The 288,358-nt window shown below is 45.8% G+C and overlaps 1 protein-coding gene across 1 annotated transcript; it reads left to right on the forward strand.

Annotated features, from left to right (window-relative positions):
- Nucleotides 1-71,734: 71,734 nt before the first annotated feature.
- tbkbp1 (TBK1 binding protein 1) lies at nt 71,735-216,195 on the forward strand (the record flags this gene model as incomplete). The annotated part of the gene is made up of 9 exons (XM_084322468.1): nt 71,735-71,980; nt 93,612-93,737; nt 105,203-105,307; nt 107,755-107,902; nt 143,322-143,527; nt 144,609-144,673; nt 187,758-187,873; nt 205,985-206,766; nt 216,067-216,195. 9 exons carry the CDS (start codon nt 71,735-71,737, stop codon nt 216,193-216,195), a joined length of 1,923 nt encoding a protein of 640 aa, XP_084178594.1.
- Between the last annotated feature and the right edge of the window lie 72,163 nt (nt 216,196-288,358).

Here is a 288,358-nt window from a genome sequence, read left to right on the forward strand (position 1 = left end):
GCAGCAGGGGCTCTAGCAGACAAGACTAAGAGGCTAGCAGCAGGGGCTCTAGCGGACGAGACTGAGGTGCTAGTTGGAGTAACACGGAAATAACCCATCCTGATAACTGAAGGGGCAGTTCTAGCAGGATAGTTAACGCTGGCTGGAGGGCCAGACCAAGGAACCGAGACCAGAGAATCTGGGACCATAGGGAACGAGCTAGCTGACAAGGCAGTCCTAGCTGTTGAGGCCTGGTTAGCTGCAGAGGCTAAGCTATCAGACAGGGCTGTACTAGCTGTTGAGGCCTGGTTAGCTGCAGAGGCTAAGCTATCAGACGGGGCTATACTAGCTGTTGAGGCCTGGTTAGCAGCAGGGGCTAAGCTATCAGACGGGGCTGTACTAGCTGTTGAGGCCTGGTTAGCTGCAGAGGCTAAGCTATCAGACGGGGCTGTACTAGCTGTTGAGGCCTGGTTAGCAGCAGGGGCTAAGCTAGCAGACAGGGCTGAGGTGCTAGCAGTAGGTACCCTAGCAGGTGAGGCTATGCTGGTGGTAGAGGCCTTACCCGCAGTAGGGGCTTGACTGGAGGCTGGAGGCTGGAATAGGCACTTGATCCAGTGTCTGCCATACTCCTCCAGCTGTGGGGCCAGCTCAGGGTGCCACTCCCTGAGAGAGTAGAGCAGACGCAAAACATCCTTCCTCTCCTCCAAGGAGGAGGAAGGTAAATCCCCCAGTCTGAACGCCTCCAAGGCGCTCAAAGCCTCCCTCGTTCTGTTCGCTGGGTCCAAACATGGTCGGTACATTCTGTTAGGGATAGTGTTGTCTGAGGACCCAATTGCGGAACAGAATGAGGAGAGAATAGGCAGACGAGACGTGGAGCCAGAGGTGAATTATATCAAAAAATGTCTTTACTTCAAAAGAGGGCAGCAACAAAGATATTCACAAAAATACTTCCAAAGGCAGCAGCAAAATACAAAACAAAGAATAGCACAGCTGAAGACTGGCAGAGGGCAGGATACAAAAACAAATAATAATCTCATAAAGAGAGAGCAAGTCCAAAAAACACAAAACAAAGTTACTGCAGGGAAACTTACTATGAAACAGGAGAACAAGGACGTGGATAACAAACATGGAACCGAAACATCAAACCAGGATCTCAAAACAATGAACCGACACTAGAGTACAGGAAGGACACAGCAGATATAGGCAGACTAATTAAGACATGGGACAATGGAGGGCTAATTACCAACGAGGCACACATGGGGAGAAACACAAGACCAAACACTCTGGGGAAATAAACAGGGAAACAAACAAAACTAACTACACAAGAAAAGACTGAACACTAGACAGAGTAAACAACCACCATAAGGGACAAATAAAACAATTAACAAGGGAACAAGACTAAAGATAACACAAGGTTAAAACACATGGGAGACAAATAAAATGGAAAGTAAATTTAACACCCTTAGCAGACCACCACAATGCCATCTCCCCAGCCATGCGTGGGCTAGCAGTGTCATGAAGATAGATAGGGGGAGGAGGGGGGTCATGGGGTCCCAAGTTTGGATGGAGTCATATGGGTTTTGAAATGAGATAGGAAGGGCTGCCATGTTTTGTGGAAGATATCCGTGTGGCCTTGTGTAGTAAATCTGATTTTCTCTATATGTATAAGAGACATGACATCCCTCATCCAGTGTAAGTGTGAAGGGGGAGTGGCTGCCTTCCAGTTGAATAGGATGAGGCGTCTGGCAATGAGTGAGGCAAAGGCCATGGCATTGGATTGCCCAATAGATATTGCAGCATTTTCCGGTGTCAACCCAAATAGTGCAATAAGAGGGCATGGGTCAATATTCATAAAAAATATGTCTGAATAAGATTTAAAAATGGAAGTCCAGAAAGGGGCCAGTACTGGACAATGCCAAAACATATGAATAAGTGAGCCAGGGGCTTGGTGGCACCGGTCGCATGTGGGATCCATGCCAGGATTTATCTTCGCCAGTCTAGTCTTTGACCAATATAGACGGTGGAGGAGCTTGAACTGTATCAGTGAATGGCGGGCACATATTGAAGAAGAGTGTATTCGGGCAAGAGCGTTTTCCCATTCTTTGTCTGTAAATTGATGATTTAGATCGGACTCCCAGTTTTGTCTTATAGCCAATACTGAGGAGGGTAGGGATAGGGATATAATGTTATATCGTTTAGATATTGAGCCTTTGATTACAACCTTCACCTCCAAGATGCGATCGATCAAAGTTTTTGGAGGTGTATGGGGGAACTGGTCAAATTTGCTCTTAACAAAATCACGTATCTGTAGATATCTGAAAAAAAAAATTTTTGGTAAGTTAAACTTTCGGGACAGTTGTGTGAAAGACATAAATGAACTGTCTTGGTACAATTCATAAATGTTCAGAATGCCCTTCTTAAACCAGTTGCTGAAGGTTTCATCCACCATAGAGGGAGGGAAAAGGAAGTTTTTGTGGACAGGTGATGACTGTGACATGGTGTGGAGACCAAAGTGTTTTCTGAACTGGGACCAGATCCGGAGGGAGTGTTGTACTAAGAGGTTGTTGGTGTACTGGGCGGTTGTGACTGGGAGCGAAGAGCAGACTAAGGATTGCAAAGATGTTCTAGAACAAGATGCCCTTTCCATGTCCACCCATGCCGGTACCCACTGACAGAGTCCGTAGTGGGAGTGACTCCAATAGAGAATACTGTGAATATTTGCAGCCCAATAGTAGACCAAGAAATTGGGTAGTGCGAAGCCTCCCTGCGATTTTGGCTTCTGGAGGGCCATTTTATTTATTCGGACTGGGCGTTTGTTCCAAATAAAATCTGATATTGCCTTGTCGAGGGCTTTGAAAAATGACTTTGGAATAAAGGTTGGAATATTTTGAAATAAGTACAGAAATTTCGGTAATGTGTTCATTTTCACAGTGTTCACTCTGCCAACAAGTGATAAAGGAAGTGATGACCATCTGATAAAATCCTGCTTGGTGCGCTCCAGTAGAGGGGTGAAGTTGGACGCTATGAGATTAGAATGTTTATGTGTTATTGTTATGCCAAGGTAACGGAAGCTGCTTGGGGAAAGCTTGAAGGGGAACCTAGAGGGGGGGATATTTCTAGCTAAGGAGTTTATGGGGAAAAGTTCACTCTTGTTTAAGTTTAATTTATAGCCAGAAAAAACACCAAACTCGTGTAGTATGTGAAGGACACGTGGAAGTGTGGCCGCTGGATCCGCGATATACAACAGGACATCGGAAACAAATAGTTTTTTTTTATGGGAGTTACTCAAAAGTTAAAACGGTAAGGTGTGGAGTACCCCAAGGAAGTTGCCTTGGGCCTTTGCTCTACACCATATTTACAAATGACATGCCTCTTGTCCTAAATAAGTCCTATATTTCTATGTATGCGGATGATTCAACGATTTACACATCAGCCTCAACAGCCAATGAATTAAATACGGTCCTAAAGGCAGAGTTGCAATCAGTGATGGAATGGATAAAGAATAACAAACTAGTTCTAAACATATCAAAGACAAGTAGCATCATTTTCGGTTCAAACCATACTCTAAGAACGAACCCAGTCTTGAAACTTTTGATAAGTGATGTGGTAATTAATCAAGTCCAGGAGACTAAACTCCTAGGGGTAACATTAGACAGTAAATTGTCATGGTCACACCATATAAACAATATAGTAGTGAAAATGGGAGGAGGGATTTCTGTTGTTAAAAGATGTGCTCATTTGTTACCACTAAATTCTATCAAACAGGTAATTCAAGCTCTGGTTTTGTCAAATCTTGACTATTGTCCTGCAGTATGGTCGAATGTAACGACGAATAAACTGAAACAATTACAAATGGTACAAAACAAAGCAGCACGTATAGCGCTTCGCTGTGAGTACAGAACTAATGTTGCAGCGATGCACAGTTGTTTAACTTGGTTACTTGTCAAACATAAATTACTCTGCTCACTCCTTGTATTCACTAGGAATATTCTTGTTACAAAGATCCCCTCAATTTTATATAACAATTTATCAATAAGTCTTGACAGACACAACCATTCCACCAGACATGCTTCTGCACGAGGTTTTACACTTCCAAAAGTGAGGTCGAATGCAATGAAGCGAACTGTCATGTTCCGTGGTATGCAGGAATGGAACTCTCTTCCCAGACATGTTAAGCAGGAGAATAGTAAATGTCGTTTAAAAATCGTGGTAAAACAACATTTTCAACCAAAGAAATTGACATTCCCTAATAGATAGTGTGTACGTAAATGAAAATGTATGTGTCTGATAAAGCGATAGGTATATATGGATGAAAAGGCATGTGTCTGATAGGGATATATTATTAAAATATTGTATAATTGGATGATATGAACATAGATAATGTATGTAAAAGCTAAATAGTATATTATGCTGTATTGTATTATGAATTAATTATGAGTAGGTATTATTGTATTGTATTATGAATTCATTCATAAGGAGTATATATTTTTATATTGTATTATGAATTTGATTAGGGTTTTTATTGTTGTTTTAATTGTCTGTATGACATGTAAATGTTGTGAATGTATAAGGGTTTTTTATTGTTGTTTTAATTGTCTGTATGACATGTAAATGTTATGAGTGTATAAGGGTTTTTATTGTTGTTTTAATTGTCTGTATGACATGTAAATGTTGTGAGTGTATAAGTCTGTAACTGTATTTTATGTGTTATGGACCCCAGGAAGAATAGCCCCAGCACTGCTGTGGCTAATGGGGATCCAAATAAACTTAAACTTAAACATCGTCCGCATATAGCGAGATTCTTTGTTCCTGTCCATTTCTAATGATGCCTTGGACATGGCGGTCCATGCGAAAGGAAATAGCTAGTGGCTCGATCGCTAGTGCAAATAGTAGCGGGGAGAGAGGGCAACCCTGTCTTGTACCGCGTTGTAGGCGGAAATATTCCGAAGTCACATAATTTGTTCGAACTGATGCCACTGGAGAGGAGTATAAAAGTTTGACCCCTGGACACAAATTTCTCACCGAAACCGAATTTCTGCAGAGTATAGAATAAATAGTCCCATTCAACCCGGTCAAAGGCCTTCTCTGCGTCTAGCGCAACAATGACCTCTGCAACGGGAGACTCGGTGGAGGAGTAAATTATATTCATAAGGCGCCGCAGGTTGAAAAAAGCCATTCTATCCTTCACAAAACCAGACTGATCTGGATGGATAATACTTGGTATAACGGATTCCAGTCGTCGAGCGAGTACCTTTGCCAAGATCTTTGCTTCATTGTTAAGGAGAGAAATAGGACGATATGAGCCACAGTCTTTCGGGTCCTTATCTTTTTTTAAGAGCAGGGATATTGAGGCTTGATAGAGAGTCGGAGGAAGCGAGCAGGATTGAAATGATTCCTCAAACATTGAAGCCATAATGGGACATAACTGGGTGGAATATTTTTTTAAGAATTCCACTGGGAACCCGTCTGGGCCTGGGCTTTTCCCACTCTGCATCATAGTTAAAGCCTGTTGAATTTCATCAGCGCTAATGGGCTCTTCCAAAAGCGTCATTGAATCATTGTCTATGACTGGTATATCCAAATTTGCGAAGAAACTATTCATGAGAGAGGGGTCTTTAGGGGAATCGGAGGTATATAGTGAAGAATTTTTTTTTTTGAATTGACCATTTATTTCCAATGGGTCCGTATAGATCTCTCCAGTGGCAGAGTTAATTTGCGTGATCAAGTTCTGAGCGGTGCAGTGTTTTAGCTGTAGTGCCAGCACTTTACTAGGTTTGTCACCAAATTCAAAAAAGGACTGGCGTGATTTGAGTAGAAGCTGCTCAGCATGACTGGTGGAAAGGAGGTTAAATTCCGTATGTAGAGTCACTCTTTCATTATAAAGTGAAGGTGTCGGAGAGACTGAGTATGAATAATCCAACTTAATAATTTGGTCTGAAAGTTCAGTGCATCTGCTGTTGCGCAGTTTATTACGTCGAGCACAGTTAGAAATAATTTCTCCACGGAGAAAAGCTTTAAGAGCTTCCCAAATGATGGACATAGACATGCCAGGGGTAGAATTTACCTCAATAAAAAATTTGATCTTAGTGGACAGGAACGACGAAAATGAGTCCTCAGATAGCAATAGTGGATTAAGTCTCCACGGCCTGAATGATGGACATTTGTCCGGGAAGGCTAGCTCTAAGATTATTGCTGCATGGTCTGAAATAACAATGCTATCGTAAGAGCAGGAACGCACTTGAGATAGAAATGTGTTGTCAATAAACAAATAATCAATTCGAGAATATGTACGATGAACTGGTGAAAAGAAAGAGTACTGTTTGGCGGTGGGGTGAAGGATGCGCCAGACATCTGAAATACCGTATTGCTTCAGGAAGGACACTATGGCTCTAGCAGTCTGAGATTGTGGAGCTGGATTAGATGATGATCGATCTAAGGCTGGGTTAAGAGCACAATTAAAGTCACCTCCCATAATCAGTTGATTAGAGTTCAGGTCGGGGAGTGAAGAGATAAGTTTATTGATGAAATGCGTGTCACCAAAATTGGGAGCATATACGTTGACTAGGACTACCTTTGTGGAATAGAGAGTTCCTGAAACTATAATGAATCTGCCATTAGGGTCAGAGATCACATCAGATGGAGTAAATGGTGTGTTTTGGTTAATCAGAATGGCTGTTCCTCTGGCTTTGCTCTGAAAACCAGAGTGGAACACTTGACCTACCCAAGGTCTGTGTATTCGACGGTGATCTACTCGCCGGAGGTGTGTTTCTTGCAGAAAAGCGATGCCAACCCCAAGCTGCTGTAAGTGAGTAAGGATCCTAGTACGTTTCAAGGGGTTATTTACACCCTTCACATTCCAACTAATTATGTTAGTATTGCCCCCTGACCCCTTATTAGGATTAAACACTGGCATAAGAAAGTGAAAAAATATTCATGACATTTGAGATGGCAGAGTGGTGGTCCAGGGTGCTTACAATTAAAGATAAAAAAAGTCATAAGAATAGAAACAAAAAACAATAAACAAAAACAAAAATAGACAAAAATATTCACTGTAAATATTAGCAATGAAAAACAAACAAACATAGAACGCCCTCTCACGTCCCCGTGGGGCGTGACTACTCACAGCCATAGTAACACTGACTGTGCCTGGCATTACAGCTAACCTTGTGCACCCTGTGCTCTAAACGAGCACCCTGTGAGAACTGTAATTCTTAATTACACATGGCAAGAACCAAAAAAAAAAAAAAAGAAGGGAAGAAAGAAAAAATAATGAATAAATAATAAATAAATAATTGCTCGACATGTGGCCATATATATGTAACTAGCTTGGTTAGACAAGGCAGGTTTCTAACAGTGTATACACCTAAACCCCTGTTTGGAATCTCATTGTAGTCCACCCCCTCAAGAGACAGGTACTGCCTATTTAGACCAGTAGAATGTAAGATATCTCTCTTTGGTTAGAGTTCTACGCCAAATGTTTGGGCCATGGGGTATGTTGTTTTATAAGGGTGCATAGTGGCACCAAACCAGTCTTTTCCATATAACTAACACACACACACATACATACACAGACACACACACACACCCACACACACACACCCACACACACACACGGGGGCGGGGGCCAATTGATCACCGCCCTGACACACACATACACACACGCACACACACACACCCACACACACATACACACACCCACCACGTATATAGCTATGGTTAACTTGAATAAGTATGACAAAGATAAATCGCAAGCCTGCAGCCAATTCGGCGCATATAATGTAGTGATAATAAATAATACGATATCCCCAGGAGTGGGATATGGGCGAGTAAACCCGTCAGCTTGCACCCAACGTAGACTGAGACTGAAAGTTTAGCAATAGCCAGGCGGCTGGCTGTGGTAAGTGACGTAATCAAGTCAGCCACCAGTGACCCGGATGAAGATGAATATACATGTTAATCGCCAGCGGGATGACAGTCAGCTTGTATTTAACGAAAGAATAATAATAGTGACAAGTTGGCTTTAGCAAGTAATAATAATAGTAGTAATAGTGATAATGAATTCAACGTGAACTGAGTTAGCCAACCGTCTATAGTAAGTGACGTAATCGAACCAACCCGGCAGTGACCCGGAAGAAAAAAAAATAAAAAAAATAAAAATAAAAATAGGCGACATTCACATTCAGCTTGTATTCTGCGTAATAAAAATAGTAGTAACAAATGAGCTTTAGTAAGTTAAGACTAACCGGCCGGTTATAACGAGCAAGATGGCCGCTGTACACAGCAATTGCATAGCGACAATCATACAGTGTTGTTACCCACATCAATTTCGTCAACAGTATATAATAGGAGCAATAACAGATTATTTTTTATATAGTCTTCCATTACCTCCCAGGTAATCCCAATGCAAAAAATTACGAAAAGTGGTGGCTCCCCTGGTAGTAGATGAATGCGAATAAGATAAATCTTAATGATAATAGTAGTAATAATAATAATAATAATAACGGTCTAGCTAGTTGCTAGGACCGTGAGGATCGTTATCCGTCAGCCAAAATGTTCAAATCCACTTCAGCCGGGGGTGTGAGGGAAAAAAATACCGAGTCCACTGATGCGTATCATATCCAAGCGTTGTTAGTCCTTTAGTGTAAGCAGGATTTATCGTCAACAGTATGGTATATAATAGGAACAATAACGGATTGTTTTTTTACATAGTGTTCCATTACCTCCTAGGTAATCCCAATGCGAAAAAATTACGAAAAAGTAGTGGCTCACCTGATAGTAGGCAAATGCAAGTAAAATAAATCATAATAATAATAGTAGTAATAATAATAACGGTCTAGCTAGTTGCTAGGACCGTGAAGAACGTTACCGGTCAGCCAGAATGTTCCTTCAGATCCACTTCAGCTCCTTCGTCTGGGAATAATGGAACCGTACTATCATGCCTCTAGGAGGGGCCTTCTGGTGCGTTTTGGGTGCCATTAGGCGATGTGCGCGGTCTAGGACTACCGGCTTGTCGAAGGCCTCTTCACCGAACAGCTCCACGAAAAAGGCGGACATGAATGTAATGGAGTTCTGCCCCTCGATTCCTTCAGGGATTCCAATTATTTTTACGTTCTGCCTGCGTGAACGGTTTTCGAGGTCATCAATTTTGAGTCGTAGGTTAATGTTTTCGCTTAAGGATGCACACAATATCTCTACTGTGGATGCACACAGTGTCTCTACTGTGGTCAACCTCTCGTCTACATCCGCCAATGAAGTCTCCACGTGCTGTATTTTTTGCGTCTGTGTGGATATCGAGGCCTGGAGGACCGAGAGGGAGGTACGAAGCTCGGCCAGGAATTCTGTACGGAGGGAAGCTACCTCAGCACGAATTGTAGAGGTAATCAGCTCCTTCAATATCGCTGGCGTCAGCTCTGTTGTTTCCGCCATCTTGTCGCCTGTACTAGAGCCCGTTTCCTCTAACTCTTCAAGTTCTGTCTTTCGCATATATCTTGTTGCTGTTTTTTTAGGCATACCAAATGTCTGATAATGTCGTCTGTTTAGTCAGAGAACATAAAGTATTACTTTCAGTTCGAGCCAAGTCAAAAATGGGCTGTAGTAAAACTTAAATTCTCACGGAGCTACTCTCATGCGCGTCGTTACTCCGCCATCTTAGAGAGCATGGGAGATGGCATTGTGGTGGTCTGCTAAGGGTGTTAAATTTACTTTCCATTTTATTTGTTTTACCATCTGGAAATCACGCTACTAAAATGGAGAGTATCAATTATATTATATATTATTATTACGGTCTTTCCTATTTATGTATATATGTATGTATGTACAGTATGTATGTATATATATATATGTGTATATATATGTGTGTATGTGTGTGTGTATGTATATATATATATTTTTTTTCTCTTTGTTTTCTTTTAATTTTACTTAATTCTTTTTGCGTAGCTTTGTCTGCCACATCTGTACTTTTGTTTAATTATTTAAATGTCTTTATTTTTTATTTTTATTTTATCTCTTTTTTTTTTACATGTATGTTTGTCGTCGCCCTCACTGGGTGGGATGGGTGGGATTAGGGGATAGGAATGGGGAAGGAAATGGAAGTTGTATAATTTTGATAACTGAAATGTATAAATATGTACTAATTCTTCCAATAAAAAAAAGATAAATCTAAAAAAAAAAACACATGGGAGACAACACAAACGCCAATAATAAAAGACTGTCCAAAGGTGGGGGCTGGTGAGGAGGAGAGGAACGTTTGTGCAAGGGTGGGGGCTGTTTAGGAGAGGAGAAATCAAATCAAATCAAATCAAATTTATTTATAGGGCCCGACAACACACGTTAATGTCCCCATGGGCCGTACAGGTCTTCTTTAAACAAGTCAAGAAGACAACATAACAATAAGTCAAGAACAGAACAAGAACACCATAGGGTCCAAACATTTTTTAGATGAATGCAAATAAATGAAAGAATGCAAGCACTCCCAGACATACCCCACGCGAAGGTAAGGAAAAACTCACTAAAACCTAACAATAGGGAAAAAAGCTCCACAGGCAATGTGGAGGAGAGAAACCTTAGAAGGGCCGTTCAAGGGGGGATCTCCCTTCTTAGATGTCGGTGATAGTAGTGTTGCAGACGGACAGTTGGTAAGCATGCACTCATGTGTGTAGTGAAACACAGATGAGTGCATGCAATAGCAACTGTACATTTTGAAAAATTAAAGATAGAGTTGATAGCGGATCTATTTGAAGCACAGGGGCGGCGCAAGAGGGTCACGTCCTCCCCGTCTTAGTCACGGGACATTCAGCACTCCGGTCGTTGCTCAGGGACAGCCGGAGACAGGGGGAAGGGGGGGTGGCACAGAGAGGGTCGCGAACTCCCCGACATCATCGCGGGACATCCGGCACTCCGGTCACCACTACGAAACCTCCGAAGACAGGGGGGCACGCAGAGGGGGTCGCAATCTCCCGGCCTTCGTCACGGGACGTCCAACACTCCGGTCAACACTCCAGGACAGCAAGTCATAGGAAGACAGGGAGACGGGACAGGCGTTAGACAGCTCATGAGATTGTAGTAGGCGGACATAGCAATAGATACAAGTGGTAGGCATATATGTGAATGGAGTAGATATATGAAGTAAGCGTATTATGTGAATAGAATAGAAGTACTTAACCCAGCAATGAAACCGCGTTGACTGTTAATCTGTTAACAGTCTGTTAATCAGTTGACAGGACCACGGACAGACGGCGGTGAATAACTGATCCAATGCCTCGGAGGTGCATGTAGAGCAGTCACTACAAGCTTGGCCAAGACCCCGAGGCATCCATCACCTTGGTCAGCGCCAGGAGACGGGTACTCAGAGAGAAGGGGGAGGGAGAGGGGGGGGGGGGGAGAGGGGGGGGGGGGGGAAGAGTTAGAGAGTTCCCATGTTTGTGGTGCTGCAAAGGAGCAGACATGTAGTACCCTGTAGTGCCATGTAGTACCCCGTAGTGCCATGTAGTACCCTATAGTACCCCATAGTGCCATGTAGTACCCCGTAGTATCCTGTAGTACCCTGTAGTGCCATGTAGTACCCTGTGGTGCCATGTAGTACCCTGTAGTGCCATGTAGAGCTGTGTAAGCCATGTAGTACCCTGTAATGCCATGCAGTACCAAGTAGTACTCTGTGGTACCATGTAGTACCCTGTACCCTAACTAAACTACCCTATAGTAGAAGGTCCCAGGGACAGGCGGACCCTCACAGAGAGAGACACAGTGGTAGAAGGTAGAGGTAGAAAGAAGGGTTATAGAGAAAGAAAGAGGGGAAGAGAGGAAAGGAGAGAGTAATGGAGATAGAGAAAATAACAGAGGTAAGAGAGAAGAGAGAGGAGAAAGAGGGGGAGGGTGGTAGAGAGCTATGGGAAGGAGCTAGAAAAGGATTTAAGGGAGAAATATGAGAAGATGCGAGAGCCACAGAGAGGCAGGAATAGAGAGAGAGAGAGCAAGCATTAAGGATATAGATGAAGAGAAAGGGGGTAGTGGGGGAGAGAGAGAGAGAGAGAGAGAGAGAGAGAGAGAGAGAGAGAGAGAGAGAGAGAGAGAGAGAGATAATGACAGAGGGATCGATGGAGAGGGGGCAGATGGAGAGAAAGAGGGAGAGAGACAGAGGAAGAGAGGTAGAGAGCAGGAAAGAAAGAGATGGAAAGAGACAGAGAGGGGGAGAGAGTGGGATCATGCAGAGAAAAACCCAGCGACACAGCTCATTGTCTTCATCCTGCCCTTGTCATCAATCTCCCAAGTGACACCTGCTCCTACTCACACACACACACACACACACACACACACACACACACACACACACACACACACACACACACACACACACGTACACACACACACACGTACACACACACACACACACACACACACACACACACACACACACACACACACACACACACACACACACACACACACACACACACACACACATACTGTACATACGTACACACACATACTGTACACACATACACAGCACCTTGCCTGGCTGCCTACGCTGATGCAGAGAATGAATCATGGTAAAATGTTGTGATCTGTGTGTGTGTGTGTGTGTGTGTGTGTGTGTGTGTGTGTGTGTGTGTGTGTGTGTGTGTGTGTGTGTGTGTGTGTGTGTGTGTGTGTGTGTGTGTGTGTGTGTGTGTGTGTGTGTGTGTGTGTGTGTGTGTGTGTGTGTGTGTGTGTGTGTGTGTGTGTGTGTGTGTGTGTGTGTGTGCGTGTGTGTGTGTGTGTGTGTGTGCGTCTGCATTGTGGAGACATACCAGTACCTCCCTGTTACCCAGTCAGTCTTACCTAACCAACCCTTCAGAATGTCAGTCAGAGACAACACCAGCAGGACCACAGTAGAGAATAGAGGCAGGACAGCTCAATCAACTCAACCCAAAGGTCACAGTAGAGAATAGAGGCAGGACAGCTCAATCAACTCAACCCAAAGGTCACAGTAGAGAATAGAGGCAGGGCAACTCAATCAACTCAACCCAAAGGTCACAGTAGAGAATAGAGGCAGGACAGCTCAATCAACTCAACCCAAAGGTCACAGTAGAGAATAGAGGCAGGACAACTCAATCAACTCAACCCAAAGGTCACAGTAGAGAATAGAGGCAGGACAACTCAATCAACTCAACCCAAAGGTCACAGTAGAGAATAGAGGCAGGACAGCTCAATCAACTCAACCCAAAGGTCACAGTAGAGAATAGAGGCAGGACAACTCAATCAACTCAACCCAAAGGTCACAGTAGAGGGCTGTGTTCTGAGTCCCCTCCTCTACTCCCTGTACACACACGACTGTGTGGCTCAGCGGAGTAGCAATACAATCATCAAATTTGCTGACGACACAGTGGTGGTGGGCCTGATCTCTGCCAACGACGAGAGGGCCTACCTGGAAGAGGTCAAGGTCCTGGCGGGATGGTGCCAGGAAAACAGCCTCTCCCTGAACGTCAGCAAAACAAAGGAGATGATTGTGGACTTCAGGAGGTCGGGGGTCAAGGACTACAGCCCCCTCAGCATCGACGGGGCACCGGTTGAGAGAGTCAACAGCTTTAAGTACCTCGGAGCCTTCATATCCGAGGACTTGACATGGACCACACACATTAACAGTGTTGTGAAGAAGGCACGACAACGCCTCTACTTCCTCAGGCGCCTAAGGAAGTTCCAAGTCAGTCAGAAGATCCTTAAGAACTTCTACTCATGTACAATAGAGAGCATCTTGACTGGCAACATCACCTCCTGGTTTGGGAATAGCACTGCACAAGACCGAAGCAGACTACAAAGAGTGACACGTTCAGCCGAACGCACAATTGGAGGGGGGCTCCCCACCCTCCAGAACATTTACAACAAGCGTTGCAAGGGCAAGGCTAAGAGAATCATTAAAGACTCCAGTCACCCGAACAACTGCCTCTTTGAACTGCTGCGGTCAGGCAAGCGATACCGGAGTCTCAAGGCGAGCACAGAAAGACTCAGAAGAAGCTTCTATCCCCAGGCCATCAGGCTGCTAAACGAACAATGAACACTACACAACAACAACCACCAAACGCACATAGCACACACATCCACACGCACACACTCACTTTAAACAAACACACTGTAGCACCCACTCCACACACTTTATAGCACACAACCACTTTAAACAAACACACTGTAGCACCCACTCCCCACACTTTATATTTATTGATGAAGGATTGCACTACAACTCGTACACCTTACTGTAAATTGTACCTAAATTGTACCTCATCCCATTTCTGCTTTGCACTATATAGTACTGTACATTAGTACACTGCATAGTATTGTATATTATATGGTAACTCAGAACATTGTACATATGTCTATACCGAACACTGTGACCTCATTTTCTTCTTCTAAATTACATGCTATACTATGTTATTTGATACTATCTTGTCTAGCACAGTCTCTGGAGCGTAACAGTAAGAAGCATTTTGTATGAAAGTATTCTGTACTTCTGTATGACAACTATTAAAGAAACTTGAGAGGCAGGGCAACTCAATCAACTCAAGTTCAACCCAAAGGTCACAGTAGAGAATAGAGGCAGGACAGCTCAATCAACTCAACCCAAAGGTCACAGTAGAGAATAGAGGCAGGACAGATCAATCAACTCAACCCAAAGGTCACTGTAGCTTGTGGATTAAAACAATTCAATTATTCCACCAGACAAAACAGAATTTCTGAATAGAAACTGGTGTGGTTGTTTTAGAGCCTCTAAAATACATTCTAAGGTACTCTTACCCTTTTCACACCAAGGACCCCCAAATTGTTATAGATTAAGCAGACCCCTGTTTGATCATATTTTGTCCCAGGGACCCCCAGGGTTGCAAAAAGCTGGAAACTTTCATTTTCCATGAGAAGTTAAGCTCATTTGGAACTGTTGCCCAATTTCAATAAAAACCTTATCTTATAATAGGGAAAATAATACACAATATGACAATAATAGGTCTTGTGGCATGTTTTGATTATTGCGCATTCAATGTGCTGTACACTTCTCCACCACATGTACAGGTAATTTACAGCATTGCATTTAATGGGAATTCAGTAGAAGTACTGCTGTCAGAAATAGGCTGACAGCAGAACAAGGACCTGAGTTCTGGAATATTCTTCCGATCGGTCAACGACAAGTATTTAATTGAATACATTTCCATACGAATGTCACATATATTGCAAAACTCAAAACTATTTTGCACATATTCACTTAGTTTGACTGTTATTGACATTCAGTGAGTTAATTACAGCTCAATGAAATGAAATAAAACAGGGATTGCAATTTTTTCATTGAGCTGTAATTAACACAAGGGATTCAGTGCCTTCTGATATCACTGGTTAGTTAGTATGGGTATAGTTAATCTGTTTACAGTTTTGGTATATGTGTGAGACTAGGTGATAAATAAATCAGCATTCTTTTTCAGTGAAGTGTCCCTTTAAGGTTTAACCCATAAGTAAATTGTAATATTTTTTTCAATTACAAGGATTTGCAATTATGCCTGCTTAATGCTTACGGTATGACTAAAGGTTTTTGTTTCTATCAGCATATGACATGGTAAATACAGCCTGTGAGAATAACCCTTATTATCTCCACCAAGCGGAAGCCTGGAGGGAGATCAAGAAGCGTAGCACATAGCCTGACAGCAGGCCAAGGACCTGGATTCTGGAATATTCTTCAGATCGGTCAACAACAAGTATTTTATTTGAATACATTTCCATCATTGTCCGTTGAAATACATACAGTATTCATTATGAAGTTACACTTTTTGAACACAAGAAGGTGCTACTACATAAGTTTGCTGATCAGAGCCACCGGTAAGCAGCTCTCTGGCCCCTGTTTACAACATGGACATGCCATAGTGAACCTTAGTCAACCATAGTCATTGATATGCTTAAAACATTTATGAACTAGAAAGGTGCACTCAGTATAGCGCAAATCTCCACCAGGCAACAGCCACACATCTCGTCTCTCGTTGCCTGCTTTATTTAATTTGGATCAAGGTTCTGAGTCACTTAACTCTCTCTCTCTCTCTCTCTCTCTCTCTCTCTCTCTCTCTCTCTCTCTCTCTCTCTCTCTCTCTCTCTCTCTCTCTCTCTGACTCAGGTCATTCAGTCTCTTTCTATCTATCTCTCTCCCTCTATCTCTCCCTTTCTTTCTTTCTCTCTTTCACTCCACTATCCTGATGTGCCAGCAATGCATGGAGTCTAAGCACCGAGGCCTTGATCCTGCTTTATTTAATTTGGATCAAGGTTCTGAGTCACTTAACTCTCTCTCTCTCTCTCTCTCTCTCTCTCTCTCTCTCTCTCTCTCTCTCTCTCTCTCTCTCTCTCTCTCTCTCTCTCTCTCTCTCTCTATTCGTCTATCTCTATCTTCCCTTCTATCTCCCTACCCCCTTTATCTCCCTCTACCTATCTCATCTCTCCTCTCTCTCTCTCTCTCTCTCTCTCTCTCTCTCTCTCTCTCTCTCTCTCTCTCTCTCTCTCTCTCTCTCTCTCTCTCTCTCTCTCTCTCTCTCTCTCTCTCTCTGTCTCTTCTTCCAATCTATAACCAATCTATTTTTTTTTAATATAAATAAATAGAATGTTAACAATCACTTTCCATCACAGACCTAAAATCTAGTTTTGCTTACATGCTTATATATTTCACATTAGACACCTTTGTAGAATAGTGTTCTGGGCTCTGCGGCTCTGCAGATATAGGCCTACTATTGGTTTCATTCAATTACTTTTATGCAAAGCATCGTGGGGTGGGAGGACTAACACTAGGGGGAGCTGGTTGGCGTCAGTCTGGTAGTCGGTAGAGAGATGTGAAGAAGACCGGTATTATCCATGAGGGGAGGGGGTACAGCCAGGTACAGGGTCTATTCGGCGCTGTCCACTGGAGCGAGTGGATGTCTTGGCCAAGAGAACCAGATGTGCAGCATCGGAGCGCAGGAGATGGCGCCGCGTGCCGTGGGCTTGTCGGTACCGGGTGTGGTGATTGGGTTGTGCCGGGACGGGGAGGACGTTCGGCGGATGGACTGAGGATGAAAGTTGTTGCGTGTTGGAACCTTCAGTCAGGCTATAGCTATGTCGGCTAGTAGCTTGGCTGGGGGCAGGGACAGCTAACTAGTGTTAGCTAACGCTAGCTAGCTAGCGTTGGCTACGTTGTCGGGTGCTAACGTGTGGCGGATGGACTGGAAGCGGACTCCCGGGTTCATCCTAACGGGGGGGACAATATCATGATGGGACTGGTGAACTTTCTCCGCGGTCGTCTCCTTCCTCTTGGACCTGACTCTGCGTTAGGGTGAGTTTTTGGTGCGGTCTGCTCTGTTCCCGCCATGGATCTCTCTCTCTCTCTCTCTCTCTCTCTCTCTCTCTCTCTCTCTCTCTCGCTCTCTCTCTCTCTCTCTCTCTCTCGCTCTCTCTCTCTCTTGCTCTCTCTCTCATGCTCTCTCTCTCTCTCTCTCTCTCTCTCTCTCTCTCTCTCTATCTCTCTCTCTATCCCTCTCTCTCTATCTCGCTCTCTCTCCCTCTCTCTATCTATATCTCTCTCTTTCTCTCTCTCTATCTCTCTCTCTTTCTCTCTCTATATCTACCTATCTGGCTTTGGGCTTGTTTGTCAGGTTCCGGGGGTGTTTTGTGCATTTTCCCTGTTGCTGCCGGGTGTGCGACTGTGCAGGTGCATTGCCACTAAGCCTCGGGCAGCGCTATTATTTAAGGATGTGTTGACTGTATCATATGCCTAGCCTCGGGCAGTGCTATTATTTGGGAATGCGTTGACTGTGTCATGTGCCCAGCCTCGGGCAGCGCTACTATTTAAGAATATGTTGACTGTATCTGTGTGCCCAGCCTCGGGCAGCGCTATTGTTTAGGAGTATGTTGGCTGTAAAAAATTTAAAATAAAATAAAAATAAAAGTATATAAAAAACGAAATTTGCCTTGGGGGGGGGGGGGGGGGGGGGCCTCGCGTTTGGAATTGCACAGGGCCTCGCATTTCTCCCAGACGGCACTGAGGGCAAACATATACCAATGAAAGCAGATCACCCTGCATTATTCATATTACACTATTTCACACTATTGCATTATCATACTATTACATTATTACACACTGTTACACCAGTACACTATTATTACACACTGTTACACTATTACACTATCACACTATTACACACTGTTACACTATTACACACTATTACACACTATTACACTATTTTAAGCACTCAGATGTAAAGGTGTTTTTAACTGAATTCATGTGGGGGAACTCATTGTAACAGTCTCTCAGTCTAAATTATTTTATTGTGTGTGTTTGTGTTCTGCATTCTGGGTTTTGAAAAACACACCCATACAGACATGACACTCAAAATGTATTCCCGATGTTATGGGATGTTACCAGAAAAAAACTAGCCAGAAAATATATATGTGGATGACCCTGTGTTGTTATACCTCCCCATACTTCGCCTGGTCAGAGATTCATACTGCTGTTCATGGTCTTTAGCTTCTAAATCAGAAGGTTTTCCCTGGAAACACCAAAAGGGCTTGTTGGATGTATCTGTGCCTGACATCCTCACACCCTACCAGGCCTGACATGTACTGTAGCACATAAGGGGCTGAATGACACTGCAAAGTGCTGCTAAAGAGCTTACGAATTACCCCTTCACACACAAACACCTGGGACCCCTGGCCCTCGACAAGGCCCGTTATTAATAGTTCACCTGTGTCAGAGAGAGAGGAGTACAGCATTTCTGACACACCATCACAGCGAGTCGTGCTCAGAGGCAGCCCTGTGTTGCCAGAACAACACGGTGGTTAGCACTGTTACCTCACAGCAAGAAGGTCCTGTGGGCTTTCTGTGTGGAGTTTGCATGTTCTCCCCGGGTTTGTGTAGGTTTCCTGCAGGTACTTGGGTTTCCTCCCTCACCACAAGAGACATTCATGGTAGGTAATGTTGTGGAATATTCTAAATGGGGAAAGACAGTAAGCTGTAGGAATTCAGACGAGTCAATTTGTATATAAAAATATAGAACATCGTTTATTTCTGCGGCCACAGAGCTCAGTTTACAATCAGACACACGATCGTCTGACCAGAAAGTGAGAAAGAGATCTGGTCAGACTTAACATTAAATACATGATTGACATGACGTACATGAGATGCCAGATATAATAATAAGCACAGAGAGACTCAGAAGAAGCTTCTATCCTCAGGCCATCAGGATGCTAAATGACAAAACCATCAAATACACTCACAGCACACACATCCACACGCACACACTCACTTTAAACAAACAACTCACTGCAGCACCCACTTTACCCACTTTAGACACTTAACACACTTTATATTTATTGGTAAAGAATTTGCACTACAACTCATACCTCATTACACCTTACTGTAAATTGTACCTACATTTTCATCCCATTTCTGCATTGTACTGTATATTGTATTGTAACTCAGTTACTTTTCTACTCTGCATTGTATATATGTATATTGAACACTTTTGTCTACGTACTTGACTTCTATTTTATACTTATTATACTTATTTTATACTTATCTATTTTTATCTAGCACAATCTCTGGAGCAAAACAGAAAGAAGCATTTTATATAAAAGTATTCTGTACTTTTGTATGACAACTAATAAAGAAACTTGAAACTTGAACTAATAAATAAATAAAATAAAGATGAGAAGAATGAAAACAAAAGACGGTCTAGGGGCTTTTGTTATGTCTTCACACTAGAACTGGAGAAACTGGAGAATAAACCAAATGTCATATCTCCTAAACCTTGGCTGTTGTTTATAAGAACACTGTCAGAAGAGCATGTGAGCGGCGCGGAGCGGCCGAGAAATCCGCTCTTCGCTCTCGACGGCTTAAGTTCCGCTCTAATTCGCTCATGTTGGCCCCCCCCCCCAAGCCGCTCTCCGCTCGCTCAGTGCTCAACTTCATTTGCGCATGAGCGCTCCGGCGTTCCAGCCCGCTCAGCAGAATTTTTTTTTTTTTTTGGAGCATGATGTAAATTAGCTTGATTTGACCAAACTACAACAGTCTGCACCCCTTGGGCCCCTTAACAATTGTTTGTATTGAGCCGTATTTGTATTGTACCCATTCTGCAATCTGTTATAACGTTTTCAACCATTCTACTAGCTTTACTATGCTAATGTTTGCTAGCCTAGCTGCAATGCTAAGTGTTTATACTGGCAGATCCCCTTCACGTTAGCATGTGAGCTAACAACACCAGCGCTCTTTTTGTGAGACTAAACTCTCTGCTCTTGGTGGTACATTGTGTTGATGTTGGTTTCGTTTCATCAATAAATGAGGCATTGTACCCATTCTGCAATCTGTTATAACGTTTTCAACCATTCTACTAGCTTTACTATGCTAATGTTCGCTAGCCTAGCCGCAATGCTAAGTGTTTATACTGGCAGATCCCATTCACGTTAGCATGTAAGCTAACAACACCAGCGCTCTTTTTGTGAGACTAAACTCTCCGCTCTTGGTGGTACATTGTGTTGATGTTGGTTTCGTTTCATCAATAAATGAGGCAGAAAATAAATGATGCTGTGGTATCCTTGACTGTGTATTTCATAACTAATATGTGTGTATAATTAGAAAACCATAATGCAAAAGCCAGGTGTACCTTTTTAACAGCAGAGTGGATTTTCAGTGCTCAGCAAAAAGTGATATTGGTGTTACAGGAATAGTCATTTCAACCCTCACACAAACAGATGTACTCAACTGCTTAGAACAGAAGGAAACAGCCACTCAACCCCCACTCGTGTGACTGAGGACTGTATGTAAATGTGGCCACACCTAACGATAGGTTATGTATATAACCTAGTTATATGAGTACTGGCTAAGCGTCCCGCTCTTAAGCCATACCGAGATATACCTCATCTCATGTACCTAGTGTACTCCATCAACGAATAAAAACCAATACACCCAGCACCTGCCAGGCCCCGCCCTACTGACGTACTATATATTACTAGGCGTGGTCACCACTCACTCTTCCTCGGAAAATCGTTTCCAAAGAAAAGTTTCCCCAAGGGAACTCAGGGCACGCTAAGAGCGGGACGCTTAGCCAGTACTCATATAACTAGGTTATATACATAACCTATCGTTATATACTCGTACTGGCATCGGGTCCCGCTCTTAAGCCATACCGAGATATGGGGTAGAGCAGACGCGAGGCCCGACAAATGCACCCCCTGAGGACCCGTAAGCCAACATCAGGGGGGAGGGGAGTCCCGTCACCCCACTCTTCCTAATGAAGAGGGGGCGGCAGTCAACCCCACCGAGTGCGAACAAGAGGGAACTAGAACCTCTTGAACGCACAGCACAGGCGGAACCACGTGTGACACAACACATTGTGGCCCACACCCACACACGCCTGCTACCCCACCAAAGGACGGGAAGCAGGAGAGGCCACAGACCTCAGAACCGCCTGGGAGACAGAATCCCCGGTCATGTCCATGAGGTAAAACCTTACGAAGGGACCCGGTGAGGACCATGAAGCCGCAGGGGGAGCCAGCCCGGCCAACGTGTAGCAAAGGGCAATGCCCTCGCACAACCAATGGGACAGGCGCTGTTTCGACAGTGCCTTACCAGCACGAGAGCCACCGTAACAGACAAAGAGCTGATCGGTAGCCCTGAGGCCCTGAGTACGGCTGAGGTAAACCCCCAAAGTCCGGACCGGACATGACAGGTGAAGGCCCGCCTCCAACTCACTAGCGTGAGGAGGCGGATGAAACGCCTGAACCATAATATCCCTGGAGCGGAAAGCACTCCGGATATTTTTAGGCACGAAGGCTGGATTAGGCCGCAGAGTGGCACCGCTATCGGAACGAAAAGACAGGCACTCTGGCCATACCGAGAGAGCACAAAGCACACCCACGCGTTTAGCGGAGGTGATGGCCAGCAAGAACGCAGTCTTGAACGACAGCCGTTCCAACAGCGCTTGCTCAAGAGCCTCAAACGGGGCCAAGGACAACCGACCGAGGACCAATTGAAGATCCCAGCTCGGAGCCAAAGAGCGTTTCACCGGCTTAAGGCGTCGAACGCCAAGCAGGAAACGCTTCACAAGAGGGTGGCCTTACACCACTCTTGGAAAATACGCCACCTACCCGCGTAACCCGCGATAGTGGAGGGAGCATGCGCGTTCCGGATGGTACCAACCACAGAAGGATCCATCCTCTCCAGACTCACCCTCTCACCAGCCAACCCACCAGCAGCTGGCCCAGCACAGGGAACTAACACAGAGACCCGTGCGCTTGAGAGAGGGCCCGCGATGACCAAGGAACAGGCCATGACGGGATACCAAGAGCTGGATCAGGACCGGGAACCACACAGCTGCGCCCCGGTCCGGCGCAATCAGGATCAAGGACCTGCGGTCCTCAACGTACCCGCCCCAACAACTGACCTAACAGATGTATGGGGGAAAGAATCCCAGGCGGCACGGCATCGGTCCCAGACCTGCCTGACTATGTCCGGACGTAATCCCCACCCGTCAGGGTGAGGACCGCCCGCAACATTACACCTGTACCCACATTCACCCTGCCGGGGATGTGGAGAGCCCTCAGGCCGCGCAGATGGAGAACGCCCATAGCCAGCCGCCCGCCGCCCGGTGCAGACGGGGGGAGCGTACTCCTCCCTGTCTGTCGATATACGACACTGGCGTCGTATTGTCCGTCCTGATCAACACCGTTTGAGGACCAGAAGGACCGCTTTCAATACCAACACATTGAACGTAGCGCAGACCGGGCAGCATGGCTTGCCAGCTGCCCCCTACTGCGTTGGCCCGACGCGTCTCCAGCGAGGGAGGCGTCGGTGAAAAACGTGACGTGTGACAGCCTACTGCCCATGGGGACCCCTCTGGTGAGGACCCCAGGCCCTCCCCAGGGGCGAGGTCCCCCAGTACTGACACGGGAACCTTAGCCGCCTCCACTTGCCTCTCACCGGGTCTATTTCCATACTGGAAAACCCACCTCCGTAACCCTCTCCTGGGGTGAAGAGGAGGCCAAGAGGGACCACGTAATGAGCAGATGCCATCATACCGAGCAGGCGTATCACGGACAGCGCCGTAACCATCCTAGGACGGAACCTCCCGAGCGTGTCGACAACACGCTCTGAGATGGATGCCCATAGCACTCCACCCGTTGACTGGGAAGAGGAGTACTCTACTTCCAGTCTACAGCAAACCCCAGGCTGGTAGGAACCTGCCTGGTAAGAGACCTGACGATCCACCTTGACTGCCAAGGACCAGAACGTCGTCAGGGCAGAATATACTTCGTAACCCCTGACGACGCAGAGGCCCCAGTGCGGCCTCCACGCACTTGGTGAAGATGCGGGGAGCCAGAGAAAAGCCGAACGGCAGCCTCTGGTACTCATACGCTAACCCTGCAAAGGAAGCGTAGGTAAGACCTAGGATGGAAGATCGGGGATGCGAATACGCATCCTACAGGTCTATGGAGGATAACCAGACCCCCACCTGACAGTGTTCAACAGGTAGGAGACGATCCAAAAAATGCTGAACCTTCCCATGGGACAGGTCCAGCATGGGTCTGACACCCCCCCTCCCGATTTCTCAGGCACCAGAGAACACCGGGAGGAAAACGCCACAACGATGGCTTGCTTCATCCACAGAGATTGGATCTCGTTGACCAGAGCTGTCACTGCTGGTGACCCTGACAATAGGGTCTGTACCAAACCTGAAAACGGGTGGGGTTGTGTAACAAGTCCCCCCCTCAGCGTTCTCTCCATCCACCTCGACATATGGTACTGCTGTAGCCATATGTGATGACACTCCCAACGCACTCGCCGCTATGTGGGCGCAGGTCCACTAGGAACTGTAGATAGGCGGCCCGGTCCCACCCGCTGTGCGTAGCCAACCCTGGACCCGTGCGAGCAGAGCGTTACGTGTCGGGACATCTGACCCTGACACTACCCACGAGGCAATCGCACCCAAGGGGGGACCCCGACAGAAAGGGCCGGTTTGATACGGGGGAAGCTGACATCAGTCTAGGTGACAAAAGCACCCCCACTGAACACCCCTCCAGAACATGCTGAGGAGTTGTTCTGCAGCCGGACATGCAAGTTGTGAGGCCCCCATGAGTTCCTACACACCGTAGCCCTGCAGTGATATTACTACCACCCAAATCACGCGCACCTGCGAGACCACTGCCAATCTTTCAGGAGTGGGAGGCACCAACATGATACCCGGCCTGGCGAAGGCGAGGTCTGGGAAGCCCGCACTGTGTGCCTCAAAATTTTTTCGAGCCCCCCTGCTGACAACACTTATAGTTGACAGACGTAACACCAGGCTCAACCAAACACAGCTTATGGTGTGGGAGCCGCTTGACAGCACAACATTCTCACGGACAGACCCAGGCTCAGCCATCAACTGGGTGTCAGCCCCTGTCCCCATGAGAAGCGAAAAGTGGGGCCGCACGCGCTTCAATGAAAGCATGCGGCCCGCAGCCAAAGGAAACAATCAGAGCCCCTTTTCCGCTGGTGTTGGGGGAGGGAGTGATCGGAGAGCGGGCTGCTCGCGGCAGGACGGCGACGGCTTGTATATTCCAAGCCGAGCTCATCCAACATGGCCGATCCCTCGGCCGCCAAGGCTGTCGGCCTTGTGGACACCTGTCGATTCAACGCCCAGGATACCTCTGGCGGGGGAAAACATGGCCGCCTGTCGAGGGCCTCGTCATCGCCGCTGACGAGGCCGTGCTCTCTCTTCTTCTGGCTGCGCGGTGTGAGGCGGTGTGGGGCCTAGGACAAATACCGCCCGCGCTCCAGCGGAAGACCAAGATCCTCTGCGGAGAGGGGAGCCCTGATCGGTTATAGCTTGCGGCTAGGTCAAAGCTAATAACGTCAACAACCTCGCGCGATGTGTCGACGTCGGCTGGCCCTCAAGGCCCCGCCACCAGACACAATTTTTTTTATAGAAAAAACAGCAATTCGAACACAGTTACTAATCGCTGCCAATTCCATACCGTGGCGGTACAGGCTTTAGCAGCCCACCAGCCACTCGCCGGGCCGACCCACCTCATGGCGTCGGCCGGGCGAGCCACTGTTTCAACATGTCAAAAGCAAAGGACTGATGCTAACACGGAGCACCAGTGGTGGTTGCAACCAGCAACCTCCACTGTGGTGTGCACCATGAAGGGGTTAATGAATAAATTAACTAACACCACGAATATACTGTAGAATGGGCAAGCCCATGCACACAACATTAAGGGGATGCGGACCAGAGAGAACCAGTCCCGCATTCATTCATAATATTCACAACAGCACACCAGCCCTAGACCTCAGCCCATTTACCCATGAAAGGTAAACAAAGCCCCCCCCGCAATACTCCCCCAGTAGACACCGATTGACCGTCAGCATGAATGGTTGAGAGGAGGGAAGACTGTAGTATAGACAGACATTCCCGTAGCAGGGAGACAGAACAGAAACAGTAGCCCAATATAGCATAGCGTTAGCCGCGCGCTCCAGGATAACGGGGAAAACAACAACGTTTACCCAGATATCCCGCCGCTTGCGCCAATACACAACTCGGTTGTCTCTCGGGACAACTCGAGCACATCACAAACGCCAGCATTGTCATGCCTAGTGACATCCCACAGCGGGGAACAGTAGAACAGTGACCCAGCATTTATAGCATTTAGTATTAGCAGCGCGCTCCAGGACAGCCTGGGAAACCTCAGAGGGACGTTTACCCAAACATCCTGCCCATGGCGCAGATATATAACTCACAACAAGCAGCATTTACTAACACCAGCGATAATGCCTAGTGGCGCAAGTCCTACCTTGTGCTAGGTAGCTCGATAGCTACACCTCACACGCTGTCCCTCTGTCTGCTGTCAACAAGATAAGGAGACTACAGAACTCGACGCTGAGATGCATCCAAATGCATCCCGCTGCAGAGTCGCAGAACCTATACGAGCGCCGCCAGAACATGCCGCGAAGATTTCAGGGGTAGGCAAATCTTCGGTAAGCACTCAACCTAATTTCTCGAAACTTTTCATATCAACTAGTTGCATAGGGTGCACGCATCCGCTATGATGGAAATGAAAATAGAGGAAGAGTGAGTGGTGACCACGCCTAGTACTATATAGTACGTCAGTAGGGCGGGGCCTGGCAGGTGCTGGGTGTATTGGTTTTTATTCGTTGATGGAGTACACTAGGTACATGAGATGAGGTATATCTCGGTATGGCTTAAGAGCGGGACGCTTAGCCAGTACTCATATAACTAGGTTATATACATAACCTATCGTTAGGTGTGGCCACATTTACATACAGTCCTCAGTCACACGAGTGGGGGTTGAGTGGCTGTTTCCTTCTGTTCTAAGCAGTTGAGTACATCTGTTTGTGTGAGGGTTGAAATGACTATTCCTGTAATACCAATATCACTTTTTGCTGAGCACTGAAAATCCACTCTGTTGTTAAAAAGGTACACCTGGCTTTTGCATTATGGTTTTCTAATTATACACACATATTAGTTATGAAATACACAGTCAAGGATACCACAGCATCATTTATTTTCTGCCTCATTTATTGATGAAACTAAACCAACATCAACACAATGTACCACCAAGAGCGGAGAGTTTAGTCTCACAAAAAGAGCGCTGGTGTTGTTAGCTTACATGCTAACGTGAATGGGATCTGCCAGTATAAACACTTAGCATTGCGGCTAGGCTAGCGAACATTAGCATAGTAAAGCTAGTAGAATGGTTGAAAACGTTATAACAGATTGCAGAATGGGTACAATGCCTCATTTATTGATGAAACGAAACCAACATCAACACAATGTACCACCAAGAGCGGAGAGTTTAGTCTCACAAAATAAGAGCGCTGGTGTTGTTAGCTCACATGCTAAAGTGAATGGGATCTACCAGTATAAACACTTAGCATTTTGATTTGATTTGATTTTATTAGGGATCCCCATTAGCTGGTGCGATAGCAACCAGCTAGTCTTCCTGGGGTCCACACACAAAAAAACATACAAAAACAATCACTATTGCAAAAACAAAATTATTAAAAGTCAGTACACACAATGCATAATGAACCTACTGTAACAATTAAGATAGCTAAAATTACATTAGTGTAAAACAAAAACAAGAGCGGGACGCAATGCCAGTACGAGTATATAACAGATTACAGGCAGAGAAAACAGAGGTCTGGTCACAGACCTAACTTGCTTTTGCTAAAGGTTCATGGAAATGGTCATCAACAAGATCATATTAATTAAACGGACGTATTAGATAAAAGGTATTTGAAGGTCATTTAGAAATGTCAAACTAATTATGAAGATAATAGTGTCATTTCACTCCTGGTGTAAACCATATATATAATATAAGTCTCAATTACAGAGTTTTAATCATAGCTTGTATTAGAAAGTGTCAGTCTGGTAAATAAAGGTTGGTGCTGGCTCCTGTGGACTATTTGGTATTAACCTAGAAGCAATGACTGTACTGGGTTAATGCTAGATAGTCCATAGATTCATTACACAAACCATATATATGGGAAAATCAAAATGGTACACGAAGGAATGTTGAAGTGTTTGATGCATTCAGAGGAGACACAGGCCTCAGTCCAACTGAGAAGGCCACAGCCCAAAGGATGGGGGCCACATGAAGACCCCCCCTCTGTTGATACTGGAAGAACACACAACGAGGAGATCGGTGGGGGCGGACCGCCCCCACAGAAGATCACCTGATTGGACCGAACAGAAGAACGCCTGCTTTTAGAATCAAGAAACCTAATTGGACCAACGTAACAGTAGAATGTGCTATTATTGGTGGATATCAGGGTATATAATAGAAAACGCATTGTTACAGAGACAGGCCAGACCCCCTAGGGTCTGCGTCTCTACCACCGCCCATCCAGAGACTACTATGAGCTGTTTACATGTGAGTAAATCATGGAAAAACCAATGTTGTTTAGGTTAGAGTAATGTACAGATCCCTTATCTGTCGACCAGGTTTACTCATGTGTAATGCTCAGTAAGATTCTCTATTTCATTGATGTTAAAATGACTACTGTTTATGTACAGACTAGGTTTGATGTGCAAACCTTATCAATCCTTTTGTACAATATATTTGATGTAAAATGAAATAATCCCTGTATGTAAAACAACCTTCTAATTATGGCTGGGCGATATGGCAAAAAATCATATCGCGATAACGATATGATAATGTTATCATATTTCTCTATATCGATAATTATCGAAATTGTTATAAGTACATTTTTTTATTTTATTTTTAAACAACAGATGTATGTTTATTTTGCAGCAATTCTTTGTCATTGCCGCCATCTTTAGTGTTACATCCCCTCACACTCCAGTTCTCAGGCTGCAGCTGGTTTAAAAGCGAAAGTAAACCGGCTTCTCTGCTGGCTGTGGCTCCAGGGGAGTTGAACAGTTCTGGCTCTGCTAGTTTATTTTCGATCTTTTGGCGCTTTTTTGGTGGACAAACCACCGCACATGTGCACCGTGACTCGTGACTGGAGTCTAGCTCTGCTAGCACACATAGCCTACTGTGTACAGACGGTTTCAAACTGTATTTTAAATTAGAAAGCAAACAAAATAAATGGACAAGAGAAAAAGAAATCTCAATTTGGTCAGTATTGTCATTTTGACAAGCAAAGCCATTACGTTAAGTTGCAGGCAAGAAAGACAAGTATGTCCAAAAAAAAAAAAAAAAAAAAAAAAAAGATTTTTCGATATATTTTTTTTTTCGATATTCGATATCGATTATTAAAATATATTGCGATATTTATCGTTATCGTTATATTGCCCAGCTCTACTTCTAATTCACTCTGAGCCCTTTTGCAAAATAAATCAGTTGAGTTGAACTATAGCTCTATCTGGCCTGCACAGTTTATTTCTCTATGCAGTAGAGAAGACCATTCTATCATTATGATCTTTCTTCCTTTCCAGATAGCAACCTCATTGTACTGTAAATAACCTTAGATATTGTATAGAATATACGACAATGCTAAATAGTTCCCGAGGTGATTTAAAGATGGCGGACTTCTGTTTTGACTTAGCACTTAGCAGGATGTGTAGTGACTAGTGACGCGTTCACCCTTCTGATTGGTTGAAAATGGCCTTCATGTTTGAACTACATCGCCACCTATTGCTTTGGCATTGTACTACATGTATTACATCAGTTTAAACCACTGTGTGATCGTGTGCACTTAGCGGCTGGGAGCGGCTGGGAACGGAGGAGAGCTCTCGCTCCGGAGTCACTCTGACCCATTTTAAAACCCACTCCGCTCTCACTTCAAAATCCATCCGCTCCGCTCCACTCACATGGTCTACCTAGGCTAGATCCACAAAGAATGGATTGCACAGAGCAAGCTGCACCCTTACTTACAATTCATTATACATTGAAAATGGGGGACCCATGCAGATTGATTGATTGAATGAACATTTTATTAACAGATTGCAGAATGGGTACAATACAGTACGGCTCAATACACACAATTGTTTTATTTATTTATTTTTGTGCAATTTTTTTTTTTTTTTATTATCTTTTCCCCCCTCCTTTTTCCGATTTTTCTCCCATCCCACTGTTAGTCGTTATGCCAATTCCCAACCCCCTTCCTGGTTGTTGCGCACTTTCCCCTACTGTTGGTCCGAGAGGCCGGAGACTGTCACATGCTTTCCTCCGACGCACGTGCAGCCAGCCGGCAGCCAGCTTGGCCGCGCAGATTCTCACTGGGAGAGTGTAACGTGTGGGAGGCCGCACTACCTCTCACCAGATCCTACCTTCGCTGAGCAGGCGCCCCGACCGAACTGTAGGGGTCGCTGTCCACAACGCCCAGGACCCACCCACGGCTCCCCTCCCCCTAACTCAGCCAAACGAGTTAGTATAGCGATCAGCCCGAGCCAAGGCAATGCTGACTCTTCGGGAGTCGAGACCGCAGCCTCTTGCATTGGTGACGAGCACAATCTCCGCTACGCCACCTGACCGCCAATACACACAATTGTTAAGGGGATGCAGACCAGAGAAAGACTTTCATCTTGTTTACATCAGGGTCCCCCATTTTCAATTCATAATGAATTGTAAGTAAGGGTGCAGCTTGCTCCGTGCAATCCATTCTTTGTGGATCTAGCCCACTAGTGTCTTTGCCTAGTCAGACTAGTTAAAGCTTTGTACAGAGAAATATGTATTTAACACAGAAACGATATGACATGATAATATTTTCCTTTCACAGTATGTACTCTTGCCGTCGGCCTAGACCAAGGCACTGTCATTAGACCTGGATTTGGTCCCTGGGTGCCGGACTATGGACGCACACTGATCCTAAATAGTTGGGTGGTTAATTAAAGTGGGTTAAAGTTCTGTTTCGTATTCGCTCTCGCTCGGCATCGCTCTCTGCACTATCTCGCATATGTGCACGCGCACTGAATAAAGACCACAAATGTACCTTTAATCCCAATATTCATCTGACCACACCCCTATCAGCTTACCCATATAAGCAGGGGTGGGGCCACCCACTCGCCTCCTTCTCGCTTTCACCACAAGGAAGAAGTGCCTCGGTAGATCCCCACACTTGACACCATGCTGGAAGAAAGGATTAGGAGCAGCTTTGGGAAACAAGGATACGTTGACATCATATCTTTATTTTCTCTCTCACTGTTTTCGAGAAAATACGGCGATATTGTCTTCGTACTGGAGTGTCTGGAAGATGATGATCATTCTAAAAATCCTCCACCGGTTTTCGTATTGGGAGTTCGTGCCGCTACATGCTTTTCCAACTGCAGTCCTTGCTGTGTGCTGGTTGCGGTAAAGGCACAGCTGGGCTGTAGGACGCGCCGCGGTTGTGAGACGCGGTGGGTTCCTGGTGCTGGTGAGTTATGTTTGCTGGCAGGCTTCACTTGTCTGTTAGTGCTATGGGGGCTACTTGACAATGTTTATGAAAACCGGCCCCAGGCTAGGGTCCTTTGTTCAGTCTCCTAGACGACAGAAGACCTTGGTCTGAAGCCATTTTAGTTTAACTAGTGGGCCGCGACCATTAACACTGGTGATCCCTGTGTGTTCTGGACGAGTGGTTATCTCTCTGTCCCGTGTTAAGCCCCTTCTTTCATATCCAATTGAGAGTATTCCTTCACAAGGAGATATGTGCATGGATGTGCGATAGCGGCAGATCCATGTTCAAGTCAGCTACACAGGCCAGTTTGGTATTGTGCTGATTCCGTCGGGTGTTGGTAAAATCACCGTTGTAAAGCAGTGTTGACATCTTGTTTCTCTTTTCTCTTAAAAAGTGAGGAGAGGTTCAGAACGGCGGCCTGTCTGGGTGAGTGTTATGTCATTGTATACATGTTCAGGTGATAGCTGCTTAGTTTACGGTTAGCCAGTCAGCTGTTAGCTGCTGCGTTAGCCTGCTGGGATTGCTGCATGGCCTACTTAGGTTGGGCCTACTGTTAGCCAGTCAGCTGTTAGCTGCGGCGCTAGCATGTCGTGATCACTAGGTAACGTTAGCTTGCTGCTATAGGCCAAGGCCTGGCGCGGGGTAGCTTCAGCTCCTCGCGCGTCGCCGCGAGCTCGCTTCTGGTCGCGTGCGCCGTTAGCTCGGCGTCTCGCGAGCAGGGGCAGTAGCGCCCGAACGGTTGGAGCGGCCGTTAGCTTAATGCTACTCTGTTGAACGTGCTTTGATTATAACATGTTTTACACGCTTGACTACGACGTCATCCTTGACAGGGGATGTTCGTCGACCCTGCCCTGAGCCTGGACGGGGATTGCGTCAACAAAGAGGACTGTAGCGACTGGTTGGAGCGACGACGCTGCCCAGTTCGAGCAACACAGGATCGGCTGTGTTGTCTACGGGGTCTTGAGTCTGCGCTTCGCTGATCTACGTTCCGGGTAGGACAAGGTTTGACCAGACCTTATAACACGTCTTCTGGTTTTACTTTTGTAAATGTTTTGTGAATAACGATGTTTTCCCAAAACGTGTGTTGCTGCAATGCATTTAGGATACGACGCGAGTTATGTGTGAACTGTTTTTGTCACTGGCAGTTAGCTTCTCCGTGCAAATCGGGTTGTTGTTACAGATGTGAAAATGATCTGGTTGTTGTGTGAGAAACATCATGGTGTTTATATGTACCGTGTACTCACAACTAAGGTAACTAACCTATGAAGCTATGCTTAGTGACAAGTGAGTAAAAGAATGTTCTTTTCTCAGCCTGTGATGACAATGAACAGTGTTCACATATTAACAGGTTTTCCTGTTTTAACTGGCCGTATTGAGGGTAAAATAAGAGGATTGTGTTTCCCCCCGGTTCCCTGGGGACTTTTTCATCCTCCTATCAGACATGTTGCACTACATTGTGTAGAAACTTTATTTTCCTAAAAGAAAAGATTGTTTGGTCGCTGTCGTGTGTGCTTAGCAAGGCCTGTGGCCGATACTAATCGAGAATTATGTATTCTCTCATTATGAAAAACGGCGTTCCTCTGTAGAGTGTTTTTGCCATTTTTTGTAGGTGATGGTGGGTTGTGTGTGTCATGTGACCTACAACTGGGTTGGACTGGCCACAGAAGCACATGTGTATGTTGGACCGGGGCTCTTAGAGCCCTCTCTATTCTGTGTTTTTTCCTTAGTAAAAATCAGATAGCAGGTTAGCTCATGCGCTGTGTGGAGCTGTCAAACGCTTCATAGAGCTGACTATGACTGTGTCATATTCTCTTTTTGTCATTACATCGTATCATGGGTGTGGGGTCGTAAAGGGGTGAACTGGTAACCTTTCCTCTCCTCCTTGTTTCTGTCGGTCAGGGGTACACCCCCTGTCCTTCAAGGTTCCCGTCACGTGGCGGTTCGGCACGTTACGGGGGGGGGGGGGGAGGGAGTTTCCTGGTCCCACGGCCTGGTATATTGGGCGTGTGCACCGCAGGAATTCCCCCGCCATAGAGTACGTCACCGTGCGCGTCTCTGTTGGTAGGACTTCCGTGTGCTGTTCAGGTCCATGTGATGGATCTGTTTCAGGGGGGTGGTCAGGGCTCCTCCTCACCAAGCGCCTATTCAGGCCTTCTGTGAGTTCGGACTCCTTCTTCCATGTGAGGGAGCCTCCATCAGAGTACAGAGCCTTCCTCCTCAGATTGTCAAAGTGAGTGGACCCTCTAGAAGGTGTCCTATTCTATTGTATATGTATTCGATTCAATTAGATTATTGAGTGTGTATGGGTTCAGTGCCTCTTCCCCGGAGAGCCCTAAAACCAATTTTTTACATGGCTCAAGGTGCAATATATTCTTTTCAATCTGTACAGCTCGCGTGGGAAGTCTCTCTGGGGATCCCCGTCTCCTTCCTATGGGAGGGTGGTGGGATGTAAAAATGTGAAAAAAATTTACCCCCGGCTGTGTAGACTGGGATACATACTGTTGATGCTTCCTTCTTTTCTATTCAAAAAGTGTTGGAGTTAGGGAGTGTCACACCCCTCTTGTCGTTCCCCTGGGCGCCTTGGGGATTCAATGACAGGTCTAAATAGCCTGTTCATTGATGGGGGTGTGTCCCGACGCACGTATAGGGCTAGCTCGCTGTAAACAGGCGACTGACTGGCACGCCTTGGTTGCTTGTGGTTAAAACGGCGTTTTTATAAAGCAACTGAGATGGGGGTTTTTCCTCTTCCGACGACCAAATCCCACGACCTGGGTTGGTTTTCGACGGATTCTCGTTCATGTCTGGGGGATGATGACGGAATGGATCTGAACATATGTAGAGGGGTCTCACGCCCTTGGGGTGGGCCACCAGGCGCGGTTCGCCCGAACGTCTGGGTGGCGCCTTCTTTTCATGTTAAGATCGACACGCATATCTGCCCTTTCTCCTGGAGTAGGCATGTCGGCGTGGTTAGGGCACGGGACTGGTTCTGGTCACGCTGGTCCGGATCAGTTGAACCCGTTGTCCGCCGGGGATGCAGATCTGCTGTTCTGGTACCCTGAGGGACTTGGGCTTTTATCAGGGGGAAAAATGCCAGGTCGGTCCGGGTGTCACAGGGTTAAGCGCTATGGAGACCCTGGTTGGGTACGTTTTTACTCAGCACTGTCGTAATGGCTTACGGCCATGCCATTCTGTACACGCTCGATCTCGTCGGATCTCGGCCGCTACACAGGTTGGTCCTGGTTAGTACTTGGTTGGGAGACCGCCTGGGAATACCAAGTACGGTGTGCTTAGGGGCTGGTTCTCCATTCTTTTTCGCTCCTCTCTCACGCATGGCGAAGAGGGGCCTGTGGGGGTGGTTTTTGACCTCCTCTGGTGACCCTGTGCTTCCCGTACTGCCAGGCCCGGTCCGAAGTAATGTTTCGTCGACCCGTAGGCCTGGGTTAACCCTTTTTTGGAAACTGAAACACTTGTACTGCGGTATAGCCGGTGTATACCCGCAGGTGTGTTTTGGAGTTTTTTCTTGAGGGGTTATAGGAACAACCACCGCATTGGGTAACACCAAGGTGGTTGATTCCCTGGTGTGTTGGAGCAGTGTCAACTCCCGGGTTCACCGTTTGAGGGTGCCCCTGCACGTTCATGACGTCTGCCAATCGTGTCAGCCTTCTCTGCCTCGACCCCTCTGGGTGGGGGTTTTTAAATGGAGGCTTGGTCATGCAACACCGCCAGCTTACGCTCCTTCCGCCGGGGCGGCTGTGTTCAGCTGTCCCCTCTGGCGCCTGTCTCGTCCGCAGTCTCCAGGCTAGGGTTAATAGCCTGTTGCCTGGTTTTTCCCCGGTGCGCTGCCTGCTTCCGTTGGTTAACCTTTTTTGTGTGCTTACGGCCATGCTGACTGCCTGTTGCAGGGTCAGTGTGCCAGGCGGTGTACTATTGGGGGGACGGGGCCCGCTCGGCTGAGGGGCCTTTGTCCGAATACGCTGGCGATGTGGGGGGCGGGGCACTACGTGCCCACCTGGTGGGGTCTTGATGCTGGCATCATGGACTTCTCCGGGCCCCCATTCCAGGGAGTCCAGTCCTTTTGGTGGGTCTGGGTCTTCCTTCGCGCTCCGCTGCTACGGCCTTGCCACGGGGTTGGGTTTGCCCTTGACCCCGTGATTCTGGGGGCAGTAACGAGGTTGTTCCTCCGTTCGTTCCCGGGTGGCATGCGGGTTGTGCGTGTGTGTAGTCGTGGGGTCAAGCCACGGTCTGCTCACCCTGTGCGTTGAGTTGCTTGAGTGCCTCTTCGTACGGTCGGGTCCGTCGCCCTCCCGTGAAGCCCCTAATAGGGGGGGTGCCCTCCATTAGGGTGGGTCGGGGGGGCTCGGCCCTCCCTGTTCTGATGGTTGTGGGGGGCTGTCAGCGGGGTGTATTTGTCGGCCGTTGGCTCTCGCTCGGCCTCCCTTGTGCAGAGAGCGATGCCGAGCGAGAGCGAATACGAAACAGAACGTTAGGTTATGACTATAACCAAGTTCTGTTAGTATAGCGACGCTCGGCATCCGACGCCGCTGCAGCCTTTGACCTCGCCTTGTGGCGAAAGCTTGGGAAGGAGGCGAGTGGGTGGCCCCACCCCTGCTTATATGGGTAAGCTGATAGGGGTGTGGTCAGATGAATATTGGGATTAAAGGTACATTTGTGGTCTTTATTCAGTGCGCGTGCACATATGCGAGATAGTGCAGAGAGCGATGCCGACCGTCGCTATACTAACAGAACTTGGTTATAGTCATAACCTAACGTTAACAATGCAGCATCCTGATAAATACAGAGATGCGCGCTGGCCACCTGCTCACCTGCTCTTAGTGCACACACACACACACACACACACACACACACACACACACACACACACACACACACACACACACACACACACACACACACACACACACACACGTACTGTATATGCAATAAAACTGAACGATTCATTACGCACATATACAGTATGTGTGTGTGTGTGTGCACTGAGAGCAGGTGGCCAGCGCGCATCTCTATCTATCTACATTAGGATGCTGCATCATTAATAAACTATGATTTATATGGAATTCATTAATCTATTCGTTAGTTCATTCCGCTATATCCACGCAATTGGGTTTAGTTCTTATTTATTTAGTAATTTGCAGTGTGTAATGCTCACGATGCATCGTTGAGTCATGACTAAAATGTAAAACATAATTGTTAATGATACAAATATAGTCGTATTTATTATTATTATAATTATTTCATTCCGAGGATGTCTGTAGAATCGAGGTGAATGCAATCACCATGATTTATCCCAAATTAAGCCATTAAAAACTCAGTATTTATTATTATGATATTTATTTAATTCCGAGGATGTCTGTAGAATCGAAGTGAACACAATCCCCAAGGATTTCTCCCAAATTAAGCTGTGAAAAACATGGGCGCACACCAGTCTGTCCGATTTACGACTGCCTTTTCGAGTTCGTAAATCCTGTTCATAGCTACGAACGAATTTACGAAAAGAAGCCGTTCGAGAATGCCAAAAAAGTTTGTAAATCGAGTCACAAAGATTTTTTTTTTTGTATCCACTTTTTCTCCCATTTTTCTATTTTTCTCAATTATCTATTTTTGTCACAACAACACATTTATTTACTGTATGTCTCTTAGCAAATTTAGCAAATAAAGTGAATCTGATTAAATGTAGAAAAGGTTACTTACTTTAAAGTTATGAGGCTACATTGATCCGCTGTGTCCATCTACGTCTGTTTTTAATTAATTTTCAATCAGGAGTATCCATTTGGACAGACAGAGGTTCTAATTAAAAAATAAGCCAATGGACAGTAATACCATCCGTCAATTTGTTCGTTGATGGATCAATGTAGCTGCAGCCTTATTCAGTGCATCATGCAAACATACTGTTGCTGGTCTGGACTGGTATTCTGAGCTCCTCTCCAAAAGATTCCTTCACCGTCGTTGTGTAACCTGTCGTCTCATCTCCAGAGCCTTCTTTCTCTACTTCACTGAAGTTAAATCTACTCTGAAAGTGAAAGCTACTCTGTGCTGCGACTCTGCTGCACAGACCTAAAAATAGCTCTGCTGTCCTCGCAAACCGGTGCAGACATTTTCAGTTTATAATGTTGTCTGACTAAAGATTGATAACACGCTTAGTATTTTAGAGTTTAGCTTAGAGGTTTTTATTTGATGAATGTCAGCACTGATGTGCGAAAATTAACTAAATGAGGTTAGTTACAAGTAATGTACTCGGGGGGGGCGGTTAGGTGGCCGAGCGGAGATTGCGTTCGTCACCAGCCCCGGAGCTGTGAGCTGGATTCGCCTGTTCGAATCCAGCTCACAGCTCCGGGGTTGTCACCAGCTTGGCTGGCCGTCTGCACTAATACAATTGGCTGTATTAGAGGGTGGGAGAAGCTGGCGGGGTGGGTCCGGGTCGCTGTAAACAGCGACTCCTACAGTTCGGTCGGGGCGCCTGCTAAGCGCGGATAGGACTCGAGGGGGATAGTGTGGTCCTCCCACACGCTACGCCCTCTCGATGAGAATCCGCGCTGCCAGGTGAAAAGAAGCTGTGATTGGCTGGACGTGTGTCGGAGGAAGCACGTGGTAGCCTCCACTCTCCCAGATGATCTGACTGTGGGGGGTAAGTGCGCAGCGACCAGGAAGGGACTGGGAATTGGCATACGACTAACATTGGGATGGGAGAAAATCGGAGGAAAATGGAGGGGAAAAAAAAAAAAAAAAAAAAGTAATGTACTCGGTGGATGCCTGCACACAGAGTAACACCGGTATATGTATTGTCTAGTCTGTCTCACAGGATATTGATCTTGTTTATAATTAAAACAATCTGATTAATTTGCATAAGAGTTTTGGATTGTGCTGTGTTTGACCATGTGTATATGCCTCCGTTGGCCAACTATTTCAGTACTCATTAACAACTTGGTATCTTGTGTACCTTGTCATGCACGGTGTCTAATAGGCAGTTAGTTAAGGTGGGGCTTGAGATCCAATGAGATGTTGAGGTCTTTCTGCCCCGGTCCCGCAGATGTCCCCAGTGTTTCCCACGTGTGTGGGAATGTGGGATGTGTCTCGTCTGCCCCAGCTGTCCCTCGTTGCTTATTATTGCCCTTTGTGTGTCCTGCCCAACTGTTCCCCCTTTTCCCTGATTTCCCTGTGTGTATTTATGTCAGCTTTCTTAGTTAGTCAGTGTTTCCCTCAGGGGGTCCAGGTCAGCTCCGGCACCTGTTAAACAGGGTGTTCCCCAGGGTTCTGTGCTAGGTCCGCTCCTTTTTACGATCTACTGTACCTCCTCCCACTCTGTGAGATCATAAGGAAACATGGCCTCCACTTCCACTCCTACGCAGACGACACACAGCTTTACCTCCACACCAAACCCTCTGCTCCCCTCCCTCCTCCCTCCTGCGTGATTACGAAACCTAGCCGCATTTCTCGGAGACGCTCTCTGATTGGCCGACGCCTGTTTCTACACTAGTTAAGCTTAGGCACTCTTCGAAGTTGGTTAAGGTTAGAGTTTGTCTTAGAGCGTGACGGCAAGTTCTTTCGACGGTTAAGCTTAGGCACTCTTTCGAAGTTGGTTAAGGTTAGAGTTTGTCTTAGAGCATGGCGATAGAACGCCAGGTAGTTTGCAGGCTGTTTGACGTGGAAATGGGCAAAGACACAGCTCGTCACGGATTGGGCAAACGCGTCAGTGGCCAATCAGAGAGCGTCAGTCAGTGCCAATCAGAGAGCGTCTCCGAGAAATGCGGCTAGGTTTCGTAATCACGCCTCCCTCCCTCACTGCCTGCCTCCAGGACATAAAAACATGGATGACCACCAACTTTCTCCAACTCAACAGCAAGAAGACCAAATTAATAGTTGTAGCTTCCCCAGCCCTCCTCCAAAAGATTGACTGCCTTGTTCTCTCCGTGGATGGCTACTCCATCTGCCCCTCCACGGAGGTAAGGAACCTGGGCCAGTGGTGGCTGCTGACCAAATTTTTTGGTGAAGCACAAATTATTATATTATATTATATATTAAATCTTTCCTGTGACAAAATGGCATCCAATGTAATAAAACGAAGTCAACCAACGAACTAGATTCTTGTACCGGATCTCCTCTCTGGAGAATACCTTGAAGACTCTAACAGGAGCACTCATTCAAGGGTACTACGACTATGCTTGCACCTCATGGTACCAAAGCACCTCAAAGGCACTAAAAACAAGATTACAAACATCACAAAACAAACTGGTCAGACTACTGCTTGACCTTACTCCTAAAACCCACCTCACCCCTGCCCATTTTGACAACCTAGGATGGCTTAGAGTAGACGACAGAGTACAGCAACTTGAAATGGGCCTGGTCTACAAGATACACTACACCACTAAGATACCCATTTGCATGTCAAAATATTTCCCAAAGGTCAGTGAATACCACGACCACAACACCAGAGGGAGTTCCACAAATCATGTTCAACCCACATTCGGCTCAAACAAGGGTCTAAACACGTTTCGCAATTATGCCACAACAATGTGGAACGCCCTACCCACAGCCGTAAAATAATGTGAATCCCTACCCACCTTAAAAAACGCTCTCAAAGAGCACCTACGGGAGGCTGCAATTCTAAACTGGCCCAGGTAAATGTCCAAACCCCCCCCCCCTCCACCCAACCCCCTCCAATGTACAGTTTCTTCCCCCTCAAATGTATATATTCTCTTTTTAGAAACTCTGTCTCTTAAACGGTACTGTATATTTGTATATCTTGTATGTCATAAATGTCTGGATGTAACAGTACTGTATATCTATATGTTGTGTATGTCATAAATGTTATGATGAATTGAAAATGGGGGACCCGGTCGGTTGGGGCGCCTGCACAGCAAAGTCAGAAAAATTACAGGGGCAGTGTGAGCCTCCTACACGTTACTCCTCGCCAAATGAGAGTCCGCGCTGGCAGGTGAAAAGATGTGACAGGCTGCCTCCACATGTATTGGAGGGGACATGTGATGCAAGGCTTCTATCCTCCCTACAACTGGCCAGTGGGGGGCATATGCGAGCAACGATCAGGACAGGGAAGGGAGAAAAAGGAGGAGAAAAAAGTAGATAAAAAAAAATAAAAAAATAAAATTATATGGGATATAAACTAAATTAAATATAGCACAATAGATATAGTACAATTATAAGTAAAAAATAATATAGGAATAGGAATAGGCCAGGGCTGTGCAACTGGGAAGATGTGGTCAATGTGGTTCATGTGTGATTAAAGTGTTTCCGATTCCGATTCTATGGATTGAGTCAAATCAAAGAGCTAAGATGAAACCAGGATATTGTTGAACCAGGGATAGTTCTGACCTTTGGAATCCTAGCCCAATGTAAATGGCAAATGGACTGCATTTTATGTAGCGCTTTTATCCAAAGCACTTTGCGACATATGCCTCACATTCACCCATTCACTCACACATTCACACACTGACGGGCGGAGGCAACCACGCAAGGTGCCAACCCGCTCATGGGGATCAGTTAGGGGTTAAGTGTCTTGCTCAAGGACACTTCGACACGCTGCCAGGAGGAGCTGGAATCGAACAGAAAGGAGCTCGGCCCCATTGACTTCGCATTGATTTTTGTCTTGGAGGAGAGAGAGAGAGAGAGAGAGAGAGAGAGAGAGAGAGAGAGAGAGAGAGAGAGAGAGAGAGAGAGAGAGAATGTGAGATAAGAAAGACATGAATTTAGAGAGGGAGAGAGAGAGAGGGAGGGAGGCAGAAAGGGCTGATAGAGATGCTGAGAGACATAGATGGAAAGATGGATGGAGGGCAAAGGAAGGGAGAAATGAAGATACAGAGAGAGAGAGAGAGTCAGTGGGGAGAGTAGGGCTGCCCCCTCATAGTCCATTAGTCTATATTCACACAGCAACCATTTTGCTCTTATCTCATGCTCAGGTTGGGTTCCTTTCCACCTAAAATGTCCGGCGTGTGAATATGGTCAATTAGACAACCTATACTTTGTTAGTCGATTTGTCGATATGTTGTTTTCTTCCATGCTGAATGAAAATTATGAGCACATCCCTTGTGAGATTTAAAGGGATCCTTCTGCATTATTACATCACATTTTACAGATCTGTCAATGAAGTCAACTTGTCGATTAGTCGACAAATTCTATGATTATTAGTTGACTAAGAATGTCTTTAGTCGAGAGGACAGCCCTGTAAGAGAGAGAGAGGGGGGGGGGGGGGGGGGGGGGGGTAATACGGCTTCATAACGTCCAACTCCAGACAACAAAGCATTCATTTTCCCTCTGAGGGGTGAGTCAGTTCCCCAGCATCATCTTCTTCTTTTCTGATGGAAAACTTTGCGTTGACCCTTCTGGCACAGTTTACACTGACTTCACATATTTACGCCCGGGGATAACAACACATACACATGCATCTGCATACAAGCACACACAAAGCCACACAAACATGCATTGCAGACACACACAGACACACACACACATACATTGCATTGCACACACATATACATATGCACAGACACAGACACATAAACACATACGCACACACACACACTGATTTTTCACATAAACAATTACATCTATTATTCAATTTATTCAACATTAAGTAAATGTCTAAGGGAGCTATCCAGACTCCAGTGGAGAGTGGTGCAGAAATCCTGTACGGTGAGCACATCTGCTGTGCCGTTTGTCATAACTTTTGACTATAATCACAATCTTTCACCGTCGACTAAAGACGCACTTCTTCAACCATTATCTGAAATGAAAAAAAAAATAATAATAATAATATCTAACCCCAACTAACCTTACTGTCATGCACTTGTCCTAATATACTAACCTACACTCAGGGCTTCCGCAAGGGGCGTGCAAGCAGTGCGGTCGCACAGGGCCTCACGAGAAGGGGGGCCTCGCAATTTTATTTTTTTATTTTTTTTAAATAAAAATAAATATAATGTTTTTTTTTTTTTATTATTAATAGTTTGAAACACAAAACAGCTCAACATAAATACAGTACAATACAGACAAAACTAAACTCACAAACAGTACAATACAAATAATGCTAAACTCACAAACAATAAACAATACAATACAGACAAAACAAAACTCACAAACGGTACAATACAGACAAAACATACTAACAAAATGGGGGGGGGGGGGGGGTGCAGATCAAACACTCCTGCTTTCAGTCATAAGTATTCTCCAAATATGTCCTTATATAGATCCAGGGACCGTCCTCTCCATGGTCATGTTCAGCGAGCGTTGAGGCTGCTCGTTCCATTGTCAATAGGTCCATGAAATCCCTCATCCAGGTGTCCATGCAGAAACAATTTGGCTTTTGGATCTTCCAGTTCATCATGATAGTACGCTTAACTGACATATGTGCTAGTGTAATGATGCGTTGCGTAAGTGCTGATTGTATACCAACTACCCCTATGCCCAAGAGGCAGACTTTTGGACATAAGGGTATCTTAACACTGAGAATAGAGGATAGTCTTAAAATGACCTTGTGCCAAAAACTCTTCACTGTGGGGCAATGCCACAACATATGGATGAGTGTTCCTACCTCCCCACATCCATGCCAGCACAAATCTGAAATGGCTTGATCAATTTTTTTTATTTTACATGGTGTAATATAGGCTCGATGAACTACCTTTAATTGTATCATTTTATATCTTACACATTTTGATGATGTTGTTGTATTTTTTAAAACCGTCTCCCATTGTGGAGCAGTCAAGGAGACCTTCAAATCCCTCTCCCACTGCTGTTTAATGGAGGCCAGGCCATCTGATGAGCTAAGTGACAGTAACCTATAGATCTTAGATACTGACCTCCTTTCTGAAGCGATCCTTCTTAGTCTGTCATCCAAATCCTTATGTATCCCCATATCTCTATTTTTCATGGATACTGATCTTACTACAGATCTCAACTGAAAGTACAACATGAATTCACTATCTCTTAAATTATACAGATCTTTCAATTCATTAAAAGGTATCGTCTCTCCATCCTTCACAATCTGTCCTAGTTGATGTATTCCTTTACCCTGCCATGAAGTATTTACTAGTGTGCTGCCCCCAGCCATTAACAGGGGGTTAGACCATATGGGGCATGAAGGTAGAGAGATCCCTTTGAAGGCTAGTCGTTTCTGTAGGGTTTTGATTATCTCACATGAAAATCTTATTATCGGGTTATCCATTTTAAAGTTAGGTTTGGGGTGAAACCATAATGATACCAAGGATACCGTCTTACTAAGTTCTGATAAAATATTCTCCTCAATCCATTTCCAACTGCCTATTTCGGTCTTGCATATGTAACCCCATGACAGGGGGAATCTGGCATTATAAGAGAGATAGTATGAGTAAACATCCGGAATACTAAGTCCACCGCTATTTCTTGGTCTCATCAATTTCTTGTAGCTGATTCTAGGTGTCTTCTCCCTCCATAAGAAACCTGTAAATAGCTTATTCATCTCTTCAAACCAATACGAGGGGAATTTGAGTGGAACAGCTGATATTAGAAATGTAAAATATTCATTTTTATTATCTCTGCTCTACCCCATAATGAAATGGGTAACACTGTCCATCTCTTAATATCCTCCCTAATTGTCTTCAAGAGGTGTGGACCATTAGAATCAAAAATCGTGTCTATAGGTGTCCGGATGTTTATTCCGAGGTATCTCATACCTTGTGATCTCCACTGTAAGGGGGCAGAACCAATATGTGAAGGATGGGTCAGGTTATTCAGAGGAATAGCTTCACTCTTATTAAAGTTCACCTTATATCCTGAAAACTCCCCAAATGCTTTAATCAGCTTCATCACCTGTGGGATTGATTGACAGGGTTGTGTTAGTGTTAATAGTACATCATCTGCATACAGATTAGCTTTAAAGTCATGCCCCCCAATATTGATGCCCGTGATTTTCTCCTCTGCTCGTATGGCACATGCCAGTGGTTCGAGGGCGAGGATGAAGAGTGATGGAGAAACCGGACAACCCTGTCGGGTGGACCTGAATAGCTGAAACGGTTGAGATATAATGCCATTTGTTTTAATTGAAGCTAGTGGTTTGTTGTAGAGCGCTATCACCCAATGTATGACCGTGGGTCCAAAACCGAATCTGGTAAGAACATAAAACAGATAGTGCCATTCTATTCTGTCGAAAGCTTTCTCAGCATCCAAGGATAAAGCTACCGCTGGTTGTTGTAGGTTGCCTGCTTTTGACATGACATGAAATAGTCTCCTCATATTATTAGACACGTGGCGGCCTTTAATAAACCCTACTTGATCAAGGTGGATCAGTGAAGGCATGACTGTCTCTATGCGCATGGCCAGGATCTTAGCAAATAGCTTATAATCGCTGTTCAATAAACTTAAGGGACGATAATTACCCATTTGTGAGTGATCTTTATCAGGTTTAGGTAACAAAGAGATAGTAGCCTGGCACATACTCTGAGGCATGGATTGATGAACTATTATGTCATTGAATACTAGTGTAAGCAGTGGGATTAGCCTGTGTTGAAACTGTTTGTAAAACTCTAAGGTGTATCCATCATTCCCTGGTGCTTTCCCTGTTGAAAGGAGGTTCATGGCAGATATGATTTCTGATTCTCTGATAGGACCCTCTAAATGCTCCCTTTCTACCTCTTGTAATGTGGGTAAGGATATGTCCTTAAAAAATATATCCATGTCTTCCTGTTTTTTAGACCCTTCTGACTGATAGAGTTTACTATAAAAATCACTGAAAGCTTTATTAATTTCTGTTTGTTCATAAATAACTGCACCTGTACTATCACATATAAATGGTATTGATTGGCAATTTTCTAATTGTTTGAATCTTAGTGCTAGCATCTTACCGGCTTTATCTCCTGATTCAAAATATTTCCTACTGAGTCTGAAAAGAGCAAACGCTGTCTCCTCATGTATAATTGATTGCAACTCTGTCTTAAGAATCAACATAGTATTTTTCAGTTGTATATTTCCAGGGTTAAGCATGTGTTGTGTTTCTACGGCCTTAAGTTCTAATATTAAGTTGTTTTTCTTCATTATCATTTTCTTCTTTCTGGCTGTAGAATAGCTAATAATCCACCCTCTGCAAGTTGCTTTGAATGCTTCCCACACCATTTGTATTGAAGGGACAGATTTTAGATTAATATTTATAAATTCAGTTATTCTCTCATTTATCAAAGATACAAACTCTTGATCTTTTAGCAAAGAGTTGTTAAATCTCCATTGTTTACTTTTGTGATTGTTTACAGAGAGAGCTAAGCGCACTGACATGGGGGCATGATCTGAGATTATAATATTATGGATGTTGCACTCTATCACATTCTCAACTGTACATTGTGAAAAAAGAAAGTAATCAAACCTTGAGTACGAATTATGAGCGTTTGAATAGAAAGTATATTCTCGGGCAAGAGAGTTTACTACCCGCCATATGTCTGTCAAAGCCAGAGATACCTGCAACTCATTGAGCGCTGCTGACAATGCACCATCTGATATGAGTGGGTGGCCCGATCTATCCACTGCCGGGTCACTAACTAGGTTGAGATCACCTCCTAAATAAATATGGTCTGCCGCAAAATTAGATAATGCCACACTCAATTTGGATAGAAATTCGGCCTGACCAATATTGGGTGCATAGACATTTACTAACGTGCATTTAGTATTTTGTAAAAAACCTGATTGATAAACCTGCCATCCTTGTCAATAATTTTTTGAGATAGTCTAAACGTCAGTCGTTTTGCTATTAAAATACTGACGCCCCTAGATGCCCCGGTACCTGGTGCTGAGTAGGCCTGGCCTACCCATCTCTGTCTCAACTTAATAGAGTCCTCATCCTTCAAATGTGTCTCCTGCAACATCGCAACATCACAGTCCAGGGATTTCAAATGACTAATGACTTTATATCTCTTTGTTTTATTTGAAACCCCGTTTACATTCCAACTAATCATGTTAATTGTGGCCATCAAAAATTATACTGCGCTTTAGCTCGTTGAAAAGGTTGGATAAAAAGGAAAATACTGAATATATGTTGAAGTTATCAATGGTCTGCACCAACAAGGGGAAATACACACAAAACACATAACAAACCATACAAGAAGTGCCAATAAAAGGGCACACACATAATATAAGGGAGATAGAACCTGTGTCCATCCCCTGTCCGTGAACAAACTGATAAACACAGTTATCCGCACGCAGTGATCAGACCATGTCCTTAATTAAATGCATGATCCGTGTATCCGAAATTATTACTATAGGGGCAGTGCAATACATAACCTCAGAAAACAAAATAATATATATATACTTACATACCTACATACATACATATACACATATATATATATATATATACATACATACACACAAACCAAAAAAAAAATTATTATAATAATAAACAGTATAATGAAAGAGGCTTAATGTTCATTGCATACCTTGCACGGGATCTTGCTCATCACCCACACTAAATAACTCAGTTGTCATGTCTACTGTCAACTGTCAACTGTCAGTGAGTGGTGGGCGTGTCATACCTCTATGCTCTGTCCATTAGCCAAAATATTAGGAAGCTTGATCTTCAATCCTTTCGCTGCATAAATAAATAGAATGTTAACAATCACTTTCCATCACAGACCTAAAATCTAGTTTTGCTTACATGCTTATATATTTCACATTAGACACATTTGTAGAATAGTGTTCCGGGCTCTGCGGCTCTGAAGATATACTATTGGTTTCATTCAATGACCCGTTTACTTTTGTGCAAAGCATTGTGGGAGGACTAACACTAGGGGGAGCTGGTTGGCGTCGGTCTGGTAGTCGGTAGAGAGATGTGAATAAGACCGGTATTATCACGAGGGGAGGGGGTACAGGTACGGGGTCTATTCGGCGCTATCCACGGGAGCGAGTGGATGTCTTGGCCAAGAGCATCCTACTTTTGAAAACCAAATGTGCAGCACCGGAGCAGAAGAAATAACGCAGCGTGCCGTAAGCTTATCAATACCAAGTATAGTGATTAGGTTATGCCAAGACGAAGAAGATGTTTGGCAGATGGACTGAAGATGAAAGTTGTTGCATGTTAGAACGTTCAGTCAGGCTAGCCATGTCGGCTAGTAGCTTAGCTAAAGGCAGGAACAGCTAACTAGCGTTAGCTAACCTAGCTAGCGTTAGCTACGTTATCGAGTGCTAACGTGTGGCAGATAAACTAGGAACAGACTCCCAAGTTCATCCCAACAGGGGGGACAATATCATGGGACTGGTGAACTTTGTCATCTCCACGGTCGTCTCCTTCCTCTTGGACCTGATTCTGCGTTAGGGTGAGTTTTTAATGCAATCTATTCTGTTCCCGCCGTGGATCTCTCTCTCTCTCTCTCTCTCTCTCTCTCTCTCTCTCTCTCTCTCTCTCTCTCCTCTCTCTCTCTCTCTCTCTCACGCTCTCTCTCTTGCTCTCTCTTTTGCTCTCTCTCTTGCTCTCTCTCTCGCTCTCTCGCTCTTGCTCTCTCTCTCTCACTCTCGCGCTCTCTCTCTCTCTCTCTCTCTCTCTCTCTCTCTCTCTCTCTCTCTCTCTCTCTCTCTCTCTCTCTCTCTCTCTCTCTCTCTCTCTCTCGGTCTCTCTCTCTCTCTGTCTCTCTCTCTCTCTCTCTCTCTCTCTCTCTCTCTCTCTCTCTCTCTCTCTCTCTCTCTCTCACGCTCTCTCTCTTGCTCTCTCTTTTGCTCTCTCTCTTGCTCTCTCTCTCGCTCTCTCGCTCTTGCTCTCTCTCTCTCACTCTCTCGCGCTCTCTCTCTCTCTCTCTCTCTCTCTCTCTCTCTCTCTCTCTCTCTCTCTCTCTCTCTCGGTCTCTCTCTGTCTCTCTCTCTCTCTCACTCGTGTTGCATCGTGCAGTTTGTGACGTGTGTACTAAGCTTATAGAGTTCGATTCAAATAAGGCAAAACTGCAAATCTGCATGTCGTGCTTGAAAAATTTACCTGGCTTTAAGCTTTAGGCTTTAAAATTATTAATAAAAAAATAAATAAAATAAAAAGTATTATATAATATATATTTTTTTTACCTTTAGGGGGGGGCCTCACGTTTAAATCTTGCACAGGGCCTCGCATTTCTCCCAGACGGCACTGCCTACACTGTAGCACTCAACACTTTGATGAACATTGTTACTCAGCTGATAGAGTTGTGCTCTTCCTGATGACTTGTCGTACAGAACTTGTAAGTCGCTTTGGATAAAAGCGTCAGCTAAATGACTAAATGTAAATGTAAATGTTTAATAAATTCACACAAGGCCCAAACAAAAGCATTGATAAATGCAACGTCTGCAGTGTGAAAAAGAAAGGATGCTGGATCGACCATGTCATGGGGCTATCCCATGCCCTATAACTAGGATGCACATTGGCCATACACATACTATTTATAATAACATCATGCCGGCATAAAATTGTGGATAGTTGTGTATGGTCAATGGGTTATCTGAATTGTAATTATTACAGTCTTAATTGATTTAGCCGTGGTCCCCACATGTGGTCATGCTAGGCAAACATTTAGTTTAGGCCTTTGTCTTGGTTTGTATTGTACATGTAGGCTGGTTAAGCCCATTTACAGATGCATAAAAGACAAACGCATGACCTGTGACATGCGGGACAGAGGGCTAAAATGCGGGACTGTCCCGCACAAATTGGGATGTTTGTTCACCCTAGTGCTCCTTAATTGATTATATGTTGATTTTGGTTTGTCTCTGTAGATGAGCTTCCAGGAAAAAGCCTGTGATAGAAGCTCCTCTCAGGGAGAAGAGGAAGAGAGACACAGCCATGCTTGATATAGCAGAGCTAGTTCCCATAGCCAAGGGCCTTGTTTGTTGTGTGATATTTTGTTTGTTTGGAAAGTTGAATCGTTTAGTATTTTTCTCTTTTAGTTATTTTCCAATGACATTTCTTTTTATGGAAATGTAAAATGTTTGTATATAGTTGTGCTGCAGACCTTTTTCCACTGGAGAACCAAGGAAGAAAATGAAAACAAAACACCAGGTGATGACAACCTGCCTAAGACTCCATTTTTCCACCACTTGACCACATCCTAACAGACCACATCAAACTTTATCAGGCACCTGGATAGATCAGTCACTTGGTCTATGGGTGCACTCAAAAAACTGGGATTGGGGTTAATTAATATTTATTAAATAATTATTAGCAACTTATACATAATAAAAAAGACGATGTGCCGTATGCAATCAAATTGGGCTGAATTCATTGAATTTGAACAATTTATTAATTGCATTTTACACAATTTTAGTTGAATACAATTAGCTGTGATACATTGAGTCGAATTTAATTATATTTTATCAGCAATGTCAGAGATGCAGAAAATTGATAGATTTTACTCATTAGGAGGTCTTTGGTTTTAATCACCTGGCACTTTCGCCCAACTAATGGGACTTTATTTTGACACCACGTGGATGATGCGGCCAATCACATGCAAGGATCATGCTATTGCCATTATATCCAAAGACAGCGAGTGTGGTACATGCACACGGACCCAGGTGAGTAATAATTACGAGTACATTTAATCTGTTGCCTGTTCTCAAGTGAATGCAGTACCACTATGTTTTTATTCATGTAACATGCTGCTAAAAGTAGCCTATTAAGTTTTACATTTCAGGAGAAAATGTTTTTCCGACTGTTGTAGGAGAGTGCACAAGGACGCTGGAAGGGGGGGTGCGGCAGGGGCTGCAGCACCCCCTGCTGGATGGGAGTGTAACTGCAACTGCAAGGTTGTTTTGGATTTTATTCCAAATTTGTAACCGAGGCTACTCATGTCACAGAGCGAAGCGGCACTGCAGATTTACTCTTGGAATTCATTCAGATCGTCATAGGGGCGCTGTCTCGATAATGCAGTGTTATTAACAGCGTGTAGCCGACGCATGAACCGGTTGGGATTCGAATAGACGCGGCCTGGAAGCGTCAACGCGGAACTGGAAATCCGTTGGTAAAAAAATAGACACAACGGCTGCGCCCTGCCTGGGATAGGTTTGGGACGCTGAATTCGCAGTAAAGGAATATATGAACAAGCCAGCAGAACTATCCGAGCCCCCGGGAGGGTGGTCGTCTGGTCGAAGACCTTTTGCATGTCGGCGATCATGTATGCGGGGAACGAATTGCAGACAATTTATATGTTGGGCGAAAAATTCTCTCTACAACAAAGAGTATGAAATAGTTGCAGACCTTTTAAATACACAGTTGGCGGCTGGTTGGAAAATAGTTTTCAAATTGTATTTGGTTAATTTCTGTTTATTTTGAGATGGACTCTTATTTGACCAGCTTATTGAGAACTCCACTGGTTTGGATTCATAACCAATTGCAAAGTTTTGGTGCTCGGAGTTCTAATAATAATTACTGGACCATGGAAGGTAATTACACACAACACACGTGTGTGCGTGAGGCGACAAAACACAAACTCATTTCATAATTATGTACTCTGAAAATATGTGAATGTCCCCGAGTTTGGTGACTAGTATGGGGGGTTATGGTGTTAAAAGCTGAACTAGTCAATGAACAGTAAGGAAGTAGGTAAAGGCGTCCATAGGCCCACAGTTGATGCAGTTGCTCACATCCTCCACACTGCAATATACTGAAGAATAATGATTATTTGTGTAATTTCAGGCTCCGAGCATCAATATATGAGATGTTGCCATTCGGGGCTTGGTGATGTACCTTGGGGAATCTACAGATCAGCTCTTAAAGGAGTATGATGTAAGTTGAAGCACATGTTAAAAGAGAGAAAAGGGTTGGGGGCAACTTTAAGCCTGAGGATGTTTTGTGAATACGGCCATTGGTTTTCTTGTCCAAAGGTTGGAACGAAGGAATTTGGGAGATGTTCAATTATAGGACCTTCTCCTGTGGCTGTACAGTGTAAAGTTTATTGCCCTTTCAGGATGCTGATGGAGATGGTGTGTAGCAGGACCTTGCTGTACAAACAACAAAAATCTACACGATCAAGAAGGAAACATCAGAGGGTCCCGACGACATCGGTATCGTCATAGAGGGCGTGACAGTTCTGACTGCTCTGGGTAATTTCCCATGGGCTTGCTCCATGCTAGTTGGGTTGGCATATGCAGTGAATCTTGCCTATCCCAAGGAACTAAGGTACACAGAATTAAAGGCTTTTACATTTTTCTAACCTACCTTGAGTGAACCTGTATTATTTATGCCATTTTCTTTGGTTTTCTTCCTCTCTTTAATCTCAGGTACACATTCGAAGTCTTCCAGAAACTCTTCCTGGAGCTGGATTGTACAAGGCTGTCTCCAAAAGTGACCAACCTCAAGAATAAGATACTGGTAAGAAAGGTGACCCTTGCAGAGTGAAAGGGAAAAGTCACTGTCAAAAATTACATTGTTTCCTTCAAGTTTTGGTTAAATGTGGGCGGCTACGTGGCGTAGTGGGCAAGGCGCTCGCCACAAATGACGGAGATGCTGGGCTTGCCTGTTCGAGCCCAGCGCTCCACATTGCTTTCAGTTTAGCTGGTCGTTCATACTAATACACATTGGCCGTATTAGGGGGTGGGAAACTGATGGGTGGGGATCGGGCGTTGTGGACAGCGACTCCTACAGGTCGGTTGGTGCGCCTGCGCAGTAGAATCAGGAAGTGTCGGGGGCAGCGTGAGCCTCCCACGCGTTACTCCTCGCCACTGAGAGATCGAGCTGCGCAGGTGAAAAGATGCGACTGCTGTTACCTCAAGTACCGGAGGGGACTTGTGCTATGTATGACTTAGTCCACATTGCAGCCGGCTTGTGGGAGGCAAGAAACAGCGTTCGTGACAGGGGAGGGTTGAATTGGATGATACGAAATTGGGATGGGAGAAAATATAGAAAATGGGAGAAAAAGTGGATAAAAAAAATAGTTTTGGTTAAATGTGAGTTTCAGTGATCCGGTTACTGTAAGTAGTTGTTTCATCTCAGATTTGTCCAAATAGCCATACTCATTTGAGCGGAGAGGCTTCATGGTTTTGAATATTGGCACAGAACAGTTTGTTTATAATGTGCACCTTGTGTACACTTTACCTTGCGGGGTGAGGCAAGGTCAAGTGTTGGGGCATTTACAATGTTGTGAGACTGTTGTCCATTTCATTTTAAGCACCTGCCATTGGTTTTCTTCCTCTCTTTGGTCTCAGGTACACATTCGAAGTCTTCCAGAAACTCTTCCTGGAGCTGGATTGGACAAGGCTGTCTCCAAAAGTTACCAACCTCAAGAATAAGCTACTGGCTTAAGAAAGGTGACCCTTGCAGAGTGAAAGGGAAAAGTCACTGTCAAAAATAACATTGTTTCCTTCAAGTTTTGGTTAAATGTGAGTTTCAGTGATCCGGTTACTGTAAGTAGTTGTTTCATCTCAGATTTGTCCAAATAGCCATACTTATTTGAGCGGAGAGGCTTCATGGTTTTGAATATTGGCACAGAACAGTTTGTTTATAATGTGCACCTTGTGTACACTTTACATTTACATTTACATTTACATTTAGTCATTTAGCTGACGCTTTTATCCAAAGCGACTTACAAGTTCTGTACGACAAGTCATCAGGAAGGGCACAACTCTATCAGCTGAGTAACAATGTTCATAAAGTGTTGAGTGCTACAGTGTAGGTTAGTTTATTAGGAAAAGTGCATGACAGTAAGGTTAGATTTTTATTTTTTTTTTTATTCAGATAATGGTTGAAGAAGTGCGTCTTTAGTCGACGGCGAAAGATTGGACGGGTTTCAGCTGTCCTAACTGGGGTGGGTAGTTCATTCCAACATTGTGGGGCAAGGACTGAGAATAAGCGACTTCTCTTTGATGACCCTCCCGGAGCTTGGATAGGAGTAAGTCTGAGGCGGCCAGAAGATGCAGAGCGTAGGGGTCTTGCGGGTGTGTAGTTAGAGACCATTGACCGGAGGTAGGCGGGAGCCGTTCCCTTTGCCTCACGGTATGCCAGGTCGAGGGCCTTGAAGCGGATTCGTGCAGCAATGAGGAGCCAGTGCAGGTCCCTAAGAAATGGGGTGACATGGGCCGACTTCGGTAGGTTTGAGATCAGGCGGGCCGCTGCGTTCTGAATGAGTTGAAGAGGCTTAGTGGCAATGGCCGGGAGACCAGCGAGCAGTGCGTTGCAGTAGTCGAGGCGGGAGATGACTGTTGATTGGACGGGGAGTTGGGTGGCTTCTTTTGTCAGGAAGGGGCGGATCCTTCTGACGTTGCTCAGGAGGAATCTGCAGGTTCTGGTTGTCGCTGCGATGTGAGCAGAGAAGTTCAACTGGTCGTCGAGGACAACACCAAGGTTCTTGGCGGTCGGAGACGCGGTCACAGCTGCATTCTCGACTGTGATGGAAAGGTCTGTCAGGGGGGAGGATTTGGCCGGCAAGGTGTGAGGGGTGAGGCAAGGTCAAGTGTTGGGGCATTTACAATGTTGTGAGACTGTTGTCCATTTCATTTTAAGCACCTGACATTGGTTTTCTTCCTCTCTTTGGTCTCAGGTACACATTCGAAGTCTTCCAGAAACTCTTCCTGGAGCTGGATTGGACAAGGCTGTCTCCAAAAGTGACCAACCTCAAGAATAAGCTACTGGCTTAAGAAAGGACAAGTGTTGGGGTGGGGGTGAGGGGAGGCAAGGTCAAGTGGGGGGTGTGGGGTTATGTTGTGCTTAATTTTGATGTTTAAACTTGCAATAAACGTGCAATACAATTTTAGATTTTGCATAATACATGTTTACCTGGTATTCTTTTTAATATGCATGGTAATTTGTTGACCCAATTCAAGTAAACCAAGCACCGCAAGAAGACATGATATTGGGTATAGAAATGAAGAAATTATGGGAACAGTGACATTCAGTGTTATTGAAGTCCTATAATGCTAATTAAAACACATTTGCATTATTCATTAGAGCAGGTAAATAAGAATTGCCATGTGTTGTAAATAATGTGTATAGTGTTTACTTAAAAAATTAGGTTAACTAAGGGAAACTTCATATAATTGAATAGATTTACTTAAAAAAATTAAGGCAACAAAGGGACACGTCATATAATTGAATAGATTTTAATCACATTTGATTAAAATTGATTGAATAAGTGAACTAAATTTAAACCAAAAACGTAAGTGCATGTTATTAATAATAACAGTTAAAATGTGTTGGATTTAGTAATAACATGCCAAATCATGAGTTAATATAGCAAAAAAACTTTTTGCAGGTACAACTCAATTTCACAAGGGAAATTGATTTAAATGGACTTAAAATGTTGGGCTATATTAACTCATGATTTGGCATGTTATTACTAAATCCAACATATTTTATTATTATTAACATGCACTTAAGTTTTTGGTTTAAATTTTGTTCACTTATTCAATCAATTTGAATCAAATTTATGTGATTAAAATCTATTCAATTATATGACGTGTCCCTTTGTTGCCTTAATTTTTTTTATAACAAGACAAACGTCTTTCTCTGGTCTGCATCCCCTTAACAATTGTGTGTATTGAGCCGTACTGTATTGTACCCATTCTGCAATCTGTTAAATAAAGTTTTCATTCATTCATTCATTCATTCATTCATTCATTCATTCATTCATTCATTCATTCATTCATTCATTCATTCATTCATTCATTCATTCATTCATTCATTGTTTCATTCATTCATTCATTCACTCCTATCTTTAAAGCATGGCATACGTAGCTAGAATGGGACCAGGCTAATCCCTGGCGCTGAATGAGTTAATGTATATCTTGTAAAGCATTACTTGTGAGCATCTCTGCACATACACATATACTGTACTAGGGCTGACTCTGATTAGTCGAATAGTCGACTAATCGATTGAAAGGAGCCGTAGTCGACTGTCAACATCTTAGTTGAATGCAAAAAAAAGAAGATAATAATATATAATTTATTTTTATAAAAAAAAAAAAATCATTCTTTCCAAAAGCAAAGAGGCCTAGAAGCGTGGCTAACGCTAATGGCGCGCATACCAGAGAGGCTACCTGCCTAAGAAACAGGCACAGAGGCACTGAAAGAGGATTTCACCGATCTAATGAACACACTAGACTAGACAAATATCAAGATGTATCCATCAGTGGACCAATTGCATGCTTTTGCAGAGGACAAGAAGCCTTCAGTCGACTCCTTCAGACATTAAGCACCCCCACAGTTTTATATATATATAATCTTTTTTTTTATAGTCGACTATCAGTCGACTATCTGCAAATTTCGGCCAATCAAAGTCGACTATACAAATCCTTAGTCGGGGACAGCCCTATACTGTACACACACACACACACACACACACACACACACACACACACACACACACACACACACACACACACACACACACACACACACACACACACACACACACACACACACACACACACACACACACACACACACACACACACACACACACACACACACACACACACACACACACACTTTAACGGCAGAATCGTGAGCCGCTTGCAAAGCCGACCATCTGGACAAAGACGTGTGTGGAGGGGCCACAAGTGCTGTGGCTGTCAGTATGCAAAAGAGGGTTTAGAGGGTTTTAATTACTCTTAGTAGCATAACCCTGAGTGAAATTTATAGACGATAGTGTACTGTGTGTTATACTGTATGCATACCTTACGTTTGTTGTGTGGTATAAATGGGGTTTTATGTACGTTAGCATTCAGGATACAGTCAAAGTAATCCCATGCACTCCAAAAGTGTTCAAATCGACTTTAAAGTCCGCAAGATCCAAAAGAAATGTCTTTTGGCGACATCTATAGCTGTTTTTTTGCAGTATATTGTGTTATATCAACTGGTTATAGAGAGTGCAAACCAGAACTTGTATGTATATGAAAAGGTCTGAGATTATTACTATAATTAAATGTAATTCCTATAGTCATAGACAACATACAGTAGGAGTTTTCAGGCTCACTCTTATTTGAATGTACTTGTCGAGGAACAATCCAGCCCCAAGCTAATATCAAACAGAACCAAATCCCATTTTTTATCAATATGAACTTCTATAAAGAGAGATTAGCCCCAATCCAATACACTGTCGCCCATTATTAGACAGATGGTAGACAGAATTGGATCAGGGTTATGTAACCGTGTTCATTTTTGATAAGAGCAATCAACTGTTCGGTCATAAATCCCACAGCGACCCCAATATATTTGACTCGTAATAATTTCACTCAGGCTGCACCAGATCAGTGAAGACTGTTTGGTTTGAGTCATCTTACAAGTGAGGCGCCCCTTCTTTGTTTTAAGAGTGTCATTGAAAGGGAAAGCAAGCGCACCCTGAGTAGTTCACATATTAAAAGCCTCTGGACTGTATAGTGTGTCCCACAGTGGCGGCTCCTGAGACTTTTGCTGCAGAGGCCACAGTTTTCAATTTGGCGGAAGTTTGTGTGTGTGTGTGTGTGTGTGTGTGTGTGTGTGCGTGTGTGCGTAAATGCAAAGAATGATGGACAGTGTGTGTGTGTGTTTGTGTAAATGCAAAGAATGATGGACAGTGTGTGTGTGTGTGTGTGTGTGTGTGTGTGTGTGTGTGTGTGTGTGTGTGTGTAGGTGTGTGTGTGTGTGTGTGCGCGCGCACGTGTGTGTGTGTGTATATGTGTGTTTGTGTAAATGCATCCATACGTGTGAGCGGACGTAGCTATTGCGGATTCACACTTGTTTCACACTTGTTTCTCGTGCTGTATATGTATTTGAGGGGAATACATATACTGTAGACAAGGCATGAGACATATTTGAGATATATTTGTATAATCTAAAGCAAGTACAGACACCCTCAAGTTTCCCCATGGAACCGCATGTGGTGTCCCAGTCCCATGGTGTCCCAGTCCCATGGTGTGTTCCCTAGTCATTTGTGCTGGTGGCAGGCAAGATACAGCAGCAGATAAGACCGTGTACATTGACCATATTCACGCGGTGGCCTATTTGGTTGTTATGTCGTTCTCAGGTTAGACAACCTATGTGTGACATAAGAGCAAAACTGCCACCGTGTGAATACGGTCAATGGAAGACAAGAAATGTATCAGTGGATCCGTTTTAGGAAATGTATTATTGTGGCGGGCCTGCTGGATATTGTGTCGGGCCGCTCTATGGGAGAAGAATCTGTGTATTATTCCACCTGTGTTTGAACCATTTATCACCATGACAGCATATGGATCTAGAGGATGCAGGCAGTTCTCTCTGCTCTGTACTGTATGTAATTTTATTCTGTTTAGACACAGAGGGAAGCAGAGAATATAACAGCTGTACAAGGATCACACATCTCGAGGAGGTTGAGGAAGTCAAGGTGTCAATCACAAAACTGGGTCAAATACTACTGACAAATCGTTCTTCATAGTGTTTGTTTTTACCTGCTTGGGAGTGACAACACGTGGATTCAAAAGCATCATTTCCAAGAAGTTGGAAATGACAGATATGTGTAAACTTTAATGCAGGGTAAAATAAACACTTATTTTATTTGTGAATTATTTAGATTTCGATTCAAATGTATTATCATTATACAACACAGCATCCAACCAGAGTGCAAATGTTTAATAGTAATATCCAATGTACAGGTGATTAAACTTGGTATAAAATATATAAATGATTACTGAGTGTAGTGCTAATCAGATGTACTGTATACATGTACATAGTTGAAAAGTACATGAGCAGACACCTGGCCAACAGTGGTCACTAGCTTACTTGTAGATGTTCTTATATGGGTAAGACTGCTGAAACTCTAAAGTTTAAGTTTATAAGTCCCATGCATTATAAATGGCCTTTTCCAGTGTTTAGCATTGTTTCCTAGCAATTGGGGATTATATCAATGTGGTCTGTTAATTATCATATTGACTCATCAGTCTAGTCTCGAGTTCACGAGATCTTCCCTCACTCAACTAAGCTGTTCTGATTTGATGGTATTTCTGACGTGAATATAGCACTGATTTGCAGTAACGCCCCCTCTATGGTTGTAGCGCATAGTGTAACCCGACACTTCCTCAAACAAGTTTTGACAGAGAGGCAGAGAACGAGCGAGCTAGAGAGAGAGATAGAGAGGGAGAGAGAGAGAGGGACCGGCGGGAAACTTGACTGCGTGTGTGTCGGGGACGCATCTCTCCTCTCTCTCTCTCCCTCGTCGGAGCATTTACACACAAACTTGACTGAGTGTGTTGGGGACGCATCTCTCCTCTCTCTCTCTCCCCTCTCTCCCTCTCTCTCTCTCTCTCTCTCTCTCTCTCGCTTGCTCGTTCTTTCTCGTATGTATCACGCTGTGTGGGTGACTGTCACTCAAAACGCTTATGGGCGGAGCCCATCCAATAACAGCCTTAAATCCTGAGGCTGAAAAATGATGCTTTTGGTACTTGATTAGAAATATAAAACAATGCATCTTTTTTTTTTAACTTACAGATGTCTTCCATAGACTCACAGGAATTGTGTAAAGTTGCCCAAATAGTACAAGGAATAGCAATGCATGTCCCCTTTAAGTTTATTTGGATCCCCATTAGCCACAGCAGGGGGTCCATGTAAAATACAGTTACATACTTTATACACTCACAAACATTCACACATTGTCATACAGACAAATTAAAACAACAATACAGACTCCTAATCAAATTCATAATACAATACAACAATACATACTCCTAATCAAATTCATAATACAATACAACAATACATACTCCTAATCAATTCATAATACAATACAACAATACATACTCCTAATCAATTCATAATACAATACAGCATAATATACAATTGAGCTTTTTCATACATTATCTATGTTTATATCAACCAATTATTCAATCTTCTAATAATTTATCCATATCAGACACATACATTTTCATTTATTTATTACATTCATTTAAAGTGAAATATCCCTTTAAGTTTCCTTAACATGCAGGTTGCACCCGTCGTCGATCGAGAGAGAGAGAGAGAGAGAGAGAGAGAGAGAGAGAGAGAGAGAGAGAGAGAGAGAGGGGGGGGGGGGGAGAGAAAGGGGGAGATATGATAGATGAGAAAGATAATAGAGAGAGACATAGAGAGAGAGATAGAGAGAGAGAGAGATGGAGAGAGATAGAGGGAGAGCTCAGTGTGTGCTATCCAGGCCTCAGGTAATGTATGACTTGCACTGGTAATGTCTGTAATGAAGAAGGGGGCTGGAGGAGGCTCTGGTATCCACGGTCCAGCCTGGCCTGAGCCAGACCCCTAGGGCTCCTAGGGGGGGTATTGCAGGGGATAGGGTGATGAAGGGAGGAGAAGTATATTTAGAGTAGAGGGAGGGGGTAGGAGCTAGAGAGAGATTATCAGGGGATTGAGGATGAAAGGAGAAGAGTGAGAGAAAGAGGGAAAGAGAGAGAGAGAGAAGGAGAGAGAGGGAGGAAGCGAAACCGAGAAGATGGATAGGGGGAGGAGACCAAAGCAGACAGCCAAAGAATGATGGACAGTGTGTGAGTGTGTGTGTGTGTGTGTGTGTGTGTGTGAGTGTGTGCGTGCGTGCGTGCGTGCGTGCGTGTTTGTGTATGCGTATGTGCATGTGTGTGTATGGATGTGAATATTCGTTCCGTATGTGTGTGTGTGTGTGTGTGTGTGTGTGTGTGAGTGAGATAAATGCCTTGTCTCTGTGCTGCCAATGAGCTGAGTGCAGACAAGATGGATGCTCCTGTGTCCCTGTGCTTTATTTGACCAGCCTGAGGTCATATTTTGGCTGTCAATCAGCAGGCCCTGTGCCATCTTTACCGGAGGATGTTGGAGTGCGCAGTGAAAAACCTTTGCTGGGCTGGAGACAAGGAGACAAGGAATGTTAGGCTTTTCAAAGGGAATGTCACCCATTCCTAGTCAGTTATTTCCATATTGGGGATATAGCCCATGCATATCTATTTCTATATGATTGTAGGCTATAGAGGGATGTAACAAGGTTGAAACCTTGCAATGGTAGCTCCTCGCTCCTAATTTAAATGCCCCCATGTCGCCACCTGAGCTGGATCCTTTTCAGGTGGCGACGTGGTGTTTAACATATGTGGTCACATGGTGCTGGTGAGCGGAGGGTTCACGGTTCGAGGCTGTTGGAAGACAGGTGCCTAGTGACTTTCTTGTAGGCTATAGGGGATGTAGCATACTTGTTTCTATTTCTATAATATTGTATTGGGATATGGCCTATATGCATACAGTAGTATGTATAGTGGTGTGGCCTATGATTATCTATTTCTATAAGACTGTAATAGGGATGTAGTCTAGGTATAGTTTCCACAGTCGTTGGGCATTATCTTTATTGTCAGTAAGGAATTGGCCCACAGTGAAAAAAGTGTTTAGCTTTAGCTGGATGTGTTTTACCTGAGAATGTATGCTTTGAGCTTTGGTAAAATGCGAGCGGACAAAGTTTGTGAGCAGAATGAATCTTTGCACTCATTTGAGTGTAAATTATACTGTTTTTGAGATGATCCTGATGACTGTTTCTTTAAAGGTCCCGTGCATTATAAATGGCTTTTTCCAGTGTTTAGCATTATTTTCTAGCAATTGGGGATTATATCAATGTGGTCTGTGTCGTTAATTATCATATTGACTCATCAGTCTAGTCTCAAATTCACGAGATCTTCCCTCACTCAACTAAGCTGTTCTGATTTGACGGTATTGCTGACGTGAATAAGGTACTGATTTGCAGTAACGCCCCCTCTATGGTTGTAGCGCATAGTGTAACCTGACACTTCCTCAAACAGGTTTTGACTGCGAGGCAGAGAACGAGGGAGAGAGAGAGATAGAGAGAGAGGGACCCATCTTCTCTCACACACACACAGACAGGGCCGGACTGGGGAAATAATTCATACCGGGAGATATAGCGCGAAATATAGCCCCAATCAGGTCACTTTTTAAGCGGGGGGTCTGGGGGTCCCCCACCAGGATTTTTTTTGTTACAAAGACTTAATTTCCTGCATTCTGGTGAATTTTAGTGCATGTGAATCACAAACTAATGAGCCAACAATTGCTTAGTACAATGTACTGTTATGAACCTCAAATAAAACTGTTGTGGCACTAGCAATGCTACTCTCTCCACCTTCAAAAAGAAAAAAGCAAGAGCACAACATATTTGTCTATTTACTATTATAATACAGTTAACCACTCTCTCCACCTATTCAAACAGAGCAAGAGCACAATACCATATTCACTTTACTGATGCACTGAATGAATGAATGAATGAATGAATGAATGAATGAATGAATGAATGAATGAATGAATGAAAACTTTATTTAACAGATTGCAGAATGGGTACAATACAGTACGGCTCAATACACACAATTGTTAAGGGGATGCAGACCTGAGAAAGACGTTTGTCTTGTTTCCATCAGGGTCCCCCATTTTCAATTCATATAGAACACTACCCATCAACAGTTAAAATAGCCCTTACACAAACATTAAATAACAGACCTTTCATTATTACAAAACTACCTGGCTCACTGCCTGGCTGTTACAGTATTCTGCAGAGTGCCATCTGCCATTCCATTCGCCGCCTCCACTGTCAATCAGTTGTATCGCCTGGTCCCGCCTCCACCAATCACAAGCGGCAGCACGGCTCCATTGTGTGTGTGTGATCCGAGGGAGAGAGTCAGATAGTTCTCCAACTCTGTTGCAGACAGTGAAATCCTGGTTGTTCCCCACCCACCTAGGTTATCTAACTATCGCGCCGCGCCGCCGCCACAACTAGAAACAATGGCCTGGCAAAAAAAAAAAAAAATTATAAAAAAAAAAAATTATATATTTTTTTAATTTTTAATTTATTTTTTATCTGTGTGCAGGCCAGGCCACCGGGAAAACTCCCGGTGCTCCCGATGGCCAGTCTGGGCCTGCACACAGAGCATTTACACAGGTTGTGTGTAAATGCTCCGTGCCTCCGTGTGTCCCTCTCTATCTCTCTCTCTCCCTCTCTCCCTCTCTATCTCTCTCTCTCCCTCGCAGTCGGGAGCACTAGCATATCACTGTAATATCTTTGCGCATGCTCCCACGTGCACGCCCGTATTCCGATCCGTACAATAATAATCACAGAGGTATATATTGTCATTTGAAACAAGTTACCAATGCATTGTCCCGTGGGATTATGCCCCCCCACGGCGAAATTAATTAGTATCCCCCTCAATCTCTCTATCTCTCTCTGTGCCAGTCGCAGACTGTGTGGATGACTGTCACTCAAAGTGCTTATGGGCGGAGCCAGGCCAACACAGCCTGAAATCCAAAGGGAGAAAAATGATGCTTTTGACTACTTGATTAGAAATATAAAACAATGAATTTTTTGGGAAAAAACCTTACAGATGTCACAGGAATTGTGTAAAGTTGCCCAAATAGTGCAAGAAATAGCAATGCACGTCCCCTTTAATTCACCTCCTGATGCATTTGGCCTACATGTGCATATAGCTATGCATAGAAAGCGTGCACGGTTGCCCGTCCATGTGTACTCTCTTGTGCGTTTTGTTTGTCCTGTGTGTGTGTGTGTATGTGTGTGTGTGGGTGTGCTTGTGGATTACCTTGAAGATCTACTAGGAAGAAGAGAGCCCCCCTCTCTGTTTAAAAAAAAAAGGACGAGGAGAGCGTGATGGAGGGAGAGAAAGAGAGAGAGAAAGAGAGAGAGAGAGAGAGAGTAGGAGATGATGAAAATAGCCCAGCATGCAATGGGATGACTCACGACAACGAGAGGGAGTGGGTTCCATTCCAAAGGTTCACAGATTTGCACTCACGTCTCCTCCTGGATTCCTCGGTGGTACGTCACGGGGGAGACGAGGAAGAGGTGTGAGGACAAGAGGCGGAGGAAACCAATGTGTTTAGAAGGAGGGAGACGTGTAAGGAAACCTCAGTCCTCGTCTGTGTGCTTCCCTACAGCTTTGGAACTTATGGTTCCGGGTCACAGAGGAATCAGGGGAAGAAGGACAGAGGAAGGGAAGCATTTGTATAGGGCTATACCGAATAGTTCGAAGCTTCGAAAGCTTCATTCATAACATTGACATTCAAATTCTAAATCAACATTCAAATTTCTTATATATATAATAAGAAAAATTGATGTGTCTATTCATTCTGTTTAAACCAATGGGGTTTTTCTTCACAGTTGCAGATAAAGATTAGGCTACACTAATAGTATAGTATTATACTATTATAGTATATGACTCATCATAAACATTTAAATAAAACATTTATCATAAATGATCTGCATCCGCTTGGCGCTCGGCGCTCCATCAAGACGTCACCATCACTTTTGTACCAACCATGCCCTTGTATTATTGTATTATTTATGTTGACGAAACTGACGAGTTATATTCATTAAAGAAAGTTGGTTTAATAAAAAAAATACTAATTTAATCAGATTAATCACTTTATTCAAATTTGAGAAAAAAATTATTGTGATTATGTCATAAAATATGACGACAGACATTCGAAGCTTCATTCTAAAACTTCAATAGAAGCTTTGAATGTAAAAAAATTACATTCGGTACAGCCCTACATTTTTAAACCTTTGGAATGTACCCAGAGAGAGAGAGAGAGAGAGAGAGAGAGAGAGAGAGAGAGAGAGAGAGAGAGAGAGAGAGAGAGAGAGAGAGAGAGAGAGAGAGAGAGAGAGAGAGAGAGAGAGAGAGAGAGAGAGAGAGCAGTTATCCGTTCTCCTGCTTGTGTCAAATCAACTTTGTGTTGTGTTACTGTACACTGTGATTCTGTGATTTTGACGTGGCTAATGTGACCCAAAGTGCGATGTTATTAGTGTGTCTATCCGTCCCACAAGCGGCTGTCTAGTCAACGTGGCGTGCAGCGACCCCGCAACGTCTGCAGAGAGAGGTGTGTGATGTCACTGGTGCCATTCATCACCCATGACAGCAACGCTGCCCTGAGTCACGGGAGTGGGTTGCGTAGGAAGGAGGGAGCGATGGGGTCGCAGAGGGTGGGCTTTGCGTCGGAAGGCCGTGTCTCCGTAACTTAGCGTGGTCAGCTAATAGATCAGTGTGTGCTAAGGACTCCTTTGTGTTTCTCCCCGTTTCAGAATTTTAGGAGATTTTCTTTAAAGAATACATAACATGTGATTCCTGTGTCCCACTATGTCTATGGAGCAGGTCCAGATTTGACTCTGATTTATAGCTTCAGGAGAGAGTCACAAATACTGACCGAACTGTCCAGGGGCACAGGAAGAACATTATGTGAATTCTTAAAATAGCATTTCCCTTCTAAGTATTTTGATAATAGGAGGGGGAAATACGACAGCGTGGCATGAGCTGGATCCAGTGTCATCATTGTAACGCAATATTGTAACATTGTAACCACGGTGTAACGACTGGTTCCCAACTACTGAATTTGTAGTTTAAAAACCCAGATACAATGGAAGTGATAGTGGGGGGGGGGGGACTATTATAATTTTAGGTTGTAACAGTTGTGGGGCTGTGGGGAACAGCTGGTGAATCTTTTTTTGACACCTTTTCTACAGCCAGCTTACTGTAGAGCCTATGTGGAACACCATTTTTTGTCTGTCTTTGACTTTGGAACAGCTGCGCTCCTCCTCGCCCACTGTGCCCTCCTCAGCCTTTCAGCTTCTGAATATTTTAGTGTCTGTGCCCACGGCCTGGCCTCCATCAAGCGGACCTTCACTTGTTGGTGTTTGCGCAGTTTATGCTATGTGACAGCTTTGTCACGGTAGAAGTCAAAACCTTGGACTAAAGGATGGTGGACGTTGGGCTACGAGTGCGCAGGCCTTCTATTTTGAGCAAAACGTTGTACAAAAAAGCATTGCTGGAAAGAGCATCACTTACAATGTGTTCTCTCTCACACACTCTTTCTCTTGAACCCCCCAACACACACACACACACACACACACACACACACACACACACACACACACACACACACACACACACACTCCGCATCACAGAGGGCCTGACATGGATAACACACACAGACACTGTGTTAAGAAAGGCGAGGCGGCGCCTCTACCACCTGAGACAACTCAAAGCACTGCCCAGGACAGGAAGGCTCTGCAGAGAGTAGTGCGCTCAGCAGAGCGTACTATGGGTATTGCACTACCACCCCTGCAGGACTTATACAACAGGAGGTGCAAATCAAGGAGCCTGCAGAATAATGAAGGACCCTCACCACCCCAACAAGCTGCTGCGGTCAGGCAAGCACCTCTGCATACATGCAGCAAGAACAGAGAGACTCAGACTCAGCTTCTTCCCCCAGGCCATCAGAACACTGAACACTGATCTCTACACACACAAGCACACATGAACACACACACACACCACACTTCCTGCACTCTCTCACACACAAACACACTACACGTCACTTTAGGAAAAAGCAAAGGTCACTTTAAAAACATAACTGTATGTTTTTGTATAGTATAGTTAGTATAGTATAGTTACATATAGCATAACTGTATACAGGGCCGCCGCTAGGGGCGTGCGAAGCGCGTTTTATTCTTTTTTTTAATAAAAATTACAATAAATAGAATGTTAACACTTTGATTGCCACGCAGTATGCCCATCATTATACCCAGTCTGCCACCGCTGTAAGCCTATGGAGATGTTTACCTTCTTTGCAGGGTTATAACTTTTTAAATATTATAGCTATATTGACATTGCTATGGCCCATTCAACATCGGGTATCTATCGTTCCGGATGTGGGAACGTTATATTTTTTCATTCATACATTGTTGTGTTAATACCGTCGAGAATATAAGTATGTTTTTAAGCTTTTCTGCTGTAATTCCAAAAACGCAAGTTATAGGCCCTGAAGCATATGATAGATTATCGATTGGCGTTTCTTTCTTATACACGCTATATTAAAAAATTCAAATGTATATGATCGGTATACATTATGCTTCATCATGCGTGAAGGAAAGGGGGGGGGGGTCGTTTATGATTCCTTGATCGTCAGTAACGGCTTTATTTAGTATGGGTTGATATATTGAGCAGATGGATTGCAAACAAAGAAATGGACAATCAAGCTGAAAATAACGTTATATTCCTCTTACCGTTTGCCGATGAGACTGGAGGAAAAATATTCCAATTATTTGACGTCGATCTGCTAGATCCATTTCCCGTTTGTATGACGCAATAAACGCCGAAATCATATATATTATTGCGTTTCGAAAGCGATCTCAATGCACTCAATTGTGTCTCTTGATCCACATAACAAGATAACAAGATTTCCTCGATGCACCAGCGCCACTTCCGGTTTGGTGTGGAGTGTAACTCGCCCAATCATCCACCAGGCGGCGGTGTTGAGGCGTTGCAATATCAGACAGGGTGCCGCTGCAGTCCCGGAGGGAGGCTGGATGAATTATGAATGCTGTGGCAAAAAAATGAAATATTGATCCCAACAACGCATGGCTGGCAATAACGATTTACGCCGTTGTTGGCGACCAATGTGTTAACAATCACTTTCCATCACAGACCTAAAATCTAGTTTTGCTTACATGCTTATATATTTCACATTAGACACGTGAAATGTGTCTGACTTGTTCCGGGCTCTGCAGATATATGCTATTGGTTTCAATGGACCGTTTACTTTTGTGCCGGCAAAGCATCGTCGGAGGACTAACACTAGGGGGAGCTGGTTGGCGTCGGTCTGGTAGTCGGATATGTGAAGAGGAACTGTAATCACCCACCACGAGGAGCCACAGATACGGGGTCTCTTCAGCGAGTGGACATCTTGGCCAAGAAAAGAGCATCCTACTTTTGAAAACGTGAAATACCAATATTGCACCGGAGCAGAAGAAATAACGCTGCGTGCCGTAAGCTTATCAATACCAAGTATAGTGATTAGGTTACGCCAAGACGAAGAGGACGTTCGGCAGATGGACTGAAGATGGACTGAAGAAAGTGTTGCGTGTTAGAACGTTCAGTCGGGGAGAGATTCTACTGGACATCCACCAGCGCAGCTAGCTGCCGTTAACCAGGAGCTAGCCACACACACAGTGCAGCTAGCCGCCGTTAGCCAGGAGCTAGCCACACACACACACACAGCGCAGCTAGCCGCCGTTAGCCAGGAGCTAGCCACACACACAGCGCAGCTACCCGCCGTTAGCCAGGAGCTATCCACACACACACACACAGCGCAGCTAGCCGCCGTTAGCCAGGAGCTAGCCACACACACACTGGCTGCACGATTTTGGGAAATAATCTAATTGCGATTTTTCTGACAGATATTGCGGTTGCGATTACATTTGCGATTATAATTATTATTTTTTTAAGCAGCCCCACAGATGTTTATTGTAAAATGCGGCTTGCATCTGGCCTACGCGGTGGGTCTTTTCGGGACACGTTTATTTTTACCTGGGAATCGATACCGGTACCCAACAGTACCTTTTTCTGTACTTTACTCTCCCTCTCTGAAGTCTAAACTTCACAACACACAATCTAAAACCCCTTACCTCCCTCTCCCAAACCGATCTTGTATCTCAATGGGACTTCCTGGTTAAATAAATATATATTAAAAAAAAGATTGCGATTATTTGATTTTTTTGCGATTAGCTAATTGCATCATTCCAAATCGCGATTTCGATTTAAAATCGATTAATCGTTCAGCCCTAACACACACACACAGCGCAGCTAGCCGCTGTTAGCCAGGAGCTAGCCACACACACACACACACACACACAGCTCAGCTAGCCGCCGTTAGCCAGGAGCTAGCCACACACACACACACAGCGCAGCTAGCTGCCGTTAGCCAGGAGCTAGCTACTGCCAGACCAGCCCCCTTCTAAGTATCACAGACACACAGGAGAGCTAGTAGTTCTTGGGAGGAGTGTGTAGAGGTGGATGGCAATGAATAAGACACTGGAGAGAGTGGATCCATTTCAATTGACTATTCTTTGTTTAGGTTGTGCATAGCATTTTACACATCATGGCATGCAAGCCTCACTTCCTGTATTCACGCTTCTTCTTCATGCCTGTCTAGGCAGGTCACCTCCGGTCACACCAAGTGGTGCAAATAAGTAACTGCATGCTTTAGACACTGTAACAGTAGGACACAACAGAGTGATACAGCAAAGATTGGACTAAAACAAAGATACGACGGAATGGCTTAAACCTTCTCACATGGCAGTTTCTGGCTTCTCAGCACAACCGTGCACCGGGGATAAGGGTCGCTTGTTTTCCTTTAACATATATCCCTTTCAGCAATTCAGTAGCTAATGCAACTCCCAGTCGGTGTTTAGCTCAGCCAGGGGGGATGGAGACTGCCTGCTACTGCTAGCTGACGTTACTTTCTCTGTCAGACTTGAGTGTGTTCCGCACAGCTACAACTTAAGGAGTAACACTTTCCTCCCACGTATAGAAGTATCTTCAATGGTGAGTGAAAAACAAATAATTTGTTTTATATTACGTTGACTGTATATGCCCAGCCTCGGGCAGCGCTATTATTTAAGAATAGGTTGACTGTATGCCCAGCCTCGGGCAGCGCTATTATTTAAGAATACGTTGACTGTATGCCCAGCCTCGGGCGGTGCTATTATTTAAGAATACATTGAAAACTTTTTTTTTACCTTTAAAAAAGGGCCTCGCGTTTTTTTTATTTTTTTTATTCATCATTGTTACATGAAAATATGTTTGCACCAGATTTAGCATAAGCTAATTTCCATCTGTGGTCTATCCAGCTGCTAACTGTATTTGAGTGAGTTAAGTCTTGGTGTTATGGTAGACTCAGACCTAAGCTTTAAATCACAATCAACAAGTTGACAAAAACTTAATTCTTCCACCTTAGAAACATAGCTAAAGTACGGCCATTTATAAATCAAAAGGACGCTGAAAACCAGATCCATGCCTTTATCTCAAGCCAACTCGACTACTGTAATGCACTCCTTACCGGCCTCCCGATTAAATACGATGATAACTATTTTATTGCAATGCACTATTGCATTATTTTATTCTATTTTACTAACTATTTTATTGCACTGCACTATTTTACTTTGTATCAGTGAATCATAGACGCCTGGCCATAAGAGCATTCGGAGCATCTCTGCTCTCCCACTATTGAACCACTTTTTGATTATATGAAAAATATGATATATCCCCCCCCAATATATAAATCTAACCATAACTACGTTATGGTTAACTGAGTTTTATAGTGAAAAGAGCAGCTTTATTGGTCAAGATTGAAGGCTCTATATTGCAGGAAATTGCACATACAGGTTCAAAAAAAAAAATAAAAAAGGGGGGGCCCATCTGGGCTAAGCCCCGGATCTCCTACAATCCTAAATCCGCCCCTGGTTCTCTGTCAACCGAGGTTTGGATAATAACAAAGGTTTATTAACCAAACAGATAGAAATATACATATAGTACATAGAGAGAATGGCTGAGGGGCTCTCCCCAGGTGATCAGCTGAAATGACCCAGGTAAAAGACCTCGATTGTGGTCGGGAAAAGCCCTATATAGTAAAAAGGGGGGGGGGATGTGGTCCCATTTGATAGGTCAATTGGGTGGGGGAGGGGCACACAGGTAAGGGGACACAGGGGTGGAATGTCTTTACATGAGGGCATTATATTATTCCACAGTTACTCACTTTTCTCTATTATAATGTGGGTGAGATTAATGTATTGGGGGATGTCTTTACATGAGAGAGTTGGGGAATCAATATATTATTCCACAGTTTATAGGACTCATTACCTTAATTCGTAAGCTTAGTATTGTATTTGATCTTATACAACGGCATGCAAATTTCACGTATGTATTGCGATCAGTCCACGCTTGCTGGCCCAGGACCCGCCCACAACCGAATCACATCACATCAATCCGCCGGATCACAAGAAGGTGGACAATAATCTGTACAAATGGATATGTTGATAGCGACTAAACGACTAAATATCAAGCGATTCTGTCACAGCGAATGTCTTAGTCGTTTAAACAATGTTGGATGATGTAATTGATGGGTCTTGAATCATTCTGTAACAAAAGAAAAATCGCGGATTGATTGATTGATTAATTTTCAATTTTTTTTTCAATTTCTTTTTCCTTTCGACTGTCAGCGCTCGCTCTAGTCTCCACCCACCGCCACACACCCCCCCACACACACACACACACACACACACACACACACGCACACACACACGCACACACACACACACACGCACACACACACACACACACACTCTGCCTGCAACGCGGGGGATAGTCAGACTGAGAGAGAGCTGGGTGCTGCGCTGTTCTAAGTGAGCATGGCCTATTGAGTTGATTGATTGATTGATTGATTGATTGCTAATTTTATTACTGTACGCTTGGTTTCCAACTGGTTAAGTTTAGGCCCTCTACAGTAGGTTTAAAAAAATAAATAAAAGAATAGGGCGAAGAAAACGTTTTTTCCCCCTATAGGGCAAAGAAAACTTTTTAATTTGTTTGACCTACTTTCTATAGAAGCATCTAAGAATGAAGTTCTATGGAAAGTAGGTCTGCATTCCCTTAACAATTGTGTGTATTGAGCCGTACTGTATTGTACCCATTCTGCATCTGGTAATAAAATTTTCAATCAATCATTCCAATAATACACAGTTGGATGTGTTAGTTGGTTGGATGCACTTCAAGCTGCTTCCACATGAGGCAACTTCTCTCAATCATTCCAATAATACACAGTTGGATGTGTTAGTTGGTTGGATGCACTTCTGATCTGCTTCCACATGGAGGCAAATTGTCTTTTTTGTAGTTGTGGGAACTACTTTTTCTGGCGGATGGTTTTTTCAATAAATCTTCGATTAATGTGTGTTTATTGTATAGAAATAAGGTTGGATGAATGTGGCAGTTGTATAAAAGCTTTACACCACTTGCATTCGTGATTTGTGAACAATAAACCATGCCTAGGGGGGTCTAACGACCACCCCTAGGCATGGTTTATTGTTCACAAACCACTCCTGCGCGTGATGTAATGCTTAATTAGTACCTTTTATCATGTCTATTTTATTTTCTTCTATTTTCTTCTATTATTATTTGTATTCTTTTGCACAATTAAGGCGGGCATGGCCACCTTCATTTCACTATATGTCTTGTGTATGTATGTGACAAATAAATCTCTTGAATCTTGAATCACACACACACACACACACACACACACACACACACACACACATACACACACACACACACACACACACACACACACACACACACACACACACACACACACACACACACACACACACACACACACACCTACACACACACAGCACCACCAACCCCTCCTCCTCCCCATATCCTAATCAACCCCCCTCCCACACACACACACACGCACACACGCACGCACGCACGCACACACACACACACACACACACACACACACACACACACACACACACACACACACACACACACACACACACACACACACACACACACACACACACACACACACACACACACACACTCAACTTTCAGTCTCTCACTCTTGCTCAATAGTTTAATCAATCAAAGTTTTATAGCTCATTTAAAAACAACAGAGGCAATTCAGGACGCTTTTGCAATCAACAAAAACATCAAATAAAAACAAACATGTTCTCTCTCTCTCTTTCCCCCATTCTCTCTTTCTTCATCCCCCTCCTTCTCTCTTTGGCTCTCCCTCTTTTTCTCTGCCCCCTCTTTTTCTGCTCCCCCACTTTTTATCTGTCTGAACCCCCTCTCCCTGCCGCTCTCTCTCTTTCTAACTATCCCTCTCTCTTTCTCTCTCCTTTCTGTTTCTGTCCCTCTTTCCTCCGCCCCCCCCAACCCTTTCTGTCATTCTCCTTCCCACTCCCTCTCTCTCTCTCTTTCACTCTCTCTTTCTCTTTCTGTTCTTATCTGTCTCTTTCTTTCTCCCACCATCTCTCTCTTTCTTGCTATCTGCATCCATCTCTTTCTACCCACTCTCTCTCTCTCTCTCTCTCTCTCTCTCTCTCTCTCTCTCTCTCTCTCTCTCTCTCTCTCTCTCTCTCTCTCTGGTTCAGACTCTGAGTGATGGAGTCTCTGTTTGGCGGCGGCGAGCTGGGGCTGCTGGGAGGCGGAGGGGGCGAGGCGGGGGGTCTGAAGGAGGATGGCTGTGGGGGCGTGGCCTGGCGGTCCTCGCCGCTGCCCCGTGACGACGTTTACTCCGCCTCCAACTTCGCCCTCATCACCGCCTACCAGGACATCAAGACGCGCCTGGCGAGCCTGGAGAGAGAGAACAGCGGCATCAAGAGGAAACTCAAAATATACGAGATCAAGGTTTGTTCCGTCTTTGTTTCACTACCCCCCCGCTGTGCCTGGGATCCCATCGGAGCCTCCTCTCCTGCCCTTCCTCCCTCTCAGCCTTCCAACGTCTCAATAAAAGTACACCGAATGCTGTGGGGAGTGGACTGCCCACTCTCCTTAAAAAAGAAACAAGTAGAATACAAATAATGAAAGTAATTACAGTTTATTTTCGTGGGCGTTGAGGCTCCGCTTGTCATCACTCCCTGCAAAGCACGATTTTAAAGACAAATATGAGAGCAGGAGACATATGAGAGTTCATCGTTTGCCATAGGGGAGCCACAGGGAACAGTACCCATCAATGGATGCTGGGCTGGTGGTGCTGGTGGCAACAAAAATGCACAGACAAGCACCAGCTGGCAGCAGAGAATGAGCTTGGTGATGTTGGATTGCAGGCTCATGTCATAGCTGACATATCACCCCAACCTGCTGATGTATCGATTTGTCTGCCTTAACTCTGCAGGCTGGCTAATTTATCCAGGGGAGATTTGCTGAGGATGTACAGTATGCTCTTTGTCAGCACTGTATGGATATACTATACACACACCTGGGAGATGCCCAGTATCTAGAGTCACTTCCACTGTTGGCTGCTGAGCAGCTCCACTGGAGCAGTTGGAGGTTATAATAATGTATACCTTTATTAATCCCCTTGGGGAAATTCATCCTCTCTTCCTGCATTTGACCCATCCTAACTATTTAGAAGCCGCAGGTCAGCCCTTCCGGGGGTTGAACCCATGACCTTCTTGCTGCGAGTGCAACAATGCTAACCACTGCACCAATGTACCTTGCTCAGGGAGGGGAGAGTGATACTCATTGCCCCTCCCCCCACACACACATTTTTCCTAGCGGTCCGTGCATTTGATAGATTGGATTTTGATGACCTGTCCATACAAGCACTTTTCCGCCAGAATGTCCCTCGAGTCTCTTCCCAAAAGATGCGCACATGGTTTGGTTTCACCTTATATAATGATCGAACCCAGGACTTGAACTCTCTAGTCCCGACTCAAGTCAAAAAACGTGACTTGGGACTTGACTCACTTTTTTTCTGTGTCTTGGACTCTGAGTTTCTGATAATATGCCCCAGGTCACAAAGTTTATAAATTAATGTGTAATTAAAAATTTATTTTAAATAAAAATAACTGTAAACTCCTGCTTTGGAACTCACTTTAACTACATATTCCTCATCAACCAATAGTAACAATGCCTCTCTCTCTCTCTCTCTCTCTCTCTCTCTCTCTCTCTCTCTCTCTCTCTCTCTCTCTCTCTCTCTCTCCCTCCTTGTACTGTAATCACTTGTTTAAGTACTGTGAAATGTGAAAAGAAAAATGTAGGCAGGGACTTGGACTGGTAATAAGGTTACTTGAAACCTGGAGTTTTTACTTCAGTAATGGATACTTGAGGGATGACTTGAGGGGTGACTTGAGGGGTGGTTCCCGGTTCGATTCCGACTCCCTCCGGAAGCGCGTCGAAGGTAACCTCTAACTGCTCCCGATGAGCAGGTTGGCACCTTGCATGGTTGCCTTCGCCATCGGTGTGTAATAAAAAAATATATATGGGAACTGATATGAATTGAAATGATGTGAAATATAATTGATAATATTCCCAAATAAAATACATTTATTAAAAAAAAAAAAAAAAAAGCACAGAACAGAACAGCACCGGGTTGTCAGCGTCAGACAGAAGATTCTATTCCCTGCTGAACAGAGGCATAATGCAGGACTGGGTAGCCTCTACGCCAGGGCTATTCAACTGGCGGCCCGCGGGCCAGATCCGGGCCGCGGGATGATTCTGACCGGCCCGCCAAAGATTTCATGATAATAAAAAAAAAAAGAAAAAAAAAAAATGTTTTTTTTAATATTTTTTATTTTTATTTTTTGTATTACTTTTTTATTTTCATGTCAACGTTAACACGCACAATTGAGCCAACAGTCACTTAATTAATGACAGATTTCATTGATAAATTGAGGGAAAACTTTGCAAGTCGATTTGATGAATTTGACATGTCCAGAGAATTGATGCATTTTGTGAGCAACCCATTTGCCAATGTAGCTGCTATTTCCACAAAAGGACAAGAGTTCCTTGCATCACTTCACATTGATGAAGGTCTCCTGCAACTTGAAATAATTGACATGCAAGCATCATCTGCTCTGAAGCAGGCACTTGAGAATGAATCCACCACAACATTTTGGATAAAGTGTATTCATGTCAAGACATTCCCCAAAATAAAAACGCTGGCAATATCTGTGCTAACAATGTTTGGCTCAACATACACCTGTGAATCCAGTTTCTCTCACATGAATGCCATTAAAACAAGCAACGTGCCTCCTTGACAAATGAGCATTTGCATCACTGTTTGCGGGTAGCCCTCACTTCCTATGAACCCTCTTTCTCTGCCATTGCCCAGTCAAAGAAGTGCAATCGCTCTCATTAGATGTGTGTATGTAGGCTAGGCCTGTCTGCCCCCCACCCCCCTGATGTTTGAGAGTTAAGAGTGGACAATAAGTGCTAATAAGATGCTGTGATTTGCTGTTGTTGCACAGACATGAAGCACTTTTTCATAAGCTCAGCTGCACTATAAATGTGTTTTTTTTGTTCAAGTGTCGATGTTAGAATGTTCAGATGCACATCATGCACTTGTTTGTTTTTTATTTTATTTTTATATTGAAATGTTGAAGAGGAGATGTTGCAGTTGTTGTCATAAATGAAGCACTTTCTGCAGGAGATGTTGCAGATGTGGCACATAAATGAAGCACTTTTTTTGAAAAGTATACTACTTTTGCAATGTAGTTAAATAAAAGTTGTGAAAATGTGGTTGCGTGTTGTGTCAAGTGTACATATATTCATAGCACGGGGAGGCGCTGTGGCAGTCCGGCCCCTGGCCCCTTGGGTTTCTGACAATGTGGCCCCCTGAACAATTTAGTTGAATAGCCCTGCTCTACGCACTATAAACAAATCTTACTACTCAAATCCCCCATAGAAACACACATGCGTGTATGTGTCTCTACAGTATGCTGTGTAAGCCCATATTCAGCCTCATTTTGTCATGACAAAGCATAGAGCTATCTTGTCCCATCTGCGTGTACCTTCTGTCATCAACCTGCCAGCACGGACTCTCCTCCAACCCAACCAGACTCATTTTATTATATAACAGAGAACACAAGGTACCACTTTAATTACTGCACATTCCTGACCAGCAACAAAATGATCTACCGTAGTACTAGTAACTAATGATGAATGATCTAATGCTTACGTAAAAAAAGATAACTACATTAAAAAATTTTACATTTTCTTTGTGTAGTCAGCAGACTTTTCCATTGTTGTCTGCTCCCTGTGATCACTTGAATAAATCCTACTGTCTTCACCTGGAAAGAGTCAGCATGTTTTTCTTCCATACTACATAGGGGTTATGGCCAGAGTATGCTCCTATGGGGAAGGGGGCCAACGCATGCTCCCAAGGGAGAAGGGGCCATGGCATGGTCCTATAGGAGAAGGGAAGGGGTCAGGGCATGGTCATATGGGAGAGAGGGCCAGAGCATGTTCCTATGGGAGAGGGGGCCAGGGCATGGTCCTATGGGAGAGGGGGCCAGGGCATGGTCCTATGGGAGAGGGGGCCAGGGCATGGTCCTATGGGAGAGGGGGCCAGAGCATGTTCCTATGGGAGAGGGGGCCAGGGCATGGTCCTATAGGAGAGGGGGCCAGGGCATGGTCCTATGGGAGAGGGCGCCAGAGCATGGTCCTATGGGAGAGGGGGCCAGAGCATGTTCCTATGGGAGAGGGGGCCAGGGCATGGTCCTATAGGAGAGGGGGCCAGGGCATGGTCCTATGGGAGAGGGCGCCAGAGCATGTTCCTATGGGAGAGGGGGCCAGGGCATGGTCCTATGGGAGAGGGGGCCAGAGCATGTTCCTATGGGAGAGGGGGCCAGGGCATGTTCCTATGGGAGAGGGGGCCAGGGCATGGTCCTATGGGAGAGGGGGCCAGGGCATGTTCCTATGGGAGAGGGGGCCAGGGCATGGTCCTATGGGAGAGGGGGCCAGAGCATGTTCCTATGGGAGAGGGGGCCAGGGCATGTTCCTATGGGAGAGGGGGCCAGGGCATGGTCCTATGGGAGAGGGGGCCAGAGCATGTTCCTATGGGAGAGGGGGCCAGAGCATGTTTATATGGGAGAGGGGGCCAGAGCATGTTCCTATGGGAGAGGGGGCCAGGGCATGGTCCTATGGGAGATGGGGCCAGAGCATGTTTATATGGGAGAGGGGGCCAGAGCATGTTCCTATGGGAGAGGGGGCCAGATCATGTTCCTATGGGAGAGGGGGCCAGAGCATGTTTATATGGGAGAGGGGGCCAGGGCATGGTCCTATGGGAGAGGGGGCCAGGGCATGGTCCTATGGGAGAGGGGGCCAGAGCATGTTCCTATGGGAGAGGGGGCCAGAGCATGTTCCTATGGGAGAGGGGGCCAGAGCATGTTCCTATGGGAGAGGGGGCCAGGGCATGGTCCTATGGGAGAGGGGGCCAGGGCATGGTCTTATGGGTGAAGGGGTTAGAGGTATTTTCTTAGGGCATCAGGGTCTGATCCCTATGGGTGTCCCTTATATAATACAAATAAGTCTGGAACAAGTGTCTCTCTGGCAGATCTTTTGGTTAAATTACATATTTTAGGACAGCCAGGTAATTGTGTATCAGAGTGGCCCTGCTCGAAGCCTAGTAAGATGATGTATCTTTCTTAACCCCCTTGGGGAAAGCCTGGAATCTCACTTGGCCGGTAAGAGATTACTCTTTGGTGGACCAGTAGAGAAAAAGATTGGTCTTTTAATATATGCCCCTTTTCAGTTGGTGTATGAAGATTTTTGCTGAGAGAGTTTCTGCTGAACTACTATGGAAACTCAGTTGACCAAATTATTAAAGGTTCACTATGCAGTTTTTGGGGAGGGGGATTTGTTACATTTGCTTAAGATGCTATTAGTGTTTACATTATATTTACTATACATGTAATCCTTAGAATTATTCTATTTTATGTAAATAAATCAAAACAAAATATTTTTTAGGCACCATGAGCCAAACATAAGCCATAAGATCGAAATTGGGACCTTGTGAATTCAAATCAAATAACCAGTGCCACTACCCAGTTCAGATCCAGGTGGGTTACACCAGCAATGTCAGATTCTACTTTCATGTCTCTATCAGAAACATCAAAGTAGACACAGTTCAACTCTGACCCCTCTGGAATAATAACACATGGGAGATGTGTTATCATCACTACCTTTAGTGTTACTGAGTCATACTTAGAGAGAGCGGGAGAGAGGGAGAGAGACAGAGAGAGAGGGGGGAGAGAGAGAGAGAGAGAGAGAGAGAGAGAGAGAGAGAGAGAGAGAGAGAGAGAGAGAGAGGGAGAGGTGTGCATGTATGTTCTGCAACACACATCCTTTTAGTGAGCAGCTGTTAGCCAAGGCCGCAGGCCTCCAGAGGGAACTTGCCAGGGAAAAGGACAGTTTGTTCAAGGCTCACTCCCAAATAGTCAGGTGGGCTAATATGAGTATAAAGCAGGTGTTTGGCTGTTTGGATTATGATATGAATATGATCAGCATCTGTGCTTTAGGTAAATACAGTATGTGTCACTGCTTTTGCCCCACGCTTAAAGGGGAAATCCACCCTCAAACTGATTTTACATTGTGCTATTATATACATATTGGACAGATAAATCAATGGACATAGACAATTATCTCCCTTGGTTGTGATGTCATCAAGTGACACATTCTTTAGTTGGTCCATTGACGGTGAGTTGAAGAGATTCTTTGTGGGCTCAGAGTTTTTGTCTGAGCTATTACATCCAAATGAGTGTACAGCTCTGAATCAGAGGATGTACCCATATCTCAGTCAAATAAACAAGGGTAAGGGCGGTCAGGTGGCGTAGCGGAGATTGCGCTCGTCACCAATGCAAGAGGCTGCGGTCTCGACTCCCGGAGAGTCAGCATTGCCTTGGCTTGGGCTGATCGCTATACTAACTCGTTTGGCTGAGTTAGGGGGAGGGAAGCTGTGGGTGGGGATCTGGCGTTGTGGACAGCGACGCCTACAGGTCAGGTCTGGGCGCTTGCTCAGCGGAGGCAGGACTTGATGAAGGCAGCGTGACCTCCCACGCATTACACTTCACCAATGAGAGCCCTCGCTGCCAGGTGAGAAGAGAGTCACTGGCTGTCGCCGCACGTGTTGGAGGAAGCGTGCGGATACTCCAGGGTTCCCTTGTACCGACCAGTAGGAGAACATGCGCACAACAAACATGTAGGGGAGGGGGGGAATTGGCACAACGACTAAATTGGGATGGGGAGAAAACAGAGAACAATCGGAGAAAGAGAGGGTTAAAAAAAAATATAAAAAATAAACAGGGGTACTGCATAGTGTCCTAGGAGTTGTCCTTCAGGATTTCAGGATCATCGATAGAATCTCTCAGATGAGACACACATTTAAACAAAGCAGTGAAATATTATAGAAATAGAACATCCTTCAAATACAACATTGTTCCACTGAAAACATCAACACAGATTATATGGTTCTCGTCTGAGGTACTCAATTGACCGATCTCAAACTCCGCCCTTTCTTCTTGATCCTCCAATCATAACAGTTGGTTGAGATAGGATGCAAAATGGTGCATAGAAAAGCAGCCCATATTGTGGCTCTTAGAGTAGAATAGAATGTCTTTATTGACATCAAATAGAATAGAATGAATAAAGGCTATTCTCGGTCCTCACTCCACAACGGTGGAACGAACTTCCCACCACAGTCAGGACAGCTGAAATCTGCCCAATTTTCCGCCGTCGATTAGAAAACACACCTCTTCAATCAACAAATTGAAACAGAGCAGTGCAATATTATGGAAATAGAACATCCTTCTCCCTTCTAAAACAGCAAGATGGGTGGGGTGGCTGAGCAGAGCTGCCGTCAGCGTGCAGACGGAAGGGGAATGCTTCCTGCTACTTTGAGGCTGGATGGGTTTAGATCTGGTGGCTCACAGGTTCAGAGCGCCTCATGCTGCACAGTGAGTACAGGGGCCCCTCATGCTGCACAGTGAGTACAGGGGCCCCTCATGCTGCACAGTGAGTACAGGGGCCCCTCATGCTGCACAGTGAGTACAGGGGCCCCTCGTGCTTCACAGTGAGTACAGGGGCCCCTCATGCTGCACAGTGAGTACAGGGGCCCCTCATGCTGCACAGTGAGTACAGGGGCCCCTCACGCTGCACAGTGAGTACAGGGGCCCCTCATGCTGCACAGTGAGTACAGGGGCCCCTCATGCTGCACAGTGAGTACAGGGGCCCCTCATGCTGCACAGTGAGTACAGGGGCCCCTCGTGCTTCACAGTGAGTACAGGGGCCCCTCATGCTGCACAGTGAGTACAGGGGCCCCTCATGCTGCACAGTGAGTACAGGGGCCCTCACGCTGCACAGTGAGTACAGGGGCCCCTCATGCTGCACAGTGAGTACAGGGGCCCCTCATGCTGCACAGTGAGTACAGGGGCCCCTCATGCTGCACAGTGAGTACAGGGGCCCCTCACGCTGCACAGTGAGTACAGGGGCCCCTCACGCTGCACAGTGAGTACAGGGGCCCTCACGCTGCACAGTGCGTACAGGGGCCCCTCATGCTGCTCAGTGAGTACAGGGGCCCCTCATGCTGCTCAGTGAGTACAGGGGCCCTCATGCTGCACAGTGAGTACAGGGGCCCTCACGCTGCACAGTGAGTACAGGGGCCCCTCGTGCTGCACAGTGAGTACAGGGGCCCCTCATGCTGCACAGTGAGTACAGGGGCCCTCACGCTGCACAGTGAGTACAGGGGCCCCTCGTGCTGCACAGTGAGTACAGGGGCCCCTCATGCTGCTCAGTGAGTACAGGGGCCCCTCATGCTGCACAGTGAGTACAGGGGCCCCTCGTGCTGCACAGTGAGTACAGGGGCCCCTCATGCTGCTCAGTGAGTACAGGGGCCCTCATGCTGCACAGTGAGTACAGGGGCCCCTCGTGCTGCACAGTGAGTACAGGGGCCCCTCATGCTGCTCAGTGAGTACAGGGGCCCTCATGCTGCACAGTGAGTACAGGGGCCCCTCATGCTGCTCAGTGAGTACAGGGGCCCCTCACGCTGCACAGTGAGTACAGGGGCCCCTCATGCTGCACAGTGAGTACAGGGGCCCTCATGCTGCACAGTGAGGCCCCCCGGGGGACAAGCCTCTCACGCTAACATGCACCGCTGATTCTGTCTGAGTAGAAAGGGGTGTTTCTCTAAATGGAAAAGGTTTGTTTGGCCCTCAAATAAACTTGAATATTAAGTTACAGAAAAAACCCGAGAGGCCCACTGTGTTTTCCGTAGGCATTCTCTGTGCTCACTCAGGTTTAACCAAATCTGCAAGTTACGTAACATAATTTTAGACTTCTCCTCACAAGAAACTGTATAAAGAATATATAGCACTGGTGTCAAATTCTGCTAATGTGCATATATCAAATTCTCTATAATAATGACTGTTGAATCCTCCCGCATGCTATGCTGACTCATGTTATGCTGGAGCATTTGGAACTGAGATAGTAGTTGGTTAAACTAACTTTTTTGTTTATTCACTGTTAACTACTGTGCAAAGAAGAAGAATGAAGTGGGATGAACTGCCCAGTCTCCATTAAGGATGGTCACACACATATTTCAGAGTACAAGGGTAGGGTTTCTTAAACCAGGTCATGGGCCTTTCTGATATGAGTAGCAGTGTGACTGGGTCTTTGCTGATACCCGGCTGGCATATGCTACACTAGCTACCAGGGCCGGACTGGGGAAATAATTCATACCAGGAGATATAGCGCGAAATATAGCCCCAGTCAGGCCACTTTTTAAGCGGGGGGTCTGGGGGTCCCCCACCAGGAACATTTTAGTTACAAAGTTACTTAATTTCCTGCATTCTGGTGAATTTTAGTGCATGTGAATCACAAACTAATGAGCCAACAATTGCTTAGTACAATGTACTGTTATGAACCTCAAATAAAACTGCTGTGGCACTATAGCAATGCTACTCTCTCCAGCTTCAAAAAGAAAAAAGCAAGAGCACAACATATTTTTCTATTTACTATTATAATAGTTAACAACTCTCTCCACCTATTCAAACAGAGCAAGAGCACAATACCATATTCACTTTACTGATGCACTACCCATCAACAGTTAAAATAGCCCTTTACACAAACATTAAATAACAGACCTTTCATTACAATACTATAATAACAGTAGCCACTGCCAGAATAGTGACACGTGTATCGCGTGTGGTGAGCACATGCATGCATGCACAACGAAGACAGAAGATTGCGTTGTCTCAATCATTTTAACTATAAAATGAGCTCAAAGTATGAGCTCACTGAATGAAATTTCCAACAAAAAGCATCAATTGTCAAATAATATTGATCACATTCAGACTAGATGTTTTTGAGGAAATTAGAAAGGGAACAACAACTTAACCCTTGTGATCAGATTCAAATTTTTTTGATAATTTTGCAGTGATTATTGTAACTGAGGGGTACAATTCCCTGACTGTATTGATAAGTATGGTATCATTAAACCACTACCGCTTTATGTACTTTAACTTCTGGCCATACAGTACACGATATCTAAATATGATGAACACTTTCCCACAATGAAATCGGGTCCACACAAAGGTAATAATCAAATATTTAATATATAGCAAAAGGTACATATAATAGTTACTATTACATTTATGATTTGAATGCACTTGTAAGGCAAATGAGTACTCGTAGGCAAATCAACACTGAATGTCCAATCTCTGGTTACGCAGGAAGCAAGTATACAACCTGGCTCTTAGGGAATTAGAACTATGGTACTCTTAATGATATAGCGGGATATTCTGGAGGGGTCCTCCCGGTTGTAAGCCAGTAGGGGGGGTAGGAGAGCCGTCGGTAGTAGACCGTCTGGTCAACGATGTCTAGGGAGACTTCAAGTACAGAAGACAGTGCAGTAGACTCTTGATCCGCAGATGAATACACCTTGGTTCTCTTGTAGGCTGTAGCTCCACAATGAAGAAGAAGTTAGGCGACCTCAGTGGTCTGAGCGCCGACTCAACTTGACTCCTCTCGGGGGTAAATCCAACACTCACAGGCGTCGGCGATTATCCGCTCCACAAATCACAGTACCAAAGCAAATATATTCCAGCCGCATAGGGCTCAGCAGTCGTCGGGTAGGTAATCCAGTGTACATGTCCCTCGGTCCTCGTCTAGATCTCCTCGGAAGAAAGCGCCATGTGTGGTCGGCCCCAGCCTGGATAAGACTCTAGATAACACGAGGAAGCGTTGGAGATGCTGGTCACTTTAGAACTCTAACCGCACGATGCACCATACACGATAGACTATTATTACTTAATAGAAATACGTCTCACTCGACGGTACAGTGCCAAACTCTGACAATTCAGCTATTAATTCGCACGAGGTCTCGATGCTATTCTAAGGCCAAACAGGCCATACTACACCGCACGCGGTATCGTGGGTGAGGCTTCACGTTCTGTTACTTAGTTGGGTAGAAGGGTAAAGGACTAAGGGATAAGAGGACTTCTACATTTACTTGCGCCATATTTATATGCACGGTGAACAAATAGTGCCACTCTCCTTGGGGTAGCCGTATTCCTGCACCGAGCCGGGGCTAGTAGAGACATGTCTCGTCGGTACCATTGAACTTGGCTCCAAGGGGCTTGTCCCCTAGCGCCAGGTCCTTGTCCAATAAGAGAATAAACTATTATGGGCTATAGTAGGCTAAAGGGATATTCCGTGTATATGTACAAGGAATATACAAGGGATATCAAACGATATACAAATACTATTCAATATATATCAATAAATAAATATATATATTCGGTTTAATCTGATCCTTCGTAACAGCCGCCCCCTAATTAGTCCCACCTAATTAGCTAAGCAGAGACAGATTAACCGCACTGTCCACTACTCAATGTCCGCTGTGAGGGTCAGTCAGTTCACAAAGTCATGGGGTCATGGTCGTCATCGATAGTATCAGGGAGCCTCGGCAGTTCTATTAGCCTCGCCACGGGTCGGGTGTAGGTCCGCCCTTGGACGAGCACTTCAGCTGCTCGGACCTTTCCATCGGCACCGGTGATCACTTTGCTTACGCGGCCAGCCGGCCACATAGCTCGGGGTAGTGACTGGTCGATAATCATGACGACTGTTCCTTCTGTCAAATTGTCTCTCTCTTTCACCCATTTCTGGCGGGTCTGTAGAGACGGTAGGTAGTGGAGTAGGAAGCTGTTCCAAAACTTGTCAGCCAATACTTGACTGTACCTCCACATTCTTCGGCCGTTCGCTTCTTCAGGCCTGTACATTGTCTGGGGTAGCGCGGGGTCCAGCCGCCCCATCAAGAGTGTGTTGGGGGTGACTGGGTCGACATCTGCTACATCACTTGAGACGTAACCAAGGGGCTTTGAGTTCAATACTCCCTCGATCTCCGTGAGGACTGTCATTAAGACTTCTTCCGCCACGGTCTGGGCCCCAAGCACGGCGTACAGGGCTGTCTTTATAGAACGTACTTCTCGTTCCCAAGTTCCACCGAAGTGAGGTGCGTTCGGGGGATTAAACTGGAAGTCAATCTGGGATGGAGCGAGGTGGGTCTTAAGTTCTGGGCCCATAGCTTGGAAGCTCTCTCTCAGCTCTCTTTCTCCGCCTTTGAAGTTTGTCCCGTGATCAGACAATAATGTAGACGGTTTTCCTTTCCGTGATGTGAATCTTCGGAAGGCCATAAGGAATGAGTCTGTGCTCATGGTTGGAAGGAGTTCGATATGTATCGCTCTGGTGGTCATGCATTTGAATACAATACCCCACCGCTTCTCGGTTCCTCTTCCTTTCTTTATATACAGCGGGCCGAAACAGTCCATACCGGTGGAGTGAAAAGGCTTGTCGCCGAGTCGGAGGCGACAGGGAGGTAGGTCAGCCATCCGGGGTATACTGGGCTGGGCTCGCCACTTACGACAGTCTAGACAGGTTCGCTGGAAGCGCCGCACTGCTTCTCTCCCTTGCAGTATCCAATAACGACGTCTGATCTCCGCGAAGACTCTCTCTGCCCCTGCGTGGTGCACATCCTCGTCGTATTTCTTTATGATCAGCTCCGTGACCTTGTGTCGGCTGTTCAAGACTATCGGGTACTTGACGTCATCCGGTAAGTCTGGGGCTCTCCGCAGACGACCACCCACTCTGATGAGATTATGGGCGTCGCTCTCGGGGGCTAGGTGGAGCAGTCTGCTGTCTGATGGGACGGGCTTTGCTCCCTGTAGACAGGCTAGCTCATCGGGGAACGAGTCTCTCTGGGCTCGTTGTAGTAGAAGAAGTTCTGCTTCTTCGTAGTCAGCTGCTGAAATGTCAGTTGTGGGCTGAACCTCTGGGTGGTGCCACAGAAATGTCTTTAGCTGCGCACTCTGTAGGGTGAGGCAATCGTCTATGTCGGGGTCTGTGGAGACAAGTGTGTTCAATCCACAGAACATAGGTTTCTTGTTTTCGGCCTCCTCTTTACTCGCCTCCCGTGGGGTGGGTGTAGGCCACTCTTCTTCCGGGAGCTTGAGGAACTCTGGCCCGTCACTGTAGAGGTTGTGACGGGTGAGGTCATCCAGGGACATTCCCCGGGTGATGACGTCAGCTGGGTTGTGTTTGGTGTCCACATACCTCCAGCTCGCTACTTCTGTTAACTCTTGAATCTCGGTGACTCTGACTCCCACGAAGACCTTGTATCTGCACGAATCAGACCGGATCCATGTGAGTACTGTCGTGGAGTCTGACCACAAGATTGTTCTTTGCACCGGGATGGTGAGTTCACGTTGGATTTACGTGGCGAGCTGCGCTCCTGCTAGGGCTGCGCAGAGCTCTAGACGCGGGATAGATTGTTGCTTTCGTGGGGCTATTCTTGAGCGAGCCAGGATGAAAGCAGTATGTATTTCTCCTCCCTCCTCTCGGGCACGCAAGTAGGCCACCGAACCGTAGGCTACTTCGGAGGCGTCGCTGAATACGTGCAGGTCCATCTTGCATGTCTCTGGCCTCACTGTGGGTGGGAAGTAGCTGCGGCGTATATTAACACCTGGGAGTGAGCGGAGTTCCGTCTCCCACTCTCTCCATGTGGATGCAAGGTGTTCGGGTATGGGATCATCCCAGCCCTGGTCCTTGTCCCATAGCGCTCTTACAATCATCTTTGCCCTGGTGGTGTAAGGTAGAATACATCCCAACGGGTCATATTGTCTGGCGAGTGTTCTGTATACACTCCGTCTGGTGGTCGGTATTGCCGTCGACCTTCCCTGCTCCTTGGTCAGGGGTTTGTGTCTATAATGGAGCGAGTCTGTTTTGAAGCGCCAGACTAGTCCTAGTGTCATTTCTTGGGCTTCTCCTGGGATGGTCGCCATCCAGGTGTCGCTGCTCGCTGCCTTGTCCTCGGGGGAGAGGCTGCGCAATACTTGCGGGTCGCTGCTGGCCCACTGCCTGAGATCAAAGCCGCCTTTGATCAGGGAGGCGCGGAGCTTGAGTAGGAGAGCCTCGGCTTCTTCTGGCGTCGAGACGCTTTGTAAACAGTTGTCCACGTAGAAACTATTTGTCACACTTTGTCGGACCTCTTCATCTGCTGCTGGGTCCTCTGCGTTGAGGCTGCTCAATACTGGGGGGTCGCTGCTGGCCCGCTGCCGGAGATCAAAGCCGTCTTTGATCAGGGAGGCGCGGAGCAGCGCACGACGTCGCCAGTCAATTTTCTTTATGTGTCCCGCTGTGATTAGCTTGTTAATCTCAGCGCGGTACACAGCCTCTTGAGCGGGGTCTTTGGCTAGGCGCCGCTCTGTGTTCAATAGATACCGCTCCGTCGCCTCTTTTGTGGCGTGAAAGGTGGGCATTCCCTCTCGCCTCAGGAGTGGAGTTGCGTATCTCATCACTCCGTTGACGTTGACTCTCTTTGTCCCTTGCTCGAGGAGGGTTATAGCGTAAATATCTTCCTTAGAACGAATGTCTTTCTTTTCGTTCTTAAAGGGCATTGTCTCTAGTGTCCATAGCCTCTCGACATGCTGCAGGAGTGTGGTGTCTTCTTCTGTCGCTCCGGAGTGGAGGCAGCCAGTGGCTGCTGTTCGGTTAAGAGACTTGGCGAGGGGGCCTTGTAATGTCCATCCTAGGCGGGTCTCGACTGCTGCAGGACAACCTCTGGGTCCTGTATGGACCCGGTCTATCGGGACTATGAGGTCTGCATGGTCGGAGCCTATCAGCAGGGTCGGGGTGGCACCGTCTATGAGCGGGATAGGTAGTTAACGCAGGTGTACATATTTATCCATCAGCTTGGCGATGGGGTAGGTGTACTGCGATAGTCCTATTTCTTGGCTGGTGAAAGCATTAGTAATCCTATACCGTCTCTCGGGCTGCCCGCTTGCTGCGATAGTGAAGGAGACATTCTCGCCCTTTATCGTCTTTAGATCTCTTCTTATTGTCCGAATCGTCATCTGGTTCTCGCTCCCCCGCAGCCCCAGCTGGGCCGCAGCGGACGCAAGGAGAAGGGTCTTCTCTGACCCGTCATCAAGGACGGCGTAAGTGTCCATGACCTTATCTTGGTAACTCAGTGTTACGCGGACCACCTTTAAGAGCACCTGGGCGCCGCTGCTGCTAGCGGGGTCAATGTACATAACACTTGCCTTTGTGCTGCTGGATGGTGCAGGCTTTCTTCTGTTACTGTCGTGTAGGACATCTAGGTGGGCTCCGTCACACCGACTACACCTCTTCTTGAGGCGGCACTCGGCTGCCATGTGACTGCGCGCACATCGGTAACAGCGCCTGTTGGACTTTATCCAGTGACTCACTTCTTCAGCGGTCATCTTCTTGAACAGGTCACATTGTGACAACCAGTGTTGCTTCTCGCAGTACAGGCACACCATCTTCCACTTCTCTTTCATCGAGGGGGTACTGTGGTTCTTGCTGCTCGGTACTGATTCTGATTGGTGCATGACAGTCACCGATCTTCGGCCATCGTTTGCTCTCCTAGGTCCCTCTCTGGAGCTTGGTGTGCTCCGCACGAACGTATCCAGCCGTAGGCTGCTGACTTCTCTCGCCAGGAAGTCGGCTAGGTCTAGGAGGGATGGCTCGGGACCGTTAGGATCACGGTGGTCTCTTTGCCGCCTGAAGCGCTCCTGTTGGGCGGGCGGCAGCTTCTCTAAAATCCTCTCGACGTTCGAGTTTGCGTATAGTTCGTGCATACCCTTTTCTCGTTGCGCCCCCAGCATCCCTACCAGGGATTGTACTTTGATAGACAGGTCGTCTAGTAAGTGATTGTCTGTTGCTGGGGGTAGGCGGTCAATATGCCTTATCTCTTGTATTACGTAATCCCATATACGTCCATATCTTTGGTCTAGTGCTGCTAGAGCCGCTGTGTATGGGGTAGTAGAGGTGGCATAGGCCAGCGCTATGTTGTGCGCTCTGGGCACTTTCAGGTGCTTCAATAGGATAGCATACTTGTGGCGTTCATCAGCTACATCCACCATCATTGTCTCTAAGCACATCCGTAGCTCCGTGTACTGTGCTCGGTTCTCATGGGTGAAGTCTGGAAACGTCGGTGTGCCAATGTATGACGCCGTGGATGGCTGGCACATCGGTGAGCGTTGGAAGAGAGGCCTCCTGGGCGAGTCTCTTCTTACGCCTCTCGGTGGGCTGGTACCGGCAGGGTACCATGGCCCGCTGGTCCAGGTACTATTCCTCGGGACTGGTCGTGCGTCATGCTCACCCGTGAATAGAGTCGGGGGTCTGTAGCGCAGAGCCGCGGGGGTATAGCCTGGGCTGTACTGGACCTCCTGGTCCTGTGGAGTAATGTGCTGCTGTCGGGCTTGACTCTCCTCTTCTCCCTCTTCTTCCTCTGCCAGGTCTTCTAGATCCTGTAGTCGTCTATTTAGCCTCTCCGCGGTGTCCGCCGTTCCTTCCTTGTAGCTGGGTCTCACTTGGACCGGTCGGGGAAGGAGTTCGGAGGGGGGTGTAGGCTCTCTCTGGTGGTCGGGCTCAGGGTCGCTTAATCGGTTAGGGGAGGGTGCCCTTGACCCGTGTCTTGACGAGGCCCTGGAACCCCTTGTGGAGGGAGGGGGTGTTGCCCTGGTGATCAGCTGCTCCATTAGCTGCGCTTGTAGTCTGTCGCGCTCGGCTTGTAGTCTGTCGCGCTCGGCTTCGCGCTGGATGAGAGCGATGTCGCGCTCTGCTTCTCTTTGGGCACCGGCAGCGGCGCGCTGGGCTTCGGCGGCGGCGCGCTGGGCTTCGGCGTGGTCTCTTACCATATTCTCTTCCGTCTGAAGGCGTCTCAGCTCCAGACGTACGCGCTCTTCTTCGCTCCGTTGCTGCGCTTGGAGGCGTTCTCTTTCAATGGTAGAATGTTCGCGCTCGCTAAGCGTCTGTGCTTGGAGTCGATCGCGCTCCGTAGCGGCTGCTAGGCTGGCGAGGAACGCCTGTGCCAGCATCCTCTCCGCCTCGCTGGGGGAAGACGCTGGTTGAGGTGAGCCGCTCCTGGCAGTACCCGTTGGGGATGCGTTCCCCTGCGGGGAGTCCTGGAGCTCTATCTCCTCGGCGCTCTCCTCATCTTGTTCCGTGCAGAGTTCCATCTCTGGAGGGTTGTCTTCCTCCCGGAGCTCTTGGGGGACTACTTCTTCGGTCTTGGCGGGGGGTAAAGTCGTGTCAGTTCCCTCCTGGTCCCCACCGTGAGCTTGGTCAGTTACATTAGAACCCACTAGGGCCTCTGTGGTCGGGGTATCCTGGTTGATAGGGTCGGACATAATTTTACTTTCTACTTTTACCGCGTTTACCGTTTGTAGAAGGCTAGGTAGTATACTGGCAGCGTAATCCTCTAAGTACTGAGGTGGCTGTCGTCTACGCTGCGGGCGTTCTACTTTAGGAGGACCGTTTCGTGGAGTGTTCATCATAGGCCATTTCAATATTAATACCACTATATTAATATTACACTAATTACCCTCCGGCTCGAAGGACCAATTGTAACTGAGGGGTACAATTCCCTGACTGTATTGATAAGTATGGTATCATTAAACCACTACCGCTTTATGTACTTTAACTTCTGGCCATACAGTACACGATATCTAAATATGATGAACACTTTCCCACAATGAAATCGGGTCCACACAAAGGTAATAATCAAATATTTAATATATAGCAAAAGGTACATATAATAGTTACTATTACATTTATGATTTGAATGCACTTGTAAGGCAAATGAGTACTCGTAGGCAAATCAACACTGAATGTCCAATCTCTGGTTACGCAGGAAGCAAGTATACAACCTGGCTCTTAGGGAATTAGAACTATGGTACTCTTAATGATATAGCGGGATATTCTGGAGGGGTCCTCCCGGTTGTAAGCCGGTAGGGGGGGTAGGAGAGCCGTCGGTAGTAGACCGTCTGGTCAACGATGTCTAGGGAGACTTCAAGTACAGAAGACAGTGCAGTAGACTCTTGATCCGCAGATGAATACACCTTGGTTCTCTTGTAGGCTGTAGCTCCACAATGAAGAAGAAGTTAGGCGACCTCAGTGGTCTGAGCGCCGACTCAACTTGACTCCTCTCGGGGGTAAATCCAACACTCACAGGCGTCGGCGATTATCCGCTCCACAAATCACAGTACCAAAGCAAATATATTCCAGCCGCATAGGGCTCAGCAGTCGTCGGGTAGGTAATCCAGTGTACATGTCCCTCGGTCCTCGTCTAGATCTCCTCGGAAGAAAGCGCCATGTGTGGTCGGCCCCAGCCTGGATAAGACTCTAGATAACACGAGGAAGCGTTGGATATGCTGGTCACTTTAGAACTCTAACCGCACGATGCACCATACACGATAGACTATTATTACTTAATAGAAATACGTCTCACTCGACGGTACAGTGCCAAACTCTGACAATTCAGCTATTAATTCGCACGAGGTCTCGATGCTATTCTAAGGCCAAACAGGCCATACTACACCGCACGCGGTATCGTGGGTGAGGCTTCACGTTCTGTTACTTAGTTGGGTAGAAGGGTAAAGGACTAAGGGATAAGAGGACTTCTACATTTACTTGCGCCATATTTATATGCACGGTGAACAAATAGTGCCACTCTCCTTGGGGTAGCCGTATTCCTGCGCCGAGCCGGGGCTAGTAGAGACATGTCTCGTCGGTACCATTGAACTTGGCTCCAAGGGGCTTGTCCCCTGGCGCCAGGTCCTTGTCCAATAAGAGAATAAACTATTATGGGCTATAGTAGGCTAAAGGGATATTCCGTGTATATGTACAAGGAATATACAAGGGATATCAAACAATATACAAATACTATTCAATATATATCAATAAATAAATATATATATTCGGTTTAATCTGATCCTTCGTAACAATTATGTTTGTAGCCAATATGTGGCAAAGGTGTGTAATCTTTGAATTATGTTGGAATTCTTTTGACTTTCTCTTTCATAAATAGTTTATTCAACTTCAGCCCCGATCATAACCACCACATATTGTTTTTTGTAATGTCAGATTTAACAACTCCTTTCAGAAAAGTGGGAGTATTTCATTTTTAATCTGAAGTTGAATAAAATATTTATGGAAAAGAAAGTGGGAAATTATTTCAACATATAATCTTTTTATAGCGTTTTTCAATTTAGTCCCCTAATATGGTAAGAGTATAACACTTTAGTTTTCAGACACAAGGGTTAAATTATTTATTTGTTTCTTGGCAGATTTAACATTGGGCTTTTGACAGGGGAGATGATGCATTGCATGGTAACGTTAGCTAGCTAACATCCACATGTTTATTTTTATCACTGACTAACCTGCTGGTTCCTTGACCTTGGTGCAAGAAAACATTTGATAGATGTTTCCGGATTTAGCAGCATCTCCTGTAAGGGCCTTTTTCTTTGTTTTATCCCTCTCTCCTCCACCCTTTCTCTTTCTTCCACTGTCCATTTTGACATCAACGTTAATTGACTTTCGCTCTACTGTATCTCTCCCGAGTCCCTCACTACCTGGCTCACTGCCTGGCTGTTATTCTGCAGAGTGCCATCTGCCATTCCATTCGCCGCCTCTGCTGTCAATCAGTTGTATCACCTGGTCCCACCTCCACCAATCACAAGCGGCAGCACGGCTCCATTTGTGTGTGTGTGATCCGCGAGAGGGAGAGAGTCAGATAGTTCTACAACTCTGTCGCAGACAGTGAAATCCTGGTTGTTCCCCACCCACCTAGGTTATCTAACTATCGCGCCGCTACAACTAGAAACAATGGCCTGGCAATTTTTTTTTATCTGTGCAGGCCAGGCCACCGGGAAAACTCCCGGTGCTCCCGATGGCCAGTCCGGGCCTGCTAGCTACATATCACAACCGGTAAAATGAACATTGACTAAGATGAATTTAAGAACCCATGGGTGACGATATATCATGTAATTTATTTAACCTAATCTAAACTAATATAACCTAACCTAATCTAATCTAATCTAACCTAACCTAACCTAACCTAACCTAACCTACTGTAACTAAAGTGAACCTAACCTAACCTAACCTAGCCTAGCCTAATTTAACCTAACCTAACCTAACCCAGCCCAACCTAACCTAACTTTACCTAACCTAACCTAACCCAGCCCAGCCCAGCCCAACCTAACCTAACCTAACTTAACCTTATCTTACCTAACCTAACCCAACCCAACCCAACCCAACCTAACCTTAACGTTAACCGTAACCCAAGCCAACCCTTAACCTTAACCTTAACCAAACCTCAGGGCAGCTGGGTGGCGCAGTGGACTAAGCGCTCGTCACCAACTGGTATCGAATCCGGCTGTCAGCCAGCCGTCATACTGGCTCAATTGGCAGAGTCAGCGGGAGGGAAGCCGGTGGGTGGGTCCGGGTTGTTGTAAACAGCGACTCCTACAGGTCGGTCAGGGCGCTTGCACAGCGAGGGAGGGAGATGGTGAGGGTAGTGTGACCTCCCACACGTTACACCTCACCAATGAGAGTCCGTGCTGGCAGGTGAAAAGATGCTGCTGGCTGTCTCCTCTGTCTTGGAGGAAGCATCTGATAGACTTCAGGGCCCTCATTCATCAACGTGTCTTACGCACAGATTTGTGCTTAACCTGTGCGTACGACCATTTCTAAGCAAAGAGTGGGATTCATCAATTTCAACTTGAACTTGACTCCGTGCTTATATTTACGCACAGCTCGGAGCACACTTAGCTGACGCCCAGTGGTAGAATATATTATTACAACAAGGAAATGAGCTTCTGTGCATTAGTTTCAACACTGGAATGTTCTGTATGAACCGTAATTCATTATAGTTCATTGTAAAACAGCAACAGTAGTGTAATTATGGTCAAAACCCTATAAATAGCATTTGGAATAATAGATCTTTCTCTCAGAATGAATGCAGCATGGTTTATATAGCGTTATCGGAATATACAGGGTGTACTGACTGACTGCGCTCCGCGTAGCTCAACTCGTTATTATTTTGCGCACAGACCGCAGAAACACGGGAACGTTTTGATTATATTTAAGAGGCTTTACGTTAAACGAAACAAGTGGAATTTCGAAGCTGTAAGCAGAATACAAGTCATATGAACACCCACGATATAGTGTTCTTCCCCCTTTTTACTGTATAAGAAAGAATAAAAGACGCATTGCAATGACACCAGATAGTGGACAGACTATGTATATGATGGGATTCAAGTTCGCGTTTTTGTTGATCATAGGCATGCTGTCAGAGTATGATATCTTAATCAAACATTCTAGAACATTTGTCATCACAGATCATGTCCTAATAGAACATAGGCTATGGCATGGTCCATCGTGATATTGTGTGGACTGTTATTACTGTACCGGTACCACCCATTGTGACAACAGCCTTGTGAGTCCCGCACACAAACATGATGGAATTCAAGTTCATGTATTGAAAGGCAGGCTACATCATACATGCAGTGAGATTCATTGTTCTTGTATATGCTCTCGTATTATTGTTTATATAGGCTACCCAATACTGACATCAAAATAGATTGTAGTATGCCTCTAGAAATCATATGCAGCAGGTAGAAAATTTACGGAAAATCCATCGCGATTTGGAATAAAATTGAGGAGAACTTTAATCCCTGGGTATTAATCAAACAACACGGGAAAAGGCAGTCATATTCCAGCACGGTCTTTATTAGTGTTTGCGCTGCCCAGGCAGCAATGGTTAATAGATATCATATCCGACATCACCGTTCTCATAACACGCTTCCCTCGGCTTAGTCCATTTTTCCACATTTCATGGGGGTATTCCATTACCGTATAGAACCTGCGTACGCACGTGTGGTGAATCCCGATTTTTCTGTGCGTGCACTGATTCTACATTCTGTGCTTACGTGTGGAAATAGAACATTTTCCACGTCACGTTGATGAATGAGGGCCCAGGGCTCCCTAGACCGACCAGTGGGGGGCACATGCGAGCAACGACCAGGAAGGGGAGGGGGGAATTGGCATAACGACTAAATTGGGATGGGAGAAAGACACAGAAAAACAGGAGGAGAAAAAGTGGATAAAAAAAACAAAAACTTAACCAAACCTCAACATGGCTTAACCTAACCTAACTCTTGTGTTCTTCTTGTCCCCCCAGTTCCCTATGATTAGTGAGTTTGGAGAGGACAGTAACTCCTATTGCTCCTTTGAGACCAAGGAGACGGCCTTGCTGCAGTCGGAGAACGGCAATCTGCATCAGAGGGTCAATGCCCTAAGCCACGAGGTGAGAGACAGAGTGAGGTGTTATTTGCTATGAGGCATCCTACCTCAGGATCTTCTTTAGAGTTCTCGGTTCGATTCCCGCTCCTCCCGGGCAGCGTGTCGATGTGTCCTTGAGCAAGACACTTAAGCCCTAACTGCTCCCGATGAGCAGGTTGGAACCTCACATGCCTCCACCGTTGGTGTGTGAATGTGTGAGTGAATGGGTGAATGTGAGGAACAAAATTGTGAAGCGCTTACCATTTACAGTGTACAAGCCCCGAAATCAACGCTGAAACCACTCCTGCCCTTCTCCATTGTACATTCAAAGTAGATTTCAGCATTTTTTTCAGGGGCTTGTACAGACAGTGTGACACCATTGATACTGCATTTGTTTATGGACAACTAGCCGGCACTAGCCAGAAGAACAGCATGGATTGTGCTGAGAAAAGCAGATTTATTTATTTGTGAATTAAATATTATACTATAATATACTACTAGGCTACTACTATTGCACCATGAATATAATACTATAGTGTGTGTGTGTGTGTCTTTCTCTCTCTCTCTCTCTCTCTCTCTCTCTCTCTCTCTCTCTCTCTCTCTCTCTCTCTCTCTCTCTCTCTCTCTCTCTCTCTCTCTCTCTCTCTCTCTCTCTCTCTCTCTCTCTCTCTAATCAATCATCAAAATGGCAGTCCAAGCAAAATTTCCACAATCATCACGTTCTGAGGACATGTCTAAGAAAAGCGGTGACTGTCAGGGGAATTTCACTGTGATATGCTATTTTTGTGGGACAGGAGAGAAAACAGATGAAGGTTTTGTTGAGCGTGTCCATCCCATATTTAGAATGAAACATTCTAAAGACAAACAGACAGACCGATAGTGTAACGATCCCAGGTCCTGTGGGGCCTGGGTTAAGGAGAACAATAACACTGGACACTGTAACAATCCCAGGTCCTGGGGGGCCTGGGTTAAGGAGAACAATAACACTGGACACTCTCTACCTCCTTTCAATGGTCTCATACCACCCTCTAGTGGTCACCAGCAGATGGTGCAGACTGGCACATTAAACATGTTGACTAATGTAATTCATATAATTAATAGTCTGATTAATGTGATTTCGTGGTGTGTGTTGTCATTGTTGTCGTTCCCTTCCCTGGTGTGATGTTCTCTCCTGTCTGGTGTTGTTGTAATCTTTGCTTGTGTTTAGTTTGTTAATATTGTGTTAGACTGGCCTGGCCAGGTGTTGCCAATGTTAATTAGTCAGGGTATATATGTGTGTGTCTCCCTCTCCTCGTCGTGGCGTAATTTCCTCCTGTTACCTGTTTCCTGCCCACGTCGTTGCTCTCCCTTGGTTTTCTAGTAAGTGTAGTGTTTGTTGTTGTCTGTTTGTTTTACGTTCTCCAGTTTATTGTTCTAGTGTCAGTTCGTTTGCACCATTTACTTTAGTTTGTTTGTGCTCTAAGTCTTTTGTTATCATACCAGCAAGGCTGTGTCGTGATTGTCTGTTTCGTGTAGTGCTTGGTGAACTTCAAGTAAAGAGTCATTATCTACACGAATTCTGCCGTCTCCGTATCCTCCATTCACCTGTCATTCCGCAGTTTCTGTGCTCTCCGGTCTATCCGCATATTGGGTTCTACTCCCCCCCCCAGCCTCATAACAGAGAGATAGATAGATAGATAGATAGATAGATAGATAGATAGATAGATAGATAGATAGATAGATAGATAGATAGATAGATAGATAGATAGATAGATAGATAGATAGATAGATAGATAGATAGATAGATAGATAGATAGATAGATAGATAGATAGATAGATAGATAGATAGATAGATAGATAGATAGATAGATAGATAGATAGATAGATAGATAGATAGATAGATAGATAGATAGATAGATAGATAGATAGATAGATAGATAGATAGATAGATAGATAGATAGATAGATAGATAGATAGATAGATAGATAGATAGATAGATAGATAGATAGATAGATAGATAGATAGATAGATAGATAGATAGATAGATAGATAGATAGATAGATAGATAGATAGATAGATAGATAGATAGATAGATAGATAGATAGATAGATAGATAGATAGATAGATAGATAGATAGATAGATAGATAGATAGATAGATAGATAGATAGATAGATAGATAGATAGATAGATAGATAGATAGATAGATAGATAGATAGATAGATAGATAGATAGATAGATAGATAGATAGATAGATAGATAGATAGATAGATAGATAGATAGATAGATAGATAGATAGATAGATAGATAGATAGATAGATAGATAGATAGATAGATAGATAGATAGATAGATAGATAGATAGATAGATAGATAGATAGATAGATAGATAGATAGATAGATAGATAGATAGATAGATAGATAGATAGATAGATAGATAGATAGATAGATAGATAGATAGATAGATAGATAGATAGATAGATAGATAGATAGATAGATAGATAGATAGATAGATAGATAGATAGATAGATAGATAGATAGATAGATAGATAGATAGATAGATAGATAGATAAATAAATAGATAGATAGATAGATAGCGAGAGGCCTTTCGTCAACGTGGAGACCTGTGTTGCAGCCTTTCGCCCTGCGTTCCTTGGTGCAGGTAAGATGTCCATTGGACATTACCCCACTCTTCCTTCCTTCCCCTCCCGAATGTTTTGTTAATAACGATGTTTTTTTCCAGGCAAAACATATGTTACTTCACAACATTTGGAGATACGACATGTGCTGTGTGTGAATTGTCTTGGTCGTTTGTGTAGCTTGGGTAGCGTTGGCCAAAGCTGTGTGTGGCCTGGTGTCAGTACCTGGCTACTCTATTTGCAGTTAGCCTATTTAGCTGATGTCGGCCATTGGCTCCTTGCTACTTTGTTTTCTCTGGTATAGACCCTCTTCTCTTTGGATTTATGTGTTGATCTTTGTCCTTTTGGATCTATGTATATTCATGTTGCCTTTGTGAAGTTATCTTTTCCTTCTGTTTTGTTCTTCCATTAAAAGTTGAATATCCTTTAGGGGCTCATCTTTGCTTATCTCTCTCATACATGCTCTCTCTCTAACACACACACACACAGATATGCTCTCTCTCTCTAACACACAAACACACATGCTCTCTCTCTCTATATGATAACACTGTATATTGACTGTAGAACGGGAGCTCTCTCTCTCTCTTGCTATATGTTGACTGTATCACGCCCAGCCTCGGGCAGCGCTATTATTTAAGAATATGTTGACTGTATGAAAAAGAAAAGAAAAAAAAATTATATTTTTATTTTTTTTACCTTTTAGGGGGGGGGGGGGCTCGCGTTTAAATCTCGCACAGGGCCTCGCATTTCTCCCAGGCAGCCCTGACCACCGATATCACGGTTTACCTTTGGATCAGTGGAGGTTTCTCTATGACAACACGTGAAATACAAATTCACTCATAATTCATAATTATTATTAATTTACATATACCTATATATATATATATATATATATCTTTTTTAATTATTATTATTATTTTTTTTATTATAAATGTTTTCTTCTGTAAAAAAATGCCAGTGAATTTTTTGCCAAAATTGACAGCTCTGAGCAGGCCTGCACTGCAGTATTGCCTGCAGTAATTATTCGTGCAGAATATCTGCACAGGTTGACCCATTGTTAAATAAATAATAAATAATAGCCAATTGAATGGAGGATTTAATGATTGACAGCCCTTGACATCCAATACACGGAGGTTGAATGATTGGCAGCCTTGCAAATCCAATCAGAGTCTGCCTGGTAAAATACATGCAGAACTGCAGCTGGGCTGGCGTCAGTGTTCTAGTCAAAGTTGTGTTCCAAAAAAGTAAGTTGTAGTGTTTGTAAAACGAAAGTCTGATTAGCCTGGATGCTAACGTTAGCTAACTGTTTAGAGAACAATGTTGTTAACTTGGCTATGTCAAACATAAACACAATGTAATGTATCACGTTGGCTGCTAATGCAGCCTGCAGATAATATTTGCATGTGCACTGTGTTAGTGTAAATGAATGAATGTTGCCGCTAGCTTGTGGCTAGGCTAGCGTTCTTTGCTAATGGCTAATGTTAACTAGCCGAATTGTTTAGACTTGATTAAGGGATTGAATGAAACGTTGTTAATTTGGCTATGTCACATATAAACACAATGTAATGTATCACGTTGGCTGCTAGCTGCTAATGCAGCCTGCAGATAATATTTGCATGTGCACTGTGTTAGTGTAAATGAATGAATGTTGCCGCTAGCTTGTGGCTAGGCTAGCGTTCTTTGCTAACGTTAGCTAGCCGAATTGTTTAGAGACTTAAGGGATTGGAACGTTGTTAACTTGGCTATGTCACATATAAACACAATGTAATGTATCACGTTGGCTGCTGGCTGCTAATGCAGCCTGCAGATAATATTTGCATGTGCACTGTGTTAGTGGTGCTGCCTAAATGAATGAATGTTTGCCGCTAGCTTGTGGCTCAGATCTAGTGCCTCTGTGGAGGAGGAAGTAAACATTGCCAGGCAATCTGGTCAATGTAGTTCTCCCTCTTTTCACTCAGTTAAAGGAGACATGACATGCTGGTTTGATGAAATGTATAGTGTAAATGAAATGAATAGTGTATGTATATTCAATAGTAGTATTGATAGTATATTAGCCACTGTATACTGTACATGGTCTGCTTGGTTTGATCGGGCCGCCGAGCCATGGTCTGCTTGGTTTGATCGGGCCGCCGAGCCATGGTCTGCTTGGTTTGATTTAGGGGAGTGGTCTGCCCTGCGGGGGGGGCCCCGACATATTGCGCAACGCCACTGCATACCATTGACTCAGAAAGGTCTGTTTTATTGAAATCATCACAGCAGTATAGTTTGTTTATACTTCAGAAGGATGATATTTAAACATGGTCCCCAAAATGAATGGAAGTGAATGAGGAGCCTGACACCTGGGAGAAATGGGGGTGTTGCAGCGTTGGGGATGTTTAAAAAATATAATTTAATATATAATATAATAATTTGTGCTTCAAATTGTCAGCAGCCTCCACTGCTTTGGATTATACCATGCTGTTATTTAAGTAGTACTCAAGCCGATACATAACTTTTACCATGGCAGTATCTTGGTAGATTCCAATGGCCGGGGCCATGGTAAAACTGAAATGCTGAAATGACCATCAAACTACAGTACCATGATACATGTTCGTAAGGTTCAGACAGGCAGCTTTGAGAAAGCTTTGCAATTGAATGAGCGCTTCAAAGGTTGTTGCATGTACACCTCGGCCACAGAGCTGTGTATCTGTGGTGTTGGTCACAACGCTGTTGACGCGCCATTCTCACCTTGGTGATGATGTCTATGTGTTACCATAGCCACACTGAATAGGCCTCGCTACTTGCTGACATATCTCTCCTATCTGTCCTTACCCTCTGTCATGTACAAAGGTCTGATGACCACACAAAATAGTAACTGGAGCCGGCTGCACATGAACAAAAAACAGCCTCTCTCAGTAAATGCTTTCAAAACAGTCCCGGGCAGGTAGGTAATAAACAAAGACGTTTTCAAATGGTAAATAATATTTATTGTAGCGGGACTTGAAACCCACTGCTTTCCCCAAAGGGAAAATGATGTTTATTTTAGAGGGGATTTAAACCCAGAACACACACAAAGGGAAAAGGGTAAGGAGAGAACACACAAGGTGAGATATAGATAAACAACTAGATTAGCGTCCGCCGACACTAACCAACCAGCCAGAACGTACCAAAGGTACAAGTCCACACAAAGTGGTAATGGCATACAGTTTACAAATACCACCACCACCACCATCACCACCACCACCACCATCACCACCATCATCATCATCACCACCACCACCACCAGCTAAGTACCTAGCTTAGCTTCAGTTTAGCCTAACCTGAAAAGACAGGAAATAAGGGAATATGCCGGGACTCGGCTCTCCCACAGAATGTACTAATTGCTTGAAGATGCGTATGAAGATTGTAAAGCTGGAGGCTCGGGTTTCTACCCTGTACCAAATACAGCAGAATGAGCAATTCCTTGACTCTATGCTTGAAGCTACTACAAATATAGCCAACAATACCATGATTGAAACCTGGCCTATGCTAGTAGCTACAGAACAGCACCACCCAAAAGACGGTCCTTGGCACAACCAAGGAGCAAGACCAAAGCAGTGGATCACCGTCAGGGAAAAAAAGAGAAAAAAACGAACCAGGACCTCACCCCCGGTACCGCCAGGAAATAGTTTCAACCTACTCTCAGAAACATGCATATCAACACCCAAAGCAAAGAGACATAGAAGCGTGACTAACAACGCTAACGAAGCAAACAGCGGGCGAAACGGAGCTCACGCTAATGACGCTAATAGCAAGAATACCGGAGCTCACGCTAACACTAGCGAAGCAAACAGCTGGCATGCCGGAGCTCACGCTAATGCTAGCGAAGCTAACAGCCGGCACATCGGAGCACACGCTAACGACGAGACGACGAGGAAAACAGAGCCACTAGCGATACGGCTAGCAAACACAACCCAGACCGAGCGAACGGCTAACAGCGAAGAGACTATCATGCGCCGAGAACGTCGCGGTAGCCAACGCCGAAGGTACGGGACCAGCGTTAACATGCCGGCTATTGAGAAGGCTAACGAGGCTTCACCAAGGCCACAGGACTGTGGAAAGAACCGGCAGACTAGGCCTAGCCCAAAAACAAACGGCCCCAAAACTGTTGGAAAGAAAAATGCTAACCTCACACAGAAAATAGACTGTATACTGATTGGAGATTCCACAACAAGGTATGTGGAGATGGCAAACACAGAAAATATCTGTCTAGACAATACATCTGTCAAAGAGCTGGCCGAAAAACTTCCAACACTAATCAGACCGGGAATAACAAAAATTGTCATTCACTCTGGATCGTTTGACATCCTGCGAAAGAAGACTGGCACAGAGACTTTGAAAGACGATTTCACACGTTTAATGAACACACTAGACGAACATCAGTCTGTGTACACAAACACTGATGTGTCCATCAGTGGACCAATTGCATGCTTTCGCAGAGGACAGGAAGCATTCAGTCGACTCCTAAATTTTAATTCATGGTTAGGAGCTACATGTCTCGTACACGGCCTGAAATTCATTGACAACTTCAATGTTTTCTGGAATAACCCAGAACGTTTTCAAAGAAATGGCTTCTTCCCAAATCGCTTAGGTTCAAAGCTCCTATCAGCAAACATGCGTCATGCCTTGATGGCCTCCAAGAATATTAAGCTCATACCAGCACGAGAGATAGTCATGAAGGACACAATCTCACCACGGATTACAGCAGCACAAGACGTCCCGTCCCCCGTCCCCCATATCACACAAGGCCATCTCGTCTGATCAAATGTCCCCGAAAGCACAGTACAGTCAGTACGGTACAGAATAGCACAATTACCATGCCATCTCTCAAAACATACAAGTAATCCTAACCAGCCAATGGCATGGTGAAAAATATACACCATCAATGCGTTTACCTGCTATTAACCTCAGGGCCATCACGGTCAAGCCAAAGCAGACCTCCTCTAAAGAAGTCCAACAAATAAAATTAGCTTTCCTAAATGTCAGGTCACTGAATAATAAAACTTTCTTAGTAAATTATCTGATTAAAGAAAATAACTTAGATTGCATCTGCCTAGTAGAGACATGGCTAAATAATGACACAGCTACATCAATAATGATAGAAGCTTGTCCACCAGACTATAACTTTTTTCAAATACCCAGAAAAAATAAAAGGGGCGGAGGAGTTGCAGCAATCTTCTCCTCAAAACTCTTGTTTAGAATCACAGAACTAGGCGAGTTCATGTCAATGGAATATCTTGCCATTGAACTAAAAACAGAATCAACTATTATTGTCACAATATACCGCCCGCCTAGACACTCACCAGTATTTATACAGGAGCTCTCTGAACTGATCTCACTATGTGTTACCGGATATGATAAGGTGATCCTAAATGGAGACCTGAACATCCATTTTAATAAGAAAACAGACTCCAAAACTATGGAACTAAAAAATCTGCTGGATAGCTTTGACCTAATACAGCATATAACAAATGCAAGTCACCGGCTTGGGAATACACTAGACTTAGTTATAACAACAACTGGGCTAAGCATAACAAATATCTCAATAACTGAATTACCTCTCTCCGACCATCACTGTATATTTTTTGATACTCAAATAACCCTTACTAAAACAAAAAAAGAAATCATAGTTAAAAAGAGGCTCTTAAACGACAAAGCTGAATCAAAGTTCATTGATCTTATCAGACTACATGAACCACACAATCATGACAGCTCTCTAAATGAAATGGTAGAAAATCTCAATGATGCAATGTCATCTATATTAAATTCTGTCGCCCCATTAAAAACGAAAAAGAAGAAAACTCGAGCCTCGCCCTGGTTAAACTATAATACGGTCAACGAAGAAAAAAGGAAATGTCGTGCAGTGGAGCGAAAATGGAGAAAAACAAAAACCACCATATGCTGTGATATATACAAAGATGCTTTAACTGCTTATAATAAAACCATCCGCTTAGCAAGGAAAGATTACTTCTCTAAAATCATTACAGAAAATGCTGGAAACTCCAGAATCCTCTTTTCCACTATTAATGTACTACTCAACACTGCCCCTACACCTCCTCAGTCGTCAACGGTTAAGTGTGAAGAACTTGCACTATTCTTTAACAACAAAATAACCTTGATCAGGGCCAGCATTACTCATGATGGAAATAAAGTTGATTGCGGCAAACCGTGCAATGTAACCATGAGAAGTTTCACATGCATCACATTAGATGTACTCTGCAAAACTGTCTCAGAATGTAACTCCTCCACCTCAGACATTGACCCTATACCTACAGCTTTCCTCAAACGGGTATTTAATAGTGTTTCAAGCCCTGTGCTAGATATCATAAACACTTCCCTTAGGACTGGTATTTTCCCAGATGCCTTTAAAACAGCAGTTGTAAAGCCATTACTAAAAAAACCTAACTTGGATAGTAATGAAATGGCAAATTATCGTCCAATATCCAACCTACCATTCATTAGTAAAGTACTTGAAAAGATAGTTTCAGTTCAAATAAATTCCTTTCTTGAAGAAAACAACATCTTAGAAGAATTTCAGTCAGGATTCAGAAAATATCATAGCACTGAAACTGCCCTCACCAAAATAATCAGTGACCTCAGACTAAACTCTGACGAGAATAAGATCTCCATCCTTATCCTGTTAGATCTCAGTGCAGCATTTGATACAATCGATCACGATATTCTAATCGATCGTCTTGAAAACCATGTCGGTTTCTCAGACCATGTGCTAGGCTGGTTTAAAACATACATCAGAGGGAGGAAATTCTATGTTAAACTAGGAGATCACATGTCTGATATATACGACAACAACTATGGAGTTGCACAAGGGAGTTGCTTAGGTCCTTTACTCTTCTCCCTTTACATGTTACCGCTGGGTGATATCATCAGAGAACATAATGTAGATTTCCATAGCTATGCGGATGATACACAACTGTACATATCTGCTGAGCCAAATGATACAGCGATTAGCTCCATTACAGACTGCTTACTGGCAATAAATAAATGGATGAGTAAGAACTTCCTGAAACTAAACGAGAACAAAACTGAAATTCTAATTATCGGCTCCAAAACTAAAAAAGAAACATTAATAAAGAACCTGGGGGGACTAACCCCTTGGATCAAATCTGAGGTCACTAGTCTTGGGGTTGTCATAGATTCAGAACTGAACTTCAATTCTCATATTAGCAAAGTGACGAAAACATCGTTCTTCCATCTCAGAAATATAGCAAAAGTACGACCATTTATTAATCAGAACGATGCTGAGAAGCTAATTCATGCATTCATATCTAGCCGGTTAGACTACTGTAATGCAGTTGGTTTGTTAGAACAGACTGTAATCTTCACTTGCTTATGGCAGATCAATCAGCATGGATTGTCTGTAAACTTTCACTTGCTTATGGCAGATCAATCAGCATGGATTGTCTGTAAACTTTATGCATTGTTGTCAATTGCCATATCTTGCTATGCTCGCTCATGCCTGTATTTTTTATGTCCGTTCTATTTTATAATTTTTATTTTATTTTATTTTATTTTTATTTTACTATTTTTAAACTGAATCATTTTAAACTATTTTTACTATTTGTGTTACTGAAAACTGTAAGCGGAGAGCCTATTGGGATGCTAGATCCTAATGTGAAACACTGTGATTCTACCTGTCTATCTTTTTATGCTCGCTTATGCCTGTATTTTTTACTGTTGTGAAGCACTTTGAACTGCAACCTCTGTATGAAAAGTGCTATACAAATAAAGTTATTATTATTATTATTATTATTATTAAATACATATATATATACAGTTCCACTTGAAGGGAACAATAGCAAAAGGGCAGTAAAGTATCACTCCACACTCAGTGGAAACAGGCACAAAGGCCAACAAGAGGATACTCACTCAGTTAGAGAAGTGGCACAAAGGCCAACAATATATATATGTGAACACACAGTACTTGGTCCACCCAAGGAGGTAAATAAGCACAATAATAATCCCACACAACAGTGGAAAACAATGGCAACCCCACTCCACTCTGGTCACTGGCAATTGACAGAATGAGGCGCCCAGACGTGTGTGTGCTGTCAGGTATTTGTCCACCCGTCCCTCTTGAGGTGATTGCCATCAGCTGTCATTCATTAGGCAATCAGCACTCTTCAGTGTAGGGACGGGCGGCACCTGACAGGAAGAGAAAAGAGACAGCATTAGCTCTCATGCTCACACACACACACACATCACATACAAAACATAACACATTAAATATACTAACCTGATGTTCAGATGGTGTCATAAATACAGTAATAATGGTAATGACCAACCCACGTACCCATGTACGTCACACCCTCTCTATTACCTTCTCTCTCTCTCTCTCTCTCTCTCTCTCTCTCTCTCTCTCTCTCTCTCTCTCTCTCTCTCTCTCTCTCTCTCTCTCTCCTCTCTCACCCCCCCGTTCTCTCTCTCTCTCTTTCTTTCACTCACTCCCACTGTCTGTTTTTCCCTGACAAGTGTCCCTCTTCTTCATCAGCCTTCAGAGCTGACTTAATTGATAAAGACTTACATTGAGTCCCTCATTAGACATGAAAAAGCTAAGATGAAGGCCATCTCAAGACATCAAGTTGTGTTTGTTTTTTTGTCTTTTGGGTCAATGCTATTTGTTTGATTTCGGAAGATGTGTGTTCTGCACACTTTCTGATTTGACAGTATTTTTGGCATCCTAAATTTGGATTGTTATACAACACTTTCCAATAAGCAACAAAGTTACCATTTGATGAATCTCACAATGCTCTCTCTCTCTCTCTCTCTCTCTCTCTCTCTCTCTCTCTCTCTCTCTCTCTCTCTCTCTCTCTCTCTCTCTCTCTCTCTCTCTCTCTCAGCTCCAGAAGAGGAAGGAGAGAGAGGAGCAACTTGAGGATGTGATCCAGGCTTATGAGAAGATCCACATGGAGAAGAACAACCTCCAGCGAGATCTGGACAAGATGGTCAGAGAGCAGTGGTGTTAGTCTACGTGATATACAGGGTTAGGGGTAGGGTTAGGATTATTTCATTAGGATTTTTACATTCATGATATATACATGTAGTCTGTATTGAATAGCACTATGTATTATGTATCAGCACTACTAGTCTGTATTGAATAGCACTATGTATTATGTATCAGCATTACTAGTCTGTATTGAATAGCACTATGTATTATGTATCAGCTGACATAAAAACAGCTTAAACAATTCCTAAAGTAAATTAACGACAAAAGCAATACCATATTCTTTCTTGGGAATGAAATGTGACTGAAACAAACTGGTAGTTTACAATGAATTGCATTTCCCGCTCTTTCAGCACCATGGACAGCTCACGTCAGGTCTGGAGAACAATAAGGAGAGAAAGAGACATACTGTATGGGAGCAAGCAATCTGACTCCAGGGCTCATGTGAGCTGTCCAAGGTGCTGAAAAAGGGAGAAGTGCAAGGGGAATTATTGAAGCCGTTTTAATTATTGCATGTCTCATATCGTCACATGTGCTGGTTGTACCAATAGATGTTCATGGGAGCATCGTTTAATTTGCAGACTAGTATTTTTCTATCCAGCATCTACCATTTAATTGTTAATTGTTTGCTTTTGTACACTTATTTCGCAAGCGTTGTATCTTCAAACAGTGTTCCATGGACACAGTCTTCATCCTCCAAGGACATTTAGTTTATTTGGTTATGAAAAGATATTATAGAATTTTGCTCACTGCCTAGTTTCAGATTTCTCTGCCCAAACAGCATAGTGTGCCTTTAAAACACTTTGTCACCCAGTCGTGGTACAGATGGTGTGAGATGACCCATCTCAGCATTCATTACCTCACTTCACACAAACCTCCCCTCAGACGTGATTCATTTGTGTTCCATATCACTTTGCCTTTGCTATGTAAATATTTCTGCTGCATTATATTATATCTATACACCAATCATTTAAAATGTGTTTAGAAATAAATCTTAGATTTGAGTAAATTACCTTTTAAACCCTCTTTAGACGTCATAAAAAAACTTGTTTTGGCGTTTCATGAAAGGTTCCTTCTAAGACACACTCGATAATGCACTCGATGACAACTTTTCTGTTCTCACTATCCAGATGGCGCAAGTGAACATAAATCTACAAGAAAATCAATTCTCAAGATATTTAAATCGGGCCTAACTTTTTTGATTGTCTCGATTGGCGAGACTCTCTCCTTGGCACTGTGGGTTCAGCGGCTCAACCGCCCACTCTAGCTCTTCTGTTCATCATGACGCTGGTCAGGGGTGTAAAGTACTTGAGTAATTGTACTTTGTTACAATACTTAAGTACTGTTTTTGGGGATTTGTACTTTACTCGAGTATTATTAGGTTTGTATACTTGTACTTTTACTCAATTACATTTCATAGAAAAAAAACATAATTTTTACTCCTTACATTTAAAATGCAGACCTACAAAGTACAAATCTCGCAGGTCCAACAATTTTTATTAGTATATTTGTTTCTCTGGCCGAACTAACGTTAACGTTATTAATCCTGCTGCCGCTCTTTATTTAAGAACAGCCAAATAAATCCCCATGAATGGAAAATTAACCCGTCCATACCCATGCTGATTGGTCCTTGTGCAAGACTAGAAAGCGGGGATCTTTTATTAAACACCTGCTATCAGAAGAATAATTTCATATCAAATGAAAACTTGGCCCACGATGGAATGAGTTTGAGACCACTGGTCTATAAAAGTTTTTAACTTTTTAGTACATTTAAAAGTAGAAACTCTTTAACTTTTACTCAAGTGTGTTTTTAGCCAGATACTCAGACTTTTACTTGAGTACGATTTTGAGACGGTACCCATACTTTCACTTAAGTATAATTTTCTGGGCACTTTTTAGACCCCTGAAGCTGGTACACGTAGAGATGCCAGATAAATGTCACGTGAGCTCTAATTGGTTACAGGTCAGAGCCAATCCAAAACCAAGCAAAGCGTTCCAACTGAACAGATTGGCCAGCTGGCCCGTGCCAGGAGCCCACTGTGATAATAGACCACCTCATCTGAGAGTGGAGGCCGTTCAAAAGCGACACCATGCAAACTCAGCATTTTTAATATGATCCCACTGATTAAATGACTGGCTGAGCCAAAGTGGCAGAGAGTGAGACTGGCACCTGCCAGGGATCAACAGAGTTTCAATGTCACCTGAAATGTGTGTGTGTGTGTGTGTGTGTGTGTGTGTGTGTGTGTGTGTGTGTGTGTGTGTGTGTGTGTGTGTGTGTGTGTGTGTGTGTGTGTGTGTGTGTGTGTGTGTGTGTGTGTGTGTGTGTGTGTGTGTGTGTGTGTGTGTGTGTGTGTGTGTGTGTGTGTGTGTGTGTGTGTGTGTGTGTGTGTGCGTGTGTGCGTGCGCGTGTGCGTGTGTGTGCGTGCATGCATGTGTGTGTGTTTGCAGACCAGCCTGGTGGAGAAGCACGTGGAGCGTATCCTGGGGATGGAGTCGGCTCTGAGACAGAGGGACAACTCCCTGCAGAAACTCAACACCCAGCTGCACAACAAAGACATGCAGTACCTCCAGCTCCATGCCAGTCCAGACGTACACAGTGAGTCCCTGTTAGGAGTCAACCACCGTGTGTGTCCGTCTATCTTTAGGATGCGAAGCACGTTCCTAGACAAGTTTCAAGTTTCAAGTTTCAAGTTTCTTTAATAGTTGTCATACAGAAGTACAGAATACTTTCATACAAAATGCTTCTTACTGTTACGCTCCAGAGACTGTGCTAGACAAGATAGTATCAAATAACATAGTATAGCATGTAATTTAGAAGTAGAAAATGAGGTCACAGTGTTCAGTATAGACATATGTACAATGTTCGATGCAGAATAGACGTAACTGAGTTACCATATAATATACAATACTATGCAGTGTACTAATGTACAGTACTATATAGTGCAAAGCAGAAATGGGATGAGGTACAATTTAGGTACAATTTACAGTAAGGTGTACGAGTTGTAGTGCAATCCTTCATCAATAAATATAAAGTGTGGGGAGTGGGTGCTACAGTGTGTTTGTTTAAAGTGAGTGTGTGCTATAAAGTGTGTGGAGTGGGTGCTACACTGCTACAGTGTGTTTGTTTAAAGTGAGTGTGTGCGTGTGGATGTGTGTGCTATGTGCGTTTGATGGTTGTTGTTGTGTAGTGTTCATTGTTCGTTTAGCAGCCTGATGGCCTGGGGATAGAAGCTTCTTCTGAGTCTTTCTGTGCTCGCCTTGAGACTCCGGTATCGCTTGCCTGACCGCAGCAGTTCAAAGAGGCAGTTGTTCGGGTGACTGGAGTCCTTAATGATTCTCTTAGCCTTGCCCCTGCAACGCTTGTTGTAAATGTTCTGGAGGGTGGGGAGCCCCCCTCCAATTGTGCGTTCGGCTGAACGTGTCACTCTTTGTAGTCTGCTTCGGTCTTGTGCAGTGCTATTCCCAAACCAGGAGGTGATGTTGCCAGTCAGGATGCTCTCTATTGTACATGAGTAGAAGTTCTTAAGGATCTTCTGACTGACTTGGAACTTCCTTAGGCGCCTGAGGAAGTAGAGGCGTTGTCGTGCCTTCTTCACAACACTGTCAATGTGTGTGGTCCATGTCAAGTCCTCGGATATGTGGGCTCCGAGGTACTTAAAGCTGTTGACTCTCTCAACCGGTGCCCCGTCGATGCTGAGGGGGCTGTAGTCCTTGACCCCCGACCTCCTGAAGTCCACAATCATCTCCTTTGTTTTGCTGACGTTCAGGGAGAGGCTGTTTTCCTGGCACCATCCCGCCAGGACCTTGACCTCTTCCAGGTAGGCCCTCTCGTCGTTGGCAGAGATCAGGCCCACCACCACTGTGTCGTCAGCAAATTTGATGATTGTATTGCTACTCCGCTGAGCCACACAGTCGTGTGTGTACAGGGAGTAGAGGAGGGGACTCAGAACACAGCCCTGGGGGGCCCCTATGTTGAGGGTGATGGATGAGGAGGTGCAGTTGCCTGCTCTCACCACCTGGGGTCTGCCCGTCAGGAAGTCCAAGACCCACTGGCAGAGGTCATAGTTCAAGCCCAGGTCCCTGAGCTTGGCTATGAGTATGGAGGGGACTATGGTATTGAATGCCGAGCTGTAGTCGATGAATAGCATTCTCACATAGTTCCCCTGCCTCTTGTCCAGGTGTGATGCTGCTGTGTGCAGCACATGGGCTATGGCGTCCTCCGTGGACCTGTTGGGGCGGTATGCAAATTGCAGGGGGTCCATGTTAATGGGGAGGGAGGAGCAGATGTAGCCCTTTACTAGCTTCTCAAAGCACTTCATGGCTATGGAGGTGAGAGCTACATGGCGGTAGTCGTTGAGGCAAGCAGGCTTGGATTTTTTGGGTACAGGGATAATAGTGGACTTCTTCAGGCAGGTGGGGATGACAGCCTGTTCTAAGGACAGGTTAAACAGACGATGTCACTCATCTCACTCACACGCTCGTTAACTCACCAGTGCTGAGCCATTCTGCCCCTAGTGGACAGAACTCATAAGCAGTTTGTATATAAGACCAGGTCAATCTATGTGACAATGATTCACATCTATGACATAATGTGTCCTTGTTTTAATTATTTTGAATTGACTGCTGATACGTCTCGAGACTGTCCACATGTGATAAAGGTCATGATTCAGATTCAAACCAGTAGGTCCTCGACTGAAGAAATCCTCAATCAACTAATAGTAATTTGTCGACTAATGGATCAGTTGATTTAATCGACAAATGTCCAGCGACTTTGAGAGTATTCGGTATGTCCAGATACTTTGTGAGTACACGGTACGTCCAGCGACTTTGAGAGTATTCGGTATGTCCAGCGACTTTGAGAGTATTCTATATGTCCAGCTCCTTTTTGAGTACACAGTATGTCCAGCTACTTTGTGAGTACACAGTATGTCCAGCTACTTTGTGAGTACATGGTATGTCCAGCTACTTTGTGAGTACACAGTATGTCCAGCTACTTTGTGAGTACACAGTATATCCCGTAGCCCGTAAATCCACCGGGACGCTCAGACATTCCATGTACAGTACTGTTACGATCGGGAGTGACGATGAAGGTGAGGAGAACACAGTTTGCAGACAAGGATGAGAGAACCGAGACAGAGACGAAGGGTGATACTTGAATGAAGGGATCTTTACTGAATCAAAACCAAAATACAAAAAAAACGAAAGGCACTGGCACTGGTACTAACAAACAACGAGTGAAAACAAGAAAACGACAGGAGTAGACAGACATGAACTCACTTGACAAAACATCAGGGAACACGGGCACGACACAGGGACAACGTGGAGACAATGACGCCACAATAACTCAACCAACCAACAAGCAATAAATACTGAAACTAATTAATAATCAAAAACAGCTGGGGAGAGACAGGCACTTAGAACAAAACAATAATCAAAACAACAGGAAGAGGAACTAGGCAATACAAAACACAGGATAAGAATACCAACACAAAGAACAACCTAAACAGATAACACTTGTAACAAATAGACTAACAACAGCATATTCTTAAAGGAAAACTCCAACATTTTGGGAAATTAGCTTATTTGCCATCTACCCTGGAGTTAGACAAGAAGATACATACCTTTTTCTTCTCTGTGCATGCAGTAGGAGTAGGAAGACGTTTGGAACTAGGCTAATCGAGGAACCTACTTCCAGTGACTGACGCTAAGCTAGGCTAACGGTGCGTGTCTTCCTACTCCTACTGCATGCACAGAGAAGAAAAAGGGTATGTATCTTCTTGTCTAACTCCAGGGTAGATGCCAAATAAGCTAATTTCCCAAAATGTTGAAGTTTTCCTTTTAATGCAATCAGAGAGGATCTTCACTGACTGCATTATCTGCAGGTGAGCACCAGATGGCGCCATGAAACCACCATCAATCCCCTGTGTGGGGCAGTAACTCCTATTGTTTCTACTGTCACTGTGGTGTTGACTCTCCCAGCATTGGGCAGGTCTGGGAGTGTAACACAGTACTGTATAACTACATGCAACAGTAAATTATCTTTTGTGCCATCAAGAGGACTTGTTTGGAAAGCTATGATGTTGTCCTCTCGCCATCAGGAAGCACCACAGGAATGTTCTGCTAGAGCCAGTTGATGGAGACACAGGGGTGTAAAAAGTACCCAGAAATTATACTTAAGTTAAAGTATGGGTACCGTCTCAAAATCTTACTCAAGTAAAAGTCAGAGTATCTGGCTAAAAACACACTTGAGTAAAAGTAAAAAAGTTTCTAATTTTAAATGTACTTAAGTACTAAAAAGTTAAAGTAAAATCTTATTTTCTGACTGTCTATTCTTCTGATAGCAGGTGTTTAATCAAAGATCCCCGCTTTCTAGTCTTGCACAAGGACCAATCAGCATGGGTATATGGGCGGGTTAATTCTCCATTGATGGGGATTTGATTGGCTGTTTTTAAATAAAGTGCGGCCGCAGGATTAATAACGTTATAGTTAGTTCAGCCAGAGAAACAAATATACTAATTAAAATTGTTGGACCTGCGATAATTGTAATTTGTAGGTCTGCATTTTAAATGTTTTTTTTACTCTGAAATGTAATTGAGTAAAAGTACAACTATACAATCCTAATAATACTTGAGTAAAGTACAAATCCCCAAAAACAGTACTTAAGTATTGTAACGAAGTACAATTACTCAAGTACTTTACACCCCTGATGGAGACACAGGGGTGCGTCGCCGGCTGTCTGTTCAGTCGTAACTCTTTCAACAGCCACTGCATTATTGATGAAGGGAAGACACAGAAAAGAGGCATGATGGTGCACTTCTATGAAGGCCACCATAGCTTCTAGAACGTCTTCTAGGAAGAATCATCTCTCGCTTGAGTCAATTATTTATTAATTTATGTGTGACCATAAAAGTTTTCCTCAAAGACTGTCTCTCTCTCTCTCTCTCTCTCTCTCTCTCTCTCTCTCTCTCTCTCTCTCTCTCTCTCTCTCTCTCTCTCTCTCTCTACATTTCTGACAAATGGGGCAATTCTGCTTAAGTACCATTACAGTGAACTCACATATGACTCGGTTATATAATTCACTGGTCAAATATAGATGTGAGAGAGAGAGCGACTTGGTAAACCTTTTCAGCTCATGTCATTTTATGTCAGTGGTTCTCAACAGGAGGGGCCGTGATCCACAAAGGGGCCTCAAGGTGATAGGAAATTAGTTGAAAACATTCATGACGAAATGCTCCAATCACACACAAGACATAATGAATTATTCAACTAAATGAATAACACAAAGCTGTTCTACTCTCTTTAGACGTCACATCTACTCTCACACATGTTTGCTGTGAATGGGAAGAAGGTAATGAAGGATTTTTGCTCTGTAAAAAAAACTGCAAAAATGGTTTTTGAGGTAAAATGGAATAAGCTGCATTAGCGTGTGTACAGACAGACAGGTTATCATGTCTCCAGACAGACAGGTTATCATGTCTCCAGACAGACAGGATATCATGTCTCCAGACAGACAGGTTATCATGTCTCCAGACAGACAGGTTCTATTTCGTTATGGATCTCGCTCAGCATCATACTTGCATTGTACTTCACTTCGTGCACGTGCACTGAATAAAAAATTCCACCATGTACCTTTACATCCCAACATTCGTCTGGCCACACCCCCCTCCGCTTACCTTCATAAGCAGGTGTGTGGTCACCTACTCGCCTCCTTCTTCACTTTCACCACAAGGAAGTGCCTTCGGAGATCCCCACTTGACGAGGTTGTTAGCTGAAGAAAGTTGAGACGTGTTTACATTCTCTCATAAATATTCGATAGAAAAATCTAGGTCATAATGTCTACTTCGGAGAGTCGCAGAGCCACTCTCCACCAGCGGTTCTCCATTTCCGCCTCCGTCGTGCGTCCTGGTGCGGGGCTGTTGCCTCTCTCGTGGTTGACAGCCACGCCCGGTAGGCGTCCGATGGGTAGTTTGCCTCTCCAAGGAGCTGGTGCACCGGTGCCGTCGCCTCTGCGATGGCCTGGTCGTAGCTCTGGTTCCTCTGCTTCCGGGGAATCGTCCGCTGTTGAGCGGCCGGTTCCTTTGGTTCCGGAGGATTTGAGACGCAAACTTTTTGCGTCTGCTCGCTCCCGTCGCAAGATGGTGGCTTGCAGACGCGAACGGCCTGGGTTTGGTGAATTGCTGGAGCCCAGTGAGGATGCGTCGGTCTCTACCTGCCCGATGGAAACAGAGGATTACATGGTAGAGGCAGACAGGTTCTTATTTGAAGGCCCGGTAGAGACAAGTATCCCGCCCGTCCAGGTAACACTGGAGGGGGGTGAAATGTCTCCTTGGGGCGCCTTGTTTGAAGATGTCGGGGAAGACCCTCGGACTCGTCGGCAGGATGCCCTACTATCAGCCACATCAGAATGTGGCTCCTTGACCAGTCGAAGCCGGCTGCATGTTAGGGATGCGGGCTCGGTGGAGGAAAGTCTGCAGGGGGAACTGCAGGCTTTGTTTCCCGAGCTTATGGCGGTGGCGGCCGCTGCAAACGGCGTGCCGCTGCCGCAGCCACTGCCTGTTCCTGTCCCTGATGATCTAATAGGTCATCTCTGGCAACGTCGCCTGGTGAGAGGGGTGGACGTTGTCTACCCATTTTTCCCCTCAATGGGGGCCTATGTTCGTCGGGGCCAGGTGGTATCCCACATCATGGGCCTCACCCCCGCCTACGTACCAGTTACGCGGGTGGCGGGTTTGGTCGACGGTATGAGAGAGGGCGTGCCACGGCTTGATAGGCCGATGGCCGCGCTCCTCTGTCCGGAGGTGGTGTGGGAGCCGTTATGCAAGCCGGTTCCTCAAGGAAAATCGGCGAGGCGGTTGGCTTACTGGAGCGAACAGTCATTTATCGCCGGAACACAATCTTTAGCCGCTGCGTCTAACATCGCACAGCTGGCAAGATTCGTGTCCGGGGTATTGATGGGCGGCATGGAGCTGAGTGATTAACAACATGACCAGCTCACCCAGGCGGCAGGAGCTATCCTGCATCTGACTCAGCTGCAGGCCATAGCCGCTGGGAAAATGCGCGCCCTGGCGACTCTGAACCAGCGCCATCTTTGGCTGGAGCAGGCCCGTGTACCGGAGAAGAAAAGAAGTCCTCTTCTGACGGCACCCCTCTCCGATGCTGGACTATTCGGGACGGCCCTGCAATTGATGACCTCAACGTGCAGAGAAATGGCAGAGGAGCGATCCGTGCTCCAACCCCTTTTTCCCCCTCCCGACATTCCCCCTCCCGAAGAAGGCCAGGAGGAGAGATGGCGCCGCTGCTGCAGCCGGCCCATCTGTGCCTGGAGGAGACGGTAGGGATCGCCGTGACCAGCCACCGATTGTCTACCGCCCCTCCGGGGCTTCCCGGGGTGGCAAATCCCGAGCGGCTCGAGGCGGCAGGCGCCGCTAGGCCCAGTGACTTTTTCCCCCTGTGGTCCCCTCTGTTAATCCCCTCCCCGGCCTCTCATATAATTTGAATTTGTTCGAAAATAAAAAGTCCCCTCTAAAGGGGGACTGTATTTTTTGTTAACAAACTGTGTGTTTCTTCACCAAAACATATGATGAGGTTGCAAAGTGTGAATCTTCACTAGTATACATTGATAGAAGGGTTATGAGCTTAAGCAAGGTCTGCAGCCTACACTCGGTTATAGAAAGGTTTCTACCTCGGCCTGACACTCCACATGCAGGTAGAGGCTATGGTCTGTTGCTTACACAAGAAGTAATGTTGAGCTACAACACTGTTGTGTTAGTTGCAGTAATGCTCGTATACACACGTTCCACGGCCCAGCCGTTCGCTCTCTCTATCAGTGTTTTTTCTATGTACAACATGGAATGCGGGTGTAGGATTCACACACACACGCGACTTGGTTTTGTTGTAAACCCTGTTCACAGTTATCTGTGGGTAGCGTGCATTGTATTAGCTTGAGCTGTTCATTAGCATTCTACCAAAGGTTTCATATGCTACAGTTGTTATTGTGTGTAGGGGGAAGGGTTTTTGAGGGGGTGCCGAATAAACCCCTCCTTCCCACTTCTGATTGGTCAGGGGGGTTTTCTCATCTCCTGTTAGGCCAGTCGGGGCCAAGCCGTTAGGCGCCTTGGTAGGGAGGGGGGGGGGGAAAGGGTTGCCCTGACTCCGCTCCTATTAAAAACAGGCGTTGAGTGTTGGGTTTCCCCCCGTCATGGCATACGTCACTACGCACGTTGCTATGACGATGGCTTCCGTGAGTTAGATCTTTACGTACGATCTGTTGTGTCAAAGTGTCGGGATAGAGCGTAGGACTTACGGGTCCACTACGCTCGATTTTATGTGTAACTTGAGTCAGTTGGTCACATGACTCGTAGTTACCATGGCTTTTTCATTCTACGACTCACGTGGGAAGGCTCTCTGGGGAATTTCGGTCTAAGTCCTCTGTGATAGGGGTGACTGGATGTAAAAATGTAAACAGTTTTTACCCTCGGCTGTGTAAAATGGGATTCATGTCTGTTGGTGCTTCCTTCTTTTTTAATAAAAAGAGTTGGAGTATAGGAAGCGCCACACCCCTCTTGTCGTTTCCCCTGGGCGCCTTGGGGATTCACTGAAAGGTCTAAATAGCCTTTTTATTGATGTGGTTGTGCCCCGACGCACGCTTAGTGCTAGCTCGGGGTGTTCTGTTAAGGATCATGCGGGTAGCTAGTACGCCTTGGTTGCTTGTGGTTAAAACAGCGTTTTTATAAAGCAACTGGGATGGAGGTTTTTTCCTCTTCCACAACCTGTTATTGGTTCTCGATGGATTCTCGTTCATATCTGGGGGATGACAACGGAATGGATCTGAACATATGTAGAGGGGTCTCACGCCCTTGGGGTGGGCCACCGAGCGCGGTTCGCACTGGCCCTTCTGGTCATGTTTTAGATCAACACGCATATCTGCCCCTTCTCCTGGAGTAGGCATGTCGGTGTGGTTAGGGCACGGGACTGGTTCTGGTCGCACTGGTCCAGGTCAGTTAACCCGTTTGTCCGCCGGGGATGCAGATCTGCTGTTCTGGTACCCTGAGGGACTTGGGCTTTTTCGGGGGTAAAAATGCCGGGTCGGCCTGGGGTGTCACAAGGTTAGGCGTTATAGAGACCCTTGTTGGGTACTCTTTTGTACCTGGCACTATCATAATGGGCTGGTTCTCTTTTTCTTCGCTCCTCTCTCACGCATGGCGGAGGGAGGGCTGTCGGGGTGGTCTTCTGGACCTCCTCTAGTAAACCTGTGTGCGTCCCGAGCCGCCGGGTCCGGTCCGAAGTAAAGTTTCGTTGATACCGTAGACCTGGGATAACCCTTTTTTCTTGAGGGGTTATAGGAACAACCACCGCATCTGGTAACAACAGGGTGGTTGATTCCCTGGTGTGTTGGAGCAGAGTCAACTCCCGGGTTACCCGGTTGAGTGTGCCCCTGCACATTCATGACGTCTGCCAATCATGTCAGCCTTCTCTGCCTCAACCCCTCTGGGTGGGTTTTTTTTAATGGAGGCTTTGTCATGGTGATCAACAACGCCAGCATACGCCCCTTCCGCCGGGGCGGCTGTTTTCAGCTGACTCCTTTGGCGCCTGTCTCGTCCGCAGTGCTCCAGGCTCAGGTTACAGCCTGTTGCATGGTTTCCCCGGTGCGCTGCCTGCTTCCGTTGGTTGACCTTTTTTGTGTGCTTACGGCCATGCTGACTGCCTGTTCTGCAGGGTCAGTGTGCCAGGCGGTGTGCTATTGGGGGGAAAGGGCCCGCTCTTGGAGGGGCCTTATCCGAATACGCTGGCGATGTGGGGGGCGGTGTCACTAAGTGACCACCTGGTGGGGTCTTGATGCCTGGCGTCATTGACCTCTCCGGGCCCCCGTTTTCCAGGGGATCCAGTCCCTTCAGTGGGTCTGGGTCTTCCTTCGCGCTCCGCTGCTACGGCCTTGCCACGGGGTTGGGTTTGCTCTTGACCCCGTGATTCTGGGGGCAGTAACGAGGTTGTTCCTTCCGTTCGTTCCCGGGTGGCATGCGGGTTGTGCGTGTGTGTAGTCGTGGGGTCAAGCCACGGTCTGCTCACCCTGTGCATTGAGTTGCTTGAGTGCCTCTTTGCACGGTCGGATCCGTCTCCCTCCCGCAAGCCTCCAATAGGGAGGGTATCCTCCATTAGGGAGGGTCGGGGGGCTCAGTCCTCCCCGATCTGATGGTTGTGGGGGGCCTCAGCGGGGTACATTTGTCGGGCTATGGCTCTCGCTCAGCCTCCCTTGTGCAAGTATGATGCTGAGCGAGATCCATAACGAAATAGAACGTTAGGTTATGTCTATAACCAAGTTCTATGAGTTATGGTGACGCATCAGACGCCGCTGCGGCCCTTGATCTCGCCTTGTGGTGAAAGTTTGGGAAGGAGGCGAGTAGGTGACCACACACCTGCTTATGAAGGTAAGCGGATGGGGGTGTGGCCAGACAAATGTTGGGATGTAAAGGTACATGGTGGAATTTTTTATTCAGTGCACGTGCACGAAGTGAAGTACAGTGCAAGTATGATGCTGAGCGTCACCATAACTCATAGAACTTGGTTATAGACATAACCTAACGTTATCATGTCTCCAGACAGACAGGATATCATGTCTCCAGACAGACAGGTTATCATGTCTCCAGACAGACAGGTTATCATGTCTCCAGACAGACAGGTTATCATGTCTCCAGACAGACAGGATATCATGTCTCCAGACAGACAGGTTATCATGTCTCCAGACAGACAGGTTATCATGTCTCCAGACAGACAGGTTATCATGTCTCCAGACAGACAGGTTATCATGTCTCCAGACAGACAGGATATCATGTCTCCAGACAGACAGGTTATCATGTCTCCAGACAGACAGGTTATCATGTCTCCAGACAGACAGGTTATCATGTCTCTAGACAGACAGGTTATCATGTCTCCAGACAGACAGGTTATCATGTATCTTGTATGTATGTGTGTGTGGGGGGGGGGGAGGAGGGGGTACAGACAGGTTATCACGTGCCCAGACAGACAGGTTATCATGTCTCCTGAGGGGGAGGGTGTATAGACAGACAGGTTATCACGTCTCCAGACAGACAGGGATCTGGAATAATACTGTGGACACAGAGGAGCCTTGAGGGCAAAAAGGTGGACAACCACACTTATATTGTGTTTCAATTCCCCTCTCTCTTCCCAAGGAGTTCAGAGGTCAGAGTTTTTTATTTGCCACATGGAATCATACAATCAGAGTTTCTTCATTACACAATCATAAATATCATTCCATGGACAAAAGGAGCAGGAAGAAGAATAAAAAATTTTTTTATCCACTTTTTCTCCCATTTTCTATATTTTCTCCCATCCCAATTTCGTATCATCCAATTCAACCCTCCCCTGTCACGAACACTGTTTCATGCCTCCCACAAGCCGGCTGCAATGTGGACTAAGTCATACATAGCACAAGTCCCCTCCGGTACTTGAGGTAACAGCAGTCGCATCTTTTCACCTGCGCAGCTCGATCTCTCAGTGGCGAGGAGTAACGCATGGGAGGCTCACGCTGCCCCCGACACTTCCTGATTCTACTGCGCAGGCGCACCAACCGACCTGTAGGAGTCGCTGTCCACAACGCCCGATCCCCACCCATCAGTTTCCCACCCCCTAATACGGCCAATGTGTATTAGTATGAACGACCAGCTAAACTGAAAGCAATGTGGAGCGCTGGGCTCGAACAGGCAAGCCCAGCGTCTCCGTCATTCGTGGCGAGCGCCTTGCCCACTACGCCCCTTAAGAAGAATACATCTTATAGTTACCTGCCCCTTATTCCTAAACTAAACAAGTATTTACTTAATGGTCGGCGTACAACCTAATTTACACAAATAATAATTTATACCATTATATAAGAAACACACAATCCACAGTTAAACAAGAAAAAATTAAATAATAATAATAATAATAATAATAATAATAATAATAATAATAATAATAATAATAATAATAATAATAATAATAATAATAATAATAATAATAATAATAATAATAATAATAATAATAATAATAATAATAATAATAATAATAATAATAATAATAATAATAATAATAAAGAATAAAGAATAAAAGAAAGAGAAAAAAAAAGAAAATATCTCACTATTCAGATCACAAATTTTGATTTTCATACTGACTACATTTTTTTTTTTATAATTTCTTTTGAATTGATAAACACTATTACATCCCTTAAGCTCGCTATGGAGAGAATTCCACAACTTTACACCAATAACTGAAGGACACATCTGTTTAAGTGTGGTACGTGCAAACTGATGTTTAAAATTGTATTTTCTCCTACTAAACTCACTTTCTAAATGAAAAAGATTTTGTAGTTTTTCTGGCAGTGTATTATTTCTTGCCCTAAACATAATTAACATTGTTTGAAACTTAACCATGTCTTCAAGTTAAATTATTCTAGATTTAATAAATAATGTATTTGTGTGTTCTCGATAACTCACTTTATGTGTGATTCTTACAGCCCTCTTCTGTAGTATTTGTAGTAGTGGTTTTATATTTGTCCCATAAGTATTCCCCCATACTTCAACACAATAACTGATATAAGGTGAGATGAGTGAACAGTAGAGTGTTCTCATTGCCTCATACTCTAACACATCCTTTACTTTATTCATAACAAAAATACTCTTGGACATATTTTTTTTAACGTGTGCTATGTGCAATTTCCATGTTAATTTATCATCCATAATCACACCAAGAAAATTAAATTCATTAACTCTCTCTATATCAACTCCATCTATGGTCAGTACTATATTTTCATCTAGTTTTCGATTGCCAAAAATCATAATTTTTTTTTTTTCAGATTCAGTGATAGCTTATTTACATCAAACCATTTCTTTAGCTTTGTCATTTCATACACAATATATTCAGCTAGTTCTTTTAAATTATTTCCAGAGCAAAAAAATTTGGTATCATCAGCAAACAAGACAAACTGTAATAGTTTTGAAACATCACAAATATCATTAATATATAAAAGAAAGAGTTTGGGCCCCAAAACCGAACCTTGCGGTACCCCACATTCAATTTTCATTAGCTCAGATTTGACATCTGCCAACTGCACATATTGTTGCCTATTGTGGAGATAACGGTAGGTTATGTAGATAACCTAGTTATATTAGTATTGGCTGAGCGTTCCGCTCTGAGCCCTATGAGATATTCTATATTCTATGATACCTATTGTATCCCCTCACGAACAAAGATTACATGCACCCCACCTGTATGGGGCTCCGCCCCCATGGTGGCACCGCCCATATAGCAGTGACGGTAGTCACCACACACCCTTCCTCGCCAAAAACCCGTCCCAGGAAAAAGATTCCTCAAGAGGGAACTCAGGGCCGCGCAGAGCGGAACGCTCAGCCAATACTAATATAACTAGGTTATCTACATAACCTACCGTTATATGCCGTATTAGCTATCGCGTTCCGCTCTGAGCCCTATGAGATATGGGGAAGAGCGGACGCGAAGCCCGACAAATGTACCCCCTGAGGACCCGTAAGCCCACATCAAGGGGTGCGGGGAGCCCTGTCACCCCATCCTCCCTAATGAAGGGGGGGCGCAGTCAACTCCACCTGAATGCGAACAAGAGGGAAACTAGAACCCCTTGAACACACCGTACAGGCGGAACCACGTGTGACTCAACACACTGTGGCCCATACCCATACACTCCTGCTACCCGACCAAAGGACGGGAAGCAGGGAAGGCCACAGACCCCAGAACCGCCTGGGAGACAGAACCCCCGGTCATGTCCATGAGGAAAAACCTTACAAAGGAGCCCGGGGAGGACCATGAAGCTGCAGCACAGATGGCCTCCACCGAGGCCCCACCCAGGAGAGCGGCAGAGGCAGCCACCCCACGAGTGGAGTGCGCCCTGACGCCCCCAGGGGGATCCTGCCCAGCCAATGTGTAGCAGAGGGTAACACCCTCGCACAACCAATGGGACAGGCGCTGCTCCGACAGTGCCTTACCAGCACGAGCCCCACCGTAACAGACAAAAAGCTGGTCGGTAACCCTGAAATCCTGAGTACGGCTGAGGTAAATCCCCAAGCACGGACTGGACATGACAGGTGAAGGCCCGCAACTAACTCACTAGTGTGAGGAGGAGGACGAAACGCCTGAACCACAATATCCCGGGAGCGGAAGGAACTCCGGATATTCTTAGGCACGAAAGCAGGATTAGGTCGCAGAGTGACACCGCAATCGGTCCGAAAAGACAGGCACTCTGGACGTACCGAGAGAGCACAGAGCTCACCTACGCGTTTAGCGGAAGTGACAGCCAGAAGGAACGCGGTCTTGAAGGACAGCCGTCCCAACGGCGCCTGCTCGAGCGGCTCAAACGGGGCCAAGGACAACCGACCGAAGACCAATTGAAGATCCCAAGTCGGAGCCAAGGAGCGTTGCACCGGCTTAACGCGTCGAGCGCCAAGCAGGAAATGCTTCACAAGAGGGTGGCTGAACAAGACATCCCCTCAAACCCCTCATGATAGGAGGATATAGCTGCTGCATATACCCTCACCGTCGAAGCCGACAGTCTATCAAGGAGAGACTGGAGGTAACTAAGGACAGCATCCAGGGGGCAGGAGACTGAGTCCCGGCCCCCCGCCTTACACCACACTTGGAACACACGTCATCTGCCCGCGCAAGCGGAGCGCCAAGCAGGAACGCTTCACAAGAGGGTGGCTGAACAAGACATCCCCTCAAACCCCTCATGATAGGAGGATATAGCTGCTGCATATACCCTCACCGTCGAAGCCGACAGTCTATCAAGGAGAGACTGGAGGTAACCAAGGACAGCATCCAGGGGGCAGGAGACTGAGTCCCGGCCCCCCGCCTTACACCACACTTGGAACATACGTCATCTGCCCGCGTAAGCGCGACAGTGGAGGGAGCATGCGCATTCCAGATGGTAACACCATCAGGATCAAGAACCTGCGCCCCTCAACGTACCCGTCCCAACAACTGACCTAACAGATGTATGGGGAAGAATCCCTGGCGGCACGGCATCGGTCCCAGACCTGCCTGGCCATGTCCAGACGCAATCCTCACCCGTCAGGATGAGGGCCGCCCCGCGACAGTACACCTGCACCCACATTCTCCCTGCCGGGGATGTGGGGAGCCCTCAGGCCGCGCAGATGGAGGACGCCCATAGCCAGCCGCCCGCCGCCTGGTGCAGACAGGGGGAGCGTACTCCTCCCTGTCTGTCGATACACGACACTGACGTCGTATCGTCCGTCCTGATCAACACCATTTGTGGACCAGAAGGACCGCTTTCAACACCAACACATTGAACGTAGCGCAGACCGGGCAGCATGGTTTGCCAGCTGCCCCCTACTGCGTTGGCCCGACGCATCACCAGCGAGGGAGGCGTCGGTGAAAACGCGACGTGAGACAGCGCCGTAACCGTCCTAGGACGGAACCTCCCGAGCGTGTTGACAACACGCTCTGAGATGGATGCCCATAGCCCTCCAACCGTTGACTGGGAAGAGGAATACTCTACATCCAGTCTACAGCAACCCCAGGCTGGTAGAGACCTGCCTGGTATGAGACCTGACGATCCACCTTGACCGCGAAGGACCAGAACGTCATCAGGGCAGAACACTCCGTAACCCCGGATGACGCAGAGGCCCCAGTGCGGCCTCCACGCACTTGGTGAAGATGCGGGGAGCCAGAGAAAACCGAACGGCAGCCTCTGGTACTCATACGCTAACCCTGCAAAGGAAGCGTAGGTAAGCCCTAGGATGGAAGATCGGGGATGCGCATACGCATCCTACAGGTCTATGGAGGAGAACCAGACCCCCACCTGACAGTGTTCAACAGGTAGGAGACGATCCAAAAAATGCTGAACCTTCCCATGGGACAGGTCCAGCCTGGGTCTTACACCCCTCCCTCCCGACTTCTCGGGCTGAGAACACCGGGAGGAGAACGCCACGACGATGGCTTGCTTCGTCCACAGAGATTGGATCTCGTTGACCAGAGCTGTCCCTGCTGGAGACCCCGACAACAGGGTCTGTACCAAACCTGAAAACGGGTGGGGTTGTGTAAACACAAGTCCCCGCCTCACCGTTCTCTCCATCTACCTCGACATATGGTACTGCCGTAGTCATATGTGACGACACTCCCAACGCACTCGCCGTCACGTGGCGCAGGTCCGCCAGGAACTGTAGATAGTTGGCCCGGTCCCCCCGCTGTGCGTAGACAACCCCGGAACCGTGCGAGGAGCGCGTTCCGTGTCGGAACACCTGACCCTGACACACCCACGAGGCAATCGCACCCAAGGGGGAACCCCGACAGAAAGGGCCGATCTGATACGGGGGGCTTCCGATGAAAAAAGCCCCCCCACTGAACACCCCTCCAGAACATGCTGAAGGAGTTGTTCTGCAGCCGGACATGCAAGGTGTAAGGCCCCCATGGGTTCCTACACACCGTAGCCCTGCAGTGATATTACTACCACCCCAAACCATGTGAGCTGCGACCACTTGCCAATATTTCAGGAGTGGGAGGCACCAACATGATACCTGGCCTGGCGAAGGCGAGGCCGGGGAAGCCCGCACTGTGTGCCTCAAAAGGTTTCGAGCCCCCCTGCTGACAACACTTAAGTTGACAGACGTAACACCAGGCTCAACCAACACAGTTCAAGGTGTGGGAGCCGCTTGACAGCACAACATTCTCACGGACAGACCCAGGCTCAGCCATCAACTGGGTGTCAGCCCCTGTCCCCATGAGAAGCGAAAAGGGGGGCTGCCCGCGCATCAACGAAGGCACGCGGCCCGCAGCCAAAGGAAACAATCAGAGCCCACTTCTTCCGCTGGTGTTGGGGAAGGGAGTGATCAGAGAGCGGGCTGCTCGCGGCAGGACGGTGACGGCTTGTTTGTTCAAGCCGAACCCATCCTACATGGCCGCTGACGAGGCCGTGCTCTCTCTTCTTCTGGCTGCGCGGTGTGAGGCGGTGTAGGGCCTAGGACAATACCGCCCGCGCTCCAGCAGAAGACCAAAATCCCCTGCGGAGAGGGGAACCCTGAGCGGTTATAGCTTGCGGCTGGGTCAAAGCTAATAACGTCAACAACCTCGCGCGATGTGTCGACGTCGGCTGGCCCTCAAGGCCCCTCCACCAGACACCATTTTTTTAATAGAAAAAAAACAGCAATTCGAACACAGTTCTAATCGTTGCCAATTCCATACCGTGGCGGTACAAGCCTTAACAGCCCACCAGCCACTCGCCAGGCCGACCCACCCATGGTGTCGGCCGGGCGGGGCATTGTTTCAATATATCAAAAACAAAGGACTGATGTTAACATGGAGCACCAGTGGTGATTGCAAACAGCACCCTCCACTGTGGTGTGCACCATGAAAGGGTTAAATGAATAAAAGAGCTAAACCACAAAAAACTGTAGAATGAGCAAACCCATACACACAAAGTTTAAGGGGAGACGGACCAGACCCGTCTTCATTCAAAATATTCACAACAGAACACCAGCCCTAGTTTAGCCCATTTACCAAAAAAGGTAAACAAAGCCCCCCCCCCGCACTACTCCCCCAGTATACCGATTGACCGTCAGTATGAATGGTTTGAGAGGAGAGAAAGCTGTAGCAAGACAGACCTTCTCATAGCAGAGTGACAAAACAAAACAATAGCCCCCTACACAGGGCCGCCCCAGGAGGTGGGGGGCCTCGCGTCTAAAAACGCACAGGGCCTCACATTTCTCCCAGGCGGCCCTGCCCTTATACTACTGCAGCCTAACGCCAGGCAATGTGGGACCCAAGACAACAATTGCCTGTGCACAGACACGCAACATGTTTATCATGTCGGCTGGACCCATAGCCCCACTACCCGACGCCAACCCAGATGGGAACACCGTTCAACAAACCCCGCCGGAACACAAGGTAAAATACCTGGCTAGGAACCTAGCCACGACCTACCCCGTTGTCAACCCATTTACCCGAAAAAGGTAAATAGAACTCAAAAAAACCCACAACAGCTACCGACTGACCTTCATTGATGAACCGGGCAAGAGGCGGGAGAGTGACAACATCTCACGGCGGAGACATTAAAACAGCATAGCAATTAGCAGTAGTAATAGCATGCGGCAGTAGCGATATCATGTAGCATAGCTTTAGATGTTTTAGCAGCACGCCCAAGACAGCTTGGAAACCGTTCCCTGCAGAGAACGTTCACCAAACCATCCTGCCCCCGGCGCCAACACACAACATGGTTGTGTTAACAAAACAAACCAGCATTACTAACACTAATACCCATGCCTGAAGACACAGGGCCTACCTGAGTACAAGCTGGCCCGACAGCCAGCCTTGTACAGCTGAACCTCGATGTGCTGTCATCAAACGAGGAACATCAACACAGGCCCGTCGTGTCGCCGAAAACATGCGTCGAAGATGCCAGGGGCCAGCAACCTCCGGTAAGCTTCCAACATTATAAATCTAATCTTTTCATCCTACTAGTTTATCGTATGGTGCACGCATCCGAGTACGCTGGGACGAAAATAGAGGAAGGGTGTGTGGTGACTACCGTCACTGCTATATGGGCGGTGCCACCATGGGGGCGGAGCCCCATACAGGTGGGGTGCATGTAATCTTTGTTCGTGAGGGGATACAATAGGTATCATAGAATATAGAATATCTCATAGGGCTCAGAGCGGAACGCGATAGCTAATACGGCATATAACTACTCAACCATTCTAGAACCATTCCTCTCACACCATATCAGTGGTGCAGTGCTGGTCAACCGCGGTAAAACGGCGTTTTACCTCAGTCACTGAGGCTGAAGTACGCGCAATCGCGCACGGATATGTTCCCGCGTGTACGCGCAGTCACGCACACAAAAACGTTACACGCTACTTTCGGGAGAAAGAGTCTAGACTAGAAGATCTGCGAGGAGAAAAAAAAACTCCCCGTAAAAAACCCACTATGATTGGTTGGTTTGTTTAGATATGAGTGACGACTCACGATTGGGTATGGTAGGCCAAAACTTTACGGGTAGGCCAATCAGAGGCAGGATAGGGCGGGACTCCAAGCCGCAAACCAGGAAGTGAAAATCGAAACGCAGACCACTGAATGAGAATGAATGGATCATGCAATTTACAATAACAGAACCAGTCAGCGCGAAATAATGGCAGAGGGATTTGATGTTTCCACTGATGGCATTGATGAAGATGATGTCAACAACAATAACAACACTGCATCTCCATGGCCCTACCTGGACACGTTTATGAGTTTGACTGAAAAAACGCCTAAAACATATGTGTTTAGGTGTTTATTGTGTCAACCAAAAACGAAGCTGCTCTCGACGTCCCACACGTCCAATACTAACTTGAGAACACATGAATGAATGAATGAATGAAAACTTTATTTAACAGATTGCAGAATGGGTACAATACAGTACGGCTCAATACATACAATTGTTAAGGGGATGCAGACCTGAGAAAGACGTTTGTCTTGTTTCCATCAGGGTCCCCCATTTTCAATTCATATAGACATATATGACATACATGACATACAGATAGTCAGTACTGCTACATCTATACATTTATGACATACCAGATTTGCAAATACAGTACTGTTTGTGATACAGAAGGAGTCAAGAAAAGGGAGTATATACATTTGACGTAGAAACTGTACATTGGAGGAGGTTGGGTGGGGGGGGTTGGGTACATTGGGATATTGACAACCATACTGGGTAATTTACATTGGAGGTGGTTGGGGGGGGGGGGGGGGGGGCACACTGTATAAACAAGTAACACTGTACATTGAGGGGGGGGGGGGAGGAGACACTGTACAAACAAACACAATTGTACATTGAACTATTGACAAAACCATACTAGGTAAATGACTGTACATTGGAGGGGGTTGGGTTAGGATATTTACAGGGGCCAGTGTTGAATTGCAGTCTCCCGTAGGTGTCCCTTGAGAGAGGTTTTGAAAGTGGGTAGTGATCCACATTCCTTTACAGCTTTGGGTAGGGCGTTCCACATTGATGTGGCATAATTGCGAAACGTGTTTAGTCCCTTATTTGAGCCGAATCTGGGTTTAACATGATTTGTGGAGCTCCCTCTGGTGTTGTGATCGTGGTATTCACTGACCTTTGGGAAGTATTTTGACATGTACATGGGTACCTTGGTCGTGTAGTGTATCTTGTAGACCAGGCCCATTGCAAGTTGTTGTACTCTGTCGTCTACTCTAAGCCATCCTAGGTTGTCGAAGTGGGCAGGGGTGAGGTGGGTTCTAGGAGTAAGGTCAAGCAGTAGTCTGACCAGTTTGTTTTGAGATGTTTGTAATTTTGTTTTTAGCGCCTTTGAGGTGCTTTGGTACCATGAGGTGCAAGCATAGTCGTAGTACCCCTGAATGAGTGCTCCTGCCAGAGTCTTCAGGGTGTTCTTGTTTACCAGAGAGGAGATCCGGTACAAGAATCGAGTTCGTTGGTTGACTTTTTTTATTACATTGGATGCCATTTTGTCACAGGAGAGATTAGCCTCTAGGATGGAACCCAGGTAGGTAATTTCATCTTTCCTTGTGACAATATTGTCACCCACTGTAACTGAGAAGCCGTCGGTCTTGCTGAGTTTGTTATTTGAACCGAAGAGAATGGACTCTGTTTTGCCCATGTGTAATGATAGTTTGTTATCAGCGAGCCATATGCAGATTCTGCCTAGTTCCGAGCTGAGGGTTTTTTCAACCTGTAACTTGTTCTTGTCAGAGACCAGCAGGGCTGAGTCGTCCGCAAACAGGAACAAGTTGCAGTCACAAGCTGACGACATGTCATTTGCATAAATTAGGAACAGTAGCGGTCCTAGTATGCTTCCTTGTGGAACACCACAGCTCACTGTGAGGGGGGGGGATAGGGTACCGTTTACCTCCACCATCTGTTCCCTCCCCTCAAGGTAGGATTGCATCCAGCTCACTGATAGACTATCAAAACCAATTGCTTTTAGCTTGTCAATCAGAATGGAGTGATTGACCGTGTCAAAGGCCTTTTGTAGGTCCAGCATGACCATGCCGCAGTATTTGCCTGCGTCCACCTCTTGTTTGATGTGGTCATTCAAATATTCAGGTGAGCTGATGAAAACCCTTACTGTCTTTACATAAACATTGTCAACTGTTCCCAAACAGCACACAAGTCAGTGCACTTTTTATCAACAGCTTTAACTAACAGTCTGAGATAGGCTAGCTGCTATGAACAATATTATTGATTGATTGATTGAAAAGTGTATTAACAGATTGCAGAATGGGTACAGTACAGTACAGCTCAATACATACAATTGTTAAGGGGATGCAGACCAGAGAAAGACTTTCTTCTTGTTTACATCAGGGTCCCCCATTTTCAATTCATCATAACATACATATGACATACATGACATACAGATAGACAGTACTGCTACATCTATACATTTATGACATATCAGATTTGCAAATACAGTACTGTTTGTGATACAAAAAGTGTCCAGAAAAAGAGTGTATATACATTTGATGTAGAAACTGTACATTGGAGGAGGTTGGGTGGGTGGGGGGCTGTACATTGGGGGGGGGGCACACTGTGCATTGGAATACTGACAAAGCCATACTTGGTCATTTATTGTACAACTGGGTTTTGAGTGTTTTTGAATAGTGATTCACATTCCTTTACAGCTTTGGGTAGGGCGTTTCACATTGAATCCCTGCCCCTCATCAGGTTTGGTGTGAACGATGGGCTGTGTCTGTCATTGCCATGGAATGTTAACTTGCATTGATGGATTCAGGGACTTTATTGAGAGCAATGGAGAAATGATACCCGATGAGCTTAGGCCTTTATTGAATTGCACAAAAGTAATTCCATGTAGCACTGCAGAATGTGAAAGGGGATTCAGTGCCATGAATCAAATTATCACCCCAACACGCACACGGTTAATGATTTCACGGGTAGCATCTTTGATGTTCATTAAGATCAACGGGCCACCTCCAGAGTTCTGGGATTCAACAACATATGTTGCAACTTGGCTGAGAGGCCATCGCTCAGCTGAGGACGAGAACGAGGATAGCAAAACCAAATCATAGGCTACTTCTAGTCTGCATCAAACATTGTACATATGTCTATACTGAACACTGGGACCTCTATTTTTACTTCTTTTTACATGCTACTTTATTTTATTTCATACTTATCTTGTCTAGCACAGTCTCTGGAGCATAACAGTATGAAGCATTTTGTATAAAAGTATTCTGTACTTCTGTATGACAACTATTAAAGAAACTTGAAACTGTTTTGAAACCACTGTTGTGAAACAAATTACATTGAACAAATTTAAGTGATGTGTACTTTTTCCCCTTCTCAAAATAAAGAACCAAGTAAACACAAGTTGTCTGATTATTTTAAGTTTGCTTTTGTGTTTGTGTGTAAAACAATTTCTTTAATTGAATTAACTTAAACTAAAAGTAAATACAAACTAAATTAACAATGGCTGCGTTTACATGGACAGTTTATTCCCCTTTTCATTCGGAATTAACGTTAAATCCTATTTAAAGTTATCATGTAAACATCTGAAAATACTTAATTCCGAATGAAAATGGCCATTCCGAAATAAAATCCATTCCGATGTAAGTGGCCGGTTTATTCCGTTTATCATTCCGAATTAAAGCTTTTTCTGTCCATGTAAATGCTTTTCACGCATTTTTCGGAATTAGTTCCCCCCGGTCTTTCTGCGGCGGCGCATGATCGCGCATAGCATAGGCTACAGTACACATAGATGATCGCGAACAGGGGCACATATTGTTCCATAGCATAGGCCTTCAGTTGATCATGACAAATCCTCTCTTACCTTGACGATTAAAAAGCCTCCATAATTTAGTAAATAAAGCTGTAGCCAGCCAGCTAGTATTGATGCTATACAAAATTCTATCCACATTAGCTACATAGCTAACCAACTAAATACAATGGTATCCTGAGGTAACGTTAAATACAACATTTGCTAGTCGAAATGACTGGACACACACAGGGACAAGTTAAACATTAATCAATTAATTTATTCCAACAGGTAGTTTGAGCTGCATGTGAGCCGCAGTCTTTCTCTCCTCTCCTTTGGAAACTAATGACGTTACGTTAGCTAGAAAAAGCACAGAACCGGCCGGCAAAAGTTAAGCTGCTAGCAACAGACACTATAATACTTCCGTCGGGGGATTTCAAAATAAAAGAGCGACGTCTAAAAGCACCGTAAATACGTTTATTTTGTACATTATCTAACGTTAACACAAACCTAAACTAACTTTAGATTAGTTTAGGTTCGTGTAACGTTAGATATTGTAAAGAATAAACGTATTTACGGTGCTTTTAGACGTCGCTCTTTTATTTTGAAACCCCCCGCCCGGAAGTAAAAATTATGCTTATTTGTCTGCTTGTTATCAATGGGTTGCTACATACGGGGTACAATGTTACATAGGCTGTGCGTCGATGTTGCAGAAGCATAAAGGCAGAGTGTCTGCAACACCTTTGCTTTGTCGATGTTGTGGTGCAGTTGCTTTGAAGTTGCTGTAGCATGTAGAGGCCTTTAACGTTAGCAGAATAGACACACCGAGAGTCTGGTTAATGTTGTTTGGTACGCTAGCACAGTAGCTGAGAATACCGGTCGCAGCTGTTTGTTTACTTCCGGTAAACGTAATGACGTTTACGTTTAGGCTGTTTATCAGAAGCCTTCCCAGCCCCAAACCTTACGATGACTCGAAAACTCCCGATTAGACAGTGACTTTCATGTAAACACCTTGTCGGAATTAAGATTTGACATGTAAACTCGCATGATTTTTTTTTACATCCGAATGATTTGATTCCGAAGTTATAATTCGGAATTAAAAGTCACCATGTAACCGCAGCCAATGTAACTTACATTGTTAATTTAGTTTGTATTTACTTTTCTAGTTTAAGTTGATTCAATTAAAGAAATTGTATCAATACATTTAAAACATTGTTTGTTTTTCAACCATATCTGATGACAATATAGGCAACATCCTGCTACCTTTTTCAACTTCTCTATTTCAAGGAAAAAAATAAAAAAATAAAATCTGTGCCAAAAAAAAACTGTGCATGCGTTTGACCTACTGTCAATTTGCCACTGCACCACTGCACCATATGAACGTAATTTAGAAATTAGAATATTATGATCTAAGGCAGGGGTAGGCAACCCTAGGCATGCGTGCACGCGGGGGCATTTTCATAGGCACAGGGGGCAGCAAAAAAAAAGAAATACATTTTTTTTTTTTTTTTTTGCTTTGAAATATTATAGTGAAATATTTTGCACTGTTGTCGCATTTATCTTGTTGAAATCTTCCCACAGGTTCTTTTTACTACCACATATTTAATTGAGACCCTTTATTTGTTTATTATTTCAATTTAGCTGGAAATACATTGCTACATCATTCAGTAACATTTGCAGAGCCTTATAACAAAAACATTATTACGGTCACCATTGTGACCAGTGGGATTAATCAACTAATTTTATTATTTATTTTTCTATTTCATTGAACATTGCACATGTTAAAAGCCATTTTTTTTACTCAAAATGTGAGTATTACCCAATACCAAGTCAACTTGTGTTCTTAAAACAATGACAATAAACATAGTTTTATTAGGTTGAAATAATGTGGTTGTGTACTTATTTTTCTGTTAAATTATTATGGATTGAAAACTGAACTATTGTTAATTTCCTTTTATCTGTTGCTGTTGTTATTTCTTCAATAATATTCATTAAGGCAGTCGCTGTTGATCTGTTTTGCCTAAAAGCCATACTGGCTTTCGCTCAGCAGTTTGTTCTTTTCCACAAAACCATCTAACTTATGCGAAAACAGTTTTTCAAGCACTTTCGAGAACTGTGAGAGCAATGACACTGGTCTATAGTTAGTGAAGCTGTGCTTATCTCCTACTTTGTAAAGTGGGATCACTTTTGCTACCTTCATCCTGTCTGGAAAAATACCTGTCTGAAAAGAAAGATTACAAATTTACAAATACAAATTACAAATATAACACAGGAGATGAAAAATTCAACAGTGAGTGAATTTATTAAACAGAGTACTCTACATTCCAGAGGATAATTCCTCATTTCAATGAAACTATATTGAAATACAATTGCTGTGGCTGCTATAGAACATAACTATAGATAATAATAGATAATTGCACACACACATGCAATTTTTCTTTGAGTCGCCAATGAAATGGAGTCTCTGCGCTTGACCCATCCCATCGTCCTTCCCCCCCATGGGCAGCTGGGAGCAGATAGGGGCTTCAGCATGGGGCCGCGCCTCGGGGACCAATCCAAGTGCAACTGTCCGTCTTCGTCAGGGACGAGACAGTGTTAGCGATCTGTTGTGCATGTTTTTCCATTGGGTTTTATCTTTTCGAGAGGGGAAACCCTTGCGAGCACGGGGAGAACATGCAAACTGGGTACCTGGCAACGTGGAAACTTGGTCCCCAAGCGGGAATTGAACCCTGGACCTTCTAGCAGTGAGGCGACAGTGTTCACCACTACACCACCGCGCCGCTCTAACTATACATAACGTAAGGTTATCCTATAACCCTAGTTATCTGAATACTGGTGTGTCTCGCTCTGCCTTCTGAGATACAACACTATCTCCAGCACCTAGTGTGCTCTGGGAAACAAAACAAAAGCACCCACTTGCACGTGACCACGCCACTCCCATGCGTCCCCTATATTACGCCAGAAGTGGTCACGCCTCACCCTTCCCAGTTCGATTTCCATAAGCGGAAAACATCCAAGGGACCTCAGGGGGCGCTAAAGAGCGAGACGCTCAGCCAGTATTCATATAACTAGGGTTATAGGATAACCTTACGTTATATATCATCTGGCTTCGCGTCTCGCTCTGCCTTCTGAGATAAAGGGCAGAGCGGACACGTGGCCCCGACAAATGCACCCCCTGAGGGCCCGTAAGCCCCAGCCAGGGAGGAGGGGAGTCTCGTCCACCCACCTGACAGCACTTAACAGGTGGGTGACGGTCAACATTCTGAACCTTCCATGGGACAGGTCCAGTATGGGTCTGACACCCCCCCCCCCCCCCCCCCCCCACGATTTCTCGGGCACCAGAGAATATCGGGATGAAACGCCGCTCATCGCGTCCTCCATGGGACCTCGACGACGGCCTGCTTCGCCGCCAGAGAACGAATCTCCTCGGCCAGGGCTGTCACTGCCGCGGACTCTGATAATCTGTCTGGGTTTGGTACAGAGTCTGTACCAAACCCAAAAACCGAGGGCGGGGGTGTGTAAACTGTAACACAAGCACCGCCCTCAGCGTTCTCTCCATCCACACCGACATATGGCTACTACTATAGCCATACGTGGTAAAAAATTCCAAAGCGCCCCCGCCGCCAACTGCCACTGGTCCGCTAGGAATCGTAGATAGGTGGCCCGGTCCCTCCCGCTGTGCGTTGTCAACCCTGTCTCGCCAACCGTGCGAGCAGGGTGTCCCGCGGAGCCGGGATATCGCACCCTGACTCTACCAACGAGGCAATCGCACCCAAGGGGGGGACCCCGACAGAAGGGGCGGTCTGATACGTGAGGATCGGCCATCACCCCTGGTGACATAGGCTCCCCCGCTGAGCATCTTCCCGGCTTAGCTTGCTGAGGACAGCCTGCTCTGCAGCTGGACATGCATGGCGTGTGGTCCCACACTGCCCGATAGCACTGAGCGATATTACTACCACCCAAATTACGCGTGCCTGCTATCCACCGCGGGATCGGAAGTCCAGACAGGGGAGGCACTAACGTAATACCTGGCCTGGCGAGGGCGGGGCTGGGGGGAACCCACGCTGCGACCTCCTGGGCCTAGAGTTCCCCCTCTGACAAAAAAATTTAGATACAGGGAACCCTGCTCCGTCGACAGATACAACACCAGGCTCACCAAACACAAATGCAGGACGTGTGGTGTGGGAGCCGCTTGACAGCACAGCATTCTCATAGACAGACCCAGGCCTAGCTAGCAACTGGGTGTCAGCCCCTGTCTCTATGAGAAGCGAAATGTGGGGCCTCTTGCGCTTCACTGGAAGAACGTGGCCCGCAGCCAAAGGGGACAAATCAGAGCCCTGAGTCCCGTAGCGTAGTGGGGGGAGTAACCGGAGAGCGTGCTAGACACAGCTAGATGGCAACGTTTTTTTAGGGCGTGCCCATCTAATATAGCCGATCCCTCGGGCCGTTGAGGCTGTCGGCCTTGTGATCACCTGTTTTCTTTGTGTCCAGGGTATCTCAGGCGGGGGAAACATGGCCGCTGGCCGGGGGCGTCGCCGCAGCCGCTGGCGAGGCCGTGCTCTCACTGCTCCACTAGCAGCCATGCAACAACCTCCACTGCGGTGTGCACCCGTGAAGGGATAAATGAATGAATGAACGAAAACTCTATTAACATATTGCAGAATGGGCTAGCCCAATACACACAATTGTTAAGGGGTTGCAGACCAGAGAAAACGTTAGTCCTGTCTACATCAGGGTCCCCCATTTTCAATTCATAGATTCACAAAATGCACACCTGCCCTGAGCCCTGTCGTCAGCCCATCCACCCATGTAAAGGGTAAATAAGCCTCCGCTAAACCCCCAACATTAGACAACATGTAACAAAAGATTTCCTGGTGGGGGACCCCCTGCTTAAAAAGTGGCCTGACTGGGGCTATATTTTGCACTATATTTCCTGGCCTGAATGATTTCCCCAGTCCGGCTCTGGTTAAAAGCCTCCAATGCTTATTAGTGTGTGTGCGTTTGAACGTTTGCATGTTTCAACCATACATTTCCATTTATAAAAAAATATATATTTATTTGGGGGTCGCGGCCTGAAAAGGGGAACCCCTGCTATAGAACATGACATGGTGCTCTCATTTATATCTGGCCATTTCTTCCATCTGGGTGATGCTGGCTGATTGCTCTTCTGTAATTGGTGTCATTCTAGTATCTCTCACCCACTAAAGTGCTGTGTGCATGTGTGTGTGTCTCTATCAGAGTCTCTATCAGAAACATCAAAGTAGACACCCCCATCCCCCCGTGCACACCACTAATTCACTTAATGTGAAACTACAGCCCATCAGCTGACAAATCATTTGTGTTGGCAACATGACAAAACAGCTAATTAATGTTGTTTTGGATAATAGACATTGAAAATAAGCCATGGTTAGTGGTGGAGAGATTGTGTGAGTGCTGGGGAGGATGAGTGAGGATGAGTGAGGGGAGAGAGACCATGTAAGCACTGGGGAGGATGAGTGAGGATGAATGAGGATGAGTGAAGAGAGAGAGGATAAGTGAGGAGAGAAAGACCAGGTGAGTGAGGGGAGAGAGACCATGTGAGTAAGGATGAGTGAGGGGAGAGAGACCATGTGAGTGAGGATGAGTGAGGGATGAGAGGTACACAGCTAGCGGAGCAGATGAGACATCCAGAGCCTGTCTACCTGGCAGTATGGACCCTTAACACTTTCAGTGCCACCAGGGGGCGCACGACTTAGTGCCTGAATGCCACCATCGGCGCTAATGTTAACATTAATATCGCCTAATCTATGTTTTAAATTATGGCTATGTGTCTAATCTGCCCGTCGCTTATCAAAGAATCATTTTCCAGTCAGTGCTGTCAAGGCAGATTGGCTTTTTATCGCTTCATTTCCGTTTGAGAGCATTTTGAAAAGAACACGTTTTGAGGTAAAAAACAGCCCATTCTGTGATAATCGTCTTTTACTGGAATATTCCAGAACGTTGATATTTGTCGGCCTATTTATGAATCGTTTTCAAATAAACTCTAGATCAGGGGTTCCAAACCTTTTTTCCACCAGGGACCCCCAAACATCTCTGATGAAATTCCTGGACCCCCCTCCTAATAAAATACCATAAAATACTTTTTTTTGTAATTTTAATACTTTTTTTTGTCATTTTAATAACAAACTGCTTATACACAGGCATATGCATCATAATTAGACCCACTATGCTTCTTTGACTTGTGCCTTCAATCAACAAATCTCATCTTGCACCATATGTATTTCAAAATGTTGGCCAATATTCAAATCCTGTATTCATCCTCTCAAATCAGGCCCTAATGGTGAACGGTTTACATTTATGTTGAATGAAGTAAGAATCCACTGCAGTAAAAATATCCTCACCTTGAGTGGTGGTAGTAAGGTTGACTGACATGAGAATGTCCTGCTTCAGATCCTCATTTTCGATATATTGCACATAAACGATGAGCACAGCCTCGTCTGCGACAGTTGTAGTTTCATCAAGTTGTATGGCAAATGGACCCTTTCTAAGCTTTTCTGACAGCTGCTGCTCGCAATCACTTGACATCTTATCAATTCGGTCTTTCACTACATTGTTCGAGAGTGGTACTGATTTTAGTTTATCCGCCACCTGTGGGCCGCACAGTTTCGAAACCATTTTGATGCAGGCTGGTTTGATGAGCTGCTCGCCAATATTGTGCGGTTTCTTTGCTTTTGCAATTAAAAGTGAACACTCAAAGGAGGCTTCGGTAGCCTTCTGTAAATCACTGCCACCCCTGCTCCACGCTACTCTAACATCAACAGGCTTGTTCGCCTTGAGAGACTGTTCTTTCCTCCGAAAAAAGTCTGGATCCTTCCCAACGGTTTCTGGGTGCTTAGACGCCTGATGTGTTATGGTTTGTAACCGACCCCAATCGCACAACACAAGACAGGTATGAGAGTAAGCCAAGAACTGGGCATTTATTGAATACAAACAAAAAAGCGGCACTGTCCCTTTAAGGGAGAACACAAAATATACTGGAACAGGGAAAAAGGGCAATGTGCCTTTAAGAGGCGAGCAAGCTAAGGGGCTAAGGCTAAAGGACAGGGCCAGGGCAAGGGACAGGGCAGGAACAGGGGCACTGGAGAGGGGAACAGGAACAGAGGCCCGCGGGGGCGGGCTGGAGACAGGGACAGAGAAAACAGGGTTAAGGCCTTGGACAGGGCGAGGGACAGGGGCACTGGAGAGGGGAACCGGGAAGGGGCTAGCAGAGGGAAAGGGTAGCTGCCAGGGCACTGATAGCTACAGGGCCTATGCTAGCTGTACTGCTACATTAACATAGAGGCTGGGCTAGCTGCCGGAGCTAGGCTAGCAGACAGGGCTGGAACAGGGGCACTGGAGAGGGGAACAGGGAAGGGGCTAGCAGAGGGAAAGGGTAGCTGCCAGGGCACTGATAGCTACAGGGCCTATGCTAGCTGTACTGCTACATTAACATAGAGGCTGCGCTAGCTGCCGGAGCTAGGCTGGCAGACAGGGCTGGACCAGCATGAGAGAACAAGCTAGCTGGAAGGACAGTCCTAGCTGTGGGGAACTGACCTTGCTAGCTGAAGGGGCAGTCCTAGCAGTGGGGAAAACTGACCTTGCTAGCTGAAGGGGCAGTCCTAGCAGTGGGAGAAAACTGACCTTGCTAGCTGAAGGGGCAGTCCTAGCAGTGGGGAAACTGACCTTGCTAGCTGAAGGGGCAGTCCTAGCAGTGGGGAAAACTGACCTTGCTAGCTGAAGGGGCAGTCCTAGCAGTGGGAGAAAACTGACCTTGCTAGCTGAAGGGGCAGTCCTAGCAGTGGGAGAAAACTGACCTTGCTAGCTGAAGGGGCAGTCCTAGCAGTGGGAGAAAACTGACCTTGCTAGCTGAAGGGGCAGTCCTAGCAGTGGGAGAAAACTGACCTTGCTAGCTGAAGGGGCAGTCCTAGCAGTGGGGAAACTGACCTTGCTAGCTGAAGGGGCAGTCCTAGCAGTGGGAGAAAACTGACCTTGCTAGCTGAAGGGGCAGTCCTAGCAGTGGGAGAAAACTGACCTTGCTAGTTGAAGGGGCAGTCCTAGCAGTGGGAGAAAACTGACCTTGCTAGCTGAAGGGGCAGTCCTAGCAGTGGGGAAAACTACACAAAAAGTGGAGGCCATGCAGAGGGACCGGGTTAGCTGCCTGGGCATGGCTAGCTACAGGGCCTATGCTAGCTGCAAGGGCTGCATTAACATAGAGGCTGTGCTAGCAGCCGGGGCTAAGCTAGAAGACTGGGGCCATGCTGGTAGTAGAGGCCTAGCAAGCTGCAGGGGAGCTAATGAGGCTAACAGGGAAGCTAACAGGGGAGTCAACAGGCTAACAGGGGAGCTAACAGGGGAGCTAACAGGGGAGACTAACAGGCTAACAGGGGAGCTAACAGGGAAGCTAAACAGGGGAGTCAACAGGGGAAACAACAAAGGCTAACAGGGGAGCTAACAGGGGAGACTAACAGGCTAAACAGGGGAGCTAACAAAGAAGCCAACAGGGGAGACTAGGGCCAGAGCTGCTTACAGGGATGGAGTAGGAGGGCGCAGGCTAGACGTCTGGAGTGGGGCGCGTCGGCTTGGAGAACGCGCCGGTTCGGAGAGCGCATCTGGCGTGGGGTCTGGAGTGGTGCGCGTCTGCTTGGAGAACGCGCCGGTTCGGAGAGCGCATCTGGCGCGGGGTCTGGAGTGGTGCGCGTCTGCTTGGAGAACGCGCCGGTTCGGAGAGCGCATCTGGCGCGGGGTCAGGAGTGGTGCGCGTCTGCTTGGAGAACGCGCCGGTTCGGAGAGCGCATCTGGCGCGGGGTCTGGAGTGGTGCGCGTCTGCTTGGAGAACGCGCCGGTTCGGAGAGCGCATCTGGCGCGGGGTCTGGAGTGGTGCGCGTCTGCTTGGAGAACGCGCCGGTTCGGAGAGCGCATCTGGCGCGGGGTCTGGAGTGGAACACTGGAATACCTCCCGTAGAGAATTAGAGAGCGCAGTACTGTGTCCCACTCCAGGCAAACGGCGACAGGTGGCGAAGGCTTGCACCTCGTCTCACGCCGGAGATGGAACAGCATACAGACAGATAGGGAATCTCCCGTAGGAGCTTACAGATAGAGAATCTCCCGTAGGAGTTTGCAGAACGACCCGACGAGGACTGGGGGGGAGATCGAGGTATTTAAAGCCCACTGGAGCGCTAATTAGAACACACATCAGGTGCGTGATGGTAATTGATACTTGACTAGAAGTGTGTGTTCGGCACGGACCAATCAAACACATAATGACAGGTAGTCCAAGGGTGTGGGCTGCTGAAGAGCAGACGAGAGTAAACGAACGCGAGGGTGGGGGCTGGTGAGGTGAGGAGACAGGGGATTAAGGTCCAGGGAACAGGAATTAAAGGTCCAGGGAAGAGGCGAACCTCACAGTACTCCCCCCTCCATGGGAGCCACCGGGCGACCCAAAAATACAGACAGAGGGGCAGGGGACATGACAAGGCAACAAACAAAAAATTGGGCCATGCTAGCGGGGAAGCTAGAGCTAACAAAGGACAAACTCAACATACACTGTCTGTGCTGGCTGGGGTCGTCGACTGGTCGGGTCGTACTGTTATGGTTTGTAACCGACCCCAATCGCACAACACAAGACAGGTATGAGAGTAAGCCAAGAACTGGGCATTTATTGAATACAAACAAAAAAGCGGCACTGTCCCTTTAAGGGAGAACACAAAATATACTGGAACAGGGAAAAAGGGCAATGTGCCTTTAAGAGGCGAGCAAGCTAAGGGGCTAAGGCTAAAGGACAGGGCCAGGGCAAGGGACAGGGCAGGAACAGGGGCACTGGAGAGGGGAACAGGAACAGAGGCCCGCGGGGGCGGGCTGGAGACAGGGACAGAGAAAACAGGGTTAAGGCCTTGGACAGGGCGAGGGACAGGGGCACTGGAGAGGGGAACCGGGAAGGGGCTAGCAGAGGGAAAGGGTAGCTGCCAGGGCACTGATAGCTACAGGGCCTATGCTAGCTGTACTGCTACATTAACATAGAGGCTGCGCTAGCTGCCGGAGCTAGGCTAGCAGACAGGGCTGGAACAGGGGCACTGGAGAGGGGAACAGGGAAGGGGCTAGCAGAGGGAAAGGGTAGCTGCCAGGGCACTGATAGCTACAGGGCCTATGCTAGCTGTACTGCTACATTAACATAGAGGCTGCGCTAGCTGCCGGAGCTAGGCTGGCAGACAGGGCTGGACCAGCATGAGAGAACAAGCTAGCTGGAAGGACAGTCCTAGCTGTGGGGAACTGACCTTGCTAGCTGAAGGGGCAGTCCTAGCAGTGGGGAAAACTGACCTTGCTAGCTGAAGGGGCAGTCCTAGCAGTGGGAGAAAACTGACCTTGCTAGCTGAAGGGGCAGTCCTAGCAGTGGGGAAACTGACCTTGCTAGCTGAAGGGGCAGTCCTAGCAGTGGGGAAAACTGACCTTGCTAGCTGAAGGGGCAGTCCTAGCAGTGGGAGAAAACTGACCTTGCTAGCTGAAGGGGCAGTCCTAGCAGTGGGAGAAAACTGACCTTGCTAGCTGAAGGGGCAGTCCTAGCAGTGGGAGAAAACTGACCTTGCTAGCTGAAGGGGCAGTCCTAGCAGTGGGAGAAAACTGACCTTGCTAGCTGAAGGGGCAGTCCTAGCAGTGGGGAAACTGACCTTGCTAGCTGAAGGGGCAGTCCTAGCAGTGGGAGAAAACTGACCTTGCTAGCTGAAGGGGCTGTCCTGGCAGTGGGAGAAAACTGACCTTGCTAGCTGAAGGGGCAGTCCTAGCAGTGGGAGAAAACTGACCTTGCTAGCTGAAGGGGCAGTCCTAGCAGTGGGGAAAACTACACAAAAAGTGGAGGCCATGCAGAGGGACCGGGTTAGCTGCCTGGGCATGGCTAGCTACAGGGCCTATGCTTGCTGCAAGGGCTGCATTAACATAGAGGCTGTGCTAGCAGCCGGGGCTAAGCTAGAAGACTGGGGCCATGCTGGTAGTAGAGGCCTAGCAAGCTGCAGGGGAGCTAACGAGCCTAACAGGGAAGCTAACAGGGGAGTCAACAGGCTAACAGGGGAGCTAACAGGGGAGCTAACAGGGGAGACTAACAGGCTAACAGGGGAGCTAACAGGGAAGCTAAACAGGGGAGTCAACAGGGGAAACAACAAAGGCTAACAGGGGAGCTAACAGGGGAGACTAACAGGCTAAACAGGGGAGCTAACAGGGAAGCTAACAGGGGAGCTAACAAAGAAGCCAACAGGGGAGACTAGGGCCAGAGCTGCTTACAGGGATGGAGTAGGAGGGCGCAGGCTAGACGTCTGGAGTGGGGCGCGTCGGCTTGGAGAACGCGCCGGTTCGGAGAGCGCATCTGGCGCGGGGTCTGGAGTGGTGCGCGTCTGCTTGGAGAACGCGCCGGTTCGGAGAGCGCATCTGGCGCGGGGTCTGGAGTGGTGCGCGTCTGCTTGGAGAACGCGCCGGTTCGGAGAGCGCATCTGGCGCGGGGTCTGGAGTGGTGCGCGTCTGCTTGGAGAACGCGCCGGTTCGGAGAGCGCATCTGGCGCGGGGTCTGGAGTGGTGCGCGTCTGCTTGGAGAACGCGCCGGTTCGGAGAGCGCATCTGGCGCGGGGTCTGGAGTGGTGCGCGTCTGCTTGGAGAACGCGCCGGTTCGGAGAGCGCATTCGGCGCAGGGTCTGGAGTGGTGCGCGTCTGCTTGGAGAACGCGCCGGTTCGGAGAGCGCATCTGGCGCGGGGTCTGGAGTGGTGCGTGTCTGCTTGGAGAACGCGCCGGTTCGGAGAGCGCATCTGGCGCGGGGTCTGGAGTGGTGCGCGTCTGCTTGGAGAACACGCCGGTTCGGAGAGCGCATCTGGCGCGGGGTCTGGAGTGGAACACTGGAATACCTCCCGTAGAGAATTAGAGAGCGCAGTACTGTGTCCCACTCCAGGCAAACGGCGACAGGTGGCGAAGGCTTGCACCTCGTCTCACGCCGGAGATGGAACAGCATACAGACAGATAGGGAATCTCCCGTAGGAGCTTACAGATAGAGAATCTCCCGTAGGAATTTGCAGAACGACCCGACGAGGACTGGGGGGAGATCGAGGTATTTAAAGCCCACTGGAGCGCTAATTAGAACACACATCAGGTGCGTGATGGTAATTGATACTTGACTAGAAGTGTGTGTTCGGCACGGACCAATCAAACACATAATGACAGGTAGTCCAAGGGTGTGGGCTGCTGAAGAGCAGACGAGAGTAAACGAACGCGAGGGTGGGGGCTGGTGAGGTGAGGAGACAGGGGATTAAGGTCCAGGGAACAGGAATTAAAGGTCCAGGGAAGAGGCGAACCTCACATGATGTCTCTTCAGCTTGCTGGGCTTCAGGCTCGAGTTTGCCAACTTTTCTCCACAAATCACAGACTCAGGTCGTTTGTCTGGTCCCTCAGTGAAGCCCATGGTGATGTAATTTTCACGATTGCTGTAGGTCCTAACTTTTTTTGCAGATGAGCTGCCGTCATCTCCTTTTCGTTTGTCACACATTTTCACCTCTGGCGGCTGACTGCAGACGAGCCGAGAAAGTTAACTAGCGTGCTAGGCTAGCTACAGAAAGTGATACAGTCAACTGATTCGCGTTTTAGCGGCTACCCGTTAGCCTACTGTTAACGTTCAAAAATCATGTCTAGATGTTTATTTATTTATCAGTGACAGTCTATGCACAGGTACTATGCATCTAAACCTGTGTGTGTGCGTGTGTATGTGTGTGTGTGTGTGTGTGTGTGTGTGTGTGTGTGTGTGTGTGTGTGTGCATATATATATACAGTAGTCTGTGTGTCTGTCTGTCTGTTTGTGCAATGCGCGCATGAGTGTGTGTGCGTGTGTGTGTGTGTGCAATGTGTGCATTTATGTGTGTGTGTCTTTGTGTATGTACTGTATGTGTGTGTGAGATAGAGATAGAGACTGCTGAGGTATCACATTGTCACACATGCCTGAGGCTGTGTGAGTCTCAGTGTCTGAATCACACAGTGTTCCAGAGCAAAGTGGCCCTTCTGTTGTTCCCTCATACTGAACTATATAATAACAGTTCACTCAGCATGGATAATGGGCCAATTAGGTCAACAGTGTTGTGTTCTCTCTCTCTCTCTCTCTCTCTCTCTCTCTCTCTCTCTCTCTCTCTCTCTCTCTCTCTCTCTCTCTCTCTCTCTCTCTCTCTCTCTCTCTCTCTCTCTCTCTCTCTCTCTCTCTCTCTCTCTCTCTCTCTCAGTGCTAGACTGTCCTGCACTGACCCTGCAGAGCTCCCGTAGCCTGGATGCTCTCTCGGACCTGAAGCTGCAGCGTTTGGAGGCGGAGCTAGAGGGGGCGCGGCACGAGGCCCAGGGGGCGTGTCATCGGGAGGAGGAGCTGAAGGCGGAGTGTGAGAGGCTGAAGGACGAGATGACAGAACAGCTACAGAACAGCCAGAGACAGAGGGTCAGTGTTGGAGAGTCACCTGTGGAGAAACTCACATAAGCATATGTTATGTTAAATGTGGGAATATAGCTATTTTGCACATTTCCCAGGGTATTGTGCACATTCACATGTCAGATCAGTAAATGTGAGATTGTTGAGGCTCTCCTGGTGTGGCTACGCGTTTCTGGTTGGCATTTATGCTGCGAAGCTATTTTCTTTTACTTGCATTCAAACATCAGTGGACACTGGACATTTGAACAGCGCTCAGCCACCGCCACACACATGTACACACATACACAGTCAGACAGAGAATAGTGAGCTGCTGTGTGTGTGTGTGTGTGTGTGTGTGTGTGTGTGTGTGTGTGTGTGTGTGTGTGTGTGTGTGTGTGTGTGTGTGTGTGTGTGTGTGTGTGTGTGCGTATCCGTGTGTGGATCTGTGTGTGTGTGTGTGTGTGTGTGTGTGTGTGTGTGTGTGTGTGTGTGTGTGTCTGTGTGTGTGTGTGTGTGTGTGCGCGTGTGTGTGCGTGTGTGTGTCTGGGACTGTGTGACAGCACTAGTGAATGTACAGAGCCCAGCCGCCCACACGCACACACACGCACACACACACACACACACACACACACACACACACACACACACACACACACACACACACACACACACACACACACACACACACACACACACACACACACACACACACACAGAGACACACACACACAGAGACACACACACACACAGAGACACACACACACACAGAGACACACACACACACACACACACACACACACACACACACACACACACACACACACACACACACAAAACCATCTATCAATATTCGACATCACTACTACACACAAATGCACATACATCACTACTACTCACAAATTCACATACTGTACATGCACACAGACATAACCCTAACACACACACACACATACCATAATATCCATAGCTACCTGGGATCTGTATTTCAGCCTACCCCAAGTGCTGGGTGAGACATTCTAACACGCCGACTCCGTAGGCTCTCCATCATATTCTGTCCAATATCCTCACAGCACCTGCGTGCTAATCTAATTTCACGCTCTACTTCCAACAGGAAATGACTTCTTCTTCATGCGAGCAGTGTGATGTGGAGTGGATTAAGAAGGTCGGAGATGAACAGTAAGTGAAGAACCACTAACCACTGGGAGAGAGTGTAGAGGGAAGGAAAGGAAAGGAAAGGAAGGGAGCGAGGGAGGAAGCTAGGAAGGGTTATGTAATATTTGCAAATCATTCTTGCCGTCTTTTTTTCTTTTTCTTCACCCTCCGGTTCGGACAGATAAGTGTAGTTTTGCGACACAGGACGACACAATAGGTTCCAGAGAGATTAAAGCGAAGGCACCGCCCACATTGAGAATTCCTATGTTATTCCAACACAGTCTAATCAGAATACGTACATCAAGAAAAAAGGTACATAATCTACGTTTTGTTATAGTCATAAGTAATATATTTATGTGTGTTAACTTGTATAAGTCTTATATTTACATTTCGTATCGGCAAAAGTCCAAAACAAACCGCAACCGGGAGTGAAAGCAACAATGATTGTGGTCGCGGGTGAGTGCTCTCACCACTAAGACTAAGACACCCTGATACAAACCTACTAGCAATACTATGATGATGGTTCATTTTAACATTTAATGGTTATGGTTAAGATATAAGATTAGGGTTAAGGTTAAGTTAGGGTTTGGGCGAGGCTGTCAGATAAGTATCTTTAGGTAAAGGTACTTGCCTCACATGCGCCCCGGGTTTGTTCCCCAGCAGAGGAGCTTAAATGTTTTCTGAAAAAGTTTAAATGTTTTGAATATATAATATATATACTTATTTGTAATACATACACATTGTACATTTTCATAAAGACGTCAACATATTACTTGTGGCTATAACATAACATACAATGTACTAATAGGTTGATTAGTACTTTATTTACATATTTTAAGTGAGATTGGGCTGGTTATTCCCATGACCTAGGAAAGTCAGTACACAACAGTCAATATTTATGATGATGAGCTACCCTCTCCTAAGGTAGTAGAATAGAAGTAGTAGTCCATCAGGAAGGCGGGAGACATGACACTCACATAAATATTTATTTTTAACAAACCATGATGTTTCATCGTATGGAGGTCAGCGTGACTGAAATGTCATGTTTGTTTTTAATAATAGAGTTTGTCGCCTCCTTCCCGATCACCTCTCCAGAAACCAGAAACCGGAGAAGTAAGACTCAGAATTGTGATCATCAGGTATAATAGTCTGGAGCTGCTCCATTGACGATGAACGATTTGTGGACCCACAGATTCAAGATTCAAGAGGTTTATTTGTCACATACATACCAGGGCATACAGTGAAATGCGGGTGGCCATGACCGCTTTGATTGTGCAATAATACTAAATAATAAAATAGACATAATAAACAGGTAATAAAATAGACATAAAATAGACATGATAAAATAGACATGTTAAAGTCCTGAGATAATGCAATACAATGTTAGCTACGAATTAAGGCACTGGGTCCTATGTACACTACTATACAATACAATTTTTACTCTATATCCTTATGCTATACTTGCTATTTCTAAACTATACTACAAGAACCACAACAGTTCTTGTATAGAACTTTATTATCAGACCTTTATTTTCCTCATTCCTTTAAAGTGTCCTTTCCATTGTGTTTAAAGTGACCGTTTGTGTGTGAGTGAATGCAGAATGTTTGTTTGACTTTTTATACCCAAATGAGCTTCATTCTTTAGCAGTGCTCTCAGTTGTGGAGCAGAGAATTTACCCGTATACACAGAACATTCCCCTGGGTGCTCTCAATGTCACCTAGAGTAGACCATCTTTCCCAATGAATAGTCTACGGAGCAGCTTCAGACTTCATACCTGATGACAACTCAAATTTTGTGCTGCATTCGTTTATGGTCGGAGATGGGATGTTGGAAGTGGGAAATGCGTCGTCTCAGACCTACGTGCGTTCGAGCAACAGAGTAAGAAAAACACAATGGGCCTCATTCAACAATACTCTCTTATTATTTTTCTTATATTCTTGCTTACCTGTCTGTTAAGAGAACAATAAGAAAAGCAACCGCCACATTCATCAAGCCGTTCTTAACGTCCAAATCTGCCCTTACCCAGGTATGTTGCATGATGAATCCCACTCATTCTTAAATTCAAATTCGCATTCGCGCTAAATACATTTGCATACAGACACGCCCGCCATCTCCTTATAAGGCGAATGAGGCGTGTGTAAAACAGCCGAGTTTCGGCATCTGATCGCTGTCTGATCCATTCAACAGGAAGCGATTTGCGACTGATCTCAAAATGACACACACACAAACACACACACACACACGTCTCACGACTCGCGACTCAGTGCATGTGTGTGTGTGTTCCTGTTGGTCACTCATCATCGCATGTGGGTGTGTGTTAATCTGATGACAAATAAAGACTTATACTTGTACTTATACGTATACGTACTGTATAGTGCGAAATAAAAATCGTCCCAGCAAAGTAGGCTGTCTTTTTTTTTGTCTACTTTTTCTCCCCATTTTTCTATTTTTCTCCCTTCCCCAATTTCGTATTGTCCAATTCTACCCTCCCCTGTCTCGAGCGTTGTTAGGCCATGCGTCCCACAAGCCGGCTGCAATGTGGACGAAGCCTTGCATCACGTGTCCCCTCCGGTACACGAGGAGGCAGCCGTTGCATCTTTTCACCTGCACCGCGCGATCTCTCAGCGGCGAGGGTCTGCGTGGGAGGGACACGCCGCCCCCGTCGCTTCCTGATTCTACTGTGCAGGCGCGCCACCAACCGACCTGTAGGAGTCGCTGTCCACAACGTCCGATCCCCACCCACCAGCTTCCCACCCCCTAATACTGCCAATTGTATTAGTATGAACAAACGCCGAGAGATGGGCTCGAACCCAGCATCTCCTGCATTGGTGGCGAGCGCCTTGCCCACTGCGCCACCTAGCCGCCCTCAAAGTAGGCGTTGTCAATACTGAATGAACGACTACGCACTTGTCAAGAACCAATCGTGCAGTAGGTTGGCAAATACTGGATCTGTCAGCTGTCATCTCTCTCTCTGAAATGTCCCTGTGGCTAAAACCCCAAATGTGCTCAGAATTTGTAGGAGCAGAGAAGAGAAGAGAAGAGATGTTGTAAATATGCGTTCTGTGCGTACGCCTGGGCAGCCAGCATCTAACTGTTCTGTGCAGAACGCACGCAATAAGTTATAATGATAATAATAATAATAATAATAATAATAATAATAATAATAATAATAATAATAATAATAATAATAATAATAATAATAATAATAATAATAATAATAATAATAATAATAATAATTATTGAAAAGTTCTGGGTTTATAAAGTCGTATTTGGGGGCAATTGACCAATGGTTTGCTTTCAACTAGGGATGTTCGATATTGGCTTTTTTACCGATACCGATATACCGATATTGTCCAACTCTTAATTTCCGATACCGATATCAACCAATATCAACCGCCGATACCGATATATGCAGGGTCCCCCCCCCCCCCCCCCCAAATTTTTTATAATTTCAGGTAATTAACATTACATATCTCTTGTCGTGGAATTAACACAACATTATGCATACTTTTGACAATAAATAAGATCAGAATTAGTTCTTACTTGCTTGCCTGGGTAAATAAAGGTAAAAAAAAAAAAAAAAACATTTGGAAATTACCGGTATCGGTTTAAATTTTAAATCCTTCTTTTAAACCGATACCGATAATTTCCGATATCACATTTGAATGCCAATATCGGCCGATAATATCGGACATCCCTACTTTCAACCCATGAACTCCTTCCTCTCACCTTTTATATATATTTTGTATTGTTGTTATGGTTTGTAACCGACCTCAAACGCAACGGCACAGACAGGAAGGTCAGAGTTAGCCAAAAGCTAGGGCGTATTTATTCACAGAGTCACAAGATGGATGAGGTACAGTAATCAAACAAACGGGGATCTGGCATGTGACGATGTAGCGGCTCTGCAGATACTCCCAGTAGATAGTGGTGAGGAATTGGCATGTGACGTTGTAGCGGCTCTGCAGATACTCCCAGCTTTCACTCACGGTGGAAAACGGAGAGAGAGAGAAATCAGAAACAGCCCAACGAACACACAGAGGCAGAGAGGTGACAGAGTCCAGTATTAATCCCAAGTGACTTGATCTTCGGTGTACCACACACAAGTTAGCTGAGTCCAGTGAAAAACAACACGGTATTCTTCAGTGTTATTCTAACACACAAATTAGCTGAGTCCAGTACAAAACAAAAACGGTATTTCTTCAGTGTTCACCAAACACACAAAAAACTGATAATCCAAAAGGAACTGTTTCCAAAAACTCACCAGAGCGCAACGCGTAAAGCGGGCAGATAACGAGGCGCAGTTCCAAACGGGGAACCAGGTTCTCCACAGCGGTTCTCCACAAAAAGGTCCTGGAGAGAAAGAAGACAGCGGAACAGCGACAGGGAAAGGCAGGTATATGCAGTTGTATTCCAGAACAGTAGTACTCAAAACGACCCGGCCTCGAATGACAGAAGGTCAGAGTATATGAAGCCTCTGGGGCGCTGATTAGAACACACATCAGGTGCGTGATGGTAATTGATACTTGACTTAGAAGTGTGCGTTTGGCAACGGACCAATCATCACAGAATCCTCACAGTACCTTAAAGGAACGGAGCGTGTGGCGGGGAACGGACCAATCATCACAGTACCTTAAGAAGCCTGTGGCGGGGAAAGAACCAATCCTCACAATTGTATTGTATTGTTTGTTTTGTAAAGTGTCTTTGAGCATTAGGAAAAGCGCCATATAAATCGTATGTATTATTATTATGAATGGTAGGCTTTTTTAAATGTTTCTCATCTGGGTAAGAGTTTCTTATCTGAGTAAGAGTGCTCCTGACCACTCTTAGAATTTGATCTTGCCTGAGAGAAAAGCAACAATAAGAAAACATTGGTGAATCCCAGTTAAGAACAAAATAAGAGGAAATGCTAGTTAAGAACAAAATCTGTTCTTATATCGCTTCATGAATGAGGCCCAATGTTCACGCTAAACTTTTTTTGGCAACTTTTTCTTACAATTCGTCTCGCATGAACTAAAACTGACAAAGTCAGAATTTCCAACCTCCATGTTATAATCAAATGTAGCATTAGTGCTCTAGTTCTTGGATTTAAATACCTCTTGATAATTATATGGAAATATATTTTTCTATCGATCTTGATTTAAAACCTTCTTGTATTGATTGTATTACTACAAAAAAGAATGACTGAGATGCCAATTTGCACAGGACTAATATTATCAGATGACCTCTGTGTTTGCTAAAACATGGTCTGTAATTTGCGCTGGAATTTTTACTCCAGGTAATACTAGTCCAGTTATTACTAATGACTAGAGGTCCAGGTAATACTAGTCCAGTTATTACTATTGACTAGAGGTCCCTGTAATACTAGTCCAGTTATTACTATTGATCAGAGGTCAGGTAATACTAGTCCAGTTATTACTATTGACTAGAGGTCTCCAGGTAATACTAGTCCAGTTATTACTAATGACTAGAGGTCCCAGGTAATACTAGTCCAGTTATTACTATTGACTAGAGGTCCAGGTAATACTAGTCCAGTTATTACTAATAATCAGAGGTCCCAGGTAATACTAGAGGTCCAGGTAATACTAGTCCAGTTATTACTAAGGACCAGAGGTCCAGGTAATACTAGTCCAGTTATTACTAATGACCAGATGTCCAGATAATACTAGTCCAGTTATTACTAATGACCAGAGGCCCCCAGGTAATACTAGTCCAGTGGATTGTCATGATGTAGAGAGCAGGGCTGGTCAGCAGGTCATCAGAGCAGTCAGTGAGCATTCACTGTGGTATGGGAGGAGTTTTAGTAGCCAAGACCTAACACTTCTGAGATAAGATAGGATATTCCTTTATTTATCCCATTGGGGAAATTTGGACATCATAGCAGCAAAATATGAGAAAATTAAACAGTATAAACAAAGGTGCAGATGAGGGTCTGTATGCCTTATCAGTCATAATACACATTAATATACGTTAATATATGTTAATAGCTGCATCTGTACAGGTATTCACTATATAAACTATAATATTGTTGACCATTAACCGTTTACTATAACAGTACAGTATAATACAATGTACATTGCAGCCTACAATACAATGTATAATAACATTGTTGTTCGTATATGCCTCTTTCTCGCAGGTGTTTAGAAGTAGGATTGTGTGTATGTTTGTGTGTGTGTGACTACTGTACATAGGCCAAAAGAAAATTGATGAGAAGTAACTTGAACAGTAGGGGGCAGTGTAAGCACAGCTTTAAGTTTGCTTGGCTTCCTAGCAATCTCTTTTGTGTTCTTTTACAAGTTTTTCTCAATTGCTTTGGTGCATTTCTCTGATCAGAATTAAAGTTCTCATAACTGTTAGTTCAACCTCCACAACATTTTGTCATTTGTGCACATCATAGTAGCAGTTTCTCATTCCTCCGAACAAATTGCAAATGCTTTTGGACATGCATCAATTGCTTTCATACAATTCTCTGCTGTTTTATAACATTATCATTTGCTTATGTCATGTCAGTCAAAATTAACTATACTTATGACTGCTGAATAGTCATTCCCTATAAAACTAATAGTCCTCATTTCATTGATTGAGTCATTACATACAAAAATGTTGAACTAGTTGTCAAAATCTATCAATCACGGCCTCACAATGGCTGAGGCTGGTCAAAGGGTGCAGCCAAATGTTGAGAGAACCACTGTAAATTAAATTACTGTATTCAAACATTTTGTCGGGAGAGCAGGTGTGTATACTGGACAGTAATTCAGCACTAAACAATCTGCACTGCACTACTGCCATTGTGTCATACATGAAGCTTGCAGTGGGACAAGAACTTGTCACTTTTTACATTTTACATTTAGACAGCTTTACTGCAGCACAGATTTACTGTATTGTAGTGTACAGTAGTGTTACAGTAAATATTTGCCATATTTACAGTATGGTACTGTACTGCATTATTTTACAAGTGGGAAGCACTGTTATTGTACACTACAGTAATATGGGTTACTGTAAAGCAGTATATCTCATGTTTGCTGTACATTACTGTAATTTTACTCTGCACCACATAGGATTGCAAGACAACCTCGCAGAGTTGGAAGAGGGCCCTTTTTTACTCCGCAACAAGAGGAATTGTGATTGCAAACAATGCCATAAGGTTGACAGAGATACAAAGCGCTGTTATAGAGGATGACAATATCTTTGGGAATATTGAATCCGTTTCAATCGCTACAATTGACAGAGTGCTCAGTGTAAATTAAATGTGCATGAAACAATTGTAGTACAATTGACAAATGAGTAGCCATTGGAACAGAGTGAAGGAGATCCGCCACCAGTATGCACAAGTAAAACATTTATGTGTTCTATGCATATACTCTAATGTTCAGTGCTGTAAACTGGTTACTTTGTGTAGTGCCATGCAGTACACTTACATGCCAGTTCATACTGTACAATATGTTGTCCAAAATGCATTATGTTACACAGGAAAAGTTTATAATTTTTATCTCTCTCTCTTCTGGGATAAAGCGTGTACCAGGGAACCGCTGCACACATTATACGTTGATGAGGCGGGTTTCAATCTGGCAAAAGGTAGACCGTGTGGAAGAAATCCCATTGGACAGAGAGCAACCATTGATGTCCCAGACCAACAAGGAGGGAATATTACAATGTGTACAGTGTGTACAGTAATGTGTAACTGTAGATTTCAAATGGCTGTGCAAATAGTGTATAGTGCTGTCTTGAGCATTTTCAGGTAGTGTCACCAATATCTGACTTTTTTGCATTGGAAAACACTTACAGAGTGATCTGTCATAATGAAAACATGACAAAGCCATTTGACTATCTTGTTCATAAACAATGGTGTCAGGACTTTTCATTTTGATGACACTGACACTTTCATTGACATGAATACTTGCTTTTGAGGAATGAACTATCCATTTTGAGCAAGTGACACGCTTCTGCAGGTTATCAACTAGGTTTTGCAGTTTGTACTAATTGTTTTGAGAAATGCACTAACAGTTATGAGAACTTTAATTCTGATCAGAGAAATGCACCAAAGCAATTGAGAAAAACTGTATTGTCTGATATCTTCCCATTCACATGTATTTCCACCATTCCTTCATACGTGACAGCAGGGTGCAATTAGTTCCTTAACAGCAAGCAGGGTGACAAGCAACATTTTCCTCCACATTTCCCCTGAAATCTCCCAGTTACCGAGCGGGACTCGTTCACTGCCTCCAAACCATCACCAGGATTCTGAGCCTCTTGCCTGCCCGAGTTCTAAGTACACCAGTCTGCCTTGGGCTTTATCTGTCACCTAAACCATATTTTATGAATAAAAGTAGTTTTCTCAATCATTCGATAACATAGTATATAACTATATTTTATATATTGTATATATTGAGGACCCCCTTGAAAACGAGATGGTTCATCTCAAGGGAAATAGGCTACTAAGAATTATATACATGTTGGCACTAAGCTTCAATCATTTATCTGGAAAATTATAAATCTTAAAAATATAGGATTTATAGTAAAAGTGACAAAGTTTAGAATGTTTACAAGGCAGGCTGTGAGCTGTCTTCTGGGATGTAAATGCAGTAAATGAGTTTGGTTTATAACTTGGAGGAGAGGGATACCCCCCCACCCACACACACCTTAAATTGCTCCCAGGTGCGACCTGGTTGCTTGGCGGAACTCACAATGTTGTGGGAGATCGATTCCATTTTTTTATCCAGTCATAAATTGCTTATTGTGGAATATTAATGTCACAAGTATCACTTTTTAAGTTTCAGATGTCATTTGATTTGTTATAACCATTTTTAGTGCACTCTCTCTGAGCATAGCAATGTCACCAGTATGTTTAGGGGGTTTGGCCTTCTGTTCTCCTGTTGAAAGGAGATGTCAAGTTAGTATTATAATATGAAGCTTTCGAACAAATTCATGAGCCCAGTATGATCGTTTGCTATGGGAAATTAACGGTGGCTAACTGTGCTAGCAGGTGATAAATACATTGTCACCGTTGCTGTGGATGTTTTTGAACCACTCAAATGAACTAAATTGTAGCAAACTAGTTTCATTAGATAGCTGATATCCTTTACAACTACTGCCACCTGACTGATGGGCCAATCAGTGTATCCCCTGTATATTATGCAATATTTCAAAGGAAGTAGATTGGATATCTGATTTTGTTGATATCCAGGGGGATAGCATTTTGGGTAATTTTATGTCAACACACCTTCTGTTAAAAACATTTTACAAGATTGCAAAACAAGATTTTCATAGTACTGAATCTTAAACTCGTATTTGGTGTGCCACATCTCACGTGAGATATCATTTCGAGAACAGAACATTCCAACGATGATCTAAGTTAGTTAGTAATAGTTAGTAATTAGTTAGTAATACTGTAGCTATAATAATAACTACCGGTCATGGGAACCTGTGGAGTATATATATATACTGTAGAATTATATCCAAAAATGACACCTGAAAGAGTTCATGTTGCATGTTATCTCACCCTCCACTGTAGGCTAATCTAATAAAAATAAGAAAACAGAAAATGCCATGTCAATTTCCCCCATGTTGCACAGCACCGCTATAGTGAAACCTTACAGGTGGGGAGCAGTGACTCCTACGCGGTGAAACCACTGTTTCCGTGGAGGCAGAAGTGAAAGTAAACAGGAGAGGGCTGCCTTGCGGTGAAAGCCCACAGCTTTTTCCAGGCCTCTGCCACCTCTTGATTTGACTAATTTACCCCACACACACACACACACATACACACATTCACTATGGCGCGACCCCGGTCAGTCGCCTTTGGTTTAGCTCCGCGACGATTGTGCACATTTTTAGCTATTATGTTTGTTTTTTCTACTTTTTTTATTAAAACATCACTGGCGGGTATGTCATACAACCGCCAGACACTTATGGACCTAAACTCCGGACTCAAAGAGGAGTTTGGAGACACTTTATGCCCAGAATGGCTAACAGAAATCAAGCTGGAGAACGGCAACAAAGGAAACGGCAGAAAGAGGCATAGAGGAAGACGAGGAGGTATCAGGCTTAGATTAAAAAGATCTGCTTACCGTCCAGCAATTCCATCCATCTTTCTGGCGAATGCACGTTCGTTGGAGGGAAGGATGGACGACTTGAGAGCGAGGGTCCGATTCCAACGGGAGATGAGAGACGTTAACATCATGTGTTTCACGGAGACATGGCTCAAGCCAGCGACGCCGGACAACAGCGTCTCTCCATCGGACAACTTCACCGTCCTGAGAGCAGATCGCACGGCAGCCTCTGGGAAGAGCATCGGAGGTGGGGTCTGCATCCTCACGAACAATCTCTGGGTTAATCCCAAAGAAGTACATGTCCTCTCAAGTTCATGCTCCCCAGATATGGAACATCTCTCAATCCTGTGCCGTCCGTTCCACCTACCCCGTGAGTTTACCGCGGTCATCATGTCCGTCGTATATATCCCCCCACAGGCAAATACTGGCAAAGCGCTGGTGGAATTACACGACCACCTCAACAGACAACAGATCAAGCATCCGGAAGCCGCGATGATAGTGGCTGGTGATTTCAACCAGGCGAATCTGAAGAAAGTGATGCCGTCCTTTTTTCAGCACATCGCCTGCTCCACGAGGGGGAGGAACACACTCGACCATTGTTACACCCCGTTCAGAGCCGGCTACAAAGCTGTAGCGGCTCCGCCATTGATGGGTGCTGCAAGCGCGAGCGATCACGACTCCATTTTTTTAATCCCTGCATACAAACAAAGATCACGTGACGCCGTCGTGTCACGTGAGACAAAAAAGTGGTCTGACGAATCAGAGTACACGCTCCAGGATGCGCTCGAAGACACGGACTGGGACATGTTTAAAGGAAGCGGCAGTGACGTCAGCGAGTACGCTGATACCGTGGTGAGCTACATAACAACAGTAGCTGACGGTATTGTCCTCACGAAAAGGGTGCAGGTTTTCCCAAACCAGAAACCTTGGGTGGACAGCACTATTAGAGCAGCCCTGAACTCTCGCACCACGGCTTATAACCTGGGCAGAGAGTCAGGAAATATGGAAGAGTACAAGGCTTCAGTCTACACTCTGCGCAAGGCTGTTAAACTTGCTAAGAGGACATATGCTGATAAACTGGAGACACAAATGGCACAAAACGACACAAGAGGCTTGTGGCGGGGACTGAAGACAATAACTGACTACAAAGTCAGCACCCCCTCAATGGGGAGCGACGACGCCTCTCTCGCGGACAAACTCAACTCCTTCAACGCTCGGTTCGGTGTAGACAGTGTCGCCGCTAGCCCTCTGGCTAGTGACGTCACTGGCGCACCGGCTGTTGTGGAGGGGGGGGGGGGCAACCACGGGGGGCGGGGGCGCTCTCTCGTTGTCGGAACACAGTGTGAGAAGAGCATTTATGCAGGTGAACACCAGGAAGGCTGCTGGCCCAGATGGTATAACAGGACGCATACTTAAGTCCTGTGCCAACCAGCTTGCCCTGGTGTTCACCGCCATATTTAACCAATCCCTGGCGGAGTCAGTGGTCCCTGCCTGCTTCAAGATGTCCACCATCATCCCTGTACCGAAGAAACCCTCCCCAACATGTCCAAATGACTACAGACCGGTGGCACTCACCTCTGTGGTCATGAAATGTTTCGAGAGGCTGGTCAAGGACCACATTTGTGCCTCCCTCCCCAGTGATATGGACCCTATGCAATTTGCATACAGGACAAACAGGGCCACTGACGACGCGGTCTCCCAGGTACTGCACAGCACTCTCTCCCACCTTGACCGTCAGAAGGGGGGCTATGTGAGACTGTTGTTCATTGACTACAGCTCAGCGTTCAACACCATAGTCCCCACCAGACTGGTGGACAAGCTGATCGAGCTAGGTCTGAGCTCCGCCCTGAGCGCCTGGGGCCCTGAGCGCCTGGGTACTGGACTTTCTGAGTGAAAGATCCCAGGCGGTCAGGGTGGGGGGTCAGACCTCCAACACCATCACCCTGAGCATCGGGTCCCCCCAGGGCTGTGTTCTAAGCCCCCTGCTGTACTCACTCTACACACACGATTGTGTGGCCAAGTTCAGCTCCAACTCCATAGTGAAGTTCGCAGACGACACGGTGGTGGTGGGGCTGATCTCGGACAACGACGAGAAGGCCTACCGGGAGGAGGTTGAGGTACTGGAACGCTGGTGCCAGGACAACAGCCTGCTCCTGAACATTGGTAAAACCAAGGAGCTGATCGTGGATTATAGGAGAGGACAGCAGGAGACACACACACCACTGATGATTAACGAGGCTACCGTGGACAGGGTGAGCAGCTTTAAGTACCTGGGGGTCCACATCTCAGAGGATCTGACATGGTCAACACACATAGACACAGTAGTAAAGAAAGCGAAGCAGCGCCTCTACCACCTGAGACAGTTAAGGAAGTTCAGAGTATCGGCGAAGATACTCCAGTCCTTCTACTCAGGAGCTGTATCTTGACCGGAAACATCACTGCCTGGTATGGAAACAGCACGGCACAGGACAAGAAGGCCCTACAGAGAGTGGTGTGCTCAGCCGAGCGTACCACGGGTATTGCGCTACCTCCCCTGCAGGTTCTATACAACAAGAGGTGCAAATCCAGAGCCTGCAGAATAATGAAAGACCCCCACCACCCCAATAACAGCCTGTTCCAGCTGCTGAGGTCAGGCAGATGCCTGCGAACCCCAGCTACTAGGACGGAGAGGCTTAGGCTCAGCTTCTTCCCCCAGGCCATCAGAGCCTTGAACAATGAACATTGAGTGCCACAGAAACTGAACTATCCACACACAAGCACACACAAGCACACACACGACACACACGCTGTGCACGCTCACACACTAGCAGCCACGTTAACACTTTAACACGAGCGGGCACACACTCATGCCGCACACACGCACACTTATGGCCAAGAGGAAAGGCCACTTTAAATTAGTATAACAATAGGAACAGTGTATTGCACTACTAAAGCTACCTAGCATGTCCTATATGCTCTGTAAATACTATGTACAGATACCGAGATGTCACACCATGTTACCTGTCACCTGTTTATTGCACAATGTTGTTTTTTATTGGATTCTATTATATGTTGTACCACTGTATTTTTATTGGATTCTATTATATGTTGTACCACTGTATTGCACATCGTCGCGGGCAAGGCCACCCGCATTTCATTGTATACTTGTATGCCGTGACAATTAAAACTCTTGACTTGACTTGACTTGACTTGACACACACACACACACACACACACACACACACACACACACACACACACACACACACACACACACACACACACTTTTGCGCTGTTTTTTTCCTTCTGAATAACCCTTTTCTTGTAATCGGTGTCATTTAGTGTAAACTGCACAGATTGATGTGGAAAAGGTACTTGTGTCTTGAAGAGTGCCAACCTGCACTCTAGTAGCGAATAAGGTTGTGTTGTGATGAAAAGTAGGTATTGATTTTGATCATATGCAAAGCATCTCATTCAAAATCGAACCGCCACTAGAGTAAGAATAGATGGTTGATAAAACACTTTAGTTTAAATTATCTGTAAAAAAAGGAGAAAAAAAGAATGGGTTGACATTTATTTTGTATTATTGTATCTTCTTGTTTCTGTACTTCTTTCCTCAATGACTGCTCCCTGCGTGTGGTTTATATACAGTATGAGGCAGTGAAGTCCCCCTGACTTATTACAGCACCACTAATACTTACCATAGGCCTGCATTTGACCCCCTGAGCTGGGATTAACTCCAGGCTGCCCTCTGCGACTACAAGGAGACACGCACACTATATCAGCCTGCCTGCACCTTCCCCTGCTGTGTCAAAACTCTAACTCTACATGAAAGTATAGGCTTTTGAAAAAGGTGAAAATTGTTTGGGTGTTAGCACGCCTCTCTGTTCTGCACTGAAAGTGGTTTGTGGACAGCAGGGTAAATGGCTATAACATAATGTACATTATGTACCTTTTTTCCTGTGGTTGGATTAGTACTTTATTTACGTTTATGATGAGACCTTGTTGTCCACAAGCACTGTTTGTCACCACTTGTCCCTATGAGATCCAAGACAGGGGAAAACAGTAGTAAGCCAATAATAGAGTTGTAGTAATAAACTAGTGTAGGCCTATACAGTAGGGGTGGGAATCACCTGGGACCGCCTGATTTGATTGTGATAATAAAATTATCCTGATGCATCATGATTTTTTATTCTAAACCATTCAATATGCCTACATTGTGATACATATATTTTTTTCTTTTTTTACACCAGTTCACATCATAATACCTGTTACGAAGGATCAGATTAAACCGAATATATATATTTATTGATTGATATATATTGCATAATATTTGTATATCGTCTGATATCCCTTGTGTATTCTTTGTACATATACACGGAATATCCCTTTACCTAGTACAGACCATAATACTTCGTTCTCCTATTGGAAGCGACCCCCCTAGGCGCCACAGCCATACCCCCAATGCCGAGTTCAAAGTCACCGCTAAGACATGTCTGTACATGCCCGGCTTTGCCCAGGAATACGAGACAGAAATGAGGTTGGCACTAGATTATTCACCGTACGTATAAATACGTCGCAGGTGGATACAGCAGTAGTCTTGTCTTATCCTAATACGTTCGTTCAACGTATCGTTCGTTCCTTACTAGAAAAGCCTTCATCACGAGTCAACGACCAAGTGAAGTGAGCAACCGTGCGTCTAAATAGAGCACTTATAACCGCGTGCGAATAGGATAGTAAAGTGTCAGAGCTTAGTGGAATAACGTCAAGTTCGACCTAGTTAATGTGAAGTACCGCGCACCGGAGAATCTACACCGGTGAATGCAGAGCCCCTTTCCAGCTGGATTATTATTATATTGCTTTGGTCCTGTTGGAGCGGAGGAGAATCGTCTACACCCCACTACTCTGTGGGATTTACCCGTGAGGAACATCATTCGAGCCCGTCTCTTGGAGAGGCTGGCTGGCTTTCACCTATGCTGCACGCATACTTGGATTACAGCTGCTGCTTTTCGTCTGCCGATCAAGGGAGTAATACCGCCTCCCATAGCAGGAGCTTATTGAGTCCCCGTTGATCCAGACTTTGCATTCGAACATTTCCTCCCCCTGCTGGCTTACGACCGGTGGGAACCCCCTACCAGTATCTCCCGCTGCCTCCCCAGAGTACCATAGATATAATTCCTAAGATTCAGGTTGTATTATTATCTCCTGCGTAATATGAGAATGGACATACGTTATTGATTTGCCTACGCACATTCCTTTGCCTTATAAGCGCATCCAAAGTAAAGTATATTATGTACTATCATTGCTGCTAATAAATACTTAAACCCAGTTTTGTGTGGAACCGAGTCATTGTGGGAAGTGTTCATCATAAGATACCTGTGTACTGTATGGCCAGTAGTAATGTACATAAGACGGTAGTGGTTTAATGATACCATACTTATTAATACAGTCAGGGAATTGTACCCCTCAGTTACAATTGGTCCTTCGAGCCCCGGATAAGAATTAGCGTAATATTAATATAATATTAATATTAACATGGCCGATGATGAACACTCCACAAACGGTTCTCCTAAGCTAGATCGCCCGGAGCGCAGACGGCAGCCACCTCTTCACCTAGAGGACTACGTTGTCAGTCCAATACCTAGCTTTAAAAAGAAGTTAAATACGGATAAAATAACTAAAGCGGATAGTAAAAGTATGCCAAACCCTAACGACCAGGCGACCCCGCCAGTAGAGACCCTAGTGGGTTCTAACGTAACTGACCAAGCTCACGGTGGGGACCAGGAGGGACCTGACATGACTTTACCCCCGACAACGCCAACGGGACAGTCCCCGGAGAGCTCCAGGATAAAGAAAGCGCTCCAGGGACGGAACCCGACCCACTACCAGAAGAGACGCACACCCAGGAGATGGATCTCCTCGGAGCGCGACAGGAGAACGGATCTCCAACGAGCACTGCCAGAAGCCGATCACCTCCGCCTGTGTCTTCCCCCAGCGAAGCGGACAAGATGCTGGCGCAGGCACTCATCGCCACCCTGGCAGCCTCCACCGAGCGCGAACGAGCTGCAGACCAACGAGAGCGCCTTCACGCGCAACTCTAAGCGCAAGCCCTCAGTGAACGCGAACATTCTGCAACCGAGCGAGAGCGCTTCCAGGCGCAACAAAGGAGTGAAGACGACCGCATAAGACTGGAGACCAGACGCCTTCAGACGGAAGAGAACATTGAAACAAGCCGCGCCGAGGCGCAGCACGCCGCCGCCAATGCGCAGCGCGACGACGCCAATGCCCAGCGCGAAGCAGCGCGCGACGCAGCCCATGCCCAGCGCGAGGCAGAGCGCGACCGGCTGCAGGCGCAGCTGATGGACAAATTGGTTGCCATGGCGACACCCCCTCACTCCGCACGGAGCTCCCGGAGATCGTCACAACAAGGGTCTAGGACACATTCCCCTACCCGACCAAGCGACCCGGGACCCCGCCAACAGGAGGATCCTGTCCATGTCTCCGAACCCCCTCCCCGGCCGGTCCATACGAGACCCAGCAACCGGGAAGAACCGGACCACGCCGAGAGACTGAACAGAAGACTCCAGGTCCTAGCAGAGGAAGAGGAGGAGGAAGAGGAGGAATGTCAAGCCGACCAGCAGCAACGTACTCTGGACCAGGAGGCCCAGTACAGCCCCGACCAGCAGCAACGTACTCTGGACCAGGAGGCCCAGTACAGCCCCGACCAGCAGCAACGTACTCTGGACCAGGAGGTCCAGTACAGCCCAGACGTCAGCCCCGAGGCACTGCGCTACAAACCCCCGACTCAACTCACGGGTGAGTTTGACGCACCGTCAGCACCGAGGAACAGCACCTGGGTACCCGACCTTCGGTACCCACCAAGTACCAGCCCAAGACGCCACGCACGGGGAGACTCGCCCAGGAGGCCTCTCCCCCAACGCTCACCGATGTGCCAGCCATCCATGGCATCGTACCTTGGCACACCGACGTTCCCGGACTTCACACACGAGAACAGAGCACAGTACACAGAGCTACGAATGTGCTTAGAGACAATGATGTCCGATGTACCGGATGAAACGTACAAGTATGCTATCCTACTCAAGCACCTGAAGGTGCCCAGAGCGCACAATATAGCGCTGGCATATTCCAACTCTACTACCCCATACACCGCGGCTCTAGTAGCCCTCGACCAACGTTATGGACGCATATGGGACTACGTGATACAGGAGATAAGAGACATTGACCGTCTCCCCCCAGCCAGAGACAACAGAGCATTGGATGACCTCTCTATCAAGGTACAGTCCCTGGTAGGGATGCTGGGGTCCCAAAAGGAAAAAGGGATACACGAACTGTACGCTAACTCTAATGTAGAGAGAATATTAGAGAAGCTCCCTCCCGCCCGACAAGAGCGTTTTCGGCGGCAGAGAGACCACCGTGACCCCAACGGCCCAGAGGCATCCCTCCTAGACCTGTCTGAGTTCCTCGCCAGGGAGGTCAGCAGCTTACGACTGGACACGTTCGTATGGAGTGGACCAAGCCCAAGACCAGGACCTCGGGGATTGAATGATAACCGCCGGTCGGTGACCGTTATGCACCAAGCCGAATCAGTACCGCAGCACAGGAACCACGACACCCCCTCGACGAAAGAGGAGTGGAAGATTGAATGCCAGTACTGTGAAGGGGAACATCGGCTGTATCAATGCGACAATTTCAAGAAGCTGACCACGGATGAGGTGAGTCAGTGGATCAAGGACCACCGCCGCTGCGCGCGCAGCCACTTGGCAGCTGAGTGCCGCTTGAAGAAGAAGTGCGGCAGGTGCGGCGGCGCCCACTTGGAGGTCCTGCATGACATCAACAAGCATCCGACAGGACAACAAAGTGGGCCCGTCACGGTAATGTACCATGCCGAGGCGGTGGCACCAGTACCAAAGATCCACCAGACCGCTCCCTGGTGTCCCGACTGCTACAGCAGACACTGGGAGTCACGGTGCTACTCGGACGGCCGCGAGTCGGCACCACCCCAGACGATCCAAAGCAACCGAAGCACAGGAGTGCTCCACATTGACCAGCATAGCGGGACCCCCCGAGTGCTCATCAAAGTAGTCAGAGTGCTCCTGAGCTACGAGGACAAGGTCCTGGACACTTACGCCGTCCTGGACGATGGGTCTGAAAAGACTCTCCTCCTCGCTTCCGCCGCAGCCCAGTTGGGCCTGCGGGGTGCCAAAGGTACCATGACCATACGCACCATCAGAAGGGACCAGAAGACCATAAAAGGTGAAAAGGTCTCCTTCAAGATAGCAGCGGTGGACCAGCCCGAGAAGCAGTATAGTATAACCAACGTCTTCACCAGCCACGACATAGGCCTGTCTCAGTACACCTACCCCATCCCACAGCTGATGGCCAAGTATGTGCACCTACGTCAACTACCTATACCGCTTATCGACGGCGCCACACCGACCCTGCTCATCGGCTCCGACCACGCCGACCTCGTTCTCCCAATTGAGGCGGCCCACATCGGACCCAAAGGATGCCCAGTCGCGGTTCAGACCCGACTGGGGTGGACGCTCCAGGGCCCCCTCTACGGACTTGACAGTCAACCCACGTCTACACGCTGCCTACACACAAAGGCGAGCGACACCGGCCACTCCCTCGTACAGCCCGTTGAGAGGCTATTGACATTAAGCGAGAGGCCTGTGAGAGAACCGTGGGCACAAGAGGGAGTTCGGAACTCCACCCCCCTCAGCTGCGCTCCAGACGTAGCTGACCTCGAACCTAGCACCCCAAGCGACTCCTTGACGGGGCGGCCGGCACCGGCCCCTCCTCAGACGGGGTACAGAGCAAACAAGAGAAACAGACAGAGGAGGAGGAGGCACAGCCAAGCACAGATCAAAGCAGTCTCAGGCCCGCTTCCTCCTAAGCCCCCCTTCATCCCGTCCAGTCGTCATGATCATAGACCAGTCACTACCCCGAGCTGCGTGGCCGGCCGGCCGCGTAAGCAAAGTGATCACTGGTGCCGACGGAAAGGTCAGAGCGGCAGAAGTGCTCGTCCAAGGGCGGACATACAACCGACCCGTGGCGAGGCTGATAGAGTGGCCAAGGCTCCCCGACTCGCTTAATGACGACCATGACCCCCTGACTTTGTGAACTGCCCTACCCTCACAACGGACATTGAGTAGTGGACAGTGCGGTTAATCTGTCTCTGCTTATCTAATTAGGTGGGACTAATTAGGAGGCGGCTGTTACGAAGGATCAGATTAAACCGAATATATATATTTATTGATTGATATATATTGCATAATATTTGTATATCGTCTGATATCCCTTGTGTATTTTTTGTACATATACACGGAATATATCCCTTTACCTAGTACAGACCATAATACTTCGTTCTCCTATTGGAAGCGACCCCCCTAGGCGCCACAGCCATACCCCCAATGCCGAGTTCAAAGTCACCGCTAAGACATGTCTGTACATGCCCGGCTTTGCCCAGGAATACGAGACAGAAATGAGGTTGGCACTAGATTATTCACCGTACGTATAAATACGTCGCAGGTGGATACAGCAGTAGTCTTGTCTTATCCTAATACGTTCGTTCAACGTATCGTCCGTTCCTTACTAGAAAAGCGTTCATCACGAGTCAACGACCAAGTGAAGTGAGCAACCGTGCGTCTAAATAGAGCACTTATAACCGCGTGCGAATAGGATAGTAAAGTGTCAGAGCTTAGTGGAATAACGTCAAGTTCGACCTAGTTAATGTGAAGTACCGCGCACCGGAGAATATACACCGGTGAATGCAGAGCCCCTTTCCAGCTGGATTATTATTATATTGCTTTGGTCCTGTTGGAGCGGAGGAGAATCGTCTACACCCCACTACTGTGTGGGATTTACCCGTGAGGAACATCATTCGAGCCCGTCTCTTGGAGAGGCTGGCTGGCTTTCACCTATGCTGCACGCATACTTGGATTACAGCTGCTGCTTTTCGTCTGCCGATCAAGGGAGTAATACCGCCTCCCATAGCAGGAGCTTATTGAGTCCCCGTTGATCCAGACTTTGCATTCGAACATTTCCTCCCCCTGCTGGCTTACAACCGGTGGGAACCCCCTACCAGTATCTCCTGCTGCCTCCCCAGAGTACCATAGATATAATTCCTAAGATTCAGGTTGTATTATTATCTCCTGCGTAATATGAGAATGGACATACGTTATTGATTTGCCTACGCACATTCCTTTGCCTTATAAGCGCATCCAAAGTAAAGTATATTATGTACTATCATTGCTGCTAATAAATACTTAAACCCAGTTTTGTGTGGAACCGAGTCATTGTGGGAAGTGTTCATCATAAGATACCTGTGTACTGTATGGCCAGTAGTAATGTACATAAGACGGTAGTGGTTTAATGATACCATACTTATTAATACAGTCAGGGAATTGTACCCCTCAGTTACAATACCTCTTACTGTAAGTCAGCATCCCCTTAACAATTGTATGTATTGAGCCGTACTGTATTGTACCCATTCTGCAATCTGTTAAATAAAGTTTTCATTCATTCATTCATTCAAGTACTGTTGTTACACTTAATTGTTAAAAACAATGTAGATATAATTTACTTTAGTTACTAACTTGAGAGGGTTTAAATTAGTACAAACTACCTGGTACAATAACACATTCAAAACCCAGAAAACTGGACTATAAGTTGGCTTATATTCTATGCAGAATCACAAAAACTAGAAATAACTAAAAAAGTGAATTGCCAAAAGAAAATCGCAATTATTACATGCAGAGTTTCCTTTTCCCACCCATAGTTTATAGTAAATAATAATAATAATGTGATTTATATTGCAATATTCTAGAACTCAAAGTCACTTTACACTAAGGGGCAGAGGTAGACAAACAACAGACAAACATAACACAAACACACAGGGATGGATGGGGGGGGTGTTAAGAGAAGGCAGTGGAGAAGAGATGGGTCTTGAAGCAGGATTGGAAAACTGCGAGTCTCTGAGTCTCTAATGTCTTGGGGGGGAGAGTTCCAGCTGCCCTGGAGAAGAGCTCTGTCCCCAATGCTGTGAAGGTTGGACTTGGGGGTGGAGAGAAGGCAGACTGAGGGATGGATAGATCTGATCTGAGGGACCAAGAGGGTTGGTAGAGGAGGTCAGGGAGATATGGAGTCCAGTTGGTGAAGACCATGGGTAGTTGATCCGATGGGAGACAGGAAGGTGTACCCATTTCCTGGTCATGACCTACATCGACATCTTCAACCACCACTGCACCACCGGTACAGGCCTTGTGGTGAACTCATCAGCTTTTTGTCTAATGTGAGTTTCTAGGTAGAACCTATTGAATTATTTCACTACGGTTTTAATTGACAGTAGAGGTTCTTTCAGTTGATTATTGTATCATATTCACCTTCCAAGTTGGTTTGGATTGACTTTACACCTGCAAATAGCCACGCAAATATCAACATGGACGTCCAGCGCTCTTCATCTCAGCAAGGGTTCAGTTGACCTATCTCAAACCCTTGCCCTCTTTTCTCCATCCTCCAATCACAACGGTTGCTTCCCTTGGATAAACAAAGCAACAGTTATGATTGGAGGATCAAGAAAGGAGGGCGGGTTTGAGATAGGTCAACTGAACCCTTGCTGAGATGAAGAGCGATGGACGTCCATGTTGATATTTGCGTGGCTATTTGCAAGTGTAAAGTCAATCCAAACCAACTTGGAAGGTGAATATGATACAATGATCAACTGAAAGAACCTCTACTGTAATTTAGCTATGAATGAACACAACACTTCAACTTACCATCTTTAGATGAATTAGGTTTGAAAACATTGTTCATCTGAAAACAGATTTATATGGTTCTTTGTCTCAATGCTTAAATGATTAGAACAAGGGGAGGTGCAGTGGATTGCACTTTTGAAAAAAACTTTGAAGCTCACCAGCGACTTCGGGTTCCTGAGAAGCGCGTTATAATGCAATGAATTATTATTATTATTATCATCATCATCAAAACCGTTATTTAACCAGAAATAAAAACCCATTGAGACCGAGGTCTCTTTTTCAAGGGTGATCTGGCCAAGAAGGCAAGCACAAATTATGACAATACATACATAACAAGGCACAAAGTTATGTATGTATTGCTTCACGTTGATGCCACTCAAAAGATACTCCTCGAGTAGGCTACTTAGCATGCTTAGTGTGTACATATTCAATTAGCGTTTTGATGAGACCTGAAGCGATGTTTTCAGAGTCTGCCCAAGTGGAGTGGACTCCAGGTGTAGGTAGATTTTAAAACAACAAACAGCCACTGTTAGCCACAGCGATGGTCTATTCTCTCTAATGTCTGTCCACAGGTCCCATTCAGCCCACATGCTCCTCACTTCATCCCCCCCCCCCCCCACACACACACACACACACATACACAGCCGTGGCGTATTGATTCCCTGCCATGGCTCTCCTGACAACTCATCATCATCGCTGTCCACCCACACATACTGTGTGTATGCATAGGCTTGTGTGCGTGCACACCCGCGCTACACCTACACACACACACACGCATATACAGTACGTATGTATACACACTGTACACACATGAAGCACAGAGCTGAGTGAGGCATTTACCTCTCTCTCTCACCAGTGATGGGAATAACGGCGTTACTTTTTTCAGTAACGAGTAATCTAACGGATTACTCTTCCAAGCTTAATAACGCTGTTACCGTTAGTGCCAAAAAAATGTGGCGCGTTACTATGATTGAAGCAGTTTTTTTCATCAGACCAACTAGATCTCTGCGCCGAGAGGCAATACTTTTTTTGTATCTGTTCTTCCTTAGTTAGTGTGCAGTGCGCGAGACAAGCGGGAAAAGTGCAGAGAGACATTTCATCGGCGACTCAGTGAATGTGTGTGTGTGTTCCTGTGGGTCGCCCATCTCGCGTGTTAAACTGCATGACAAATAAAGACTTCTAGTCTAACAATTATTATTACATGCTGACGATTGGCTGAGGTTGAGTACAATTTCATGGTAAGCCAATCAGAGGTAGAGTTGGGCGGGTGTTCGAAAGCATGCATAGTCGGACACACAATGACAACACAAGCGAGTCAGTCAACGAGAGGCCGCGGGTCCGTGTACGTTTTGATAGTTTGTTTGGCGAGCCCAAATAATCCAAAAGGAATCCAACGAACAACACAAGCGAGTCAGTCAATGAGAGACGGGTCCATGAGCGTTTTTTGTTCGCGCTTACTGTAGTCTTGTGTTTGTTGTGTTGCGTTTCGCAATTATGCCACATCAATGTGGAACGCCCTACCCACAGCTGTAAAGCAATTTGAATCACTACCCACTTTCAAAACCACTCTCAAAGAACACCTAACGGAGACTGCAATTCGAAACTGGCCCCTGTAAATGTCCTAACCCAACCCCCTCCAATGTACAGTAAATGACCTAACCCAAGAATACACAAGACCCTCTTCTACCAAGTATGGTTTCGTCGATATTCCAATGTACAGTTTTGCTTGTACAGTTGTACAGTTCCCCACCCACCCAACCACCTCCAATGTACAGTCCCCCCCCCACCCACCCCACCTACCCAACCTCCTCCAATGTACAGTTTCTACGTCAAATGTATATACTCTCTTTGTTAGACTCTTTTTGTATCACAAACAGTACTATTTGTAAATCTGGTATGTCATAAATGTATAGATGTAGCAGTACTGTCTATCTGTATGTCGTGTATGTCATATATGTTATGATGAATTGAAAATGGGGGACCCTGATGTAAACAAGACGAAAGTCTTTCTCTGGTCTGCATCCCCTTAACAATTGTGTGTATTGAGCTGTAATGTATTGTACCCATTCTGCAATCTGTTAATAAAGTTTCAATCAATCAATTGCAGTGCAGGGCATTGCAGTTGTGGAGGCTCTACAGCTGACAGCCTTATCAACATAGTGCTGCACTTCCTGGTTTAATAGCACAGTCTTCAGGTGCTCAGAGAGAGAGAGAGAGAGAGAGAGGAGAGAGAGAGAGAGAGAGAGAGAGAGAGAGAGAGAGAGAGAGAGAGAGAGAGAGAGAGAGAGAGAGTGGAGAGAGAGAGATGAGAGAGAGAGAGAGAGAGAGAGAGAGAGAGAGAGAGAGAGAGAGAGAGAGAGAGAGAGAGAGAGAGGAGAGAGAGAGAGAGAGAGAGAGAGAGAGAGAGAGAGAGAGAGAGAGAGAGAGAGAGAGAGAGAGAGAGAGACACACACGACACATCTGTTTTTTTGTTTTATTTGCACTACAAAGAGTGTATATCTGTATGTCATGTATGTCTTAAATGTCATGATTAGATTAGTTTAGATGATTAGATTAGATTCTTATATGTATGTATGTATGTATGTATGTATGTATGTATGTATGTATGTATGTATGTATGTATGTATGTATGTATGTATCAGTGGAGGTTCTCTATGACAACACGTGAAACACAAATTCACTCATAATTCATAATTATTCTTAATTTACATATACCTATATATTAAAAAAAAAATATATATATATATATATATATATACATATATTTTTTTTTATTAATATTATTATTAATTTTTATTATAAACTGTTTTTCCTCTGTAAAAAATGCCGTGATTTTTTTCTTCAAAAATTGCCAAAATTGACAGCTCTGAGCAGGCCTCACTGCAGTATTGCCTGCAGTAATTATTTGTGAAGAAAACTTCACAGGTGTGACCCATTGTTAAATAAATAATAAATAACAGCGAATCAAAATAGGCTATTAACTTCATCTAAGCACAGTCTGTGCAGTTAAACTCTTGCCATTGAATGGAGGATTGATTGATTGACAGCCCTTGACATCCAATACACGGAGGTTGAATATGATTGGCAGCCTTGCAAATCCAATCAGAGATTTCTGCATTGCAAAGTCAAAATGGGCCCAGCTGCATGTCCGGAGGATAGGTTTAGCTCGGGCCAATCTCAAGTTTCTCAAGTTTCTTTATTAGTTGTCATACAGAAGTACAGAATACTTTTATACAAAATGTAACATAAAGAAGCATTTTGTATAAAAGTATTCTGTACTTCTGTATGACAACTAATAAAGAAACTTCGGACATGCAGCTGGGCCCATTTTGATTGCGATATCGATTCATAGACCTATGCAATCTAATTTCTAAGTTATGACTATTTTCTTTTATTAAAAAAAAACAAGATGAAAGTCTTTCTCTGGTCTGCATCCCCTTACCAATTGTGTGTATTGAGCTGTACTGTACTCAGTGGTGCAGTGGTGGTCCCACACGGTACCACGCCGTCCGAGCAGTTTTCTGAGCAGAAGTATGCGCACGGATGTGCACGCGCATGCACGCGCGCCCACACAAAAATGCGTTCACAACTTTCACTGAACTTGTCACGCCGTGCGCCAAGTACCGGCACTTATCTATCACCTAGACTTTGCATAATAATAGGATACCAATAACATAACAAAGAACGAGAAGTGCAAAACCAAAATACAAGCCCTGTGGGGGTTTGCTTGATCTGTGGAGCTCTCACTATGTGACAAATGGTCCCGACTGGAAGGAAGGATGAGGCATTAAGTTGTGCTTCAGAAGGAAACTGTCCTTCTGTAAACTAAGTTACATTGTTAATTTAGTTTGTATTTACTTTTCTAGTTTAAGTTAATTCAATTAAAGAAATTTTAACTACAATTACATTTAAAACATTGTTTGTTTTTCAACCATATCTGTTGACAATATAATTTCTTTATATATTGAAGGCTACATCCTGCTACCTTTTTCAGCTTCTCTATTTCAAGGCAATATTTACAAAAACTAAACTAAAACTATAATTTCCTATACAAACATGTTTCCTACTATTTATGCATAATAATCATCTGTTCTGTGCGCACGCGAGGGAACATGTATGCGCGTGCAAGCGGCGTCCAGGCAATTCTGATATTACGACTGCACCCCTGACTGTTGTAATGAGAAATATTAAAGGACAAAACGATGAGCCGTTTTATAAATCATTCCGAGTCATTATTAATAATAGAAAACAGTTTATTTCACCATAGCCACAATAAAAGGACAGTTTACAGACAGATACATCATGTTCACACACTAGCGTCTGGCCATAAAGTGACAAAGAGGTCTGGGCAGAACATAGTTTAAACACACTTGCAAGACGTAACATTAGAACAGATATGATGATGAAAGTAAATTAAAATGGTTCCCAGTTACGGGAAGTAATAATAACCTTGCTTTGGCTGGCTGGGGAGATGTTGGTACCTTGGAGTATCTTAAAGAGACACACACACATTACAATAGCTGGTCACACTAAACCAGTCAAGCTGTAAAATGATAAAATTATATCTCAACACAGATCTATAATGACATGATAATATTTTCCACGACACTCCACCCTGTTTGATAATATAGATTACATAATCACTTATCATAACAACTAAAAATATTATCAGAAATAGGGAGAAAAAAAACAATCTTTATTACACCAACCAACCCCTAGACTGTCAGAGGTTAAGATGACTTTGAACTGTTGAACAGTAATTCAGAACATTTTTATTGCACTGTAAACACTATGAATGTGATTTGAATGAAAGAAATGTTATAACGGGCAATTTCTTTTAAAGCGTGGCTGAAAAAAAACTCCACTGCTCCAGAGAAGCATATGCCTACCAGCCTGCTCCACTCTACAGCTGGACACGACCTACGCAGCTATGAGCTACAGCTAGGACCATCAGACACTGACCAACAGCTGACCAGCTGAATCCAAACAGTCGATCACCCCTTAGATGACGTAGGGGCGTTGGCATGATGAGCGATGCGTCGTTATGACGTTCGTGTCTCTTTGCAAATGTTCAATGTATCAGACCATGGATTATATACTACCAGATCGAGCCCCAAGCCCCAGTTGACAGGTGACCATATCTGGTTGAAAAATTCAGAATACAGTGTCCAGTCTCTGGTTTTGTCAAGGGTGGAGCAGCTGTACCATATTTCTCCAACCACCAAGCTGGAAAATAGAATCACAAAAAAAAAACAGAGAGTATCTCGCAAAAGAGCATTTCCCATACAAAGTTATTCAAAACAAACATCTTGAAAAACCCTTTCAGTAGTGAAAACAGATAACAGCAAGAAACACATGACTGCTCTTCGCAGATGAAAAGCGCAAGGCTGCTATACTCCCACAGAGCAGAGAGATAGCAAAACAAAACAACTTGCAGATTCTGAGAAAACATTACTGCAGCGTCTGTTCCTATACAAACATCAGGGTGAGAAAAAGATAATAAAAATTACCTACTACACCTTTAAAAATGTCTGAAGGTTTGCTTAACAATTAGACTGTATATCAGGAATTACATCTCAATAGTACATGGATGTTTCCTGGTTGAACCAAATTTAGTTTGAAATGACTAATATTAATACATCTTTATGAGATAAACACTTGACTTTGAGAGCCAAAAGCTCTGAGAATAATAAAACATGTATACAAGAAATGAAACATAATCACACAAACAATGAAATGCACATCTGTAGCGTGTGTTTTAAACTTGCCTCATTTGTTGAATCTCAGGTAGGTCCTCCCCTCTCCGCCATCCAACACCCCCGGGCCGATCCAGTCCGATGGTTCCCTGGGTCGTCCCAGATGGTCTGTTCTTTCGCACTGTCCCTGGTTCGTTTCACAACTGAAACAGGCTAACTGTCTTTTCCTCTGATGAATGAGGTTCGGTTAAAAGCCTGCTGGTGAATCGCAGTTAGGATTGCTTAGTTCTTTATCTTCGGCCAGTGACGGGCCAGCTGTTAGCAGTGTTAGCTGGTAGTAACAGAGTGGAGCAAGCCGGTCAGCTCCCTGCCTCCTAGTTCGAGCAGTAGGCCAGCTGTGGTCAGCTGTTGGGCAGTGTCTGATGGTCCTAGCTGTAGCTCATAGCTGCGTAGGTCGTGTCCAGCTGTAGAGTGGAGCAGGCTGGTAGGCATATGCTTCTCTGGAGCAGTGGAGTTTTTTTTCAGCCACGCTTTAAAAAAAATTGCCCGTTATAACATTTCTTTCATTCAAATCACATTCATAGTGTTTACAGTGCAATAAAAAATTTCTGAATTACTGTTCAACAGTTCAAAGTCGTCTTAACCTCTGTTCGGTATCCACAGTTCAAAACATGACAGTCTTCTCGATACACACACACTACAATAGACAGAGCTATTTTTCTATTATTTTCCCCTTATCTGTTTACATATTAAAATGGTAGAAAAAGAGTCTACTCCTGGCCTGAAGACAGGTAATTTTATATCCTCAACTCAGCTCCAACGAGCAGAGTAGTTTCCTAAGTCATGACAACAAAAAACAACTGTCTCTTAGAGTCTCGTCGGCAAACAGGTCACAATGATGTCTGCAGGTCACATGAAATTAGATGATCGCCGTTGCTAGCAGCTACTAACCATGTAAGTACTGAACAGGTCAAATAGAGACTGAATGGCAAATGACGGTAGGTCTGAAAAACACAGGTAAATTCTCCCGACTCACAGTCCTGTATTCCCGCCTCCTTGTGAGAAAAAAAAACCCTTATAGTACAGACAAACAAAAATGTATGGAATTAACCCTTAGAGCAGTGCCTTCCTCGTCCATGAACCCCATGAAAAGTACCCTCATACCCTAGTTTTCCTTAGAAAACACTCAAGATTTGACCAGGTAAGATAATTAAAGATAATCAACCCTGTAAAACATACTGTCTCTTGTTCCTTTTACGGCAGGATCACCTATTCACAGCGTTCCAAAGGACCTTTTAAAACCCCCAAAAAAATCCTCTCAGGATCACCCTTAACACAGCTGTCTCCCTCTGCTAACAGCCCTAATTCCAAAGCAATTGTACAATCCCACAGCACAGTCCCAATTCCTGCTCCTTTGTGAAAAGCAATGCCTCAAAAATACAGAGCCTGCAGAGCGAAACTAGCGCTATATATATATATATATATATATATATATATATATATATATATATATATATATATATATATATATATATATATATATATATTTTGAAGCCCAAAAAAACCCCACCCCTCTTCTTCGGGACGCAGACTTGAACTCAACATCTTTTATTATACTCGTGGTAGGCCCCGCACCCCGTCTGGGCACGAGTCTAATCCCCGCCTAATACATTCCACGTACCAAGATTGAGAAACTATAGAAAAAACCATCGCCAGTCTACCAAGCACACAGTAATATACACAAAACAAATTACTCTAATCCTCGTTCTTCCAAACACTCAAAATAAAAAGCTCTAGTCGCAGCGCATAGCGCGCCCTTATCCTAATTTCCATTCGAAAATAACTGCAGTTTTGACCAGATAAGGTACTAGAAAAGTCACAAACAAGAAAAACAGCTGTCTCTACTTCTGAAAAAACAGAGCAGCGCCTTAAAAGATCTTTGAAATTCCCAAAAAACCCAGCCCCTGCCTTACTTTTGGGACTGTTGTCTGAACTAAGTATATTTCTAGTATACTCATAGTACACTTTGCACCTCACCTTACTTTCGGGTACAAATGTAATCCTCGCCTTACTTTCGGAACGTACCTTTTAAACCCAAGTGTTCAGAAGAAAGAGAGAAAAAAAATTATAAAATACCTGGAGCAACCACATAGTAATATATACAAAACAATGCTCTCTGACAGGTACCATGTTCTAGTTTAGACCTCTAATTTAAAATTTAAAAACAAAAATGCTTTAAACAGAAATCAGAATGTCAACAGCTCACCGAGTGTCCCTTATCACGCGTCCCCAAGGATCCAGACAGCCAAGCGGACGGCACAGCGGTACTCTTCCCTCCCAGTGCACGGAGGAGGTCGAGACAGGGCAGCTCTCCCTTGGAATCCCAGGATTCACCCTTTCTGCAGAGTCCGCTTGCCGGCCGACCTCGACACCCATCGGTTTAAAAAAAAAAAACATCTCTCGTCGCCATCTGTTATGGGAACGCCACCTCATCTCCCTCACCCCCTCGCCCCGTCCCGACTCGGCATCCGTGAAACTGCCACAGTCCAGGGGAGAGAAGGGGGAGACGAACTAACGCACCCACCAACAGAATGGCCCGCTAGTTAAAAAATCCCATAAACATCTCTCGTCGCCATCTGTAATGGGAAATATTAAGGACAAAACGATGAGCCGTTTTATAAATCATTCTGAGTCATTAATAATAGAAAACAGTTTATTTCACTGTAGGCCACAATGAAAGGACGGTTTACAGACAGATACATCATGTTCACACACTAGCGTAAAGTGACAAAGAGGTCTGGGCAGAACATAGTTTATACACACTTGCAAGACGTAACATTAGAACAGATATGATGATGAAAGTAAATAAAAATGGTTCCCAGTTACGGGAAGTAATAATAACCTTGCTTTGGCAGGCTGGGGAGATGTTGGTACCTTGGAGTCTCTTAAAGAGACACACACACATTACAATAGCTGGTCACACTAACAGGACCATGATGGAAATAAGTCCTGGACTTTATCACGTTATCCTTGACACTGAATGAAATTTGTTGTTGTTTTTTATGACTCATGTGTTTGTCAAATAAACTAAACAAACCTAAAAGTAAAGTGTGAGGTGTTCACACATCTGTGTTGGTTTAGCACAAGGTGTGAGAGATGCCCCTGGAGAGAGACGAGGCCTGGCTGTCAAAGCACATAGCAGATGTGTCAAACAGCTGCATTTAGAACCTGAAGTCAGTCAAGTGGGACTCACATGAGCATCGGTATGATTTAGGTTTGGGAGGTATATCAAATATGATGGTATACCATGAAGGAGGCATGCAAAGGTATGGATTTTTACTATACTGTCATCCACGATTTATACATACTATTAGGGATATATGTACTGTATATTTTTAGGTTGAATTGAGTAAAATAAATTGAAATAGGCCTACATTGTAAAGAAAATGTTGTTTTGAAATGGAATATCACCATGACAACTGTATTGCAGGATAACAACATAAAATAAAAAAGCGTTGTGATTTGTACTGGAAAACTAAATACTGTGTTTTAATGAAGATGGACAGAAATATGTAGACAATACATTATTGTCTGCAGTGTCAGCAAGGGCCTCCACAATATCTGTAAGTGAATGAGTTATGGATATCTTAAAGATGTCTTTGCCCACTCATTGTGTCTGACTCATGGCAGGTTCGGGGGGGGAACGAAGCGGACCAGTCGTGTAGCGGTGACTAACGGTTGGAAGTTGTCAGTTAGCTTCAGTTTGGTTTTGCTTCTATGCAGTGGAAATATTATTTCCCCTTTCTCCTAAAGTAAGAGTTAACACTTTATCAATGGTGTAGTTTAATTGACATTGATTTAGTTCATATACAGTTGATATAGTTGATCAATTTGATTAATATATAAAAAATGAAAAAAGGCCTATCATGGAACAAAATCGAAATGACCCGATAGTAATTTTTATGTGTTTATTTTTTACATAATTATTTACATTATCTTTGTTGATATCTCCTAACTGTGAACTATACATTTTACTGCCCTCACGTTTAGTGTAGTTTAGAAGTTTGGAAGCTCAGCAGGCAAAATCTGATTTGTTCCTTTAATATTATAGCTGTCCTCCACTCCTCACACAAACACACACACACACTCACATTCACACCCACGCATACCTACGCACACACACAGACACAGACACAAGCCTCAAGACAAGTTATTTAGTGAGTGTGTGGGCTTGCTAGATTATAATACATTTTTATTTGACAGTGCATGATGCTTTTCTGCTGTGCTGGCTGCATTTCTGTTGTTTGCAATGCAATTCTGTAGGCTATATCTATTCCTCTACGTTAAGAATTTTAGTAATTTTTTTTTTAGTTTTTTTTACTAAGTCCTATCTGGCACCATCTCTCTGGGAAAGGAACTGAGTCAGTTTCTCGTCAAAAGCACACAGATTTGTGTTAAATTGGTTTCAGGAGTTGAGATAAGACGTGCCTCATCAGATTAGAGGCCGGTGCTAGTCCACCGCATCTGCCTCTCTCGTGTGTCACCTCCACTACTGTAGCTACAGAGAGCACAGTGTTGATCATCTGCCTCTCTCACGTGTCACCTCCACTACTGTAGCTACAGAGAGCACAGTGTTGATCATCTGCCTCTCTCGTGTGTCACCTCCACCACTGTAGCTACAGAGAGCAGTGTTGATCATCTGCCTCTCTCGTGTGTCACCTCCACTACTGTAGCTACAGAGAGCACAGTGTTGATCATCTGCCTCTCTCACGTGTCACCTCCACTACTGTAGCTACAGAGAGCACAGTGTTGATCATCTGCCTCTCTCGTGTGTCACCTCCACTACTGTAGCTACAGAGAGCACAGTGTTGATCATCTGCCTCTCTCACGTGTCACCTCCACTAGTGTAGCTACAGAGAGCACAGTGTTGATCATCTGCCTCTCTCACGTGTCACCTCCACTACTGTAGCTACAGAGAGCACAGTGTGGATCATCTGCCTCTCTCACGTGTCACCTCCACTACTGTAGCTACAGAGAGCACAGTGTGGATCATCTGCCTCTCTCACGTGTCACCTCCACTACTGTAGCTACAGAGAGCACAGTGTTGATCATCTGCCTCTCTCACGTGTCACCTCCACTACTGTAGCTACAGAGAGCACAGTGTTGATCATCATGGCACAGCTCTGGTATCGAGGTACTAAAACGTGGCTTGTTGAAATCTTGATTTTGGTTAGAGAATGAATTGAAGCTGTGAAATAAAACTTGCAGACAGAACTTGGACTTCCTTTTCCCCCCGTTTTTATCTTCCATCTACCGCCGGCGTTGTTGGCGATGAGTCGAGTTGAAGTCAACACTGGGACATAGTTCAGAGTTCAGAGTTCAAGTTTGTTTATTAATGATCACAATAAAATACACATACTTTACGATGAAATGCTTGGTTCTGTATGAGCCCCTGAGAGTGTGCTTCATACAGTAAAAAAAAAAGTAAGTAAGTAAAAAGTAAGTAAAGAGGATACACTATACATATACAATATACAGTACAATATACAATCTAAAGTACAACCTAGGTACAATCTAAGTACAGTGAGTAAAATGAGTAAACAGTGAGGTACAATGCAGAAAATGGTTGAAGTGTGATAAGATGTGAGATAAGCCGTTCCCTTATCAGCTCTGTGGGATTTACACACATATCTACCAGTCACCCTCTCTATCTTCACAACCACACAGCCACTACTGCACTGTACTGTATGCCTATGTCTTGCACCAACCAAGGGGCGACAAAGGACATTTTAGATACATTTTCATTTTTCATTAACCTTTATTTAACCAGGTAAGACCCATTGAGATTAAAATATATTTTCCAAGAGCAACCTGGCTATAAATGGCAACAGTACGGCAGTTTCATACAGCACACACACACACACACACACACACACACACACACACACACACACACACACACACACACACACACACACACACACACACACACACACACACACACACACACACACACACACACACACACACACACACACACACACACACACACACACACACACACACACACACACACCACACACACACACACACACACACACACACACACACACACGCACACAGCTCACCTCAAAATCTGAGTGGTCAAAGTGTCCTTGAGCAAGACAGAATAAGGACAGAATAAAAGCTAAGTTATATAAATGCAGTCCATTTGACCAACCTTATCTCTCACCTTTCATCCACGTTTCATCATATCATTATTACATTACTTTTGTTACTGATGCTCAATGTCATCCACCGATTTGTGTCTTTGGGGTTTCTGTCACCATTTCTTCATAGTTTTAACACACCATCTCAGTAATGCTTACATCGGTTCACTTTGTTTTGGGGAGTGTCTAAAATTAATACTGGGGTTCGTCTATTTGTATTTATATTTATCTTTCAATTAAGCTATTAATACAAAGACGGCTTGTTGCCATGGTAAAGGAGCTGATGCCTGTGAGTAAGCTTGCCTCATTCAGGCTTCTTGAAATAGAAGTGCTCTCTAATGGCCCAGAGAGAGACTCACTGCCTCGCAATAAACAGTGTGATTTTATGCTCTTAAGTTATGCAGTGTAATTGGCAAGCAAAAAAATAAGCATCTGTCTCCCATTTTGCCAACTTGTTTTCCAAAGTATTTCCACTAATATAGTAAGGCTTCAGTCACTCTATTTTGGAATAGAAGATGATAAAGGGTCAACAATTATTTGTGAGTCGATCTAAATTCATCCCTGAATATGTAATTAGTTATACACTTGGAAAGATAATACACATGCCTGGATTACTGATCAGACATACTGGGCAAATGCCCCAGGGCCCTGGATCTTCAGGGGCCCCAGACAACCAGAAGGTATATTAATTGCATTGTTTCACTCATTTCAAACGGAACATGTGCCCATGCAAGCAGGATTCTAATGGACATGGTCCCCAGCCTATAGTTACAAGTACAGGGGTGTGAAACTCTCTTGCCCAGGTACCCCTAGTGGCATAATACAGCCCTGATAATACAGCAACACATTTTAATGACAAAGGACATTTTCCATTAACCTTTATTTAACCAGGTAAGACCCATTGAGATTAAAATATATTTTCCAAGAGCAACCTGGCAGCAGTACAGCAGTTTCATACAGCACACGCACGCACACACACACACACACACGCACGCACGCACGCACGCACGCACGCACGCACGCACGCACGCACGCACGCACACGCACACGCACACACACACACACACACACACACACCTTAAAGCGCCATGATATACAGTATCCAGCATATGTAGACAATGGGCTGATGCAATGTACAGCAGAGCACCATAGTAAGAACCTGCAAGAATGTCACTTCAACCAGTTTTCATCTGACATCAAGTGAAAAACAAGAGTTTTAGGGTCATTTCCATTGGCGGTACTTGATCAGAGTGAAAGCTTAGGCCCTGGTTACACTTACAACGTTTCATTTTCGAATTATTTCCTTTGCATGTCCAAGTTAAAAGGCAACGCCATTTTGGCAGGCATTTTCGTTTTCCTAGCGTCAACGCTCAAAAGGGGTTTTTATTTTCAAAACTCCCTTGCAACGGTGCCATGTAAACTGCGCAAGCCAGATACGGAGCCGTTCACGCCCAACGCCCATGCGCACTAGACACCGACGTCCGCGTGCCCTTGATATGACAGATCGATGATGATATCACAGAACGCTGCTAGAACAAGACGCAAATATTATTGCTCAAGATGTAAAATACGAGGCACTAGTGAGCAACGCATGGAGGACAACCCGTCACTTTCAAACATTCTATCCGCTATTAACAGTGATGCCAGTAACACGTTACTAAGTAACGCGTTATTGTAATCTGATTACTTTCCCCCGAAAATAGTAATCTAACGCGTTAATCTTTAAAAGCCAGTAATCTGATTGCAGTTACTTGTCCAAGTGGCTGTGCATTACTATTTCGTTACTATCTCATCATAAATTCATAATGCAGGCGGAATGCAGTATTTTATTTCGTTTTCGACAGTCAAAAATACATTTTGAGCTCTTTTTCTTTTGGGAGTGACGTGGTGTGGCAGTGAAAGGGTTAAATACAAGAATGTGTCCCGCGGCGTGACTGGTCCCTCTGTCTGAGTGACTCTGCTTTGGTCCAATCACATTCCCCATCCACAGTCTGCGAATCAGAGGCAGAGTAGGGCGGGTCTTCACAGCACGTCATGTGACATATGCGCCAATCGTGTGACAGCAGGGCTCCGTAGTCGGAGAATTCCACCCCAAAACGTTTGGCAAAATTAAAAGTGAAACCGCAAGATGACTTTTGCGGTTTCTGTTCAGAATTCCACCCCAAAACGCTTGTCTAAACGTAGCCTCAGTCACTACTTCACGGCGGAGGAAACAAAATACTGTCTACCGCTAAAAACAGCACATCCAATTGCATTGAAAGCATCTGGAATCACAACACTAGCCGACGCTTCGACTAGGTACAGGAGGGTTGATGGTGGCAGAGCAAAAGCTCTTATTTGCCAGATTTACAGTTAATTTACATGTTAAAGAGAGACTGATTGTATGTTTATAGAGAGACATTTATAAAAACAATTTAATAGTTACAGTTGATATAATTGAAATAATAGTTCAGCCTGCATTTGTTAGATGTGATACACTGGTTTTGTAAAACCACTGGCTGGCTGCTCTAATGCTGTGAGCATCATAGACTGTTGCTTTACCATACTTGATGGTACAGAAGCTGAAGCACTAGTTTAACAATTTACGTTATGTGCAGAGAAACAAGTTAAAAACAATTTATGCACTTTCAATAAAGCGTTTAAAAAAAACTGTTGGGGGAACGACGGCGACTTCGTAACCTAGTTACTTTCAAAGTAACTAAGTTACTCTGATAATCAAGTAATCAGTAAAGTAACTTAGATTACTTTTTAAAGGAGTAATCAGTAATCAGTAATCAGATTACTTTTACAAGTAATCTGTGGCATCACTGGCTATTAATAAGATGAACAGCGGCATGAACGAACGATTCGCCAAACTGGAGATACCTTTTCCCCTTTTTTTTATACTACCAGCGGGGGGGAAAAATAGTAAATAAATAAGAATAAAAATAAAATAAAAATTCTCTTATTAACACTTTCAGTGCCACCAGGGGGCGCACGACTTAACGTTAATATCGCCTAATCTATGTTTTAAATTATGGCTATGTGTCTAATCTGCCCGTCGCTTATCAAAGAATCATTTTCCAGTCAGTGTTGTCAAGGCAGATTGGTTTTTTATCGCTTCATTTCCGTTTGAGAGCATTTTGAAAAGCACCCGTTTTCAGGTGAAAAACAGCCCATTCTGTGATAATCGCCTTTTACTGGAATATTCCAGAACGTTGATATTTGTCGGCCTATTTATGAATTGTTTTCAAATAAACGCTAGATGATCAATAGTATACGTGCACGCACGCACGTTCGAGGCGCGCGCTGATAATAGCTGCTTTCATTTCCTCATGGATTTTACAGTGAAACCGCTGGAGCACATATCACAAAAAAGATTATCTTCATGAAAACGAGTCTGATTATCCTAACACTGATAACATAGATTCCTTACCTGACATCAGATGGTATCCAACTGGTATATTCCAATTCCTGATCACCATTCGAAAAAATCGATAAGTGTATAGATCTAACGTGTATACAGTAGAACTCATGATCCGCGGGGCTCAGAGCCCCCTGAATGAACTCTGGTACTCCGGCTGCATGGGTGAGAAGTGAAATGTGGACTGGAATATTTTTTTCCCCCATCCATTTTCATTGAGTCCACTTCAAAAGGGTGAATTACCATCTGGGAGACGATAGGGGGCGCTTTTTTCACATCTGATCGCCGGCGGCCCCTGGGTAGGCTAGGGTAGGCTCGCGTGATGCAATATGATTTCAGATCGCTAAAAAGAAATTAAATAAAAAATTCAGAGAAATCTCGTGAGTGGCTTTCAACGTCACAATCGTAAACCCGAGATTAGCCGTGAGTGGCAGTCAAAGTGTTAATATAGACTATGCTTGATTTTCCTCTTTAAATGCAGCTCTAGGACCATAGCCTATAAGGCTGACTGAAGATACCCTATTCTCTTTTAAATTATTATTACAATACTTCTATTATTATTATTATTATTATTATTATTATTATTATTATTATTATTATTATTATTATTATTATTATTATTATTATTATTATTATTATGATTATAATAATAATAATAATAATAATAATAATAATAATAATAATAATAATAATAATAATAATAATAATAATTATTATTATTATTATTATTATTATTATTATTATTATTATTATTATTATTATTATTATTATTATTATTATTATTATATAAGCTTAATTTTCATTCTCAAAGCATTCCCTCGGATGTACGGGTATGTCATATGTATGTATTATGTATGTATATATATGAGTGTGTGTGTATATATAATTATTTCTTTTACTCCAGGTTACATTATAATTTCCTGGTCTGGTCAGAGACATGACTTTATTTGTTATTGCCTATAGCTACATAAGAGCGACTAGTATTATTTGATTGGAGTTTGAGCTGAAGCCTAAACAATATGTTTAGTTCTACCACCACTCCGTGTATTGCCCAGCAGCTTCACAAAGGTAATGCTTTTTTTTTTTTTTTTATTCCTTCGTTTGGGGAAGCGGGAGGATGGGGAAGTAAGGCATTGTTCATGATGTCCTATTTCACTCTATAAAGTCTGATTATGATGATAATGGTAATATCACTTTAGCCAGCTGGAATGTCCGAGCGCTAAATACTCCCGTTAAACGATCGAAAGTAATATGTCTCGGAACATTGGCTTGCAGTTGCATTATTGCAAACTAAAGAAATATGAATTAAATAGTTTAAAATTAAGTTTAGCCTATTCAATTGTTTTAGAAGCCTATAGCCAATGTTTGAGACAAACTGTTCTGAAGGTCCAGATTACTTAAGTCAAAAACACACGGCAGGCCACGGATAATAAACTATCGATTTATATGGAATTAGTTAAACGTATCCGTTGTCTTACTTATTATTAAACGTATTATTTATTTCTCCCAAATGAAGGTTTCGAAAAGTCTGTCTCCGTCACAAGCGTAATGTATAGACCGATAGACTGTAGCTCTCTCCCCAACGACAAGGACACAGGTTGGTTCTTTATAAACGGGTGTTTATTATCTTGTATTATACACTTGTTCAATGTCGTCCATCAGAGCGCGCCCGCTCTCTCTTTCCACGGTTAAATGTGATGGAGATATATAAGAGATATATCTTTACACTGTTTATTTACTTGATAGTATTTTTATTATATCCTTTTATCGTGCTGTATAGACGGCGTGAGCCCACGCCAAGCTCAGATTAAGAATTCAGAGGCCTCTGGGCCAGACTCTTGTGGAGGCCCCCACAGCCACACACACATGTGCACGCCCGCACAGTGGTGTTTTTTTTATATGTAAAACATTGGTGGGGCAGCCACCAACCAAGGCTACATACCAGGCAAACTACAGTAATACAAATTACAGTAATCCTCCTACTGATGCGTTTTTAACACGTCAATAAACAGCTATCCATCGAGAGAGAGAAAGTATAGTTGAGGACTTTATTTTAAGTATTGAAAATTTATTATATTCCCTGTCTGCCAAAGTTATTGACAGGGTACCACACAATATATTATACTTTATTGTTCAGCTAAAAACAAGCCTACAAACATCACAAAACAAACTGGTCAGACTACTGCTTGACCTTACTTCTAAAACCCACCTCACCCCTGCCCATTTTGACAACCTAGGATGGCTTAGAGTAGACGACAGAGTACAGCAACTTGCAATGGGCCTGGTCTACAATATACACTACACCACTAAGATACCCATGTACATGTCGAAATACTTCCCAAAGGTCAGTGAATACCACGACTAGGGATGTCCCGATCCGATCACGTGATCGGAATCGGCGTCGATCACGTGCTTTTCAGAGTATCGGGGATCGGGAAAAAATAATAATAAAAATCGGCAGTCAAAAAAAGAAAAATTTTATTCAACAAACATGACCATGTCCACGTCTTAAACTCATACGGAGGCCTTAGTTTTGGTTTTAAATTACATATAATATATCATCATTAATGTATTTATTGTCACACAGAGCAGAATAATTATCCACAACAAACACATTCCCCTTTAATTTTCACCGTTGCAACAAACATTCCCTTTAATTTAGACGCTACACGCTACACGCGACCACAACAACAACACGTCGCTCCCGAAACACGGTTAATATCCACTGACTTGAGCAGCTAGACTTAATGTCAGAGGTTTGGAACTAAGCATTTTAAAATATAAAGTCAAGCCAGTTGCAATGTTTGCAAGGAGGAGATTCCGCGTGGAGGAAAAACTCATGAAGCAGCAGGCTGGAGGCGAAGTTTTCAGACTAAATTTTCACCTGGAGGATAACGTTACGTGACTGAGGTTTATCGTCGGCGTTTCAGACCAGAATGGACCATTACGTAAGTCGAACACTGAATGTATACTAATGTGCAAACATATATTGAAACTTTTAATATTTCTTATATGAAGCAGAAGCACATTTCTCAGGGTGAATGTAATAACAAACGCCTCCGCGCTCGCGCCCCCGGACTATTATAGGCAACAGATGGGCTTGTCTCACTCTGCCAGTTTCTGACAAAAATGCGTCAAAATTGATTACTAATGTGAAAGATCGGATCGGAAACGATCGGATCGATAGATATTTAAAACCACATGCTCGGGATCGGATCGGAAGCAAAAAAAGGTGATCGGGACATCCCTAACCACGACCATACCATGACCACAACACCAGAGGGAGTTCCACAAATCATGTTCAACCCAGATTCGGCTCAAACAAGGGACTAAACACGTTTAGCAATTATGCCACAACAATGTGGAACGCCCTATACAATGTGAATCCCTACCCTCCTTCAAAACCGCTCTCAAAGAGCACCTACGGGTGGCTGCAATTAAAAACTGGCCCCAAATGTCCAAACCCCCGCCCCCACCCAACCCCCTCCAATGTACAGTTTCTTCCCCTTTGAATGTATATATTTCTGTTTCTCATGATCTATGTCTCTTATACAGTACTGTATACTTGTATGTCTTGTATGTCATAAATGTATCATAAAACAGTACTGTATACATAAGTGTCATGATGAATTGAAAATGGGGGACCCTGATGTAAACAAGACGAAAGTATTTTTCTGGTGTGCATCCCCATAACAATTGTTTGTATTGAGCCGTACTGTATTGTACCCATTCTGCAATCTGTTAAATAAAGTTTTCATTCATTCATTCATTCATTCATTCATTCATTCATTCATTCATTCATTCATTCATTCATTCATTCATTCATTCATTCATTCATTCACAGTAGCAAGCCAAGTTCTTTGTGCAGCAAAATGTTAAACGAAGTTGGAAGTTGTTGCGTCTCCATCTGTGATTTTGACCCGCACGTTTTGCGTATTGCAATTCGTTTTTTGTTGACCACCACGTAGCAAACGAAGCAATCTTTGGTATCATTTTCGACTGGATCCGTCATTCTGAATTGTAACGTTACTTCTTCTCTCGCGCAAATTGATTGGATGCTGTCAGATTGTAATAGATAGAGATGAGATGATACTAGTAAGTCACTATAGACGCTGTGAAAGTGAACCTGGATCTGATTATATATATATTTTTTCGTATTTCTTTTTACTAGTGTAGTGGAGGCCCTTCGTCACTAGGGGGAGCTCGAGGCCCAAGTTGGTTAATCCGGGCTTGGCCCACGCACCTGCGTATTGTAAATGCCAGTGTTGGAGCTGGAGAAAAAAGGCTGGTCTGGTGGTGTGTAATTTACAAGAGAGCAGGTTTTGCTCGTGAGCTGTGATTGGAAATGGTATCGTAATATACGTTTAAGGAGAAGTGGAGTAACGTACTCCAACATAGATCTGCCGACGTACAGAAAATAATAATATAATAATGGACGGTGAAGAGACGTTGGGCTGAGTTCGGTTAATGATGCCATAATTCTCTGCTGTGCTTTTAGGCAAACACACTCTGCTCTCTCTCTCTGTCTGGCTTGTGCACGCGACAAATACCTCCCGCGCATACAGGAGACAAACGGCGTCTAACCTGACTGCATAAATGCAACGTTCAGAAAAGTTAAATGAAACTTTGGTGTTTTCCCTTTAGTGTAACCGCCAGATTAAAAAAAAATTTAAGTGGATATGTCCACCCACTTAACACCCTTACAAAAAGGTATTATGATAGTTTGATGATAATTTCAGTTTTACCACGGCGCCGGCCATTGTATAGGCCTAAATAACTTACCATGATACTGCCATGGTAAACGCCAGTGTGCAAACCATAGCATGGTCTTTGGGTGAGCCGCGCGGGGAGGAGTCGGACTGTGATCGCAGACGTTACTGTAGCCTTTAGTAGGCCTTGTGTTGTGTATGTATGTATGTGACAAATAAACCTCTTGAATCCTGTCATATATTCAATCAGTTTCAATAACTACAGAACACATAATAGACAATTAACTCACTTGTTGATGTAGTTGTGGTCCGGCTGTCTGCACAGCACATTCCATGATAAAAAAAAGTATCCATTTAGTTAGATAGATGATAGATCCAACACTGTCTACAGTATCTCGTGATATCTCTCAGACTCCTGTTCTGATACGACCGCAGCAGGCGCCGGCACGGTCACCGGGCAGCAGCACCGGGCAGCAGCACCAGCAGCAGGTGTAACGGTGTCGCCTGTAGATGATCCCGCCTCCTGCTGCTCTGTCAAGTCCATTGACTGCTTCACTTTCATCGTGAAACCAAAATTGGTTAGGCTTACTTGTTGCATTTTTCGTTTAGACATTATCCATTCCTGAATGACCTTATTTACCTGTCAAAACTATCACTGTCAACAAGTCACAGGTTACAACGTGCGGGTCAAGTTTGATTTGTGCCGTGCGTGCAGGCTGCAGCGCCGCCGCGCTCCGAATGGTAATTGCATAGCATGCATGTTGCCATAATACGTGTGTGAATTAGTGCGCAAATCATTAATCTTACATCCAAAATAGCATACGTTTATTATTATACACGATGATGATACAGAAAATTACAGAAAAATGAGAAATGCATGGCAAAAGTAGCATTTATTTTCAGTAATTTAGAGACCCCCCAAAAAATCACAAATCATGTTTTCAGGGGAGCTGATCTAGGGGAGCTATAGCTCATCCAGCTCCCCCCGTGGATCGCACCCTGGTAAACGCTATATGTACTGTAGCACCATGGTACCACTTTTGTATTGTATTGTGTCTCTATGAGATTTTTACCTGTATAAATAAAGGTTTGAAATGTTATTGAAATGAAATGTACTATGATGTCCAATTGAAATTATGATACTGATGGTAATATCATGACATTTACATTTTGAAAAGAAATTACGGAAATACCAGGATACATTTTTGGAAGGAATATAGTATTAATATTGCGTCATAATTGAATGCTAATGATTGTAACGATTACATAACACCCTCTCTCCCCTCAGGGTGAACTTGGCTCTGGCTTACACTGAGCTAACAGAGGAGCTGGGACGGCTGCAAGTACTCAGCTCCAAGCAGAATGACATTCTGAGGAAGGCCTCGCAGGACCAAGCTAGCCCAGGTCAGTGTTTACAGTTCGTTTGTTCGTTCTCTCTCTCTCTCTCTCTCTCTCTCTCTCTCTCTCTCTCTCTCTCTCTCTCTCTCTCTCTCTCTCTCTCTCTCTCTCTCTCTCTCCCTCCCTCTCTCTCCATATATATATATATACTGTATATGTACGTATACAGTATAATGTGTTGTATCCATGTGAAGTATATACAATACATAACATTGAATGGGCCAAATGGCATGAGGCAAAAACACAACATTTGGAAAAACTCAACAGCAATGTTCCAGAAATCATGAGGAGATGTTGGTGAAAATCATGTTTCCTTGCAAAGCATCCTGATTTAGAAATATTGGCCAGGACAGCAATTGTGCACTCAAATAGTTAGTAGTTAAAGGAATCTGAAATAAATACTGTATAATGTATCCATCTGAAGAGTCTCATGGCCCCTTTTTAACTAGTTTCAAGTTTCAAGTTTCTTTAATAGTTGTCATACAGAAGTACAGAATACTTTTATACAAAACTATGATCAATAACTGTCTTTTTTCTGTGAATCACATACAATTATTCAAATAATCATGTTTTTTTATTGTGAAAACTCTCTGCCATGTAGTACCCTGTAGTGCCATGTAGTACCATTGTGATGGTGCGGCTCCGTCACTGACTTTGCGGGCAGTGCGCATACTGTACATACACACACACTCATTGTCTGTCTTTCTATATACCATAACGGTATAATGTAATGTGGTGCGTTTCATGTGGACAGCGCACATGGGAACGCACACACGCCATATGCCGCGGAGCAACACACACACACACACACACCAAACATTCCCTCCTGTCAGCTTTCTTAGGATGTCCGAATGCGCACAAACAATCATTTCATTCCGTTTCCGTTGTTATAGCAGAATGACATTCATACAGCAAGACATTCATTCATCACATCACATTTATTACTCACAGTCATGATGCATTCGCTTCGCTCTGCACTCCTAGGTTGACGTGTTTGGCCAAGCAGAAGCACACATATCCGCCAGGTTAAATGGGAGGGGTTGGCGCAAGGTAATCGTCACGTGAGCGATATTATTGTATTGTACTGTTTACTTGGTTATCTGTAATTTAAAACAGTTGGAAGTTATGTGATATAGTGGAGGATATATATTTTGTGTGTAGGAATTGGTTTAATGTGTTAATAAGAATAATAATATGTACATTGTAGTGCCCGGAGGAAAGAGGAATAAACGGAGGTAACGTAATGCTTGTTTAATGTACAAAGCCACGTCAGTAAACAAGAACACCAGCACATGAATCCCAGCACAGCAATGAATGAATAACAACCAGTGCAACCTAAATAGATGTCCCCTCTGGCCCCGGTGCCAGATCATTAGTTCCCTCCCACTACACAACATAGTCAGAAGATGAACACGAACCAATACTGTAGTCACTACACCAGCCCCCCCAGTGTTCACCTCAATATACGAAATCCTCACGGTGAGGAGGGCGTATGGCCCGGCCCCTACGACTGTAGGTAAAGTCAGGAGGTGCGGGAGGGGGTGTGACAGCGTCCGTCACATCCTCCTGCCGAGCAGGATGGGGGTCAGTGACCAGACGCTCACGAGCGGCGGGGGGTCCGAGGGGTCGCAGGGGGGAATGGCCCCGGCGTGGCAGGGGAGGCAGGACCGGGGGCCGGCCCCTGCGCGGCGGCAGGGCCAAGTCCAGGGGCAGTTCAAGGTCCAAGTGTGCCGGCTTGAGGCGATCCACGGAAACACACTCAGGCCTACCCCCCACGTCGACCACAAAGTTCTTGGCCCTGGCCTCGATGACGCGGAAGGGTCCGTCGTAAGGAGGGCGTAGCGGAGTCCTGTGGCCATCGTGACGGATGAACACGAACCTCGCCGAGTGCAGCTCCGGGGGCATCCTCGACGTAGGGACCCCATGCTGCGTAGTCGGGACCGGGACGAAAGTCCTGGCGCTGTCCAGCAGCGAGGCGCGCTGAGCAGCGGCAGACCAGGGCTCTGTCGACCTGGGAATAAAGTCACCGGGGACCCGTAGCGGTTGTCCAAAAACCAGCTCGGCCGACGACGACTGGAGGTCCTCCTTCGGCGCCGTCCTGAGCCCCAGCATGACCCACGGGAGCTTGTCCAGCCAGTCGCCGTCCGTGAGGCTGGCTCGAAGGGCGGCCTTCATGGAGCGATGAAAACGCTCGCAGAGCCCATTTGCCTGCGGATGGTAGGCGGTCGTACAGTGGAGCTTGACCCCCAGACTCTCCGCCACCGCCGCCCACAGTTCCGAAGTGAACTGTGAGCCACGGTCAGAGGAGAGATCAGCCGGGGTGCCGTAGCGGGAGACCCACACCGAGATGAATGCCCGGGCCAGGTCGGGGGCCGTCGTTGAGGAGAGCGGGACCGCCTCCGGCCAGCGAGTCGTCCTGTCCACCATGGTGAAAAGGTAGTTGTATCCGTGCGAGGGGGGCAGCGGTCCCACCAGGTCCACGTTGACATGGTCGAACCTCCGCTCGGGCACAGAGAACTGTTCCAGGGGGGCCTTGATGTGCCGATGCACCTTGGCGCGCTGGCAGGCGGTGCACGTGTCGACCCAGGCTCTCACATCCCTCTTGAGCCCCTGCCACACAAATTTCTCCGACACCAGTCGCGAGGACGGCTTCCTGCCAGGTTGAGACAAGCTGTGTATGGCCTCGAAGACAGGGCGCCTCCAGTTGGCGGGGACCACCGGCCGTGGCTGACCCATGGAGACGTCGCACAAGAGCGTAGCCCCCGCGTCACCGAACACCACCTCCTCCAGGCGCAGTCCAGTGTCCGACGACTTGAGAGCTTGGACGGCAGGATCGGCGGCCTGGTCCGCAGCCATGCTGACGTAGTCCAAACCCAGCTGCACCGCACCGACCACCGCTCTGGAGAGACAATCTGCCACCTGGTTGGACTTCCCAGCAACGTGCTGGATGTCCGTGGTGAACTCGGACACGTAGGCGAGCTGGCGCTGCTGGCGGTCGGACCACGGCTCCGCCGCCTTGGACATGGCGTGCGTGAGCGGCTTATGGTCCACGTAGGCCGTAAACTCGCGTCCCTCCAGCAAGAAACGGAAGTGCCTGACAGCAAGCCACAGCCCGAGGAGCTCCCTGTCGAACGTGCTGTATCTCTGTTCCCTGGGCGACAGCTGGCGGCTGAAGAAGGCAAGCGGCTGCCAGGCGTCCCCAACCCACTGCTCGCACACCGCTCCCACAGCAAAATCAGAGGCGTCCGTGGTGAGAGCGGTGGGCGCCGAGGGCGAGGGGTGGGCCAACATGGCCGCACGGGCCAGGGCCTCCTTGGTGTCTTGAAAAGCCTTGACCCGCTCCGCCGTCCAGTCCACCGGCTGCTTCATCGTCTTGCCCTTCTGGGCGTCGTACAGAGGCCGCAGGATGTGAGCGATGTGGCGGAGGAAACGATAATAAAAAGTCACCATCCCGATGAACCCCTTGAGCTCGCTGACTGTGCGGGGGCGCGGAAACGCGGCGACAGCTTCCACCTTCGAGGGGAGGGGGGACACCCCCTCTGCGGAGACCCGGTGCCCGAGGAAGTCGATGGCGCCCCGCCCGAACTCACACTTCGCCGGGTTGATGATCAGCCCATGCTGGCTGAGCCGTGAGAACAGGGTTCGGAGGTGGGACAGGTGCTCCTCCTCAGTGGCGCTCGCTACGAGGATGTCGTCCAAGTAGACGAAGAGGAATGGCAGGTCCCGGAGCACCGAGTGCATGAGGCGTTGGAAGGTCTGCGCCGCGTTCTTCAGGCCGAACGGCATTCGCAAGAACTCGAAAAGCCCAAAGGGCGTGACGACGGCCGTCTTGGGGACGTCCTCGGGGTGCACCGGCACTTGATGGTACCCCCGTACCAGGTCCACTTTCGAGAAGAAGCGATTGCCTGCCAGGTTCGCCGCAAAGTCCTGGACATGCGGGACCGGGTAGCGGTCAGGCTTGGACGCGTCGTTGAGGCGGCGGTAGTCCCCACATGGGCGCCACCCACCGTCTGACTTAGGAACGATGTGCAGGGGAGACGCCCAAGGGCTGTTCGAGCGCCGAACGATGCCCACCTGCTCCATGTGCGCAAACTCCGCCCTGGCGACGGCCAGCTTCTCCGGGTTGAGGCGTCTGGCCCTGGCGTAGAGGGGCGGCCCACTGGTCTCAATGTGGTGCTCCACCCCGTGTTTCACCGTGGGCGAGGAAAAAGTGGGCTTGCCCAGGTCGGGGAACTCAGCGAGCAGCCGAAGGTACTGGTCACTTTCGGCGAGTGTATTGGACCACCCGCCGTAGATGGCCTCCCCCTGCGTACATGCAAAGGAAGCGAAAGTCTGCGAGTTGACCAGGCGCTTGTTCCCCACGTCCACCAGCAGGTTGTGGGCGCACAGAAAATCCGCGCCAAGGAGGGGGAACGTGACAGCCGCAACGACAAAATCCCACGAAAAACATTGTCCTCCGAAGCATACGTCCACCGCCCTTGTGCCGTAAGAGCGGATGGGCGTGCCGTCCGCACCCGCCAACTGCGGACCGCGCTCTTCTTTTGCCACATCCGACCTCTCTGCCGGAATGATGCTCCACTGGGCACCCGTGTCGCAAAGGAAACTGCGACCAGAGGCGGTGTCTCGGATGAAGAGCAGCCTGTTGGTTACGCCAGCGCTCAGGGCCACTACTGAGCGCCGGCCCCGCCGTTTCCCGTAGGTCCGAAGGTGCAGGGTGAGCGGCACCGTCTGGCCTTGGCGCCAAACGTGGCATGGAAGAAGCAATGGCCCGCTGCGTTACCGTGCTGACCAGAAGGCCTGGCGTCATCCCTCGCTCTCCTGCGACGGTCCGGTGGCGGGGCGGTCGCGGGAGCGAGCAGGTCGGTGGACCGCTGAGGCATGGCCAAAACGAAACGGTCCGCCTCCCTGGCCAGGGCGCGGGGGCCCACGATGTCGGTGTTGGCCAGTGCCATCCTCACTTGTGCCGGCAGCGTGCGCATGAACAGCTCCGTAAAGATGATCATGGGGTCTTCTCTCCCCAGCAGATTCAGCATCCTCTCCATGCGGGCAGAAGGTCTCTCGTCTCCCAATTCCGACATAGAAAATAAGCGGCGCACCCTCTCTGCAGCGGACAGTTCAAATGTATCTAGCAGTAGGGTCTTGAGGCGCTCATATTTGTTCGTCGCCGGGGGATCAGACAAAAAACCTACCACTCGAGCTGCGGTGGAGCTGCCCAACACTGCCACCGTGTGGTTGTACCGGTCGTCGTCGTCATCCACGTAGCTCTTGTTGAAGTTTGCCTCCACAATAGCAAACCATGCAGCCGGAGCCGCCTCCCAGAACTCAGGTAGTTTGATCGTGGGCGCGCGCGCACCCTGCGCTTCCCTGACGGGGGATGGTGATGGCTGCCGATGGCCAGAACGTCTTCCTCGTCCGGACATTTTGAAAGAATGTTCGTTCGCCGATTATTGTACACAATCCGCCGTAACAAAAATCACGTCAGGGTCACCAGTGTAGTGCCCGGAGGAAAGAGGAATAAACGGAGGTAACGTAATGCTTGTTTAATGTACAAAGCCATGTCAGTAAACAAGAACACCAGCACATGAATCCCAGCACAGCAATGAATGAATAACAACCAGTGCAACCTAAATAGATGTCCCCTCTGGCCCCGGTGCCAGATCATTAGTTCCCTCCCACTACACAACATAGTCAGAAGATGAACACGAACCAATACTGTAGTCACTACACCATCCTGTTTAAAGCCTAGTGGGAGGGGCTATTGGATATAAGAGAGCTGCTTTGGCCCAGGGACGTCAGTCTTGAATGGACTGAGTTACAGTGAAGTTAACCGGAATCCCTAGTAAAACGTGTTGGTATTGCTTGTAGTGGAAGTAGTAGTGGATATTGTGTATTTAGACTTTGTGTAGTGTTAAGTATTAAGTATATTGTGTTTTGTTTATTTGTTTTCTCTTTTTCCACCTTTGTTAGATATAGTAAGTATAGGGTATTTTGTAGGGATGTCCGATATTATCGGCCGACCGATATTATCAGCCGATATCGGCAGTCAAATGTGATATCGGAAAATATCGGTTTAAAAAAAATTAAAAACAATAACAATATTTATTATATATCCAGTGAAATTATTAGTTACCTGAAATTATTCAGTTTTTTGGACGGGGAAACCCTGCATATATCGGTATCGGTTGATATCGGTTGATATCGGTATCGGAAATTAAGAGTTGGACAATATCGGAATATCGGTATCGGTAAAAAAGCCAATATCGAGCATCCCTAGTATTTTGTTTTACGTTACTTTCACTTTTTCAATTTTTTTTTAAAACTATATCACCTCTGCACTTTTGGGAGGCGGGAAATAAACACCCACCAACGAGATCTTTCCGACTACGCCTGTTAATGAGAGAATCAAAGGAGTTTGAGAGAGGACCCCGTCACATATGGTGTCAGAAGTGGGATGGCTAGCCGAAAGAAGATAACCCGCCTGCCCAGGCAGCGCGCCGGACTGCGCTCCCAGAGACAAGAGCGAGATGAGGAGTCGGCAACTGGTGATACCGACCGGGCTTGAGAGTCAGACCCGGTGGACCAGGGGGAGAACTGCTGGTAATAATGAGAGACTTCCTAGCAGGACAGCAAAGGAGAGAGGAGGGCCTGCTGGCAGAGATTCGAGGCCTGCGGACCACTCTTCCACTGGTTCAACCAGCTCCCCAGCAATGTCAAAATGTTTCACTGCCTGCCCCAAACTTGCATGACCCTATTGCAACTCCAGGGACAGCAAGCAACCACAGACTTGACCCGCCAACACCTGCACCCCGGCGTGGGTACCAGGATGCACCGTCAGTGGCACCCTCTCTGCAGTTTCCTGACTCAGTCAGTAGGCCGGAGCAGTCAAGGCCAGATTGGAGGCACTATAGTGAGCCTAAAATTCCCCAATTTTTGATGGGTGAGGACATTGAGAACTATCTCTTACGTTTTGAGCGCATGGCTAGAACAGGGCGGAAAGTGAGTGGGCATGCCGACTCGTGCCACTGCTGTCCGGGAAGGCATTGGAGGCCTACACGGCGATGGATGAGGAAAGAGCCCACTGCTATGCAGACCTGAAGACGGCACTGCTGATGAAGTTCGACATCTCTCCAGAGACGTACCGGCAGAAGTTCCGGTCCACTGCGGTACCACCGGGAGAGAACCCCACCGAGACCTATCACCGCCTGAAGGGCCTCTACCGTCGCTTGATTTGGCCCGAGCAGCACAGCAAGGAGGAGGTTGGAGAGGCAATCATCTTGGAGCAGTTACTCCTGCTACTTCCCTCCGAGGTGAGGACATGGGTGAAGGAGCATGAGCCAGGGGAGGGACTGGCAGCTGCTAAACTGGCTCTACAGTTCGTCAACGCTCGAAGAGGAGGACCAGCTGTACACTCCACCAGTGCAGAACCCCAGCAGTTGCTCCAGCCACCCTATCCAAGGCCTGCACCGCGAGGGTATAACCAGGAACCTCCAGGTAACCCCAGCTCTGCCCCAAACCAACGAGCAGCCGGTAAGGACTTTGACTTTGTGTGTTACTATTGCCAGCAGTCAGGCCACATAGCTTCTGCGTGTCCCATACGCAAAGCTAAGGCCACAGGCGCTTGCTATGCACCCCGGCCTGAGGTGGAGACTACCGGGGATAAGGAAGTGCAAGCTCAGCACTATAGGACTGTGACTGTTAATGGCCGCCAGGTTACTGCTCTGTTGGACACTGGTAGCTTTATGTCATTTGTGAAACGCAGTATAGTGCCAGTAGGCAGTGTGGACTATAGCCGCCAAGCAGATGTGTTGTGTGTGCATGGGGATAAGCATCTGTACCCCAAAGCAGAGATAACTGTTACCCTTGAGAACCAGCCTTACCTATTAACTGTTGGGGTGGTAGACAACTTTCCGGTAGATCTCATATTAGGGAGAGATTTACCGATACTGGTGGATTTACTGCAGGAGACAGAATTGCCAGTCCAAACTGTCTTGGGGAAGAGGGGAGATGTTGTGTGTCCTGTGATACCTCGAGCCCAGGCAAAGGCTGGAGTCCAACCACTCCCAGATTTTGACAGTAGTCTGTGTGAGGGTGGCACTAAGGGGCCAAAGAAATCTCTGCACCAACGCCGCTTTGAGAAGCAGCTAAAATCTACAGAACCTGAACCAACAGACAAAATGTGGGAAGTGCCTGACAATATTTCTGTGATACAGAGGGAAGATGTGACTTTGAAACCGTTGTTTATGCAAGAGGTAGAAGAGACCAAAACAAATTGTGTGGGAAGGGAAATGTTCATTGTTGATAATAACGTGTTATACAAAGTTACAGATGACCACAGAAGTCTTGTGGTGCCTGCTAGCTGTAGAGGACTGGTCATGCACCTAGCACACACCCTCCCATGGGCCGGCCATCTTGGCCGCCATAAAACATTTTTACGGGTTAGTGCGCGCTTTTATTGGCCCTGCATGTACACTGACATTGATCAATATTGTGCCACATGCCCCACATGTCAGAAAACATGCCCTGCCCGCAAATCTGACTGAGCTTTCCTCCAGCCACTCCCTGTCATCTCTACTCCATTCCGCAGGATTGCTATGGACATCGTGGGCCCTCTGGTGAAAAGCAGCGGTGGACACCAGTACATCCTGGTTGTGAGTGACTACGCCACCCGTTTCCCAGAGGCCTTTCCCCTGCGCACCATCACCGCTCCCGTGGTTCTGCGGGCTTTGGTACAGCTGTTCTCCAGAGTGGGGATACCAGATGAGATCCTGACGGACCAGGGGACCAACTTCACCTCTAGGCTGATGCATCTCTTCCACAAACAATTGGGCATCTCAGCGATCAGGACCACCCCTTACCACCCGCAAACTGATGGGTTGGTCGAAAGGTTCAACCAGACGCTGAAGAGGATGTTGCAGAAGTTTGTGGATGACACTGGCAAGGACTGGGATCGCTGGCTCCCATTTCTGCTCTTCGCCTACCGAGAAGTTCCCCAGGCCTCAACAGGTTTCTCACCATTTGAACTGTTGTATGGCTGGGAGGTACAGGGACCGTTGGATCTGCTCCGAAAGGGCTGGGAGGGTCCTTCCACCCATTCGAGTGACAGATGGGTGGTGCAGTTTGTGCTGGAGATGAGGGATCGGCTGGCCGGATACCAGGAGGAGGCAGAGGTCAACCTGCGTGAGGCCCAGAAAGGTCAGAAGGCCTGGTATGACCAACAGGCCAGGCACCGTGAGCTACAGGCTGGCCAAAAAGTCCTGTTGCTCTTCCCTTCGTCCAACAGCAAGCTCTTGTCGAAATGGCAAGGGCCATACCTCATCACCCGCAAGATGGGTCCTGTCACATATGAGGTCCATCACCCGGACAAGAAGAAACAGAAACAGACTTATCACGTGAACCTCCTGAAACAATGGAAGGAACGTCCAATCCAGGTGCCAGGAACAGCTGTGCTGGTGAGGGAGGTGGATGTGGAAGAGGAAGTGGAGACAGGACTGAGAGCTCTAACTACAACTGCTACCCCTGTCCTAGTACATCTAACTCTAGAGCAAGCTACACAGCTCCTCCAGGTCTTCCAGGAGTCTCCATCCCTATTTGCCACCAGGCCAGGGAAAACCACCCTCATTGAGCATGTGGTTCGCCTAAAAGATGGACGGCCAATCCGCCAACGTCCCTACCGTGTCCCCCAACAGCTGGTGGAAAAGCTGCGACTGGAGATAGAAGCTCGGAGTGATTGAACCTTCTAACTCAGAATGGTGCAGTCCGGTAGTCATTGTCTTTAAAAAAGATGGTTCACTCAGGATATGCATTGACTTCAGGAAGCTCAATGCCATCTCTGAGTTTGATTCCTACCCCATGCCAAGGATCGACGACTTACTGGAGAAGATCGGAGCTGCCAGATACATCACAACCCTGGATCTCTGTAAAGGATACTGGCAGGTCCCGCTGGAGAAGTCGTGTCGGCCTTACACAGCATTCCGAACACCAGCTGGCTTGTACCAGTTCACGGTGATGCCCTTTGGACTTCATGGAGCACCAGCCACCTTCCAAAGACTGATGGACAGAGTCCTCTAGGGGTGTGACCACTGCAGTGCAGCATACCTGGATGACGTGGTCATCTTCAGTGCGACTTGGGAGGAGCATGTCCAAGATGTGTCACTGGTGCTGGGAAGAATCCGAAAGGCGGGGTTGACACTCGACCTGGCCAAGTGTGAGTGGGCACAGCAGGAGACACGGTACCTTAGCTACCTGCTAGGATGGGGTGAGGTGCGTCCGCAAGTGGATAAGGTGGAAGCTATCCAAAACTGCCCTCGACCTCGGACCAAGAAGGAAGTATGGTCCTTCCTGGGATTGGCTGGCTGGTACCGACGTTTTGTGCCCCAGTTTGCAACCATTGCAACCCCACTTACAGCACTGACCAATAAGGACCAGAAGAATCCAGTAATCTGGTCAGAGGAGTGTGAAACGGCTTTCAAAGCATTGAAATCCCACTTATGTTCTTCCCCTGTCCTCAAGAGCCCGGACTTCACCAGAAGATTTCTGGTACAGGTGGATGCATCCGAAGTTGGCCTTGGAGCGGTTTTGGCCCAAGGAGACCCTGGGGAAGAACATCCAATCCTATACCTGAGCCGCAAGCTGAAGCCACCGGAGACCAGGTATTCCACAGTGGAAAAGGAGGGCTTGGCCATTAAGTGGGCGCTGGAGAGTCTGCAGTACTACCTGCTTGGACGGGAATTTGACCTGGAAACGGACCACCGAGCTCTTACCAGGATCAACTCCATGAGGGACCACAACAGCCGCCTTACCCGATGGTACCTCTCACTCCAGCCATTTAAGTTTAACATCCGACACTGATCGGGCAAGACCAATGTGGTGGCAGATTACCTATCCAGGTTGCCGCACATCGCCAACCTCGAGGAGGAGAGGGATGATGTGACGGTGCGGCTCCGTCACTGACTTTGCGGGCAGTGCGCATACTGTACATACACACACACTCATTGTCTGTCTTTCTATATACCATAACGGTATAATGTAATGTGGTGCGTTTCATGTGGACAGCGCACATGGGAACGCACACACGCCATATGCCGCGGAGCAACACACACACACACACACCAAACATTCCCTCCTGTCAGCTTTCTTAGGATGTCCGAATCATTTCATTCCGTTTCCATTGTTATAGCAGAATGACATTCATACAGCAAGACATTCATTCATCACATCACATTTATTACTCACAGTCATGATGCATTCGCTTCGCTCTGCACTCCTAGGTTGACGTGTTTGGCCAAGCAGAAGCACACATATCCGCCAGGTTAAATGGGAGGGGTTGGCGCAAGGTAATCGTCACGTGAGCGATATTATTGTATTGTACTGTTTACTTGGTTATCTGTAATTTAAAACAGTTGGAAGTTATGTGATATAGTGGAGGATATATATTTTGTGTGTAGGAATTGGTTTAATGTGTTAATAAGAATAATAATATGTACATCCTGTTTAAAGCCTAGTGGGAGGGGCTATTGGATATAAGAGAGCTGCTTTGGCCCAGGGACGTCAGTCTTGAATGGACTGAGTTACAGTGAAGGTAACCGGAATCCCTAGTAAAACGTGTTGGTATTGCTTGTAGTGGAAGTAGTAGTGGATATTGTGTATTTAGACTTTGTGTAGTGTTAAGTATTAAGTATATTGTGTTTTGTTTATTTGTTTTCTCTTTTTCCACCTTTGTTAGATATAGTAAGTATAGGGTATTTTGTTTTACGTTACTTTCACTTTTTCACATTTTTTGTAAAACTATATCACCTCTGCACTTTTGGGAGGCGGGAAATAAACACCTACCAACGAGATCTTTCCGACTACGCCTGTTAATGAGAGAATCAAAGGAGTTCGAGAGAGGACCCTGTCACAACCATGTAGTACCATGTAGTACCCTGTATACCATGTAGTACCCTGTATTACCCTGTGTAGTACCCTGTAGTACCCTGTAGTACCATGTAGTATCATGTAGTACCCTGTAGTACCCTGTAGTACCATGTATTACCCTGTAGTACCATGTAGTATCATGTAGTACCCTGTAGTACCATGTAGTACCATGTAGTTATATAGTTTTGGCCGCTATTCTTCGTTGGGCCTTTATCGGCTACTGTTGCCATGGCAATGCAAATTCAAGAAAACTCCCAATAAATTGTATTGTTTATTTTATGTTATGAATCAGCCTGCCAAGTTTCATAGAAATGCCCCCTAAGGAAAAATATGCCCCATAGCCCCCACATTTTTACGATACCGGTCGAGGGCCTGTTCACGGAAAATATTTTTAATTTTTTTATTTTTTTATTGTAGATAACTTTTGAAATAGCACCAAAATAACATTCTAGAGTTGAAATTGTGAATTTCCAGGTAACCCATAAAGGGTTAATCACATTTTAATCGCATAACCATTTTAGGCCTGATATTCTATATTCTATAATCATATTTCAAATTGCATGTGTCCGGATGGCAAAATACAGTACTGCATCTACAAAACCTTCTGTTTAATCATCTTCCATTTATTCATTTGCTTAGATTTTTCAGGTCTGGTAAATTTTAGCATGGAAATTTAGTCAAAGATAAAAAAAAAATGTTTATTGATATTCTCATTTGGTTCATTACAATTTACTCAAGCCTAGTAACAGACACAGTATTTCTGACACTGGGAATACATTCGCTGAGATCCATAGATGTCCCTAGAATCTGATTATTCTGTAGCACTTTATAATAACACCCTGTTATAATACATTTATAAGGTATTTGTAGATAATGAACTAACCATGAACAAACCATTTATATACATTCATAAATGATTATTAAATCATTTATAACTATATTTGTATAACATTTACAGATTAGTTCTACATTATTTATAACTCATTATCAACATTGTTTGTACTTGATTTGTTCATCATTAAATAATGTTGTTTAATGTGTAGTAACACATTTGTAGATGCTTTGAAAAATGGATATGAAAAAACGACTACCGGTATACTGTGTCTCCATTTATTTTTCATGTTCAACAAATGATTTGTTAAGACATTCATAAAACATCTATAAATCATTTGCAGATGCTATCGTGGGGGCCAATCTAAAGTGAAGCCTATTCATCATTAACAAGTGTCTAATACAGTTAATTATTTGTTTACTTTTTCATCACATGTTACAAATGTTGTAGGCAGCTTTCGGATACACCCTTCTTTGTGACATCAAACAGTGACAGAATTAGGACTAAAGATAAATGCAATTTTATTAACATATAAAATACATGTGCATGACATAATAGTGTAACTTGGGGGGGCACTAGGACCCAGGAGTACCCTGGCCAGGCATTGAAGAGTATCTAGAGAGGAAGTCTCACGCGAGCGAGACTTGACGTCACGTGTGTTGCCGTCTGTTTGAATGGAAGCACGATACAGAACCAAGTTATCCGTGCTGCTCCTGCCCCACGCTTTTAATAAGGTATGAGCAGGTTAAACACCTTTTTTTGTTGGTAAATCTATTCCATAATTTCCGACCTACAAACAACTCTTATATGTTGTGTAGACGTTCGTGTAGATGTGGTGGGCGCTAACGTTACATCTGTTGCTAATGTGTGCTCAGTGTGCTCAGTGATGATGACACGACACAAATAATTATTACTCTTGTGTGTCGTGTCGTCATCACATACATACTGAGCACTGAGCACACATTAGGAACAAATGTAACGTTAGCAGCCACCACATCTACACGAACGTCTACACAACATATAAGAGTTGTTTGTAGGTCGGAAATTATGGAATAGATTTACCAACAAAAAAAGGTGTTTAACCTGCTCATACCTTATTAAAAGCGGGACATTTTGAGTAAATTTTCATAACGCGATAATTTGCTGTGTAATTAATTAATCTAACTAACGCAATAAACTGACAGCCCTAATATATATGATTCAGTCCAGGCAAATTGCTTGAATTGAATCAACTGCATTTTTAAATTAGCACAAGTTCAGGCTAGAAGTTAGGTGTGTGTTGTTTCTCTCTCTTTTGGAAGGCACAGTAAAGTTCTGTATAAGAACGTAAACGCCCCATCCCTTTTCACACCTCGACCACACGACCATACCATGCTTCCTCTCTCATTATGGGTAATAGAGCTGAATGCTGAGGTAGGGACTGAAGGGCATGACTCAATCATCAACATGCAAGAAGGACCTTCTTCAAAATGATAAGATTATGAGAGATAAGAGATTGAGTTTGTTATCAACAGCACTGCATGGCTGCAAGTTTTTGGTCAGAAATGGTTGAGATATAATCCATTTGTCTCCATTAGAGAAATCTAACATACTTCTACTATGCATTATGCTGAAGTCAAGTCTTCTGGTTGGTTTCTGACATGCTCTACAGGTCATGGTATCACATTTTAGTCCTGGGGGAAATCCTCTGATACGATACCCTGCGTTAGCCTGGCATCGGTCTGTTATCCCAGAACCAGTGCTCAGTGCCTCCCTAGTAATAAGTGTCTACTGTTTTTGTGCCATTTTGTTATGTTTTGACTAGTGCCATCAATCGATTAAAATATTGAATCTGATTAATCTCATGATTGTCCATAGTTAACTCATAAAAAAATGTATCTACCTTAAACGGATCTTTTTCAAGTTCCAAGTTTTAATACTCTTATCAACATCTGTTTTCATTATGACAGATCACTCTGTAAGTGTTTTCCAATGCAAAAAAGTCAGATCTTGGTGACACTACCTGAAAATGCTCAAGACAGCACTAAACACTATGAATGAATGAATGAATGAATGAATGAATGAATGAATGAATGAATGAATGAATGAATGAATGAATGAATGAATGAATGAATGAATGAATGAATGAGGTAAACGGTACTCTACCCCCCCCCCCTCACAGTGAGCTGTGGTGTTCCACAAGGAAGCATACTAGGACCGCTACTCTTCCTAATTTATGCAAATGACATGTCGTCAGCCTGTGACTGCAACTTGTTCCTGTTTGCGGACGACTCAGCCCTGCTGGTCTCTGACAAGAACAAGTTGCAGGTTGAAAAAACCCTCAGCACGGAACTAGGCAAAATCTGCATATGGCTCGCTGATAACAAACTATCATTACACATGGGCAAAACGGAGTCCATTCTCTTCGGTTCAAATAACAAACTCAGCAAGACCGACGGCTTCTCAGTTACAGTGGGTGACAATATTGTCACAAGGAAAGACGAAATTACCTACCTGGGTTCCATCCTAGAGGCAAATCTTTCCTGTGACAAAATGGCATCCAATGTAATAAAAAAAGTCAACCAACGAACTAGATTCTTGTACCGGATCTACTCTCTGGTAAACAAGAATACCCTGAAGACTCTGGCAGGAGCACTCATTCAAGGGTACTATGACTATGCGTGCACCTCATGGTACCAAAGCACCTCAAAGGCGCTTAAAACAAAATTACAAACATCACAAAACAAACTGGTCAGACTACTACTTGACCTGAACCCCAGAACCCACCTCACCCCTGCCCACTTTGACAACCTAGGATGGCTTAGAGTAGACGACAGAGTACAGAAACTTGCAATGGGCCTGGTCTACAAGATACACTATACGACCGGGGTGCCCATGTACATGTCAAAATACTCCCCAAAGGTCAGTGAATACCACAACCACTACACCAGAGGAAGCTCAACAAATCATGTTAAACCCAGATTCGGCTCAAACAAGGGACTAAACACGTTTCGCAATTATGCCACAACAATGTGGAACGCCCTACCCAAAGCTGTAAAGGAATGTGAATCCCTGCCCACATTCAAAACCGCTCTTAAAGAGCACCTACGGGAGGCTGCAATTCGAAACTGGCCACCGTAAATGCCCAAAACCCCCACCACCTCCTAATAGACAGTCTCCTCCCCACCGCATGTATATATTCCCTCCCCGCCGTATGTGTATTTCCCTCCCACCCACCCACCCCCTCCTAATGTACAGTCCCCCCTCCCCATCATATGTATATACTCTGTCAGGATCTAGGGGTAACAGTACTGTATATTTGAATACCGCTTATGTCACAAATGTATCAGTACTAAATACCTATATGTCCCTATGCCATAAATGTCATGTATGTTGTGTATGTCATAAATGTCTATATGAATTGAAAATGGGGGACCCTGATGGAAACAAGACAAACGTCTTTCTCAGGTCTGCATCCCCTTAACAATTGTATGTATTGAGCCGTACTGTATTGTACCCATTCTGCAATCTGTTAAATAAAGTTTTCATTCATTCATTCATTCATTCATTCATTCATTCATTCATTCATTCAACATGAGAGTCAACAAATGCTCGCTTTATGCAGCCATTTAACACAAAAGGATGACCCTCATGCATTGCAAATTTGCATCAAATTCAAAACAGAATGATGCACAAAATAACTAAAACGAACATACAGTTTTTCTCAGTCGTTTTGGTGCATTTCTCACATCACTATTTACATTTGCACAACAGTTAGTGCATTTCTCAAAACAATTAGTACAAACTGCAAAACCTAGTTGATAACCTGCAAAAGCGGTAACTTGCTCAAAATGGACAGTTCCTTTTTCAAAAGCAAGTATTCATGTCAATGAAAGTGTCAGTGTCATCAAAATGAAAAGTCCTGACACCATTGTTTATGAACAAGATAGTCAAATGGATTTCTCATGTTTTCATTATGACAGATCACTCTGTAAGTGTTTTCCAATGCAAAAAAGTTAGATATTGGTGACACTACCTGAAAATGCTCAAGACAGCACTAAACACTATTTGCACAGCCATTTGACATCTACAGTTACACATTACTGTACACACTGTACACATTGTAATATTCCCTCCTTGTTGGTCTGGGACATCAATGGTTGCTCTCTGTCCAATGTGATTTCTTCCACGCCTTCTACCTTTTGCCAGATTGAAACCCGCCTCATCAACGTATAATGTGTGCAGCGGTTCCCTGGTACACGCTTTATTCCAGAAGAGAGAGAGAGAGAAAAACTATAAACTTTTCCTGTGTAACATAATGCATTTTGGACAACATATTGTACAGTATGAACTGTCATGTAAGTGTACTGCATGGCACTACACAAAGTAACCAGTTTACAGCACTGAACATTAGGCCGATCTCCTTCACTCTGTCGCTGTTCCGGTCAAATGGCACATTGTACTACAATTGTTTCATGCGCATTTAATTTCCCCTGAGCACTCTGTCAATTGTAGCGATTGAAACAGATTCAATATTCCGAGGTTGTCTTGCAATCCTATGTGGTGCAGAGTAAAATTACAGTAATGTACAGCAAACATGAGATATACTGCTTTACAGTAACCCATATTACTGTAGTGTACAATAACAGTGCTTCCCACTTGTACTGCAGTACAGTACCATACTGTAAATATGGCAAATCTTTACTGTAACACTACTTTACACTACAATACAGTAAATCTGTGCTGCAGTAAAGCTGTCTAAATGCAAAATGTAAAAAGTGACAAGTTCTTGTCCCACTGCAAGCTTCATGTATGACACAATGGCAGTAGTGCAGTGCAGATTGTATAGTGCTGAATTACTGTCCAGTATACACACCTGCTCTCCTGATGAAATGTTTGAATACAGTAATTTTATTTACAGTGGTTCTCTCAACATTTGGCTGCACCCTTCGACCAGCCTCAGCCATTGTGATTGACAGATTTTGACAACTAGTTCAACATTTTTGTATGGAATGACTCAAGCAATGAAATGAGGACTATTAGTTTTATAGGGAATGACTATTCAGCAGTCATAAGTATAGTTCATTTTGACTGACATGACATAAGCAAATGATAATGTTATAAAACAGCAGAGAATTGTATGAAAGCAATTGATGCATGTCCAAAAGCATTTGCAATTTGTTCGGAGGAATGAGAAACTGCTACTATGATGTGCATAAATGACAAAATGTTGTGGAGGTTGAACTAAGAGTTATGAGAACTAATTCTGATCAGAGAAATGCACCAAAGCAATTGAGAAAAACTGTAATAGAATCGTGCGTTAACGCGCTAATACTGCGTTAACTTTGACAGCCTTAGTTTTGACACATCTCTTCCTGTGTATGTGTCCTCAGTCCAGCGCCACTCTCCCATCCACCACCAGCGCCACTCTCCGGTGTCACAGCGCCCCTCTCCTGTCCACCACCAGCGTCACTCTCCTGTCCCTCCTCCTCTGCACCACTCCCCGATCGCCCAGAGACGCTCTCCGGTGCTCCAGCGCCTCTCCCCGGACATGCACCGCCGCTCTCCCTTGCTGGACGTGGGCAACGGGCCGGCGTCTTATTCCTGCCGGCCCACCAGCCACCACCTGAGGGCCAGTTTCCAGGGCCGGCGGAGCTACTCCGAGGTAGCAGATCCCTCTGCCTATCAGAGGCCGCCGCGTTTCGCCCTGGACCCCGCCTCCACCCTTCCCAAACCCCGGCCCTACGGCGAGAGCTACCCCAAGACACAGCCGGTACACATAGGCTCTCCCCACGGTGGACCCAAACACAGAGGGCCCCCTTCTCCTCTCCATGCGGGTGGGGAGGGGGGCCTGGGGGAGAGCTCCATGCGGCATTCGCGAGAGATGCCTTTCCCGCTGTCCGAGGTGTCCCACCTGCATTTTGAGCCCGCCTCGTCCACGCCGGGCCCCCGGCCGACTCAATCCTCCGAGGACGAGGAGGAGTGGGCCTGTCCTCATCAGCCCATCAGCCCGCCGCGGACGCTGGGCGTGCCCTCCGCCACCGTGGTCAACAGTGTCATGAGAGGCCCCGCGTCCTGCTCGGCGTTCCCCATTCCCCAGAGGCCCAACACCCTCAGCTGCCACCCGCAAGGGTACCTGCCTGCAGACCACGCCCAGTCCTGGCCCTCCATCAATGTGAGTCTGGCTCCATAGCGTTACCTCTTTTTCTTGTGATCACTTCTTCAGTTTCTCGAGAGAAGGTAGTGATTGCAGACTGAATGTTGTCATTATATTGTCTACATTTTTTTGTCCCTGGAATATAATGTAGAGTGTATTCTACTTAATGTCAAAAAAAGAGACTTATATTATTATTTTCTCTACACCTGAAAATGTGAGTTATGCAGTGATTGCAGTTATCAGAAAAGTAATGGACTATAGTGCTATGTCTTTTTTGCGCAAGGAAGCTATACATTTTTGGCTGCATTCATCAAGGTTCATGTTTTATGATGTCTTCAAAGACAAAACCTATACACTTAACAAAGTGATTGTGTCTGTTCTGTTTATATAGTTCAGTGTAGATGATTGTGTCTGTTCTGTCTATATAGTTCAGTGTTAGAGCTGTCCCCAAAGCCTGTTTTTGGGCTTAGAACTTCGCCAGGATTTTTCGAATGGACATTCGTACCGTCGTTTTTAATCATGCAAAAGATTTGCTCCTAAATAATTGTTCTGGTTCAGTACTGTCGAGTCTTGACTTTAGGCACATAGCGCACATTCAGGGACGTGCACAGGACTTTAGAGGGGCAGGTGCTCAAAGGCTGAAAAGGGCACTATACCTGTGTGTGTTTTAACCGAGCGCGCAAAGCGCGCAAGCATGATTTTTAAGGGCCCTTTTCGGGCGGGGGGCCCCCTTTTTATGCTTTTTGGGGAGTTTTGGTGATCAAATATTGAATATTGAACTATAATAATCAGTGCAGGAGCTCACTTATCCTTGAAAGACACTTTTATCACTGACTTAAAAGGCCCATACATCTCCATAAATTTTCAGGGGGGAGGGAATAAGTGCTTACCCTACAGACCCCAAGAAGTGCTGTATATTCTGTATTGTTTAATATAAATGCATTTTTATTCCAATCCCGATTTGTTTTTGAGATTCCCAAATCACATCAGACTTGACTTCTTCGTGTCCCTCAATGAGTGTAATATATTTTTTTAAAAGGGCACTTTTTATGAGGCTCAAAAGGGCAGGTGCTCAAGCACCCCTTGGGCTCTATGTGTGCACGTGCCTGCGCACATTTACACATAACGTAGCGCATGTGCGCATATTGCTGCGGTTATAGTTACTGGTCACGGGAGGCTTCAATATAATTTGGATGGTAATCCATTTTGTGAATACATTTGTTGAAAAAACAACATTGTTGGCTGACGGCTCCTGCTATCTTAACGTTAGCAAGATAAAGAGCTGCGCTCTGCATAGCTTAATTAATGTGCATAACATGCCTGTGTAACGTTAAGTAACTTGTGTTCCGCTGGGAAGTTCAGCATCACTGCACACACTTGGTTGAATCCAAACGTCCATTCGGAAACGTTGTATTATGAAATAAGACGGGTGAGTGTGAGTGAGTCTCTCTGGGACATCAATGGTTGCTCTCTGTCCAATGTGATTTCTTCCACGCCTTCTACCTTTTGCCAGATTGAAACCCGCCTCATCAACGTATAATGTGTGCAGCGGTTCCCTGGTACACGCTTTATTCCAGAAGAGAGAGAGAGAGAAAAACTATAAACTTTTCCTGTGTAACATAATGCATTTTGGACAACATATTGTACAGTATGAACTGTCATGTAAGTGTACTGCATGGCACTACACAAAGTAACCAGTTTACAGCACTGAACATTAGGCCGATCTCCTTCACTCTGTCGCTGTTCCGGTCAAATGGCACATTGTACTACAATTGTTTCATGCGCATTTAATTTCCCCTGAGCACTCTGTCAATTGTAGCGATTGAAACAGATTCAATATTCCGAGGTTGTCTTGCAATCCTATGTGGTGCAGAGTAAAATTACAGTAATGTACAGCAAACATGAGATATACTGCTTTACAGTAACCCATATTACTGTAGTGTACAATAACAGTGCTTCCCACTTGTACTGCAGTACAGTACCATACTGTAAATATGGCAAATCTTTACTGTAACACTACTTTACTACTTTTTGTTGAATCCAAACGTCCATTCGGAAACGTTGTATTATGAAATAAGACGGGTGAGTGTGAGTGAGTCTCTCTCTCTCCGTCTTTTTTGCATGATTGATTCATTTCCTGATAATGTATGACGGGGACCCCTCCTCATCTCGACTAGACTGTTGTGTCTGTGTTCGTGCATTACTTTCAAATTATTGTAAACACCACATAGTACTGTGATATTCTGATATATATCACATTCTGATATATATTTTTTTCGTGTAAAATAAATAAATAAAAAAAAATAAAAAAAAAGGTTCAAACCCATTAATTAGATTCGAACGCCAACGTAACGAACGAAGGTCCGAACGTTCGAACGTTTGGGCTCTGCCCTATTCAGTATAAGATGATTGTTGTGAGGTTTCTGTCCTTGCTCACTTACTCGCTCTGTTCCTTTAAACCACCTCGCTCTGTTTTCCATTTGTTTCTGTTAATCATTTCATTCCCCCATTCACACGCTTCTTCCCAGAGACGTCGTTGATTGGTTCTCTCCCGTCCACACGCTTTTCAATCACATCCCCCAGCTGTCACTGCTTGTCAATCAATCAATTCCGTATTATTTATACCCCATTTCCCCACTCAAGTTTTGTTGGATCGTTTTGATATTTTTCTGTTTGCATTCGCCGTTCCTGCTGCTGCTGTTGTTCCCTGTGCTTTACCTCCAGGATATCCAAGAAGCCTTCCTCTTGGACACCTTTTTCCCGTGGCGACGCGCTCGCTCCGCTGCTGTTCCAGCGCTCTTTACGCACAACGCCTGGGTGAGTTTTTAATGACTGTCTTTGATCAAATTCCGTTTTCGTGTGTTTTTATAACACTGAAGATTACCACCTTTTTATCAGACAGTCACTCACCCAGCGGTTGCCTTTTTGATTGTTTCACTGGGATAATATTTTGACCTAACATCTCCCACTGTGTGTTTTTCACACCGAAGATATTATCACATTGGATTGTATTTTGGACTTCGCTCTCGGTGTCTATTTTTGCACCGAAGATATTTTTCACTTGGGATTGTGTTTTGGAACATTGCTCACTGTGTGTGTTTACACGAAGATTAGTTCACTTGGATAACTTTTGTTTTTGGGTACAAGTCACCTCTCCTGTTCTCCTGCTCGTTCTACCTGCACCCTGTGTTGACTCGCTCCCTCTCTCTCTCTCTCGGTCCCGCATCACCTCGGAGATTCTGCCGAGAGAAGTCTGCAGAGCGGCTCTGACATCAGCATCTGCTACCCCCTACTACCACCTCGGGAGAAGCTGCAGAGCAGCAGAACATTTCATTCCTTGCTTGTATTCCAGTCTTGTTTAGACTCTTCCTATTCTGTGCTGTTTAATTAGTCTCAATAAACAAGCCCCTGTTTTTGGCAACTCTGAATCCTACTCTCTTGTGTCGTTGCGTTTGGGGTCGGTGTCAAACCATAACATTACGATCCAACCAAAATGACGACCCCAGCCGACACAGAGAGGGTCAGAACCGCACTTGCTAATCAAGTCGAGTTGACCAGGGATCACAGTCACCAACTAGAGAGGGCTGCGGCTGCGGTGCAGGATCTCAGGGAACAGGTCCTGCCTATTCAGGGGTCAATGGCCGCTCTGGCGGGACAACAGTCCGGTATTCTCGCTCAGCTTCACTCGCTGAGCGACACCGTTAATGCTTTACTTCCCTCACATCCTTCAGGAGCATTCACCGCAGCCCCAGCAGATCCCGCACCTCGGGAACCCCGTCTCTCCGTCCCACGGCTGTTCGACGGCAATCCCGAGGAGTGTGCCACATTCATCATGCAATGTGAGTTGGTTTTCCGTCATCAACCAAGCCGTTTTACTGCTCGAGGGTCCCAAGTGGCTTATATGACGAACTTGCTTTCAGGCCATGCTGCCCAGTGGGTCACTTCCTCCTGGGCAATGGATGCAGATTTTGTTTTCTCCTATCCAGACTTCGTGGCGGAGCTCCGCAGAGTGTTCCACCATCCAGCCCGAGGTCTGGACCCCGGAGCCCGGTTGGGGACTTTCCGACAGGGGAGCGGCAGGGTGACGGACTATGTCCTGGAGTTTCGACTGGCGGCGGTGGAGAGTGGATGGAACGACCCTGCACTTCGCCTAACCTTCTTGAGGGGGCTCAGTGACGCAGTCCGGGACCAGCTCGCTACCCGGGAGTTGCCCGACTCCCTCGAGGACCTGTTTAGCCTCGTCATCCGCATCGACGGACGCCTCCTGGAGAGAAGGCGCGAGAGGACCCGACTGTTACCTCCTGAGGTACCCCGGATTCCCCGGACGCATGACGTCACTCCTGGACGCCCTGTCCTCAACACTACTGGTGGTAGCAGGCCTCCCCGTTCGGTTCGCGAGGAGGAACCCATGCAGCTGGGACGCTCTCATCTGAGCCAGGCGGAGCGTGAGGCAAGGCTCAGGTCCGGTCTCTGCCTCTACTGCGGAGGTGCGGGACACCGAATCGCCGACTGCCCCACCCGGCCAAAAGATCAGGCTCGCCGAGACCCCGGGAGATCCTGGTGAGCCGTTTTTCCCATTCCCAGCACCGCGCACCACCTGACCATCTGATGAGCGTCACCCTGGCCTGGGGGGACCAACGTGCCACGGTGGAGGCCCTCATCCACTCTGGGGCAGACGAGAATTTCCTCGACTTCGAGTTCGCTACCCGAGCCAACATTCCACTTGAGGACCTTGTGAGGCCCTTGGAGATCTTCTCGTTGGACCAACACCGACTGGCCGACATCTCTCAACGCACCGGCCCAGTCGTGCTGACCATCGCTGGGAACCACGTCGAGAGAATCCAGTTCCTCATCACCCAATCCCCCCTTGTCCCGGTGGTCCTGGGTAGGCCCTGGCTCGCGCTGCACGAGCCCCACATCGCCTGGTCCTCCGGTACCATCAAGGGCTGGAGCTCCTCCTGTCACGCCCTGTGTCTGCAGGCGGCGTCCTGTCCCCCGCCCCGGAGGCCCGCTGGTGAGTTGCCTCCGGACCTCTCGTCCATACCTCCCGAGTACCACGACCTCTTGGAGGTTTTCAGTAAATCCAGGGCTCAGGCCCTTCCACCTCACCGCCCCTATGACTGCGCCATCGACCTCCGCCAAGGGGCTCCCCTTCCCGGCAGCCGCCTCTACAGTCTGACCGTTCCGGAGAAGAAGGCGATGGATCTCTACATCTCTGAGTCATTGGAAGCAGGACTCATTCGGCCTTCCTCCTCCCCGGTGGCGGCCGGTTTCTTCTTTGTTGGTAAGAAGGATGGGGACCTGCGACCCTGCATCGACTATCGTCAGCTCAACGAGATCACCATCAAGAACAAGTACCCTCTACCTCTCATGAGCTCCACCTTCGAGCCACTGACCCAGGCCTCGTTCTTCACCAAGCTGGACCTCCGGAGTGCCTACCATCTTGTCCGTATCCGTGAGGGCGATGAATGGAAGACCGCCTTCAAGACCCCCAGGGGCCACTACGAGTACCTAGTGATGCCGTTCGGCCTCACCAACGCCCCGGCGGTATTCCAGGCACTCATGAACGACGTCCTTCGTGACATGCTGGAGGTGTTCGTGGTGGTGTACCTGGACGACATTCTCATCTTCTCCAGGACCCTCGAGGAACACATCCAGCATGTCCGCCGTGTGCTGGAGCGCCTCCTCCACAATCGGCTCTTCGTCAAGGCGGAGAAGTGCCGTTTCCACTCCGACTCCGTCGACTACCTGGGCTTCATCGTTGAGAAGGGCTTGACCCGAGCGGATCCTCGCAAGATCCAAGCTGTGGAGGATTGGCCTGAACCCACCACTCGGAAGGAGTTACAGAGTTTCCTCGGGTTCGCCAACTTCTACCGAAGGTTCATCCGGAACTACAGTCAAGTGGCGGAGCCACTTACCAAGCTGACCTCCCCCGCTCTGCCGTTCGACTGGTCCCCAGCGGCATGCGCTGCGTTCCGCTCCCTCAAGAAGAGGTTCACTTCCGCCCCTATCCTGCTCCACCCTGACCCCAAGAGACAGTTCATTGTGGAGGTGGACGCCTCGGATACTGGCCTGGGCGCTGTCCTATCCCAACGCTCTCTTTCGGACCAGAAGGTGCATCCTTGCGCCTTCTACTCGCGTCGCTTCCTCCCTGCCGAGAGGAACTACGACACCGGCAATCGGGAGCTGCTGGCGGTCGTGGCTGCGTTGGAGGAGTGGCGTCATTGGCTTGAGGGTGCCGAGGAGCCTTTTACCATCTGGACGGACCACAAGAACCTGACGTTCATCCGCGCTTCCAGGCGCCTCAACGGTCGGCAGGCGAGATGGGCCAGTTTCCTCAGTCGGTTCGACTTCTCGCTGACCTTCCGCCCCGGTTCCCGCAACACGAAGGCCGACTCCCTGTCCCGGTTACACTCCAAGGGGGCTCCACCCTCTGAGGACCCTACTCCCATCCTCCCGGAGGCCCGAGTGGTTGGAGCCATCACCTTGGGCATCGAGGGTGTGGTTAGGCGTGCCCTACGCTTCCAGCGTGCTCCTAGCAACGTCCCTATGCATCGTCTCTTCGTCCCCGACTCTGCCCGGTCCCGGGTACTGCTTTGGGGCCATACCAGCCGGTTCGCCTGCCACCCTGGCGTCCATCGCACGTTCTCCTTCCTGGCTCGTCGTTTCTGGTGGCCCACCATGCGGAACGACGTCAAGGAGTTCGTATTGGCCTGCGCGGTCTGTGCCCGCAGCAAGGCCTCTCACCAGGCACCCTCCGGGCTCTTGCAGCCACTTCCCGTTCCGAGCCGTCCGTGGTCACATGTGGCGCTGGACTTCGTCACAGGTCTGCCCTCCTCCCAGGGGAACACCTGCCTTCTGACCGTGGTGGATCGATTCAGCAAGGGGGTTCACCTCGTGGCCCTATCCAAGCTTCCCTCGGCGGCCGAGACGGCGTACCTCCTGACTCACCACGTGTTCCGCCTTCATGGGTTTCCCCAGGACATCGTCTCTGACCGGGGGCCCCAGTTCACCTCCCAGGTATGGCGGGCCTTTTGCAAGGGATTGGGGGCAACGGTCAGTCTTTCCTCTGGTTATCATCCCCAGACTAACGGGCAGACGGAGAGGATGAACCAGAGCGTGGAGTCTGCTCTTCGGTGTGTGGCAGCCGAGAGACCGGCATCCTGGAGCCGTTTCCTTCCCTGGGTTGAATACTCCATCAATTCTATGGTCAGTTCCGCCACCGGCCTCTCACCCTTTGAGGTTTCCCTGGGCTACCAACCCCCTCTTTTCCCCGCACAGGAGGCGGAAGTGGCAGTTCCCTCCGTGCAGGTCCACCTCGACCGCTGCCGACGAGTTTGGGAGATCACCAGGACCGCGCTGCTCCGGACGTCTGAGCGCGCCTGTCGTGGTGCCGACCGGCGCCGGGTTCCTGCGCCGACTTACCGCCCTGGGCAGAGGGTGTGGCTCTCCGCAAGGGACCTGCCGCTACGGTCCTCGGCCAAGAAACTCAACCCCCGTTTCGTCGGACCTTTCGAGGTCCTGAAGGTACTCAGTCCGGCGGCCCTGCGCCTGAAACTTCCTGCGTCCATGCACATCCACCCCGTGTTCCATGTCTCCCGGGTTAAGCCCGTCTCCCTCAGTCCCCTTATGCCTCCGGCTCCTGATCCTCCGCCTCCCGTGTTGGTGGATGGTCACCCCCAGTGGCAGGTCCGCCGGTTGATGGGCGTTCGTCGGCGGGGCCGGGGGTTCCAATACCTGGTGGACTGGGAGGGTTACGGCCCTGAGGAGCGTAGCTGGGTCTCCCGGCAGCTCATCGTGGATCCCAGCTTGATCACTGACTTCCATCGTGCCCATCCTGACGAGCCGGGTCGGCCTGGTCGCCGGGTGGCTCCCGTGGAGGAGGGGGTACTGTGAGGTTTCTGTCCTTGCTCACTTACTCGCTCTGTTCCTTTAAACCACCTCGCTCTGTTTTCCATTTGTTTCTGTTAATCATTTCATTCCCCCATTCACACGCTTCTTCCCAGAGACGTCGTTGATTGGTTCTCTCCCGTCCACACGCTTTTCAATCACATCCCCCAGCTGTCACTGCTTGTCAATCAATCAATTCCGTATTATTTATACCCCGTTTCCCCACTCAAGTTTTGTTGGATCGTTTTGATATTTTTCTGTTTGCATTCGCCGTTCCTGCTGCTGCTGTTGTTCCCTGTGCTTTACCTCCAGGATATCCAAGAAGCCTTCCTCTTGGACACCTTTTTCCCGTGGCGACGCGCTCGCTCCGCTGCTGTTCCAGCGCTCTTTACGCACAACGCCTGGGTGAGTTTTTAATGACTGTCTTTGATCAAATTCCGTTTTCGTGTGTTTTTATAACACTGAAGATTACCACCTTTTTATCAGACAGTCACTCACCCAGCGGTTGCCTTTTTGATTGTTTCACTGGGATAATATTTTGACCTAACATCTCCCACTGTGTGTTTTTCACACCGAAGATATTATCACATTGGATTGTATTTTGGACTTCGCTCTCGGTGTCTATTTTTGCACCGAAGATATTTTTCACTTGGGATTGTGTTTTGGAACATTGCTCACTGTGTGTGTTTACACGAAGATTAGTTCACTTGGATAACTTTTGTTTTTGGGTACAAGTCACCTCTCCTGTTCTCCTGCTCGTTCTACCTGCACCCTGTGTTGACTCGCTCCCTCTCTCTCTCTCTCGGTCCCGCATCACCTCGGAGATTCTGCCGAGAGAAGTCTGCAGAGCGGCTCTGACGTCAGCATCTGCTACCCCCTACTACCACCTCGGGAGAAGCTGCAGAGCAGCAGAACATTTCATTCCTTGCTTGTATTCCAGTCTTGTTTAGACTCTTCCTATTCTGTGCTGTTTAATTAGTCTCAATAAACAAGCCCCTGTTTTTGGCAACTCTGAATCCTACTCTCTTGTGTCGTTGCGTTTGGGGTCGGTGTCAAACCATAACAATTGTGTCTGTTTTGTCTATATAGTTCAGTGTAATGTGATTATGTCTGTTCTGTCTACAAATATAAAACCTCTGTGACTTGTCTTTTGTAAAAGATAACCAAGTTTAAGGACAGGTACTGTAGTTGTGCTTTGTCTGTGTTCACACCTGGCTTTGATTTGAAAGAGATAGAGATACAGGAAAAACATAGCAATGTATAATGGTAGTTGAGTAATATGACCTTTTAATCCTGATGGATGATCTGTGTGTGTGTGTGTGTGTGCGTGCGTGCGTGCGTGCGTGCGTGCGTGCGTGCGTGCGTGCGTGCGTGCGTCCGTGCGTGCGTGCGTGCGTGTGTGTGTGTGTGTGTGCTCATACTCCACAGTTATGGATGGAGACGGAGGAGAGTGACATGCGGAGCTGCCCTCTGTGTCAACTGATCTTCCCTGTGGGTTACCCCGACGACGCCCTGATCAAGCACATCGACTCCCACCTGGAGAACAGCAAGATCTGATCGCCATGGCAACCCCAGGCTGCACACCCTCCCGGCTCACGAATGCTGCCACGACGTACACATGATATAAGATTTTGGCAAACCTAGTCTCACACGGATGGCGTGAAATATAGATTTGCGGAGTCATAGATGATCTATTTATGTTGTGTGTACGACGGCTCTTTAACTGCGGGTCATGGTCCAATTGCCCCATGAACATGTTTAACAGTGGGTTCCAGTGTGTCTCTATATGTGACAAGAATACGAGTATGCTTCACGAAGTCTTCATAATGTTCTCAATCTGGGTCCGTGACACAAGTCCAGCTCTGAGGCTACACGTGTATACTGTACATCTTTGATTCTGAAATAGGGGCATGGTGTAATTTATTTATTTATTTATTCATTCATTTATCCATTTATTTATTTATTTATTTATTTATTTATTTATTTATTTATTTATTTATTTATTTATTTATTTATTTATTTATTTATTTATTTATTTATTTATTTATTTATTTATTTATTTATTTATTTATTTATTTATTTATTTATTTATTTATTTATTTATTTATGTACATAAAGGCTGCTTACTTACTGTCCTATGACACAGGTCTGCCTGACTCTTGTTTAATCACTGGTTTTGGTCGCTACTGTCTTTTTAATGACCATCGGAGTGGTTTCAGGTTTAGCTTTCTTTGGTTTTGGTTGACTGGTCTTCTTGGCAGGGTTTAAGGGACGAGTGACATCCTGGCCGTCCGCTCGTGACGCTGGACGCGTTGACGGCCGGCCACACTCATGAACGATCAGGGAGCTACGAGGCACTTTTGAGTACCTTCTATTTTGATATCTCACTCTTATTATAAACGTTAGCTTTGAATATACACCTGCTTTAAAATTTTGGAAATTTTTCAATTTTCTTTCTCAGCCATGTGTAGTATTTTGGAGCATTGGAGCATGTGTAATACATACTAACCACGATAATGTGGATGGCTCTTTTTTATTTGTATTGATCCACTCTGACAAAAACAAAAGCATGTGTGAAGTGTTTCAAGGCTTGGCCATATTAATGACATTTTCTGAATCAGTTACACCGCAGTATGAGAGAGTGCCACACTTGATATGATTAGCTAAGAGATTGACTTGTCTGTAGATGATGGTTGGTTTCTAATTTACCATATTCACACACCGGGCCTTTTTGCTCTTATGCCGTGCTCAGGTTGGGGATGGAAAGGAATCCCAACCTGAGCGTGACATAAGAGCAAAATGGCCACAGTGTGAATATGGTCAATTCACTTTCAACCCTGTAAACTCAGAAAGTAGACTTGAAGGGTCATTTAAAGGTATTTCTTTGTCGTTGATGTGAATGAATTGAAACCTGAATTGATCCTGAAGGAGGTTTCACAATGCCCTGCAGGGCGGGGCACTGTTGTTGTTGTTGTTGTTGTTGTTGTTGTTGTTGTTGTTGTTGTTGTTGATGATGATGATGATGATGATGATGATGATGATGATGATGATGATGATGATGATGTGACCTCTCCATGACTTGAACTGAGGGAACATTATTAGCCAGAATATACCTTTTATGCTTGCAGCCTGAACATAAAACTATAAGTATCCTCTAGCACTTTAAGTTGACCTATAGCTTATAGAGTATATCTGTTTGTTCGGTCCCCCCATCAGATATTTTCCATGTATAATTTTCTATTTATATATTGTCTATCTGTAAGTAACGAGGCAAAAAATATGAAGATACGATTAAGATTATATTTTTGCAAAAACAATATTGCTGCCCTACAAAGGCAAAAAAGAACTGTAACTTTTATTACTATTGTTTGCCTTCGTAGGGCAGTACTAATATTAGTGGTATGGTATATTCATACACATGTAGAGGGGTACAGATGTTGTGGTATTCGTACACATTTAGAGGGATACAGATATTGTGGTATTCATACACATGTAGAGGGGTACAGATGTATTGGTATGAATACACATGTAGAGGGGTACAGATGTATTGGTATGAATACACATGTAGAGGGGTACAGATGTTGTGGTATGAATACACATGTAGAGGGGTACAGATGTTGTGGTATGAATACACATGTAGAGTAGAGGGGTACAGATGTTGTGGTATGAATACACATGTAGAGGGGTACAGATGTTGTGGTATGAATACACATGTAGAGGGGTACAGATGTATTGGTATGAATACACATGTAGAGGGGTACAGATGTATTGGTATGAATACACATGTAGAGGGGTACAGATGTTGTGGTATGAATACACATGTAGAGGGGTACAGATGTATTGGTATGAATACACATGTAGAGGGGTACAGATGTACTAGTATGAATACACATGTAGAGGGGTACATATGTTGTGGTATGAATACACATGTAGAGGGGTACAGATGTACTAGTATGAATACACATGTAGAGGGGTACAGATGTACTAGTATGAATACACATGTAGAGGGGTACAGATGTACTAGTATGAATACACATGTAGAGGGGTACAGATGTACTAGTATGAATACACATGTAGAGGGGTACAGATGTTGTGGTATGAATACACATGTAGAAGAGGGGTACAGATGTATTGGTACGAATACACATGTAGAGGGGTACAGATGTATTGGTATTCGTACACATGTAGAGGGGTACAGATGTATTGGTACGAATACACATGTAGAAGAGGGGTACAGATGTACTAGTATGAATACACATGTAGAGGGGTACAGATGTATTGGTACGAATACACATGTAGAGCGGTACAGATGTACTAGTATGAATACACATGTAGAGGGGTACAGATGTACTGGTATGAATACACATGTAGAGGGGTACAGATGTACTGGTATGAATACACGTGTAGAGGGGTACTCTGCTGTACAAAGGCAAGAGGTAGTAATGGAAGAGACTGCTGTTTGCCTTTGTAAGGCAGAATGTGCCACGTATCATGTTGGTGACATTACATGTGCTTTACATGTGAATACTGGGGTATAGACGGAAGTCCTACGCCACCGGGCGAAGGCCACATGGGATCTTTTCTGGAATATAAAAACTTTGAACTGGGATTCTTCCGCAGTCTTCCTGGAAAATAAAACCTCACCCTCAAAAAACACTTTGATGTCACAGCCGCCCGGACCAAAGTGGCTGCCTGGGGACCTGTGGCCGTAAAACACCACCTGACCCAAGATCTGTTTTAAACAAAGGGTTCTTGTGACCCGGGCATCTTATACAGAGATGCAGTCCCTCCTGGGACATGGTTTCTAGTCTCAGAGCGGACGCGTTGTGGTCAGGGCTTGTGATTATGTTCTTCTTTTGATATGTCGGTTTCATTTTTGTTACAGGCAGATTTACAGGCAGAATCCTGCAACCAGACCTACCTGTGTGACCTAAACCTTTGCAAAAAAAAGAAAACGAAAACAAACAACAACATTGTATTGATGTCAACCAATCTTAAGACTCAAAGTTATATGTGCAGGGTTAGTGGTAGGGCTGTCATGCTCACCAATTAATTTGAATGGTTTAAAGGTGCACTATGTAGTTTTGCAAGAGTCAGAGAAGTGAATGATTTCATATATTTTCATAACTGAATAAACAAATTGTCCCTGGAACACTGTTTGAAGTTAGAAAGCTACATGAAAAGTTACTATTTCACTGCTGTCCTTTACAATGGCAGGACCCACAATTTAGTTAACAAACATATTCTAGGCTTACATTTGGTTCACAGTGCCTAACAACTTTTTGTTTTAATTTATGATAACATAAGATAGAATGAGAAGAATTACAGTAAATGTCTTTTGCAGGCTCTGCAAACACCCCCCCCCCCCCCCCCCTACAAAATGGCATAGTGCGCCTTTAAGATAAGGTGTAGATTGATTAAACTGCAAGTTGTACAATGAGGGCATTAAGATACAGACCATTCTATGAGTAAATCAGTGAGGGCTGACAAACTCTCAACTATTCTATACTGTATGTATGTTCCTATATCTTTGTGTGTCCAAAATGTTTAAAGCAGTGTACAGGCAGGTGTTTTGCAAGCTTGTCAACCTAATACAATGTGTACTCTATTCAATACTTTTGGAGCATCTGTAAATCTATATATATATACATAAGTGTAGCCAGCACCATGCACTAAGTCTAACTTATATACGCGTTATAGGCCGTATACAGTACAAATACTACCCCACAGTTTTCACTCTTATTTGGTATGTAGTGATGTGTCCTGTTGTTAACTAATAACCAACCACAGTATGCAGCTGTTAATATGCTTTTGACAACGTATATTAGCCAGATCCATAGTGTACAACAAAAGGAGGGGGAAGGGGGGGCACAATATTTCAAACAAAATATTGGATGTGGATGCTCAGTCATATTCTAGTGATGATGTTGTAATATTATTATACAAGTACCTAAACCTACTGTATACTCCCTCACTACAATTCAATTCGTTCAACTTAACCCACCTAATCCAAATGCATTTTAGAATGTTCATTCAAGTTCACTGCAAAATGCTGATGTAGTTTGACTTGGCTTAAAATAACCTGTGCAGTCGTATTACGTGTGGTTTTAAGTTTAACCTCATGTGGGTACCATTCAAAGACATCACCGGCTGGCTGTGTATACTTTTTTTGACCTTTCACTTGAATGATCAATACAATATCCGTTCGCAAACCCACAAGTCCCGACAGCTACGTTATTTACTGGATATGAATATGGGGGAGGGATTGTGACCTATTAAAGGGATAGTTCACTTTATTTAGAGGCCTCTCTGTATTTGTCCTTTCAATCCAAATACTTTCACATTTATTTCATAAGCAGGAAAAGTTTTTACCATGCGAGTGGAAGTCAAAAGAAGCATGAAGCATGGGGATTTTTCAGAGACCGGTCTCATGACCCCGTTGACTTTCACACTAGCATTTCAGTCCTGATGCCGACACCAATATCTTTGTTATAACAAAACATTTTAAAACACAAAAAGATTTGCATAATGACTAATATTTTTTCATAATCAAACAGCTGCATACTACATGCATCATTATGATCAATCTAAAAGCAATAAACCAACCCAATTAATTTTCAATATATATATATATATATATATATATTTTTTTTTTTAATACTTTATTTTGACACAAATCGTATGACAAAAAAAACATTTTAAAAGACAAGACAATAACAGTGTCAATAACGCAGGTCAAAAATGGATAAAACACAATAAAGCCAAGGCTTGTTTCCATTGTGGTCCATACATGGAACATAAAAAGGCACAGAAACACAAATGGACATGTACACTGACAGGACACATTCTAAAAAAAATTATAAAAACACCTAACCTGACAACTCATACAGTTAACTAATGTTAAAAGAAAATCCGCAAACCCTTAAAAGCAACTCATGATAAAAGAAATAAAAGCCAAGTTATGATAAAAGAGATAAAAAAAAACATTTTAAGACCAATTTGAGTTGCTGCTGAGCCATGTTTTTAGGGCGGATTTAAATCCGAGAGGGGAGTTCAGGAGTTTTAAAAATGTTGGCAGGGCATTCCACATTACCGTAGCAGAGTAAAAAAATGCATCTTTCCCCATGCATGTCCTGACTCTCGGCGGGACCAGGTCCGTGGGGCTTCCTCTTGTGGCGTGTTTGTGGACATCTCCTACTTTATTAAAATAATTGACTAGGTACTTGGGGACCGTTTCTTTTAGTACTTTAAAAACCAGTAGCATTTTAAGCTGGTGTACTCTTTCTTCAACCCTAAGCCATCCCAGCCTGCTAAAGTGGGCTGGCGTTAGGTGAGTCCTAAAGTGAAGGTTGTGCAGGAGTCTCACTAGTTTGTTTTGGGAGGTCTGGAGCTTTGTCTTCATTTGTTTTGATATGTTGCTGTACCATGAAGTGCAAGCATAGTCAAAGTGACATTGGATGAGGGCTCCAGCTAGGGTCCTCAGAGCGTTCCTATTTATGCTCTATGATATATATAGATGTAACAGCCAATACTTATTGTGTAACCAGATGTATGGAATCTGTGGTGCTTTTAACCCTGGTCAGTTCAAGAGTTTAGTCCCTCCCCAATGACTTTGATTGACAGCCTAGTGTTGATACAATAGTGGCTAGATTGTGCCATGCTCCCATTCCTGCATGGTTTACTGGACTAATCAAAGTGACAATGAATCTATAGTAGCTCCAGGAGACGTTTTAGTTGAAGAACCACAATGGTCATTGCAGCATATTTGCTAGATAGTTAGCTAACAAGCTAAAGTTTTAGCAACTCAAAAGCTAAAAGCAATTTCTAGGTCAGTGCTCAATAGATGCAGGCACAGGAGCGGGAAGGAGAGGGATGTGACTCATTGCTAAACGCTGAATCCATTCAGGGAAGCTGGGCACAATTTTCCTCATCTCGATTCTAGCGCTGCTGTGCTGTTAGTATGAAGCATGAGTTGTTTGAAACGGATCGGTCATGGATCGGACCATCTGTCATCGAGCTATTTGAGTCAGTATCGGTCCGATATCAGTATCGGATCGGTGCATCCCTACTGTTAGTTCCATTATCTTAAAGATCGAACACGGGTGCAAATGCTTTCAGAAATCAGATAGACTCTTAAAAATGCAACCTATCCCTTTAATGGCTTGATTTTTCGCTATGAACAAAGATGCTAAGCTGAACTTGATGGTTTTTACATTAAGATGTTCAAAAGTTCACAAGCTAAATCTGTTTACCGGCAGCTGCAGTGCACAACAGCTAACAATGCAGTGAAATGTATATTATAACACACGACTCACAGTGCACTGGGCACATCCACACACACACACACACACACACACACACACACACACACACACACACACACACACACACACACACACACACACACACACACGTCACTGTGCAGACAACCATCATACATCCACCTAGAACTATAAGAAGAGGATGATAGTTATTCACACTGTTTTTCATCAAAGCTGTTCAGCACTGGGAGACTTATTTTAATGTGTTTTGTCTCCTAGTGGTAATGGGGGGTAACTATTTTCAAATGTTTCTATGGCAACACTGAAACCAATCCCCCACCACGACCACCAAGATCTCAAACAAATCAGTCAATTACCGCCAACTATTCCGTCACTATGTCAACGGGACATCTCGCAGAGCAGATAAGAATAGGAATATGTGTATTTTAAGCTATTGCAATTGACCGTATTGACACGGTGGCCATTTTGCTCTTATGTCATGCACAGGTTGTGTTCCTTACCACCCTGTTCCTGGGAACAGGAAACGGAACCCAACCTGAGCATGACATAAGAGCAAAATGGCTGCCATGTCAATATGGCAATGGCTGATTGTTCCATTGCTCTACAACTGAAATGAAGAACATCTGAGTGTGAGTGGCTCCCCCCTCTCACGTAACAGCTACATGCATTCTCTTTAACATGGTAACATCATAGTGAAATACAGTAGGATAACTGTTTTTATCTCATGGTAGGGTAACAGCAAACCTCCCTTCCCTTTACATCAGGAGACTAAAGCCTGGGATTCACACAGGCATGAGATCAGGATTACATGCAGTGATCGTTGAGGGGGCTCTAGAGGTTAGAGACTATTAGAAATAGTTAAATTTCACTATTAATTGATTCACTAGAAGTTAGCACATACTAGGGCTGACCTCGACTAGTCGAATAGTCGACTAATCAATCGAATGGAGCCGTAGTCGACTGCCAATCTCTGATCTTTTTTTATCATTCCATTTGGGCTGTGGGGGGTGCTTAATAATGTCTGATTTAAGTTAAATCAGACATTAAGCACCCCCCACAGCCCAAATTAAGTTTTGTTAAAATTTGTTGACTATCTGCAAATTTTGGCCAATCAAAGTTGACTATACAAATCCTTAGTCGGGTACAGGCCTAGCACATACAATATAATGACAACTATATGAAACTATAACTAGCACATATAATGTTTTTTTTTTTTTGTATCCACTTTTTCTCCTCTTTTTCAATTTTTCTCCCATCCCAATTCCACTGTGCCAATTCTCCCCTCCCCTGTCTTGAACGTTGCTTGCATATGCCCCCCACTGGCCGGTTGTAGGGAGGATAGAAGCCTTGCATCACATGTCCCCTCCGATACATGAGGAGGCAGCCTGTCACATCTTTTCACCTGCCAGCGCGGACTCTCATTGGCGAGGTGTAACGTGTGGGAGGCTCACACTACCCCCGCCATTTCCTGTCTCTGCTGTGCAGGCGTCCCCAACCGACCTGTAGGAGTCGCTGTCCACAACGTCCAGATTACCACCAATCGACTTCCACCCGCCAACTCTGCCAATTGAGTTAGTATGACGGCTGGCCCAAGCCGGAAGCAACGGCGACAGCCGGAGTAGAACCCGGTGTCTCTTGCGTTGGTGACGAGCGCAATGTCCGCTGCACCACCCAGCCGCCCACATATAATGTTATTTATAATTATTCCAATCACGGGTTTCACTCCACTGTTATCTCTTCAGCTACAGTATAGAATGCTATACAATTCTGTACTAAATCATAAATAACAACAGCAAAACTTCTCAGAACTTGAGAGGGGGGGGGGGGCTGAACTGTCCATGACCAAATGCAAATCTTTCTTGGGGTCTGTGGGTTTGAAAATGTTTGGGAACCCCTGTTCTAAAAGACAAAAGTGTATCCTATTATATATACTTATTATTATTACTTTATGAATGCAGGTCGTAACAGCTGTCATTCCTGTGTACATCGAGCCAAGTTACTTTCTTCAGGCTGCTCTCTAGGCTGGTACATGGAGCAGCACCCGTTGGAGACATCTCACCACTAATATACTCAGTCACCACACCTGTCAAAAGAGCTAATGGAGCACTAATGAGAAACATTGGCAGAGGCATTATGTGATAGTGTAACACTGCTGGCTTTCAAGGACTTTACACAGAGTTACACAAAGAGTTTTTTTCCCCCTGTCTGGCTGTAAATATTCTGAAAAAATAAACTGGAACTTGCACTGAAGTGAATACAGAAGTGGTTTCTCTGTCATCTAGTGTTAGAGAAGGTCTGTCTGTCTGTCTGTCTGTCTGTCTGTCTGTCTGTCTGTCTGTCTGTCTGTCTGTCTGTCTGTCTGTCTGTCTCTGTCTGTCTGTCTGTCTGTCTGTCTGTCTGTCTGTCTGTCTGTCTGTCTGTCTGTCTGTCTGTCTGTCTGTCTGTCTGTCTGTCAGTATCCTAACGTGTGTTTGTGTCTCCCTCATTCTGTCTTGCTACTAGGACTGCTCGATTACGTCAAAAAACCATAATCTCGATTACTTTGATTAAATCACGATTAATAAACACGATTACTCAGCAGTTCAGTCATCATGTACTTATATAAGATCACTGTATGTACTGAATATTTGTAATACACATAGGGCTAGATCCACAAAGAATGGATTGCACGGTCTGTTAATAAAACGTTCATTCAATCAATCAATCTGCACGGTGATTGATTGAATGAAATTTGTATTAACAGATTGCAGAATGGGTACAATACACACAATTGTTAAGGGGATGCAGACCAGAGAAATACTTTCGTCTTGTTTACATCAGGGTCCCCCATTTTCAATTCATAATGAATTGTAAGTAAGGGTGCAACTAGCACCATGCAATCCATTCTTTGTGGATCTAGCCCATACTGTTCCTGGCCAAAAATATCTTAATGACAACAGTCTCTTAGATTTGGACAACTTGGGAAGCACATCCTTTAACACATTCCCTCCGGAGAACGGAGATCTCCATGTTTCGATTCCACCCGTTGTGGACAGAGGCACGGATATATCCGTGGGAAGTTGTTATTGCTTTTATTCCATTTTAATAACCTATTCAAGGTCGCCGAGCAGCACTGCAGATTTACCCTACTCTATGAATTCGACAAGGTGCAATACCGGCCAGATCCTCTTAGGGGCGCTATCGCGATAATGCAGTGTGCCCTGTGGCTGAACAGATCAGTCTTTTTTTTTTCTTTCAATGGAGATTTCAGTAGCAGGATTCTGGATGTGCAGCATGTAGCTTGGATTACGTTTCAGATCGCAGATTTCACCATGTAATAAGGGGATTTATCATCAGCCAATGGACATATCGATCTACCAGATGGCGACCGATAACGGGGAAATGCTCGGGGGGGATCAGCCCGGACCACGGTAAGATCTTTTTCACGTAAATTACAGCCCGATCGGGCATTGTTTTGATAGCCATCCAGGCGGCCTATGTGGCTAGTTAGACGAACACGGTTATTGGTAATCAATAATAATAAACGACGTCCCCCGCCCCCCCCCCCCCCCCCCCCCTTTCATGCATACATGCTTTGGGATCGTGTCTGTTGTGAAGGATCAGATTAAACCGAATATATATATTTATTTATGGATATATATTTAATAGTATTTGTATATCGTTTGATATCCCCTGTATATTCCTTGTACAATATGCACTGAATATCCCTTTAGTCTACTAACAGCCCATAATAGTTTCATTCTACCATTGGACGAGAACCTGGCGCCAGCAGCCATGCCCCTTGGTTCAAGTTCAATCGTGCCGCCCAACATGTCGTGGCAAGCCCGGTTCCGCGTAGGAATACGTCTGGCGAAATACGAATGGTACTATTTGTTCACAGCGCATATATATATGGCGCAAGTAAAGTAGAACTTCTTTTAGTCCATTAGTCCCTTACCCTCCAACCTAGTAACAGACGCAAAGCCTCACCCACGACGCACGTGTGGTGCAGTAAGGCCTACTTGGCCTCAGAATAGGCATTGAGACATCGTGTGGATTAATAGTTGAATTGTCATAGTTTGGCACTATACCGTCGAGTTGGACGTATTTCTATTAAGCATAGGCGGCACGGTGGTGTAGTGGCTAACACTGTCGCCTCACAGCAAGAAGGTCCAGGGTTCGATTCCCACTTGGGGACCAGGTTTCCATGATGCCAGGTACCCAGGTGGGGTATCTCCCAGGCCTTTCTGTGTGGAGTTTGCATGTTCTCCCCCTGCTCGCAAGGGTTTCCCCCCCGATAAGATAAAACCCAATGGAAAAACATGCACAACAACAGATCGCTAACGCTGTGGCGTCCTTGACGAAGACGGACAGGAGCACTTGGATTGGTCCCCTGGCGCGGCTCACGTTGACGCCTGTCTGCTCCCGGCTGCCCTTGGGGGGGAAGGACGACGGGATGGGTTAATCGCAGAGACAAATCGCATCGGCGATTCTAAAGAGACAATGCATGCGTGTGTGTTCCGGTGTGTGTGCTAAACTAATCGCTGTGTGTACCGCTAAAACATTGAGTGTCGTTGCATGCCAAATAAAGACCTCTGCAACAGGTCCTGCATTATTATTATAATAGTAGTCTATTATGTATGGTGCATCGTTCGGTTAGAGTTATAAAGTGAGCAGTACCCCCATCGTTCCTGACGTTATCTGGAGTCTTAACCAGGCTGGGCAGACCACGTGTGGTGCTTGCATCCGAGGAGCTCCGGGCCAGGACGAGTGGACCTGTACATTGGATTACTTTACCCGGACGACGGCGAGCCTTCCGCGGCTTGGATTATCTACATGCTTTGGGTGCTTTGATTATTCCATGGATAACGGCCAACACTGCTGAGTGTTGGAACTACCCCCCGGAGAGGAGTCCAGGTGAGACGGCGCTCTACCCCGAGTGAGGTCGCCTCACGTCTCTTCATCTGTGGACCGGCAGCTACCGTCCACCAGAGGGTCCAGCTGTATTCATCTGCGGCCCGAGGTTCTGTGGGCATCGTGTTCAGGACTCTGAATTCTCCCAAGAAATCGTCGGCCAGATGGGATACCGCCAGCGGCTCTTCTAACCCCCCCCCTACTGTCTTACAACCAGCGGGACCCCCCCTTAGTGTATCCAGCTATAATCATTTAAGTACCATCGCTATAGTTCCCTAAAGAACCAGGTTGTATATTTGCTCCCTGCGTAACCAGAGATTGGACATTCAATGTTGATTTACCTACGAATACTCATTTGCCATACAAGTGCATTTCAAATCATAAATGTCATTAAGTGAACGTTGTATATACCCTTTGCTATATAAAATATTCGATTTATACATTTGTGTGGACTTCGTTTCATCAGGTGGGAAAGTGTTCATCATATCTATATCATGTACTGGATGGCCAGAAGTTAAAGTACAAGCGGTAGTGGTTTAATAATACCATACTTATCAATACAGTCAGGGAATTGTACCCCTCAGTTACAATTGGTCCTTCGAGCCGGAGGGTAACTAGTGTAATATTAATATAGTGTTATTAATATTGAAATGGCCTATGATGAACACTCCACGAAACGGTCCTCCTAACGTAGAACGCCCGCAGCGCAGACGACAGCCACCTCAGTACTTAGAGGATTACGCTGTCAGTCAACTACCTAGCCTTCGACAAACGGTAAACGCGGTAAAAGTAGAAAGTAAAATTATATCTGACCTTAACAACCAGGTTTCCCCGACCACAGAGGCCCTAGTGGGATCTAATGTAACTGACCAAGCTCACGGTGGGGACCAGGAGGGAGCTGACATGCCTTTACCCCCCGCCAATACCGAAGAAGTAGTCCCCGACCAGCCCCGGGAGGAAGACAACCCTACAGAGAGAGAACTCTGCACGGAAGAAGAGGAGGAGAGCGCCGAGGAAATAGAGCTCCAGGACTCCCCCACGAGCGGCTCACCCAGGAGCGGCTCACCTCTACAACCGTCTTCCCCCAGCGAAGCGGAGAGGATGCTACAACAGGCGTTCCTCGTCAGCCTGACAGCCTCTACCGAACGCGATCGACTTCAGGGTGAACGCGATCGACTTCAGGGCGAACGCGATCGACTCCAAGCACAGCAACGGAGCGAAGAAGAGCGCATACGCCTGGAGATGAGACGCCTTCAGACGGAAGAAAATATGGCAAGAGACCGGGCCGACACCCAGCGCGCCGCTGCCGGTGCCCAAAGAGAAGCAGATCTCACCAAGCGCGAAGTCGAGCGCGACAAGTTACAAGCGCAGCTAATGGAGCAGCTGATCCTCAAGGCAACACCCTCTCCCTCCGCCAGGGGTTCAAGGAACTCGTCGAGACAACAGTCAAGGGCAGCGTCTCCTAACCGAGCAAGCAACCCTGAACTTGACCAACAGACCAAGCCTATACCCCCCGCAGACCCCCTTCCCAGACCGGTCCAAGCGAGACCCAGCTACAAGGAAGGAGCGGCATACACTGCGGAGAAGCTAAATAAACGACTACAGGATCTAGAGGACCTGATAGAAGAAGAAGAGGGAGAGGAGGAGAACCAAGCCCGACGACAGCACAGTACTCCACCGGACCAGGAGGTCCAGTACAGCCCAGGCTATACCCCCGCGGCGCTGCGCTACAGACCCCCGACTCTATTCACGGGTGAGCACGACGCACGACCAGCCCTGAGGAATAGCACCTGGACCAGCGGGCCATGGTACCCTGTCGGTACCAGCCCACAGAGAGGCGCAAGAGGAGACTCGCCTAGGAGGTCTCTCCCCCAACGCTCGCCGATGTATCAGCCATCCACGGCGTCATACATTGCCACGCCGTCGTTTCCAGACTTCACCTATGAGAATCGAGCACAGTACACGGAGCTCCGGATGTGCTTAGAGACAATGATGGTGGATGTCGCTGATGAACGCCACAAGTATGCAATATTACTGAAGCACCTGAAAGTACCGCGAGCGCACAATATAGCGCTAGCCTATGCCACCTCTACGACCCCATACACCGCGGCTCTAGCAGCGCTGGACCAGAGATATGGACGTATATGGGATTACGTAATCCAAGAGATAAGGCATATTGATCGCCTACCCCCAGCAACAGACAATCGCTCATTAGACGACCTGTCAATCAAAGTGCAGTCCCTGGTAGGGATGCTGGGAGCGCAACGGGAAAAGGGCATGCACGAGCTATACGCCAACTCTAACGTCGAGAGGATTCTAGAGAAGCTGCCACCCGCAAGACAAGAGCGTTTTAGGCGGCAGAGAGACCACCGTGATCCTAACGGTCCCGAACCATCCCTCCTTGATCTAGCCGACTTCGTGGCGAGAGAAGTCAGCAGCTTACGACTGGATACGTTCGTGCGGAGCACGCCAAGCTCCAGAGAGGGACCCAGGAGAATAAACGATGGAAGAAGATCGGTGACTGTCATGCACCAATCAGAGTCAGTACCGAGCAGTAAGAGCCACAGCACCCCCTCGAGAAAAGAGAAGTGGAAGATGGTGTGCCCCTACTGTGAGAAAGAACACTGGCTGTCACAATGTGACCTGTTCACAAAGATGAATGCAGAAGAAGCGAGTCAATGGATAAAGTCCAACAGGCGCTGTTACCGATGTGCGCGCAGTCACATGGCAGCCGAATGCCGCCTAAAGAAAAGGTGCAGTCGGTGTGACGGAGCCCATCTAGATATACTACACGACAGTAACAGAAGACGGCCTTCACCTGCACCATCGAGCGGCACCAAGGCAAGTGTCATGTACATTGACCCCGCCAGCAGCAGCGGCGCCCAAGTGCTCTTAAAGGTAGTCCGTGTGACATTGAGCTACCAAGATAAAGTCATGGACACTTACGCCGTCCTTGATGACGGGTCAGAGAAGACCCTTCTGCTCGCGTCCGCTGCGGCCCAGCTGGGACTGCGGGGGAGCGAGAACCAAATGACGATTCGGACAATAAGAAGAGATTTAAAGACGATAAAGGGCGAGAATGTCTCCTTCACTATCGCAGCAAGCGGGCAGCCAGAGCGACGGTATAGGATTACAAATGCTTTCACCAGCCAAGAAATAGGACTATCGCAGTACACCTACCCCATCGCCAAGCTGATGGATAAATATGTGCACCTGCGTCAACTACCTATCCCGCTCATAGACGGCGCCACCCCGACCCTGCTGATAGGCTCCGACCATGCAGACCTCATCGTCCCGATAGACCGGGTCCATACAGGACCCCGAGGCTGTCCTGCAGCAGTCGAGACCCGCCTAGGGTGGACACTACAAGGCCCCCTCGCTAAATCTCTCAACCGAACAGCAGCCACTAGCTGCCTCCACTCCAGAGCGACAGAAGGAGACACCACACTCCTGCAGCATGTCGAGAAGAAAATTGACTGGCGACGTCGTGCGCTGCTCCGCGCCTCCCTGATCAAAGACGGCTTTGATCTCCGGCAGCGGGCCAGCAGCGACCCCCCAGTATTGCGCAACCTCAACCCAGAGGTCGCAGAGGACCCAGCAGCAGATGAAGAGGTCCGACACAGTGTGAAGAACAGTTTCTACGTGGACAACTGTTTACAAAGCGTTTCGACTCAAGAAGAAGCCGAGGCTCTCCTAATCAAGCTACGCGCCTCCCTGATCAAAGGCGGCTTTGATCTCAGGCAGTGGGCCAGCAGTGACCCGCATGTATTGCGCAGCCTCTCCCCCGCGGACAAGGCTGCCAGCAGCGAGACCTGGATGGCGACCATCCCAGGAGAAGCCCAAGAAATGACACTAGGACTAGTCTGGCGCTTCAAAACAGACTCGCTCCACTATAGACACAAACCCCTGACTCCAGAGCAGGGAAGGTCGACGGCGATACCGACCACCAGACGGAGTGTGTACAGAACACTCGCCAGACAATATGACCCGTTGGGATGTATTCTACCTTACACCACCAGGGCAAAGATGATTGTACGAGCACTATGGGACAAGGACCAGGGCTGGGACGACCCAATACCTGCACACCTTGCCTCAACATGGAGAGTGGGAGACGGAACTCCGCTCACTCCCAGGCGTCAATATACGCCGCAGCTACTTCCCATCCACAGTGAGGCCAGAGACATGCAAGATTGATCTACACGTCTTCAGCGACGCCTCCGAAGTAGCCTATGGATCGGTGGCCTACTTGCGTGCCCAAGAGAAGGGAGGAAAGATACACACTGCTTTCATCCTGGCTCGCTCAAGAATAGCCCCACGAAAGCAACAATCTATCCCGCGTCTAGAGCTCTGCGCAGCCCTAGCAGGAGCGCATCTAGCCACGTTAATCCAACGTGAACTCACCATTCCGGTGCACAGAACAATCTTGTGGTCAGATTCCACGACAGTACTCACATGGATCAAGTCTGACTCATGCAGATACAAAGTCTTCGTGGGAGTCAGAGTCACCGAGATTCAAGAGTTAACAGAAGCAGCGAGCTGGCGGTATGTGGACACCAAACACAACCCAGCTGACGTCATCACCCGGGGAATGTCCCTAGATGACCTCACCCGTCGCAACATCTACAGTGACGGACCAGAATTCCTCAAGCTCCCGGAAGAAGAGTGGCCTACGCCCACCCCACGGGAAGCAAGTAAAGAGGAGGCTGAGAACAAGAAACCTATGTTCTGTGGACTGAGCACAGTCGCCTCCACAGACCCCAACATAGATGACTGCATTACCCTACAGAGTGCGCAGCTAAAGACATTCCTGTGGCACCACCCAGAGATTCAGTCCACCACTGACATTTCAGCAGCTGACTACGAAGAAGCAGAGCTTCTTCTACTACAACGAGCCCAGAGAGACTCGTTCCCCGACGAGCTAGACTGTCTACAGGGAGGAAAGCCTGTCCCATCAGACAGCAGACTGCTCCACCTGGCACCCGAGAGTGACGCCCATACTCTCATCAGAGTGGGTGGTCGCCTGCGGAGAGCCCCCGATCTACCGGATGACATTAAGTACCCGATAGTCTTGAACAGCCGACACAAGGTCACAGAGCTGATCATAAAGAAATACGACGAGGATGTACACCACGCAGGAGCAGAGAGAGTCTTCGCGGAGATCAGACGTCGCTATTGGATACTTCAAGGAAGAGAAGCGGTGCGACGCTTCCAGTGAACCTGTCTAGACTGCCGAAAGTGGCGCGCGCAGCCCAGCATACCACGGATGGCTGACCTACCCCCCTGTCGCCTCTGACTCGGCGACAAGCCATTCCACTCCACAGGCATGGACTGTTTTGGCCCGTTGTATATAAAGAGAGGAAGAGGAACCGAGAAGCGGTGGGGTATTGTATTCAAATGCATGACCACCAGAGCGATCCATATCGAACTCCTTCCGACCATGAGCACAGACTCATTCCTTATGGCCTTCCGAAGATTCACATCACGGAAAGGAAAACCGTCTACATTGTTGTCTGATCACGGGACAAACTTCAAAGGCGGAGAAAGAGAGCTGAGAGAGAGCTTCCAAGCTATGGGCCCAGAACTTAAGACCCACCTCGCTCCATCCCAGATTGACTTCCAGTTTAATCCCCCCGAACGCACCCCACTTCGGTGGAACCTGGGAACGAGAAGTACGTTCTATAAAGACAGCCCTGTACGCCGTGCTTGGGGCCCAGACTGTGGCGGAGGAAGTCCTAATGACAGTCCTCACGGAGATCGAGGGAGTATTGAACTCCAAGCCCCTCGGCTACGTCTCCAGTGATGTAGCAGATGTCGACCCAGTCACCCCCAACACACTCTTAATGGTGCGGCTGGACCCCGCGCTACCCCAGACAATGTACAGGCCTGAAGAAGCGAACGGCCGAAGAATGTGGAGGTACAGTCAAGTACTAGCTGACAAGTTTTGGAGCAGCTTCCTACTCCACTACCTACCGTCTCTACAGACCCGCCAGAAGTGGGTAAAAGAGAGAGACAATTTGACAGAAGGAACAGTCGTCATGATTATCGACCAGTCACTACCCAGAGCTATGTGGCCGGCTGGCCGCGTAAGCAAAGTGATCACCGGTGCCGATGGCAAGGTCCGAGCAGCTGAAGTGCTCGTCCAAGGGCGAACTTACACACGACCCGTGGCGAGGCTAATAGAACTGCCCCGACTCCCAGACACTATCGATGATGACCATGACCCCATGACTTTGTGAGTTGACTGACCCTTACAGCGGACCTTGAGTGGTAGACAGTGCGGTTAATCTGTCTCTGCTTAGCTAATTAGGTGGGACTAATTAGGGGGCGGCTGTTGTGAAGGATCAGATTAAACCGAATATATATATTTATTTATGGATATATATTTAATAGTATTTGTATATCGTTTGATATCCCCTGTATATTCCTTGTACAATATGCACTGAATATCCCTTTAGTCTACTAACAGCCCATAATAGTTTCATTCTACCATTGGACGAGAACCTGGCGCCAGCAGCCATGCCCCTTGGTTCAAGTTCAATCGTGCCGCCCAACATGTCGTGGCAAGCCCGGTTCCGCGTAGGGTGCATCAAATTGCAATGCAAAAATGTAATCTCAACATATCAATCTGTGTGGGGTTGCATTCTGTTCGGACAAACATAAAAATGATTTGTGCAAAGTTTGGGAAAGATTCGTTGAGATTTAGAGGTACCACACAGCATGTGAAATATATGAAAATTGGCCTTTTTGGGCGTTTTACTAGATAACATGACAAGGCAATTTCAAAAACGGCAAGAAATAGTTTTTGAGAACAACATTTATTAACCCTAACATTTAAGAACAAAATGTTTGATAACAACATTGAAATAGTCTTTCAAACATGTCTCAAGCATCCTAGAGTCCTAGACCTGGTCCAGCTTGCGCTTGCAGCAGCGAAGATTTGGCTGTGTTGAGCGGTCATGCTCAACTGCCTGTAGCACATTCTGCAGGTGCTCCTCGCTCCTGGCTGCTGCCACAAAGTCTGACGTCAGTTTGACGCCACGCTCGGCACAGTCATTCACAACATTGATGGCACGTACATTCACTGCACCCATCTGAAATGCTGTACTGGTAACCCAATCCTCTACATCCAGTGAAAGAAACGCGGGATCGATGTGCAGCAGGTGCATGCCGAACCAGCAGTCTGGGTTGGCGAGGTCAGCCAAGCTGGTGGTCGGCGAGAGGGTTGGAAACTTTGGCTTGCCGAAGCCAGTGCCAAAGCGGAGCTGTGGGGCTTGCATGGATATATCAGCCGGCTTGTGCTCCAATATAGCATCTGCAAGTGCGCGCCGCTCGCCAACTGGCACCTTGGTGCTGAAGAGTGCCAGGGGCAGCATCTCGCCTGACAGGTACCATAGGTGCCGCTTCAGCGCCTTAATCGCTGATGCTGCGATGCCCTCGTCAACAGACTTGTATGCGTACAGGTTGTGGTAGAGTGTAAGGTCATTCCATGCCGCATCTACGGCCGTGTCGCAGGTCAACCATCACGTTGCGTAGATGTGCGTGATGAAGTTGGCAAACGCCCGAATCTTCAGCACCTGCTGCTGCGTAGTGATGGTCCCCTGAGGAAGCAAGGCAATGTGCTGCTCCATCAAGGCCAGCTTGAGAGTGTAGAGCAGCTTAGCCATCCACCGCGCCTTGTGCAGTGCTCCCGGTCGTTGGAAGTTAACTGGAGTGTGCTCTGCACTGTCTGCACTCAGATACACAAGACATAGCTGCACGAACTCGCGATAGTCGCCTCGCTTGTAGTCGAGCACTCCTGCAGCGCACACAATTAGTTCAGCACGCAACTTGCCCAGGAACGGTGTTTCGGCATCGCCAGGAATGTAGCGGGCCAATGGGCCGCTGTCCTTGTGTGGCAACAGGTTCCAGTTGTCGCGCAGACGTGTAAACAATGTAACCTCTGCAGCAGCTTGCATGTCAGCCGGGCAATGATCGTTCCACATGCCTCATCAGTCCCCTTCATGTATGCTGGCACACCAAGCAGTTTGAGCCGCTCCGCGTCTCCGATCACCACTGTCAGACGCTCCTCCAACTGGCGCACATTGTTGAGCATTGCCGTCAACTTGCTGTCCCAGTGCAAGGTGCACATGGGAGGTGGTGTCCACTGTTCTTGCTGGTCCTCACTGATGGCCTGCAACACGTGGCGGCGCGCTCGGTCTGCTGTTGCGTAGGATGTGGAGACCATTGCCGAATTGCCACCGGATTCCTCGATCAGACCGCGCGTGAAGGCAGCCTGCTGCATTGGTGTGATCTTCAACCGTGTAGCCAGTGACACAAGACTCGGCCGGCTGAGAATGTCTGATGGAATGAAGGCTGTGGTGCCAGTCTTCTTACGCTCACGGGTGGGTGTGTTCTCAGCCGGTGGAGCAGCTGTTTCATCTGCATTGCTGTCTTCATCACTTTCGCTTTCCAACACCACCGCCATGCTGGACCTCGCAGTCATCTCCTGCTGCTCCTTGGTAAAGCATGCCTGCTGCGCTGCTTCACGCTCCTGTCGCCGCTTCAACTTGGATTGCAGATTGGCATCCAATGCTCCAAATGTGGCCACTCTGTCGCCCTTCATGCTGGCCAGGAAAGCAATGTCCTCTGGATCACAGATCAGCTCCTCTGCATTTGGAGACCACAGCGGGAATGTGGCATCCAGCTTGTGCTCCATTGCGTCCACCAGTCGAGCTGTAGCCTCACTGGAGCGCCTGGCCTTTGGAATTTGCCGCAGCTTGTTGCTAGCATCGACAAGCGCTACTATCTTGACGCATGCTCGACGATCACTCACCATTGGAATATTGGCCTTTCCATAAAATGGCCGCACCTGCTCAAACGTCCTTAGCCGCATGGAACCGTGACAAGGCTCCGGTCAAACCTGGCCGCTTGGCATGCAGTTGCGTGTCGCAGTTGTACAGCATGCACCGCAAGATCTGGCGACCACTTGGCAGTTTGGCACCAGTGATGATGGCATCTGCATTGGTTATGCTGGGGCCCAGACCAAAGACCAGGCTGCGGCTGCTCTGGCGGGAGCCTAAGGGCGGCGACGCCATCTTGTGAGAACTGGATAGCTGGAGATATAGTTGGAGAGCTGGATCATGTGGTGGGTGATGGTGGAGTTGGGGGTATTGAGTAAACTGTGATGCAGAGCCACACAGGTAAAGCTATTTATAGGCCCATCCCGCCCATCCCCCCAAAAATTGCAGGACCAGGTGCGAGATGAAACAATGTTGCAACTCACACACACACACACACACAGACACACAGACACACACAGACACTAACAGCAGGCCATGTTGGGAGAGGACAGCATGTACTGATGTACCGTTGCACATCTAAATCACCTCGTATTGCAAAAATATTTTGCATGTATTGTTTTTACATGGATGGTAACACTTTTAGCACCCATACAAATCAATACGCTGGAAATGTGTATTTTGATGCACCCGTAACGTCTGGCGAAATACGAATGGTACTATTTGTTCACAGCGCATATATATGGCGCAAGTAAAGTAGAACTTCTTTTAGTCCATTAGTCCCTTACCCTCCAACCTAGTAACAGACGCAAAGCCTCACCCACGACGCACGTGTGGTGCAGTAAGGCCTACTTGGCCTCAGAATAGGCATTGAGACATCGTGTGGATTAATAGTTGAATTGTCATAGTTTGGCACTATACCGTCGAGTTGGACGTATTTCTATTAAGCTAATAGTAGTCTATTATGTATGGTGCATCGTTCGGTTAGAGTTATAAAGTGAGCAGTACCCCCATCGTTCCTGACGTTATCTGGAGTCTTAACCAGGCTGGGCAGACCACGTGTGGTGCTTGCATCCGAGGAGCTCCGGGCCAGGACGAGTGGACCTGTACATTGGATTACTTTACCCGGACGACGGCGAGCCTTCCGCGGCTTGGATTATCTACATGCTTTGGGTGCTTTGATTATTCCATGGATAACGGCCAACACTGCTGAGTGTTGGAACTACCCCCCGGAGAGGAGTCCAGGTGAGACGGCGCTCTACCCCGAGTGAGGTCGCCTCACGTCTCTTCATCTGTGGACCGGCAGCTACCGTCCACCAGAGGGTCCAGCTGTATTCATCTGCGGCCCGAGGTTCTGTGGGCATCGTGTTCAGGACTCTGAATTCTCCCAAGAAATCGTCGGCCAGATGGGATACCGCCAGCGGCTCTTCTAACCCCCCCCCTACTGTCTTACAACCAGCGGGACCCCCCCCCCCTTAGTGTATCCAGCTATAATCATTTAAGTACCATCGCTATAGTTCCCTAAAGAACCAGGTTGTATATTGACTCCAGTGCACACCAAGCGCGAGGCGCTGAAGAGAGACCGGTGGTGTAGCCAGCCACGTTGCGCAACAGTATAACCGTGTAGCAGGTGGGCTGTTTGGGACCCAGAGAGTATCGTCGCGTGTCGACCCAGAGCCGGCTGTCAACAACCAGTCTTCGCCGGCGTTCGACAGCTGATCTGCACCGGCTGTCTTCAGTCAACACGGGAGTTCGTCCCGACCAGCAGAGGTCGCCATCACCCAGCACACGCTCTCAGCCCACTACTGCCCCTCTGCTCCAGCCCCGCTTGCTGGCGCCCATGACGAGAGCGTTCGACGCCATCTTGCTACCCGGACGGTGGTGGCGCGGCGCGGCCGCCATCTTGGTTGAGTACATTAGGGCATCGGTGCCTAGGATCTTATTGCACAGTACACAGTGTGATGCGGCCTGCGGGTGAAGCTAACGTTGCTAACTACAGTTCATAGGGGTACCCCATAAACCTTACATGCCGGCATTAGCATAGGACTTTTGTTCTGGTACAGTGGGCCCACATTTTTTATTTCCTTTGAGTGTGATAACGTGTTGGTTCTTTAATAATAATTCCCATTTAATTAACCCTTTCCCTGTGGGGAGGTTACAGACCTGGTGCATCATAAGTAAAGCCTTAGGGAGGTATTATTCTTGCCATATAATTAAAGCCTGATAGAGGTATTATACCGGGTACCGACCCAGACGTGGGTGATGAGTTAAACACATTGAAGTATATTATCCCTGTTACCGACCCAGAGGTGGGTGTATAATATACGTGTCTATAAGATATTGAGTTACAACCTGAGCCATGGTACGACCTCATTCTAGACGACCATTCTTATTAAATCCTTGTAACCGTACAAAATAACATAAAGGCTTAAATGGGGTTCTGTGTGCGTGTCCATTCCTGTGCCTAGTGTTAACTCTTTTGGTGTGGGTAACGTATATACAATTAACCCCTTCCTACCCAACTCTCCCCTGTTCATTGTAAGGTTTCTAGTGGTCATCAAGGGAGGGTACTGCTTGCGGGAGGAACAAATCTAATTATGCATATCAGTCACTAGGTGTGGGAGGGTTAAAGGAGGTATTCAGGGAAGTGAGAGCGAGTTGGGGAGTACTGCTGACCGCCCCGGAGAGGCGAGGAAGACCAGAGTACCAGACCAGGTTGGTAAATCCCGGGCCCCATTCACTCCCACTACCGGGCCCCAGTTTGACGCTCCAGGCCCAAAGACGAGGGTGCAGTCAGACGGAGCTCTAATGTGTCCAGCTACCTTGTGACTGCCAGCAACCGTTCCCACAAAGCAGGGATAATCCACCCTGCTACATAGTGTTCTATATATATCTATGGTAAAAAGTACCCAGAAATTATACTTAAGTAAAAATATGGGTACCGTCTCAAAATCGTACTCAAGTAAAAGTCAGAGTATCTGGCTAAAAACACACTTGAGTAAAAGTAAAAAAAAGTTTCTACTTTTAAATGCAGAAAAGTAAAAACTTTTTTTCTGACTGTATTCTTCTGATAGCAGGTGTTTAATCAAAGATCCCCGCATTCTAGTCTTGCACAAGAACCAATCAGCATGGGTATGGGCGGGTTCATTTTCCATTGATGGGGATTTGATTTATCTGTATTTAAATAAAGTGCGGCCGCAGGATTAATAACGTTAACGTTAGTTCGGCCAGAGAAACAAATATATATAATAATTAAAATAGTTGGACCTGCGCGATTTGTACTTTGTACTTTGCATTTTAAATGTAAGGAGTAAAACGTATGTTTTTTTTCTCTGAAATGTAATTGAGTAAAAGTACAAGTATACAAACCTAATAATACTTGAGTAAAGTACAAATCCCCCAAAACAGTACTTAAGTATTGTAACGAAGCACAATTACTCAAGTACTTTACACCCCTGGATAGGGCTGTACCGAATGTAATTTTTTTTTACTAAATCCTCAATTTGAATAAAGTGATTAATCTGATTAAATTTGTCTTTTTCTTTTATTAAATCAACTTTCTTTAATGAATATAACTCATCAGTTTCGTCAACATAAATAAAAAAAAATTAGAGTGTGATTTAGAATTCGAATGTCAACATTATGATTGAAGCTTCGAAGCATTCGGTACAGCCCTACCCCTGGATCCTTCCCAATGTTGCTCCCTACTGCAGAGCTATGTCTCGGCACAAGAGGGAGTCAAACTGTTGGAATAACTGGGGTGGATGTAAGGAATGGAAACACACCCACACACACAATCTGGAACAACCTTTTATCCATTTCTCCTTCAGGTGTCTTCTGGAGCAATCCGCTTTGAATCTAGGATGATATTCAATGTAGTAATGATGAGATAGTAGAATGGAAATTATGTTATCAAGAGGTTTCAGTTGTTCTGTCTTTTTTACAGTATCGTGCCTGTTGTCTTGGTATCACCATTACATCGTTATTAAATCTGTGATATATCCATCTGAAAGATAGCACTTGTTTTTCACATATGTATTTAATGTAAATATCTATAGATATTAGTTTATACTTGTTAAACTATAAACGCTGAGACAGACCGAGAACAGAGACAGTGAGAACAGACAGACATCTCCTATGTACGTGTGTTTGTTCAACTCAGGCTGTAAGCAGATAAAACACTGGCCAAGGTTATCATCCACAGAGGCGCTGTGGCAGTCTGGCGATCACTTAGAAGTGGTGGGGCGCATGAACACTTAAGGTAACCTACTTGTGTTCAGCGTTTCTCTGATTGGCCACGACGCCCACGTGACCGCGCGCTAGCCCGCCCCCTTATTGCCGCCTGCTGCTCCTGTGTGTTGCAGCGCGGCACGAGCAGCAGAGGTCCCTTGCGGAAATGAAATGCGGAAATGTAATGTTATGTTCGAATCGAATCGCTAGAATCAGGGCCGCCTCAGGGGGTGTGCGAGCAGTGCGGTCGCACAGGGCCTCGCGGGAAGGGGGGCCTCGCAAAAAAAAAAAAAAAAAAAAAAATGTATTAATTTTTTTTATTATTATTATTTTTTTTTTTTTTTTTTTTTGCGAGGCCCCCCTTCCCGCAAGGCCCTTTTTCATCACAGACCTAAAATCTAGTTTTGCTTATATGCTTATATATTTCACATTAGACACGTTTGTAGAATGTGTCTGACTTGTTCCTGGGTCTGCAGTCCTGCAGCTGCAGACATACTCACTATTGGAGCTCAGCCTCTGGGGTTCTGCAGCAGCATTGGTTTCAACGAAGGGAGTGGTTTTACTTACATCATGTGTAGACAGTGTAGTACGCCGGCAGCGTGAGTCGGCTGCGTTTGACATTTTCGCCCGTGCAGCTTTTGACTATGCTTAGTTATGCCCAATAGCCAAGACGAAGAAAGAGGTCGGTCATTATCAGTCGGTCGGTCAGCAAGGAACGTTGACGAAAGGCCTCTCGCTAACGGGACAAATGGCCAGAGCCTTTCATGGTATAGCCATGTCGGCTAGTAGCTAGCTTAGCTAAATGCTAACTAGCGTTAGCTAACCTAGCGAGGCGAGGCGAGTGGATGTCTTTTCAAAAGAAGGAGAAGAGAACTTGTGAGCAGATACACCGTGGGGCCAAGAAAGTCTCCTTCCACGTTGATACTGCGTTATGGTGAGTCAACTTATGATTATATACCCGCCGTGGACCTGAGTCACCTGACCCTATCTCTCTTTCTCTCTCTGGAGTGGAGCCAAACTGGTCGACTAGCTAATACTACTAGTAGCTAACTGTGTGAGCTAACTGTTAGCCAGTTAGCTGTTTAGCGTCAGCTGGGAACGTTCGTTTGATGCTATCAGTTAGCCTTGAGAATAGCAGGCCCTTTGACAGAAGATGTAGTCGGGCCTGCACCATGACAAGGCTCTGGCCATAGCTTCTTTTTGTCCCGCCAGCGAGAGGCCTTTCGTCAACGTGGAGACCTGTGCGGCCTTTCGCCCTGCGTTCATCGTGCAGGTAACTTGGATTAATGAAAATGTCATGATGACATTACCCCACTCTTCCTTCCTTCCCCTCCCGAATGTTTTGTTAATAACGATGTTTTTTTCCAGGCAAAACATATGCTACTTCACAACATTTGGAGATACGACATGTGCTGTGTGTGAATGGTCGTTTGTGTAGCTTGGGTAGCGTTGGGCCGTTGGCCAAAGCTGTGTGTCACGTGGCCTGGTGTCACAGTACCTGGCTAGCCTATTTAGCTGATGTCGGCCATTGGCTCCTTGCTGCTTTGGTTTCTCTGTTGACCCTCTTCTTGTTGGATTTAAGTGTTGATCTTTGTCCTTTTGAATCTCTCATACATGCTATAGTCTCTCTCTAACACACACACACACATGACAAACACACATGTTCTCTCTCTCTCTCTCTCTCTCTCTCTCTTTCTAACACACACAGTCTGCCTATGGCGGCCTTTCTCGATGGCTAGGCTGTGCTCAAGGATCTTCAGTCACAGTGCTCAGGTATTCTGCCACTGTGTACTCTCTGTTTAGGGCCAAATAGCATTTCAATTTCTTTCCAATGTGTCTCTCTCTCTCTCTCTCTCTGTACACTGTATATTGACTGTAGAACGGGAGCTCTCTCTCGCTCTCTCTTTTGCTATATGTTGACTGTATCATGCCCCGCCTCGGGCAGCGCTATTATTGAAGAATATGTTGACTGTATAAAAAGAAAAAAAAAAAAAAAAAATATATATATATATACATATATATATATATATAATTTGTATTTTATTTTCTTTTTTACCTTGGGGGGGGGGGGGGGGGGCCTCGCGTTAAATCTCGCACAGGGCCTCGCATTTCTCCCAGGCGGCCCTGGCTAGAATACACAACATATTTATCAAAACAACTACCAGATTCACTCATAACGTTATTTCGCGTGACAACACAGCCCAGCTGTCAGAAACTGTACATTGTAACGTTATATAACGCAACGTTATATAGCGTTATTTCGCGTTTTTATTCATAACGTTATTTCGCGTGACAACACAGCACAGCTGTCAGAAACTGCCCATTGAGGGGGTTTGAATCACTGTACATCAGTGGAGGCTGCTGACTGATTAACTAGAAACTGTACATACAGAGTTAAGTGTACTGTACTGTACAATACAGAGTTAAGTGTGTACTGTACATACAGAGTGTAGTGTACAATACAGAGTTAACTGTATGTACAGTACACACTTAACACTGTATGTACAGTACACTCTGTATGTACAGTACACACTTAAATCTGTATTGTACAGTACCCTCTGTATGTACAGTACATACTTAACTCTGTATTGTACAGTACACTTAACTCTGTATGTACAGTACTCACTTAACTCTGTATGTACAGTACACACATAACTCTGTATTGTACAGTACACTTAACTCTGTATGTACAGTACACACTTAACTCTGTATTGTACAGTACAGTACACTTAACTCTGTATGTACAGTACACACTTAACTATGTATGTACAGTACACTTAACTATATGTATTGTACAGTACACTCTGTATGTACAGTACACTCTTAACTCTATGTACAGTACACTCTTAACTCTGTATGTACAGTACACTTACTGATTAACTAGAAACTGTACATTGTAACGCAACGTTATATAATGTTATTTCGCGTTTTTATTCATAACGTTATTTCGCGTGACAACACTGTACATCAGTGGAGGCTGCTGACCAAATTTTTTGGTGAAGCACAAATTATTATATTATATATTAAATTATATTTTTTAAACATCCCCAACACTGCAACACCCCCATTCCTCCCAGGTGTCAGGCTCCTCATTCGCTTCCATTCATTTTGGGGGGTCGTCACACCCTCCCCCTAAAGACAAGGGTTCTACCCTGTTAACAAATTACATTTTTACATTAACAATGTAACAATAACACATTTTACATGTGACGACCCCCACTCTACCTGCAATGGGGAGTCTTCTGACTCAAAGAGCAGGTTGGAGTGGGTAGGTCGTTACCCCAATTTGAATCACCTGTGCAGTGCAGAGAGCTGCCTGCACACACAGTATATATGTTTCCCTTGTCTAACCCTTCTGTCTGCTTCTCCCATCTGCTTTTCCACTTCAGACACCACAGGTTGTATCAGCCACCAAGTGAACCATCTTGGGATCCTTATCCATTCTGATACATACCTATTTGTTTATGCTTTTGTTGTTTAATCAAATATTGTTTTTAGATAGGATTAAATAAATCATTCTTTGTTAAATTGTTATCACGTGTGGACTCCCTATTTGTCATAAATTACCTGTTTGTGACAAATTGGGGGCTCAGTCCGTTTGTAGGGCCTTTTTGTAGGAGTTGGTGCATTTGTTTGTATTTGGCCTAGTGTGGTTGAATTTTGGTTGGATTCATGCTAGCATTTGGTATTTGTAGTTTGATTAGCATTTGGTATTGTGTATTTGGCTGGCATTTGTATTTAGGTTCCTATGGGGACGATTTGTTTGGGCTCTGTCTGAGTACAGGAGGGCTATTTTGGAAAGTAATTAGGCTGCTTAATTGGGCTAGTGTCTGTGACCTAAGGTTTGCAGCTAGTATTTGTAGCCTGTTGGCTAGTGTTTGTTTGTAGCCTAATTATTTGTATGCCAGTGTTGGGGAGTTAGCACGTGATTTGTTCTTGGGGGTGTTGGTTGTGTGGGTTTTGGGAGAGAGTAGCAGTTTGTTTGTGCAGATTTCTTGTAGTAGAGATTTGTTATTTTGTTTTATTGTTTTGTTTTTGGTTACAGTTTGTTTGTTTGTTATTGCTTGTGTTGTGGCTTTGGGGTTTGATGCCTTAAATAATACAGTCTGTGTGTTTTGGGAACCAAAAATCCCCAGGTAGGCGAAGAGGGCAGGTTTCCAATAGGGGGACTTGTCTTGGTATTTTCTTTTTTAGGCGGCCGCAAAAACGTAGGCAGAGACAGGCACTGGCATAGGCTCTTTTGTCCTCTCGGGAGCACGTCTCTGGCTCAGAGGAGTGGCTGTATAACAGGTACTTTTCTGCCCAGAGAGTTCTAGTGCATCAGTGTTTGTGAGTGCGGCTCACTTTGTTTAGGCCAATAGTGCACTATGGCACTCAGTTTTGAGCGGCAGAAGGAACTTCTGATACGGCAGCACAAACGAGAGTTGGCTTTGGAGGAGATTAGGCAGAAGGCTGAGCTTGCCGAATATATAGATCTGCAGCATAGGGAGCTGGATTTATTGTTTTCTCCTCGTCCACCTTTGTCTGTGTTCCCTGTTTCTGTGCCTAACATTTCTCTCATTTCAGGTTTGGGAAGTGGTGTTATGCCGAGAGGTGTGCACGCTGGGTTGCCTGTAGTTGGTGTGGACATCGACCTGGGTAGCAATCTTGCTGGGGTGCGGGTGTGGGCCGAGGGGCCTCTCCCAAGTGTAGTCACCCAAGACTCTCCTAGTCCAGCACCCCAAGACTCTCCTAGTCCAAAACCACAAGACTCTCCTAGTCCTATGTTTGGCGGTGTTGACAATGACAACATATCAAATGTTGTCATTGGGCATCCAGCCTGTGCAGTGGCACAGGAAATGACAGCAACGTGTGATGCGCAGGGGGTTGCCCAAGGCGCGGATGTTGAGTCTGTTCATCTTGGTTTGGTTCTGCCTGACCCATTTCAGTCCATGTCACAGTCTGATTTGGCTACAGGGGTGGAAATTGATCCGGCTTGGGAAACACTGTTACTGTAGATACAGCCGTTCCATTTGAGAATATGGATGAGGCAAATGTTATCTCAAATGTTATTGCCAAAGGCGGAGATGCATTAACATGTGATCATGTGGACCTCCTGACGCCCACCACCTTTTGCCCATCTAAAGGGGGGGGGAATAATGGGGAATGCATTAATGTTTCTTTCTGTTCCACCTCTCCAGTGGCCGTTCCTGAGGAGGGACTGCCATTGCTCCTACTGGCTTCCAGAGAGGTCGCCCAGGAGGTCACAGGGTTTAGCCTTGATGACCTGAGGTTTGGTGAGAAAGTTGGTGGTCCCATGACTATTCAGAGTGAGATGGTTGGGAAGGAGAAAATGAAAACGAAGAAAAAGAGAAAGGAAAAGAGAACTGGAAAAAGAAAAAAAGAAGATAAAATCTCTTTATGGTCGTTGTGCTGAGATGGAGGATGTTGTTGTGCCCGCATACCCTAAGTTGGTCCCATGAGGATACCTTGTTTTGCCTCTCTCTATCTGTTCCCCAATCCCTACTGTCTCCTGCTCTCTTAAATAGCTTCTTAGGGCCCTATGTTGCTGAGAGCGGAGGCAGGATGGTGAGGGGAATGGGTGAAGGGTAAAACAATGTTTATTTTTGATTTGAATATAGGGGACAAAATATTGTGTTACTTAAGTTTATGTATGGATTTAGTTTGGTTAGTCACTTGTATGTAAAAATGTGATTTGTTAATAGGGAAGAATCCTTTTCTTTCACTCATCCACACACTGCACTCACCACTGATTCTAATACAAAACATTCCAGTGTTCATGTGCTTATGCTTTTGTTTGTTTAGATAGGTTTAAATAAATCATTCTTTGTTAAATTGTTATCCCGGACGAGCCCCCAATTTGTCACAAACAGGTAATTTATGACAAATAGGGAGTCCACACGTGATAACAATTTAACAAAGAATGATTTATTTAAACCTATCTAAACAAACAAAAGCATAAGCACATGAACACTGGAATGTTTTGTATTAGAATCAGTGGTGAGTGCAGTGTGTGGATGAGTGAGTAGATATGCTGTGGTGTGTGTTTGGTGTAAGTATCCGTGTTACAATATGTTAAAGGATGCAGCTTGGGTGTTGGTACAACCTGTGCCTGGGAGTGGAGAAAGCAGACAGACAGGGAATTAGAATGAGACACATATATTGAGGTGCAGGCAGCTCTGCTCTGCACAGGTGAGTCTCATACAGTTAACGAGCCACCCACTCCACCATGCTTCCTGGTGAGTCAGACTCTCCATTTAGCAGGTAGAGTGGGGGTCGTCACAAGAGAGAGAGAGAGAGAGAAATCATGCTAGAACATTACACACAGGCACATGCACACACGTACACAAGGTGTGATAGGAATGTGTGTGTGTGTGTGTGTGTGTGTGTGTGTGTGTGAGTGAGATATATAGAGAGAGAGGGGGGGCTTTGGTAGACTATTGCATTGGTCCATTCATTGAAGATGAACGCAATGCGACATCCTTTACTAGGCTCATCCACCAACAGTGCAGGTGCTGAACTGCTGATCCGAATGTATATAGGTAAAAACCATATTATGCGTTTTCATCAATAAAAAAATGGCAAAAAAAATCCGCTTGCGCGCTCACATTCTCTGGGGGCCTACAAATACATTCTTTCATGGGGCCCAGAATCTGGAGCTACACCCCTGTGTGTTTGTGTGTGTGTGTGTGTGTGTGGGCGTGAGTGCGCTGTACTATAGCAGGCAGACTCCCGAGGAGCGGTAATCATGTTGTTCATTAGTAGCAGCCAGTCTGACTGCTGCTGCTGACTCCATACTGAGAGCGGAGCTGTGAAAACATGTTCAACACCCCATCAGTATGTACTGCCAATATGTCCAGCGCCGCGCTGCTGCAGTGTAAGGAGCTGACTGCATTATCAAGGTGAGAAGACTAACCAATCAGAAAATGCTAGCTGTGTAACTGGGTGGTAGGAAAGGATAAGGTCCAAACTCATCTCTGTCGTGAAGAAATGTCTCCCATCCTCTCCATGATGGGTTTTTAAGCCACTGGCTCATCCTCTCTGCGAACAGCTCGTTTATTTGTGCCAACAGCCATCCATCTAAAATGTTTCCTGTCACAGCAGGCCAAGCCTCAGCCGGCTAGGGCCATAGCTTGAGGCTTGTCCAACCTCTGCCTTGTTCATACTCTGTATAGATAGATAGATAGATAGATAGATAGATAGATAGATAGATAGATAGATAGATAAAACACAGTTGTTTTGCCCAGTGAGTGAGATCAGTTTCTTAGCCACCTACACTTAAAGCCTCGTACAGACTAAACCTCCTCTCTGCTTCTATACCTCGAGCCAAAGCCTGCTACCTCAGGAACATGAAAAGAGCACCCACCCATCCGGGCCCAGAAACCACAAACCCTGTAGAGAGGCTGAGCAGCTAAGAAAAACCACATGCACCAAATAAAAAAAAAAAAAATCCTCTGTATTCACATTAACATGGGCACATACACATGCACACACACACACACACACACACACACACACACACACAGGCACATGCACGTACACATGCACGCAGACACACACAGGCACACACATACATAGGCATACACACATACACGTGCACACACACACACATACTGTACACTCATGGACTCATATGCCTTCCTCCACACACACACACACACACACACACACACTTACAAGTAATTCATAGACAATTCTGAGAATACATTCTTCTAGCATATATATTGTGACGAGCCTGGTGGTGTTCAGGCTCGACACGGACCAAAACAAACCATTTCAATGCCCACACAAGCACAATTTCAATAAATAAATGATATTTATTGATAATAGAACAAATCCAATGGGCAATAAGGTAATCGTATAACAGTTCAGGGTCAAAACACGTATCAGGCTCTCGTACAAAAAAGGGATGTTCAATACTCAGAGTTTGTCTTCCGGTCCAGGGTCAGTACACAAGGGGGTTTCTCAGCCAGTCTAGGGTCCAGTACACAACGAACACCTTCTTGCCTTCACCACTCCTCTCAACTACCTCTCACCTCACAAAACTCTGTATCAACAATCTCTCTCTGTACTCCGCTCCGACCTCACCTCCACTCAACAATACTCTATCTGTCCTAGTGTTTTATGTTATGTGTGTCTGGTGTGTGTGTATGTGTGTGTGTGTGTGGGATGTGGTTGATCTCATGGTGCACATGTGTGTTCTATCAGTCCTAATCAGCTGCCTAATTGCTTCTCCTCCTCCAGTTTATTATCTGAAATAAACAAATAAAAAATCTAACCCTAACTAACCTTACTATCATGCACTTGTCCTAATAAACTAACCTACACTGTAGCACTCAACACTTTGATGAACATTGTTACTCAGCTGATAGAGTTGTGCCCTTCCTGATGACTTGTCATATAGAACTTGTAAGTCGCTTTGTATAAAAGCATCAGCTAAATGACTAAATGTAAATGTAAATGTGGCAGTAGTAGTTCTTTTTCGATCGCTCTGTGTCATATTGGAATATACTGGAATACACTGGAATAGCATAACTCTTTGGTAGGAAGAATACTCTGGAACATAACATCAGTTTTATACAAGTCATGATCGGTGGCTAACTTTCTAGAATACACTGGACTTTTACAATGAAGGCCTGGGAACAATAACATTCGGTATGTACCTGCACATGAACCAGATATGGAAGATCAATAAACCCTCATAACGGTTTAATGCCCACTCTTGTCGGGGGACGAACTGCATACAAGGATTTAAAATCCTCATTTTCACCTAAGGTGTAAGCTTGGCAAAGTTATTTAAAAAAAATTAAGCAATTGCTCCCTAACTTTAGGGATTTCTATAATTTAGAAATATTTTTTTTCTTTTTCTCTGTTTTCTATAAGGTTCCAACATACACATGTTAGTAGAAGGTTCAAATGAATATACTAATTGAGGCATATTTTTCATTTTATTTTTTATTACATTAAAGGGAGGGTGGCTAGGCCACGAGTGACATTCTATTAAATTAGAATTAAAGTTTTAGATCCTATGGCAATTAGCATAGGAAAGTTAAGGATAAAAGGCTCTCTCTGGGCTAACCGGTGGTGTAAGGGAGGGAGTTATATGCAAAGGTTGTGTCTAAGGAACACAGCCTTGTACAGCTCTCTGAGGGAGGGGGGTTTAGGGGATTATTTGTATATATGTATGTTTTTAAGCTCGGCTCTCAACGGGACCTCAATAATTGGATCTATATCCATTGTGAATTCGTACTCCAGACGCATTACCAACAAGCACACAACAACATGTATAGATTATGGCTAGTTTAAATATAATGATCTGGAATACTGGGGGAATAAATAAACAACATAAACGCAAAAGTGTGCTCACACTGATGAAAAACAAACAGGATGATGTGGCTCTTCTAAGCGAAACGCACCTTTTAGTGGAAGACAAAGCAACGCTAGCGGACAACATATATCAGAACATTAGTCACTCTTCCTTTGGAACAAGATCCCGTGGAGTTGCTATAGTCGTGAAACAGAAGTTGAATATTGAATTGCAGGAAGTATGGTCTGATACAGATGGTCGGATAACCATAGCTAAAATTGTATACAGGAACAGGAAAATAGCGTTGGTAGCGGCATATGCCCCAAATCTTTACAAGGCCAATTTCTACGCTACACTTACCAGAACAATGTTAAACTATCCTGAATACTAATTTATAATTGGCGCAGATTTTAATGCCATTTGGGATCCCGGAATGGATAAATCTTATCCCACCTTCTCCAATGACCAGAAAAATTCATCTAATGCATTAAAGGATTGGGCTAAGAATATAGGTGTAAATGACCTATGGCGATCACTCAACCCTATGACCCCGAAAGTACTCTTGTTGATCTGCAAGATACAACACATTTTCCAGAATAGATTATGTTTTTGCATCCCCTAGACTATTTGATAACTATGACGTGGAAATGGTACCCAATGCATTATCAGATCACTGTTATTTACTCTTAAAAGGATAATTTGGTATACTGCCAAGATGGCGATTTAACTCGATATTGCTGAAAAATAAGGAATTCATTACACAATTCAAAGAAGCTCTTGATGTATTCCTGCTGGATAATGCACAATCGGTACAGGACCCCAGAATATTATGGATGTCGGTAAAGGGATTTATCAAGGATTTTACCGGGGTCTTTTCCTCCAAAATACGCAAAAATCGTTGTTCAAAACTGGCAGAGATGGAAACGCTTTACTCTACATTATTTTCCTCTTTACAATACAACTATTCGGCTCGATTGGAATCTCAAATTACTGTGTTAAAAAAAGAGATTAATGCCACTTTAAAACAACAATCTGAAGTTCAAATACGTAGCACAAGACAACAGTATTACTTTCATGGATCTAAACCAAGTCACCTACTAGTTATGCAGATACGAGCCAACGCAAAATGTGCAGATATCCCTACTATTAAGGCACAGCAAGGACTTGTTACAGACCCTAAAAAATCAACGAGACATTCAAAAAGTTGTACTCCAACTTGTATAAATCAGAAATGGCCTTCGATCAAAACAAAATGGACATATATCTTAATCAAATTAACCTTCCTAAACTATCAGAGGATGACGCTAAACAGCTAGAAACACCCATCACACTAGATGAACTTAGGGAGGCTATATCTGTAATGCAAAGTGGTAAGGCTCCTGGAAGGGACGGTATCCCACCAGAAATGTACCTATCATGCTGGGATGTAATAGGACCCCTATTACTTAATATGATTTTATACTCAATTAAGGAGGGGAATTTCCATAAAACTGACAATATTGCACTCATAACAGTCCTCCTTAAAAAAGACAAAGACCCCACCGATTGCGGTAGTTATAGACCCTTGAGCCTCCTCGGAACCGATATCAAGCTGTATTCCAAGGTATTAGCCATCAGACTTCAAAAGCATATGACGTCTTTGGTTCATCCTGATCAGACTGGCTTCATAAGAGGCCACTTTATCACGGATAATATAAGACGGATATTACACGTGTTAGATGCCAGCAAGGATGACACCCCACCTATACCGATGTTGTCCCTGGATGCGATGAAAGCCTTTGATAGGGTGGAATGGTCTTATTTATGGGCAGTACTAGAAAGGATGGGATTAGGAAAAGGATTCATTGATATGATTAAAGTATTATACAAAGACCCATCGGCCATGATTACAACAGGTATAATCACCTCCGAAATCTTTCCGGTATCGCGCTCTGCCAGACAGGGTTGCCCTCTTAGTCCCGGACTATTCGCTTTATCACTAGAGCCTTTAGCACAATATATAAGACAATGTCAATCCATAGAACCAATAGAAAGGGCACACAACATCATATTAGTTTATATGCGGACGACGTAATATTGTTCATGCAAAACCCGATCACTTCAATGCCTCAGCTTCTCAAGTTCTCAAGAAGGGATTTAGGATAAATTGGCCAAAGTCGGCCTTCCTTCCACTTAATGCCCCTGCAAAGAATATACTCCCTCCAGAAAAAATACCAATGGTTAAACACTTCAGATGTTTAGGAGTTGAAGTATTCCCTACTATAAGCCAAATGGTGAAGTACAATTACATAAAATTCCAAGATAAGATCAAATACGACTTTGACAGGTGGTCCAAACTTAAAAACGCAGTACAGGCACGGGTATCAATAGTTAAGATGGATGTTTTACCTAGAATCAACTTCATTAGCTCAATGTTAACGTTACCCCCTCCTGATGGTTACTGGAAAAAATTACACTCCACCGCATACAAATTTATTTGGAATAACAAACCTTCACGTATAAAAAGATCCACCGCACAGAGAAACAAAGCCGACGGAGGTATGGCATTTCCAGATTTTTGCCACTATTTTAAAGTGTACTCTTTAAGACCACTGACAACCTGGTTTGGTTCCCAAGAATCTGTATCCTGGAGAAACTTAGAAGAAAATATAGTAGCACCACATAGACTGCAGGACATAGTATACACCATATTATCAATTAAGCAATGCAAATTGAAATTTGGCCCCATTATTACTCATGTGATCCGGATATGGCGTGAAACACAAAAAAAATATTCTAACCAACATAAATGGCATAGTCATACTCCCCTATTCAATAACAATGCACTCCTGATTGGAAAACGACCTATAAGATACCCTAAATGGGAAAAGCAGGGCATACACACATTAGGAGATGTTTTCAACAAACGGGGTTTTTGTAGCTATAAAGACATACATAAAAAATGTAATCTCACCAGTTCCATATATTATTTTTACGCAGAGTTATTGGTTTGTTTGAAGGCTCATGGAGTCCCATTAAGGATACCAATAGAGCACCACAGATATCACAAATTCTTCTATGAAAGAGATACATCGAGAGGTTTCGTATCTGATTTTTATCATCACTTACTAACGTCCTCATATGGAATCCTCCCCCTAGACCAGGGGTGGCCAACCAGTCAGAGACTAAGAGCCACAAAAAAATGACTGTGGTACCACAAAGAGCCGCACCATATACCAGCGTTTCTCAACCTTTTTTTTCAGTCACGGCACCCTTCATGTGTTTATAGGTCTCACCCTCTGGCCTCTGAAGTTGCTAATGTCTTTTTTATTTGGGCCTCACAGGGTTAAAAGTACCCTGTGAGACCCACGGTTGCAAAATTACAAAATCACTTTTAGCCATTTAAAAAAATTATGTTTATTTAAAAAATGTTAAAGGGGAACTATTTTACTATTTCTTTCACTATTTGGGCACTTTTACACAATTCCTGTGAGTCTATGGAACACCTAGGTTTTTTTTTTTTTTAAATGCATTGTTTTGTATTTCTAATCAAGTACTAAAAACCGCATTTTTCTACCTCAAGATCTTAAGCCGTTTTGAGGCTGGGCTCCAACCACTGTGTGGCCTGGTGCCAACTGCCACATCAACTGCCACATTATTATGCAGCTGAGAAATCTCTGACATCACAGATATGCACATTTTCAGATGACTCAGTTCAGTGAGGGTGAATATTGTGAGAGGAGAATTGGAAGAATTCGCCAATATGAGAATTAGAGACATATATCCTATTAATATAAGTCCATCCACATAGCTAAGAAACAATGGTAAACACTGAAAAAAGCCATTTATAAGATAGTTCCCCTTTAAGCACATGTATAGTCAATTGGTCCTGTTGTTCAGCCTCACAATGCTATTTGATAGTAAATGTGTTTATATGTCCCACCCTCTGGCCTCTGAAGTTGCTAATTTCTTTTTAATTTGGGCCTCACAGGGTTAACCTCTTAAGCCCGAGATATACAGTAAAAGTGTATATTTTCAGCATTATGTTTGTTTACCAATTATTTTAACTGTTATTAGTGAAATATAAGATTATAGAAATCTCAGGGCATTGAGTCGGAAACCGGCGCATATTGACAGGAGGAAGTGGCACAGCCAAAAGTGAGTGTAGTCTTTTGAAGGAAGAGACTCAGGGCTTTCAAATTTCGAAAAACTACCCTACCCAGCTCACACCATCCCCTGTCAATCATCTGACTTCTGGATTTACTTTTTAATTTCTCTTATTTTTTGGGATTATCTCCCACAAACCTGAACGTTATTGCCATAAAACAGAACGCAGTTAGTTTCTCTACCTTTCTGTGAACGTCTTGCAAAAAACGGTGTTGCAATATGATGAAGAATGGTGGAGAAATTTACATTATAAAAAAGATGGCAGAATTCAGTACTGTATCTACAAAACCTTCTGTTTAATCATCTTCCCTTTATTCATTTGCTTAGATTTTTCAGGTCTGGTAAATTTTAGCATGGTGTTATTTACAGTCAAAGATAATTTTTTTTTTTAAATAGAATTGATATTCTCCTTTGGTTCATTACAATTTACTCAAGCCTAGTAACAGACACACTATTTCTGACACTGATCCATATATGTCCCTAGATTCAGATACCAAGAACATGCAAATGGACCATTTAAAAAAAAATTGTAAATGTTTATTCTACGTCCTTATGGAATGAGTGACATAAAAAAAAGAAAAAAGTAAAAAAAAAAAAAGAAAAAAAAAATTTTATGGATGGAAGAGCCGCACATTGACGGGCAAAGAGCCGCATGCGGCTCGCGAGCCGCGGGTTGGCCACCCCTGCCCTAGACTTAGTCTGGAGGAGGGATATACCAGACTTGGAAATAAATTTTGATTGGCAAGAAGTCTGGGCAAACGTTCGAATTGCATCACGTAACCCGGACCATCAACAAATTAATCTTAATTATATCATAGGACATACCTGACTCCTATAAGATTGAACAGAATGGGACTTAAACAAGACTTCAGATGTTCCTTATGTACAAATGGGGATGAGGGTACATTTATGCACATGTATTGGGATTGCCCTCCAGTTAAGATATTCTGGAAAGAAGTGTCCCAGCAACTATCAAATTTCTTATTTCTGAACATACCTGTACACCCCTCTGTATTGCTGTTGAATGATGTTTTTCAGTTTACAGTCCCTATACAGCTAAAGAGACTAGTTTTATCTGTTCTCACAGCGGCTAAAAAGCTCTCGTATACTACATTTATTTAAATGTTGATTTCATTGGATGTTTACTGTTAATGCTTGTGTGTCTAATTTTATGTTATGTTTAAAAAATTATAAAAAAAATAAAATACAAAAATTTTTTTTAAAAATGTCAGTAGTATCTCCCATCCTTCACATAGCCATGGGACGGGGGATGATATTTGCCACAATATATATATAACGAATTATTATATATATATATATATAATTTCATAAATAATTCGTTTGAAGGTAATGGGTTTCTTCTGAATGATGACGGTCTATCAATGTCATCAAAAAGTGACAGTGTGTGACCTTTGGCTTGGTTGATTTTATTATGTGTCAAAGCAGAGTGAGGCAGCAAGTGATGTCACACACGCACTAATATTATGCACTGAAGAAGCAGATAACTCCTGTTTAGAAACTTTTTGGACAGCCCAATTATTTGCAGTTGTAAATTGTCAATCACTTGGAGTGTGAATGTGATCATAAATAGCCTCTCTATTGTGATGGTTTTTGCACCATAAGTTGTTGGCGATTAAACCGTTAAAACGAGAGAAGAAGAATCTCTCTATGAACTATGAAAGCACATAACATCCTAACTTACCATCCTTGGATAATAAAGTTAGAAAAAGTGTGTGTGTGTGTGTGTGTGTGTGTGTGTGTGTGTGTGTGTGTGTGTGTGTGTGTGTGTGTGTGTGTGTGTGTGTGTGTGTGTGTGTGTGTGTGTGTGTGTGTGTGTGTGTGTGTGTGTGTGTGTGTGTGTGTGTGTGTGTGTGTGTGTGTGTGTGTGTGTGTGTGTGTGTGTGTGTGTGTGTGTGTGTGTGTGTGTGTGCGTGCGTGCGTGCGTGCGTGCGTGCGTGCGTGCGTGCGTGCGTGCGTGCGTGCGTGCGTGCGTGCGTGCGTGCGTGCGAGCGAGCGAGCGAGTGAGTGAGAGTTGAGTCTGGGGGGTGTCACCATGGTGCAGCTGAGGGGAAGAAGCTGTTCTGTTCCGTTAGTGGCTCTGCTTGGCATCACACTGCACTATCTCGCGTACGTGCACGCGCACTGAATAAACCACAAATGTACCTTTAATACCAGTATTAGTCTGACCACACCCCTCATCAGCTTACCTTCATAAGCAGGTGTGTGGTCACCTGCTCTCCTCCTTCTCGCTTTCACCACAAGGAAGTGCCTCGGTAGTACCCCACTTGACGTGTTGTTGTTAGGGGAAAGGTAGTTAGTTTACAAGGAGTGATACGTTGACATCATATCTTTATTTTCTCTCTCACTATTTTTCGAGAAAATACGGCGATATTGTCTTCGTACTGGAGTGTCTAGAAGATGATGATCATTCTAAAAACCCTCCACCGGTTTTCGTATTGGGAGCACGCCGCTGGATGCTTCTCAACTGCAGTTCCTTGCTGTGTTTGTTGGGGTGAAACCTGTCAGGCCACAGCTGAACTGTCGGACATGCCGCTGTTGTGAGAAGCGGTGCGTTCCAGGTTGGGTGAGTAGTGTTTGCTGGCGGGCTCCACTTGTCTGTTAGTGCTATGGGGGCTACTTGACAAAGTTTATGGAAACCGGCCCCAGGCTAGGGTCCTTTGTTCAGCCACCTAGGCGACAGAAGGCCTTGGTCTGAAGACCATTATAGTTTTAACTAGTGGGCCGCGACCATTGACACTGGTGATCCCTGTGTGTTCTGGACGAGTGGATTCTCTCTGTCACCGTGTTAAGGCCCCATCTTTCATATCCAAATGAGAGTATTCCTTCACGAGGGGATATGTGCATGTAATGTGCGATAGCGGCAGATTCATGTTCAAAGTCAGCTACACAGGCCAGTTGGTACTGTGCTGATTCCGTCGGGTGTGGTAAAGTCACCGTTGTGAAGCGGTGTTGACATCTTGTTTTCTCTCTTCTCTTAAAAAGTGAGGAGAGGTTCAGAACGGCGGCCTGTCTGGGTGAGTGTTATGTCATTGTTTACATGTTCATAGCTTACGGTTAGCCAGTCAGCTGTTAACTGCTGCGTTAGCCTGCTGGATCGCTGCATGGCCTGCTTAGGGCCTACTATTAGCCAGTCAGCTGTTAGCTGCGGGGCTAGCATGTCGTGGTCGCTAGGTAACGTTAGCTTGCTGCTATAGGCCATGGCTGGCGCGGGGTAGCTTAGCTTCTCGCGCGCCGCCGTGAGCTCGCTTCTGATCGCGTGCGTCGTTAGCTCGGCGTCTCGCAAGCAGAAGCAGTAGCACCCGAACGGTTGGAGCGGCCGTTAGCTTGATGCTATTCTGTTGAACGTGCTTTGATTTTAACATGTTTTACACTCTTGACCGCGACGTCATCCTTGACAGGGGATGTTTCGTCGACCCTGCCCTGAGCCTGGACGGCAAGGTTGCATCAACGGGGGACTGTAGTACGGGTTGGGGCGGTGACGCTACCCAGTTCGGACAACACAGGAGCGGCTGTGTTCCTACGGTGTCTGTGACTGCACTTCGCTGATCTGCGTTCCGGGTAGGAACGGGGTTGACCAGACCTCATAACACGTCTTCTGGTTTTACTTTGCTAAATGTATTGTGAATAACGGTGTTTTTTCCCAAAACGTGTGTTGTTGCAATGCATTTAGGATACGTTGCGGGTTATGTGTGAGCTGTTTTTTGTCACTGGCAGTTAGCTTCTCCGTGCAAATCGGGATGTAATGATCTGGTTGTTGTGTGAGAAACATCATGGTGTTTATATGTACCGTGTACTCACAACTAAGGTAACTAACCTATGAAGCTATGCTTGGTGACAAGTGAGTAAAAGAATGTTCTTTCTCAGACTGTAATGACAATGAACAGTGTGTTCACACATTAACAGGTTTTCCTGTTTTAACTGGCCGTATTGAGGGTAAAATAGGAGGATTGTGTTTCCCCCCCGGTTCCCTGGGGACTTTTTCATCCTCCTATCAGACATGTTGTGCATTAATTGTGTCTTTTGTGTGGTAGGGATACGATGTAACTCTTAGCTTGATTGCTGAGGTTGTGCTAAATCTGCTGGAGAAACTTATTTCCTAAAGGGAAATTGGTTTGGTTGCTGTCATGTGTGCTTAGCAAGGCCTGTGGTCGATACTAATCAAGAATGATGTATTCTCTCATTGTGAAAAAAACGGCGTTCCTCTGTTGAGTGTTTTTGCCATTTTTTGTAGGTGATGATGGGTTGTGTGTGTCATGTGACCTACAACTGGGTTGTACTGGCCACAGAAGCACATGTGTATGTTGGACCGGGGTTCTTAGAGCCCTCTCTATTCTGTGTTTTTCCTTAGTAAGAATCAGATAGCAGGTTAGCTCATGCGCTGTGTGGAGCTGTGAAACGCTTCATAGAGCTGACTATGACTGTGTCATATTCTCTTTTTGTCGTTACATCGTATCATGGGTGTGGGGTCGTAAAGGGGTGAACTGGTAACCTTTCCTCTCCCCATTGTTCTGTCGGTCAGGGGTACACCCCCTGTCCTTCAAGGTTCCCGTCACGTGGCGGTTCGGCACGTTACGGGGGGGGGGGGGGGGGGGGGGGAGGGAGTTCCTGGTCCCACGGCCTGGTATATTGGGCGTGTGCACCGCAGGAATTCCCCCGCCATAGAGTACGTCACCGTGCGCGTCTCTGTTGGTAGGACTTCCGTGTGCTGTTCAGGTCCATGTGATGGATCTGTTTTCAGGGGGGGTGGTCAGGGCTCCTCCTCACCAAGCGCCTATTCAGGCCTTCTGTGAGTTCGGACTCCTTCTTCCATGTGAGGAAGCCTCCATCAGAGTACAGAGCCTTCCTCCTCAGATTGTCAAAGTGAGTGGACCCTCTAGAAGGGTCCTTTTCTATTGTATGTATATTCGATTCAATTCGTTTATTGAGTGTGTATGGGTTCAGTGCCTCTTCCCCGGAGGCCCTGAAACCAGTTTTTTACATGGCTCAAGGTGCAATATATTCTTTTCAATCTGTACAGCTCGCGTGGGAAGTCTCTCTGGGGATCCCCGTCTCTTTCCTATGGGAGGGTGGTGGGATGTAAAAATGTGAACATTTTTTACCCCGGCTGTGTAGACTGGGATACATACTGTTGATGCTTCCTTCTTTCTATTCCAGAAGTGTTGGAGTTAGGGAGTGTCACACCCCTCTTGTCGTTCCCCTGGGCGCCTTGGGGATTCAATGACAGGTCTAAATAGCCTGTTCATTGATGGGGGTGTGTCCCGACGCACGTATAGTGCTAGCTCGCTGTAAACAGGCGATTGACTGGCACGCCTTGGTTGCTTGTGGTTGAAACAGCGTTTTTATAAAGCAACTGAGATGGGGGTTTTTCCTCTTCCGACGACCACATCCCATGACCTGGGTGGGTTGTCGACGGATTCTCGTTCATGTCTGGGGGATGATGACGGGATGGATCTGAACATATGTGGTGGGGTCTCACGCCCTTGGGGTGGGCCACCAGGCGCGGTTCGTCCGAACGTCTGGGTGGCGCCTTCTTTTCATGTTAAGATCAACACGCATATCTGCCCTTCTCCTGGAGTAGGCATGTCGGCGTGGTTAGGGCACGGGACTGGTTCTGGTCACGCTGGTCCAGATCAGTTGAACCCGTTGTCCGCCGGGGATGCAGATCTGCTGTTCTGGTACCCTGAGGGACTTGGGCTTTTTTCAGGGGGAAAAATGCCAGGTCGGTCTGGGTGTCACAGGGTTAAGCGCTATGGAGACCCTGGTTGGGTATGTTTTTACTCAGCACTGTCGTCATGGCTTACAGCCATGCCATTCTGTACGCGCTCGATCTCGTCGGATCTCGGCCGCTACACAGGTTGGTCCTGGTTAGTACTTTGTTGGGAGACCGCCTGGGAATACCAAGTACGGTGTGCTTAGGGGCTGGTTCTCCATTATTTTTCGCTCCTCTCTCACGCATGGCGAAGAGGGGCCTGTGGGGGTGGTTTTTTGACCTCCTCTGGTGACCCTGTGCTTCCCGTACCGCCAGGCCCGGTCCGAAGTGATGTTTGCGACCCGTAGGCCTGGGTTAACCCTTTTTGGAAACTGAAACACTTGTACTGCGGTATAGCCGGTGTATACCGGCAGGTGTGTTTTGGAGTTTTTTCTTGAGGGGTTATAGGAACAACCACCGCATTGGGTAACACCGAGGTGGTTGATTCCCTGGTGTGTTGGTGCAGTGTCAACTCCCGGGTTCACCGTTTGAGGGTGCCCCTGCACGTTCATGACGTCTGCCAATCGTGTCAGCCTTCTCTGCCTCGACCCCTCTGGGTGGGGGTTTTTAAATGGAGGCTTGGTCATGCAACAACGCCAGCATACGCCCCTTCCGCCGGGGCAGCTGTGTTCAGCTGTCCCCTCTGGCGCCTGTCTCGTCCGCAGTCTCCAGGCTAGGGTTAACAGCCTGTTGCCTGGTTTTTCCCCGGTGCGCTGCCTGCTTCCGTTGGTTAACCTTTTTTGTGTGCTTACGGCCATGCTGACTGTCTGTTCTGCAGGGTCAGTGTGCCAGGCGGTGTACTGTTGGGGGGACGGGGCCCGCTCGGCTTACGGCCATACCGACCTGAACACGCCCGATCTCGTCCGATCTCGGAAGCTAAGCAGGTTCTGGCCTGGTTAGTACTTGGTTGGGATACCGCCTGGGATTACCAGGTGCAGTAACTGGGGGGCCTTTGTCCGAATACGCTGGCGATGTGGGGGGCGGGGCACTACGTGCCCACCTGGTGGGGTCTTGATGCTGGCATCATGGACTTCTCCGGGCCCCCATTCCAGGAAGTCCAGTCCTTTTGGTGGGTCTGGGTCTTCCTTCGCGCTCCGCTGCTACGGCCTTGCCACGGGGTTGGGTTTGCCCTTGACCCCGTGATTCTGGGGGCAGTAACGAGGTTGTTCCTCCGTTCGTTCCCGGGTGGCATGCGGGTTGTGCGTGTGTGTAGTCGTGGGGTCAAGCCACGGTCTGCTCACCCTGTGCGTTAAGTTGCTTGAGTGCCTCTTCGCACGGTCGGGTCCGTCGCCTTCCCGTGAAGCCCCTAATAGGGGGGATGCCCTCCATTAGGGGGGGTCGGGGGGGCTCGGCCCTCCCTGTTCTGATGGTTTTGGGGGGCTGTCAGCGGGGTGTATTTGTCAGCCAGCGGCTCCGCTTGGCCTCCCATTGTGCAGTGTGATGCCAAGCAGAGCCACTAACGGAACAGAACGATAGGTTATGACTATAACCAAGTTCTGTCAGTTAGTGGTGACGCTTGGCATCAGACGGCCGCTGCAGCCCTTGACCTCACCTTGTGGTGAAAGCTTGGGAAGGAGGAGAGCAGGTGACCACACACCTGCTTATGAAGGTAAGCTGATGAGGGGTGTGGTCAGACTAATACTGGTATTAAAGGTACATTTGTGGTTTATTCAGTGCGCGTGCACGTACGCGAGATAGTGCAGTGTGATGCCAAGCGTCACCACTAACTGACAGAACTTGGTTATAGTCTATCGTTCCTGAGCCCGCTGGTCCTGGAACTCAGATTCCTGTAGCGCCTCCCAGAGGATAGGAGGGCAAACAGTCTGTGATTGGGGTGAAAGGTGTCCTTGACAATAATGCGTGCCTTCCTCAAATTTTTACATTTTTAAAATCACATTAGTTAAGATTTTGATTACTTGAACTGCAGACTGTGCTATGTTATGGAGACAATGTTTTCTCCCCGTCTCTTTCACCATTTTGCCATACAGTTCAGTTTATGTCTTTGTGCGATAACGTGTTTTGGAGACAGTGTTCTCTCCCCTTTACTTTCCCTGTTTTGGAGACAAGAGTATTCTCCCTTTTGTTTGTGCGTCGTTGTCGGCGTGTATGAATAGAATAGAATAGAATAGAAATACTTTTATTATCCTGTGGGAAATTTGACACTGCAAATCGCTCAACATTTAAACATTTAGACAGGACAGGTCACGAATTAGAATAATAACACAAATCAATCAAGTTGCCTAGGATAAGAGTAGAGTCAAATAAAATAAAAATGAAATAAAATATACAGAAATAAATACAGTAAAAATATACTGAGCATGGGGGAAGGGGGGGGGGGTACAGATAGTAAAAAAAACAACACAGCAGTGTAAACAATTTGGTCAATATAATTTAACTATCTAACTAAATGAAATGAAATATATTACCTTTTGCCTTTTGATATTTCAACCAATAAATAAGTAACCTTTTGTTTCAGAATCAACACCTGCCTCTCATCTATCCGTTCTGCACTGCACTTGGGTCCAGCACACCTACCCAACTGTAACACCTGAGGGCAACATTGTGAGACCTGAGAGCTGTGTTAATGTGGTCAAGTGAGGTGGTCTAGGCCAGGGGTTCCCAAACTTTTCAGGCCGGGGCCCAGAAAATAAGGCGTCAGAGAGCCGCGGCCCAATGCACATCGTCTGGCTTTTTTTTTTTTTTTGCCATGTGACCGGTTTTTTAAGCCAAATATCACTTCAATCCTATTAAGTTAGTTCAAGTTAGTTATTCATTTATATGTGCTATTTATGAGAGGGCTAACTTGTTGCAAAATAATAATGATAATAATAATAGCCTCATTAAAATACTATTGTTGCTTCGGTTGTTTTCAGCGTTTTATGTGCATAATCTGTTATTTAGTTTGAAATGTTCATTGATAAGTAGATTTTTCGTTTTTGTTTATTTATTAAGTTAATATAAAACCATATAGTCACATTTTAGAATACAATAGAATAGACTTTTAGAATACAACTAGAAACACTGTCTTGGCCTGCTTCTAAGTTCAGTGGCCTGACAAAAAAAATTAAATAAAAAAATAAAAAATAAAAAAATAAAAAATAAAAAAAATGTTTTTTTTATTTTTATTTTATTTTTTTTAAATCATCTCGCGGCCCATCCGTGGCTGCTCGCGGCCCACCTTTGGGTCGCGACCCCGACTTTGGGAACCACTGGTCTAGGCAGGGGCGTAGCTGGGGGGGGGGGGTAGCTTAGGATGATTCCAAGGGCCCAGCACTGGGGGGGGGGGGGGGCCCACATTTTTTTTTTCTTTTTTTTTACTAGACATCACTCAGGTGTATTATTGATGCTCTCATTGATACTATGTTTGTTTCTGAAGTGTGTGTGTGTGTGTGTGTGTGTGTGTGTGTGTGTGTGTGTGTGTGCGTGCGTGCGTGCGTGTGTGCGTGCGTGCGTGCGTGTGTGTGTGTGTGTGTGTGTGTGTGTGTGTGTGTGTGTGTGTGTGTGTGTGTGTGTGTGTGTGAGAGAGAGAGAGAGAGAGAGTGAGTGAGTGAGTGAGTGAGTGAGTGAGTGAGTGAGTGAGTGAGTGAGTGAGTGAGTGAGTGAGTGAGTGAGTGAGTGAGTGAGTGAGTGAGTGAGTGAGTGAGAGAGAGAGAGAGAGAGAGAGAGAGAGAGTTGAGTCTGGGGGGTGTCACCATGGTGCAGCTGAGGGGAAGAAGCTGTTCCTGAGCCCGCTGGTCCTGGAACTCAGATTCCTGTAGCGCCTCCCAGAGGATAGGAGGGCAAACAGTCTGTGATTGGGGTGAAAGGTGTCCTTGACAATAATGCGTGCCTTCCTCAAATTTTTTAATTTTTAAAATCACATTAGTTAAGATTTTGATTACTTGAACTGCAGACTGTGCTATGTTATGGAGACAATGTTTTCTCCCCGTCTCTTTCCCCATTTTGCCATACAGTTCAGTTTATGTCTTTGTGCGATAACGTGTTTTGGAGACAGTGTTTTCTCCCCTTTACTTTCCCTGTTTTGGAGACAAGAGTATTCTCCCTTTTGTTTGTGCGTCGTTGTCGGCGTGTATGAATAGAATAGAATAGAATAGAAATACTTTTATTATCCTGTGGGAAATTTGACACTGCAAATCGCTCAACATTTAAACATTTAGACAGGACAGGTCACGAATTAGAATAATAACACAAATCAATCAAGTTGCCTAGGATAAGAGTAGAGTCAAATAAAATAAAAATGAAATAAAATATACAGAAATAAATACAGTAAAAATATACTGATCATGGGGGAAGGGGGGGGGGGTACAGATAGTAAAAAAAACAACACAGCAGTGTAAACAATTTGGTCAATATAATTTAACTATCTAACTAAATGAAATGAAATATATTACCTTTTGCCTTTTGATATTTCAACCAATAAATAAGTAACCTTTTGTTTCAGAATCAACACCTGCCTCTCATCTATCCGTTCTGCACTGCACTTGGGTCCAGCACACCTACCCAACTGTAACACCTGAGGGCAACATTGTGAGACCTGAGAGCTGTGTTAATGTGGTCAAGTGAGGTGGTCTAGGCAGGGGCGTAGCTGGGGGGGGGGGGGGTAGCTTAGGATGATTCCAAGGGCCCAGCACTGGGGGGGGGGGCCCACATTTTTTTTTTTTCTTTTTTTTTTACTAGACATCACTCAGGTGTATTATTGATGCTCTCATTGATACTATGTTTGTTTCTGAAGTGTGTGTGTGTGTGTGTGTGTGTGTGTGTGTGTGTGTGTGTGTGTGTGTGTGTGTGTGTGTGTGTGTGTGTGTGTGTGTGTGTGTGTGTGTGTGTGTGTGTGTGTGTGTGTGTGTGTGTGTGTGTGAGATATATAGAGAGAGAGGGGGGGCTTTGGTAGACTATTGCATTGGTCCATTCATTGAAGATGAACGCAATGTGACATCCTTTACTAGGCTCACCCACCAACAGTGCAGGTGCTGAACTGCTGATCCGAATGTATAGGTAAAAACCATATTATGCGTTTTCATCAATAAAAAAATTGCCAAAATTGTTTTCCGCTCACACGCTTACGCGCGCTCGCATTCACTGGGGGCCTACAAATACATTCTTTCATGGGGCCCAGAATCTGGAGCTACACCCCTGGGTCTAGGCATGGACATTATACTACCAATCTCTACCGTTCAGAGTTGTTTGTATTGTTTATCTATTTATTTTCCCCATATGTTCCAGCCAGACAGTAAGTTGTTCTCCTGTCTGAGTTTAGCCCCAATCCATGTTTCTTTTTTTAACATATCAATGTGGGGTATATTCACATAGAGTTACAGAAGACAAATACAATTAAAATACAGAGACTGGAGAATGAGAACACATCTCCATTGCCACCTTTCATTTTCAGTGGTGGGGCTACCCATCTGTTTACAACAGGCAGAGGAAAACAACTCTGATCCCAGATCTGTGTGTCCAGCTCACGCACTGCTGCTGTCCTCCAATAGGAGATGTTTCACCAGCCCACTAGGTGGCCATCCAGACCACATAAACCACAACACACTGCAGCTCCCACACACACACGCACACACACACACACGCGCGCGCGCACGCACACGCATTGATTGATTGATTCAAAAGTTTATTAACAGATTGCAGAATGGGTACAGTACAGTACAGCTCAATACATACAATTGTTAAGAGGATGCAGACCTGAGAAAGACTTTCGTCTTGTTTCCATCAGGGTCCCCCATTTTCAATTCATCATATGACACACATGACATACAGATAGACAGTACTGCTACATCTATACATTTATGACATACCAGATTTTCCAATACTGTACTGTTTGTGATACTAAAAAAATCCAGAAGAAGAGTATATACATTTGACATAGAAACTGTGCATTGGGGGAGGTTGGGTAGGTGGGGTGGGGCTGTACATTGGAGGAGGGGGGGGGGGGGGGGGGTTGCGTGTAACTGTTCCGCAACAGTAAGTGACTTCCGGGGTAGGCCTGATTGGCCCCGACAGGCACGTGACGCGGCAAACTCAGGACGCGCAACGAGGCTGCTGAGAGCTGTCGCGCGGAAATAGGCTGTCTATTGCCATTCTCTAACACAAACTCTAACCTTAACCAGCTCCTTAACAGCGCCTAAACTTAACCGTTCTAACCTTAACCAACTCCGAAACAATGCCTAACCTTAACCTTAACCATGCCTAACCTTAACCATAGAAAGAATATTGCCATTCTCTAAGACAAACTCTAACCTTAACCAGCTCCTTAACAGCGCCTAAACTTAACCGTTCTAACCTTAACCAACTCCGAAACAATGCCTAACCTTAACCTTAACCTTAACCATGCCTAACCTTAACCGGCGAAAGAATACACGTTAAAAAAAAAATCACGTTAAAAAAAAAAGATTTGATGGGATTTGAACTCACCAACAACAGACCGCAGGATCGCAGGACCGCTGCTCTGCCAGGTGAGCTGAAGCGCCGAATGAGAGTCATGGCGTATTTGGACGGTTACGTAATTCCGCAAGCTCTGCCGCTCGGCTCCGCGGAGCGTGCCGCGCGGCAGAGAAAGTTGCGCGTCACGTGCCTGTCGGGGCCAATCAGGCCTACCCCGGAAGTAACTTACTGTTGCGGATAAGCTATAAGCGGGGGGGTTGGGTAGGGGGGGGACACTGTACATTGGAATACTGACATACATTTGACATAGAAACTGTACATTGGAGGAGGTTGGGTAGGTGGGGTGGGGTTGGGTGGGGCTGTACCTTGGAATACTGACAAAGCCATGCTTGGTCTTTATTGTACAACTGGGTTAGGATATTTGATGGGGCCAGTTTTGAATTGCAGTCTCCCGTAGGTGTTCTTTGAGAGTGTTTTTGAAGGTGGGTAGTGATTTACATTCCTTTACAGCTTTGGGTAGGGCGTTCCACATTGTTGTGGCATAATTGCGAAACGTGTTTAGTCCCTTGTTTGAGCCGAATCTGGGTTTTACATGATTTGTGGAGCTCCCTCTGGTGTTGTGATCGTGGTATTCACTGACCTTTGGGAAGTATTTTGACATGTACATGGGTACCTTGGTCGTGTAGTGTATCTTGTAGACCAGGCCCATTGCAAGTTGCTGTACTCTGTCGTCTACTCTAAGCCATCCTAAGTTGGCAAAGTGTGCAGGGGTGAGGTGGGTTCTAGGAGTCAGGTCAAGCAGTAGTCTGACTAGTTTGTTTTGAGATGTTTGTAATTTGGTTTTTAGTGCCTTTGAGGTGCTTTGGTACCATGAGGTGCAAGCATAGTCGTAGTACCCTTGAATGAGTGCTCCTGCCAGAGTCTTCAGGGTATTCTTGTTTACCAGGGAGGAGATCCGGTACAAGAATCGAGTTCGTTGATTGACTTTTTTTTATTACATTGGATGCCATTTTGTCACAGGAAAGATTAGCCTCTAGGATGGAACCCAGGTAGGTAATTTCATCTTTCCTTGTGACAATATTGTCACCCACTGTAACTGAGAAGCCGTCTGTTTTGCTGAGTTTGTTATTTGAACCGAAGAGAATGGACTCTGTTTTGCCCATGTGTAATGATAGTTTGTTGTCGGCGAGCCATATGCAGATTTTGCCTAGTTCCGAGCTGAGGGTTTTTTCAACCTGTAACTTGTTCTTGTCAGAGACCAGCAGGGCTGAGTCGTCCGCAAACAGGAACAAGTTGCAGTCACAAGCTGACGACATGTCATTTGCATAAATTAGGAACAGTAGTGGTCCTAGTATGCTTCCTTGTGGAACACCACAGTTCACTGTGAGGGGGGGGGATAGGGTACCGTTTACCTCCACCATCTGTTCTCTCCCCTCCAGGTAGGATTGTATCCAGCTCACTGATAAACTATCAAAACCAATTGCTTTTAGCTTGTCAATCAAGCATGCACGCACGCACACACACACACACACACACACACACACACACACACACACACACACACACACACACACACACACACACACACACACACACACGGTTAGTTTTATAAAATGAATATGTGGTGTTATGATCAGGGCTGAAGTTGAATAAAAGATTTATGAAAAAAAAGTGGTAAATTATTTCAACATATAGTAATATTTTTATGGCGTTTTTGAAGAGGACGATTTAGTCCCGTATGGTAAGAGTATTTTTTTCAATCTGACATTACAAAAAAACAGAAAATCCATCAAAATCAGTGTTGCTAATCATAACATATGCTAGCCTGTTTTTTAACAATGATTTGTGATCACAAACACTGGCATGGGTAAAAAAAATCCTGCACCAGAATGCAGGAAATGAAGTCTTTGTAACAAAACATTTCCTGGTGGGGGACCCCCAGACCCCCGCTTAAAAAGTGGCCTGACGGGGGCGGTCAGGTGGCGTATCGGAGATTGCGCTCGTCACCAATGCAGGAGATGCTGGGTTCAAGCCCAGCTCTCGGCGTTGCTACCAGCTTGGCTAGTCGTTCATACTAATACAATTGGCAGTATTAGGAGGTGGGAAGCTGGTGGGTGGGAATCTGGCGTTGTGGACAGCGACGCCTACAGGTCAGGTCTCGGCTTGGTTGTAGATAGTGTGCCCTCCCACGGGTTACACTTCACCAATGAGAGTCCTCGCTGCCAAGTGAAAAGACGTCACTGGCAGTCGCTGCACGTATCGGAGGAAGCGTGCGGTCGGCTTCGGGACGCCCTTGTACCGACTCGTAGGAGAACATGCATACAGCAGCCAGGTAGGGGAGGGGGGGAATTGGCACGGCGACTAAATTGGGACGGGGAGAAAAACAAAAAATTGGAGAAAGAGACATTTAAAATTTTTTTTTAAAGTGGCCTGACTGGGGCTATATTTCGCACTATATTTCCTGGCCTGAATGATTTCCCCAGTCCGGCCCTGGTTAAAAGCCTCCAATGCTTATTAGTGTATGTGCGTTTGAACGTTTGCATGTTTCAACCATATATTTCCATTTATTAATATTTTTTTTTAATAATTTTTAATAACGTTTTTTTTTCCTCCTATAATAGTGGGGGTCACGGCTCTCTGACACCGTTATTTTGGGGGTCGCGGCCTGAAAACTTTGGGAACCCCTGCATGGTCTACCTCACAAGCAGACCCCAGTAGGGCAGCCAATCAGAGGTGCTGGTGAGCAACACAGCGTTCCCCAGGGTACCGTGCTGTCACCCTTCTTGTTTACCCTCTACACCTCCGACTTCTGCTACAACACAAGAACGTGCCACCTGCAGACGTTCTCCGATGACTCCTCCATCGTCAGCTACTGTATCGTGGATGATGATGAGGCTGAGTACAGGGCTCTGGTGGAGAGCTTCATAGGGTGGTCCGACAGTAACCACCTCCAACTCAACGTCAGCAAGACAAAGGAGCTGGTGGTGGACTACCGGAGAGGCAGGAAGGGTCCCCCTTCTCCCATAATCCTCGGAGGGGAGGAGGTAGAGATGGTGGAGTCCTACAAGTTCCTTGGAGTACACCTTAACAAAAAAGTGGACTGGTCGGACAACACTGAGGCCCTCATAGAGCAGGCTGTTCTTCCTGAGGAGACTCAGGTTGTTCGACGTGTGCAAACGACTGCTGCTATCTTTCCACCAGTCGGTTGTAGCAAGCGTCCTCTTTTTTGCTGTGGTGTGCTGGGGGGGCAACATCAGTTCGACTGTGTGTGTGTGTGTGTGTATGTGTGTGTGTGTGTGTGTGTGTGTGTGTGTGTGTGTGTGTGTGTGTGTGTGTGTGTGTGTGTGTGTGTGTGTGTGTGTGTTCAAGTTTCTTTAATAGTTGTCATACAGAAGTACAGAATACTTTTATACAAAATGCTTCTTACTGTTACGCTCCAGAGACTGTGCAAGACAAGATAAGTATGAAATAAAATAACATAGTATAGCATGTAAATTAGAAGTAAAAAAAAATTAGGTCACAGTGTTCAGTATAGACATATGTACAATGTTCGATGCAGAATAGACGTAACTGAGTTACCATATAATATACAATACTGTGCAGTGTACTAATACAATACTATATAGTGCAAGGCAGAAATGGGATGAGGTGCAATTTAGGTACAATTTACAGTGGGTGTACGAGTTGTAGTGCAAATCCTTTATCAATAAATATAAAGTGTGTTTGTGTGGTTTAAGTGAGTGTGTGCGTGTGGGTGTGTGTGCTGTGTGCATTTGATGGTTGTTGCATAGTGTTTATTGTTCGTTTAGCAGCCTGATGGCCTGGGGATAGAAGCTTCTTCTGAGTCTTTCTGTGCTCGCCTTCTGACCGCAGCAGTTCAAAGAGGCAGTTGTTCGGGTGGCTCGAGTCCTTAATAATTCTCTTAGCCTTCCCCCTGCACCGCTTGTTGTAAATGTTCTGGAGGGTGGGAAGCCCCCCTCCAATTGTGCGTTCGGCTGAACGTGTCACTCTTTGTAGTCTGCTACGGTCTTGTGCAGTGCTATTCCCAAACCAGGAGGTGATGTTGCCAGTCAGGATGCTCTCTATTGTACATGAGTAGAAGTTCCTAAGGATCTTCTGACTGACTTGGAACTTCCTTAGGCGCCTGAGGAAGTAGAGGCGTTGTCGTGCCTTCTTCACAACACTGTCAATGTGTGTGGTCCATGTCAAGTCCTCGGATATGTGGGCTCCGAGGTACTTGAAACTGTTCACTCTCTCAACCGGTGCCCCGTCGATGCTGAGGGGGCTGTAGTCCTTGACCCCCGACCTCCTGAAGTCCACAATCATCTCTTTTGTTTCGCTGACGTTCAGGGAGAGGCAGTTCTCCTGACACCACTGTGACAGATTCTCTACCTCTTCCAGGTAGGCCCTCTCGTCGTTGGCAGAGATCAGGCCCACCACTACTGTGTCATCAGCAAATTTGATGATTGTGTTGTTGTTCCGCTGTGCCACGCAGTCATGTGTGTACAGGGAGTAGAGGAGGGGGCTCAGAACACAGCCCTGGGGGGCCCCTATGTTGAGCGTGATGGATGAGGAGGTGCAGTTGCCTGCTCTTACCACCTGGGGTCTGCTCGTCAGGAAGTGTGTGTGTGTGTGTGTGTGTGTGTGTGTGTGTGTGTGTGTGTGTGTGTGTGTGTGTGTGTGTGTGTGTGTGTGTGTGTGTGTGTGTGTGTGTGTGTGTGTGTGTGTGTGTGTGTGTGTGTGTGTGTGTGTGTGTGTGTGTGTGTGTGTGTGTGTGTGTGTGTGTGTGTGTGTGTGTGTGTGTGTGTGTGTGTGTGTGTGCGTGTGTGTGTGTGTGTGTGGGAGCTGCAGTGTGTTGTGGTTTATGTGGTCTGGATGGCCACCTAGTGGGCTGGTGAAATATCTCCTATTGGAGGACAGCAGCAGTGCGTGAGCTGGACACACAGATCTGGGATCAGAGTTGTTTTCCTCTGCCTGTTGTAAACAGATGGGTAGCCCCACCACTGAAAATGAAAGGTGGCAATGGAGATGTGTTCTCATTCTCCAGTCTCTGTATTTTAATTGTATTTGTCTTCTGTAACTCTATGTGAATATACCCCACATTGATATGTTAAAAAAAGAAACATGGATTGGGGCTAAACTCAGACAGGAGAACAACTTACTGTCTGGCTGGAACATATGGGGAAAATAAATAGATAAACAATACAAACAACTCTGAACGGTAGAGATTGGTAGTATAATGTCCATGCCTAGACCACCTCACTTGACCACATTAACACAGCTCTCAGGTCTCACAATGTTGCCCTCAGGTGTTACAGTTGGGTAGGTATGCTGGACCCAAGTGCAGTGCAGACTCCTGTGTGTGTGTGTGTGTGTGTGTGTGTGTGTGTGTGTGTGTGTGTGTGTGTGTGTGTGTGTGTGTGTGTGTGTGTGTGTGTGTGTGTGTGTGTGTGTGTGTGTGTGTGTGTGTGTGTGTGTGTGTGTGTGTGTGTGTGTGCAATATGGAATATGGTGATGACCGGAGTAGTGGACGTCCCGTAATGATGATGTCCCGTGATCCCTCTCTGCGCCACCCCTATGCCCCAAATAGAATCGCCATCAGCTCTATTTTTCAATCTTTCAAAATGTTCAGTTGTTATTGCATGCACTTATCTGTGTTTCATTACACATGTGTGCATGCTTACCAACTGTCTCGCCTGTTTTATTGCAACACTATTATCACCGACATCTAAGAAGGGAGATCCCCCCTTGGTTTCTCTCCTCCACATTGCCTGTGGTGCATTTTTTCCTATTGCTAGTGTAGCAGGGTGGATTATCCCTGCTTTATGGGAGTGGTTGTACACGGCCACCTGGTAGCGAGAACGCAGCAGAGCTGAGTCCAGCTGGATCCCCGACTGTAGGCCAGGAATGTTGAAGTGGAGGTCGAGCAGCAGGAGTGGATGGGGCCTAGGATTCACTGACCTAGGGATGGTACTCTGGTCCTTCTTGCCCTCCAGGGCGATCAGCAGTAGCTCCCCACACACCCACACTTCCCCCAATACTTCCTGAGCCCTCCCACACCTGATGGCAGCAAGATGGATGATATATTCGCTCCCCAAAGCAGTACTCTTCCTTAATGATGAGTGGAGACCTTTCACAATAAACTATAGGCAGGGGGTGGGGAAAGGGTTAAACAATAATGAGCATTACCTGGAGAGAAAAGGGTTAGACAAGATGCACATTAAAGACACACACACAGTGTTCCCATTTACGTCTCCTTTACTGGAAGTCTAGTTTTTTAGTACAAGTGTATTACTCAATTGGGAAAGTTATTCCCCCACTGGGCACCTAGTGCTCTCGCTCTACAATACACATGGAGGAAAGCTATTCCCACACTGGGCACCTAGTGCTCTCACTCTATATTACAGACACAGTAAGAACCTCTTCCCTTTAAGGGTTATCTACTGTTCCGCTTCGCGGTAGGTGAGCACAAGGTAAAGAGTAAAGGAGTTCAATGGGAATTTTATAAAGAACCACACATTATTATTACACTCAAAAGAAATTAACAGTGGGCCCACATTAGCAAATAAAAGTCCTATCTAAAGCCGGCTTTTTCCCCAAAACAATAAATGGTTGGGGCGCCCGTAGACACTGCTGCCAGCGTTCGTTCAAAGCACCGTTTATCTTCGCCCTTAGACAGCCTGCGCCACACAGTGAATTGTCTACCGATAATGTTTCAGCACTCGAAGCGCCGCTGTACTCACCACTCTGTACGCCCAGAGTTCCATTGAGCTAACTACCGGGGAAAAGTGCAGTCTAGCGAAGCTCCTGCAAGACTACGGCGACATCTTCTCTACAGGACCCACTGACCTAGGCCGTACTAACCTAGTGCAACATGACATTCAAACCCTGCCAGGTGTCCCAGTGAAACAACACCCCCGCCGCATGGCCCAGGAAAAACAACTGAATGCTGACCAGCAGATACAGCAGAGCCTCGAGACTGGACTCGCCCGTAACAGCCACAGCAGTTGGGCCACGCCCATTGTCATGGTACGCAAAAAGGACGATACTTATTGTCTCTGTGTGGACTACAGGGCTTTGAATGACTGTACCATTAAAGATGCGTACCCATTACCTCGTATTCAAGATACTCTGGACACCTTATCCAGCGCCAAATGGTTCAGCACTCTGGACCTTGCATTTGGCTATTGGCAGGTGGAACTAACCCCCAGAGCACGCAAGGCCTCAGCATTCTGCAGCAGGAAGGGGCTCTTTGAGTGGAATGTCATGCCGTTTGGGCTATGTAACGCCCCAGCAACGTTTCAACGTCTAATGGACCGCGTCCTTGCTGGCATGCAATGGGAGACCTGCTTAGTATACTTAGATGACATCATTACACTGGGAAAAGATGTACCGGAAATGCTGCAGCGGCTATCCCAGGTGTTTGACCGACTGCGCCAAGCCAAGTTGAAATTGAAACCAGCAAAGTGTTGCCTGTTCCAACGGCAAGTAGCCTACCTCGGGCACATCGTCTCCGAGCAGGGGGTCACTACCGACTCACAGAAAGTCCAGAAAGTCAGAGAATGGCCTACACCATCCGACGTCAGTGAGGTCCGCCAGTTTGTAGGCCTCGCGTCATACTACAGACGTTTTGTAAAAGACTTTGCTGCTGTCGCTCAACCTCTACATGCCCTGACCAAAAAGTATGCCTGTGTTCCACTGGACACAGGAATGCCAGGAGGCATTTGATAAACTAAAGCAACTACTTACCACTGCACCTGTCCTTGGCTACCCCCTTGATACCGGGGACCTCATTCTAGACACAGATGCTTGTGACACTGGAATCGGAGCTGTCCTTTCTCAGATGCAGGCCGGTGAGGAGCGTGTGCTGGCATATGGCAGTAGAAGACTCTCCCAGACTGAACAAAACTACTGTACCACACGGAGGGAGTTGCTAGCCGTGGTGGAATTCACATCACACTTCCGCCAGTACCTGCTGGGAAGATATTTCACCGTCCGCACTGATCATAGTAGCCTCCGCTGGCTAATACGGATGAAGGAGCCTGAGGGACAGCTAGCCAGATGGCTTGAGAAGCTTGGTGAATACAACTTCAAGGTGATCCATCGCCCAGGACGGCAGCACTGCAATGCCGATGTTCTGTCTAGAAGGCCTTGTCGTCAGTTCTGCCCTTGCAAAGTGCCAGACCCGTTGTTGAACATGGAAAAGTCAAGACATCAAGCTGTGCAGTGTGACCTGGGCGGTAGTGTGACAGCAGGAACTACTGAAGCTCATCCTATAGAGTTGAGCTTAGTGGGGGTAGTGGACTCCCCATCCCCTGGAATGGGAAGCACAGGTGTGGAGGACTTAAGGTCTGATGGAAATTCACAAACTGAAGAAAGGATTCTTCTCACAGAGACTACAGAGGCGCAATTATTCCACGGTTGGACCGTTGAGCAGCTGAGGGAGGCTCAGATAGCTGACCCTGATATCACTCCCATCAGGAAAGCGCTGGAACAGGGAACAGAACGTCCCTCATGGGCGGAGATCTCACCTCATAGCCCGGCCACCAAAACATATTGGAGTCAGTGGAAAAGACTGTATTTCAAAGAAGGTATTCTGGTGCGATGCTTCTATTGTGCAGAGGAAACCATATTCTACCCTCAGATAATACTACCTCGTATGTACCAGTCAGATGTCCTGAAACAAATGCATGATGGTCCTGTGGGGGGTCACTTTGGAGTGGATCGGACTCTCACCCGTCTGCAGACAAGATACTACTGGTATCGTATGAGAGAAGATGTCACGCTGTGGTGCCGCACATGCGCTAGCTGTGCTGCCAGAGCCAGGCCCTCTAAGACACCCCAGGCCCCCATGGGCACTGTCCACGTTGGAGCACCTATGGAGCGAGTGGCTCTGGATATAATGGGCCCCCTCAACGAAACTGATCGTCATAGTCGCTATGTGTTAGTAGTTCAAGACTACTTCAGCAAATGGGTGGAAGCCTATCCCCTACCAGATGAGCAGGCTGTAACTGTCGCTGAAGGGTATGTCGTTTTGGAGCACCTCAGACTTTTCACAGTGACAAGGGCACCAATTTTGAATCACAAGTGTTTCAGAAAATGTGTGAACTACTTGGAATAGAGAAGACGCGCACCACTTCTTTCAGGCCACAGTCTGATGGGCAGGTTGAACGTTTCAATGCCACTCTGCAAAATATCTTAGCCACAACAGCTGAACGCTGCCACTGGGATTGGGATATCATGATTCCCTATGCTGTAATGGCCTATAGAGCAACAAAGCACAGCTCCACTGGGTTTACCCCCAACATGATGTTGTTTGGGCGGGAAGTGACTGAGCCAATTGACCTGGTGGCTGGTCTGCCACCCGGCCATGAAAGTGCCCAGACTCCTCCACAGTATGTCACTCAGCTCCGTGAAAGGCTGGAGCTTGCTCACCAGATCGCCAGAGATGCCCTAGGTCAGTCTGTGGAACGGGCCAAAAAGCAATATGACAAGAACGTTTGCCGCACTCTGTACCACACAGGTGATGCTGTCTGGCACCTAGTAAAAGGCACCAAGAGAGTAAGAGATAAGGTGAGGAGATTCTTGCCATCATACGAGGGGCCATACTTTGTCCTAGGCCAACTGGACGACTTGGTGTACCGCATCAAAAAGGGGCCTAAGGCAAAAGTCAAAGTAGTGCACCATGACAAACTCAAACCATACCACTCCCGTATCCTGTTGGATAATGTCTGGGTCATCGAACAAGCACAAGTCTGGAACCCTGCTGAGGTTCTACCACCCATTCCAGATACCGGCCTCATCGACTCTGACCTGTTCCTGGCTAATCTGTTTCCAGATACGGCAGCGGGGAGTGATAGCGGACAGGAAGCAGAGTCATCTACAGACATTCCCTTGAGCCCTGTTGCTTTCCCCTCTTCGCCACACACAGCCCAAGTCTCCTCGAGTACAGAGGAGGTTCATGCTAGTGGGGGTAGTGCAGTGCAACATACTCAAAAAGCAATGGTTATGGACTCCACTCAGTGCCAAACATCCAGGGGCAGGTCTAGCAGGACCAGGAGACCTCCAGATAAATATGGAGAGTGGGTGACTTACTAAAAAAAAAAGAGTTTAAAGGAGTTTGTTGTTTGAAAGACTTTGTATTGTTTTGGTTAAAGAAAAAAACTTGAGGCACTGTGGCATCATGAGTAAGTTTACTTTGGTTGTGATCTTGTTTACGGTGAGAAAAGTGAGACCATACAATTATTTTGGGGTTAATAGGTGAAGCAGGTGTTTACTCAGTTAGAAGCTAGAGAGGATACTGGGAGGTTGCCTTTAATATTAAGTTAGAGCTGTGGTTATATTGGGGCTGTATTCGTTGCGTCGTAGACTGTGTTTCATGCTTCTTTTTCAGAGTGTGTTGGAACCTCAGAAGCACTGAAAGGAGGTGGACTGTTTAAACTCCTAACACTGCACTACCCTCCACCATTTCACCCTGTTCTCAAGGGAAACAACTATCTTAAGGATTATAATGGACTGTTTCCTATGGACTGTTTCTTATGGACTGTTACTCCGTCAAGGGGAGATGTTCTTGGGCATTGTGACCCTAAAGGACTCCAGAGACTCAAGGGGTGTTCAAAAGAAAAAGAAAAAAAAGTCTATGTAATCTGTTTAGGATATTTTGTGTGTAGTCATAGGGGTGCTGGAATGTTATTATATTTAATTGTTAATTGCCATCCAGAGTGGGGGTAGTGTTATAAGATTATGGTCTGTTCCTTTAAGAGGGAGGCACCCAGGCATACAGGTCAGCTATGCAAGGAGCGAATAGGTGATGAGACAGGAACACAGGAACAACAGAAGCAGGTAGCTTGTTGTGAGATATGTAACGTTAGTCAACAGCATGATATGAAGAATACAATGGAAATAAATGCACAGTCCTAAAGATAACGGTTTACAGTGGTTTATTGTCACCACCACACATCAAGAGGGAATTACCCCGAAGTCCGGACAGTACGTTAATAAGTACGTGACTGTACATGACCACTTCGGCCCTAGAGTGAAGAGAACACTCTCCTGTACTCTTACTAAGGTTCGAGTTAACACGGAAAAAGGTAACACAGTGCAGCCGTCATTAACATCAGCGGGAGGCGACCAACGGAGGAGGAAGGTGAGCCGAAACAAACTGTCCTACCTCTGGCAACACAAACGTTCTAAAGCCATTCAGATTGTGTTAAACAACAGTGAATATCCCAGCCCCCCTCCGTGCCCCAGTAACTGCGAGCAAGTGCAGTTTTATTATCAGCAGAAATGTCAGGGAGAAATGCGCATTGGCGACCCTCTCCCTTTACCACCATGGCAAAACACGCTATCCCCCACGGAGCCAGCCTGTTCCCCGAACACCGCACAGTGTTGCGCGCTCTCCCTAACAATAAATCGAGTGGCATGGATGGTGTCACTTATGAGTCACTCAAAGCCACGCATCCAGGTATCTTAATGTAGCAGGGTGGATTATCCCTACTTTATGAGAGTAGATGTACACTTTCACCAGGTACTGGGAATGCAGCAGATCTGAGTCCAACTGAATCCCCGACTTTAGTGCAGGAGTATTAGAGTGGAGCTTTAGCAGAGGGAGTGGATGGGGCCTAGGATTTACTAACCTAGGGGTAGTGCGCTGGTCCTTCTTGCCCTCCAGGGCGACTCGCAGTAATTCCCCACACCCCCACACTTCTCCTAATACTACCCGCACCCTCCCACACCCGGTGGCAGTAGTGATAGATGATATACTTTCTCCCCAAAGCAGTACCCATTCCTTGCTGATGAGCAGAGACCTGTCCCAATGATGCCTAAGCAGGGGGTGGGGAAAGGATTAAACAATAAAATGCATTACCCGGGTAGAAAGGGGTTAATACGACAGACTCAGTAACAGACACACACACAGTGCTCCCATTCAGTGTTCTTTACTGAAGAAATGATATGGTTCTTAACACAAGGCACAATGAGCAAAGCTCTTCCCGCTTACACAACGCAATAAATACAGCTCTTCCCACACCGGTCAATACACAGTAATGGAACCTGTCCCTTTATGCTCTTTCCGCTCCCCTGTTAGCCTCTTTAGCTGCTGCTGTTAGCTCCCCTGTTAGCTTCTTTAGCTGCTGCTGTTAGCTCCCCTGTTAGCTTCTTTAGCTGCTGCTGTTAGCTCCCCTGTTAGCTCCTTTAGCTGCTGCTATTAGCTCCCCTGTTAGCTTCTTTAGCTGCTGCTGTTAGCTCCCCTGTTAGCTCCCCTGTTAGCTTCTTTAGCTACCCTGTTAGCTCCCCTTTAAGGGTTGAAATGCTGGGCTATCACACAACACATTTCAATACACAGTTAACCAAAAGACAGTGGGCCCACATTGAAAACAAAAGTCCTACCTAAGCCGGCAGTTCCCCAAAATAACAAACGTCGCGGCGCCCCTATACAATGGTACACGGGCCAGTTCAAAGTACTGATCCTCTTCGCCTCTTTAAGGGCTCGCGCCGCACGAAGAGAATGTTTACCCCAGGCTCCAGCACTCGGAGTGCTCACTGTAACTGGCTCGTGTGTACTTAACCAAAGCTTGGCCCGCTCCCACCACCGACCGTCCGTGTGGTGAGATGGCTGTCGAGAGGTCCCGGGATAGCAGGCGGCGGGGCTGGGTAGACGTGGGGCAGGTGACTGCTGGAGGTGCATGCCGTGCCGCGACGTCCGTTGAGTAGTCCACTGCTCGGCTGGAGAGGTGAAGTGACACGCGGACTAAACTGTGCCCTAGGCCTAACTGAAGCTAAGCTGTGGGCTGCGGCGACCCCCTGTCCTGACGTCTATACTTTAGCTAAAACGCAACGTGTGCAATATCTACCGCACTCTTCGGCAGTAGCTCCTCTGCTTCTTCGTTCACACAGTCTCTTTAGCATTAACTGAAAGCTAAGCTATCGCGTATTCTATTTATAACCCGCCTCGTAAACTGGGTTTATATCCCGCATGCTTGATGTCCGGAGCTCCTGCTCCACGCGACTTCTTCCTCCTCTTGGGAAACGACGAAGAGGCTGCTCCGCTGTCGGAGCTCCGCCTTCAGCCCATCCTTCTTCACCTGATGTCCTTCCTGCCCCACGTCACACCAGCTCCCCCCGGCGGCACTCCAGTGCATGCTCCACTATTCACTGTCAATGTTAGAAAATGGAGGATCAAGAGGGGTCAGTGAGCATAGTAGAGTAAAAGGAATTAGGTTAGGCACATTGAATTATCGCTAGACACATTCAGGTGTCTACATTAACATCAATCTTTAATGCCTGCCTGGAGAACAAAAGAGTGCCTGAGTCATGGAATGGTGCTCTCGTCCACAGAATTCCCAAAAAGGACAATATCCCGGACAACCCATCAACCTGGAGAGACATTTCACTTCTTCCTACCATCTACAAGGTATTTATGAAATGTATCCTTGACCGTGTCTTGCCTTGGCTTGTGGATGAAAACATACTGTCTCCCAAACAAAAGGCCTATATCAACAGGCAAGGCATGAATGAGCATGTGTTCTGTCTCAAAACAGGCATTGATGATTTCAAACACGAGTCCAGTAAATTTTATTCAGTGTTTCTGGATTTCCGTGATGCTTTTGGAACCCTAGCACACAATGTCATGCTGACAGCCCTTGAGGAAATACATCTACCCCAGGTTTTCATTGACATTGTTAGGGATGTTTACTCTGGTTCATACATACAGGTGAGTTGTGGCAAACAGCTCACAGACCCAATCCCACTCCAAGTAGGTATAAAGACAGGCTGTCCATGGAGTGCAGTCAGCTAGACGGCAGTATCGAGCACCCTTTGTAACGTTGTATCTTGGCCTGTGTAATGGCCAAATGTCTCCGGTCTAACTTTTCCTTGTCGGCCGAGTGGAGCGGTTCTCCCGGTTCCATTGAACTCCGTCAAATATCCCCGATCCATATGTTGTGGTGGGTTATGCCGTGGACCAAATGGACATCGGATGTACCAGATGGCGATCAAACAATTGGAATATTATTTGTGGAATACTCCCGATCACAGGTAAGGACTATCTGACGTAAATTTTTGCTTGATCCTGGAATGCTTTTATACCGATCGGGCTGATAAGCGCTTTTAGTGTTCAATACGAATGCCGTTACTGACAATCAAATAATCAGAAACGACCCCCCCCCCCCCCCCTTTCATGCATTCATGATGAAACATAATACATAATAGATGTGATTTGGGAATAGTAGAGTGTAAAGGCAAGAAACGGCAACGTCTATAGTAGAATTGACGTATAAAGGCACTCCCATAGTCGAGCAGACTGTACACAGAGCAGACTCCGCGGAGGTCCGCGCGGACTCTTTGAGCTTTGATCTCAGCGGACAGCAGACCCACAGCAGAGTCCAAGTGCGAAGCTCCTATTTTCTGACGCGCAGACGTCCGCGCCGCTGACTTGGTGTCACACAAAACGCTGCTCGGCGTTTTGGTTGACATCGAACTGCATTTAATGTGACGCCGATCTGCATTTTACTCTGACCACTCGCTCCGTGCCAAGAGAGATGTTTGAATGGCTTTTCTAAATGAAGTGTGTAAAATTGCCAGTTTTATTTCGAAATATTGGAAACGGAGATAACATAGAATGTTATCTCCGTTTCCAATATTTTGAAATAAAACTGGTGCTTTTATTTCATGCAATGCGTGTTTGTCATTTCAGCACCACGCGCTGTCCACCTCAAGCCTATATACCTGTTATTCAAGTACGTAAAACTGTCCGTTTTATTATCGAAATATTGGAAACGGAGATAACATACTCTTTATTTTGACATCGGATGACGACGACATGACAGAAGTTGAACAGCGTGGGGACAATTGTGTAAACTGGCGCGTGACATGTAGGAAATTGGTCTGCGGAGGTCCGCTCGACTATGAAAGCTCAAAGAGTCCAGTGGACCTCCGCTGAGTCTGCTCTGTGTACAGTCTGCTCGACTATGGGAGCACCTTAAGGCTATAACTCAGCATTTCGAGAATTACCCCAGACCACTCTAAAACCATACTTATATTCACCACGGTATAACACGGGAACGTATGGATGGAAAAATTCATAATTTTTCGCATATTGAACGATAGATAGGTCAAATGGGCCATAGTATTGTATCCATAGCTATAATATAGAATATAGTTATAGCTCTACAAACAAGGTGACGCACTCCTATCTTTTAAAGCGTGGCCTTGCTATGACGGGCTCTGTCTAATAGCTGGCGCTGAATGAGTTAAGGGGTAAAACAGAGTCCAATAAACGAGGAATTCAGAACGTCCCGTTTAAGGGTGAATGTCGATAGGCCCGAAGGCGAAAAAGCAGCGTCCAATGACGTAGAATATCCAAACGAATCTTCAGAGGATTAACGTAACAAGCCTGAAGGCGATAGAGCAGAGTCCAGTAATGAAGAATACATGAAAAAGTCCAGGGAATCCAAAACTCACCGGGCAAACTGCCGACGGACAATAGGAACCAGGGAAACACCGACGTGATAGTATAAAACTGAGTTCTTGGATTGATATGATGAGCCAGCTGGACAGATATTCAGGAGACGAAGGTGAAGTCAATCGATGGTATTTATTGACAGGAACACACAGAGAATGAGGAACAGTCCTGGAGACCACAGCCCTCCATGGGGGCTGCAAGGCTCCCGAATGACAAACACATCATGGCTTAAATACTATGTGGGTTCCAAATTTAGCAAGCCACTGGTTAAAAATGATGATCAGACAGGCCTGGTCGTATATGGTAGTAGTCTAAGGATGAATCTGGTTTGCTCCTCATAGTATAAACCTGGCCTGTGCCTGGATACAGCCATGCGTTAGGTCACACAGGTCACACAGGTCAATGTATTTCTATTCCTAAGTGCCTGGTTTGACTTGGTCACTCGACCCACTACTGGCCACATTCCAGAGACCTATGCACTCATGAGAGGAGCTGGATATAAAATATTAGACTTAATGAACTGAATATACCTATCAACCCCTCTTTTGACATGAATTAAATATGTCAACTAGGGGTGTAACGGTACGTGTATTCGTCCCGCAAATATACGGTACGGCCGTCACGGTGCGGTACGCGCACCCATGCGACGAATACGCCCCACAGCGCAAACACAACCACATGCAGGCACTCGCGCGGTCCGTGCGAGAACAGCGCGCGTGGCCGGGCACACCGAGCTCAGACTTCAGAGCGGCGAAAGTGCACGGAGGAGAAAGGCACATTTACATAGGAACAGCTGCAGTTTTCTTTTTTTTTGTCCACTTTTTCTCCCATTTTCTATTTTTCTCCCATCCCAATTTCGTATCATCCAATTCAACCCTCCCCTGTCTCGAACGCTGTTTCTTGCCTCCCACAAGCCAGCTGCAATGTGGACTAAGTCATACATAGCACGAGTCCCCTCCGATACTCGAGGTAACAGCAGTCGCATCTTTTCACCTGCGTGGCGTAATCTTTCAGCGTCAGGGGTCTGCGCTTTGGAGGGGCGCCGCCCCCATCGCTTCCTAATTCTACTGCGCAGGCGCACCAACTGACCTGTAGGAGTCGCTGTCCACAACGCCCGATCCCCACCCATCAGTTTCCCACCCCCTAATACTGCCAATGTGTATTAGTACGGACAACCAGCTAAACTGAAAGCAATGTGGAGCGCTGGGCTCGAACAGGCGAACCCAGCGTCTCCAATATTCGTGGTGAGCGCCTTGCCCACTGCACCACGTAGCCGCCCCAGCTGCAGTTTTCTTTCGTTTTCTTGTGCGCCCAATAACGTTAACCAAATGAAACCAATGGAAAGAAACACACACGCGTCGCCGACACACACACACGCGCGTCAACAAACACATCAACATTCTCCCCCGCCGGACTCACAGGCACAATCAAATAAAAAGAAGAAACATACTTTTCCGGACAGATCATCTGAGCTCCACTGTGTTTAAATCCAAATAATCCTCTGCCATTGTTGTAATATGTCATCTGTTCTCTAGTATTCAGTCTGGTCGTGAAGTAAAATTCTCTCTGGAAGTGAAACTGAAACTTAGCAAGGATACGTTTAAAGGGGCAGTAAGTGGATGCCTGAACACAGAATGACACCAGTATCACTAATTTTACATTTACATTTACATTTAGTCATTTAGCTGACGCTTTTATCCAAAGCGACTTACAAGTTCTGTGCGACAAGACAGCAAGAAGGGTATAACTCTATCAGCTGAGTAACAATGTTCATCAAAGTGTTGCGTGTTACAGTGTAGGTTAGTTTATTAGGACAAGTGCATGACAGTAAGGTTAGTCGGGGTTAGATTATTATTATTATTATTTTTTTTTTTTATCATTTCAGATAATGGTTGAAGAAGTGAGTCTTTAGTCGACGGCGAAAGATTGGACGGGATTCGGCTGTCCTAACTGGGATGGGTAGTTCATTCCACCATTGTGGGGCAAGGACTGAGAATAGGCGGCTTCTCTTTGATGACCCTCCGGGAGCTTGGATAGGAGTAGATCTGAGGCGGCCAGAAGATGCAGAGCGTAGGGGTCTTGAGGGTGTGTAGTTAGAGACCATTGACCGGAGGTAGGCGGGAGCGGTTCCCTTTGCCGCACGGTATGCTAGGTCGAGGGCCTTGAAGCGGATACGTGCAGCAATGGGGAGCCAGTGCAGGTCCCTAAGAAGTGGGGTGACATGGGCCGACTTCGGTAGGTTTGAGATCAGGCGGGCCGCTGCGTTTTGAATGAGTTGAAGAGGCTTGGTGGCAGTGGCCGGGAGGCCAGCTAGCAGTGCGTTGCAGTAGTCGAGGCGGGAGATGACTGTTGATTGGACAAGGAGTTGGGTGGCTTCTTTTGTCAGGAAGGGGCGTATCCTTCTGACGTTGCTCAGGAGGAATCTGCAGGTTCTGGTTGTCGCTGCGATGTGAGCAGAGAAGTTCAACTGGTCGTCGAGGACAACACCAAGGTTCTTGGCGGTCGGTGACGCGGTCACAGCTGCATTCTCGACTGTGATGGAGAGGTCGGTCAGGGGGGAGGATTTGGCCGGCAGGTGGAGCAATTCTGTTTTGCTTAGGTTCAGTTTGAGGTGATTGGTCGTCATCCAGGCGGAGATGTCGGACAGACAGGCCGAGATCCGCTCAGAGACGTGGATATCTGAGGGAGGGAAGGAGAGGAAGAGTTGAGTATCATCGGCATAACAATGATATGAGAAGCCATGAGACGTGATAATGTTACCCAGTGATTTAGTGTAGAGGGAGAAGAGAAGGGGTCCTAGGACCGAGCCCTGGGGGACACCCGTCCGGAGGGGGCGGGTGGCCGACAGAGTCCCTCTCCATGACACTTGGTAGGAGCGGTCATTGAGGTATGATGTCAGCCATGTCAGCGCAGATCCAGCCACTCCCATTCCTGCGAGGGCCGCGAGGAGGATCTGATGGTTGACTGTGTCGAAGGCTGCAGATAGATCTAGGAGAATCAGGACAGAGGAGAGGCCTTTCGCTTTTGCTAAGTGAAGTGCCTCTGTGACCGCAATGAGGGCCGTTTCTGTGGAGTGGCCAGTCCGGAAGCCAGACTGATTGGGGTCTAGGAGGTCATTCTGTAAGAGATAAGCAGTAAGTTGGTTGGATACAGCACGCTCAAGTGTTTTAGAAAGGAAGGAGAGAAGAGAGACAGGACGATAGTTGGCTATGACGGTGGGGTTCAGGGTTGGTTTTTTTATGAGGGGCGTGACTCTGGCTTGTTTTAGGGAGGTAGGGACCACCCCCGAGTTGAGTGAGGAGTTGATGGTTGCAGTTAGGAATGGGAGGATGTCCGGTGCTATGGTCTGGAGGAGTGGGGAGGGTATCTGGTCCAGCTGGCATGTAGTCGGACGGTTCGACGTTACCAGTGTCAGGGTCTCGGCTTCTGTAATGGGAGAGAAAGATGACAGAGTGAAGGATGAGGTTCTCGATTCAGCGTTTGGAATGGGTGGGGGTTGGGAGAAGGAGCTGCGGATGTTCTCCACTTTTTCCTCAAAGAAGATCGCAAAGTCTTCGGCAGAAAAAGATGAGGGAGGAGGAGGTGGGGGGGGAGTGAGGAGGGAGGCCATGGTAGCATGCAGTTTGCGAAGATTCTTGGCAGAGGCCTCGATCCTATGGTGAAAGAAAGAAGCTTTGGCATTAGTAATGGTTTTGGAGAATGTTAACAAGAGGTTGTGATATGTGTCGATGTCAGCAGTGAGGCGTGACTTTCTATACTTCCTCTCAGCCGCTCTCAGGACCTGTCTTTGTTCTCTCACTGCATCCGTCAGCCATGGACTGGGTGGGGAACGGCGGGCAGGTTTCTCAACGAGGGGACAGAGCTTGTCGAAGGAGGTTGCAAGGGCTGAGAGGAGGGTGGAGGTTGCCATCTCTGTGGGGAGAGCAGAGAAGGTGTCACTCAAAGGTAGAGCGGATATTATGTCAGAGGAGAGGGTGGAGGGGGATAGGGAGGGCAGGTTGCGTCTGAGTGAAACGGTTTGAGTTGGGGTGAAGACTTTTCGGTTAAGCATGAGAGTTAGTGAGAAGGATATGAAGGAATGGTCAGATACATGTAGGGGAGTTACCGTGGTGTTAATGATGGTGGAGTTACGGGAAAATATGAGATCCAAGGAGTTGCCTGCTTTGTGGGTGGGAGGCATGGCAGTGGGAGTCAGGTCAAATTGTTGTAGGAGGGAGACCACTGGGACCGACTGAGATGAGTCAGGCAGGTTGAAGTCGCCCAATAGAAGGAGCGGGGTACCATCTTCCGGTAAGGAGCTTAGAAGCATGTCCAGCTCATCTGTGAAGTGATCGAGGGGACCTGGAGGGCGATAGAGTGTAACAATGGTGAGATTGAAAGGATTAGAGACAGATACTGCATGATATTCGAGGGAGGAGAGTGACAGTTCTGGGAGTTGCATTAGGTTTGTAGCCCATGAAGGATTGATTGATTGATTGATTGATTGATTGATTGATTGATTGATTGATTGATTGAAAACTTTATTAACAGATTGCAGAATGGGTACAATACAGTACAGCTCAATACACACAATTGTTAAGGGGATGCAGACCAGAGAAAGACTTTCGTCTTGTTTACATCAGGGTCCCCCATTTTCAATTCATCAGGAGATGTCATGAGGCCAGTGCCTCCACCCCGTCTGGAGGGTCGAGGTGTGTGAGTGAAGTTATAGTTTGTAGATAATGCTGCAGGTGTTGACGAGTTATTGGGGGTTATCCAGGTCTCAGTTAGAGCCAGGAGCTGCAGATTTAGACTATGGGCGTAGGCAGTAATGAAGTCAGCTTTCTTGACTGCTGATTGACAATTCCATAAGCCTCCCTGTACTGTGACAGGTGTATTAGTGGCTGTAGGAGGGTAGGAGAGATTAGCCGGGTTGCTAGCAAACTGGCGTGGATGGGTTGATTCTGTTCTTGAGGAGCAGATTGTGGATATAGGTATGAGGCACATTGTGGTGTCAAGAGTGGTAGGAGGAAGTTGAAGGGGGTAGGGAGGAAGCGAGATAGTAGGGAAATAGCAGCGTGGGAGGGAAATATGGGATTATGGTGTACTTAGCACTGGGGGGATCGGTGGATTCCTCTGCGGAGAACTCCAGGAAAACTCCTCCTCTTTGTCCCTTTTCGTTTCTCGACGCTTCGCTGACGCTAAGCCAGCAAGTCTTTAAATCACTATCACTAATTACTGATGAGTGACACCTGCAGCAAAAGGCCACACCTCCAGTTTCTGTCAGCTGGGTGAAACTAATTACAAACAATTTCCACAACACAATTTAGTCACACACTTCAAAATGATGTACACAGTATTATTCAGTTAAAATATCCTACCCTCTCTGCTGTTGTCCTCAGAATGAATCCAACAGAGAAAAAGCTGGTATTTAAGCAGAAAAACTGTCACAAGTGCCCACTTAACTACAACGGCAAGCCTATAGAAAATTATTCTATTTAATAATAATAATTATAATAATTATCATAAATATAATATATAAATAAAAAAAAAATATATAAATTATATTAATAATAATAATTATAAATATTTGTTATCTGTTGTACCGAACTCGTACCGAACCGTGACCCCAATACCGAGGTACGTACCAAACCGTGGCTTCTGTGTACCGTTACACCCCTAATGTCAACACAACAATTCATTAATGGACCATACCTGCCAATTATCAACCATTAAACACATCATAAGAAAACTAAACAACAGTTAGAGAGGTGAGAGAGAGAGAAGAGGGGGGGGAGCGAGATAGGAAGAGAGAAAAGAGAGAGAGAGATACAGATTTACAACTTTCAAAAGAACTATACCTAACCCTGAACCCCCCTTACTCAGGTGCACCCCTTCCGTTCGGATGCATTCCTCCCCTTACTTAGGATACACCTCCCTCCAAAAGGTTGAACCAACCAGCCTTGACTGCCTTGCATTCGCCCGCAGACCCCCTTCCCCCAAAAGAGGCGCATGCAGGTCTCCCTTCCCAGGGCAAAGTTCACCTTTTTGAACGAGAAGTCCCCGTTCCAGAGTGCAGCTCTAAGGCAAGATGTCTTTCTGGTGGTTTGCCTCAGTGTCTTTGAGCTGTCTTCTCTGCCTCTCCCCAGCTGGCACCCCGTCTCTTCAGCTCTGCCTCAGTGTCCCTCCTACTGCTGTCTTTTCCTTCTCGTCGTAGATTATCTGTACCAGGCTGCGGTGTTTGGCCTTACTGGGTGGAGGAGATATGGGGCGTTAGCTGGCCCCTGCGGCCTTAGCTGCCTCCTCCTCCAGCCTGTAGGTTGGTCTCCACGGAGGATGGCGAGGGCCGTCTGGTGGTCTGGGTCTCGGACGTCTGAGGGGCTGCTGCTGGCATCCCTCCCCTGAGAGAGCCCTTCCTGGCCAGAACAGACTGCTGTCTGCCGACCTCCCTCTTTGCCACAGCTGATTCTGAAGACGCGCTGCAGA

The sequence above is a fragment of the Notolepis coatsorum genome, assembly GCF_963971535.1.
Source record: "Notolepis coatsorum genome assembly, chromosome: 10".
In the NCBI taxonomy this organism is placed as follows: Eukaryota; Metazoa; Chordata; class Actinopteri; order Aulopiformes; family Paralepididae; genus Notolepis; species Notolepis coatsorum.